We start from the raw sequence: 288,358 nt of genomic DNA on the forward strand, positions 1-288,358 counted from the left end.
CCATTGTGCCGACATATATCAGAGAGTAACGGTCGGCAAGTGGTTAAAGTAATTTAAAGGTTTGCTTTTTTTTTTTAAATAAGAAACATTTCATACTTACCTCCATTGTGCAGTTCGTTTTGCACAGAGTGGCCCTGAACCTGGTCTTCTGGGGTCCCCTGGTGGCTCTCGCAGCTTCTCCCTGCATTGTATAGCCCCTTAGGAGGAGGGCTCTCCCGGGGGGGGGTTACCTTGTGGGCGTGCTCCTGAGTCCAGCATTTGCATCCACAGACACGAATGCCGGACTAGGCCCCACTCCCGCATCATTGGATTTGATTGACAGCAGTGGGAGCCAATGGCTGCACTGCTATCAATCTATCCAATCAAGAGCCGGAACCCCGGGCAGAGGAAGAGCGCATCTCCACCGGGTAAAATTCCAGGGCTCAGGTAAGTAAAACCGGGGCGGGGGGGCAGTCACTGCCAGGTGTTTTCTCACCTTAACACATAGGATGCATTAAGGTGAAAAAAAAACACGAGGGTTTACAACCCCTTTAAACACCATGGAATACACAAGCAAGAAAGATATCATGTCTATAATCTCCCTGTAGAGCAAATTATCACATAAATCTGCAATCGGTACATGGCAACAAAGAATGTTTATTAGAAAATAAAAGCACATACAATTTTTGCAACAAAGTAACAGTATGACGACATACACATCAGCACACAAATAGCTTGTTTTTAAATTGTAAAACCAACTGTTTTCATTTCACTTTCATTCATTACATTTTCAGCCATTTTTATGGACCAATGCATTTTGCTAAAAAGGACATATTAATGAAACAAAAAGTAGTGTTACACCTTCAAAAGCATAACAGTATCTATAAAACACAAACAGTTTTAAATGAAATGCCAGTTTTACACAGTGCGGAGAACAATGATTAGTATTTGTATCCTAACAAATAGAAAATGTTCCTAAATACGTAAAAGGCCGGTCCACCTCGCAGTGTTATTTTAGTTACATGTTGAATATGGCAAAACCTATTTTGGTGTTCATTTTTACAAGAAGGTATTTCCCTTCACTTTAGAGAAATTGTCATACTTCATTTTACATCTCTAGGATAGAAAGTAAAAGGGACATTCCCCTCAGTGGGGACACAGACCGCAATAAAAATCCAACAGCCCTTCTCCACTCTATCCATCATTTAGGGGTATATTTATAAATACAAAGAAATAAAAGTAGCGAATAAAAAAAAAGTACAAAGCTATTAATCCTGTGAAACTGCATGTACAATTGTTCTGTGCGATTGGGATGGGGGCAAAATCGACTGTTATTAGGCTATTTTCTCTCTAGCTTAAATTATATTAATTCAAACAGACTAGGATCAATCAGAAAAATACCACATTGTTGCCACTAGAAAGTGATGATGATCATAGAAAATAAATCTTTATTTACTATGATCGTTGGCTCCATCTAATGGCCATAATAGAGTATTTTCCTAAACCATTTTTTTAATGAATGAATAAATTGACCTGGAAAGAAAATAACCTAAAAGCATTGCATGTAGTTTCAAAGGATGAATAGCTGTGTGACATTTTTACAAATTACAACCCTTAAAGTTTTGGGGGTTTTATTTAAGGGAGCAGGGTGACCACAGCAGTGAGGAATACTTATTTTAGTATTGGCCGACTTCAAGACCACCATTCAGCTAGCTTGACAAACGAAGTTAAAGCCTATTAAAAGGAGAGCTGTATATCAAACTGTATGTCTTAAATAGTTAAAGTGATTGTAAGGCTTCGTTTTTTTTTTTAAAATAACAAACATAGCATACTTACCTCCACCGTGCAGTTCGTTTTGCACAGAGTGGCCCTGATCTTTGACTTCTGGGGTCCCCCGGTGGCGCTGGCAGCTCCTCCTCACATCGTAACACCCCCCAAGAAAAGCGCTCTCCCGGGGGGCTCCCTTGCGGGCGTGCTCCCAAGTCCAGCTTTCGGCGTCCATAGACACCGGATGTAGGAACCGGCCCGCCCCCAGCGTTATTGTATTTGATTGACAGCATCGGGAGCCAATGACTGCGCTGCTATCAATCTATCCAATCAAGAGCCAAGACAATGGGCAGAGGGGAAGAGCGTGTCTCCGGTGGGGCAATACAGGACTCAGGCAAGTAAAACGGGGGAGGGGGGTGGGGGCTGGTCAGTGTCAGAAGTTTTTTCACCTTAATGCATAGGACCCCTTTAAAGTAGTTGTAAACCTCAGACATGAAAAATGAACAAAATACATTCTTCTATAGTCTGTACTAGCCTGGATCCAAAGCACTGAGTGTAGCACTTCTCTGCTTTCTCTCTGCCATCTGCATGAATCACTGAAAATACTTTAAAGTGGTATTAAAGCTTTTTTATTTTTTTTTTTTTATAACTAACATGTCATTCTTACCTAATCTGTGCAAAGGTTTTGCACCGAGTAGCTCCATTGGTGTTCCTAACTCCTCCCCCATGATCAGTGCCCCCAAAAGCAAGCCGCTTGCTATGGGGACACTGGTGTGCGCTTGCCCCTGAGGCCTGCTCTGTGCATCTATAAGACAGAGCCGTGGCTTAGCTCCTCCCCCGCTCTCTTCTCATTGGCTCCTGCTGCTGTCTCAGCCAATGAGAGGGAGTCCCGGAACAGCCAAGGCTCTTATACACTGGATCAAGAGGGGGCTCAGGTGAGTAGTGGAGGGCTGTGGGGGGAGAAGCACATACAAGGTTTTTTTACCTTTATGTTTAGAATGCAGTAGAATTTAGAATTTACAACCACTATTTTGACAAAACAGCTTTAGGGAATAGGCCCACCCCCTCCAGAATACAGCAGGCGATTCATAGCTTTAGGTCTGTATGTTTTTGTATGAACCTAAACACGGGGAGGGGTCCCTTCAATCCACTCAGCTGTCAGATATCAGGGAAACTCTGTGCTCTAGGTCTGTAGCGTGCGTGACATCAGATCTCCTCCCCTGCTTTGTGCTGCTGTAAAAAATCCTTTGATCTGTGTGTTTTAGAAGGCTCCACAATAGAAATGGCTTCAGATAAACAGGTACATCATATGTAGGAGGATTTGTTTCATCCCTGTACATTAACTGAGGCCAGGTCCCTTCACTGGGTAGATATAAGAGTTTACAACTACTTTAAAGTGGAACGAAAACTCCAAAATACTAATCTTCTTCAACAGTCCCATGCCCGCAAGGTCCCTTGCTGGCACCAGCATTTTTCCCCTGACTTTTTCTGGGTGCTGGTTTTTAGCCATCTTGATTGGCCATTATGGGAGGACGCCACTATTGTGTATGCACACACACACATACAAAGCTAATTGCAGTCTTCTACAGAAGACTGCAAGCTGGCAGGTAGGTTTGCTTGATTGCAAAAATAAATGTAATGTCACTTCTGTAGTAAACAGCTTTTTAGACACTAATTCCGCTTTAAAATGGTGCATTGAAATAAAGGGGGGAGATGGGATCAATCAACGTAATGAAAAATGGCCAACTCAGGATACAACACCTTCTACAGTTCCGGGTCAATGTCCAGCCGGCGGTGCTAAGCAGCATTTATAGAGAAAATAAAGGGAATGTCCATTTCTTTACTATTTCAATCCTATAGTTTGATTTAAAATACAGATTCTCTTTTATTCTGTTCAAAATGTAAATTTTTATTGTGCTCTGGCATTGCAATTACAAATTAAAAGAGCCCACAGACAAAATGTGGTCTAGCTTTCTATTCACATTTTGATAGAAGTTTTCAACATAAAAGACTCACTTTGTGCGCAATTTGCTGTACTGTGTTTAAATAAAAATGCTACAGAGAGCAATCGTGATGTGCAAAATAAGTCATAGCAACCATTTCAATTTCGACATAATTTAGCAAGATTAGTAAGGGCTCATACACATGGGTGTTCTGAAAAGCTACTCAAAACATAACATGTTAGCGATAACATTAATTATTTCAGCTATTTAGAAAGCTCTTCCAGTGCAAAGCTCTTCAGGTGCACACTGGACATTGGGGATATTATAGCATCCTCAAGGAATTGGAAGTATCAGAGTAACTGAATAAGCTCTTCTCAGATGCCTACTCAGCATTTGCTAATTGTTTATTCAGTGCTGTCACTGACTTGCATTACAGGCACTGATGAAGTTATGCTGGTGCTCTTGTAAGCCTTTCCATGTACACACTTAGACACTTAAATTTTAAATACTGATGTAAGTCATTGAGGATTGAGTAGGCTTTATGAAAACACAAACATTCTGAGAAAGGACACCTATGTGAATGAACCCAAAAAGTGTAATACAAATTCTAAATAGACACCTAAAGTGGTTCTATAGCCAAGATATTTTTTACCTTAATGCATTCCTTGCATTAAGTTAAAAAATGTCCTGCTAGTTGTATCAACGCCTAACCTCCTTATATATACTTACCTGAGCCTGATCCAGCACTGTGGCTGTCTGAAGTGGCATTGAGTGGTGTTCCTCTCCTTACAGGACACACAGGCAGAACTAAATCAAAGTTGTAGTATGAGTGATACAGCAAAACCTTAGTGAACTGAGATGGATGCCTATGGTTGGGCCATTCTTGATTAAACTGTGATATGTAGCTGGCAAAAAAAGGAATTTTATCTTATATGTCAAATAAAAAAGTAGCTTATCATATACACAGCATTAAAAAAATAATAATCATTTTGCAATAAAAATGTGAAACTCAAAATGTAAGCAGTTTTTGCATGGCATGTTTTTATGTAGTTGAAAATTTTTGGGAAAAAGATAAATGTAAATTATTAAAAGTGTTGTATTTTAGAAAATATACAGAAACAGCTAGTTAGCTTTATTCAGAAAAGTGTTTAAACTCAGTGCAAATGTTCCAGCTGGTACACTGGATAAGTAACACAACTGCATAGTAAAAGTAATGTGGAGCCCCACTCAAAATGTTTTAAAGATTTTTGGTGAAATGACGTAGGGTTCCCCCTATCAAGCCCTTATTATCAGCGGGTTCTTCTCCCCCTTATCTGGCCTTGCTGTGACTGCCAGAACTACGAGTTGAACCTTACACAGCTATTCCTTGAATGTCCATGTATTGTTTTGGAGAATACTCTAAGGACTGGAGATGCCAAAATTATTCTAGAAGGCAAGCATGAAGTTCAGCTGACAACTAAAACTTTGTAGCATGATCTTGCGGAGATTCTCTATGTATGGCCACGCTAGTCGTGCTGTGGCAAGTGTTCATGCAGGCTTCAGTTCAGCTTTTAAATTTTCTTCAAAAGGGCTGTTAAGCTAGCACTGGAGTGTGGTATGTGGTCTATGCACAAAAATCATAGCAACAGTACTCTAGCTGAAAGAAAGCCAGTTGATACAATCATGAATGCACTGAATGTTTCACAACACTGTCAATCAGACTCAGTACTGTGGAGAACATTTATTTGCATATAACATAGCTCTAGAGCAAAATACACTGGGAAGAACATGGAGTTCCAGTGCGTTGTAATCAGTGTATCATAGCCGAATAGGTCTTAGCCCTTGTACACACGGTCGGAGATTCCGACAACCAAATCCGTCGGAGTTATTCCGACGGATTAATTCCAGAAGAGGTCCGGAAGTGATGTTGCATACACACGGTCGGACCAAGTTGTCGGAAAATCCAATTGTACATAACGTGATGACGTTATTTCGTTACTACGGGACTACGTTCAGGCTAGTAGCCAATAGCTTTGGTCTAGGAATTTGATCTGAGCATGCGTGGCACTTTGTCCGTCAGAGTAGGCTACACATGATCGGAGTATGTCCGATCGGAGCATTTTGTCGGAAAATTTTACCGGCAAGTTGGAAAAGTTGGTCCGTCGGATATTCCGACGGAAACAGTCTGATGCAGACCACACACAGTCGGAATATCCGACAAAACGGTCCGATAGGAAAGATTCAGACGGAATCTCCGACTGTGTGTACAAGGGCTTAAGCAGGAAAAAATATCTCTGCCAGTTTCACACAATGGGTGCTTCACTCACTCTCACTTTATAAACTGTGGTATCAGTCAGCATGATGTGATGGAATGAGATGGCAACAAGCATGACCTTGATAAGGGGGGACTTGAGTACTGGAGTGCATCTTAGGTGATTTCACATTGCAAGGGAATTAGTAACTTTTCACAATTTCCTAAATTTTTAAACAATTTCTGACTCTTAGAACTATTATCTAACAAGTGTAGAACTCCGGATCTAATATTGTAGTTTTCAGATTCTGGAAATTGGATTGGATGTTTTGTGGAATATGATTTTTCATCATATGTGGTATGAACTAACCTCAATTAAAAAATTGGCCTGAATTCTTTCCTAAATGTACATAATATAACTGGATATAGTAAAACCTTGGATTGTGAGTACAATTCATTCCGGAAATATGCTTGTAATCCAAAGCACTTGTTTATTAAAGTAAATTTCCCCATAAGAAATAATGGAAACTCAGATGATTCATTCCACAACCATTTATTCATAGGTCATTCAGTTTATAGCTCATATAAAAAAGATTATAGCAATGTGATAGGCTGTGTAACCATAAAATGCCCATTGACAAACAGCAGCCTCCACAAGGGGAGTAGAAGCAAGATCCAGCAGGAGATACAGAGTATAAAAGAGAAGAGAGGTGCCTCTAAGTGTAGCAATATGGTTACATTTAATGAAGGTACAACATTTCTCAATTCACATGGTTGATGAAAACAGGCACATCCAAGTATACAGGAATCCGGGGTAAAGCTGTCCACATAGACCATCCTCCACACCGATGGCTCTCACCGATGTCAGTCTGCAATCATGACCGGGAAGACTACCCTGCGGTAGAGCTATCTGAAACCGAGGCTTGAAGTGGTAGTGTGGAAGGGATGAAGTCAGTAGTAGTGGTGCGGAGGATGGTCTATGTAGGCAGCTTTACCCGGATGCCTGCATACTTAGTGTCTGCTTTAATTATTGACCATATGAGTTGCTAAATGTTGTACCTTCATTAAATGTAACTATATTTCTACACTTAAAGGCACCTTTCTTCTCTTTTATACCCAGTTGTGACATGGCGCTACTTGTATATCAAGACGTCTTAAACCAATTAACTCTCAAACCAAGGTTTTACTGTACTAACATTTATAGGTAATGTTAATCCAGGGAATATCTGTCTCCCTCTCAGAGGATCAGGAAGGAATTTTTTAACCTGCTGTAGCAAATTGGATCATGCTTTGCTGGTGTTTTTTGCCTTCCTCCGGATCAACTGCGGGTACAGGATTGTGTATATGGGATTGTATGGTTGTTTTATTTCTTATTTATCAGTATTGGTTTAACTAGATGGACTTTTTAGATTATTATTTTTTGAACCTGACTATGCAACTATGATTTAGCAGAAAAGCGACGACCATCTAGAGATCTTTAATCTCTAAATAAATCCTACACAATCTTAACAGTTTGCAAGCTGGAGTTGGGCTTTAAAAGGGTTAAAATCACGTTCAGGAGACTCAGTAGTCAAATACTTACATTTAAAATTTTTATAATTGATTCAAAATGGTTCACAGTAAAAACACAGACATCTTACATACACACATTTCAGCAAGCTTTGTTGATACGGTAGAGTATTACATGTTACTTTAAATTACATTTTCCCACTAACCTAATTCTGGCTGTGGGCAAGAAAGATGATATCATCTTATGTTTTTGGCCCAGAATTACTTTAAGTATGAAAAAAAATAAAAAAAAGGAATATAACATCAAATAAAACACTGTGTTATGCAAACTTTTCTTTTTTTTTTCATTGAAAGCCACCCAAAATTGACAGTTCAGCAATGGATGGATATTGATGGTCTGAATCACTTACTTGCTTCTTAGGACTAAACTATATGCAATTTAAAAGTGGAAGTCAAGGCATCAAACATGTTCAGTAGAAAACCCTCTAGTATAATCATTAAAAACCTTAAATCTAATAAAAAAAATAAAAACTCTAAAATGAGGTCACTTGACCCTGCTGGTCTGCTTTCAATCTTAAAAGATGCGGCCTAGGGGGAGGGATTGCTGTAGAGGAACAAGTTATCATGTGAAGTAGTCAGCTTGAACTGGAAAAACATTTTCTTTGAAAAACATTCAATACATATGAGACAGGTAGGTACTAAGCTGTCAATCAATCTCTATGGGCAGAAGGTGTTGATGTCACTGAACAGTACCACCTCCAATTCACACTTGGACACCACAGTGGGGCCAGAAGTGACACAACTGCTGCCATTTTACTCTGGTGCCAGCCTTACAGCCCAAAAGAAGTGTAGCTCAGACCAGGGCTGGAATCTCGTGCCTAACAAACTAAGAATGCTGGCTTTGGAGCAATAGTGTAAAACATAAGGCACATTGATTAGGGATATGAATTGCCACAGATGAAAAAAATTGCCTTGACTTCACATGTTATTTTTTCTCATGCTACTAGTTATTTATTTATTTATATGGTTAACTTCTTTTGGCATTCATCACATTTGCAATGCACTATAATCAACATGCTATATAATGTGCACTGCCACTTCTATCAAGTGATTAAATTACCTCTACTTCTAAAAAAATCTTCCCTGCACATTTACATTAATTGCAAGGATTTACAAAAACTTCATCGCACAGTCCTACTTGCGGCTGTGTGCGCTAGAACCTATGCACAAAATCCTCTCACTATCTATTTCCTGTAGCCAATTATTTTTTTCCTGAGTGCTGAGTGGTATGGTCTTCATTCCATAGTCGCAAGGCCAGTCCCAGTATCCTAAGGCTGGGTTCACACTGCTGCGGGGGGAGAACCGGATGTGATTCGCACAGCAAATCACATCCGATCTCCGTAGCGCTGCGAGTTCAGCCATACAGATAGTATGGCTGAACTCGCAGCGGTCCCGCAGCAAACTCGCACGGGCCCCTTTTTTGGGTCCGCAACGGAATCGGATCGCATGGGGGTTCACACCATGCGATCCGATTCCTGTGCGAGTCGGCAGATCGCACTGCGATATGCCGACGGATCTGGGGGTGTCATTAACATATCATTGACACTCCCAGCCGTCCGCATAGGGCAGTGTGAACTGCCGGCGGGAGGTGTGCGATGCGGGAAAACGCCGCGGATTCGCGGCGTTCCCGCATCGCAGCAATGTGAACCTAGCCTAATAAGAGAACATCTGCTGGCAACAAGAGTGCACGGTCATATGATCAGTAATTATATTTCAGGGGGAGTCCTGTAGATTAACACTGTAACCTTTCATACAAGCAGCAATATTTTTTGCCAATCATAGAGAATCATGGTTTGGTAATTTTAATAATAAAATTACAAAAAAAGGCAAGCGCAGGAATATATATATATATATATATATATATATATATATATATATCGTTTTTATTTCATTTTTTTTTTAAACGGAATTGCCATTATCCCTTTATGAAAGTCTTATACTGGCCCACTTTAAATTTCTTAGTAGCATGACATTTAAGTAACTCATTTTGCTTAGTTCTTTTATCACTTATAGTGGTTTAAAAGTAAGCAGGTGCGGTGATTTAGTGAGAACCTTCCAATGGAGTTCCTGGCTTTTTTTACTCTACCACACCATGCAGATTTACTACTCCTATCTTGAGTCTTTACTGTCTCTTCAAAATATACAAAACATTAAAACACTTATTAAAAAGGAACCAGCTTCAAACATACAAAAAAAAACACCCAAAAAATAAAATGGTCACTCTTGCACATGTTTTTAGTGTAAAAAAAAAACAAAGGCTTATTTCACTTTTGTATTGGGGCTGAAGGTACAGAACGGCCCCACATACAGATAGGCAGTAAAAACTAAATCTAAAATATTAAAAGCAAGAACAATCAATAATTTAAAAAGAAAACAATGTAAAAATGATCAGTGAAAGAGAAGCAAAATGTAACTAAACTTCATAAACAAATTCTTGCGAATCACCCTGATAAAAAAATGATAACAAAACCACACTAACTTTCATATATAAAAAGCATTGAAACCATTGTTAGTAAATTATAACTAGTGCAACAAAATATATTAAATATATTAATTAAACTTATATCACATTATGTCAGTTACAATACAAAAAACAGCATTAAAATCCATGATTTGATTATATCACTCTGCAGCCTTTAAATGCCATAGTAGTCAATAAATGATAAACATTCCCCTATTTAATGTAAAACAGATACTAAAAGAATGAACAAAAGGGTGGGTCAGGCTAAAACAGTGTATGTCTATAAGTATTTCTAAAGAATAGGCAAACAGATTTTAATTGCAAATCAAAATGAGAAGGAATAAAGTAATTAAGAGAAGGTAACTGTAAGGCTGGCAAATTATAATGGTGTTTTTTTCAAAAGGTGTTAATGCCTGGCATGGGGTCAGGAGCTCTATATGGGTATAAATGATACTTAAAATAAAAATAAAACATGGGAAGGGGGTAGGTGGGTTGAGAAAGGGAAACAGGGCAAGGGTCATGTGCATTTCTATTTTTTTTTCCTTTTTTTATATATCTATATTAACAGAATAATCCTATAGCTCAAATAGGTAGAGAAGAGGTTTACACAAATATGTTTAGCAGCCATACTAAAACAACTCAATCCTTCAAACAGTATAAGCATAGAAAAAATTTAAAAAAGTAACTCAGACAGTGCTTGCACTAGTGTAAAGACTTGGTCATGATTTACATAAATCTATTAAGAAATCTTTCCCACATGAATTCATCCCTGCAGATAAGGATCACAAGTGCTGCTATTACAATAAAAATTAATTAAATCAAATCACACAGTTGCTAACAAACATCCATGGAGAAAACATCCAGTATAATTAAGCACTGTGCCAGTGATTGTATGAAAAATTCACTCACTGCTGGCAAAATGACAGATGTAAAAAATAAAGTAAGAATCACAGGTGTGATTGTAATTAATTATTACTCGGTTGTAATCTATAGGTTTATGTAAATGACGACCAAGTCTTTACACTGGTGTGAGTGCTATCTGAATTATTATTTTTTTAATGAACACTAGTGCCAAAATGTAATAATAAATAAAAAATATATACAAAATAGGAATCAAAAGCATAAAAATATATTAATGAGGTTTACAAAGAAAAAGAGGAGGGGGTGAATACAGCCTTCAGTAATTCCCCAGTGGGTTTTGGTAACACCACCAGGATTACATTTTTTATTATTTAGGTGATTTTTTATTTATTTTTGTTATTTTTAGATAATGCCCAATTAGCCATTGATACAGTATTTCATTATAAGAAGTTAGATTTATAAAAACTGAAGAAAAGGAAAAGGTGTCAATATTGTCCTTAGCAACCAATCAGATATCGGGGATTCTTTTCTAACTTGTACATACAAATAATGAATTGAACTTGATTCATTGGTACGGACAACACAGACACTTTTCTACAGATTTCCAGAAGTTAGCTCAGTTCTTCTTATAAAGATTAGTATCATTGTAGGCCAAATGTATTAAACTACTTTATTCAAATATAATGAAGTCACAGTCACAATTTACAAATGTCTATGTACAAAGAATACTTATATTATTTTTGTCACAACAAAATACTAGGGATTGGTTAAAATGTTGGATTCCCCAGGGATTAAAAAAATAAACTGCTGTAACTGAAGTCCAGGACCCATAGCATGTTGGTTGAAGAAAAAAAAGGCAATGAGATGATTTTAATACTGTTATGGTTTAAGAATGACTTCAGAATGACATATGCTCCAAACAAAGGAGTAATGTCGGTGCTCGAGTTGTGCCAAAACAGTGTTTTGCTAAATTCTGAAAACCTGGTCCTTAACAGTCTTAAAGTTGTTTCCTTCAAAGTCAATCATCTGTATTTTAGTTAGCCTAAAAATAAAATCTGGAATTTGTTCAAGGTCACAGTTGAATAAGTCTAAGTTAATGAGGTTTTTCATCATTTTTAGACTTAGTATCTGCAACCTATTTTTTTTTTTTCACTTTTAAAAAGGTAAACCACTCCAAAAAAGAAAATACATCAAAAATCACAGAAGGAATCCAAAAAACTACACTTCAAGTATGGTTTCTGAAGATCTTCCATATGTGCGAAGTTGTGTTTATCAACAGATCTTGTCAAATACAGTTATTTCATGTTCTTCAAACGGAAAATCCAAAATCCAAATTTCTGAAATGAAGTAATATTCAAATGTAAAGTTTTTATGGTTCTCAGCTGGAAGTTTTAGGGCTTGTAAATCCACAGTAAGAGTTGAGTTCAACATCTTGTAAATAGTTTTTTTCCTGATCTTTACAGTCTTTTAAGGAAGAATCGTTCCATCTGATTCGTATATACTGCCAAATGGTATACTTGTCTTCTAAGATTTAAGATAATAATGGGATTTAACAGAATTGTTTACATTGAGGAAGTCTTCAATTGTATAATACTGTAAGAATCTGAGTATTAGGTCTAACAATTTGATAGGATTTTTATTATATTTAGAATTAAACTGGAGGCCAAAAGGATTCTGATTGAGATGAATATGACAAGACCAAATATCTACAATAAAAAAAAAAAACAGGTTTTAAATAAAAATTGAAATTAGCCAATGGCTAACTGAGTGCAGCCCAGTTGGAGCATCACTGTCAATGCCTATAATTATAAATTAAATGCATATTCAAAGAAAACGTAATCTGTTAAAATTAAGTGAATGGCCTGCAGAAGACATTTGGTTAGCTTTCTTGTCAGTAAGGGTCCACGTTTAAAAAAACTATCCACCGCTACTGGAACATTCTATGTTAGAATAAGGCCGCGTACACACGCGGGGACTGTTCGCCCAACTTTGTCCGCTGAACAGTGTTTCGGCGGACAGTCCGCCCGTGTGTGGGCTTTCAGCGGACAGTTTCAGCGAACAGTCTGCTGAACAAAGTTTTTCGGAAATTCCGAAAAACTGTCCGCTGAAACTTGGTTTCAGCGAACAGTCCCCTCGTGTGTAGGCTTGTTCGTCAAACTAAGTTCCGCGCATGCTCAGAAAGGATTTACACGCCGAAAGTTGTAATGCAGTGTATAGGACGTCGTATTTTCCGTCCCGTCGTACGTGCCGTTCACGTCATCGCGCACGGTTTCAGCAAACTGTTCGTTCGTCGTGTGTGGGCAAGTCCGTCCATGCTAATTTTGAGCGGACTGTTCGCTGAAACTGTTTGACGGACAAAGTTGAGCGAACAGTCCCCGCGTGTGTACGCGGCCTAAGGGTCTGATACTTAGATAATAAGCCAGCTTTTTAAATTTATAAGTAGAGCTGATGATTGGATGCCATTATAAAAATGTAAATATATACACAAACAAGGTTATATGTTAGAGAATAAATATCAGATGTGATAGGTCTTCCAGGGAGCTACCAGAGTGGATTTTTGGGAGATAATAAAAACAGGCTTGGGCTAGGAATTGAATAAAGATCAATTATTTCATTTTACAGCTTTTTTTTTTTTCTTATCCAATTACTTTGTATTAAAAATGTTATTTAGATCTTTTTTGGACAATGGGATCTTCCAAAACAAAGATATATCATTTGGTGTCATAACAATTTAGAGGTCTTTGAACTTTTCTGGCCTTTATTGTGTTCATAAAAAAAAAAAAAACGCCTCTTCGATCTGCTAACTGCCACCTTGATTTTGGTCTTTTTTACGGTCATTATATACGGTAATTTTTTTGTGAGATCAGATCAAGTCCTTTTGGTGGGAAACTTTAAAACCTGAAAAATCTTAGATGTGTAATGAAGTGTAAATTGTATGTTACATCCCTTCCTTCATTTTATTTATTTATTTTTTTAAAGGAAAATTTTCAGTGATGATTCAACATTAAAAAATGTTTTTTTAATAACTGTTTTTAATTTAGGAAGAAGCAAAAACAAAACATTTTTGTTTTCTGTTAATTATTATTTTTTATGTTAGAATAGCAATAAACAAAAATACAATACCAATCCTTCATCTTCAAAATCCTTATCTATGAGAAGATTTGTAATTCTCCTTTGCATATAACGGGAGGGTATGCAAGACAATGGGTTCCACAATGATGAAGCCTGGTTTCAAAGACTGGCAGGACTCAAGTTCAGGAGGAAGAGTTTCAATTTGGTTTCCTATCAGCTCAATCTTAATAAGGTTTGTCAGGTCACCAACTTGTGGAGAAAGGCTGGTCAGGCTGTTTTGTCCCAGCAACAAATACTGAAGCTTGCTACATTTAAACAGCCCATCTGGCAATGTTTCAATCTATTAAAAAAAAGAAGAAGTAAAAATTAGCTAGGCCCAACACACAAACCATCATTTTATCATATTTTTCTTTTCAGGGCAAAATGTGGCCTTGTCACTTTACTGATGTCTCGTATGTAACTACAAGACAAAATAGCTACCGGAAGGAACCACAGTGTGGGACTGGGGAGGCATACACAGAATTATATCTACAGCAGCTGGAGTGCAGCAAAGAGTGTGTGTTTGAAGAGATGGGCTGTGGGAAAAGTATAGATGTTCTCATAAGTGATTACATCCTTGACCCATGCAGGGCTGTGTTTTGCCGGCACAGGGATGCACAGGTGTTCTGCACATCCCTGTGGTGGCAGTCCCATTCTTGTTCATTGGCATAGAGCAGCTGCACAGACACAGCAGCTTTGTCCCAGTATGACATCCATGTTGATATGGGTGTGAGTGTGTGGGTGCATGTCCCCAAACTCAGCCTGGGTGTGTCCGGGGCTATGCACCCACATGGATGTCATGCTGGGACACATTGGCTATGTTCGTGCAGCTGCTGTGTAACAATAGACATGGACAGGACTGCAAGCATAGGAATGCACGGAACACTTGTGCATCCCTGTGCTGCCAAAATATGGCCCTGAATGAGGCACAGATGTAATCACTCCGTGTGAATGAAGCCTTATATGCAGGGGTGGCCCTACCATGGGTCCCGGTGGATCCATGCGACCCAGGCAGCAGTTGAGAGGGATGGCAGAGGTGGCTCTCTATTGAGCACTGAAACACTGTTTGCAGCTTTGCCTTAGGGCCCCAAGATGGGAGGACAGCCTGCAGTCCGGTCTGACTCCCGCTCAGTCCAAGCAGCAGGGTGGGCAATCTGAATGTATAATCCATCCATCCTCTAGGGCGCCGGGCTCCCCGCTGTTCAAAGTAGAAGCACTCTGCTCCTATCTGGGACCAGCCTCCCCCCTACTCGCTGTGCCATTGGTCGGGTGTACAGGGGTAGGCCGGTCCCAGATAGGAGCGGAGCACTCCTAGTTTAAGCAGCATTAGAGGAACAAGCAGAAAGCTACGATGAGTCTGCAAGAGCCTGAGATTGCACCCATGATAAACTGATCATGGGTGCAATGCATTGCAGGCTCCTTAGAAAGAAATAATAAATGCACATTTTTTTAACTTGCAAAAAATGTGCATTCATTTTTTTCTTTTAAAAGGTGAATTTATCCTTTAAAGGCTCATATATTCACTCTTAATATTTTTTTATGCAAGTATTAAATATAGATATATTCCACACTTCATTCATCATAAATCATAACTGGCTGTATAAAAATGAAAACACTGGAAGTGTATGAATTGACAAATCAATACATTCTCACTTTTGTTCCACACGCCCTTAAGATCTTTCAAACATCTGTACTCCATTTAAATATGTTCAGATAAATCTATATGAAATTCCTATGTTTAAGATTACTGCAAATGGATGTGTGCAATTTGAACACCACTTAGTAGAACATGCTTTTTTTTTTCCCCCCATTTAAAAAAAACGAGACTTTAGTATCACTTTAATAATGTTTTTATGGATATGTACATACATTATTGTATGAATTTTAGTCATTTTGTAATAACATTTTATTTTATATACTTTTGTGTTCTCCTTGTCTGGACAGTATAGTCCAATTTTGTTTGTTTATTCTGTTCGTGTAAACTAACTGTACAGTAAACTACCAATGCAATTTACCTTGAAGACAACAGACACATTTTTCAGTTGATTTTTTTATAGCTTAACCGGGTTATTTTTTTTAAACATAAGCATATCTTTAGGCAAAATGTATGATGCAACTTTGCATTCAAAAAAGATTAGTAGTTTACTTATGATTTATAAATCCAAAGGAAGTATTAAACTTGATGGAGGAAAATACTTACGTTATTTTTTGTCACAGCAAAATGCTGGAGATTCTTTAAATGCTGGATTTCCTCAGGGATGAAACTTAAATTGTTGTAACTGAGGTCCAGAACTCGCAGCTTATTGCACAAAAAGAGTTGAAGCGGAACCATTTCAATATTGTTGTTGTTGAAGTACAGCTGCTCTAAGCTGGATAGTGCACCAATCTGAAGTGGAATGTAAGCAATGGAGTTGTGCCACAACTTTAGGCAAGTCAGTTTTTGCAGATGCTGAAAGCTAATAATTTCCTCAACGGTCTTAAAGTTATTTCCTTTAAAGTCAATTTCTCGCAGTTCAGTTAGACTAAAAATGGAATGTGGAATTCGTTCTAAGTCACAGTTAATTAGTTCTAAGCTGGTAAGGTTAACCATCTTTTTAAGACTTATTAATATCAACAACCTATTTCCTTCATTATTAATGGTAAGCTTTTCCAGAAATGGCAACATGTCAGTAACTACAAGAGGAATCCGTGGAATACTACTCCTCAAGGAAAGATTAGTCAGGTTCTTCAGGTCCTGAAGACCTTCAATCTGTGCAAAATTGTGATTATCGAGAGGTCCTGCAAAATAGAGTTCTTTCAGGTTTTTCAAATGAAAAATCCAAGATGGAGCCTTCTCAAAGGAAGTAAACTTCAGATGCAGGGACTCTAGGTTCTCTGCTAGAAAGCTCAGAGCTTGTAGATCCACAGTAAGAGTTGAGTGGTAAATATGAAGTTCCTTCAGGGCAACCAGCTGAGTGATCATTGGTGTAAGTTTGGCATCTGGTATGAGTTCTAACTTCAGAACTTCTATTTCATTGAGTTCAAAGATATTGTCTGGCAACCCACTCAGCATGAAAAGATGAAGTTCTAATTTGTCCTTTGAATTTCGGGTCAGCTTATTTCGCACCATTTCCACAGTCCATTCATTGTTCAGGTTAATTTGTTTCAGTTTGTTCTCACTAACCTCAGACAAAAATATTGAGAAACGCTTGGCGTACAGTGGATCATACTGGTCAGCTAAGTGGAGCATAAACGCAAAGTCATTTTGGACATCTGGGATATCACTGTAATTACTCTTTTCCCTGACAGCTTCAAACGAATATTGTTTCAATGAACTTCTAAGCATCCACCACAGACTATAAAAACAAGCAAACCCATACAAAAACACAAGAAGGACATAAAATGTTGCCAAAACCTTAAAAATTGCAGCAAGGGAATAAACGCATTGATATCTCTTGTACCCTGTGAAAGCTTGAATATCAACTACACAGTCAATTTCAAATGTTATATGCAGCAAAAAATATGAAACGTATGAAATAATCACAAGTAGTGCAACAACTTTAACAATAATCTGTTTCAGGTACAGCCTATAGATGATGTCTTTTTGCTCAACATGAAGGCGGAACCGGCGAACTTTTTCGAATAAAGCTTTGGCTTGTTCTCCATTTTTTTTGTCTAACACACCTGAAGCATTGTCTTCAACTGCAGTGGCTTCAACCCCTGCCTGTAGAGGCTGTTTCCCAGTGTCTGTATCTTCGACATTGGAAACTATGGAAGTCAAGTGGCGTGACCTTTTGCGTGTCTGATTAATCACAGTTTGTTCTGCAACAGTCTCTGATAAAGCTCGGGTTGTCCAGGGGGAATCAAAACATTTATAAAGAATGGAAACAAAGTGTTCTAGTCTGGAACTTGTGCTTGGGTAGTGAAGCCAGAAATTGCTGCAGATGGCAAATATAATAGTATGAAGAAACACCAGATAAGGGAAAAATTTGGTAAACCAGTGAAGCTGTTTCTCATAGCACACGGCATCAATATAGGAATATTGTTGGCGGTCCAAATCTGTCTGTATTCCTGTTGAGTTACTTAATTTTCCGTAGGAACCAGCTGGCAAATTAATTCTTGAGATTACTTGCTCTAGAGGATGTGTACACTGATTGTTCACTTCCGCTTTGCAGGGAAGACAAAGCATTCGGCTTTGCGTGAGCTGTAAAGCACCTGCTAGGACAGCAATCATCAACATGACCATAGTGATGTAATACCAAAACACGTCCCACCATGGTTTTAGAATGTGATAGGAAGTCTGGGCATCTGCCAAAAACCTCAGCTCTGTGACAGTTATCATGGCTCCGGGCTAAGGCAGCTGTAACAAGAAATTTACAAAAATTAAAACAAGCTGAATTTGACAGGACCATCATGATAGTGACATTGCACATGGCACATATAAAGTGAAAAAGTAGTCTTTAAATCTCAGCTAGGAAAATAACTAAATACACAGTCCTGCTAGACCATACATGACCTGACTTTTCTCTACTACTTTATTTTTTTGTTGTGATTGTTAAGAAGCAATCCCTTCTCAATTTTTTCATTTTATTACAGATTTTGTTTAATTGTCATTATTTTTTCTTAACTTTCTTTTGTACCTATGATATTAATAAATGTGGACATTTTATGGTGTGGGGAGTTCTTTTGGGTCTTATAAGGCAGTGGTCATCAACCCTGTCCTCAGGGCCCACTAACAGGCCAGGTTTTATGTACTACCTTGGGGAGATGCAGACTAGAATAGTGCAATCACTGAACAGCAAATGATATCACCTGTGATGTATTTTAGTTATCTTGCAAACCTGGCCTGTTAGTGGGCCCTGAGGACAGGGTTGATGACCACTGTTATAAGGGGATTAGATTTTTTGTTTATTTTTGCTATTTTTGTTCCCTTTTTGATGCTCCTTTAAATTTTGTATTTACCTTTATTCTTTGAATTGCTGTGACTGTTTTGTATTTTGTTTTTATAGGACGAGGAGTCTTTGTCGTGTGCCACATATGTGTTGATTTGAATGGTTACCTTGGACTTATTGACATCTAATGCATTATTGACATGAACTTTGCAAAGCATTGCACCTAGGACCAGTGGATTGAAGGTACGATGTCAGGCTCCTGCACAATTTTCTTACAGATTTGCTTGTATCTCTGTATGGGCTTTCTGTTTGAAAGCTGGAGGAAAAATGAATGGCCTACGTGCATGATGATTAGCAAGCTTTCGGTCCACTGAAACTACAAGTCCGTGTGCTGTGGTGGAAGACGGGACTTGTAGTTTATTTAGAGATCCCTGTGAATGAATGACGCAGCTGTGCTAGGGTAGCCCCGCACTATCACACCAACTTCAAATGTGACAGCGGGTGCAGAAGAGAAAAACCCCTGCATGCTATCACGGGGGTTCAGTGGAGCATGTTATACTCTAAATATGGGTATAGCATGTAACATGTTCCAAGGGTGAATTTTTTTTTCCAGTTTTGGACAGAGGCAGACAGTGAAGAGGGGTTAGAACACCTGTCAGGTTTCTATTGCATGTAATATGATCTGTTAATTGGGAAGAATCTGAAGGATGACAGGATACCCTCTCCCATTCACAGACTGTTACATTCAACAAATATAACAAATATACAACAAATATAAGGTATACATGGTGTAGGCTACGCCCCTACACATTATCATACAATGACCTCATCAGAGGACATCATTGATGTGTCAGTTTATGCACAAGTTGCACTTTATGTCTATCCGCTCCTTATATGAATCGTATATTGTATGTTATATTTGTTTTTTGCATTTTGTACATTGGAATATACAGTTTTGAATTCAGCGCTATCTTATATTTGTTGAATACATGAGAGGTCTTTTCTTTACCAGGACATTAGGTTAGGTTAGCTGGATCCTTTATTAAAATATTTTTTGCTGGTAGGACAGCCAATTCATTTCAATGGGCTACCTTACCAGCGAGAAACACAGGGAAAGAAGTCCCCAACTCTTTTTTTTTTCAAATCATACTGCATGCATACATGGCTGCATCATAGGTGCCAATGAGTGAGTGTCGGTTCACACTGAGGCAGCATGACTTGCAGCGCGACTGCCTCGGGCGACCTGAATACGACCGCTGCGGCGACTTGCAAAACAACTTCTCTATAGAAGACTTCTTCGCTAAGTCGCCTGACAAGTCGTCCCAGAATGAACCGACCCTGAGGGTGCCAAGAAGAATTAATGACATCTGCACACTTCTGATAAAGGACAGCGCATTTCTCTGTGGATCAGGGATGGGCGAGATTTCAATCTGCAGCGCTGTAATTTTCTGTAAAATGCAATATGGCTACCTGGAGGTGTTCTGTACACATTGTCTGCAATTTTTATTGTCACTGTGACGTTATGGCTGACACATAGGACAATTTTGACACATTTTTGGGACCAATACATTAATTGCCATTAATACAGCGATCAGTGCTATAAAAATGCATTGATTAATGTAAAAATGCCACTTGCAGTGAAGGGGCTAGCACTAGGGGACGATCAAGGGGTTAACTGTGTTCCCAACTGAAGGGGGGATGGGACTGTGTAGGGGAAGGGACAGATCGCTGTTCATACCCCGTATGAACAGACGATCTGTCACTTCTCCCCTCAGAGAACTGGAAACTGTGTGTTTACACACACAGATCCTGGTTCTCCGTGTCTCAGCAGCAATCGCGGGAGCCCGGCGGTGATCGTGAACGCCGGGCACTCACATTGGCTCGGGGGGTTGTGCAGCGGGCACCCCTATTGGCCACAGGGCGAAGCGACGTAACATAACATCACTTCGCCCAGCCGTGCCATTCTGCCTCAGTAAAACTGTGGCGGCTGGTTGGCAAGTGGTTAACCCTGCCTGTACAGTGTTGGCAGAACTCATTATCAGTTGTGAACAAGGTTTCTACAAAGAGTCCTAACAACGAGTTAAGGATCTCAAGGTTTGGATTTTGCATGGTATGCTAATAAGAGGAATTTGACTGTCCCTTCTTTGTCCCTCTGAAAATTTTGCACTTCTGAATTTAACGCTGCTCCAAACACTTTTTATTTATTTATTTATTTCAGGTATGTTGTGTAAATGGTAGCATACAACAAACATAGAGTGGAAAGTTTCTCAAGTTGACTGCAAAAGAAATATGCTTTAAAGTGTTACTAAACCCAGGACCCTGCATTCAGTATATTCGGTATCCCACAGTACACAGAACATGGAAATGCAAATATTTTAATAAATATAAACTGCTAAATATCTTTTCTCATCAGTAGATAAAGTCTTATGACTTCTATCAGTGTCTAGTTAAAGCTTATAGGAGGGGTTTCCATTCTCCCCTAATCGTCCTATGAGGTTGCAGGACCCCTGACCCTCTGGACAGTGCTGAATGGCCTTGTGCTGATCAAATGCATCCTCCCAAACAAAAAAAAAAAACTCTCTAGCAATACACACCAAACTGAGCATGTACAGCTTGCCCCTAAGGCTCTGTACTATCAGCAGATATATTGGGGACAGTAAAAGAAGGGGAGGATCAGACACGACAGGATCAAGCAGCCTTTTTACACAATGCAGAGGATTAACCCCTTAGGTTCTACAGTGAGTATAGCAAGCATGCTTTACTGCATATACAGACTGATTTTACTGGTGCGGGTTTAGTAACACTTTGAGGTACCCATAGATATAAGATTACAGTTGCCCAATTGGATTGGCTATCAATTTATAGGATTGTAGATTTGTGTGTATATTATGCCTTCTCCTGAAGCCCCCTGGGCAACTGATCTATGGGTAAGAATTCACTAGCCATGGTGAAGTTTTATTTTGACCAATAACTTTCTCTCCCTACCACCAAGGATAGGCAGATGCAGGTAAGTTACCCCTTCTAGCAGGCCATAAACATGCACACTGGGGTCATCTGAGCATGCACAAAACAATTATTTTTATATTATGAAGTCTGCCATTCTATGTTTGAATGTCCAGCAGTGCAGGTTTATAAATTTCTATTAAAATAAGCAAAAACGAGCATTGAATTTCCACCATTACTCATATGCCCTCACTATTTATGTTAGCATTACACTAACATTTACTGTCAGATAATAAATTGCATAAATCTGTGTTTGTGTATAATATGCTTTTGTAATCTTCCTATCAGACCCCCACAAAAATTTACATTGGAATAGGTTGTTTCATTAACAGTTACGGGACAAGCTTATTTCTTCATCACTGTTTGCTTAGAAAGGCAATGACAAATAAAGGAGCTGCCTGGAATAAGAGGAGAAAGGGCAAATAGAAAAAGTAATTTACAATAACATTCTGAATAATTAAATACATCTTAAATATACAAAATGAAATGCAGTGCTACCAACTCTTTCCCCCAAGAATAAATCAGCGTATGCAAAGCACTGCTTCCAATTTGCTGAATACTGCAGTTAATACCCAGTAAATCTATACCTATAATCTTACTAGGTTGCAAAAAGTAATTAATTACATTTACAGAAATATATGGAAATGTACTCATCCCTGTACATAATTGGAAATAACTGACAATGTGTTTGACTGATATGCTGAACTGATGATGATCGTAGGGTACCTAGAGATCACTAAAACCCCAACACTCTGAGCAACTTTCCCTCATTTCGAGGGACTGTCCCTGATTTGGAACAAAGTCGCTCTGTCCTTATTTGTCCCTCATTTTGTTCTGATTTATATAGTTGTATATAAAATGCACTTTTTATCTTTCAAAAAGTGTTTCCCAGTACTAAACCTTTCATCCAATATCTAAATTGCTGCATTTACTTTCACTTTTAATGATAATGGTAAACAGACAGCAATCAAAACCAAATACAGCAATACCTTGGATTGCGAGCATAATTCGTTCCGGAAACATGCTTGTATTTCAAAGCACTCTTATATCAAAGCGAATTTCCCCATAAGTCCTTCAGTTTATAGCCCATATAAAAAGATTATAGTAATGTGATAGGGTGTGTAACCATAAAATGTCCATCCATAAATGGCAGCCTCCACAAGGGGATAAGAAACAAAATCCAGCAGGAGCTACAGAGTATAATGCAGCGCACACACGACCGGACTTTCCGGCAGACTAGGTATCAGTCTGTCAGTCTGAATCAGTCTGTCGGACAATCTGATCGTGTGTGGGCTAATCCGATCGTTTTAATCTAAAAAAAAAAAAGAAATCAGACGAACCTAAAAATAGAACTTGTTTCAAATCTGTCCGACTGACTCAATTCCTATCGGGAAAACCATTCGTCTGTATGCTGATCAGACGGACCAAATACAACGCAAGGGAAGCTATTGGCTACTGGCTATTGAACTTCCTTTTTTAGTCCTGTCTTACACCATCACGTTCAAAACGGACTGACTTTTGAATGGACTTAGGCCGTTCCTGTGTGGCCAAGACCGTTCGTTCGGAAAGTCTGTCGCAACTCCGCCGAAAGTCCGTTGGACCTAGTCTGCCGGAAAGTCCGGCCGCGTGTACACGGCATAAGAGAGAAGAGAGGTGCCTCTAATGCCGCGTACACACGATCGAATTGTATGGCGTACTTAGTCCAACATACAATCCGGCGGATAATCCGGCGGACTTTCTGCCGAACGGACTTGGCCACACACGGACACACAGAAAGTCCGACGTTCGCTTGCGCGATGACGTACAGCACGTACGACAGGACTAGAAAAAGGAAGTTCAATAGCCAGTAGCCAATAGCTTCCTTTTTCGTACTTGCTTCGGAGCATGCGTCATTCTTAGTCGGCCGTACTAGCATACTGACGAACGTATTGTCCGCTGAAACCCAAGTCCGACGGGAAGATTGGAGTGCAAAAATACTTTCTTAGTCCGCCGGACTTCACGCTGGAAAAGTCAGCTGAAGCCCACACACGATCGAATTGTCCGCTGAAATGCGATTCGGCTGACTAAGTACGCCGCACAATCTGATCGTGTGTACGCGGCATAAGTGTAGCAATATGGTTACATTTAAAGAAGGTACAACATTTAGCAACTCACATGGTTGATGAAAACAGGCACATCTAAGTAAGCAGGCATCTAGGGTAAAGCTGTCCACATAGACCATCCTCCGCACCACTGGCTCTCACCGCTGTCAGTCTGCAATCATGAACGGGAAGACTGCCCTGCAGTAGAGCAATCTGAAAGCGAGGCTCAAAGTGCTGGTGGAGCGCAGTGTGGAAGGAATGACGTTCATGGTGGTGTGGAGGACGGTCTATGTGGACAGCTTTACCCCAGATGCCTCCATACTTGGATGTTGCTCTTTTAATTATCAACCATGTGAGTTGCTAAATGTTGTACCTACTTTAAATGTAACCATATCGCTACACTTAGAGGTGCCTCTCTTCTCTTTTATACTCAGTTGTGACATGACGCTACTCTTATAATCAAGACATCGCTTGTATATCAAGTCAAAGTTTATAAAAAAAAAAATTCTTGTCTTGCAAAACGTTCTCAAACCAAGTTACTCTCAATCAAAGGTTTTACTGTAGTTGTTCTAAGCCCTCTCCACTGTATCCAAAAGTGAAAAAATAAAAAAGTTTTGCCTTAGTTATACTTTAATCCATAAAGCCTTGTTCACACGGGCAATGTCACCGCCGTGCCACTCTACCTTGTCCAATCAGAGAATGCTTTACATGCATTCAGGAGATGCAACGCATTCTCTGAATGGCATCTCTCAATGGCTGTATGGTGTCTGTTTCAGTGATTTCCAGCTTCTAAGGGCATTGGCCAGGTATGGTATATACATAGTTACAGTGGTCCAAGCTGGACCAATGTAACTCTGTAAAAAAAACACATATACCTGTAATTCTTCTTTAAGATATGCTGCTACATATAATTTTTTCCAGGGAGGGTTTAAAGGCAGCACAGTGGCCTAATTGTTAGGACTTATGCCTTCCAGCACTGGGGTCCTTGGTTTGAATCAGAGTCAGGAAACTATCTGAATGAGATTTGTATTCCCTGTGCCTGTGTGGGTTTCCTCTCACTCTAAAGACATATAGCTAGAACAGCCTTTCTCAACCTTTTCAACACAGAGGAACCCTTGAAATAGTTCTCCGGTCTTGGGGGAACCCCTGCTAAAAATCAGAAATCTACAACTCATTATACATTAGTGTGATGGTCAGTGGGATGAATGGTCCTTACACTTGTGGTCATTGGGAAGAATTCCCCCCTTACAGGTAGCTAAAAAGATCAATGGTTTGAGTGGGAACTTATCTGAGAGGCAGAAATTACCCAATGCTGAAGGAACCCCTAGCGACCTCTGGAGGAACCCTATGGTTCCACAGAACCCTGGTTGAGAATCACTGAGCTAGGTTAATAGACTCCTGTCTAATTCAGCTTTAGTATGTGTAAACTGTATATGCATGCAAGTTTGGGACCTTAGATTGCAAGCTCCTTGACGGCAGGGACTGGATATGTAAAAGTCCTGCTTAAGCTGTCAGCACTATATACATACCTGTAATAAATAAATAATAATAACACTTGAACTTTGATTTCTTTAGTCCCATGAAGCATGTAAAGTGCCCAATGGTACAGAACTTACATTTACTCATGCCACAGTGCTTTGGTCACAGCTGTCCTCAGCATGCAGTTGTGTTCTTTCAGGAGGAAAGTCATTACATGACAATCCGGCAGACACGTCCTCTCTATGTAGGCTCAGCTGCGTCTTTTCCTTAGTCTTTATAATAACCTGATGAGAATACACCTACCTGAACGCTGCAGTCAGAAGCGGAATGAATAGTCTTCAGTCAGGGGGTCTGCATCGTTTAAACAGCCTCAGCCTCTTCATCTCTGCGTTCATTCTGGTGCCATCTTTATCCTCCTGAAGGGAAAAAAAAACGAAAACTGTTGTAACACGGAACAAAATGTGTAGTTTTTCAGACAAAAGGCAATTAGGAAATACAGAGAAGGGATTGGCGAGTGTTCCAGGTCTCTCCAGGCTCCTATAATTGTAGAGAAGTGCAATCACAAAATGTTTTCTGACGCACATAGTGCTGTACACAATCGTCTTAATGACCACATTTAGCAACTCTCATAGGAAACCTGTACTGAAATGACTATTCTTTCAGGAGCATTTAGATAACAGTGAAAAAGATGGCAGGCTTTTAGCAATGACGGTGAAAGCTGCCTTTTTTTTTTAGGGTGCTCATACCTTTAAAAGGGGTCAATCATTAACACTTGCGTTCCTGAAGATTTTAACTCCTTCATGACCAGACCATTTTTTGCACTGCCCTAATCTAACCGGTAATTGCGTAGTCATTCAAAGCTGTACCAAACAACATTTTTATCATTGTTTTCCCCCCACAAATAGAGCTTTCTTTTGGTGGTGTTTGATCATCACTGTTTTTTTTTTTATTATACAAACTAAAAAAGACCAAAGCATTTTTTTTAAAAACACTATATTTTTTTACTTTCTGTTATAAAACATATCCAATAATAATAATAATTAAAAAAAAAATAATCACATTTCTTCATAAATTTGGGCCAAAATGTATTTTGCTATATGTCTGTTGATTGGTTTGCGTAAAAGTTATAGTAAAGTCTACAGCATCTATGGTATATATACTGGAATTTTTATTTATTTGTTTTTTATACTACTAATGCCGGTGATCAGCAACTTATAATGGGACTGCGATATTGCGGCCGGCAATCTGACACTGCTGCTGGGGGGAACTGAATAATTGCCAATGACATCACCAGTGACATTAATACAATGATCAGTAATAGTAATAATAATAATAATAATAATAATATGCACTATCACTGTACAGGCCAGTGACCAGATCTGAACCTCGCAGCTGTCCCTCACCTTGGGTCTTTAGGCCCCATGTTGGCATGGTGTCCACTTTAGCATTTACAGTGTAGGACTGGCCAGAAGAGGGATTACTTTGATGCAGTTGGTCAGCTTAAACATGTATTGTAATATATGTGAACTAAATATCCCTGGTTTTCATTGCATAGTTTTCTTGGAAGGGTGTAGCAGTGTGCAGAGGGTCCATCCAGAATTTTGTAGTGTCACAGTACTGATAACACTGGCTGGGAAAGGTTTAAAATCTAGGGCGATCAAGGGGTTAGATATGTGCCTAACTATGTGTAAAGTGTGCTGCTTTTATTATGAGATCTCTCAGTCTCTCTTCCCTTTGCAGGGATGAGAAACTGACAGATCGCATAGCTCTGTATTGTTTACCAACACAGGGCTGTGATTGCACACAGTGGATCAGCATTTCCCAGCCATGAATCATTGGCCGGGACTTGCAGACAGCCTCCCGCTGTGTACAATCACACTGTGTGACTGGGGGGGCTAAACCTGGTAGTAAGTAGCGACATATGGGTTCATTGTTTTGCCTACTGCAGCCACTCGCCCACAGTACATTGTGGACGGTTGGTCACCAAGTGGTTAAAGCTGGACTGGGCATTAAAACATTAATTTAAATATATTCCTCAATAGCCACATCACAGCCATCAACTCTGTTTGCATCAAATGCGTTTGCAAACACAGATATTAGATTGTAAAAGTAGAAGTGAAAGCATCACAATGCTGTACATAGTCAGCAGGTCCACCCACTACAGGTTGCCTGCATAAAACTACAGGATGGAGTGGATACAAGACCAGTCACCCTGCACAAGGAGGTCAGACTTGCCATCTTCCAGCTCATACACATACATACATAATACACATTATAATAATTATAAACACAGAACTCCTTCAGACAATAGCAGACCTACTTACAATAAACACATTATGGCAGGGGGCCCCAGACAGGTGGCTTGCTGATGACATCAGCTAGGAGTCCTACACTGGCAGAGACCATTATGGCCTTTTTAATAATGTCCATTTGCATTACATAACAGAACATCTTCCTAAATGATTATAGCTCCCTCAAGTTCCAGGGCCCATAGTCAGAATGGGCAAGAGGGTAGCATTCAGTCCCCTCCAAAAGCCTTTGTCCCGGGTGAGTCTATCACAGTTACTATATACATTAACAATATTATAAAAATAAATACAAATTTTCATTAAAAAAAAAAAAAAAAAAAAGAAAAAAAAAAGATCACTTGCCATGTAACTTCACCTAGGACCAAGAGATGCAGTCTGAGAAAATGATGTAATCAGTCTGCTAGATAAAGGCAAGAGAAAAGTGTTTTCCCAGTTTCTGTTCCCCAGTCACTGAACAAACTGCATATTTTAACTAGCGTTACACCAATACCAGTAATGGTGCTGATACCAAGCATTTGTACCTGTACTTGTGCAAATGCTTCAAAACTAAAACCAATACCCAGCTCACATATATGGGAATTGGATGCATTTTAACCACTTTGCGCAAATCTCCATACCTGTATGTCGGTACTTTGACACTAAATACCGTGGTTATGGCAGCAACTGCCATACCCTTGGTATTTTTGGGAATGGCGTGCACTTCTCTGTAAGATAAAAGTGGTCTCCGTAGGGGATTCACTTTTATCGGCAGTGGGAGAGGTGCCCTCCCCCCTCCCGCTGCGCTCCGGTCGTCTCCGCCGCTTACCAGACCCGCTGATAGCGGTGGAGACAATCATGTCCTCTCCCGTAGATGCCTGGGTGCCGACTGAGGGGAAGATGGCTCCATGGCATGGGATGGCGGAGGCGACATCAAATGTCACGTTCAAACATATCTTCAAGAGGAGAATATGTTATATATTTTTTTTCAATTAATATTATTTTATTTATTTATTGCAATTTCGTGTAAATTTGAAATCTTTTTGACCCCAGATCTCATATTTAAGAAGTCCCGTCAGGCTTCTTTTCTATTACAAGGGATGTTTACATTCCTTGTAATAGGAATAAAAGTGACCCAAACATTTTTATAAAATAAATAAAAAATAGATATTTTTTTTAAAGCGCCCTGTCCCGACGAGCTTGCGTGCAGAAGTAAACGCACAAGTGAGTAGTGCCAACATATGAAAATGGTGTTCAACCCACACATGTATTGCCGTGATCGTTAGAGTGAGAGCAATAATTCTAGCCCTAGACCGTCTCTATAACTCAAAACTGGTAACCTGTAGAAATTTGTTAAACATCATCTATGGAAAATTTTAAGGGTAAAAGTTGGCCACCATTCCACGAGCAAGCTCAATTTTGAAGGGTGACATGTTGGGTATCAATTTACTCTTTACTGTTGTCTTATTTTTTTATTCAAAAAAGTGTATTTTTTACAAAACGTATCCCATGTGAGGCATTCGTTTCCTTGTTTTCTCTCAGCTTCACTGGAATTGGCTTCTGGTCTCCATTGGTGGCAGCCCTGACACACGGACCCACTACTCATCTATACCTGTTTGGACTATTATGGTTTATACATGGTTACTTCTGAGGTACTAGCACCTTTTACTTGTATATAACATATTCCAACATGACTGTACACCAGTGCACAAACAAGGTTCATAAAGACATGGATGGGTGCGTTTGGGGTGGAGGAACTTGACTGGCCTGCATAGAGTCCTGACCTCAAGCTGATAGAATACCTTTGGGATGAATTAGAGCGGAGACTGCAAGCCAGGCCTTCTTGTCCACATCAATGCCTAACCTCACACATGCACTTCTGGAAGAATGGTCAAACATTTCCATAGACACACTCCTAAACCTTGTGGACAGCCTTTCCAGAACAGTTGAAACTGTTATAGCTGCAAAGGGTGGGCCAACTCAATATTGAACCCTACAGACTTATGCGCTGTACACACGGTCAGACTTTCCGATGGAAAATGTGCGATCGGATTGTGTTGTCGGAAATAACGATTGTTTGTGGGCTCCATCTGACTTTTTACGTCGGCATTTCTGACATACAAAATTTGAGATCTGTCTGGATCTAAAATTTTCTGACAACAAAATCTGATAGTTTAAATTACAACGCACACGCATGCTCAGAATAAATTACAAGACGAAAGCTATTGGCTACTGGCCTCTTTATAGTCCCTTCGTATGTGGTTTCCATCACCTCGTTCTGAACGATCGGATTTTCTGACAACTTTGTGCGACCGTGTGTATGCAAGACAAGTTTGGACCAAAATCCGTCGGAAAAAAGCGTGTACAGGGCATAAGACTGGGATGCCATTAAAGTTCATGTGCGTGTAAAGGCAGGTGTGCCAATACTTTTGGTAATATAGTGTGAGCAGGTCCTCAGCAGTCCACAAAAAACCCAATCTGCTACAGATTTACATCTTTATCAGTCTAAAAAAAAAATGTCATCAGATTTATCAAAAAAAAAAAAAAAAAACGTTTGCCAGAACTTTTCTGGAAAACAGGTTCTGCAGTCCTCTGAGCCAGAAAGATACTGCTGCGTCCTTCTGGATAATATCACAGATACATTTCAGATTTGTGTGAGCCAAGATGCTCTGGGAAGAGATGAAACATGGAAACAATCGAAATGATCCCACGGGAAAGATGTCTCAGGGTTTTGTCTGTGGAAAACAAATGTTTATAGCAATCCTGCAGTAGCACGACAAGCTACTATATACAGGATCAGTGAATGCTACATACTGTATGATAGATTTATATATAGGCCACAAAGCCTGATCTCTTCATAGCTAACCCTTACCTTACAATAATATGTCAATGTTTCTCCATTTACTGGGTTTACTGAATGAAGAATTCATTGTGAATGGAGCTAACATTGACAGTAGATTGCAGAGGTCACATCAATTGTATCTAATTGGATTTGTATACTTTTTGTGGATACTAAATACTCAGGCTACTTTTCTTCCAAAAAAATAAAAATAAATCGTTTTACCTTTCACAGGGAAAGTAAATGAGGGGAAATTGCCCTGGTGATTACGACACCAACAGAAATAAAAAAAAAAAAAAAAACAATAAAGCTGAAATTCAATTTTAACCACAAGCCAATTCTGATACTTCTCTCATACATGTAAAAATCTTTTTTTTTTTTTTTTATTAGACACAGAAACATTAGATCTTTGTTGAAAGCAAAAGGCCTGGGCTTTTAATGAACACAAATACAATATAATACATAATTTTTTTATAAAATATAAAAGGTAATGTTATGCTGAGTAAATAGATACCTAACACGTCATGCTCTAAAATTGTGCACGCTCATGGAATGGGGACAAACTACGGCATTTAAAAATCTACATAGACCACACTTTAAAAGCCTTTACAGGTTACCAGTTTAGAGTTATGACCCACACACACGGTCGAACATTTCGACCACAAAATCCGTCAGATTTTTTCTGACGGATTTTGGCCGAAACTTGTCTTGCATATACACGGTCGCACAAAGTTGTAGGAAAATCTGATCGTTCGGAACGAGGTGACGTTCGTAACGTAGGACAGGACTACGTAGAGGCCAGTAGCCAATAGCTTTCGCCTCCAATTTGTTTCTGAGCATGCCTGCCACTTTGTGTGTCGGAATTCTCTACACACAATCGGAAAAAGTCAGATCGGATTTTGGTTTTGATTTTAGATCCAGCTCTCAAACTTTTTCCGTCGGATATTCCGACAGAAAAAGTCCGATAGAGCCCACACACGATCGGATTTTCTGACAACACAATCCTATCGGACCTTTTCGGTTGGAATTTCCGACCGTGTGTATGGGGCATTACACTGGAGGTCTGGTGTTAGAATAAATGCTCTCGCTATGACGTTACCTCACATGTGTGGTGCGATCATCGTTTACTGTGCATATGCATGTGGACCAACATAGGCGTTCACATTTGTGCATGAGCACAGGGAGACAGAGGCTGTGTTATTTTTTTTTTTTATATTACTTATTGAAAAAAAAATAAAAATTATGGTTTCTCTTTATTAACTTCATTGCTATCACAAAAGGATGAACAACATCCCCATGATAGAGAATCACCAGCTGAAAAAAAAAAAAAAGGGTAATGACTGCAGCTGGGGTCATGACCCCAGTATAACCACTAAAACCCAAAGAGGTATTGGGTACATCCTAGGGACGAGAAGTGGTTAAATGCATTATAAACCTATCTACCTGCACCTTATCTTCTTTACCTGTATTGACCATGTAGTCTCATGTAGTCTCATGGGGTCATTTGCTGCCCTGTATGCACAGCATACAGTAGAGTCAATTTTCACATTCCCTTGTCAGCATTTTCCATTTGCGTTCAAACATTAGGCATGCGGCATGGCACTGTATAGGTTAATGCATGACCTCTGTCTGTAGTCTAAGAACTGACACTTCCTGTGAAGAAATTACATATTCCACACTCCCTGGGTCTCTCGGTCTAGTGCTCTTCAAGTGAGAGCTATTAACAAAGCTTCCCATGTTGGATGAAATGTGTTTTATAAACATTAGCACCCACACATTTATGATGCAATACTGAGAAATGACTAAGCATGCACTGGATGCGATGTGACCCGGAACAAGAAGCCGATTGTCACTCTGGAGGAGAATTGGGACAAGTTAGGTGGATTAATACATGGACATAGAGGAATTAATCAGCCATGACACTACAAGTTGCAGCAACAACATGTAAGCCCATCATTACAAGGTAATGCAAACACAGGGAACAGAACTGCACTGTCCACATCCAATTCACATGACATGTGAAATGATTCTATTGTGCCTGTTCACTATGTCCAGTGCAGCCGGAGTGCGGATTCAGTGTGAATTCAAAAAGAGTCCTGTCCGTTTTCTGAGCAGCGCAGGCTGGTTCAGGTGCAAATTCAGGTCCATTGACTTATATGGGAACGCATCTGAATCGCACGTGCCATTTAGGCTGGGCTCACACATGTCCGGCTGCAGTTTGCAGTCCGGAGTCCAGTGCACTTCTGTTCACCGGTTCAGGTGCGATTCAGGAGCAAATCTTTTCCTGAATTCGCACCTAAACCTGACCCATAAACACACAGGACACTTTTTCAAACCACTCTGCAGCCGCCCAGGACGTGTGTGAAATAACTGAAAGCCGGTCACAGTCGCATGTTATGCAAATTGGATGCGATTAAAAACGCATCAAATTCGCATTTATATGCGAACCCAGCCTCAGTTGTGAACAGGATAAAATCCTGACCTGATACCGATATAAACCTGACCTGATACCGATATAAACCTGACCTAATACTGATCCAATCCTGACCTGACCAAAAACTGACCGCAAACCATACAACTTTGTCAATTAGTTGTGAAACCCGAGTTTCAATTTGCACCGCACGGTGAAACCAGCCTTATACCTAGTTAAAACAACAAAAAAAAATTTGAATGTGTAAAATGCCTTCAATGCCTAAGTTTAGCAAAAAATCAGATCAGCACAAGGAATGTTAATAACATTTATACTGAAGTCTGTGCTGGTTTGAAGGCAAAACAACCTTGCTTTAAAAAAAAAAAAAAGGAAGGTTCATGGAGTGCAGATGAAAAATGTATCAACTTAAAACTTGAATGTAGATGGAAAAAAAATCCATCTAAGGGGGTAAAACTATACATCTATTTGTGTATTTCATTTAGAATTGATCCACATGGACTTATGTAGCGGCAGCTATAGACTGCTTACAATGATCCAGATCTCAGAGGACACCACGTAGGCAGGTTGAAAAAAAAAAAAAAAAAAAAAAAAAAAAAAAAAAAAGGAGGGTGCAGCTCATTGCTTCCCACTTCAGTGATGAGTATCAGATATGAATTCTTCTGCGGGTGAATCTTGCAGTCGGTGAGTGCTTGCTTTTTCTTCTTATTAATTAAAACAAATGTGCATTGCTAGTTTAAAGTTAAAGATACTCAAAAATAAAGATTCCAAATATAGTGCCCCTGGCAAAGAAAACCAAAATAATACCCATCTCTACTGCTGCCTGTGCCAACAATGAAAAAAAAAAATCTCTAGATGAAAATCATATGGAATCTGACACACTTCTGGAAGTGGTGGAATGATGAGCTCCTGCTGTGGTCCCTCCAACCTTTCCCTCCTGCAGGGAGCCACTATATTTTGAATTTTTTTTGTAAAAACAGAGCCGCTTTAAAGCATTTGTTAACCCAAAAAATAAATAGATTCTGGTCCCTTAAACCAGATTACATAGCACAGTGCTTGTGCTATGTAATCTGCCCCCCTCCAAACTGTAAAAAAAAAAAAAAAAAAAAATCCTAAACCTATCACTTCCTGTATGCCCTCTCTATATAGGCCACTAGCATTGGCTCCGCCCCGATCACCGTGGTCAAAGTGCCTCCCTCTGTGATAGGCTGCCTGCTCTCTGCTCTCCTCCCTCTCCTTGTCAGCACCCTCTCTGGCATGGCCCCGCCCCCCCTCCTGCTATTATTTTAATATTAAAATATAAAATTTGTCACTACCAGCCTCTCTTCTATTGGCTGCCATAGCACACTATGTATGCTGTATTTAAAAATGAGCGCTGTAAATAATGAATATCAGCTGTCTTCAGGGCAGTCACGTGAATTGTGGCCGCTTTCCAGCTCCGATGGGTGGCTTCTGCGGAGGAGATGTGCGGCCACGATCACGGCTCCTCCCACAGAAGACATCTATCAGAGCTGAAAAGCGCCCGCGAGTGATGAGACCGGCCTGAAGACAGCTGATATTCAGTATTTACAGCGCTCGTTTTTAAATACAACATACACAATGTTCTATGTCAGCCTCTAATAGAGGGGCGGACACGACTTTTAATAATGCCTTAACATACACTTTAAGAGATCCATTTGTAAATGCAGAAAGTCATTTGTTGCCTCATAGGCAAGAGATGGATGGCTGGTTGTAGAAAACCTTAACGCCCCGAGAAATATTACCTTTTGTGAGCAGTCATTTCATCTGAAGCACACGATATTGTTGCCCACATAAGCCATTTATTTTCTTTGTAGCAAAGATTATGATCGACTGTGTGTTCTTATGTATGAAGTACTGCATGGCACATGGAATCTGATTTCTACCTGCCTTCTCCATGCTCCAGCATTTTCCCCAACTTCCTTCTTGGTCCAGTTTTGAAGGTCCTATTCAGGGCAGAACAACGTTTACAGAGAATGGTTCAACAAAAAAAAAGAAAATATCCAGCGAGTGGCAGCTTTGTGGACAAAAATGCCTTGTTGATTGATGTCAGAGGTCAGAGGAGAATGGGCAGACGGGTTTGAGATGATAGAATGGCAACAGTAACTCAAATAACAACTCATTACAACCAAGGTATGCAGAATACCATCTCTGAATGCACAACACGTCAAACCTTGAAGTAGATGGGCTACAGCAGTAGAAGACCACACTGGGTGCCACTCCTGTCAGATAAGAAAAGGAAACTGAGGCTACAATGTGCACAGGCTCACCAAAATTGGACTATAGAAGATTGGAAAAACGTTGTCTGGTTTGAAGAGTTTCAATTTCAGCTGCGACATTCAGATGGTAGGGTCGGAATTTGGTGTAAACATGAAAGCATGGATCCATCCTGCCTTGTATCAAAGGTTAAAGCTGGTGGTGGTGGTGTAATGGTGTGGGGGATATTTTCTTGGCACAATTTGGGCCCCTTAGTACCAAATTAGCTTCTTTAAATGCCACGGCCTACCTGAGTATTGTTGCTGACCATGTCCATTCCTTTATGACTACAGTGTACCCATCTTCTGATGGCTCCTTCCAGCAGGATAAAGCACCATGTCACAAAGCTCAAATTATCTCACCACTGGTTTCTTGAACAGGACAATGAGATCCCTGTACTCCAATGGCCTCCACAGTCACCAGATCTCCATCCAATAGAGCACCTTTGGGATTTGGTGGAATGGGAGATGTGTATCATGGATGTGACGCTGACAAATCTGCAGCAACTGCATGATGCTATCATGTCAATATGGAGCAAAATCGCTGAGGAATGTTTCCAACACCTTGTTGAATCTATGCCACAAAGAATTAAGGCATTCTGAAGGCAAAAGGGGTTCAACCCGGTATGAGCAAAGTGTACCTAATAAAATGGTTGGTGAGCGTATATGGTATTTACATAGCACCAACAATTTACACAACATTTTACATATATATTGTTGCTAGTGCCAGATTAGACAGTAGCCAGTTAAAACATGCATGTCTTTGGAGTGTGGGAGAAAACCAGAATACCCAAAGGAAACCCATGCAGGCACAGGGAGAACATGCAAACTCCAGGGAGGTAGTGCTGCAGATGGGATTCACCTGTGGACCCTAGTGCTGCGAAGCGGAAGTGCTAACCACTTAGCCATTGAGTATACTAAGTATATAGGGCTTGCCGCAGATGAACTCATATTTCTCATATAGCATGCAATACTTTGTCAGAGAGGTCTTCAACACTATGAGGTTGATTTACTAAAGACAAAAAGTCTGTGCACTCTGCAAATGCAGTTGCCCCAGAGCTTATTAAACAAGGTAAAGCTTCACTTTGCAAAGAATAGCCAATCATATGCAAGGAAAATTAAAAAAAAAAACATTTTTTGCTTGCGCGTGATTGGATGAGGGAAGTCAGCAGAGCTTTTACTCATTTACTAAGTTCTTCTCTTTAGGTGTGCAACTGTACTTTACTAAGTGCACAGGCTATTTGCCTTTAGTAAATTATTCTCAACATTACAGTCGATCCCCGTGAAGTCGTGGTTCAGTCGTTCGTGGATTTTTTTTCCCAGCCTAGCATTCCCACATCATAAGTGCCCATTCACACAGGGGTGACCTGTCAGGCGACTTGTCAGCCTGACAAGTCACGCTCCATGCAGTAAAAAGGAACCGTTCTTCGGATCGGCTTGCATTGACTTCTACACAGAAGTCATTTTGCAAGTCGCGCTGTATGGGGAGGCTTCAGAGTTGGATGAATTTGAAGCCACCCTAGTGTGATCCATTTGTAGGCATTTTTTTTTTTTAACCACATCCAAAATTTGCAGATTTTCCCAATTCGCGGGTGCTCACAGAATCTAACCCTTGAAAATTTCGGGGGTCGACTGCACTGCTATTAAAACAGTTCAAGTTCATTTCTAAGATAAATTTCCCTTTTTATTTGTGCACACAAAAAGTTCAGCGCTACTACCCATTTAATCTGCCTTTAACAGAGCTCACAAGTGCCTGATCCACAGTCGTCTATCTGAAATTAATGATCCATGAATACCTTTTTATTTGTACAGATTGTGTCAGCCATGAAAACGCCATACAACCATGTTATTTTCTACTATAGAACTTATTTGTTTTATTTTCATCATTGATGCTGTTTGTGGAGATCTAGGATTCAGGATTTCATCATGAAAACCCTATTCCAAAACCATGGACATTAAAGTGTACTGTATGTATATCCAAGCCTTTCCTTTTAGTTTTCGGTAAAGTAGGGAAGGGTTTAAACCCCAGATGGTTTATTTTCTGCTGTTCTGAGTACTGTTGGGGAAAGTTTTTACTTACTTCCTGTGACTGAGGTGCAATGGGAAGTTAGAGAAAATCTCTGAAATTTCATTTCCCTCTTAGTTGTCCCATTCAGTCTCCTCGTGCATCACTAATTTACTGACATATCTGTATAGATGTCGTAACTCTCTTTATAACTCATTTTTTTCAAACTGAGCTCATAATATTTCCTCCATCTCACAACCCATCCCCTCACTTTTCCATCAAGATCAATAGTGCAACTATCATTCCTTCCCCTAATGCTAGGATCCTAGGTGTAATACTGGACCCTGACCTCTGGCCCTACATCCAATTACTGTCCAAATCTTACAACCCTCTCCTCCGTAACATTTACAAAATTTGCCCCTTCTTAACCAATGACACCACCAAGATGCCTCCCTCCTCATTTGCCTACCTTTACACATACCCACAACCAGGGCTTTTTTTTTAGCAGGAACACGGGGGAACGTAGTTCAAGCACTGAATGTATGTACTGGCAAGGGGTGCTGGAAGGTTTATTGTTGCTGGTGAGGATCTGTGTTTGAGTGGTGGGTTTATTGTTGCTGGGTAAGTCTACTGTTTCTGGTGGGGGTGTCTTATCTTGCTCGGGGTCAATTGTTGCTGGGTGGGATCTATTGTTGGAGGGAGAGTTCTATTGTTGCTGGCTGCTGTAGGGTCTATTGTTGGGGTGGTATTTTGTTGTAGGGGGTCCATTGTTGCTGGGGTGGTACTATGTTGTAGGGGGTCCATTGTTGCTGGGGTGGTACTTTATTGTAGGGGGTCCATTGTTGCTGGGGGAAAGTTATTTATTGTGTGGGCAATCTGTTGTTTCTGAGGTGGAGTCTATTGTTTCTGGGGCAAAGTCTATTGTTGCTCATTGCAAGGTATCTGTTTTACTATCTTTCTTGTTTTCATTCACAAATTTCATAGAAATTACTGAGCAGCACAAAATACTTGGTTCTTTATTCTCTGAAAGGTGCTGTACTTGGGAGGTGGGTAGGTGGTGGAAACAAGGGATGGTGCTCAAAGGCGGGTAGGGGGCGGAGACAAAGGGTAACTCGGAAGGGTGGAGTTCCTGTACTTATTCCCCCGTGAAAAAAAGCCCTGCCCACAACAGTCTATCTTGACTGCTGCTACCAGGCTCATTCACCTTACCAACCACCCAGTGTCTGCCACCCCTCTAAGCCAAATCCTTCACTGCCTTCCACTTGACCAATGAATATAATTCAAAATAATATCATACAAAGTTATCCACAATTCTGCCCTGAGCTAAATCACCAACCTTGTCTCAAAATATCACTAACTATCCTCACTATCCTCTTTGTTTCTCCCAAGATCTGCTCTCTATCACTCTCATCACCTACCTCCAAGCACACCTCCAGGACTTCTCTATAGCCTTGCCCATCCTCTGGTACTTTCTACCCAATCCCTCTGGCACTTTCTACCCAAACTCCCTGGCTATCTCCTACTCTGCATGCCTTTAACCACTTGAGATCCGCGCTATAGCCAAATGACGGCTACAGCGTGGATCTCCTATGCCGGGACCACGTCTATTGACGTCGTCCCGTGCACGAGCGGCCTGCGCGCCCCCTGAGGGGCGCGCGCGGCGCGCTCTGTGATCGGCGAGTCCATGAGACTCGCCTGATCACCGATCCGTGCAAGGGGTCGATCCAGACCCCTTATCACGTGATCAGCTGTCAGCCAATGACAGCTGATCATGTGATATAACGGAGCCGGTAATCGGCTATTAGGAGAAAAAAAAAAGCCGATCACCGGCGGCCGTGATCGGGACATCAGTCCCGATCACGGCCAGCCCTGCTAGTGCCCACCTGCCCCCTGCCAGTGCCCACCTGCCCCCTGCAGTGCCAAATGTTTTAAAAGTGCCCCCCGTCAGTGCCACCCAGCAGTGCCCACAATCTGCCTCAAAGGTGCTGCACCCCAGTGCCACTTATCCGTGCCCATCAGTGTCATCTACCAGTGCCCAGCAGTGCCGCCCATCAGTGCCCAGCAGTGCCACCTATTAGAGCCACCTATCAGTGCCACCTATCAGTGCCCATCAGTCCCATCTATCAGTGGTACCTATCAGTGCCCATCCGTGCCACCCATCCGTGCCACCCATCCGTGCCACCCATCCGTGCCACCTTATCTGTGCCTATTAGTGCCGCCTTAACTATGCCTATCAGTGCCCACCAATGCAGCCTATCAGTGCCCACCAATGCAGCCCATCAGTGCCCACCAGTGCAGCCTATCAGTGCCGCCTAATCAGCGCACTTCAATGAAGGAGAAAAATGACCCGTTTGCAAAATTTTATAACAAACTATTAAACATGATTATTTTTTTTTTGCATCTTTTTTTGTTTGTTTAGCAAAAAATAAAACTCCGAGCTGTAACTAAATACCACCAAAAGAAAGCTCGATTTGTGGGAAAAAAATGATAAAAATTTCATTTGGGTACAGTGTTGTATGCCTGCGCAATTGTCATTCAAAGTGCATCAGAGCTGAAAGCTGAAAATTGGTCTGGGACTGAGGGGGGTTTAAGTGCCCAGTAAGCAAGTGGTTAAAGAGGAAGTAAACCCTGATGAGTTTACTTCCTCTTTCATTCCCTGCAAAGGCAAAGCATAATGGACTACTATGCATCGCATAGTAGTCCATTATGTGTCACTTACCTGACACAGGAGCCAGCGAAGTCGCCGCTGTCCCCTGTAGTCCGCCGCATCCATCTTCTTGGTGGGGTCTCGCAGCTCCGCCGCTGTCATCCGGCGAAGCTGCGATGACGTCACTCCCGCGCATGCGCACGGGAGCCGACATGCACGGCAGCTCCGTCGTTGAGAATGCCGCGCTCAGTGCGCCTGCGCGCCGCTGTCTACGGCGCATGCGCCGTAGACAGCGGTGCCTGTTTTCGTGCAAATATCTCCTAAACCATATAGGTTTAGGAGATATTTCTTGGACCTACAGGTAAGCCTTAGGCCTCATGCACACGGACGTTTTTACAGCCACTTTTTTGAGCTTTTTTTGCAGCTTAAAAACGGCTGTCCATGTTAGTCTATGGCTTCATGCCCACCTAGGCGTTTTTGAGTTGCAAATGGCATAGGCGTTTTTAAGCTGTAAAAAAAACCCAGGACCAGTGCGTTCCGTGGCGTGGAGCTAGAGCTGTAAAAACGCGAATCGCGGAAAAAAACGCGCATAAACGCGCATAAACGCGCAACATATTTTCTTTGTTTTCTGAGTGCTATAGCCAAGAGATGTGTTTCTTAAAAAACGCTACTTAACGCTAACGCTAAAAAACGCGCAAAAACGCCAATGCAAAACGCGGTAAAAATCATGTTTTTAACAACGATTTTTCCAGGCATCGGAGCTAGCTTTGCAGCCAGTTTTTTAAAACGTCCGTGTGCATGAGCACTAAATCTAGGCTTACCTGTAGGTAAAAGTGGTTTGTAAGGGTTTACAACCACTTTAAGTGATCCCTAAAAACTCATTGCCTGCCTAACAAATTACACTTTACTTTCTCCATTAGCTCATCCCCACAGAATTATTACCTTTTGACTTACTCCTCTCTTTTAGATTGAAAGCTCTTGCATTGTATGGTAACCATCTGGACTCTCATTATTTTGTAAAGTGTTGCTTAAACTGTTGGCGCTATATAGATCCTGTATATTGGTCTCAGCCATTGCCCCTTCTCACTTGCTGTGTCTGAGTCAATGAAGAGGAAGAGAGCTGGTAGAGCAGCTGCTCTTGCGCACATCACTGGATCGAGATGGGGCTTAGGTAAATATTGGGGGGGCTGGGGGGGCGAGGGATAGAATGCATGAAGGTAAAAACCTTCAGTATTTTCAACCACTTTAAATAGCCTCTGCATTTATAGATCTGCCAATATCAACTTTCCAAATATTACAAACAAATTCTGTTCACATGGACATAGCTTGATGTTTGACAAGTAGTATAAGTAGTATAAAATCTTGCTACATATATGAAGATGTCATATAACAAACCTACCTTTAAAACCACTTTAAAAATTCTTTAGACCTCAAAAAGTCTTACAATGATTTTTATTTTGAAGTTAATATGCATTAAAAGATCTATGGTCACAGCATACACTTTTTATATTTAACAATCCAATGCAAGTTTAGTTGAAAAATCAAATTTTCGGCTCCATGCATACTAGCTTTAAAAAAAAAAAAAAGGAAAAAAAAAGGCCACTGCTTCTGGCAGAAAAATGCTAATTTTGAGCATTTTTTGTTCTAGTGTTTACAGAAGTGTTTTTTTCTGCCTCTATACCCTGAGCTTAAATAACTTCTCTAGAAGGGGGGCATCTCCCCCTCCCGCCGACCATCCGGTGCTTCTCTGGGCTCTCCCGTGCCATCGGGAACCCGGAGAAAGAATCGGCCCCTGCCGGATGATGACCATAGAGATTTCAGTGATCTCTATGATAGTCAGAGGCCCGGGCGCGACGTTATGATGTCACGTCCGGGCCGTGGATATAAACAAAGCCACGATCACGGCTGGTAAGCATGAGATCGTGGATTTTTTTTCCCGATCTAATGCTTTCCAGCCTGGAGGAGAGATGTGGGGTCTTATTGACCTCACATATCTCCATTAGGAGGACCTGTCACAAACTATTCCTATTACATTCCCTGTAATAGGAATAAAAGTGATCAAAAAAAAGAAAAACATTTAAATAAAGTGTAAAAATAAAAAAAATAAAGTTAAATAAAAAAAAAGTTAAATAAAAAATGTATTTTTTTTTTAAATGCCCCTGTCCCCGGTAGCTCGCGCGCAGAAGCAAATGCACACGCAAGTCCCACCCACATATGTAAATCAAATCCACACAATTCTAGCACTAGACATCCTCTGTTACTCTAATGCTGTGTACACATGATCAGACATTCCGACAATAAAATACTGGGATTTTTTTTCCGACGGATGTTGGCTCAAGCTCGTCTTCTACATATTTTTGGTAAAAAAAAAATCACAATAAACATATATTGATTGGCTTGCGAAAAAGTTATAGCGTCTACAAAATGGGGGATAGATTTGTCATTTTTATTCTTTCTTTTTTTACTACTAATGGCGGTGATCTGCGATTTTTATCGTGACTGTGACATTGCAGCAGACAGATCGGACACTTTTGACACTATTTTGGGATCATTCACATTTATAAAGCGATCTGTGCTATAAAAAATCCACCGATTACTGTTTAAAAGTAACTGGCAGAGAAGAGGTTACCACTAGGGGGTACTGTAGGGGTTAAATGTGTGTCCTAGGGAGTGAATCTAACTGTGGGGGGAGGGGACTGATGAGGGGAGGAGACCGATCCTTGTAAAGAGGAACATCCGATCAGTTCTCCTCTCCCCTGACAGGATGTGGATCTGTGTGTTTACACACACAGATCCATGTCCCGACTCTGTTACCGGGCAATCGCGGGTACCCGGTGGACATCGCACCCGCCAGGCACGCTCGCCGGATCCCCAGCGATCGCGCATGTGCGCTCTCCACAATGCTGGGAAGCAGAGGACGTCATATGACACTCACCCGGAGGGAGGAACAGTTCCTGCTGCCGTCATTTTACAATACGGCGGTAGGGAACTGGTTAAAAAAATAAAAATAAAATAAAAGAACCCTTATGCCCCATACGCACAGTTTTTCTGCTGATTTTTTCGTTCAGATTTACCAAAACCATGTAGTGCAAAGGCCTGCCTGATTGCATACAAATTGAAACTCCTAAGGTTTGACCTCATATTATATGGTTTTGGTAAATCTGAAGGAAAAACTGATAGTGTGTATGGGGCTTTACAATCACTTTAAGTTTACTTGCTAGGATGCGGACCTGCACCTGTTCTGAAATCTACAGGGGGCTATATTAAAGCGGACCAACCTGCAGAGGTGTATATTCCTATTTTCACCATAGAAATGATTAAATGCAGTCATTTTCAGAGGAAGCCTCTGGCACATATCCAGATAGACAAGTCCCTGCTCTGTATCATACACATACCATGCAATATGTCCTTCCCACTATTTATATCCATCTTTAGGTAACATCAGCAATAAAATCACTTCTGATACCATTTTAAACAGCAAACCTGAAAGCAAAATTTTTTCCAAGCCTGAAGGATCTTCTGTTTTGTACTTTGCTTGAGAAGCTACACTGAGATGGTTTTTGGCACCGACCATTTCATATGTCAGCTATTTATTTAGCACAGCGTCTCCGGACTATTTAAGTGGAGTAAAACCATCAGACTCAACAGCGGTCCCTGCAAATGGTCCAAGAGAAATGATAAATCACGAACTAAATGCTGGATGAGTACCGATTATATAAATATAGTTATAATTAGCAAACTGAATTACTGAAACATATAGTCTGAAAGTGGAACTAAAATATTACTTTTAAAATAAATAGTATAAAACATTTGCAGAGATTAACCACAGACTAAACGTATCATCTCACAGCATAGCTACTTTCAAACTTCTCCAACCATAAAGTCCATCTGAATTCACATTGTTTGGACATGTAAGATGGTGGAAGGCTTTATATAAACGTTCTTTCCAAAACCGGCTTTAGAATGGCCGGAACACAACATAAAATGAGGATTTCATTGCAGAAATGGTATATGAATGTGCATCCAGTGCACTAGAGAGGAAGCGCACATGGGGTAAGGAATGAATGAAGGTAGTGAGATAACATCACTTAGGCTTCTTTCACACTGCGGAGGTGTGGGCATCGGCGGTAGCTTTACCGTTGTTTTTTAGCGGCGCTATTTGGTCGCTAGAGGGGCGGTTTTAAAAAGAGTTAAAACTGCCCGCAAAGCGCCACTGCAGCAGCACTTTGCCAGCAGTATAGCTGCGCTGCCCCACTGATTTCAATGGGTAGGAGCGGTTTAGGAGTGGTGAATACACCGCTCCTTCACTGCTCCAAAGATGCTGCTAGCAGGACTTTTTTTTACCATCCTGCCAGCGCACCACCGGAGGGCTTTCACACTGGAGTGAAAGGAGCCGTTTTTTTCAGGCGCTATTTTTAAAGCTGTAGCGCCTGAAAAAACGCCTCGTTGTGAAAGGGGCCTTAGACCCCTTTCACACTGAGGCGGTATTCAGGCGCTTTAGCCCTAGAAATAGCCTCTGCAAATCGCCTGAAAAACCGCCTCCCATTCACTGCAGTGTGACTTTTCACAATGGGGCAGTGCGCTTGGAGGCTGTTATGAAAAGTCCTGCAAGCAGCATCTTTTGGGTGGGTTGGGAGCACTGTATTTAGCGCTCCCAAAACACCCTGCCCATTGGAAATTAATGGGCAGTGCTTTTAAAGCTCCTTAAAAGCGCCGCAAAACTGGAGTTTTTAACCCTTTATATTGTGTTAAAAGCGCCCGCTAGCGCTCCAAAAGCTCCACTTAAACGGCGCTAAAACGAGCAGTGCTTTGGCAACAACAGCAGTCGCTTTCAGTGTGAAGCAGCCTTACGCAGCAATAACCATTGGTTATCAACTGCGGTAAAAAAAAAAGGCTGGAAATGCCTTCTGAACTCTGCATTACATACCTCTGACCCTGCACTCTGCGTTACTTAATCACTTGCTTACTAGGCAATTTTTCAGGTTTCAGCACTCTCACTCTTTAATTTACAATTGCGAGGTCATGCTACACTGTACCCATATGACATTTTTATAATTTTTTTTCACAAAATAGATCTTTCTTTTGGTGGTATTAAATCCTTTTAGATTGCAAGCTCTAATGAGCAGGGCCCCTCTGAGTCCTCTTGTACCAAATTATAATGTCATGTTGTAAAGTGCAGCGAAAACTGTTGGCGCAATATAAAACAATAATAATTTGCTACTGAGGTTTTTATTTTTTGCTAAACAAACAAAAAGAAACAAAAATAAAAAATAAAATAAAAAATTAAAAAACTGTTTTCATAATCTGTTATATTTTTTTTCCTTCATTGATGTGCACTGAAGAAGTTGCACTGATGGGCGCTGGTAGGCAGCACTGATGGGTGTATTGATAGGTGGCACTGTTGGGTATTGATGGGTGGCACTGGTGGGCACTGCTTAGCAGCAGTGGAGATTTCTCTCCACTTTCTGTTCCATAGCCAAAAAGGAAGTAAAAGGAAATCCATGAAAATTAAGATATAATCTTGGGGACCCTCAGGTCACCAGAAGTAGGTCCCCCAGATCCAGGACGGTGGGCACAAAGGGCGGATGCCCTGGGCGATACAATTTATTGGGGGTGGGGGGGGCACAGTGAAGTGTCCTTCTAAAACAGCCGTCACTAGTTTGCTGGGACCGCGGATTTTCCCAGCAACCGGTGACGCTGCGTGCGTGCGCCCGTCCCCTGCTCCTCACCGCAGGTATCGGAGTTGACAGAAGACCAGCTCGTACTCACGGGCTGCGACATCACATGCGCTCCCCGCACCTCGCCCTCCTGCTACTGCCAGTTCTCGGCTCTCCATATCTTGCAGCTTCCGCCCCTTTGGTATTTTAGTTGTGCCCTCCTGCATTCAAGGTATGGGGGCCACATGTTAACCAGTGATCACTAATGGGCATATTTTTATTGTGCACACTGCTGGGCATATTTTGTTAAAGGTCACCCTGATGGGCACCTTTTTTATGTTAAGGGGCACTCTGATGGACAAATTTTATTTTAAGGGGCACGCTGATGAATATATTTTTAATGTGCACACTGATGGGCATATTTTAATAAGCGGCACACTGATGGACACATTTTGGTGTGCCCATCAGAGTGCCCCTTAACATAAAATGTGCCCATCAGCGTGCACATTAATATACCCATCAGCGTGCCCCTTAAAATAAAATGTGCCCATCAGAGTACCCCTTAACATAAAAGGTGCCCATCGGCGTGACCCTTATTTTATGTTAAGGGTCATGCTGATGGGCACATTTTATGTTAAGGGTCACATTTTGTTGTGCCCATCAGAGTGCCCCTTAACTAGATGCTGACCGCCGGCTGTCAAATGACGGCCAGGCGGCGCACCTATTGTGGCGGGAGGCCGTCATATGACGGCCTCCCGTTTAAACAGGGAATGCGCGCGATCGTGCGCGCCCATCCCTGTTTCTTCGGTGGCGGCGTGTCACGGAGACACCGCTCGCCACCGAAGGGGGTGAACAGCCATTGGTTATGGCTGTTTACCACGTGATCGGCCGTGATGAAGTCATGGCCGATCACAGATGGTCACACCCCAGGTGACCAAGCAGGTTGAAAAGAAAATAACCTGTGTATTGCCAGCGCTACTCCTCACCCCTGCACTCTGCGTTACTTACCCCTGACACCTACACTTTGCATTACTTACTCCTGAACTCTGCATTACTTATCCATGATCCCTGCATCATGTACCCCTAACCCTGAACTCTATATTTCTTACCTCTGATCCCTGCGTTCTGCATCACTTACACTTGACCCCTGCACTCTGCATTACTTGCATTACCCTAAACCCTGCATTTGTACTACATAATCCTGACTCCTGCACTCTGCTCTACTTACTATCATATCTCCCAACCTTTTGAGATGGGAATGAGGGACACCCATTAGCAAAAGTATGTAGGCATAGGACAAACCCCCTGCCAAGCCTCCTTAAAGAAGAATTACACAAAAAATTCTTAGTTAAACCCATGAATGCTTTTTTTGTATCACTACTATTCCTTTATATTAGCTTTTGAAATTCATAAATGCAGCAATTTAGAATTTGGAAGAAAGTTTTAGCACTGGGAAATACTCTTTGAACAGTGGCGGCCCATCTATTGTGAGCCCCCCATCCATGCGTCCATGATCTACATACAGGGCGCCAGACTATGGATTCCAATGGAGGGTTTTTTTTTTTTTTTAAGCATGTGATTAGAGCCAGAGGCTCGAATAGGCTTCAAAGAGGGATGGGCTCAGGGGGGCAGAGCACTGTGCCCCAATCCCACCCAGTTTTGTGATGATAGCGAATTAATATTCACTATTTTCACACTAAATCTCCTCCCCGCCAATCAGGAAGTGGGTCGCGAGACCTGTTTCCCAATCGGCCAAAATGTCAGGTGATCCTATTGGACGCTTAGCGTCTAGGAGGAGGAGAGAGAAGACGCACGGCAGCTTGCATGGCGGAAGCTGAAAAGCTGTAGAAGACACCAGAGCAGCTGGCCGCAGCCCGCCACCTGCTTGAGGACACCGGAACCAGAGCCGCTACATGCAACTCGCCACCTAGATGGGGTCTACCGTGCTTGAGGACACCAGGGCCACTGCCCACAGCCCACCACCTAGATGGGGTAAGTGCTGGACCGACCGACCGACAGCAGGTAGGGGTGGGGGGGATTAGTGCTGCCGGCCGCCAGGGGGTGGGGTGGTTGTTTGCCGCCCCCCCAAAGAAAAAATAAATAAAATAAAAAAAACACCAGCCGCCACTGTTTTTGAAAGATAAAAAGTGCATTTTATACATAACTATATGCTTTGATCTCTTCCACATTGTTCAGGTAGGTCTCCATCTCTCCGGGGTAGCCTACCCCTGACTTAGAGCTTACAGAGGCTACAGCTGTCTTTTTTTCTCCCTTATAACAGTACTGTATCCAATCACCAAACAGCAGAGCTGTCACATGCTAGTAATGGGAGTGAGTCACATGGTAATTAATACCCAGAAGTACTTGCAAGGGCAAAGCACGGGTTTATTTAAACTGTGGAGCAACAATACAACTCAGGAATGATGGTAATAAAACTGCTATGTGTACTTACTCTTTGTGTTTAAAGGGTTGGATGATAACAGGATGATTGGTTAAGGCGGGAGTCCGCCGTTTTTTGTTTTTTTTTAAAAGTCAGCAGCTACAAATACTGCAGCTGCTGACTTTTAAAATAGTGACACTTAGCCACCCAGCGCGCCCGCGATGTCGGCACCCGAAGCCGATCTCTCGATCGTCTCTCGGGTGCTGCCGCTGCCATCTTGGGTATGGGAATCAGGAAGTGGAGCCTTTCAGCTTTATTTCCCGGTTCCCTACTGCGCATGCGCGAGTCGCGCTGTGCAATAAGGATGGTCCCTGCTGTCTCTGGGATCCGTGTGTTTCCCAGCAGGCAGCGGGGGACCTTCGGAAAGGGGCGTAGATTCTGCAGAAAGGGGCGTACCTTCTGCAGAATCTACGCCGGAAGTGGGTGCAGATACCTGTACTGTACAGGTACCTGCACCCCCCTCCCCCCTGAAAGGTGCCAATTGTGGTGCCAGGGGGGGGGGATTCCAATGAGCGGAAGGTCCACTTTAGGGTGGACCTCCGCTTTAACTATATAAAGAAATTACTGACAAACTTCTAGTGCAGTCATTTGCTGTCACTGCTTTATTGTTCCTGCCATAAACATTGTACTCTTTATGTTGTATTTTTACTTGTGTTTCATGTGTTCTGATCACATGCTCTGCAGAACGGCAAGAGCCAGTAGCAGAAAAGGGTTCTTTTATAAGATGGGTGGCACAGTGGTGTAGTGGTTAGCACTCTCGCCTAGCAGTAAATAGGGTCGCTGGTTCGTATCCCAACCATGACACTACTTGCATGGAGTTTGCATGTTCTCCCTGTGCCTGCGTGTGTTTCCTCCGGGTACTCCGGTTTCCTCCCACAATCCAAAGACATGCAGGTAGGTTAATTGGCTTCTGTCCGAAATTGGCCCTAGTATATGAATGGGGACCTTGGATCATGGGCTCCTTGAGGGTAGGGACTGATGTGAGTGTGCAATGTACAGGGATAGGGACAATTGTAGACACTCACTCAGGTTGGACTGGATGGACTGGTGTCTTTATTCAACCTTAGTAAATATGTAACTATGTAACTATAAAGCAAAACAAATTCCATTTATTACTGCTAGTAAATTGCTGACAATATAGAGGTGAACTCTTCAAGCATGTCAAAATTGAATATATCACTGATAACAGTTCTGCAATGAAAAGTGTCTGAAAGGTGAAGCTACACTATATTACCAAAAGTATTGTTACGCCTACCTTTACACACACATGAACTTTAATGGCATCCCAGTCTTAGTTGATAGGCTTCACTATAGAGTTGGCCCAGCCTTTCCAGCTATAACAGCATCAACTCTTCTGGGAAGGTTGTTCACAAGGTTTAGGAGTGTGTCTATGGGAATGTTTGATCATTCTTCCAAAAGCGCATTTGTGAGGTAAGACATTGGTGTTGGATGAGAAGGCCTGGCTCACAGTCTCTGTTCTAATTCATCCCAAAGGTGTTCTATCAGGATGAGGTCAGGACTCTGTGCAGGCCAGTCAAGTTCCTCCACCCCAAACTCGTTCCATGTCTTTATGGACCTTGCTTTGTGCACTTGTCCAAATCATTTGGTGGAGGGGGGATTATGGGTTGTTTTTCGGGGGGTTGGGCTTGGCCCCTTAGTTCCAGTGAAGGGAACGCTTAAGGCGTCTGCTTGGGGATGGCCACTTCCTCTTCCAACATGAGAGCACCAGTACACAACGCAAGGTCCATAAAGATATGGATTAGCGAGTTTGGGGTGGGGGGAACTTGACTGGCCTGCACAGAGTCCTGCAGGATTTTGTGTCTTCAATCTGTTTATTAGAGAGTACAAAATTTGTATGGTCATGGTGGACATTGGTGGCATAGTAAAACATATTGGATAGCGTTTTAACAGGCATTATGTAAGTGACCTAAATATAGGGAAGAGAAGAGTTTAATGTCAATTTGAAAAAATATGGAGGAAGGGGGAATTGAAGTAAGGTACTTGGAGCTGAAGAAGAAGGGATGGGATAAGCTTTTGGAAGTGGAGGGGGGAATAGTTGTAGAGGGCTCCTAGTAGCTGTACAGAATAACCAGCTTTAAATGAGTATACTAAAGAAAAGGTAGATGATAGAACTGTTTGGTGAAAAAAGTTCCCAGAACTGTAGTTTTGTCATCAATTTTTCAATAAATGAAAGTGGCGCTCCACCCAAAAGGGGAAGTTCCCCTTTAAGCACTCTTCCCCCTCTCCTATGCCACGTCTGGCATGTATTTTTTTGGCGGGGAGTGGGTACCTAGTTTTGACAGATACCCACTCTGCGAAGTTCTCTTCTGCCCCTCCCTCCCTGCAGTCTTCTGGGATATGTCACAGGTCCCAGAAGATTGCCCGACCATTCAAAGGGTGCAGCGCAACTCATGTATGAGCTGTCACGGGTGCCCACAGCTGTAATGACGGTGAAAGAAGAGGGAAAGAAGCGAGGGTTCGGGTGAGCACATCACTGGATCCTGGGACAGGAGAGTGTGCGTTTATTAAAAGTCAGCAGCTACACTTTTTGTAGTTTCTGACTTTTAATAAACACAAAAACAACTGGAGTTCCTCTTTAATGCCAGTTGTAACGTGGTTGTAAAGCAGAACTAAACCCTCCTATCCTTTACATTGAAGGAAGCTGCCATCTTTCTTTACCCTTTGTTAGATCTGCAGTTGCCATGGTGCTGCACATATGCTCAGTTATGACACCAGCCATTTGATGGCTCGACAGTTTGGTTGAGAGCACAAGTAACTGTAAGCCCTTGTACACGCGGTCGGAAAATTCCGACGGAAAATGTCCGATTGGACCATGTTGTCGGATAATCTGACCATGTGTGGGCTCCATCTGACTTTATCCGTTGGAATGTCCGACCAACAAAGTTTGAGAGCTGGATATAAAATTTTCCAACAACATGATCCGATTGGACTTTGTCCGATTGTTTGTAGAGAATTCCATTCGGACAGTGCCACACATGCTCAGATCAAATTACAAGACCAAAGCTATTGGCTACTAGCCTGAACATAGTCCTGTCGTGACGAACGAACGTCATCACGTGCCGAACGATCGGATTTTCCCACAACTTTGTCCGACCGTGTGTATGCAACACAAGTTTCGGACAAAATCCGACAGAAAAAATCTGACGGATTTTGTGGTCGGAATGTCCGACCGTGTGTACAAGGGCTAACAGTTCTCATTCACAACATGCCATGAATTTTTCTTTCTAGGTAAAAAGTTAAATCAATGGGTTTAGTTCCACTTTAATCTAAACCACATACAAGGCTCTAGAGAGCCACGCCTAAAGCCTTGTACACACGATCAGATTTTCAGACGACCGAATGTCCCTTTTTTGTTGCATGCTAGTCTCATGTCGAAAGTGAAGAGGTTACTCACCATAGGAGAATTCTCATATGACAGAATACAACTTCAGAAGTGTGTTGACTAGTTTTGTATGTATTCTTTCATTTCTGAGCATGCGTAGTCTTGAGCTTACATTTTTTTTCGTATGAAAACCATACTAATTAAAACAAAAAATCGGACGTTGTGTTCACGTGCGACAAAAATGCTATAGCCTGCACATCCAGCTTTTGTCTGATGAAAAAACGGAATTGGCTGTCGAAAGCACCATACCAACGATCTGAAAACGACAGATTGTTTGTCGGACGAAATTTGATTTCCGATTTTCGTATCATGTGTACGGGCTTTTGGTGTCTGTTTTTAGCTGTCAGAATGTGGATCATAGGTATGAACAGGTACCACGTACTTGGAAATACTGACAGGTTTTAGGCTTAGATGTGCTCCACTAAGCTTCATCAGAAGTGGCTGAGAGAAGATGTCAGTGGAAAAGCTACTTGGGGCAGTGCAGGCCTCACATCAATAAGGGAGGCATACTAGGGGATCAGCAGCAGGTTCAGTTCCACTTTAACCACTTAAGGGCCGGCTCCTGTAGAAATACATTGGCAGAATGGCACGGCTGGGCAAAGTGAATTTCCCACCTGCCGCGAGCTCCATGACCTGCAGACTCGATGTCCGCTGGGTGCCCGCAATCGTCTGACAGAGCTGAAGAACAGGGAGATGCCAATGTAAACACAGCATCTCCCCTTTCTGCCAAGTGACAGGACACTGATCGCCTGCTCCCTGCCATTGGGAGCAGCGATCAGTGTCGTGTCACTGGTAGCCCATCCCCCAGGCAGTTAGAATCACTCCCCAGGACACACTTAACCCCCCCTCCAGTGGTTAACCCCTTCACTGCCAGTGACATTTTGACAGTAATCAATGCAATTTTATAGCATTGATCACTGTATTAATGCCAATGGTCCCAAAAATGTGTCAAAATTGTCCGATGTGTCCGGCATAATGTCGCAGTCACGATAAAAATCCATTACTAATAAAAAAAATGAATTAATAAAAATGCCATAAAACTATCCCCTATTTTGTAGACGCAATAACTTTTGCGCAAACCAATGAATAAACGCTTGTATAAATTTGTAGACGAATACGTATCGGCCTAAACTGAGGCAAATAAAATAAAATAATTTTATATATTTTTTGGGGATATTATTATAGCAAAAAGTAAAAAATAATGCATTTTTTTCAAAATTGTTGCTCTATTTTTGTTTATAGCACAAAAAAATAGAAACTGCAGAGGTGATCAAATACCCCCAAAAGAAATCTCTATTTGTGGGGAAAAAAGGACGCCAATTTTGTTTGGGTGCAACGTGGCACAACCGCGCAATTGTCAGTTAAAACGACGCAGTGCCGAATCGCAAAAAGTCCTCTGGTCTTTGGCCAGCCAAATGGTCTGGGGCTTAAGTGGTTAAAATGACTACACTTGGAGTTCCATCCTTAATAAGATACTTACATAGAGGTACAAGCCTAAGGGCCTCTTTACATAGCTGAGATGCAATAAAGCAGAACTAAGCTCTAAGAAATATTTACCTCCACCTTTCAGAGATGGTGGAGGTAACATTCCTGACCGCTGTCATCTTTTCTTTTGGGTACCGGGTTTTCGCACCTCTTGATTGGTCGGTGGTGGAACGAGGTCATGTCCTCTTCTGCAATATAGAGCTGCCTGGTCACAGTTTTTTAAATACATCATCTAAGTTCAGTTCTACTTTAACACACAAACATTAAAGCGGGAGCTCCGCCGTTTTTTTTTTTGTTTTTTGTTTTTTATTAAAAGTCAGCAGCTACAAATACTGCAGCTGCTGACTTTTAAAATATGGACACTCACCTGTCCAGCGTGCCCGCGATGTCGACACCCGAAGCCAATCTGCCACTCAGCTCTCAGGTGCTGCCGCCACCATCTTCGTTATGGGAATCAGGAAGTGAAGCCTTGCGGCTTCACTTCTCGGTTCCCTACTGCGCATGCGCGAGTCTCACTGTGCAATACGGACGCTCCCTGCTGTCTCTGGGACCCGTGTGTTTCCCAGCAGACAGCGGGGAATGGACAGGAAGTGGCGTCAATACCCGCAGATTCTGCGGCTATCTATGCCCAGAAGTGGGTGCAAATACCTGTATTATACAGGTATCTGCAAACCCTTCCCCCTGAAAGTGCATCTATTTTTTCTTTTTTCTACTGTATTTGGTGTGTATCACACTTAGTAGCTGCTGCTATGTGTGTTTGTTTATTTTTCACTAGGTAGTTAGGAGCGCAGTATTTTTTTTTCTTTTTATTGTCTGTACTATTGATAAATTACTTACTGCTACTGTAGTTCATCTGCTAATATTTTTATTTTACGTTTCTGATTTTTCTATTTTGATATGGACATTTTTTTATACAGAGCCTCCCGGGTGGTTAACATTGATGGGGTCTTTGAGGTGTATAAGAATGAGGAAGGTGACCTTGGTGGGTTATTTACCCAGGTTAAAAAACATAACCATTTCCAAGACCCATACCCAATGGGACGTTGCTTATTTGGAGACCTATGTTAAACATAACATGGTCCCTTAGAAGCCTTAGATGGGAGGTCAGTCCCCAAAAGGGAGATATCCAGTTGGAAGACTGGTTCAAATATTTCAATGAGGCGGGGGTCAATTTTCTAAAATTCCTACTAGAGAGGAAAAATCTTAAGCTTTCTCATTTAGACAAAGAAATTAAGGCTATTAAGGAAAAATTTACCCCACACCAAGATACTGTGGAATATAAAGAAAATCACCGTCACTCCCAAAAGGGAGGGTTTGCGATGAGCGGAAGTTCCTCTTTAGGGTAGAGCTCCGCTTTAATGCGCTTTTTGTGTTTAACATATGCATTGCCTTAAAGAGGAAGTAAACTCTCCCACTCTGATGCTTCTTTTCATTTAGTCCATTATAATAAGTCATTATCAGACTATAGCCACTGTAATCCAGCCCAAATTGCATATTACTTACTGTTTAAAGAAACTTTATAAAAACTTGTTTCCAGGGGTTAGGCAGCACCATCTTAAGTATTGTTTTCTGAGTCCACAGTGGAGTGTATTTCCGCTCTTACATTAAGCACTTCCTGTACTGTTAACCAAGCCTCCTTCTCAATCCAAAGTTTCTATGGCAACCCTGCTTCCCTGTTCATAGCTTACTTGTGACGATTTCTGTTTCCCTTTGTCAGACTTATCAGCTTCAGCTGATAAGACTGTAGTAATGACCAAGTTTAGACTGTATGTGAGGTCACATGGTGTGTAGGAGGAAGCTTTGAGTGATAAGCAGAGTTCAGTGGTGTGCCGTAGGAAGTCCTGATAACAGATAGATAAGACATAGAGAATGTGCCTTAAATCATGGGAGATCTGGGCATGCTCAGTGACTTCATTTTAAAGAACAACAAGGATTACAACAATACTAAGCAAGTAAGGAGATATCTACAAGCAGTGTTCATTAGGGTTTTTTATGCTGATTTACATGGGACAAAGTTGTGGGGGAGGGTTTACAACCACTTTAAGTCTGTCCTTTCATTTTAAATGGGGTAACGCATAAAAAAAAAAGGGAGCTATCTGGGGTTCAATGTTTCCTATTACTCAGTATCAATATAGTAGGTAGAGCTGCACGATTAATTGTTAAGAATCGAGATCGCAATTTTTCCCCCCTTGCGATCTTAACAAAGCATTTTTCCAATTCTATGCAGAGAGTTCTCTGCTCAAGCCGACAGCTGCCAAAAAACCCCAAAAAACAGGCAGTCTGCCAAGCTTCACAACAATCCTCAGCCGTTAACGTTTTGTTCTTTAGATCAAAGGGATGAACTTCAGTCTGTAAATGAGGGAAGTTTAACCACTTAAAGACTAAACCTTTTTCCTGACACTTTTCAAGTTAAAATGATAATTTTAGAAAATTACTTAGAACCCCCAAAAATTATATTATATTATATATATATATATTTTTTTAGCAGAGACCCTAGAGAATAAAATGGTGGTTGTTGCAATATTTTATGTCACACTGTATTTGTGCAGTGATCTTTCAAATGCAATCTTTTTGTAAAAAAAAAGTACACTTTAATGTTTAATAACAACTTTTATTCTAAGCAAAAAAATTTGTCATTCTCATTTTGGCCAGAATCGTGGAGCTCTAATAGGCATACAAACTTAGCACTCATTTGAAGGGTCCATGCACACTGGGCTTAAAATAAAAAAAAGTTCTTTTGGTAGGAAACAATGCTTTTTTCAGAGCATTTTTGTACAGGCATAGGAGCATTTGGCGTTTTTTTTTTCTGCCAGAAAACTGCTCTCAAAAATGCAAACCAGAAGGGGTTTTTTTTTCGGTTTCTAAGCCCACGATTTCATTTCAGCTGTTAGTGTGAACCTGAGCTAAAGGTTGAACCCATAATATGTCTCTCTGTCGCAATGTGCATGGATACATAGGATAACATGGCAAAGGATCTACAGGAAAAACAAAACCCCTAAGGATGAACCTCAGTAAACCTTATATAATGGTCAGTTTCAGTGTCCATCTATAAGGCTGTGAAAAAGCTCAGTAGGCCCAAAGTTAATCATTTTATTCTACATCTTTAGGGCGCTGCTAAAAAATACTATTGGTTATCGCAGAAAATCATCTTGGTGGTGCCTGTTGGGAATCCTGTGTGTCCTTATTGCTTATTGTCAGGTGACCCAAAAAAGTTCCAGTTTTGGTGGCTGAAAAGTTTTCTTATTTTTACAAGGGTGAGAGTGATTTGGATGTAGCTTTAAAATGTTACTAAACCCAGGACCCTGCATTCGCTATATCTGGCCTCTAACAGTATAAAGAAAATGGAAATGCAATTATTTTAGTAAATATAAATTGCTAAATACCTTTTCTCATCAGCATTATATAGCAGTCATGTGACTTCTATCAGTGTCTAGCCGAGCTAGTTAAAGCTTGTAGGAGGTGCTTTTATTCTCCTCCGATTGTCCTATGAGGATGCAAGCAGGGCCCCTGATCCTATGTATGGACAGCTCTGATTGGCTTGTACTGATTACATGCACCCCTCCCAAGAAAAAAAAAAGAAAAAGCTATCTAGCAATACACACCAAACTGAGCATGTGCAGAGTGCCCCCAATGCTCTGTTCTATCAGGATATGTATCGAACAGTAAAAGAAGGGGAGGATCAGAGAAGACAATATCAAACAGCCTTTTTACACAATAAGGAGGATTAACTCCTTTGGTTGATATAACGAGCATGCTTTACTGTATATACAGACTGATTTTACTGTTGTGGGTTTAATAACACTTTAACTAAAGATTTTACTTCTGTCTGAATCTATTGTTCTAGCTGTCCAAATCTCTGAATATGTATGCAGCCTTACTAATGCTGCATCACATCTGGAGAGACTTGGGTTTACAATGTGCAATTCAGCAACTAAAACAGAGAAGTGGTTTAATCCATAACTCCATCTGGAGGAAATGTAAACTTTTTCTCATTTCTCCCCTGGCTGCACTATAGGTGTGTCGCTGGGTTCCTAAGGCTCGGTTCACAGAGGGGCGGCACGACTTGCAGTGCGACTCACAGACGCGACCTGCAAACGACTTCAGCAGCGACTTGCAAAACGACTTCTGTATAGAAGTCAATGCAAGTCGCCTGAAGTCGCCCCAAAAGTAGTACAGGAACCTTTTTTCTAAGTCGGAGCGACTTGAGTCGCTCCTATTAGAACGGTTCCATAGTACAGAACGGAGCGCGACTAAGTCGCCTGGACAAGTCGCCCCTGTGTGAACTGAGCCTAAGTGAACCTATGCTTTGATCATACATTAACCATAATGTGAATTTACTAACCTTCCACAAGCTTTTCTACCACTAGAGTTGAAATCCCTGTGTTATTCTACACAGGCCTTCGCATTCGCCTTCCTATGCCAGTAATTTGTGCATGGGCATAGTGACTGGCAGTTTAAACAGTAGAATTGCATATGGGGTGGCAAGGGGAGCATTAACGTGGTTGTATAGTCCTTTTTGGGACTTTTACCTACAGGAAAGCCTATAATAAGGCTTACCTGTAGGTAAAAAAATATCTCCTAAACCTGTACGGTTTAGGAGATATTCCCCTCGCAATGCGCTGCTGACAGCAGCGGCGCATACGCACAGGGGATTCTCGGCTGATAGCCCCGAAGCCGCGATACCCGGAAGAAACGCAGAGGGAACATGTCAGCTCCCTCGGCGTGGATCGGACCAGATATCAGGGCCTCGTTCAAAGGTAAGTATTTCATAATGAGCTAGTATGCGGTGCATACTAGCTCATTATGCCTTTTCCTTTGCAGGTAGGAAAAAAAACAAAAAAAAAAAAAAACACATCAGTGGGTTTACAACTGCTTTAAACGTTCCTTTTGGTTGTATGAATATTCCATTGTCATCTATTGTATTCTGACACCTGGCACCTGCAGCTCTCAGAATTACCAAACAGTGACTACAGCTCACTGGATGCAGTCGCCATTTGGCCGATTTTTTTCTACCCAGCTTGGCACTTGCCTGGTAGAGGCTGAGCTGATAAGATGGCTCTCCCTAACACCTCCTGTCCTCTCCCCTTCAGGTTGATGATATGGCATGATGTCGCGGAGTGGCAAGGACACCTGTAGCATGGCCTAGCCAGCAGAAGACCTGGATCATGCAATGAGTCGGAAGCTAAAGAGCAGGAATTTAATTCCGGATGTTGTCAAAGGACTTGCGAATGCAGAAGACAGAACCGTCACAAGAGCAGAGGTCCGCAACAGTCCGGCAGCAGAAATACAGATTCAGGAGACGAGAATAAACAGGAGTCACATGATATCAAATGATCAGCAGGATGCAGGGTCAGGTAACAAGTCAGAAGTTAGGTAACGGAGGATTGAAGATCAATAGATGTCAGAAGGCAAACTGGATAGAAGACAAAAGCAAGCAGGGTCTGGTCATGGGTCACAGGAGCTGACGACTACTCAGCAATAATCTTGAGCTTTGCAGTGCTGTACATAGGCCACCGGGCACCAAAAGTCAATTCCAACATGCATGCTAATGCGCATGTGCCTCAGTGCAGACATGCACACAGCTCTGATCTTGCGTACAGGTCTGCAGACCCTTCCATGCGCATATTTTAGGGCAGGAACGCATATCCAGTTTTACCGACATAGCTCCTTCAATTAATTAATCAAAGTTTGTGGAGCCTAGTGGCTCCAGCAGGGCCAACCACGATTTGTATTGTGTTCACAGGAATCATCCAAAATTTTAGCCATCATGTGTAGTCATATTAAGCATAAGCCTGGTACCAGGGCCACCATTGGGGGGTATAGCCCATATGCTTTAAGGGGCCCGAGTGTCCCAAAGGGCCCGGCCACCTGGCGGGGATGGGAGAAGGCAGGCGAGGGTGCAGAGTAGCTCTGTGAATGCTTCTGTATGAGTGTGAGTCGGCAGCTGCTCTGTGTCATTGAGCTCACTGAGCTCACATCAGACTCTTTGCTGCCACCTCTGGCAACTTCCTGCATGTGCACTCTTCATGTGTGCTGCCTGTACTGTATTCTGGACTGAAGCTCCTATGTGTCTCAGCCACATGTGGAAACAAGAGCTGGGGCTAGGAAGACCACCTTACATGTAAGAGCTGTTGTACAAGTGAAACAAGGGGGGGGGGGGGTTTAGGCTGTGTTAGAGAATCTTAGTGAACAAATAGGATCATGAAGGCCAAGGAACACACCAGACAGGTCAGGGATAAAGTTGTGGAGAAGTTTAAAGCAGGGTTAGGCTATGAGAAATTTATCCCAAGCTTTGAACTTCTCACGGAGCAATTTTCAATCCATCATCCCAAAATGTAAAGAGTATGGCACAACTGCAAACCTACCAAGACATGACCGTCCACCTAAACTGAGAGGCCGGGCAAGGAGAGCATTAATCAGAGAAGCAGCCAAGAGGTCCATGGTAACTCTGGAGGAGCTGCAGAGATTCACAGCTCAGGTGGGAGAATCTGTCCACGGGACAACTTTTATTCGTGCCCTCCACATTTATGGAAGAGTGGCAAGAAGAAAGCCATTGTTGGAAGAAAAAAACATAGTCCCATTTTCAGTTTGTGAGAAGCCATGTGGTAACACAGCAAACATGTGGAAGAAGGTGCTCTGGTCAGATGAGACCACAATTTAACTATTTGCAAAACGCTATATATGTGGCAGAAAACTTACACTGCACATCACCCTGAACACACCATCTCCACTGTGAAACATGGTGGTGGCAGCATCATGTTGTGGGAATGCTTTTCTTCAGCAGGGACAGGGAAGCTGGTCAGAGTCGATGGGAAGATGGATGGAGCCAAATACAGGGCAATATTAGAAGAAAACCTGTTAAGCCCCATACACACTATAAGATTTTCTGCTGATTTTTGTCTTCAGAGTTACCAAAACCATGCAGTGCAAGGACCTGCCTTATTGCATACACATTGAAACTCCTAAGGTTTGACTTCATATTATATGGTTTTGGTAAATCTGAAGGAAAAATCTGCAGAAAATCTGATAGTGTGTATGGGGCTTTAGGCTAGATTCAAACCTATGTATTTTTAGTGCATTTTCTAGATTTGCACTACAGCTCATTTAACATGGTTTCCTATGGAACACGTTCTGTAGTGCAAATATGCAAAATGCACTAAAAATGCATAGGTGTGAATCCAGCCTAAAGCCTCATACACACTATAAGACCGTGTGTACGCTCCATCGGACAAACTTTTTCGGTTTTCACCAGACTTTTGTTGGCTGTGCGAACGGACAAACTTTCCAGCAACAAAAGTCCGATCATGTGTACAAAAAACCATAGGACTTTTGTACAAAGTACAAACACGCATGCTCAGAACCAATGCAAAAGATCAGACAACAATACAGAAGTTGACCAAAGGTGGCAGTAAAGAGCTGAAAAACCATGTGATTTGGTAAAAGTTGGCTGAAAAAGTCCTTGTGTGTATGCAATACAAGTTCACGGCCGACACCCTTTGTACAAAAATCCACGGGAAAGTTTGTACAAAGTCCGATCGTTTGTATGAGGCTTTAGAATGACCCAATCAAAGTCCAGACCTAAATCCAATTGAGAATCTGTGACAAGACTTGAAAATTGCTGTTCACAGAAGCACTCCAACCAATCTGACTGAGCTTGAGCTATTTTGCAAAGAAGAAATGGTGCAAAACTGTCACTCTCTGGATGTGCAAAGCTGGAAGAGACATCCCCAAAAAGACTTGCAGCTGTAATTGCAGCAAAAGGAGGTTCTACAAAGTATTGACTCAGGGGGGCTGAATACAAATGCACGCCACAATTTTTTATGTATTTATTTGTAAAAGATTTGGAAAACCATTTATAATTTTCCTTCCACTTCACAATTATGTGCCACTTTGTGTCGGTCTATCAAATAAAATCCCAATAAAATACATTTACGTTTTTGGTTGTAACATGACAAAGGGGGTCATTTACTATAGCTCCAGGAAGTTGCAAATAATATTGCTCATTTTAGCCAATTCAAATTTCAATAGGGGAACGTGAGAATGAAAAAAGAGCGCTATTAGCGGCGAACAAACGTTAGTAAATTCGAAGTCAGCGCTAATTAGCTATTCTGCATATATGCAAATACCAATTTCTACCAAGTTATTCTATAGCACTGCACTGTAACCATGATCCATGTATGTGAAAGAAACATTTTTATGAGAGATGTGCTCTACCCCGTGCCCATCTATTGATGTATATTGCAATTAGTATTCCTAGTTTTTTTGGCTGTAACATGAGAAAATGTAGAAAAATTTCAAGGGGGTATGAATATTTTTCAAGGCACTGTACATAATAGCAAGGGGTGTGCTGGAGGGTCTATTGGTGCTGGCTACTGGGGGTTTCTATTGTCACTGGTGGGGATCTGTCTTATGTTGCTGGTAGGAATTGACCATTAAGGGAGAGGTTTATTGTTGTTGGGAGGTCTATTGATGCTGGCTGGTGGGAGATCTGTTGTTGCTGCTGGGGATCTAATGTTGCTAGAGGTGGTATTTTGTTGTGGGTGGTCCATTGTTACTGTGTGTGTGGTGGGGGGACTATTATTGTGTGGGGGAACTATTGTTGCTGGGGGAGTCTATTGTTATGTGAGAGATCTATTGCTGCTGGGGTGAGATCTATTGTTGCCCTATTGTTGCTGGGGTGGGGTTCGTTGTTGCTGGGGGAGTCTATTGTTCTGTGAGGGCTTTATTGTTGCTGAGGGGTATTATGTTGCTGGTAGGAATCGACTATTAAGGGAGAGGTCTATTGATGTTGGCTGCTGGGGCTCTAATGTTGCTGGGGTGGATCTTTTGTTACCGAGGGTGGTATTTTGCTGTGGGTGTTATGTGAGAGACCTATTGTTGCTAGGGTGAGGCCCACTGTGCTGAGGGAGTCTACTGTTGTGTGAAGGGTCTATTGTTGCTGGGGTGGGGTCTATTGTTACTGGTGGGGATCTATTGTTGCTGGGGGTGTCTATTGTTAATGGGGAGTCTATTGTTGTTGGGGTGGGGTCTATTGTTACTGGGGAGATCTATTGTTGCTGGGGTGGGGTCTATTGTTACTGGGGGTCTATTGTTACTGGGGGATCTATTGTAGCTAGGGTGGGGTCTATTGTTACTGGGGGATCTATTGTTGCTGGGGTGGGGTCTATTGTTACTGTGGGATCTATTTTATTGGCGTTATTATTATTAGTCAAAAACAAATTCCATACAAATTATTTAGCCCCACACAATAATACTTGGGGCAGTAGTGGGAGGTGGGTAGGGGGTGGAACCAAGGGGCGGGCTCGGAAGGGCGGAGTTCCTGCACCTATTCTATAAAGCCCTGCTATGGACACAACAGATTGGATTACCATAGACTGTAATGACACCCCCACAGAGAGCCCTTCATCACCATGCATCAGAGAGCCGTCACATGCCCATGGATGGACACATATAGAGAGAACAAAGGACAGGCAGTGTGCTGGGAGGACATGGCTACTCATGTACTATGTATGGACCCCCATCACTGTGTACTGATGGCAATCTCTGTATACATCCTGTGTACAAAGAACAGCAGATGTCACATGTCATCAGGTGACAGTTCAGTATTTCACATCCAGCTACTGCCACCATAACCCTATACAGTATACAGCTTCCATCAGAGGCATCTCACCCTGTGATGAGTGACAGCCCATTGACACCACTGTAATGTGATCTGCTGATCCCACCCCCCGCCTGCTCATCACCTATAGACAGACAGCCCAGGATATGCTGACAACCCCCGATCAGATGATCACTGACACACATACACAACATGGACACTTACATGACTCAGTCCCCATCTACCCCATCTGCCTCTTTTGTTGTCCTGTCAGCTGTTGCTTCCTACTGCCTTACAGAATACACTACATCCATACACTGGCCAATGGCAGCTCGCCCTGTGCAGAACACCTCGTATTATTGGTCCATGACTCTGTCAGTCTCCGATCATTCTCCAATGGAAGGAAGCGGCGATTAAGCTAAGGAGGATGGGTAGCTGGTCTTCTCCGAGTTGCTCCTTATTGGCTTATGGTCGCTTCATTCACCGCGCCCCCCAATCACGCGTTCTCTTTACTGTAGGAGGGCGGAGATGAGTGTTGGCATGAAGCCTCCTCTTCCTCCTCACATGCTGGTCACTGAAGTTTGCAGGGAGAAGAGGACGCGGTTTAGTCAGTGATATCAAACGTGAGCAGTAAGTAGCTCCATTGTATCAATACAGGACATCACAAGGTGCTGATTACGGACATAACTGTGACATGGAGTACAATGAGAGCTCTGTGATTGGAGGAGGTCAGGGCTCTCACTGAGGGGCAGCCTGTCCTATTTCATCATTCAGTAGATGGAGGAGTGTGGGATCTGTGTGCACAGGGGCCATACATGGTGCAATCACATTGTCTGCTCACTACACAGGAGCTCCGGGCTCCTTCAGAAAAAACATAAAAGTCAGCAGCTACAAATACTGTACTTTACAAGTACTAATGCTATACTGTACTAGTACCTCACTAGTACTGTACTAATGTGATACTGTACTAGTACTTTATAAATACTGTACTAATGCTATACTGTACTAGTACCTCACTAGTACTGTACTAATGTGATACTGTACTAGTACTTTATAAATACTGTACTAATGCTATACTGTACAAATACTGTACTAGTACCTTACAAATACTGTACTAGTACTGTAGTAATGCTATACTGTACTAGTACTTTATAAGTACTGTACTAATGCTATACTGTACTAGTACTTTACATATACTGTACTAGTACCTTACAAATACTCTACTAATGCTATACTGTACAAATACTGTACTAATACTGTACAAATACTGTACTTTACAAATACTTTACAAGTACTGTACTAATGCTATACTGTACAAATATTGTACTAGTACTGTACTTTACAAATATAGCACTGACCCCCGAAGGAGCTTCTGGTTTTATTTGGGCTTACCGTTACCTCACCTGCTTGTTTTTCCGTCACAGGGGTCCTGTTGGAAAGTAGCCCAAATAATGTTGGATCCGACACTTAGCCTTTTTTTAACATTTATTCAGGATAAGCACAAAGTCCTTCAATAGAGGGTCAAAGGGTTAAAGGGGAGTTCAGGCACCTGGTAATTGTGGGTTAGAGGTATTGTTCTGATCCAGAGGACAAACAGCTCCACAGATTGGATCCAGCAGTCACCGGATAGGCCTCTCTCACTTGACCTAGCAGCCGGTGAGATGCTCCACAACGTTTCTGCCACAGACTTGTCAATTAAACTAAAGCATTCTTGAGAGATCTTGAAAGATTTAAAGAACTGCCATACAGTACCAGTTTTCTTTCAGCCGACCCAGCGATACTTTACGTCCTCAGAGTTTCCAGGCTCCTCCAGAGACACCAGCCTTGCGCTCGGTCCTCTACAAGAAAAGTCCTCCCCTGGATCTTCCAGTTTCTTTGGCCTCTCCCCGCATGTGAGACAGCACAGGACCACCCCTGGATCAGTAGGCCCCTAGATTTTTTCTGGCCTACCCTCTAAGTTGCAGAGCCTCGGACCAGCCGGCCCCGAGGCGCAGATCCATGCGACACAGACCCCAGGCCAGGAGGGCCAGGAGGGCCATGAGGTCGGGATAGCGGACCCCGGAAAAGAACCACCAAAAAATGGCGTCGGTACCTTAAATACCCTCTGCCAGAATGCACAACAGGGAAACCACTCCCACTGAACTACTTCTGAGCAAGAGGTGGCATTCTATACCTCCAGCCTGCGGCATTTCCACACTTACCGGCGGTGACAGCGACACCTACGGTCAAGTGGGAACCAGTGCAACCCAGCTAGACTGGCACAGAAACCAGAACTTTTTAGAATAATTAGCCTGAGCCAAACTGCAGCTTCAGACAACTAAATTCGAAAAATAGCGTCTGCTCATTAGGAGCAGGGTGCTACACAAATACTGTACTGTACAAATACTGTACTAGTACTGTACAAATACTGTACTAGTACTGTTCAAATACTGTACAAATACTGTACAATATTGTAGCTGCTGACTTAAAGTGATTGTAAGGTTTTTTTTTTTTTTTTTAATAACATAGCATACTTACCTCCACTGTGCAGCTCATTTTGTACAGCGTGGCCCCGATCCTCGCGGCTCCTCCTCACATCACATCACCCCCTAGGAGAAGCGCTCTCCCAAGTGGGTTACCTTGCGGATGTGTTCCCTAGTCCAGCATTTAGTATCCATAGCCGCAGAATGTAGGACTCAGGGGGGGCCCGGCACCCGCGTCATTGGATTTGATTGACAGCAGCGGGAGCCAATGGCTGCGATGCTATCAATCTATCCATTCAAGAGCAGAGAGACATCGCGTCCCCTCCGGATCAAATTCCAGGGCTCAGGTAAATAAGGCTGGGGGGGCGGCAGGTGTTTTTTTTTAACCTTAATGCATAGGATGCATTAAGGTGAAAAACAAAGGTTTACAACCCCTTTAATATTAAGATACTTACCTGTTAGAGCTGCACGATTCTGGCCAAAATGAGAATCACAATTTTTTTGCTTAGAATAAAAAGATCCCGATTCTCTCACAATTCTCACAATGTAAAATCTTTCACATTATACACAAAAAATTGGGCTAACTTTACTGGTTATTTATTTTACATTTTTTTATTAAAGTAATAAAAAAAAATTGCATTTGAAAGACCGCTGCGCAAATACAGTGTGACATAAAATATTGCAACAACCACCATTTTATTCTCTAGGCTCTCTATTAAAAAATATATATATAATGTTTGGGGGTTCTAAATAATTTTCTAGCAAAATAAAATTATTTTAACTTGAAACCAACAAATATCAGAAAAAGGTTTAGTGTTTAACCACTTGCCGACCGCCGCACGACGATATACGTCGGCAGAATGGCACGGGCAGGCATATGGGCGTATATATAAGTCCCTGCCTGCCCGCGGGTGGGGGGCCCGATCGGGCCCCCCCCCGGTGCCTGCGGCGGTCGGCATTTCTTCGAGAGCGATCCGGGATGAGGGGGCGGCCATTCATTCATGGCCACCCCCTCGCGATCGCTCTCGACGAATGGAAATCCCCGGTGACATCACTTCCTCTCCTGTAATGTAAACACAGGAGAGGAAGTGATGTATTCTCTCCTCCGTGTCGGTATTTTCCGTTCCGACACGGAGGAGAGCGGATCGGTGAGTTGCACCAACACTCTACACACACAGTAGAACATGCCAGGCACACTCACACCCCCCCTTTACCCCCCGATCACCCCCCCAATTACCCCTGCCCCCCAGTCACAGTGACACCAATGTCATTTTTTTTTTTTTTTTTTTTTTTTTTGCATTGGTGTCATTTGTGACTGTAATAACTGTTAGGGCAGTTAGAGTTAGCCCCCTTTAGTTCTAATGTACCCCCCTAACCCCCCCAATAAAGGTTTAACCCCGTGATCACCCCCCGTCGCCAGTGTCACTAAGGCTGGGTTCACATTGCAGCGGTTTATGAGAACGAATGTGATTCGCACCGCACTGCAGTGCAAATCACATCCGATCTCTGTGCGATTCGAGTTCAGCCATTCGCCGCACCCGCCGCACCCGCCACACCCGCCGCACCCGCCGCAAATTCGCACGGGACCCTTTTTTTGGCCCGCAGCAGAATCGGATCGCATGGGTGTTCACACCATGCGATCCGAGTTTGCAGATCGCACTGCGATATGCGAACTGATCTGGGGGTGTCAGTAACATTTCACTGACACTCCCAGCAGTTCGCATAGGGCAGTGTGAACTGCCGCCGGGAGGCATGCGATGCGGGAACCCGCCGCGGATTCGCGGCGTTTCCGCATCGCTCCAGTGTGAACCCAGCCTAATAAGCGATCATTTTTCTGATCGCCGTATTAGTGTCACAGGTGACGCTAGTTAGGCAGGTAGGTATTTAGGTTCGCCGCAGCTTTTTATAGCGCCAGGGACCCCCATATACTACCGCATAAAGCCCCCTGATTGCCCCCTAGTTAACCCTTTCACCAGTGATCACCATATAACTGTTACAGGTGACGCTGGTTGGTTAGTTATTTTTTTATAGTTTCAGGGCACCCGCCATTTATTACCTAGTCTCACTAGTGTACCCCTAAATTTAGGGGTGTCTACTTTCCAAAATGGGGTCATTTGGGGGGGGTTTGTGCCATCTTGGCATTTTATGGCCTTCAAAACTGTAACGCCCTTAGAAAGCCTGAAGGCGGTGCTTGGTTTTCGGGGCCCCGTACGCGGCTAGGCTCCCAAAAAGTCCCACATATGTGGTATCCCCGTACTCAGGAGAAGCAGCAGAATTTATTTTGGGGTGTCATTTCACATATGCCCATGGCATGCGTGAGCAATATATCATTTAGTGACAACTTTGTGAAAAAAAAAAAAAAAGTTTGTAATTTTCCCGCAACTTGTGGCAAAATATAAAATATTCCATGGACTCAACATGCCTCTCAGCAAATAGCTTGGGGTGTCTACTTTCTAAAATGGGGTCATTTGTGGGGGTTTTGTGCCATCTTGGCATTTTATGGCCTTCAAAACTGTAATAGGTAGTGAGGAGTGAAGTCAAATATTTACGCCCTTAGAAAGCCTGAAGGCGGTGCTTGGTTTTCGGGGCCCCGTACGCGGCTAGGCTCCCAAAAAGTCCCACATATGTGGTATCCCCGTACTCAGGAGAAGCAGCAGAATTTATTTTGGGGTGTCATTTCACATATGCCCATGGCATGTGTGAGCAATATATCATTTAGTGACAACTTTGTGAAAAAAAAAAAAAAAAAAAAAAAGTTTGTAATTTTCCCGCAACTTGTGGCAAAATATAAAATATTCCATTAACTCAACATGCCTCTCAGCAAATAGCTTGGGGTGTCTACTTTCTAAAATGGGGTCATTTGTGGGGGTTTTGTGCCATCTTGGCATTTTATGGCCTTCAAAACTGTAATAGGTAGTGAGAAGTGAACTCAAAAATTTACGCCCTTAGAAAGCCTGAAGGCGGTGCTTGGTTTTCGGGGCCCCGTACGCGGCTAGGCTCCCAAAAAGTCCCACATATGTGGTATCCCCGTACTCAGGAGAAGCAGCAGAATTTATTTTGGGGTGTCATTTCACATACGCCCATAGCATGTGTGAGCAATATATCATTTAGTGACAACTTTGTGTAAAAAAAAAAAAAAAAAATTTTTTTTGTCATTATTCAATCGCTTGAGGCAAAAAAATAAAATATTCAATGGGCTCAACATGCCTCTTATCAATTTCCTTAGGGGGTCTACTTTCCAAAATGGGGTCATTTGGGGGGGTTTTGTACTGCCCTGCCATTTTAGCACCTCAAGAAATGAGATAGGCAGTCGTAAACTAAAAGCTGCGTAAATTCCAGAAAACGTACCTTAGTTTGTAGATGTGACAACTTTTGCGCAAACCAATAAATATACAATTATTGACTTTTTTTTTACCAAAGACATGTGGCTGAATACATTTTGGCCTAAATGTATGACTAAAATTGAGTTTATTGGATTTTTCTAATAACAAAAAGTAGAAAATATCATTTTTTTTCAAAATTTGCGGTCTTTTTACGTTTATATCGCAAAAAATAAAAATCGCAGAGGCAATCAAATACCATCAAAAGAAAGCTCTATTTGTGGGAAGAAAAGGACGCAAATTTTGTTTGGGTACAACATTGCATGACCGCGCAATTACCAGTTAAAGCAGCGCAGTGCCAAAGTGTAAAAAGACCTCTGGTCATTTACCAGCAAAATGGTCCGGTCTGAAAGTGGTTAAGTGGTTAAACTTTCTTATTTACACACAAAGTCTATTCCATTGACAAATTGTTACTATCTTTAGACTAAAGGCCCATACACACGATCAGACTTTTTGACAACAAACATGCAAATTGGCTGTTTTGGAGCAACATCTGACCATGTGTACGTTCCATCGGACAAACTTTTTCGGTTTTCATCAGACTTTTGTTGGCTGTGCGAACGGACAAACTTTCTGGCAACAAAAGTCAGATGGAGCAAAGTCTGATCGTGTGCACAGAAAACCATAGGACTTTTGTACAAAGTACAAACAGGCATGCTCAGAACCAATGCAAATGATCAGACGACAATACAGAAGTTGACCAAAGGTGGCGGTAAAGAGCAGAAAAACCACAGGATTTGGTGAAAGTTGGCTGAAAAAGTCCTGCTGTGTGTATGCAATACAAGTTAACGGCCGACGCCCTTTGTACAAAAATCCACAGGAAAGTTTGTACAAAGTCCGATAGTGTGTATGAGGCTTTAGGCTGGCCATACACCATACAATTGTTTTATTCAATTTCCTTTAGATTTACCTTCAACTGTGTAGTATGAGGGCCTGCCTGATTGCACACAAATTGAAAGTGTTTAGGTTTGACCTCATATTATATGGTTTTGGTAAATCTATAGAAGAAAATTGTATAATTTATGGCCAGCCTTAGTTCGACTGAATATTGTGATTCTTGGCACACTGCCCAGATTTTTTCTCCCTTTCTTTTGAAGGCTGTGGTGGCTTCAGAAGAGCAGAGAGAATTCTTTGCATAGCAAGAATCATGAAACATTTTTATCAAGATCGCAATGGGGAAAGGATCGTAATAACGATTCTTGACGATTAATCGTGCAGCTCTATTGCCTTTCCATGAATCCAACGGTGTTGGTACACTGGAGTCGAGCCGTCAGACAGTTCCAAATTGGTGCTCGTTCTATCAGACAAGTTTTTATGGTTGGCTATTCAACACAGAAAAACTAGATCTCAGATAATGCAATATATAAAATGATTACACAGAGCCGTCACACATACATCACCCTCTAACATTTACAATACTGTGGAAATATAAAGATACAGAGCCCCAAATATGAACACATTGGTTACAAACTGACGTTATACTTCAAAATGGGTCATAAATAAAATTTCCCATTGGACCAATACGTTTACAATGCAGATGTGTCATACACACCCCCCTCTATAATATCTTACAGCACGGTGTGATTTTACTGTGGAAATTTTGAAGATACAGAGCCCCAAATATCGACCCATTGGCTACAAACGAACTTCTAAATGGGTTAAAAAAATCTCCCATTGGACCAATACATTTACAATGCGGATATGTCATACCCCCCTCTATAATATCTTACATTAAAGCGGACCTCCACCATCAAGTGGAAGTTCTTCTCATCGGAACCCCCCCCCCCCCCCCCAGTGCCACGATTGGTGTCATCCAGGTATCTGCACCCATTCCCAGGAATAGCTAGCCGCAGATGGGTGCCACGCCCCCCGTTGTTTTCTGGGAAATACATGGGGACCAGTGAAGACGCACAGTGCGACTCGCGCATGTGCAGTAGGAAACCGGGCAGTGCAGCCGCAACGCTTCACTTCCTGATTCCCTGACAGAGGATGGCGGCGGGGCAGCTGAGAGATGAGCGAGTGTCCATTTATTAAAAGTCAGCAGCTGCAGTACTTGTAGCTGCTGACTTTTAATATTTTTTTTTCAGGTGGCACTCCTCTTTAACCACTTCCCGACCTGCGCACGACGATGTACGTCGACAGAATGGCACGGGCAGGCATATTGGCGTACAGGTACGTCCAATGTTCAATGTTCAATGCTGCCATGCGCTGGTAGGGACCCCCGTGAGTCCGGTCGCGGGACCCGCGGACTAGATCGCCGCGGGCATCCCCGCGATCATCTCACGGAGCGGCCGAATGGAGGAAATGCCGTGTAAACAGCATTTCTCCATTCTGCCTAGCAACTAGTGACGCTGATCTCTGCTCCATGTAATTGGAGCAGAGATCAGTGTTCACTAAATGAAAGCCCAACCCCCCCACAGTTAGTAACACACCCCTAGGAACACTTAACCCCTACACTGCCACCCACTGGTTAACCCCTTCACTGCCAGTGTCATTTACACGGGAATCACTGCATTTACAGTGGTGTGAAAAAGTGTTTGCCCTCTTCCTCATTTCCTGTTCCTTTGCATGTTTGTCACACTTAAGTGTTTCGGAACATCAAACCAATTTAAACAATAGTCAAGGACAACACAAGTAAACACAAAATGCAATTTTGTAAATGAAGGTGTTTATTATTAAAGGTGAAAAAAAATCCAAACCATCATGGCCCTGTGTGAAAAAGTGATTGCCCCCTAAACCTAATAACTGGTTGGGCCACCCTTAGCAGCAACAACTGCAACCAAGCGTTTGCGATAACGTGCAATGAGGCTTTTACAGCGTCCTGGAGGAATTTTGGCCCACTCATCTTTGCAGAATTGTCCTAATTCAGTTACATTAGAGGGTTTTCGAGCATGAACGGCCTTTTTAAGGTCATACCACAACATCTCAATAGGATTCAGGTCAGGACTTTGGCTAGGCCACTCCAAAGTCTTCATTTTGTTTTTCTTCAGCCATTCGGTGGTGGACTTGCTGGTGTGTTTAGGATCATTGTCCTGCTGCAGAACCCAAGATCGTTTCAGCTTGAGTACACGAACAGATGGTCGGACATTCTCCTTCAGGATCTCTTGGTAGACAGCAGAATTCATAGTTCCTTTTATCACGGCAAGTCTTCCAGGTCCTGAAGCAGCAAAACAGCCCCAGACCATCACACTACCACCACCATATTTTACTGTTGGTATAATGTTCTTTTTATGAAATGCAGTGTTCCTTCTACGCCAGATATACTTGGACACACACCTTCCAAAGAGTTCCACTTTTGTCTCATCGGTCCACAGAATGTTGTCCCAAAAGTCTTGGGGATCATCAAGATGTGTTGTGGAGAAATTGAGACGAGCTTTGATGTTCTTTTTGCTCAGCAGTGGTTTTCTCCTTGGAACTCTGCCATGCAGGCCATTTTTGCCCAGTCTTTTCCTGATGGTGGAGGCATGAACGCTGACCTTAACTGAGGCAAATGAGGCCTGCAGTTCCTTGGACGTTGTTGTGGGGTCTTTTGTGACCTCTTGGATGAGTCGTCGCTGCGCTCTTGGGGTAATTTTGGGCGGCCGGCCACTCCTGGGAAGGTTCACCACTGTTCCATGTCTTCGCCATTTGTGGATAATGGCTCTCACTGTGGTTCGCTGGATTCCCAAAGCTTAGGAAATGGCTTTATAACCCTTTCCAGACTGATAGATCTCAATTACTTTCTTTCTCAATTGTTCCTGAATTTCTTTGGGTCTCGGCATGATGTGTAGCTTTTAAGGATCTTCTGGTGGACCTTACTGTGTCAAGCAGCTCCTATTTAAGTGATGCCTTGATTGTGAACAGGTGTGGCAATAATCAGGCCTGGGTGTGGCTATAGAAATTTAACTCAGGTGTGGACAACCACAGTTATAGTATGTTTTAACAGGGGGGGCAATCACTTTTTCACACAGGGCCATGATGGTTTGGATTTTTTTTCACCTTTAATAATAAACACCTTCATTTACAAATTGCATTTTGTGTTTACTTGTGTTGTCCTTGACTATTGTTTAAATTGGTTTGATGTTCCGAAACACTTAAGTGTGACAAACATGCAAAGGAACAGGAAATGAGGAAGGGGGCAAACACTTTTTCACACCACTGTATATAGCAGTGATTACTGTATAAATGACAATGGTCCCAAAAATGTGTCAAAAATGTCCGATGGGTTCCCCACAATGTCGCAGTCACAATAAAAATCGCTGATTGCCGCCATTACTAGTAAAAAAAAAGAAATAATAAAAAATTATTAATAAAAATGCTATAAAACTATCCCTATTTTGTAAACGCTATAACTTTTGCACAAACCAATCAATAATCGCTTATTGCGATTTTTTTTTTTTTTTTTTTTTTTTTACCAAAAATATGTAGAAGAATACGTATCGGCCTAATCTGAGGGAAAAAAATGTTTTTTTATATATTTTTGGGGGATATTTATTATAACAAAAAGTAAAAAATAATGCGTTTTTTTCAAAATTGTCGCTCTATTTTTGTTTATAGCGCAAAAAATAAAAACCGCAGGGGTGATCAAATACCACCAAAAGAAAGCTCTATTTGTGGGAAAAAAAGGACGTCAATTTTGTTTGGGAGCCACGTCGCACGACCGCGCAATTGTCAGTTAAAGCGACGCAGTGCCGAATCGCAAAAAGTGGTCTGGTCTTTGACCAGCAAAATGGTCCGGTCTGCAAGTGGTTAAGGTGTGATTTTACTGTGGAAATGTAAAGATCCATAGCCCCAAATATTAACCCATTAACTGTGTAACCGATTTCTGTAGAACTCATTGATTAAGGCTGCTTTCACACTGGGGACATCGGTGGTAAAGCGCTGCTATTTTTAACGGCACTTTACCGTCATTTTAGTGGCGCTATTCGGCCACTAGCGGTGCGCATTTAACCCTCCGCTAGTGGCTGAAAATGGGTTAAAACCACCCGCAAAGGGCAGGTTCGGCTGCGCTGCCCATTGATTCCAATAGGGAGGGGCGGTTTAGGAGTCCAAAACTGGACTGTCTGGGTAAAACCCAGATCGGTGGCAACCCTGCAGGTATGTAATCTTGGTCATTACATTTTTAGTTGATTAAATCTACTATAGATTTAGTCGACTAAAATCTTATGTTCTTTAATCTACTAAAACAGTTCCGATGACCTAAAACGAAATGGCATTTTAGTGAAAACTAAAACTAGATCAAAATTTGCAGTCAAAATTAACACTGGTATTGAAAAATGTAAATAAAAAAAAGAGGCAAGAAAAACGCAGGGTGCTGAAAAATTTCCGTAGCAGTAAATCAGCCAGTTCTACAGAAATTCAACAGGTAGAATAAGTCCAGCCACGTTATCCCTGAACAATCCACTCCCTGTTTAGGGATGCCATAAAACCATTAGACTTCTGCATGAAGGGGTGTAAATGTAAATAGGTTGCTCCAGTGGGAAATTTTATTTTTTAAGTACTTATAACTTTGAAAAGTGTTGATTTTATAAACGGTGGGTTGTATTTGGGGCTCTGTATCTTTACATTTTCACAGTAAAATCACACTATATTGTAAGATATTTTATAGAGGGGTGTATGTGTGACAACTCTCTGTAATCATTATTGTACATATTACTTTACCTTTGCTTGCCTATATCCGGCCCTTGAGGCATAACCCCTGCCGCTGACGACTCTCAAGAGTGGGGCATAAGCCCTGCCGCTGAGGACACCAATGGGGCACTATTCCTTCTAGTGACACCAACTATTTCTCCCTCTATTACCAAAAATCGGGCATTGTTTACTCCCACTGGGCACAGTCCCCCCTAAAGTCTGAAGGACAGTAAACTGACCCTTTCTTTAGAAAGTTCGGAGACCCCTAATCTGGATAGAAAACATAGAATGTCTTATGCAATTTATTTTTTAACTTGTATTTTAATTAAAGTCGATCTCTATTCACAAAAAAATAATTCGTCCATGTCGCCATGATATACTTTGCAGAGAAATTCTTGTGAAAAACATCCCCAAGCGTTTCTAGCTGCAACCATCTTGAGTAAGGGCAGATGATTCATGTAGCATTTACTTCCTGGAACCCATCTGCCTTTAGCTCAGGCATGCAGACAGGAGGGTGTGCTTAGCCAAGAAACCCCCTCCTAGATAAAAATGAAATGTCATTGAAGACTGCCGGAATGTATGACATCATTTTGGCCTAGGTCAGAAACCAGGAAATAGCTGAAGAAATGTAAAAGAAAAAAGTTAAAATCAAATATACAGTAAAACCTTGGATTGCACGCATAATCTATACTGAATAAATATCTATTTACTGTAAGGATTGAGAATACCTTATGTTGATTGAAAGAGTTCAGTTACACTTTAACCCCTTCTCGTCTGACGGCTACAGCACAGGCTTGCTTTGCCAAGGGGGCATCTTTGAACGTCCTCCTGTGATCCTGCTGATCGCGTGCCCTGCTCTGATCGCTGAGTCCTTCAGACTCAGCTGATCACAGATCGGGGTAAAGGGAAGCCGATTATTGGCTTTCCTTTCCTCATACTTGCAGCGTGAGGAGGGCAGAAGAGCCTGTACCTCGCTTGTGTTAAAGGGACATCTACACTGATCAGGGCAATCCCAACAGTGCCCACCATTGCTGCCTATTATTGGCATTCAGTAGTGCACATCAGTGAAGGAGAAAAATTGCCTTTTATTTAAAACAAACTATAAAAAAAAAATTTTTGTTTTTTTTTCAACATTTTCGGTCTTTTCGGTTTTTTCGGTTTTTGTTTAGCAAAAAATAAAAAAAATAATGTAGTGATTAAATACCACCATAAGACAGCTCTATCTGTGTGAGAAAAAAAAATGCTACATTTAATTTGGTTACTGTGTAGCATAACCGTGCAATTGTCATTCAAAGTGCTACAGTGCTGGATATTGGCCTGGGTGGGATGGGGGTAAAAGGTATTGCACATACAATGCGTCATCCGGATGGTGGCTTTCTGTTCCTAGTACTTGCAGCGAGCCCCCCAATGGCATGCCACATACCCATCAGGAGATCGAATGCCATCACAGAAGAAGTTGGCGGCGTGGGACCTGGTGAGCAGCAGTGGCATGGCTAAGCCTTCAGAACACCACTGGGTGAGTGGGTATGGTGTTTTTCTTTTTTTTCCCTTTTTTTTTTGCACATTTCTCAGGAAAAAAAGGTATGAGATGCGGTAATGAATTTCACTACCGGGCACACAGGCTGGGACACTGGCTGCACTACTGGGGGCACTGGCTGCACTACTGGGGACACTGGCTGGCTTTTTCTGACGGGCACTGGTGAGACTGCATTGATCTCCTGTACCATGTCCGCAGTCTCTGACCATCTCCTGTACCATGTCCTCAGTCTCTGACCATCTCCTGTACCATGTCCTCAGTCTCTGACCATCTCCTGTACCATGTCCTCAGTCTCTGACCATCTCCTGTACCATGTCTCCAGTCGCTGACCATCTCCTGTACCATGACTCCAGTCGCTGACCATCTCCTGTACCATGTCCCCAGTCGCTGACCATCTCCTGCACCATGTCCCCAGTCGCTGACCATCTCCTGCACCATGTCCTCAGTCTCTGACCATCTCCTGCACCATGTCCTCAGTCTCTGACCATCTCCTGCACCATGTCCCCAGTCGCTGACCATCTCCTGCACCATGTCCCCAGTCGCTGACCATCTCCTGCACCATGTCCCCAGTCGCTGACCATCTCCTGCATAAAAATATTTTTAAAAACAGTCACTTTCGGTATCAGTGTTGTTTCGGCTTTCGGGATCAAGGAAGATTTATTTTCGGTATTGGTTTCGGCACCCAAAAACCCATTTGGCGCATGCCTAAAATATATAATAATATATATCTCGCACACAGTATCTCACAAAAGTAAGTACAGTTCTCTCAATAAGCTGTAGCTCCCCAGTGCCGGCAGCACTCATGCAGCCCCAGACCATGATACTCCCACTACCATGCTTGTCTTTGTACTCCTCCCCTGGTTGCCGCCACACACACTTGACACCATTGAACCAAATACGTTTATCTTGGTCTCATCAGACTACAGGACATGGTTCCAGTAATTCATGCTCTTAGTCTGCTTGTCTTTTGTTTGTGGACTTTCTTGTGCATCATCTTTAGAAGAGGCTTCCTTCTGGGACGACAGCTGTATGCACACCAATTTGATGCAGTGTGTGGCGTATGGTCTGAGCACTGACAGGCTGACCCCCCACCCCCTCAACGCTGGCAGCAATCATACTTCTATTTCCCAAAGACAACCTCTGTATATGATGCTGAGCATGTGCACTCAACTTCTTTGGTCGACAATGGCGAGGTCTGTTCTGAGTGGAACCTGTCCTGTTAAACCGCTGTATGGTCTTGGCCACTGTGCTGCAGCTTAGTTTCAGGGTCTTGGCAATCTTCTCATAGCCTATGCCATTTTTATGTAGAGCAACAATTCATTTTTATTTTTTTAAGAACCTCATAGAGTTCTTTACCATGTTGGACTTCCAGTGACCAGTATGAGAGAGTGATAGCGATAACACACCTGAGACCTTGTAACACGAATGAGTCACATGATACCGGGGAGGGAAAATTACCAATTGGGCCCAATTTTGACATTTTCACTTAGGGATGTACTCACTTTTGTTGCCAGCGGTTTAGACATTAATGGCTGTGTGTTGAGTTATTTTGAGGGGACAGCAAATTTACACTGTTATCCCCTTCGTGCCGAGTGTACGCATATATGCGGCCTCGGCTATTGGGGGTTATACTGGGATGATGCCCGCAGCTGCAGGCATCATCCTGGTACCATTTTTTTTTAGAGCGGGCGATCAGCTTTCCAGGGATAACAACCGATGCAGCTAAAAGCCGATCGATTGCTATCCCGGAGGAGCGGGAGGGGACAAAAAATTTAAAGCGTTGAATATGGAGATTTTTAGGTACCGTAGTCTGCCCTTCCAAGAGTGCTTGCTATTATAAAGCATGACATGCTTGGTATCTATACCCGGGTAACCTCATCTTTTACATTATACAAAAAAAAAAATGGGCTAACTTTACTGTTTTTCATTTTTATTTATTTTTTTAATTCATGAAAGTGTCCCTTTTCCCAAGAAGTTGCGTTTAAAACACTGCTGCATAAATACCGTGTGACATAAAATATTGCAACAATCGCCATTTTATTCTCTAGATTCTCTGCTAAAAAAGAAGTGCGTGCGTGTGTGTGTGTTAGGGGGTTTTAAGTAATTTTCGAGCAAAAAAATACAGATTTTAACTTGTAAACACCAAATGCGAGAAATAGGCTTAGGCATGAAAGGGTTAAACAAGATAGAGATATAGATAGATATATATAATATACACTGTATTATATAATTATTTTTTTTTTTATATTATAAAAATTGCATTTCTTTTTAAATTGAACTTGTGCTTTAAGTTTGGTCCTCCAACAGTCCCACTTTCTCATGTGGCCCTCTTGGGAAAAGTAATTGCCCACCTCGGCACTAGTAGAATTTCAGTTAACATTTCACGTTGTTTCTAACCATTTATGTCTTGTATTTAGCCCAATGGCTCGCTAAGTATGCACATAAAGGCAGCATTAGCTATAATAGTTCCTTGCTGGGTTTCGTAACACTGATTGTCATCCTTCACTTCTATGTAGATAGTTGTAGCGGGAGGACGGCCAGGTTCCATGTGGTTTGACTATGACATAATATAGAGTTTAGTGGTCCCAGCCCCTAGGACTATAGGTGCACATTCAGTTGTGGAGCCTAGCTTTAAATTCCATGACACAGCTTTTCTTACTAATGTGAGAAATGTTTTCTAACACTCCCAAATAGCCTTGTAGAGAGTTACAAGTTAGAGGGTGAGATTTTCTCCTTATGTTTTTGTAGGATTAATCAGAGGCTTCATTTCTATTTGCTGTCCTGGATTTTAAACATTACGGCTATGTGATTGGTTACTGTGGACACCACCTCCTATCTAATTTTGTCTTCACTTTTTTTCACCTTCGCATAAAAGGGCTTTGAGAGGTTAGTACATGGTTTCATAATTAATACATAATCCTGCTCAAGTAACTGCAGTTGTGTAACCACTTCTGCATGTGACAGAAGAATCTTGGTATGGGCAGTTTATAAATCAACAACGTAAGTCTTTGCTCATATTACCCGGAACAAACAATTACTCTTCACCGTCTAATGTCACCTTGACGGGGAATACATTCTATAACTATTCTCTCAGAAATTCCACCGCATCGAGCTTGACCTCTATAGGAAATTTAGACGTTGTTGATGCTTGAAGACCGAAGGTCTGTACACACTTATGCACATTTTTCCTTTTTGTGTGCTCGTTGTGCATCCATGGGCCAAAAACACACCTGCTTTATTTTTGTACAGTGTGTGTGTATATAAATGTATTATTATTATTTATTCAGCATACCACAAGGCATAGTATGTGCGTACGTCCTGGTGCAGGTACGTTGAAGCGGCGCACAAAATAAATTTATATTGCTTCATGTCGGGTTACCATGCATTGTAACACAAGTTAGTGGAATGTATAGGTGTCACAAGGCTTTTAAATAAAAAAAACACTCCAGTGTATTCTAGGTATATACTGAATTTAGCAAAACTTATTGCAGATCCTTAGCTGTTTCTGTTTTAGAGATGGTAAATGTGCCTTGTCAGAACTTTCTGGAATTGATTGATTACTTTAAAGAAGGATTTGACTTGACCATAACCACTACCTCAGGTCTGTAATAAGAAAACATGCTGATTGCAGATTGCCATGAATAGTGGAATATGTAATTCATTGCATTTATTATACTTGCGGGGTGACCTGGTTATTTTATGACTGGGCTTCTTTACTGGACACTTACCTTATATGGCTGATTGATGTACAATCCTTTTATATCTAATCTCTTTATTAGTATCTTTAAATCCTTAGATCTTTCATTTCCTGTGGGCTCAATAATTGCCTAATTTTCCCAAATCTGATTGACCACGTATACTGTAACTTCACTTTCCAGCCTCTGCATTGATCACCTGGTTTACTGTGTTCTTCAGGATGCTTTATTGTGACTTCTCCCAATTGGTCTGGACATTGGATTTCCTTGTCTTGCTTCTCCCTGCGAAAGACTAGCCTTGTTTTTAGTGTTTCTTTTGCATGCTTTTCCATCTGTTCCAATCTGCTTTTAGTAGTATGTTGACGCTATCTGTAGAAATCAGCAATTTTAATTGTCACCCAATTATCTGCCTTAATTAAAAAATTTAACTTTTTTTGCAGTACTTAACATGTGTTTGCATATTATTTTATTGCAGATGGGCTACAGGGGGAACTAAAACCTTTAGCAGTAGTATTGCTTCCACTACTGGGTGACAGTTCAGTTCAGAGCTGTTGGTTGTGAGGAAGCCAGCACCCGCCGGCATCCTAACGACCATGACTCATCCCCGCCGTTATCAGAATGTAACCAAAAGAGCCGACGGTAGAAAATGTAAAAAGTGTGCGCCGCATGCCGTGTGTTGTTTTTTTGTTATATTTTTGGCTCTTTTGTTTACATTCTGCTATCAGTGGGGAATTCCACAGATGTCACTGGTTAAGGACCCAAAGGGTGTCAGCTCCTTAACAACCAATTCACTTGTTATTAAGGATGCCAGCAGATGGTGGCTCTTTAACAACCAACTACATCCGGGTTGTTAAGGATACCGGCAGATACTGGCTATTCCTTAAAGGTGTTGTGAACTTTATATTTTTTATTTTTTTAAATAACAAATATGTTATACTTACCTCCACTGTGCAGCTCATTTTGCACAGAGTGGCCCCGAACCTGCTCTTCTGGGATCTCGGCGGCTGTCTCTGCTTCCTCCTGCAAGTACTTCTCACCTTCATTCGAGCTCCCTCACATGGTGAGAAGCACCTGCGGGTGCGCTCCCATGATACAGCCGGTGGCTACAGACGCTCGCTGTATCACACGGCCTCACCCCCTGTCATTGGATGTGATTGACAGCAGCACGAGCCATTGGCTGCGCTGCTTTCAACCCATCCACTCCAGCCAATCAGCGGCCAGGCTGAGCGGCAAAGAAGACGTTGGGGGCGAGCGTGGGACTTTCGAGGGGTCAGGTAAGTAAAACAGGGGGACTGGGGGCGCGGCACTGTCAGATGTTTTTTCACCTTAATGCATTAAGGTGAAAAAATATTTACATTTACAACCCCTTTAATTAGCGCGTGGCTGGACCACGACTTATTTAGCGAATGGTTTTTGTTTACTGTATATACTCTTTACACTTTTACACTTTTTTTTAAGGTTAATCGATTAATCGAAACAATAATCGGCCAACTAATCGATTATGAAAATAATCGTTAGTTGCAGCCCTAATTTCCTCCAATAATTCTTCCAGCACTTAATCATCTAGTCACTGTTAATATGAAATCCGCTTTCTTGCGCCATTTTTCTAATTCTGTGCCTCTTTTATTGACCCGTTCTGTAGGCATGCTGATTGCTTGTCGTGCTGTCTGCTGCTTTGGGAATGGCGCTCAGTTGCTGAAGACAGTTCATTCCTCTCACTTCCTCAGGTTTTCCACTGCAGGAGTACGTATTGTCTCGTACATTCCGATAGAACGAATGTTTAATTGATTCTGGCATTGCCGGTGTTGATGGAATATAATGCAAGGTTATTTTTGGAAGTACAATTGCATTCTGAATGAGCACTCGAACATTTCACATTGTTTATGGTTGCTTGCAGATATTTTTTTTATTGTTTTGTTGAATTCTTTATGCCTTATTTTAACCTAAAAAAACCAAGGAGCCTCTTCCAAACATTGGCAGTAAAGCTTTGGGGAAATAACTTATTTTACTATTTTGTTGATTTTTGATTAATACTTGCTGTTTATTTTAATCTAAATCTACACAAATATGTGCTCATTTTAGCCAAAAATGCACCAGAGATTTAACAAATACAAGCTTGGATTCATGTGGGTTTCAAATCATTACAAATGCTATTCGGTTGTTGTCTTATCAAAATGTAGGATGACACGTGGCTAATAAGGTCCATGGCTTTTACAGCCTAAACAAATAAGCAAATTAGCACAAAAAAAAAAAAAAGTACGGTTTGTGAACAAATAAAATATATCACATTTCCAAGAATCAGAATGTGTATCGTTTTTTGGCAGGGATTGTTTGGGACCTATTTGAAAAAAAACATTATGACATGGATTGGAATAGTGATAAGCAAGCTGAATCTTGAGTAAGGGCAGATGATTCATGTAGCTTTTACTTCCTGGAATCTATCTGTCATTAGCTCAGACATGCAGGTGTTCTGACAAAATGTCGAATTTGACGGAATATCAAGCCATGTACCTTTCTGTGATGTAGAATCAGCTGTTGCAGAAAATCACACATACTGTGCATGAGCACCGCATCATCTGCGCAGTGCGTCATCGCAGACGTCAGGACACTGCATGTCAAATTAATTCTATTGACCAACGGCCATCTTGCTACACTCTGCACTCAGTCGTACTGAGCCTGCAGTCAGAAGGCGGCAGCGGACATCTTTTTATGCCCTCCCAAGTCTTGCATCCCACTCTTATTTTTAACAGTAAACTTGGTTTAAATAGTGCAAAACAGTATTTGGAAATCCGTGACACAGTTTTGATTTTTGCAACAGCTGATTCCACAGGAAGTGACGTGGTTGGATATACTGCCGGGTTTGACATTTTGTCAGAACAAGCAGATGGGCTTGCTTAGTTGAGAAAGCCCAGATGAAAGAAAAAGAAAAAGCCCACAATGACTTCTGGGGAGTATGACATCATTTTGGCCTAGATTGAATACAAGACAGAAGAGTGTATATACATAAAACCTGTTGCCCTTCCCTTTTTAAATATATATGAACCAACAGAAGTGCAAAAAAACAGCCAAAATTTACCATAACTCAATATATGTCTTAATAATCTATATTGGTAAACAAATTGGTGAAAACAACTATTCACAAAATAATGTGTCGCAAACGAATATACTAATATAAGTAAAAAACCTCCACATTAGAGTCCATCTACAGGTGAAGAAATGCTGATTGCAAATCATATGTGACCACTCCTGCGCTTCAACACCAAACGCATCCTCTAACCAAAGATGTAAGACCTCATAAAGGTCGAAAATGCATGAGGACTGTCCAGGGTAACTGTCAGATGAACCTTCTCAGGAAGGCATCACAGCTCATGGGGAAAAATACAAAGGCTACAACTCAAGGTTTTATGGACCCGGATTTACTGCTATGCTGTGAGTAGCCTAGATAGGATCAGAATGATTTAAAGGGGCACATTTCCCCCCTTTGCACTAGCCTATACAGGAACAGCTTGATTTTCACCCAACAATGCATAGCCAGTGCTGTACTTATTAAAACAGTATTCTTTGCAAACTGAACATCATAGAAATACTGACACTGTTTATTAAGTGTATACAAATTACAAAAATCATACATCAACTTTTAAATGTGTAGGCAGGAAAAGGGCTAAAATTCACAGTATATTGTTACATTGTCTTCTTATTTTGGTGAGTGAACTGTAGCTGTCAGAAACATAAATGTCTTTGAAAGAAGCATGGCTAGAAGATAGAGAGCCTTTTAGATGTATGATGGTTTTGTTAATGGCCTGCAGCTGGCTGGGGTGGTAATAAGCAACTTCAACTCTGCTGGAAAGAAATATAATTGTTCAACGTTTATAAAACTCAGAACAATGTTTAGTGTTTTTGTTTTTGCACAAAGTTTTTTTTTTTTTTTCCCCCAATCTCTTCTCATAATCTTTTTTTTTTTTTTGGTCCTCTTCATGTCATATAAAGGTGCTTGTAGACACTAGAGCAAGGTTGTATGTATAGTATATGTAATATCGGCCCAATCTCAGGCTCCTTATGCCGTGTACACACAGCCAGACTTTTCGACAGCAAAGAATCCGTCGGACAATTCGATCGTGTGTGGGTTTCATCGGACCTTTTGCTGTCGAAAAAATCAGACGCACTTTAGTTTTAGAACATGTTTCAAATCTTTCCGACGGACTCGAGTCCGGTCAAAATCCATTAGTCTGTATGCTAGTCCAACGGACTTAAACCGGTACTAGGGCAGCTATTGGCTACTGGCTATGAACGTCCTTGTTCTAGTCCAGTTGTACATCATCACGGTCAAATCCATCGGACTTTGGTGTGATTGTGTGTATCCAAGTCCGTTTGTTCGGAAAGTCCATCTGAAGTCTGCCGAAAGTCAGTCGGGAAGACCGTTGGACCTAGTCTGCCGGAAAGTCTGGTCGTTGTGTCCACAGCATAAGTCTACTAGCAGCGTTCTACTCCATGTTTTAGGTTTATTTGTTTACTTATTTATTACAGGTATTTATATTGTGCCATCAATTTACACAGTGCTTCAAGTATATATTGCACATTAACATCAGTCTCTGCCCTCAAGAAGCTAACAATCTAAGGTTAAGCCTATGAAGTAGGATGGAATGCCGGAGATCTCTTGTGGGAGGGTGGTGGGTGTTGCATTACTTTTCTAACGTGTATATTATTTTCTCTATTTTAATCTGATGTGCCTGTTGGCACCTCATTGACATGTCATCACATGTCTTTGAGTAACTAAAGGCAAAACTTTTTTTTTTTTTTGGATAGAATGGAGAGGGATTAGAACACTTGTCAGGATTGTATTGCTGACTGTGCCCCCCCGTTGGGGAGATTCACTATATGTCATGTTTACTATTATCATTGAACGTGAACCTAAAAGAAAATCTCAAATTTTGGGTTTGCCCCCAGAACAGTAATAGAGGGGAAATCTTCCAATGGGGACACTAGTTCTGGTGACCTGGGCAGCTCCAGTAAATTCCCTTTAATTTGCAGCGATTTCCTGTTTTGACTATGGGACAGGAAGTAAAGGAAGGAAATCTCCATAAATGGAACACCGATGGCAAAAAAAACTTGACAGGGGTTATACCCCTCCATTACGCTATCCAAAATGGGGAAAATAATTTTTATACTTTTGGTTTTACTTTAAACTTTTCACTAGGGGTGCAACAGATCAAAAAACTCACAGATCGGAATGTTCCTCGGACCAGATTCATGGATCGGATCATTTTTTGGATCAGCAAATAATAATTGAATTTTCAAAAACCTGTGAAAATGCCACCACCATATAGTCCCCACTGTAATATCCACAATCTCCCCATTGTAATGGACATCTCCTCCCACTGTAATATTGGCTGGGTATGGCCGAGCATGGCTGGATATCGCTCGCCGAGTATGGCTGATTATCGCAGAGTATGGCTGGGTATAATGGGTATCGCAGAGTATGGCTGGGTATAATGGGTATCGCAGAGTATGGCTGGGTATAATGGGTATCGCAGAGTATGGCTGGGTATAATGGGTATCGCAGAGTATGGCTGGGTATAATGGGTATCGCAGAGTATGGCTGGGTATAATGGGTATCGCAGAGTATGGCTGGGTATAATGGGTATCGCAGAGTATGGCTGGGTATAATGGGTATCGCAGAGTATGGCTGGGTATAACGGGTATCGCAGAGTATGGCTGGGTATAACGGGTATCGCAGAGTATGGCTGGGTATAACGGGTATCGCAGAGTATGGCTGGGTATAACGAGTATTGCAGAGTATGGCTGGGTATCGCAGATTATGGCTGAGTATTGGCAGGGTATAGCAAGGTATTGGCAGAGTCATGACATGACGACGGTTTGTTTACAAGTGATCGCTCCATCATTTGACGGAGCGATCACATTGTAAACGGCCTGGGTGTCGAAAGATGGTCGCCGATTCGGAGCTAGGCCGAAGCCTTGGCCTTTCCTAAGGCCGAGACCGCGGATTGCGACGTGTGCCGATCCGAGCGGGGTGACCCGTTCGGATCACGGATCGTGACGATCCGTTGCACCCCTATTTTTCACTGATTTAGTAAAGTGGAGGCATAGTTTAGTGCAGTGTTCTCCCAACTGTGGCCCTTTACTTGCTTTTATTTGGCCCTTGGGGCACTATCCTCCATGCCAATAACAGTGGAGCATAGCCAACACCAACAATGAGGCACTATTCTTCCCACTGACACCAATGATGGGTGAAGTAACTGATCAATACAACCTATTATTATTATCAGTTATGTATTACTTTGTCTAGTCCCTATAGTTTAGTTAGTCTATCTATACTCTGAGCACATGCTATCGTTAATATCACAATACTATAACAATTAGCTATGAAACCAAATACATGGTCTAGGATCAATCAAATCTCCTTTATTTCCCAAGGAAATAAGAAAGCTTGCATAAGGTATCAATAGAAGTTACAAGAATACATAGCATACAATCAGAATACAATACAAGCAATACTTATCAGATCTTCGCGGCTGAGCCTCCTGATGGAATGAGAGAGCTCTCTTTTATGAAAAACCCTTTTTAATAAACACACCTCAGCCACACCACGTTCCATTACCCACCCCCCTTTGCCTGTGGACCAATCGGCGTCTCTGGGGCGTCTCCTCTCTCAGGCTAAATATCTCTGACAGTCCTGCCATAATTGGCCTCTGGGGGGCAGTGTTTGGCCATGAATTGCAATTGCTCCGACTGGGTTCACATCTTGTGATTTGATCTCGGACACCCTTCCCGCTCATTAGCTCCCTATCTGTCCTTACAGACAGACCGGAGCCCTCATTGTCCGAAATCTCTTTGAAGCTTCGTGCACACCAGGTGGGCTGAATAGAACTCATTCTGCTATGCAGATTGTGTTTGGTGACTTGGTTGTACCAACAGATATGTAGAAACTTTAGATGTATCATGTTCGATTCCAACATATCCCGCTTTGCGCCTAAAAGGTGCATACCACCCTTCTTCAAACACGGCTCCTATTGAACAGACCATAACCGTCTTAACGCGTGTCGCTCCCCAACCTGTGTCCGAACCAGTACCTGTGGCACAGTCCTTAGCTTGTGTAACGTGTGGTTGTTTTCAACTAGCGCTCGAGATATCTCCCATGGAACAGTACACAATTGTCTTACCGCGCTATGCTTTCAACATGTGCAGAAACAGGTCCTATGGAGCAGTCCATTGTTTTACCATGTGATGCTTCCCAACACGTGCCGCTTTGTTACCGAGTGACACCTCACCACCATTCTTCAGCGACAGCTTCCATGTCACCATTCTGTAACTTCAGGACGGCAGTACAGGCAAGGGGTGACCATTCATTCACCAGCATACGTTCAGAGCAATATTTCATCCAGCTCTCAACTACCGAGTTCCGATGAGGGCCTTTCTTGCCCATATTACTACCCTACATTACGCATAGGTCACACTCTACCACAGAAATAAGTCAGCGTATTACCATAATATATACATACATATGTGTACCCTCCAATTATGCACCCTGCTCCCAACCTCCTATAATCTCTTACTGTGAATATGGGTCAGGATTCGGCAAACTTGCAGCGGTGTTGCAGGGCTCTGACTTGGCAGCAAAGTCTCTAACTTGTACACAGAGAGCTTACCGTCAAATCGTCCCTCAACTTGCATAGACAAATGGGAGACCCTTCTAGATAAATATCGCTTAACTACCCATATACATTTACAACAATGACCAAACCCACACAATTCCACACCTGTGCCTGGATTTCAGAGACCATGCTCATGGTATACCATGCACCTCTACCTATGGTCAGGTTCAAGGAACCCTCTAGTTCCATGACTAACACTACACCGGTATTCTTTAGGACAAGGAAACAAACTCGCCTATGTCCTAAATAATACCCGGGTGCCTCCTTCCCAGCAATGATCTCTCCATCCAGAACACAGAGAGAAATAACTTTCCAACATTGTTCGTTCATCCCCATGTATTGACCTGGCATACAAAAGACATCATGGTCATGCTTCCGACAAAGGGAAATATCAACCTGCCTCCAGCTTTCATCTTCTCTGATCACGTATGTGATATAGCCTCAAATGCAACAAGGTAGAATCCCCAGTCAGTAAGCCCATTGATGCCACCAAATATACAGACCAAGTCTGCACTTCTGTATATGGGAACATACAGCATAACACCTTTCACAATCCAACTTAGTACAGCCCATACAGGCATTCGACCACTACTTTGGATTAGTGTAAGCAACGTGTTTTGGCAAAATCTTACTGAGCGGTGATGCTAACTCATCAGGCCACTACCCCTCATACAGAGACGGTACAATCAGCTTGATGTTGGCTGATATTTCCACCTGCCACCGAGGGCGAGCCAGAGCCAATGACAGGTTTCTGTCCTCTCTACCAACCTCTCAACATGGTTGACAAAATCCGGAGCCACTCTAACCAGAGTGTTTCTGTGACTCCGTCGAATGTTATCAAGGATGCCACCAATCTCCCGGGGTAACAAAGTCACGCTCCTTGTATGAAGCTATGGCTGTGAGTTTGTTCCTCAGGAGGCTGATGTCCACTCCATTACCAACACACATCCCAGCCATTGTTCCCCCCCCAATATAGTGCTGAATACATCTCTCCTCTTTCGGGTTACTTCTCAGAAATAAGCATCCTGCATGGACTTCATCGCATCTCTGGGAGTAAGTCACTGGTACAATGACCGCACTTGATTCAGTGTATACTCAGCACATATAGGGTGATAGGTTTTTGTCAACCACAGTGAGATGTTGCAGCGCCATGTGGTGAAGTCATACGGTACCCTGGTAGCCAGCGTTTGTTCCCTTTATTTTAAAGGAGCATGCTCCTGTGTGTATTCACTGGCATTATCTGTGCAGGGTTTCAACCTCTCAGGTGAGACATCAACCAGGCGTATCTTCCCCATGTCTAGTTCTGGTGTCCCGCATGTCCAGTAACCGAAAGCTTCTGTCTAGGACCGCTGTGATTGAGACACAACCCCTACGAGGAAGTTTTCACCCCATTGATGTGTCACCTGGCACCCTTTAGTCTGGCCAACAGCTACCTTATTATGCATAAGTGCCAGCCTGCCTCCTGGGTACCTGCACCATGTTTACTTATAGTTCCCTCCTTGGAACCCAGGACCTTAGTATTCCTGGCTTCTGCAACTTTGACCAAACTATCCCAACAACCATGACCTCTTTAGGCTGAACCCACTGTAAAATGGATCCCCATGGTATGATTAAAAATGTTTACAACTGAACATCAGTGTTGCTTCTCAAAAACTTCAAATTTTACAAGCTACAAAGATAATGCATCTATCTGTATCTTTATGATGTATGCACTACCCCCTTTCAGGTGACTGGTTATAACTGAGGGCATTGTCAATTACCCCCCTTTAAGGTGGATTAAACCTACTACTTTTTCCACCTGAACAAAAATAAAAATAAAAAAGTCGACTAAACCAATATCAAACAAAAAAATTTGAGAAAAAATAATAAAAAATAATAAAAAAAAGTGTAAAAAAAAAATTTAAAATCTGGCCATGATCACACAAACAACATGACAAGACAACCACCATAAAACAATGACAAACACTCAACTTTTAGTTGACAACATCCATGGACTTTTCTCCTGAGAAGAGTGCTCATTCCAATCTGAAATACAATTAGTTACTGGGGAAAATGAAAAACAAAACAAAGCATATGTATCTCATCACAACATTGTAGCTTCATTTATATCTTTTTAGTACTATTTATTTTTCATTGTTTGCAAACAATTACTAACTAATGAGCTCATGGTACCATGTGATAATCGATTATGCCTTTACAATAACCTAACCCCTGTTCTGCTATATTTTTCCCACTGTTCTCACTTTGACAGACCTGCAAACAAATGCAAATGTCAGTATCCAAACCAGTTTAACTTCTTTCCTGGTCTCTGGAAAAGGAACGCACAGACAGTGATTACACACAATTCTTATGTTAAGCAGCAGTATTGGATATTACTCAGGAAAAGTTTACAAAGACTGAAAATAAGAGGAGTAAAGAAACACAAAAAAACAATACTCATAACAGAAACATCTTTATATTCTCAACCTGAAACTTTTTTCATAGCAGGGAAACATTGACCAGAATATTCTTACCATGCCTGCAGCTCACTAAGCTCTGCTAACATTGTTTCCCCCAGTGCTATATTTGAATAACCATGCGTCTACCTCCATTTTGACTTTACACAACTGTCCTACATATTGCTTTTCAGTTTGTAGACCCCGCATTTTGGGTCTTACACAGGAAATGGGTTTGATTACTATGGGTTCCATGCTTTGGATGGCTACCCCACCTGGCTGAATAACACACATGATGCCTTGGGGTCGTTTTCAGGTATGATCTCCTTTTGATATCATTATTCGCCACGCGACAATATTTTGAAATGTGACCCCCCCCTTTTGCACAGAAAACATTTTAGCTCTGGTTTCCCTGCATAGGCCCTTCTTTGAGCATATGGCATTGGAAACCCACATTGCTGGATAATATTACTGCGATTGGAATGAACAGACTTTACACTTTCATTGTCTGAGGAGTCATCAGAAGTTTCAACTCCTGAATCAATTTCAAGTGCACTTATCCCACCTTTATTTGCCTTTTCCACATTGATTCCCATCCCAGTAAAATCATTTGCAGTGATAATACCATACGGGTTTTCTTCATGTTTCACTTCTAGCTTTTCTGTACACTGAGCATGTGCGGAGGGTACCTCCACCATTGCACATTTGGAGGATAACTCCATTATGGCTGCTTGTGCCATAAGCATTGTGATAACCTGCAAATTATCAGCCTCCCTTTGATTCAAAGAGGCATTGCAACTTTCTCTTAATTTGCTCCTTTGTTCTAATTCATCTAATCTCTGTTGCAATACACATTTCTCAGTCACTAATTGTTCAATCCGACTACGAACATCTGCATCAGCCTTTTCAATCCCCATTAATATATCTCTTACCTGTTCCATCACTTTTTCTCTTTCAGCAAACCATTCTAATTCTTTTTGTTCCGCAATTTCTTTCATTCTCATTAACATGCATAAGGCATTGGCCATTCTCTGTTTCCTGCCTTTTTTTGACTTATTACTTATGAGATTGTTATGTGTATTACATTGTCTCAAAAGTTCCCCAAATTGGTGTGTTAAATGACTCTCTTGTGTAAGTTGAAATCTAATACCACCATGCTTGCTAATGAAACCTTCAATGGCTTCCATTGACATGCTAATTAGCCTACCCACACTAAAGTTGCTCAACCAGTCGCTTAGACAATAGACGCAGACGAACAAATAGACAACCCCCACAAAGACACCGATACAGCTGTTTAAAAGCTAGCTTTCACCTATAGTCCAAAACAAAAAAAAAACGGATACGAACCATTTAAATCTACAGTGACTTGTGGTTCTACAGCATACAAGACACAAGGCACACTCTTAATCAATGCCTTGGTCTTCTATTGGACCAGAGCTATTTCACTCTCACATGGGTAGAAATAAAAACGTATATTTCCCCCACTTTTTTTTTTTCCTCAAAGATGTATGGTCATTCCTGTCAATCTCTAACCAACACTTTGCATTAGCAATACACTAAACAAACAGATACCAAGAACACACAAAGACAAAGATAAAACCAAACACAAAAAAAAAAAACGCAAAAGGAAAAAACAAAAAAAAACAAATACAAATCCGTTTAACCACAAATTTCTTCAGGAGAACACACTCTTAATCAATGCTCTCCTCTCCAATTGCGGGCCATAGGGAATACCTATTGGGACAGAACGCTTTTTCACATTCACGTGGGGATTTCCACTTTTCCCTCAAAATTGTATGGTTCTCCTGTCAATCTGCGGTTATATCACCTAACCAGGGATGATCAGTCCCTATCTCGCCAGTGCGCCAATTTGCCCTCTGGTTACAGGTCTGCAGCAAATACAACAATAACATATATATATATATATATATATATATATATATATATATATATCAGTCACAGTTCTCACCAGGTTCTACGCGTCCGTGTCTACCGGTGAAATATCTCAAATATTCCTGCTCATCCAAGCGTGGTTTCAGAATTCGCGAGCCAGCGCCAATCTTGTTCACACTAGAGATGACTTTCAGTTCTGGGTGTCTTTGAGGATCTGTGCTTACAGGGACTCAGAAACAAAAATACATTAGATTTTTGTGGATTCTGTGTAAAAATACCTTTTACACACCTTTCTGGGGTGCCAAATGAAGTAACTGATCAATGCATCCTATTATTATTATCAGTTATGTATTACTTTGTCTAGTCCTTATAGTTTAGTTAGTCTATCTATACTCTGAGCACATGCTATCGTTAATATCACAATACTATAACAATTAGCTATGAAACCAAATACACGGTCTAGGATCAATCAAATCTCCTTTATTTCCTAAGGAAATAAGAAAGCTTGCATAAGGTATCAATAGAAGTTAAAAGAATACATAGCATACAATCAGAATACAATACAAGCAATACTTATCAGATCTTCGCGGCTGAGCCTCCAGATGGAATGAGAGAGCTCTCTTTTATGAAAAACCCTTTTTGATAAACACACCTCAGCCACACCACGTTCCATTGCCCACCCCCCTTTGCCTGTGGACTAATCGGCGTCTCTGGGGCGTCTCCTCCCTCAGGCTAAATATCTCTGACAGTCCTGCCATAATTGGCCTCTGGGGGGCAGTGTTTGCCCATGAATTGCAATTGCTCCGACTGGGTTCACATCTTGGGATTCGATCTCGGACACCCTTCCCGCTCATTAGCTCCCTATCTGTCCTTACAGACAGACCGGAGCCCTCATTGTCCGAAATCTCTTTGAAGCTTCGTGCACACCAGGTGGGCTGAATAGAACTCATTCTGCTATGCAGATTGTGTTTGGTGACTTGGTTGTACCAACAGATATGTAGAAACTTTAGATGTATCATGTTCGATTCCAACAATGGGGCACTATTCCTTCCACTGACAGCAATAATGGGGCTCTATTTCTCCCATTGATACCAACGATGGGGCACTATTCCTCCCACTGATATGAATGATGTGGTACTATTCCTCCCACTGACACCAATGGTAAGGCACTATTCCTTCCATGGACACCAATAATGGAACACAATTCCTTCCATGGACACCAATAATGGAACACTATTCCTCCCAATGACACCAATGATGAAGCACTATTCCTTCCACTAATACCAAGGATGGGGCACTATTTACTCTCACGGATGCCTGGACATTTTTTTTTCTCCCACTGGCCACAGTCTGGCCCTCTAAAGTTTAAAAAAAAAAACAGTAAGCTCGCCCTTTGTCTATTAAGTTTGGAGACCCCGGCCTGGAGAAATTACTTTATATAGCTTTTAGCTTTCTAACCTGCTTTCTAGAAATGCTTGCTGGAATCCTGTGTTTTTTTTTTTTTTTTTTTTTTTTTTTATTTCAGAGGAAATGTAACACACTGACTTTTCTAAAATGGGATGGCAGCATCCTCCTTGCTTTTATGTATGTGTATACTTCTGTTTTAAACAAAAAACGGAAACTTGAATACAGTGAAAAGTGGCCTTGATAACACAATCAACGACGGTGAGAAGCTGCACCACACATACAGTAGTATACAAAGGTCTTAAATATTAAACATTCTTAATGAAATTGATAGTTGCACAAGTGTAAATGGCTCTTGTATGATCATTTCTATTATCCCGAGCTTGGTATGAATTTTCATTTCCTCCTATGTCAGATTTGGCCATCATGATGCTTCATTGTTCAGATTCTGTATTTCTATTAATAGTTGCTTAGTCTGTCAGGTTCTGATTGTCTGAAGTTCTTTTCAAAGTTGCAGGAATAATATTTCAAGCATTTCCATGAATTTTGAAGTGCAGGAACATCCAATAATGTATTTTAATCTTACTTTTCACTTTCAGATTATGTCTTCAAGACACACAAATGCTAAACGGATTCAGGGAATTGACAGCAATGTATGGTAAGTGGTCACTTTGAAGCATGAATTCTCCTAAATGTTAACCTATTGATGAATTGAAACTGCTCATTATTATGCCCTTTGAGCAGATCTTTCAGAAGTTGGAATAAATCTTCTTCATACCAGACTGCCTCCTGAGATCTGTGGGAAGCTTTAGCATGATTGTGGAAAAATACAATTAAGCATCACCTTACAACAATAATAAATTGTAGGAGGAATTCGCTTTGATAAGTGACATGGATATCTTAGCTGAAAAGCCTAGCAGGAGCTGTCACAGCTTGGGTGGCAGTAGGTGGTGACCAACCTATGAACTTGTGAAGGTCCCAACAAGACTTCTGCCTGCCTTGCTTTACCCATAGCTGGGAAAAAACAGTTTTGGACGAGTCTGACTTTCTGCTAGTAAAGTATTTTATGCTAATCTACTGTTTTGCTTTTATTTCTGACTCTCCTGAGGCACTGTTGACAAAGCCTCCTTCTAGGAAGGTGACATCACCAGTGTGTTCCACTGGTATCTTTTAGTTCATCCGCAAGATAGTACAAGAAAGGGGGGGAAAAAAAAAAAGACAACATCTTGTGGAAATAATATAAAAAAACATGTATATATTCTGCATAGATTACATGGACATCATTTAGTAGTCATATTCAGTTAGACCTTTTTCTGTAATGCTGAAGAGATTTTGGCATGTCCAAGCTGCTTCTTCAGATCTAATGAATGCCGGGAAAATACCCCAGCATTTTATATATACACAGGTAGCTTCAACACCTTGATTGTAAAGTCTAAGGCACCCTTTTTCGCTCTCTGGTGAAATGCCTAAAAATTGCCCCAAAATTGTATACAAGCCGACGTGTGGATGAAGCCTGCCTTTTAGTTACACAAAGCCACAGGTTTACATTGTACACCATTACAACCTTCTAGCTGCTGGTGTCCTAACGACCAATGGTGACATCAGTTCATATGGAGGATGCCAGTCGCCTGTACAGTACCTAGAAATAAAGAGTTACTGTCTACTGACTACCAACAATGCAGAACTGGTCACGGATGTGGAAATACGGGGCAATTATGAAAAAGCGATCACAGGTCAATTGGCTTCAGTATAAATCACGCTAAGGGGAATACAAAGACACTGAATTTCAAAAAAGCCAACTTCCCTAAACTATGAACCTTGCTAGAAGGCATGAATTGGGATAAAATCTTAGGAACAAAGAACATGGAGGAGAGATGAGTTTGCTTTAAGAGCATATTAAATAAGAGCATTAGCCAGCGCATCCCATTGGGTAATACCTTTTAATAGAGCTAAGAAAAGTCCTGGATGGCTTAACTCCAATGTAAAAATGAATATAAAAGCAAAGAAGGCCTTCAAAAAATATGAGGTTGAGGGATAATCATCAGCATTCAGGCTTTATAAAGAATGCAACAAGAAATGTAAGGGTGCAATAAAGATGGCTAAGATAGAACACTAAAGACACATAGCTGAGGAGAGCAAAAAAAAATATCCCAAGAAATTCTTTAAGTATGTAAACAGTAAAAAAGGGACCATATTGGTCCCATAAAGAATGAGGAAGGACATCTGGGTACAAAGGATTGGGAGATGGCAAAGGTATTGAATTTATTCTTCTCAGTGTTCACAAGGGAATCGGGGGGGGACCGGGACTAGATGGCTTGCATCCGAGGGTACTTGGGAAACTCAGTCAAGTAATTGCTAGACCAATGTTCCTAATTTTTACTGACCGTCTGGTACCAGCTGATTGGAGAAAAGCCAGTGTTGCGCCAATATTTAAAAAGTGCCCAAAATACATCCCGGGGAATTAGACCAGTTGAGCTAACATCAATAGTATGCAAGCTCTTGGAGGGAATGATAAGGGACTATATACAAGATTTTAGTAATGAAAACTATCATTAGCAGTAATCGGCATGGATTCATGAAGAATCGTTCTTGCTAAACCAATCTATTAACCTCCTATGAGGAGGTGAGTTGCCATCTAGATAAAGGAAGGCCCGTAGACGCGGCGTATCTGTATTTTGCAAAATCATTTGACACAGTTCCCCCGTAAACGTTTACTGTACAAAATAAGGTCCGTTGGCATGGACAATTGGGTAATTACATGAATGGAAAACTGGCTACAAGGGCAAGTTCAGAGGGTGGTGATAATTGGGGAGTACTCAGAATGGTCAAGGGTAGGTAGTGGGGTCCCCCAGGGTTCTGTGCTGGGACCAATTCTATTTGTTTTGTTCATAAACGACATGGAGGATGGAGTAGACAGTCCAGTCTCTGTATTTGCGGGCGATACTAAGCTAAGCAGGGCAATAACCTCTCCGCAGGATGTGGAAACCTTGCAGAAACATCTGAACAAATGAATGGGGTGGGCAACTACTATGATTTCAATTTACTAATACCATCATACTGGCGACCCCACAATAGGGATAAAACTTTTACGCGAAAGGGAGTTTAATATGACACGTGGCCACTTATTAAAATTAGAAGAAAAGCATTTTAACCATAAACTACGTAGAAGGTTCTTTACTGTAAGAGCGGCAAGGATGTGGAATTCCTTGGTCATCCGGTTACATCAGTGGGTGGCCCCGCTCTTACCTAATATAAGAGCTGTCAAAGCAAAAAAAAAGCAGTTTCCAGGAGGCCTCCCATCAAGGCGGAGCTTTTTCAGATTTTTTTTTTTCTACTTTTCGGGTCCGTCAGGTGGCGTGATTGAAGATGGATGGAAATCGCGGGACACTTTTTTTTATTTTATTTTTTTTGTGACTGGGTAGGAATACAATGTTCCCGATACCCATTCACATGGGGGGGGGATCTGAGGGTCACCTTGTGAAAGGGGGCTTCCAGTTTCCGATAAGTCCCTTCACCCGCAGACCCCGACAACCAATGGCCAGGGTTATCAGGAGGAGGCTCTTGTCCCTATCAACATAGGGACAAGGTGCATTGGGGGGCCCCAAAGGGCATGTGGCCTGGAGCGGTTCGGGGGGGGGGGGGCGCTCGCTTGTCATTTTCGGGGGTAGGGCAATTTTTTTAAAAAAAATTGGCTTTGTTCTCCCCTTAACCACTTCGCGCCCACGCTATAGCCAAAAGACGGCTACAGGGCGGACGCTAACTGCCGGGAGGGCGTCTCTGGACGTCCTCCTGTTTACTTCCCATCTGCACGCCGCCACACGTCCGTGACGTGGCAAGTGACGTGGCAAGTGAAAATCAGTGACGTGGCAAGTGACAATCCGTAATGTGTGGCAAGTGACGTGGCAAGGGACAACCTGGGACATGGCAAGTGACAATCCGTAATGTGTGGCAGGTGATGTGGTAAGTGACAACCTGGATGTGGCAAGTGACAATCCGTAATATGTGGCAGGTGATGTGGCAAGTGAAAATCCATGACATGGCAAGTGACAATCCGTAATGTGTGGCAGGTGACGTGGCAAGTGACAATCCATAATGTGTGGCAGGTGACGTGGCAAGTGACAACCTGGGACATGGCAAGTGACAATCCGTAATGTGTGGCAGGTGATGTGGTAAGTGACAACCTGGATGTGGCAAGTGACAATCCGTAATATGCGTCAGGGGACGTGGCAAGTGAAAATCCGTGACATGGCAAGTAACAATCCGTAATGTGTGGCAGGTGACGTGGCAAGTGACAATCCGTAATGTGTGGCAGGTGACGTGGCAAGTGACAACCCGGGATGTGGCAAGTGACAATCCATAATGTGTGGCAAGTGACAATCTAGGACGTGGCAAGTGACAATCCATAATGTGTGGCAGGTGACAATCTAGGACGTGCCAAGTTACAATCCATAATGTGTGGCAAGTGACAATCCATAATGTGTGGCGAGTGTCAATCTAGGACGTGGCAAGTGACAATCTGTAATGTGTGGCAAGTGGCAATCTAGGACGTGGCAAGGGACAATCTGGGACGTGGAAAGTGTATAACCCGCAACATGTGGCAGGTGACATTCTGCAACGTGTGACAATCTGCACCTGGTGGCAGGCGACGTGGCAAGTGGACAATCCGCAACGTGTGGCAGGTGATGTGACAAGTGACAATCCATAATGCGTGGCAAGTGACGTGGCATGTGACAATCTGGGATGTGGCAAGAGGACAATCCGCAACATGTGGCAGGTGATATTCTGCAACGTGTGACAAGTTAAAATCTGCATCTGGTGGCAGGCGATGATGGCAAGTGACACGCTCAGGGATCCCACTGATTTTGCATTATGGTGAGTTGAACTATTTTGTTTTATATAACAGAACAGAAATTGGTTAGAAGGCATGGAGGTCAGCAATGTGTTCCCTTCAGGGGCTGCATACAGTATACTGCATACTTTGTTGTTCAAAATTAATATAAGCCGTTGCCTGGGTACAGTGCCACATGGATGTGGTAGTCTGTTGTTCAATGGCATTAGTTAATTATTTTTTTGTGGGGGGGGGGGGGGCCCATACAACATTTTGCTATGGGGCCCTGTGATTTCTAGTTACGCCCCTGGCTGTAAGGAGGCTAGAACTTCTGAGGGGATATGAAGAGTCAAAGCTTCTATCTTAGAAATGAAAAACCAAATTGGCAGTATGGGACTTTGTGGGTGCTTAATATAATAGAATTAATATGTAGCAACAAAGTATGAAAAAATTCATTTTATTACAACATAAAAAAGGACAGACAATAGTCACATAGAAAGGAACAGACGTCACTTATTCTATGTAGTGTATCCACATGTCTGTTCAGTTTTCCCACACATGAGTTCAACGTGTTTTGCCATGCGGCTTCCTCAGGAACATGCATGGACATTTTTTCTCTAAGTAGATATAAAAGTATATATTTATACAAATCTCAAAATAAAAAGAAAATACAAAAAACTAGTTTGAATAAATACATATATACATAGGTGCATCCAAGGAGTGTAACAGAAAATTCTCAACCGGTGGGCTCTGGCTCCAAAGCTTAGGAGACTCATAAACCAAGCTATGCTGAATGATATCAGAGCAAATAATTGGGCACCAGGGCCCTAACTGGAAGAAACGCCAACTTTTAATGCCTGATCACCCACTGAAAGGAGTACCGTTGGTAGACTATAAACTCTATTGTTATCTATAAGTGATAAAAACATAATGGTAATATATATAGTGTGTCAATGACAGTACATGTCATTGAATAGACTTAATAACTGAGTCAAAGTGTATAGACATTTTATAAATAGATATATTATATTATTATTATTTTTATTTTTTTTAAATGTCCCGCTATGTACATCCATCATCGATCACGCCACCCGACGTACCCGAAAAATAGAAAAAAAAGAACTCCGCCTCCATGGGAGTGCTCCCGCTGACTGCTGTCTTTTCCCTTTGACAGCTCTTATATAGGCAAGGGTGGGGCCACCCGCTGACTTAACCGGATAACCCTGTCTGGCATCAAATGACATCAGAAGTGGCAGGGTCACTCTGTTGCATCACCGGGTGGCCCCACCCTTGCCTAAAGAACAGCTGTCACAGCTCAAGAGACCACAGTCGCTGAGAGGCCTCCCATCGAGGCAGAGCTTTTTCATTTTTGTTTCTATTCTTCGGGTCCATCTGGCGGTGTCATTTTAGATGGATGCACATCGCGGGACACTTTTTTTTTTCTTCTTCTTCTTTAATAAAGGAATTGTCAAACTCTTTTTTTTTTTTTTTTTTGGGTGAATGGCGGGGGGGGGGGGGGGGGGGGTCAGGATCTCCGATCCGATAAGCTCCCCCGCCCGCAGACCCTGACAACCAATGGCCAGCTTTGTCGGGAAGAGGCTTGTGCCCCCAAAGCACCTTGTCTCCATGTTGAGGGCAAGCGGCCTGGTATAGTTCAGGGGGTGGGGGCGCTCACTCCATCCTCCCAACCCCCGCACTTGTTGCTCGGTGGCCATGGCGCACGTGCATTTGCAGAAGCGCCTCTGGTCTTAGCAGCTTGGCAGCCATGGCGCATGCACAGTGGCCTTTATCTGGGCGCATGAAGATTTGCGTCGTACCTGAATACAGCCATGCCTGTTCGCCAGCACCACGCATGTACATGCGAACGCATGCACAGAACGTTCTGGCGCACAGCCAGCTTATTTAAGCTGTATATGCCAAGCATGCCGGCTTCCAGAAGGTAGCTGTGGGATACAGAGACTCTGAACAGGCACTTTCAGTGGTTCATTTCTCCTTACCCGCGTCACGTGAGTCACCAAGTGTTGCTTAGCAGGATTGTTGCATAGGGTCTTGGTGAGCCCTATTAAAGGGTGTCCCTTCTGAGGTGTTTTAATACTACATCCAAGTACTCCTTTTTTTTTTTTTCTTTTTTTTTTGTGGCTAGTAAGTGTCTTCAAAAAAGAGGAGTGGGACTAACACTACAGGGAAGGGCGTACTTATGTCGCCAGTAGTTCCTAATGAACCTAGTCGTATCCCTAGTGTTGTATCCCCTGAAAGACCTGAGGCTTCCGGCAATCTGAGCAACTGCGCCTATCTGATTTTGTGCCTACAGTCAACGCTTCTGCTTCACCCTTTATCACAAGGATGAACTGTCCTTGGCTCTAGCCGGATTAAAGCGCAGGATTGCCTCCATCCCGCAGGGTGGCAAAAAGCGTGACAGATCCCCCTCCCTGGAGTCTCCTAGTTTTGGAGCAGGAATGGGCTGAGGATGGGGAAGAGCTAAAAGCTCAGGATTCTGGACAAGAAGATATCCAGTTGCTGTCTGCCTCTCAGTCGCAGAGGCTTTTCATCCTGACTCTGGCCAAAATGCTTTGTGCTGCTTTTAAGTTGCCTCTTGCAGAGGTGAATGAGCCCCCCTGGTGACTGAGTCTCTTCCTTAAACAATAACTTAACTTATCTGGTAGACAAACCCTGTTTACAAGAAATTGTAGCTGTTTGCAGCAATTGTTATCTGCCACTCTGTAAATTATCAGGTCAAACAGCCTGATAGGCCTAACCAGGAGGATGATCTTGCTGAAAATAAGACAGATATTCCTTGAGTACTGTGTTTTGCTGTTGATGCCTTTTAAAGGATTCGATACAGCAGGTTTCTCGTTTGGCTGTTGTCTGTACATATGCAGAGACTTTTGTGGCTTAAGAACTGGTCAGTTGAGCTTCATGTGAAAAGTTATTGTCAGGTCTCCCTTTTCATGGGGAATGTTTTTATTTTGTGATCATTTGGACAAATATATCCAAAAGATTTCTGGAGGGAAGAGTTCTCTACTTCCTGTGAAGAAAAGCACTAGGCGTCCCTCGTTTAAAACTTCAGGGACTGCTTCCTTAAATGTCTCAGCGCCAAGGCAATTCCGCCGCCAACAGGGCACTAGGGCCAGGGGCAAGCCACAAGACCAGCGCAAGAAAATGCTTTTGATGGGACACCCCCACTCTATCGGGTGGGAGGGAAGGCTGCTGTTCTTTGCGGACATTTGGAGAATGATAATTCAGGACATGTGGGTCACCTCCAATCATTATATCCTGTGGTTACAAGCTGGAGTTGCGGGGGTTCCCTTGCAGAAGTTTTTATAAGATCCAGCATTCCCTCGGATCCTCTATAAAAGACGTATTGCTTCAGGCACTACATAATTTAGTGCATCAAGGAGTGCTTGTACAGGTTCCTCTATACCCAAAAGAGCGAACCTGTTATACAGTTTAAAAACCAAACTGGGTCACAAGGCCCATTTTTGGACCTAAGATCCCTGAACCAGTATCTACTAATCCAATCCTTTTGGATGGAATCTGTCTGCTCAGTTGTAGCCTCGCTCCAGATGGAAGACTTTTTATCCTCCATCAATATAAAAGACACGTATTTTACACATACCTATCTTTCAGCCTCATCAGAGGTTCCTGCGATTTGCAGTAGAAGAACGTCATTTTCTGTTTGTGGCTCCACCCTTTGGGCTTGCTACAGCTCCCCGGGTGTTCACAAAGGTCCTAGCACCAATACTGGGTCTTTTAAGGACCAATGGGATCCTGGTGCTTGGGTATCTGGATGACCTCCTGCTCAGAGATCACTCCTTATGTCCCGTACACATGAGCGGAATTTCTAATCGGAACTTTTTCCGACCGAAAAAAATGACAATCAATCTTTGGCTGGAATTCAGCCAGCAAATGTCCAATGGAGCATACACGTGGTTGCATTTTCTGACCAAAAACTCTCATCGGTCTTTTGCTGGCCAAATTTCTGATTGTGTGTACGTGGCACTACAGACTCTAGAACAGAGCATAACACAGAGCACAGTGCGGTATTTGAAAAGCTTAGACTGGATCAGAAATATTTGGGTCTGATCCTAGATACGGTCCAAGAAAGAGTATTCTTGCCACCCGCAAGGATCTGTGCCCTGAAGAATCAGGTGCGTAAGGTAAGGGGCACCAGACTACTCTCCAGGCTGTATGAGTCTTCTGTTTTCCTCCTTCGAGGCGGTGCCCTATGCCCAATTCCATTCCAGGCCTCTACAACAAGACATCTTATTGGCTTGGAACAGAGAGGACAAGCCATGGATTTTCTTATCTCCTCGGGCATGCTTAAGCCTAAACTGGTGGTTCCAGGATCAGAACCTGCGAAAGGGAAGATCCTTCCTCCTGGTAACTTGGAGAGTGCTGACCTACAGATGCCAGTCTCTCTCAGGCTGGGGAGCGACCCTAGAGGGGCTCACGGCTCAAGGAAAATGGTCAAGGACAGAACAGATCCTGCCCATCAACATCCTGGTATTAGGGGCAGTACGACTGTCCCTACGGTCATGGATGGTGGAGCTTCAGGACTAGCCAATTAGGATTCAGTCTGACAATGCCACTGCAGTGGCCTATATAAACCACCAAGGCGGTACCAGGAGTCATTCAGCTCTGAAGGAGGTGAACCACATACTAGCCTGGGCAGAGGGACATGTGCTAATTCTATCGGTAGTTCATATCCCGGGAGTAGAGAACTGGAAGGCAGATTATCTCAGCAGCAGATCTGCCCAGGGAAATGGTCCCTAAATCCAGCTGTGTTCCATGAAATTTGCCAACATTGGGGATGGCCAGAAGTCGACCTACTGGCATCCAGGTTCAACAAGCTACAGCAGTTTGTGTCCCGAGCAAGAGATCCTCTCACAATTGGAGCAGATGTTCTGGTAGTTCCATGGAGCCAGTACTCCCTGGTTTGTGCTTTTCCTCTGATCCCTCTCCTTCCACATTTGTTGTGCAGGATTCGGAGAGAGAGGGGGTTCCAGTTATTCTGGTGGCACCAGCCTGGCCCAGAAGGCCTTGGTTCCTGGAGATTGTGAGACTGACAAAAGACGGCCATGGACGCTTCCACATCGCCCCCGATCTACTGTCTGCAGGTCCTATATTTTACCCCAATTTACAGTCTAAATTTGATGGCATGGCTATTGAAGCCAGGGTGTTAAAGGACTGTGGCATCTCGGGACCAGTGGTGTCTACTCCACCACAGGCCTTTTAGCCTCCCATTCACTGGTCTGAACCTTTTATGCAGGGGGCAACTCGCTTGCTTCACCCCATTAGGTCACCTATGTGTCCTTGGGACTTGAACTTGGTGGTGTCTATGTTACAGAAACAACCATTTGAACTTCTCAGGGAAATTCCACTAGACTTGCTATCATGCAAGCTAGCCTTCCAGATGGCTATCACTTCAGCTAGAAGGGTGTCGAATTTGGGGGCCCTTTGCAAGGAACCGTACTTGAGCCTTTACCACGGGTTGTGTTACAACCTGTTCCATCCTTTTTTGCCAAAAGTGGTGTCGGCCTTTAATTTTAATCGGGACATTATTTTGCCTTTTTCCCTCTCAGCCTTGTTTGGTGGAAGAGGCGACTGCACTGCTTGGACGTTGTCACGGCAGTCAAGGTTTATTTGTCTAGATCTGCGGAGATTTGAGGATCAGACTTTTTTTTTTTTTTTTTTTTACCAAAAGGACTTAAGAAGGGGCAGGCAGCTTCCAAGACTTCCATTGCCAATTGGGTCTGTCAATTGATCATTCAGGCCTACGGTCTGAAACCTAAAGCTCCTCCCTTTAGGGTGAGAGCTCATTCTACCAGGGATGTAGGAGCCTCCTGGGCTCTTCGCCATCAGTTATCCGTGGCTCAGATTTGTAAGGCCTGGTCTTCAGTGCATATATTCACAAAATTTTATCAAGTGGATGTAAGAGCAGCTGAGGATTTGGCTTTTGGCCGCAGTCTACTGAGGGCTGCTGTATAAGGTCAGATGGCTATTGCTTGGCAGGGTGTCTCCCTCCCCTCAAGGCTTGCTCTGGGATGTCCCAGCAGGTAATGAATATTAGCCCGACTCTGTGTCCCATGATGTACTCAAAGAAAAGTATTTTACAGGTAAGTATGACAAAAAAATCCTATTATTTCCGTTTGCCACATTAGACTCCTATTAGTTGATTGCTTAATATATACTGAATTTTATATTAGAGTATGTATGTTGATGATCACACTAGACTGTGATTGAGTTCAAACTCAATACTACCATCTGCTGGTAAAAAAAAACCCCACAAAGGCAGTTAATCTAATCAAACCATTTATAGATGTTCCCACTATTATTCTTGAAAGCTGTTATCCTGTTAAATTATACAGTATTATTAAATGTCTTAGTATGTAATTTCCACCTACTCCACATTTAATTTGGCTTTTTAAACAGGTGTGTGTTGAAAGCAAAATGTAAAGTGCAGTAATCTATTATTAACTAAGTGATCTGACTTTAGCAACATACATTTGGATGCTGTGTGTAACTGTGAACAGGCATCATTGCTCTATCACTGTATTAGCATGGAGATAGTCAAAATTAAGCCTTCTTTTACCCATCCTTAAATGACCCATTAAAGGCATTAAGTGATGGCCAAGGGGCAGGATACAATATGTGTGCATGCAGAGACACTGATCCTGCATCCTATCGGATCTGGTCCAATGATCACCGTCATGGCGAATCCCCACATTTGCAATTCTCTTCCTGATTTCCTGAGAGTTTGGATGGGAGGGGTATGATTTTATATATATACAGCATTCCAGCCACTAGCGATGATTACATGTAAAATCCAGAAGGCTAGTTGTACCCAAGTTGATCGATCAACTTGGTATATTCAGCCCACCCATACAGGGTTCGAATCTCGACCAGTTTCTGCTGAAGTAGCCAAGATTTTAAGCGTCTATGGCTTACCTTAGGAACATCCTGAAAACCAAACGCTAGACATTTTAACTCTCAGGTGCTAATTCTATTATAGCTTTGAATTGTATGACCAAACTCTAGAGTCTTTCTTGTGATCTTTGAGAAAGAATAACCTTATGTTAAAAGCAGCTTGTGGGGTCAGGGGTGGCTTGTTTTATAGCTGTTTTACCACTTGTTAGGAATAGTTTTAATGTCCAAAGTCTCGGCACAGGTTCACTTTAACATTCCCCTAGCTGAACACTTAACAAATCTTTTAACATTTAACCACCCTCAACTTTAAACTTTAACATTTGACCTAACCCCTGAAGTGGCTTCAGAAAACTTGGCTGCCGTTGACATCAGAGATATTTGTACAAATCATTAGTAAGACGTCATCTGGAATATGCAGTTCAGTTTCGGGCACCTGTTCTCAAAAAGGATATTGGGAAACTGTAGAAAGTGTGGAGAAGGGCAACCAAACTGATAAGAGCCATGGAGGAGGTCCGCTGTGAGGAAAGAGTAGAGGAACTGAATTTATTCTTTCTTGAGAAGAGGAGATTAAGGGGGGGGGGGGGGTATGGTCAACATGTATAAACCCATAAGGGGTCCATATTGTGAACTTTATTGTTGAGTTATTCAGTTTAAGGTCATCACAAATGACATGGGGACACTCTTTACGTCCTAGAGGAAAAGAGATTTAATCTCCAAATATGGAAAGGTTTCTTCACAGTAAGAGCTGTGAAAATGTGGAATAGACTCCCTCCAGAGGTGGTTCTGGCCAGCTCAGTAGATTGCTTTAAAAAAAAAGCCTGGATTTTTTCCTAGGTGTACATAATATAACTGGCTACTGACATGTATTTATAGGTAAAGTTGATCCAGGGAATATCCGATTGCCTCTTGGGGGATCAGGAAGGAATTTTTCCCCTATTGTAGAAAATTGGATCATGCTTTGCTGGGGTTTTTTGCCTTCCTCTGCATCTACTGTGGGTTTAAGATTGTGTATATGGGATTGTATGATTTTTTTTTTTTTTGGGTTGAACTAGATAGTCCATATCTTACTTCCTTTTTTTTTACACCTCTCACATTTTTGTAAATTTATTTTATTATCTTTTCATGTGACAACACTGAAGAAATCCGACACTTTGCTACAATGTAAAGCAGTGAGTGTAAAGCTTGTATAACAGTGTAAATTTGCTGTCCCTTCAAAATAACTCAACACACAGTTATTAATGTCTAAACTTCTGGCAACAAAAGTGAGTACACCCCTAAGTGAAAATGTCCAAATTGGGCCCAAATTGTCAATATTTTGTTTGGCCACCATCATTTCCCAGCACTGTCCCAACCCTCTTGTGCATGGAGTTCACCAGAGCTTCACAGGCTGACACTAGAGTCCACTTCCACTCCTCCATGACGACATCACAGAGCTGGTGGATGTTAGAGACCTTGCGCTCCTCCCGATTCCATTTGAGGATGCCCCACAGATGCTCATTTAGGTTTAGGCCTGGAGACATGCTTGGCCAGTCCATCACCTTCACTCTCAGAATTTTTAGCAAAGCAGTGACCATCTTGGATGTGTGTTTGTGGTTGTTATGTTGGAATACTGCCCTATGGCCCAGTCCCCGAAGGGATGGGATCATGCTCTGCTTCAGTATGTCACAGTACATGTTGGCATTCATGGTTCCCTCAATGAATTGTAGCTCCTCTATGCCGGCAGCACTCGTGCAGCCCCATACGATGACACCCCCACCACTATGCTTGACACACTTGTCTTTGTACTCCTCACCTGGTTGCCGCCACACACACTTGACACCGTCTGAACCAAATACGTTTATCTTGGTTTGCAGGCTTTCATGTGCATCATCTTTAGAAGAGGCTTCCTTTTGGATGCAGACCAATTTGATGCATTGTGTGGCGTATTGTCTGAGCACTGACAGGCTGACCCCACCCCTTCAACCTCTGCAGCAATGCTGGCACAGCACTCATACGTCTATTTCCCAAAGACAACCTCTGGATATAACGCTGAGCACGTGCACTCAACTTCTTTGGTCGATCATGCGGAGCCTGTTCTGAGTGGAACCTGTCCTGTTAAACCTCTGTATGGCCACCGTGCTGCAGCTCAGTTTCAGGGTCTTGGCAATCTTCTTATAGCCTATGCCATCTTTATGTAGAGCAACAATTATTTTTTCAGATGCTCAGAGTTCTTTGCCATGAGTTGCAATTCTGAGTGACCAGTATTATAGCGTGAGAGCGATACCACAAAATTTAACACATCTATTCCCCATTCACACCTGAGACCTTGTAACACTAATGAGTCTCATGACATCGGGGGAAGGGAAAATGGCTAATTAGGACCCAATTTGCACATTTTCACTTAGGGGGTGTACTCACTTTTGTTGCTAGTGGTTTAGAAATTAATGGCTGTGTGTTGCCTTATTTTGAGGGGACAGGAAATTGACACTGTTATACAAGCTGTACACTCACTACTTTACATTTTAGCAAAGTGTAATTTCTTCAGTGTTGTCACAAGAAAAGATATAATAAAATATTTATAAAAATGTGAGGGGTGTACTCATTTTTGTGAGATACTGAATGTAACAATATGTAAGTACATAAATCAGTAAAGCTTGCATGATGGCATAGGTCTTTCCTCTTCTTGTTGCTGTCAGCCTAGGCCAGCTTGATGGCACTCTAATTACATTTAGTGTGTACATGACTCAGAAGTAGTTTGGGTGATACCAGGCATCTGATACACAAAGAATTTGAGTCAATGGGGGACAACGCTGGACAGAAGGAGATGAGGTGGTTTTATGTGTTAATATTTTTTCTACAAAGCCTGTCAGGGAGGCAATTTTTTAAATATAGGTGAATTCATCCCTGAGACTTGTATAGTTTATAAATAAAAACGTGTGTCTCCTTGCTTTTATCAGGGTAACGCTTGTTTTGTATCTTTACAGGGTTGAGTTTACAGCCCTTAGTGCAGATCCCTCTGTAGTCAATCTTGGTCAGGGGTTTCCAGATCTACCTCCTCCATCTTATGTCAAAGAAGGTCTCGCTCAAGTGTCAGCTGTGGACAGACTGAATCAGTACACACGTGGCTTTGTAAGTATGGTTTTTTTTCCTAACAATACCCAGTAGTTAGACTGTTGCTCAGTGTAGAACAGCCTTTCTCAACCTTTTCAACACAGAGGAACCTTTGAAATAGTTCTCTGGTCTCGGGGAACCCCTGCTAAAAATTTGAAATCTACAACTCATGATACATTAGTGTGATGGTCAGTGGGAAGAATGGTCCTTACACTTGTGGTCATTGGGAAGAATTACCTCGTTACAGGTAGCTAAAAAGATCAATGGTGTCAGTGGGAACTTATCTGAGAGGCAGAAATTGCCCAATGCTGAAGGAACCCCTAGCAACCTCTGGAGGAACCCTAGGGTTCCACTGAACCCTGGTTGAGAATCACTGGTGTAGAAGGAAAAGGGGATCATTAACAGTAGAGTTTTTATATATTAGCCAAAAGCACAAAAGCTTATGTTTATGATTGATTGATTTGTTCCCTTTGCCCACAATCAATGTATTACTGTTTAAGTTCAGTTTTATCATCTTCATCTTAGAATTGTGATACCATAAAAGAAACGCTTGGGTGCCAGTTTGAGAAAGAAGCACTATGCTAGGCACCATTTCAATGAATGTTGATAGATAAACCCAAATATAGATTCAGAGCAATTGGAACCATTCTAGACTAGAGACCATTTTGCTTCTTGCAGTCATACCTATGTTAAAGCATACAATGTCATATCAGTATATCACAATACTTAGTGGGGGTGAGCTCATTATAGTTTCCATTTACTTCTAATGGCCTGTCACTATAACCAGGTGATGTGTAAAACTGTTCAGTTTCAAAGCTTGTTCTGGAGTTTCACGGGACCCCTAAATCCTCTTTTGAAACATGAAATCACAGCTTTTCTATATAATATAGATAAATGCAGACAATTTGTGTCTGCTATTCGTGCCATAGCCTTCTTATTTTACCCTTTATTATGTTATGTTGCATATAAAGATGCTGTTTGAAATGTAACCTGTCATTCTGGTTGAAGAAAAAATACTAGGTTATGTATGACGATCTATAGAGAAGAGTTAAAGTGGTTGTAAAGTTAAAATAAATATATACAGTGCCTTGGAAAAGTATTCATACCCCTTGAAAATTTACACATTTTGTCATGTTACAACCAAAAACATAAATGTACTTTATTGGGATTTTGTGATGGACCAACACAAAGTGGCACATACTTGTGAAGTGGAAGGAAAATGATAAAGAGTTTTCAACATTTTTTACAAATAAATATGTGAAAGTGTGGTGTGCATTTGTATTCAACCCCCCTAATCAAAACTTTGTAGAACTAACTTTTGCTGCAATTACAGCTGCAAGTCTTTTGGGGCTGCCTCTACCAACTTTGCTAGAGAACGACATTTTTGCCCATTCTGCTTTGCAAATTAGCCCGAGCTCTGTCAGATTGGATGGAGAGCGTCTGTGAACAACAATTTTCAAGTCTTGCCACAGGTTCTCAATTGTATTTTGGCTTTTCATCTAAACCATTCTATTGTAGCTCTGGCTGTACGTTTAGGGTCATTGTCCTGCTGGAAGGTGAGCCCCAGTTTTAAGTCTTTTGCCAAATCTAAGAGGTTTTCTTCTAAGATTGCCCTGTTTTTGGCTCCGTCCATCTTTCCATCAACTCTGACCAGCTTCCCTGTCCTTGCTGAAGAAAAGCATCCCCAGAACATGATGCTGCCACTACCATGTTTCATGGTGGGGATGGTGTATTCAGGGTGATGTGAAGTGTTGGTTTTCCGCCACACATGGCGTTTTGTTTTTAGGCCTAAAAATTAAATTTTGGTCTCATCTGGCCAGAGCACCTTCTTAGCCCTTGTACACACGGTCGGACATTCCGACAACAAAGTCCGTCGGATTTTGTCCGAAACTGGTGTTGCATACACACAGTCGGACAAAGTTGTCGGAAAATCCGATCGTTCGAAACGTGATGACGTTATTTTGTTACGATGGGACTACGTTCAGGCTAGTAGCCAATAGCTTTGGTCTAGGAATTTGATCTGAGCATGCGTGGCACTTTGTCCGATCGTAATTCTCTACAAACGATCAGACAAAGTCCGATCGGACCATGTTGTCGGGAAATTTTATAGCCCAGCTCTAAAACTTTGTCGGTCGGATATTCCGACGAAAACAGTCCGATGGAGCCCACACATGGTCGGATTATCCGACAACATAGTCCGATTGGACATTTTCCATCGGAATGTCTGTCTGTGTGTACAAGGGCTTACACATGTTTGCTGTGTCCCCCACATGGCTTCTCTGCAAATGGGAGCTCTTATGGCTTTCTTCTTGCCACCCTTCCATAAGGGATAGATTTGTGGAGTGCACGACTAATAGTTGTCCTGTGGACAGATTCTCCCACCTGAGCTGTGGATCTCTGCAGCTCCTCCAGAGTTACCATGGACCGCTTCGCTGACTAATGCTCTCCTCGCCCGGCCTGCCGGTTTTTAGGTGGATGGCTATGTCTTGGTAGATTTGCAGTTGTGCCATAATCTTTTTACATTTTAGAATGATGGATTGAACAGTGCTCTATGAGATATTCGAAGCTTGGGATTTTTTTTATAACCTAACCATGCTTTAAACTTTTCCAAAATTATCCCTGACCTGTCTGGTGTGTTCTTTGGCCTTCATGATGCTGTTTGTTCACTAAGATTCTCTAACATACCTCTGAGGCCGGGTTCACACTGGTACAGCATGACAGTCGTACCACTTTGGATCTGACTTTGATCCACGACTTTACCAGGCACTGTGCCTGGTATGTGAAAAGTAAAGTGTATCTCGAGCCAAAAAATTAAAGTTAAAAATGTATTTAATATAAAAATAAAAGTGTAGTAATTAATGAGCTGCTGTCCCCAAACTAGATGATTTATATCATTAGTTTTGTTTTACATATCTTGTTTCACTGTGTCTGATATGAATCTTTAAAGGGAACTCCACGCCATATTAAAAAAAAAAAAATGCATGGGTTCCCTCTCTAAAAGCATACCAGACTCTTTGGTCTGGTATGGATTTAAAGGGGAACCCCGTGCTGAAAAAACAATGTTGGGGCCCCCCCCAGAATCCATACCAGAAACGTATCCGAGCACACAGCCCGGTAGGTCAGGAAAGGGGGTGAGAACGAGAGAGTGCCCCCTCCTGAACCGTACAGGCCTCAACATGCAGCCTATGGCTTCACAGCCGGGCTCCCACTGTGCATGCACAAGCCGTACGCTGTGACAGGCACCAAATGTGACATGTCAGGGAGTCACCTCCCTTAAAGAGGACGTTCCATTTTTGGGTGGAACTCTGCTTTAAGGCATTTCCGGCATCTCTTCCTACTTCTCCCCTTTCTGACTCTTCTGCCTCCTGCTGATGTTTTCTAGCCTTCTCCGGTTCTTCTCCCTCTGTCCCCTCTCTGGATCTTCTCCGCTATCCTTTCGCTCTTTTGCTGGGTCTTCTCCCTCTGTTCTTCTTCTGATGTTGACCCGACTCTGGAGGTCCCACCCTTTATAACGTCACTGCCTGGGGCAGGATGGGCAGTGACGTAATAAGGGGCGGACCTCTGGTGACCTTGCTCTATGCCTATATAAGTAGTGGCACACCGCGCATCCGGCATTAGAGTGGGAGAGAGCGCTGAGTCCACATCGGAAGAACAGAGGGAGAAGACAGCGGAGAAAAACCTATAAGCACACTGCCTTGTTAGCTGCTACTCACAATATTCTCTCACAGAATGGCTGAAATAGTTAAATACTTTGTTTTTAGTGCTTTCTAATCATTTGGGAGGGTTATCGTTAGTAAACGATCCTGAACGCACTGAACGCAAACATAGCTAAATGTGGCTTGTAAACGCTACTTTTTTTTAAACATGGATTACTAGCTGTGATGTTCCAGTGTTCAGGAGAGGTTGAGAAACGTCCCGTGTACATGAAGCTTTAGGTGACTTCTGAAGGCAGTTGGTTCCACTAGATTTTAGTTAGGGATATCAGAGTAAGGCCTCATGTACACTGCTGCTGGTAAACGGACATTTAGGAGTGGGGGTTTTTTTTCAGCTGCTCCTGAACTCTCCTCTGTTATCTTATCAATACACAGGGTCGTTTATAGTAGTTTCTAGGCAGTTGGGTTTAGAAGCATTTTTTAGAACGCAAAAAAATGCATTCAGGACGGAAGTGGTAACTTGCATTTAGCTGTGTTTCGTTTACAGGCATTTTTGGCTATTTGAGGGAAAAAATATTAAAAGAAAAAAAAAATTTGCCAAACACAAAACGCTGCTAAACTCTGCATGTAAATGCGGCAAAACTGCTGTTTTTAATGCCGGTTACTATCTGTCAAGTTAAATCATTCAGGAAAGTGGTAGAAACATCCCGTGTACATGAAGCCTTAAGGCGCCTGAAAACCAATGCATGCCATGGTTTTCACATATTTTGAAAACCATTTATGATTTTCCTCCACTTCACAATTATGTGCAACTTTGTGTTGGTCTATCACAAAAAAAAAACACCAATAAAATACATTTACATTTTTGGTTGCAACATGACAAAATGTGGAAAATTTTAAGGGATATGTATACTTAGTCATAATTGCCTGTTCTGTGCGATGGTCTTGCCCAGATCGACTCGATCCTCCTCTTCTAGGGTCCCCTGCCGGTGCTTTTGGCTCCTTCTCACCTTGGTGTGCTACCATAAGAAGCTGCTTCCTATGGTGCCACACCTGTGGGCTCGATCCGGAGCCATGCTTTATACTACTATTGATACGGACACAGTGCGGCTTGGCTTTAGCTATCATGGACAATTCCTTTAAAATTGATGATTCTTTTCTGGCCACTTGAGCAATTTACTTAATGGTCAGCATCTTTTTTGAGCTTGTGTTTATATAGATATGGAAATATATAGTTACTCAACTGAGATCTAATGCATTCAGTGTTTGCATTAAGAGTAACATTTAGTTGAATATCTTTGTAAAATGAGTTTTTCCTTTCTATGTGATATTTCAATAAAAACGAAATTTGAAAGACCAAAGTACAATTTTCCATCATACAAGCATAAGATAGTCAAAAATAATACATTAGTTTGGTAGAATTATGTAGAGAATCACAAAGAACCATCTAACCACAAATATTTTAAATGCAAAGAATTTTGTATTTTAAATGCAAAGAATCTTGTACTAAAAGAAAAGTTGTCCCTGAGGGAAACATCTCAAACATAAACAAAAGGGGTGGAGAAAAGTTCAACAAAAGAAAATAAAAGAAAACAATTGAAAAAGGAAAATAGTGAGAAAGGAACACACATTAGAGAATCCGTATAAAGCAAATTAGTAATATTTTAAACAATCTAATAAATGGTCAATTCAGGATTTCCATAATTTGTCAAAATAAAATTGTCTAGTATTATTGCTGAAAGACATTTATTAATCATTTATATATGACAATTTATTTTTAACCAATTCAATGGGAACAGTAGGAGATTTCCAGGATCTGGCTATTGCAATTCTAGCAATTTCAAACAACTTACAGTGCATCTGTAATACCTTTTTTTATTTTAATTTTTATTTTATTTTTTTTATAGGGTCACCCACCACTGGTAGATGCTCTCTCTCAGGTTTATGGTAAAGTGACTGGAAGGAAGATCAATCCAAACAAAGACATCCTTGTGACAGTGGGAGCTTATGGATCCCTTTTCAGTGCAATCATGGGGCTTACAGAAGAAGGTGATGAAGTGAGTTTCATTTTGGTTTTATGCCCCATGCACACGGTCGGACATTCCGACGACAAAATCCATTGCATTTTTTCCGACCGATTTTGGCCCAAACTTGTCTTGCATACACACGGTCACACAAAGTTGTCGGAAAATCTAGTCGTTCAGAACGCGGTGACGTACAACACGTATGATGGGACTATAAACGGCCCATTAGCCAATAGCTTTTGTCTCGTAATTTATTCTGAGCATGTATGGCACTTTGTCCGTCGGAATTGTCTACACACGATTGGAATTTAATGTGGTTGTAAACCCTTACAACTAACTTTGACCTACAGGTAAGCCTAGATTAAGGCTTACCTGTAGGTCCAAGAAATATCTCCTAAACCTACACGGTTTAGGAGATATTTGCCGAAAGACAGGCACCGCTGTCTACGGCGCAGGCGCACTGAGTGCGCCACGGTCAACGGCGATATACCGCGAGTGGTAACTCACATGCACGGGAGTGACGTCATCGCGGCTTCGCCGAATGACAGCGGCAGAGCAGCGAGACCCACTGAGAAGATGGATGCGCAGGACTACAGGGGACATCGGTGACTTCGCTGGCTCCTGTGTTAGGTAAGTGACACATAATGGACTACTATGCGATGCATAGTAGTCCATTATGCTTTACCTTTGCAGGGAATGAATAAAAGAGGAAGTAAACCCATCAGGGTTTACTTCCTCTTTAAAGGATCAGATTTTGTTGTCGGAAAATTTTAGATCCTGCTCTCAAACTTTGTGTGTTGGAAATTCCGACTGAAAAAGTCAGATGGAGCCCACACAAGATTGTATTTTCCGACAACAAGATCCGATCGCACATTTTCCGTCGGAAAGTCCGACTGGGTGTACAGGGCATTAGAGATCCTAAGTCCTTTTTATTTATGTATGGAAATGTGATCATCTTAATGTTACTTTGTGTCCTTATGTGTAAACTATTGTGTTTTAAAAGAGAGCTATAGCGGTTTAGTCTTGGTTTTACAGATAAAAATTGAATGCATGACAAAGGATTAAGGCCCCTTTCACACTAACGTCCCGTTCAGGCCCGCCTGTCAGTTTTTCAGGCGGACCTGAACGGGTGCTCCATAGAGCTCTATGGAGCGTCGGATGTCAGCGGTGACATGTCCGCTGACATCCGACCCGCTCCGATCCGAAAAAGTGTGACGGAGGAAAAAGCTATTTTTCCATCCGTCTGCGGATCGGATCGGATGACGACGGGCACTGCGGTCCGTCGTCATCCGATCTCCCATAGGGGAGAGCGGCGCTGTGACAGGTCCGTCCCTGCACAGTGTGCGGAGACAGACCTGTCATCTTCCTGCTCAGCGGAGATCGGCGGAGTGATCCCCGCTGAGCAAACGGACATCCACGGGGCGGATCAGAACTGATCCGCCCCGTGTGAAAGGACCCTTATAGGGACACCATGAAAATATTAAAGCTGTACCAACTGACGACATAACTGATGTTATTGTTGTTTTTTGTTGGTTTTGTTTTTAGAACATAATAGCTCAAACTGTATGTAATGCTTTCCCTGCAAAGATTTTGTTAGTATGTTAATGAGGCAGTGTTCAATATTCTCCTTTTTCCATGGTGTTTTTCAAGTTGGTATGATGGAATGATAAAGGTTCTTATAGACTTTTTTTATTTTTATTTTTTTTTGGTCCAGGTCAGGTCCGACAGTCTTCCTGATGGACTTTCGACAGAGTTACAACGGACTTCCGAACGAACGGACTTGCCCACACTCGAACGGACTTTAGTCCGTTCGTTTTGAATGTGATGACGTACGACAGGACTAGAAAAGGAAGTTCAATAGCCAGTAGCCAATAGTTGCCCTTGCGTCATATTTGGTCTGTCGGACCAGCATACAGGCGAACGGTTTTCCCGATAGGAATTTAGTCCGTCGAACAGACTTGAAACATGTTCTATTTCTAGGTCCTTCGGAATTTTTTAAAGACAAACGATTGGATTATCCCACACAAAATCGGACTATCTGATGGAATGATTTAGTCGGACCTATTCTGCCGGAAAGTCCAATCGTGTGTACGCAGCATTACTGTTTATCCTATAATAATTTGGCATTGGAAATGTCTGCAGGTCACCTCTCCTGCCAGTTTACATCTGACCGTCTTCATGGCCCAAAACTAGTACTAATTCACTATAGGTAGCAGTAAAATATAACAGCACTATAAAGTTTGATCATGCGCATGGATGGGATGGTTAGCCATAGCTGCTGATTATCTTTAGTGCACACCAGCTCTTGATGATGGTTTTTTATTTATTTCCAATTTAAGAACGGTACAATATCAACAAATAGCCACAACTTATATTTCTATTACTCTTGCATTAAGATACTTGATGATTTTAAAGCTCAATTCCTTTTGGGCTCTTTCCCTCACTAATTTGAGGCTGCTGGATGTGCGGCAGCAATGTATTCTGTCAAGTCAGAGAGGTGGGCTGATGCCCACCTCAACCTCTGACTCATGCAATTCAAGGAAGATTTGTATTCATTGATCGGAATACATTGCTTTCTCTGAGTGCCACTGTGATAGATCCTATTGTGTTCCAGATATGAGACAGGAAGGCTCGGCCCAAACCAGGAACACAGTGCAGTATTCTGTATATAGTCGCAGTTACATGCAGTTTATACCGCACATCCAGTGGTCTCACATGTTAGTGAGGGACAGAGTTTGTTTGGGCCAAGCTGGCCCAAACGAACTATGTAAAGTAGATCAAAAGATGAAGTTCAGATTTAAGTTCCTCCATAAATAGGTGACTACTAAAGAAGGTATTATTTTTTATAAAGGGGTAGTTTTCTTTTGTATACATCCGTAACCATGATTTAAGCATTGATAAGTAAAATTACTCTATTATTTAATACCATTCTCTGCTTTTTTTTTTTATGATACAGGTTATTATTATTGAGCCATTTTATGACTGTTATGAGCCTATGATAAAGATGGCTGGGGCCACACCTGTCTGCATTCCACTGAGATATGTAAGTATTAAATTAACCGTTTTTTGGCTCCATGCACACTGGGATTAAAAAAAAAAAAGAGGCAATGTCATAATGTGCTAGCACATTATGTGAGACTTGCCTTAGAACAGGACCAGGGGCGGACTGACCATTGGGCCACTCGGGCACTGCCTGAGGGCTCCTTGCCTTTAGGGGGCCCCGTCAGGGTTGCCAGCCTCAGTAAAACCAGGGACAGTATGTAAAAATTTGTGTTTTTTTTTTTTTTTTTTTACATCTGTCTCTGAAATGTCCCTTACCGACATCCTTTTGGTCTAAAAATCCAGAGATTATAGCTGCCCCACCTCTCCGGTACCTTCTCAGCCAATAGAAACATGTCTGTGTATACTGTGTGATTGTATACTGTGTGTGTGTTTGTTTATACTGTGTGGCCCCATAATCTGATTGCCTGGGGGCCCCATAATCTCCTATTGCCGGAGGCCCCATGAGTATGTTGTTTCTTCGTAGAGTATGCCTCAGTGACATCACTGGCTGCATGTACAGTAAATATCTCCTAAACGGTACATGTTTAGGAGATATTTACAGTACCTATATGTAAGCCTTAATATAGGCTTACCTATAGGTAAAAAATCATGCATGGGAGTTTCCGCCCACTTTTAAGATGTTTCTACAGGCAAATTCAAAACTCCCGTCGAAGCAGTATTTTTTAAGCCAGTGTAAATAAGTCTGTTTTTGAAGTTTGTGAATTAGATTGTCTGTAATTCAACATTGCTGTTACTTTTTTGCCTACAATTTATGAAAGATTCAGTCGCTCTGAAAGGGACAATAGCCGTTAAGGTTAATTTTTCATCGTGTCCCCACATTTACTGGCTTAGTGGCTGTTTGTAGGTAAAAATGGGTGGTTCAAAAATTGGGCAGGTATCTCTGGGTCTGTGTGAATTAGGCAAAGCAGATGTTTCAAAGCAATGATATGGCTGACAAAATGAGCAGTGGCTCAGTATCTGCATGACAAAGGCAAAGTACTTCTAACTGTTTAACTGCTTCAATACAAGGCACCTTTACCCCATTCCTGCCCAGGTCAGCTTTCAGCGCTGTCACACTTTGAATGACAAATGCGTGGTCATTCAACTCTGTACCCAAATTAAATTTATTGTTTTCTTCCCACAAATTGAGCTTTCTTTTGGTGGTATTTAATCACCAATGGGTCTTTTATTTTTTGCTAAACAAAAATAAAAAAGACAGAAAATTTTGAAAAAAAAAAAGTTTTTCTTAGTTTCTGTCAGTAAATTTTGTCAATAAGTAATTTTTCTCCTTCACTGATGTATGCTGATGAGGCAGCACTTACGGGCACTGATGAGGCGACACCAAAGGCCACCAATAAGGTGGCACTAATATGCAGCACTGCTGGGCAGCACTGATGGGTACTGAAAGGCGGCACTGACTGGCGTCACTGATTAGCACTGACTGGCGTCACTGATTAGCACTGACTGGCGTCACTGATTAGCAATGACTGGCGTCACTGATTAGCACTGACTGGCGTCACTGATTAGCACTGCTGGGCCTGCACTGATAATCAGGGCACTGATTACCTGTACAGTCTCCCCTGCGAGGAGATGCCGCTGTTCGGCTCTCCTCGCCCCACACTCTGTCGGTGATTACATGCGATCATCTGTGATTGGACACAGCCGATCACATGGGTAAAGAGCTGCATCATTGACTCGTTACCAAAATCGGGGTCACGCCGTGTCTGGGGGCGGAAGGTAGTTAATATCTCAGCTTCTGTGTGGTCAGGGTGAAATAACCACTTCTTAAAGCTTTTTGTATAGTAGACATATGGGACTGTAGGTCAGGCTTTGTTTGACCTAGATGAGGTAGGAATTTCAGGCACCTTAAATGGCTGACATGATTATGAGAGTCTTAAGCTGGCCATAGATGGATAGAATTTAGAATAAAAATTCCAAAGACTTAGGACATTTTTTACGCACATTCTTAGAACATTTGAAAGTAATTTGCAAGATTTAGTTTTACTTTTAACCATTTCATTTTGGAATGAATGGACTTTACCAAATGAAAACGACATGCACTGTTAGAAATTCATTTGTTTGAGAAAAATTTTCCATCCCGCTCCCTCAGATTTTCTTCTCTCTGCAGTCAAAAATGAACGTTGATTGACTCGCTAATGATTAGAAAAAGGAATACATTTTCTTTGAACAATCTTTTCCTAAGAACTTTCATTTGCAATTCTACCCGTCTACAGCCAGCTTTACCTTTTATCTGTTCAGGGCAAGAGAAGTGCTACAAGCCTTGTGTAGGCATGACATATTGACTGACCAGGGGAAATTAGACTCTCAAGCATTTTGCATAACATTGCCATGTTGCCCATCTAAACTAAGGTGAATTTGGATGCTTTTGGCCTTTGACATGGAATGAAATGATATACAGTAGCTTCACGTATGACCTGGCCATAGCTGATATAATGTACTCAACTACTGGTTCAATAGCTATGTTGCCTGATAGAAGCAGGCACATTTTCATCTTTAGAATGGTTCATATGCTGAGCTTCATGGCTGTTTAGCCCAGACAGAGTAGGTGTACCTGTAGTCTCCAAGGAATAAACAAACAGCAACAACCTGTAGTTAATCCTGCTTCACAATATAATATTTTATAAAATGAAAATATCTCAGGTTCTTTTGAAATAGAATTTCACAATAACATTAAAGCTGATATCCGTGCTATAGTGATGTTTAAATAGTTAATTTGGACCAAGCGCTGTGTTTTGACAGCGATACAGGAACTTCTCAGCAGAAATACAGCAGCACATATATGTGGCCCCACAGGAGACCCACTTCCGTGAGGCTGCATATATGTGTACACTCATTAGGAAAGTCTAATTTCAGGCATTAAAAAAAAAAAAAAAAAAATTACACCCTACCTGCAGACTAGATTAAGGCTCTAGTGATTTTGATCTTTTAAGGAAAATGGGATAACACACAGTAATATTTACCTTAATCCGCATTCCCATCACAGCCAACGGTCAGGTCCACTCCTTCCCAATGCTGGAATGTGGACTGACACTCTTATTAGCTTTCACTTCCTATTCTGCTGATCCTACACTGTATGTGGTGATGCTGGCAAGACAGGCGGTGACAAGATTGGTTGCAGACTGCCAAGAAAAGTTACTTTGAGACATCAGCGGTCAGACTGGAACCAGCTGGGAGGAAGATCACTGGTAAGCATTACTATGTGTTATCCTATCACTTTAAAAAACAAGCTCTGGCTCCATTGTGTACTGTCGGGAGAGTGGAAGACCATGTTAAAGTGGTTGTAAAGGCTGAATCTTCTTTACCTTTATGCTTTCTATGCAAGAAGGTAAAAAACCTTCAGTGTACAGCTTTCCCCTTGGAGGCCCCCCCTTCCATGTACAGATTTCTCCTTGGGAGCCCCCCCCCCCCCCCAATACTTGCCTAAACCTGATCTGGATCCAGCAATGTGCACAAGAGCTGAGCCATTGACTCCTGCTGTCAATCGCAGCCAGTGAGGAGGGACTAGGGGGACGGGACTGTGCCACGATCTCTGTGTCTTAAGGATGCAGAGAGTCGGGTCGGGAGCAAGCGCACACGAGTACCCCCACAGCAAGCAGCTTTCTATGGGGACACTCGGCAAGGGTGGACGGGTCCAGATTGCCGGGAGGGGACCCGAGAAAAGAAGGATTGGGGCTGCTCTGTGCAAAACTGCTGCACAGAGCAGGTAAGTATGACGTGTTTTTTTTTTTTTTTTTACATAAAACTTTTTTTCCTTTTACAATCACTAATGCTTTAAATGCCTTAAATTATGGGACAGTTGTGGCTTTAAAATATGATCATCACATAAAAAATTTAATTCTTATTTTTCTGTTCATATGGTGTATTATGTACAGTATTTAGCTTATACTTATTTGGTATAGTATATATATTTATGCTTTTCATATACAGAAGGATAGTGGAAAAGGAACAGTATCAAGTGCTGACTGGGTTTTAAACCCTGAAGAACTAGCCAGCAAATTCAGTTCCAGGACAAAGGCCATTATACTGAACACTCCAAACAATCCTATGGGCAAGGTAGGTACTGTATTTTAGTAGTAAGATTCTATAGCAATGCATAAACACCAGGAATGCACTGAAAGAGACAGTTATTTCTTTTTTGCGCAGGCTATCCATTGGTAGACATTTTCTGCGTAGTATCCTAAGGATGTGAGATCCATCCATTGTAATTCCAATAGTCACTGTTTCTGCTACAAATTCTAAACCCTACCCCAAAGCACCAGGTGCAGATAGGAAAAGTGTTGGTTATGGCATGTATCCCACATTCATGCAGGCCACACACTTTTCAGACCATTTCAACCAGCTTTTGATTGCCACCCACAAACTGCAGGTGATGTAGTTGTGTTGGTGTAAGGTCTGTTTGAATTTGGTTGTTTTTGCGTTTGTAAACTGGTTGAACGTGCTTAAAATTGCATATGTGGCCATCAATACAAAAACGCTGACTTAAAGAGGAAGTAAACCCTCTTAAAAAAAAAAAAAGAGAAAAAAAAAACCTTGCAAGAAAAAGGCATAATGAGCTAGTATGCATAGCATACTAGTTCATTATGTATTACTTACCTCAGATCGAAGCCCCCGCATCGGTCCTCGTCTCCTCCTCCGGCTGTCGTCCCGGAGTTACTTCAGGGTATCGCGGCTCCGGCTAATCACAGCACCGGAGCCGCGATACCCTGAAGTAACTCCGGGACGACAGCCGGAGGAGGAGACGAAGACACTCCCTCGTATGCGCATGGGAGCCTCCAGTAATGGCCACAGGGACTGCTGTAACGGAACATAGGTGCCATTGCTTCAGTTTTCCCCAGTGCGCATGTGCCCATGACATCGACACATGCATGGGACAGTGGATATCTCCTAAACCGTGCAGGTTTAGGAGATATCCTGGGTAGCTACAGGTAAGCCTTAAAGGGATTGTAAAGTGAATTTTTTTTTTTTTTTTTTTTAAATAACAAACATGTTATACTTACCTCCACTGTGCAGCTCGTTTTGCACAGAGTGGCCCCGAACCTGCTCTTCTGGGGTCCCTCGGCGGCTGTCTCGGCTTGCTCCCGCAGGTGCTTCTCACGTTCATGCGAGCTCCCATAGAATGCATTAAGGTGAAAAAACATTTACCTTTACAACCCCTTCAATATATATTACGATCGTGTATGGGCTTCAGCGGACTCACCCCCCCCCCCCCCCAAAAGTCAGACGACCTAGAAATAAAACATGTTTCAAATCTTTCCGACGGACTCGAGTCAGGTATAAAAATCCGTTCATCTGTATGTTATTCCGACGGGCGAAAACCGACGCTAGGGCAGCTATTGGCTACTGGCTATGAACTTCCTTATTCTAGTCCGGTCGTACATCATCACGTTCGAATCCATCGGACTTTGGTGTGCTTGTGTGTGGCCAAGTCCGTTTGTTCGGAAAGTCCGTCGGAACTCCGCTGAAAGTCCATCAGGAAGACTGTCAGACCAAGTGCGTCAAAGTCCTGTCGTGTGTACGCAGCATTAGAAACGTCTGCAAGCCAGCAGGCAGGAAAGGATCTTTAGTACATCCAGTGGTCAGAATGCCCTATAGAAGGAAGCAATTGTGACTTTTTGCCAGGTTTAGAATGTCATAACTGGCCGTAGAATGGACTATCAAAGGTCATTTTAGTATCTCTCCTACTCTTTTTTTTTTAGTGTAGGTTTTTACTTTCATTTGAACATTTTTATTTTTTATTTTCTCCTGTTCTCCACTTTCAGGTGTATACATTAGAAGAACTACAGGTCATTGCAGACTTGTGTATAAAACACGACACACTCTGTATTAGTGATGAAGTTTATGAGTGGCTGGTGTTCTCTGGAAGCCGACATGTAAAAATAGGTACTGTGAAACTAATGCAGTAAATTTGTCTGTTTGTAATATTACATTGGAACAAAATAAACTTTATTGCCCATGGGGAATATGGGGAACAAAAATCATCCTCAGACTGCTTTGGAGTAAAACCCTGGGATACATATGGCATTGTTTGGGGAAGCAAGTGTAATCTGCAAACTATTAAAGTTGTTCTAAATGCAGAAGTTTTTTTTTAATCTTCATGCATATTCTATACATTAACATAAAAAGCCTTCTGTGTGCAGCAGCCCCCTTAATAGTTATATGAGCCCCATCCAGACCCAGCAATATTGCACGAGAGCCTCGACTGTCCGAGATTCTCCCTCATTATTGGCTAAGACCGCAGCGGGCACCAGTGGTTCCCTTTTGCTGTCAATCAAAGTCAGTGAGCCAATAAAGAGAGCAAGGGGGTGTGGCCGAGCCGCACCTCCATGTCTGCATAGACACACACAGCAGCGGCTGGGTTCAGGTACCCCCTAGCAAGCTGCTTGTTCTGGGGGCCCTCGGCAGGAGAGAGGGGCCAGCACTGCCGGTGAGGGACCCAGGAAGAGGAGGATCTGGGCTTCTCTGTGCAAAACTACTGAAAAGAGCAGGCAAGTATGACATGTCTCTTATAGTTTTTTTTTTTTTTTAAATAACACTTTAATATCACTTTAACCTCTGGTATACTTCACTGGGACCACTGTTGCAAATCAGTTCTGTCTCTTCTATCTGACTGTTGAGGTAATTATCCCTATAGAAGTCTTGTGACCTGACAGTAGCGGCATTCCCAGTTATGGATTCCACAAAAAGTAATAGTATTTACACATCATTTCCCTCAGTTTGTGCTTCCTGATGTTCACCTTTAATAAGGTAATTACAAGCTAAGGGATGAAGTGCAATTTGCAGCACTAAAGTACTATTAAACCCTCAATGTGTGTGTTGGTGTTATGTTTTTTTTTTTTTATTGAATTTTCACATGCCTTAAAGAAGCTTTAATTTCAACTTTGACAAATGTGAAAATGTCAGTTAGTCCAATTCTGTAGGTAATGAAAAAACATTTGTCTTTAAAAAGGAAGTTCAGGATTTAAAAACATTTATACTCATCAAGGTGCATTCAGCATCACTCCGATGCTGTATCTTTCCCCCATCGGCTCTGTAGTAAGAACCAAGTAATCAAACACTGCTGATTGCTCAGTTCTCCCCCTCCACTCTGAATAGAGAGCTGTGACTCTCAGTCAATGGCTTTCTGCTCTCCCCTTCAGCGCTCACTGGAGAGCTGGGCTGTGGAGGGGGCGGGAGGGGATAGCTCAGGCTCTCTGTGGGTCACTGAGAGGCTGAGGCAGGTGGCGGCATACCCACCATATGATCACAATCTTTTTAGAGCCTGGACCAGCTCTGTCACATCAGCCAAAAGCAGGCTTCAGCTCTAAGTCTGCTGAAAACGGATCATAGGAGTGCAAAAAGGAACTTTGACCATACTGCTTTAAGTAGTGCTAATGCTGAAATTCTTATCTATATCTCTATGTTCATCCCACAAGCAGGGGGGTATGCATTGTGAACCAGTTAGGCTTTGTAGCATTGTTCAGCACCATCAATCTAATAACTATTCAGACCCTGGGAGCTGAAGGGGGAAGCATTAAAGCCACTTACCAGAGGTGAACACTACAGGAATGCTATATGATATTACAAACATTTGGCAGGTTTAAGGTTCAATATGCATTTTTGTTCAGTATTTTTATTTGTAAAACGTTATTTGAATTGCAGAAAAGTTGTTAATCTATTAACCGCTTGCCGACCGGCTCACGCCGATATATGTTGGCAGAGGGGCACGTACAGGCATAGTAACGTACCTGTATGTTGCCCTTTAAGAAGAGGTTTGTGGGCGCGCCCGGCGCAAGCTCTGTGAGTGTGATTGCGGGTTCCGCAAACATCGAGTCTGATGTAAACAAGCATGTCCCCATTCTGCCTAGTGACACTGATCACCGCTCCCTGTAATTGGGAGCGGTGATCAGTGTCATGTCACACATAGCCCCTCCCCCCACAGTTAGAATCACTCCCTAGGATACACTTAGCCCCTACAGCGCCCCCTAGTGGGTAACCCCTTCACTGCCAGTCACGTCTACCCAGTAATTAATGCATTTTTAATCAGACTGATCGCTGTATAAATGTGAATGGTCCCAAAATAGCACCAAAAGTGTACGATCTGTCCTCCATAATGTCGCAGTCACGATAAAAATCGCTGATCGCCACCATTACTAGTAAAAAAAAATAATAATAAAAATGCCATAAAACTACCCCCTATTTTGTAGAAGCTATAACTTTTGCGTAAACCTATAAAATCAATAAACGCTTTTTTTTTACCAAAAATATGTAGAAAGAATACATATTGGCCTAAACTGAGGGGAAAAAAAAGATTTTTTATATTTTTTGGGGGGGATATTTATTGTAGCAAAAAGTAAAAAAGAATGCGTTTTTGTTTGTAGCACAAAAAAATAAAAACCGCAGAGGTGATCAAATACCACCAAAAGAAAGCTCTATTTGTGGGGAAAAAAGGACGTAAATTTTGTTTGGGAGCCACGTCACAAGACCGCGTGATTGGGAGTTAAAGCGACGCAGTGCCAAATCGCAAAAAGTGCTCTGGTCTTTTGCCAGCCAATTGGTCCGGGGCTTAAGTGGTTAATCCGATTTGTTATTTTGAATTTGACTGTCATTGGCTGGTGTAAAATTCTGAGTATTTGTAGCCAATATTTTTATTCAGATTCAGAATGCAGTTCATAAGATAATGAGGATTTGGCATGAAGGCTGCTTTCAAAGTTGGCATAAGTAATTTGTATTAGGCCAGGGACACGCACTATAACTATATGTGTGTGATAGAGATAGATATATAATATATATCTATCTATCTAGATATTATATATAATGTACAAGGATCAGTTTGGGTACGTTGACATTTGCCTTAACAGGCTGCCCTAACAAAGCACACATTTATGCGTGACCTAATTCGCATTAATTCACCGCAAACGTTTTACTCCTGACTAATGCTGCTGTTATTCTGAAACAGTTAATGTAGTGTCCTGTATTTCTTATTCCAGCAACTTTACCAGGAATGTGGGAAAGGACTATAACAATAGGAAGTGCAGGAAAAGCATACAGTGTTACAGGATGGAAGGTAAGACTTGTGCCACACGGTAAAGGTGATTTTTTTTTTTTTTTTTTTTTTTTATTGCTTCTGAATTATTGTCACTCTGTAAGTGTTCCACAGTTTTTTTTTTTTTTTTTTCGTGGGAGCACTGATTTCCAGATCTTACAGTTCAATAATACAGCCGGCCCTCACTGTGTTGGGGCCCAGAACTGACGTATGCTAGTAAAACTATAGGTGAATGCAACTAAGTGCAGCAAAATAGGCCATCGAGTAAATAAGATGCACAACATAGATAAGCTCACCTTGCTGCATGGATACATTACAAATGTTTGCAATCTGTGTGTGCTTGAATAAATGTCACTCCTGGCGGCCATAGAAGATGATCTCTAAGGTTTGTAGGTAGTGACTCTACTTGGTAGTGGTGGTGAAGTGTAGGGAAAATGGTGAACTGTCAGCACAGACCTGCTGAGCAAATGCTGTACTGGGCCGGCATAGGTCATCGTAATAAAAAGAGCATTCTGGGCCCAGATACAGTAAAAATTTCAAATATTTGTTACTACACTATATGGATAACTGAGTTTGGGCTTTTTGGCATATCTCCATAATACCCTAGCCATTTAGACCACACAATTTGAAGCCTGGACCAAATTAAGCAGAGTGAGTACACTTCAGTTAACTTGATTATAATGCCGTTACATTGTTGAATTCAGAGCAAGATCTGAGAGCTAGGAACATTCACAGGTACACATTTCTCTTTTGCCACATTATTTGATGTTTGGATCAATTCACGAAAGGATTCTGCATGTGATATGAAGGTCACGTGACTCATTTTTCAAAGTAAAGCATGAGATAATAAAACAGTCAATTTGTCAAAGTAAAATATCAGATGTGAGCTAAATACAGCAAAAAATAAAGTTAATTCATTAAAGTGATATTTAGACCCCTTTCACACTGTCACCCATAACGTTGGCGGTAAAACGCTGCTATTTTTAGCGGCGTTTTACCGTCGGACTTGTGGCGCATTTCGGCCACTAGCGGGGCGCTTTTAAGGGTTAAAACCGCCCGCAATGCGCCGCAATAGCAGCGTTTTGCAGGCGGTATAGCCGCGCTGCCCCATTGATTTAAATGGGGAGCAGCGGTGGAGGAGCAGTAAATAACACCGCTCCTTCACTGCTCCAAAGAAACTGCTGGCAGGACTTTTCCTGACATCCTGCCAGCGCACCACTCTGGTGTGAAACCCCTTGGGCTTGCACACTGGAAACAATGGTGCAGCTATTTTTAACGCTATAGCGCCTGCAAAATGCCCTTGTGTGAAAGGGGTCTAAAGGATATGTCATACTTGCCTGCTCTGTGCAACGGTTTTGCACAGAGCAGCCTGATCCTTCTCTTCTTGGGTTCCCTGCCTTTCGGTCCAGGCTCCCCCCCTTGACCAGTGTTCCCAATGGCCAGCCGTTTGCTATAGGGGCACTGGTTGGTGCTCGCTCCCAAGACCTGCTCTTATGCGTCCATAAGAAACATAGAGCTGCAGCTCGGCCTTACTTACCTCTCTGTTTTTATTGGCTCCCTGGTTTTGATAGACAACCGTGGGAGCAAATGGCTCCCGCTGCTGTTCCAGCCAATGAGGAGAGAGAGACCCAGGACAGTCGAGACACCCGTGTATATCACTAGATCGAGAGGGGGCTCAGGTGAGTATTAGGGGGGCTGTGGGGGGAGCAGCACATGCAAGGTTTTTTACCTTCATGCAAAGAATGCATGTAGGTAAAAAAACAGGCTTTACAACCACTTTAAAATAAATTCACTGAAGAACACACTTTTTTTTTTTTTATCACATGGTAGTAGGCAGTCAATATTTTAGCAATGTACAAAGTAACAATGAAGGGAACTCTGCACTGGCCAGTGCATTAAAGTGGTTGTAACCCTAAAAAAAATCCTGTCCCTTTAAGGCATGAGATATAGTACAGTGCTTTTGTTATGTCAATTGTCCCTTTCTATGTTATACATAACCTGGTTGATCCTGCCTTTTCCGTGGTTCCCCTGTGTGTAATGACCACCCTTATCATTGCTGCTGATCCCTAATAGCATGGTCAGATGATGTACCTCCGTCATTCTGCTGTGTATTCAGCGGCTCTGCATCTCCCCCTCTCCCCCTGTCCTTTCCGCACAAGTATGAATGGAACCTAAAGCTTGTCAGATTTGTGTTGGGTCTTTTTGTTTGTTGGGAAGATTTCACCTTACCACTTGTACCTGTGCCAACGGTCACTGGGACAGGAAGTGTGGGGTAATATCCCTAACAGAGACACAGATAGGAATGAAACCCTGATAGAGGTTCAAACTCTTCCCTATTCTATGAAAGGATTGGCAGGAGATTTAAGGGGCAGGGTGTCTATGTATCGTGATCTAATCAGAGTTCTAAACATTTATCAGATTGCCAAACTAGCTGTGCTGCTTTTTTTTCCTCTTTCATAGCTTGGTTGGTCCATTGGTCCTGAGCATCTCATTAGACACTTACAAACCGTCCATCAGAATGTCTTGTACACCTGTGCTACTCCTTTACAGGTAAGTATAAGGCATGAATCCTGAGTCAAGACCTGAATTTTAATTGCCAGAATATCTTGTTCTGATGTTTGCTGCCTAATTTCATGAAAGTGTTGTTTGCTTTTTAAGTGAGTACACAGTTTTCATTATTATTTATTTAAATGTTTATGTCAAAGCAAATCTTTTAAAATGTATCTAAAGCAAAATTTCTTTATCTTAATCATGCTGTACAGGATAAAAAGGATTCATAGACCCTGGGTTATAGGCTCGAATGTTCAGGTGAATAGGTATCTCTTGGTATCTCTACTATAACCCTACCCCACTCCCTGAGTCCTCAGTTTTGTGCTAGTGTCCCAAGTTAATGGACCTCTTCAGCCTCATGGAGAAATCTCTCCCTTTATTTTCAATTTTCTCATTCAACTCTTCACTGGCTTCTAATGTCACAAATAGAACCGTGCATCTAGATCAGCGCAATCTTGGCAAATCTTGGGAGCCATACCCTGGACCACATGATGGGGGGATGACCTGTGATGTTGCTTCGAGCACTGGATTGTGCATGGGCACACACCTTGGCACTTGGTGCAACGCCTGCAGGCAGCAGCATGGTGTTGTGTCTAGGGCAGTGATCCACCCCTATGGAACCCAGTCCCTGAAGACCACTTCTGGGGTATGCCAACTGTGATGGGTTAAGCCTGGCCTTTTATATACAGTCCCTTATTGTAGACAGAGTCACACTGTTTGTTTGCTTCTGATGTTTACTGTTAAATTATAGGGCGATTATTGAATTGTATTCACTATGGTGTTAAGTTCTCAAATTTGGCATTCAAAAACTCACCCACTCAGAGCTTTGTCTCAGGTTAATGACCAGGTGTATATCATATCACAGGTCGCATATTTTCCCGTCGCTTCTGCCTAGAACCTTTATAGAGAAAAAAAAAAACGGGAAGAGCCCAAAAGATATTGTTCAGAAAGGATATATCGGATGAAACAAGATTTTATTTATAAATATCCACATCACAAAATGAATTTATTTAGAAAAATGCATATAAATATAAAGCACCACCTCCAACCCAGATAATTTTAAAATTAAGACAAGGTCTTAATGAGACACCGGTGTCTACCATAAACACTCATCCGCACCTTTTATTCATCCCATACCAATCAATCTACTAGGAATCGGTTGTAAAAATGAAACCATAATCAAAAAAATATACTGATTCAAAAGTAGAGAATCAATACAAAGAATGAAAAGTCATATTAAGAGAGTATAGCATTTGTATAAGTGTAAGTGCCAGTGCTCACATCACACAGAACATATTGATGTCTTGCTTTGCTTACATGTTTTGCTTGTAACCAAGCTTCCTCAGAGCATGCGCAGTCAAGATCTCCTATGTCCTTAAGTATTTGCACTGTTAATTGAATAATTTGCAATCACAGACATCACTGACATCCTGACCTCACTGCACCCAATTAGACCTTCATTCTTACAATATACAGACCCAACATTAATATTAGATGATCCTTCATTGCCACATAAACACCACAGAATAACATATTCTATAAATAGAATCCAGAGTGTATCCTAAATAGAGCACAATTATAAGTAACCACATCTTCCCATAGTCATCCTCCCACCGATATACATCCATACATTTGGCACAAAATATACATCAAGGGAGGTACAGACTACATGCCTAGATAAATCACAGGTCCAAAAATTTGGCATTGAAGACCAATAATAAAAGGAAGGAAAAGAAATAGTAATAATAGTAAAACAGGAAAAGAGAGAAGGCAAAGTAAGAGGAGGGAAAGGAAAGAAAGAAAAGAAAGGAAAGAGAGGCAGGAACCACAGGGCATATGAAACACCAAACGACCTCCATTATGATGTATCAAAAATGTATACAGACAGTGTCTACCTATCTTTCCTTATTGGATAGTACACTTAATAAAAAGTAGAGGCGTTGACCATATTCATCAAGTGTTCCATGAGGTCCCTTATTACTGTTCCAAAAATACCAACAGATTACACTCGTTGTTCAACCCCAGAGGGCTGCATACAACTTGAATTGAAGATTTTTTAGCTTTTCTAATAGAGGCATGGGAATAGCCTCTGTCACGAAATCTCCCATAGAGTTCATCTGCTTCATTTTTAGAATCGTTCAGGTCTGAGCAGTTCCTCCTGGTGTGGAGGAACTGCCCAACCGGAATTCCCTGTATTTGGATGGTGACTCAAAGCCAACATTAAAGTATTTGCAGCCGTTTCCTTTCTAAATGTTTTAGTTTGTAGCTCATCTTTCTCAACATTATTAGTAAGGTCCAAAAAAGGAAGTCTTTCCGAGTCAAATGAATATGTCAACTTGATGTTTTTATTATTGCTATTCAGTTCCTCAATGAACAAAGCCAATTCTTGGGGCGTCGTCTTCCCCCCGACCATGAACAGGTCATCGATGTACTTCAGCCACAGGTGACAGTGGCCGAGGTACATCAACACGAGGGGTACACCAGGTCCTTTTCCTATAGCCCCAAATGCAGACATGCATATGATGGGGCCCAAGGCGCCCCCATCTATGTGCCCCTGATTTGCTGATAATTGACACCGAGAAACAAAGCAATTGTGTTCAAGCATGAATTTCAAAATAGCCACAATAAATTCGTTCTGCGCAGCGAGACATGGAAATTTATTTTCAAGAAAATGCTGGACCGCTTTTAAGCCCCACTCGTGTGGGATCGAAGTATATAATGACTCTACATCGATCCTCACGAGTAGGACTCTTGATGACACAATGACAGTCTCACGTTTATGCAACACATCCTGTGCATCCTGAACAAAGGATGGAAGTTCACACACAAGTTCTTTGATCAGTGTATCTGCGTATTTGCCCACCCTTTCTAGTGGGCCTTTTATAGCCGATACAATTGGTCTTCCTGGTGGTCTGGTGATAGACTTATGAAGTTTGGGAATCATATAAAAAGTAGAGGTATTAAACTCATGTACACACAGAAAGTCAAATTCCTTTCGTGTGATGAGATGTTCCTCTAAAGGCAAACTTAATTTAAAGTTTAGATTAGCTACAATTCCCAAAAAGGGGCTAGAAGAGAGTCTCAAATTAAGCTGCATATTGAGTCTGGGAGGAGACGTAAGCTTGTCAACTCCTTCTATTCAAGTCTATGGTAATGTATAAAAACAAAGTCATTTACCTGACAGATGAATCTGCCCACAAGGAACTCTCAATGGTGCTGAAACATTGCAGTTTTAGCATCAAGAGTCATATTTTTTATTTATTTTTTTAAACAATTTTATATTTAACGTTGACAACTTGTACTTTTTGATTTTCCCTTAATTTAAAGTGCTTGTAAAGGCTCAAGGTTTTTTTTTTTTTTTTTTTTTTTACCTTCGTGCATTTTGTGCATGAAGGTAAAAACCCTTCCGTGTGCAGCAGCCCCCCTAATGCAGCCCCATCTCGATCCATCGATGTGCACAAGAGCCTTGGCTCTCTGGGGACTCTCCCTCTTCATTGGTTGAGAGCAATGGGAGCCTAGCTTTCCCTGTTTTCCATTCTTTCCAAGTCTCCCTGTTGGCACTGGCTGTGTGTTATACAGTGGCACAGACTTCTAGCAGACGATCAGTGGCCTCTTCCCAACAGGTCAGATCTGCTGTGTCCAGGCCCTCTATTCCATCCGGCTTCACAGTCTCTGGCTCTATCTGCATAGCTTTTGAAGTCTAGGTCATGAAAGATAGAGGAAAAGAGTCTGGCCCTACTTTGCTAAAAGCTGAAAAGGCCACTTCCAGGAAGGTCTACCATCATACTTGGAAATTCATCTTTGCCTGGTTGAACACAGGCACGTTAATTCCAGAGATTACTTTGTGTCTTGCATTCTGGTCTTCCAACAGTCAGGTCTTGACCAGAACTTGGTCTTAAAGTGATTGTAAAGTCAGAAGATAATACTTACCCGAGCCCCATCTCTGTCCAGCGATGTCCACAACTGTCTTAGCCGTTCGAGACTCTCCCTGCTTATTGGCTGAGACACAGCAGCAACGCCTTTGACTCCTCCGGCTGTCAATTAACGTCAGTCAGGCAATCAGGAGAGGGAGGGGGCGGGCCAGGCTGCAGCTCCATATCTGAATGGACACAGGGAGCTGTGACTTGGCTCAAGTGCCCCATAGCAAGCTGCTTGCTGTGGGGGCACTCAACAGGAGGGAGGGGCAAGGAGCACAGAAGAGGGGGATCTGGTCTGCCCCTTGCAAAACCACTGCTCAGAGCAGGTAAGTATAACATCAGATAGCAAGAAATCATGCTGCAAGTTTGAACATGACTTGCTAAGCTATTGCTAGACTTGCCAGGCTTCACAAGTTTGTTGCACAGTTGCAGCAAGTCCACATTGCATGATTCCATATCAACTTTCTTTACAAACAGTCTGCTGCAAGTTCTGGTTCAGTTATGTTGTGCAGTAGTCATCCCACCACTGGGGTCACTGTGGTTGAATTTCCATGCAGCAGACTAGCAGAGCTTTTGCTGTAGACTTACTACTGCAACTTTGCTCTTGTTAGAGATTTGCCATGCACATTTGATACAAATTGTAAAAGTGTCAACTAGAACTTGTACATCAAGTGCTCTGCAAGTGTATAACTTGCCAGTGAAAATATGCAGCAAGATAACAGATTTACAATTCAACACCACCATGCATTTGTGGTAGGTCATCCTTGCTATCTGGGACATGTTTGTTGCTTTTAGTAAAAAAAAAAAAAAAAAACTAGACTTTACAATCACTTTAAAGTGTTACTGAAGATCTTTTTTTGGTTTTGCACAGAGCAGCCCCAATTCTCTTCTTTTGGGGTCCCCTCCGGTGATCTTGGCAACTCCTCGGAGGATATCAGCAGTGACCATAGAAAAAAAAAAAAAAACAACTGGCAGGCTGGTTGTAATAAATCAACAATACAACCAGCTTTCCCTTTGATGGGTCAAAAAGTCGGCTGCTTGAGCAGGATCCATCTGTGGCTGGCTTTACCGCTTTACCCCAAGTTCTCTATAGTGTAACTTATGGGTCTTCAAACTAGGGCCCTCCAGTTGTTCAGGAACTACAATTCCCATCATGCCTAGTCATGTCTGTGAATTCAGAGTTTTACAATGCCTCATGGGATATGTCCTTTTGCAACAGCTGGAGGGCTGTAGTTTGAGGATCCCTGGAACTGCTTGGACCACTATACTGTAGATGTTTCAATGTGACAATATTTTTTTTTAATCTCCTTTACACTTACTAAACTGATGAAACTTGTATCCAATCAGGCAAGCCCTTGCACTATATTGTTCGGGAATCAGAGACCAGGTGACTGGTAGATTGTGGTCTGGGCTTGCTGACCTGCCATCACAGAGTATCAGAGTGCAATGCACAGGGACTACTTGTAAAGTTGGAGCTGTAGTAGAAAGCAAAAGTTGAATAAGCCGATGCCAGCTCTGTAGTGCTGGCTCCTGGCCCATGCGGAGTGATACCAACTGCATTCCATCTTTTATCCTGTCTCCAGAGTGGTGCCAGCAGCAGGAGAGAAGAGATCTTCAGGTCAGTGTGAAGCAACATACTGGGCAGAATAGTACATGGCTGCTTTCACACTGATGTGCTGTGGTTTACCCACACCACGGGTGCAGTGGAGTGTACCTGCAGCTTTCCTGTGGGTTTTTTGCACTTAGCCGTAGACCTCAATTATATCCTGCGAGTATGGTGCACTTTCTGAATGCAGGAGTCTTGGCGCGTTTTTTGAAAGTGCACCACATCTGCAGGATATAATAGAAGTCTATAGTAAAACCCCATATTTAAGACATGTTTTTACCACCCCTGCCCCAACTACACCCCCTTTAGCTACAGTGCCCAGGGGTATACTAATGTCCCAGCCGCAGCAAGGGTTATATACGCCCTGCCATGGTCGGTGGTTGTAGCAGCTGCCAAGCATGACTCATTCAAGTGAATGAGGCTGCTCTGCAAATGCCCTGCAACATTGTGCAGTACAGCAAACAAGAGGTTAAAGCAGGCAGCAATGTGTTGCTTTCTCACCACCTGCTTTAACCCCTTGGACCCAGAGGAAGCATTAAATGCGGAGCGCTTCCAAAGTTGCCCCATTTACTTGAATGGGTCACATTTGTTACGGTAGCAGCCACCTAAAGCAACGGGGGGTTTAATTCTTGCTGTAACATGTAGAAACATAGAAAAGTGATGGCAGAAAGACTGAGTAGTCCATCGAGTCTACCCATTTTTTTATTATTATTATATTTTTTAAAGAGTTTTTTTTTTTTTTTTTTTTTTTTTTTTTGGGGGGGTGTTGGTTGTTTTTATTTCTTCATTAACCTTGTTGTCTGACGATATGATCTATGCTTATCCCAAGCATGTTTGATGGTAATCTCACTACCTCTGGTAGTTTTACATATAGGTTAAATAGAACAGGACCCAGTACAGAGCCTTGTGGTACCCCACTAGTGCCTGGTCTCTGTTCTGTGTAAACCCAATTTACCACCACACTCTGGTGTCTATCCTTTAGCCAACTGCATATCTACTGAACCACCCAAGGGTTAAGTCCTAGCTTGTACAACTTTCTTATTGGATCATTATGTGGAACTGTATCAAATGCCTTGCTGAAATCCAGATATGCTATGTCTACAGCACCACCCTGGTCCAAAACATTAATAATAATAATAATAATATAGTCAAAAAATGTAATCGGATTAGTCTGACATGATCTGTCTTCAGTAAAGCCATGCTGCTTTGGGTTCAGCAAGCTGTGTATTTTTAGGTGGTCAATGATCCTTTTCAGAAGTGATTCAATTAACTTGACTACAATTGATGTTAAACTCACTGGCCTGTAATTGCCACCTTCTACCTTGCTGCCCTTCTTGTGGATAGGTACAATATTAGCTGTCTGCCAGTCATGGGGAACCACTCCTGTTAGAAGTGATTGATTAAAAACAGCTGTTTCTTGTTATGGGGGAAATAAAACAGCCGTTAATGGTCCAACAACTTCTCTTAGAACTCTGGAATGAATACCATCAGGACCCATTACTTTATTAAGATTTAACTGAGCCAGTTCCTCTGCTACCTCATTCTCTAGAAATCATAGAAATGAACTGTCATTACTAGAACCAATATGATTCCCCAACTTGTTATCCTTAGTCCAATTTATTTCTGAGAAGACTGAACAGAAGTAATTGTTTAAATGATTTGCTACATCCTGATCCAGTTTTAATTTGAGTGATCCCATTGTATTTTTTTCTTCTATCGCTAATATACCTAAAAAAGGTTTTATCTCCTTTCTTAATAGACTTAGCAATTTCCTCCTCCTTCCTGTGCTTTGGCAGCACTGATAATGTGTTTGGCCTCCTTTTTTGCCTATTTTTATACTACTCTCTGTCAGCTACAACTCCTGTTTCATTGAATCTTTTATATGCTTTTTTTTTTCCTTTACTATCCTACTTACCCTTTTTAGGGAACCATATTGTTTTTTTCTTCCATTTTATTCTTACTAACTCGCCTGACATATAATCTGGTTGCCTCCAGGATAGTAGACTTTAATAGTGCCCACTGATTACTTACTCCTCTCCTTTTACTCCAACCTTTCAGTTCATTTTTTAAAAACATTTTTTAGAAACATCGCCTGGGGAGGAGCCTGCCACCGGATTTTCACCATCGGTTTTAAACCTATGATTGCCATGCAATGCACGTGATTGTGACGCAGTAGTACAGCCATTAGAGGTTTAAATCAGGTGTGAGGAGGCGACTCTGTGCCCGGTGATCTTCAACTTCTCCCATGTTGTTTAGGTAGATCTCCAGCTCTTTAAAGTTGTCTACCCCTGATGTAGTTGAAGGATCTTAAAGACATTATACAGTAAGATTGTAGTGAGCTTTACATTGGACTGACTCAAAGTACTTTTACTTGTGTTCGTTAAAAGCCTCTTGGGATATGTTTGTGTATTTATTACTGGAATGTATTAAAAAAAAAACAAAATTGCTACAGGTATACATGCAGCACACAGCAACTGTTGGATTGGGTCCCATATGACAGAGTTCTATTTACTGTGTTGTGCAGGAGGCCCTGGCCCATGCTCTCTTCAAGGACTTAAAAAGACTGGATGAACCAGAATGCTATTTCAACTCACTACCTCGGGAACTAGAAGCCAAGCGTGACCGAATGGCTTGCTTGCTTCAGGAAGCTGGACTAAAGCCAGTCATTCCAGAAGGAGGATATTTCATGATTGCAGATGTTTCTGCACTCGGTAACAAAATTAGCTTTCTCTGACTTTGTTGCATATTAACTATTTACTGCTCCAGAGTACAAATGTGTGAAATACTTGACTAACATACATATTTGCCAGCACACCACGGATTGGGAGTTTTCGCCCAAAAGGTTTTAATGGAAAAGATCACATCACAAAGGAAGGTGCAATGTTTCGGAGCCAGGCAGGACCCCTTCGTCAGGCATGTGATGTCAGGAACGTGTGCGATAGGAATATTGATCAGACTAAAATACTTGACTTTCGCCAAAGATAGACCTATCTTTGGTTGAGCTTTACTGCACATAACCTGCAGTTAATAAAAGTGTCTGTGCAGTAGTCTTAATGACTAGACAAGGGCAGATTAACAAGTACGGACTTCTGTCTGTCATAAAATATGAAATCTTGATGATTTGCCTTTAAGATCACATACAGTGGGGACGGAAAGTATTCAGACCCCCTTAAATTTTTCACTCTTTGTTATATTGCAGCCATTTGCTAAAATCAATTTAATGTCATTTTATTTTCTCATTAATGTACACACAGCACCCCATATTGACAGAAAAACAAAGAATTGTTGACATTTTTTCAGATTTATTAAAAAAGTAAAACTGAAATATCACATGGTCCTGAGTATTAAGACCCTTTGCTCAGTATTTAGTAGAAGCACCCTTTTGATATAATACAGCCATGAGTCTTTTTAGGAAAGATGCAGCAAGTTTTTCACACCTTGATTTGGGGATCCTCTGCCATTCCTCCTTGCAGATCCTCTCCAGTTCTGTAGTTCTGTCAGGTTGGATGGTAAACGTTGGTGGACAGCCAATTTTAGGTCTATCCAGAGATGCTCAATTGGGTTTAAGTCAGGGCTCTGGCTGGGCCACTCAAGAACAGTCACGGAGTTGTTGTGAAGCTACTCCTTCATTATTTTAGCTGTGTGCTTAGGGTCATTGTCTTGTTGGAAGGTAAACCTTTGCCCCAGTCTGAGGTCCTGAGCACTCTGGAGAAGGTTTTTGTCCAGGATATTCCTGTACTTGGCTGCATTCATCTTTCCCTCGATTGCAACCAGTCGTCCTGCTCCTGCAGCTGAAAAACACCCCCACAGCATAATGCTGCCACCACCATGCTTCACTGCTGGGACTGTATTGGACAGGTGATGAGCAGTGCCTGGTTTTCTCCACACATACCGCTTAGAATTAAGGCCAAAAAGTTCTATCTTGGTCTCATCAGACCAAAAAATCTTATTTCTCACCATCTTGGAGTCTTTCAGGTATTTTTTAGCAAGCTCCACGCGGACTTTCATGTGTCTTGCACTGAGGAGAGGCTTCCGTTGGGCCACTGCCATAAAGCCCTGACTGGTGGAGGGCTGCATCGATGGTTGACTTTCTACAACTTTCTCCCATCTCCCAACTGCATCTCTAGAGCTCAGCCACAGTGATTTTTGGGTTCTTCTTTACCTCTCTCACCAAGGCTCTTCTCCCCCTATAGCTCAGTTTGGCCAGATAACTAAGCTCTAGGAAGGGTTCTGGTCTTCCCAAACGTCTTCCATTTAAGGATTATTTAAGTATTGTAACCTTGGCCACATTTGTGCCTTGCCACAATTCTGTCTCTGAGCTCTTCAGGCAGTTCCTTTGACCTCATGATTCTCATTTGCTCTGACATGCACTGTGAGCTGTATGGTCTTATATAGACAGGTGTTTGGCTTTCCTAATCAAGTCCAATCAGTATAATCAAACACAGCTGGACTCAAATGAAGGTGTAGAACCATCTCATGGATGATCAGAAGAAATGGACAGCACCAGAGTTAAATATGAGTGTCAGAGCAAAAGGTCTGAAAGCTTTTCTTTTTTAATAAATCTGCAAAAATGTCAACAATTCTGTGTTTTTCTGTCAATATGGGGTGCTGTGTGTACATTAATGAGGGAAAAAATGAACTTTAAATGATTTTAGCAACATAACAAAGAGTGAAAAATTTAAGGGGGTCTGAATACTTTCTGTCCCCACTGTACCTATCTAAAGGACAGCTGTTCCTGTTTCGCAGCTTAAGAACACACTCATTTGCTCTTGTAATGTTGTGTTAAAGATCCAAATGCTTTGTGGGGTTATAACAATTTGCTGTATGTTTTCTTTATTGGGCACATTTATAACAAAGAGCAGATATCACGTTGGTCTCGGTTATACTCTACTAGGTTTCATCATGCTGCAACCTGCATTTTACATTCATGAAATAAAATGCAGAACATGGAGTAAAGCCTTCAGTGTCCTACAAAGTCCTGCCTAATGAAGCAGGAAGAACTCTGTGATTGGAGTAGAGCCAGTCACATACATTTGACAGGTCAAGTTACTGGGTTCTCTCGTCTCAGATTTGTAAACCCCATCCCTGTGCTTTATAAATCTACCATACTGCTTATGGCCACAGAGGAGTGGTGACAGAACAACGGACAACATGACATGCCTGCTTTTAAAATGAATCTGTGCTTGACCCATGCAGGGCAGTTATTTGGGTTGGGGGTGTTGCAATAAAAACAGGGTTCAACCATAAATTTTTACCATCCTCCAACTGCAAGTGTAAACTAGGCCTAAAGGAAAGCCCTGTGTATTCTACAAGTCACTGAAGTTGTAGCTTACATAGGGCTATGATGTGTTACTCCATGCCTGAGTTTTTCTTCAGCTCCCCTTGTTGAACACAATGGGAGAGTGGATAAAAGGGTAAGTATATACACAATGTAATTCGCTCTTTAGTGAGAAATGCAGGTGTAAACGATGCATTAAAGCTTGAATGGGCAAAATAGAGGCTTGCTTTAAGAGTAGCTAACTTGTGCAGTAATACTTAATAATTACCGTATTTATCGACGTATAACATGCACCCCAAGTTTTTAGGAGGGAATTTTAAGGAAAAAAACTTTTAGTTGGGAAGTTTAAGGAAAAAAAAATACATTTAAATGCCCATCAATGCAGCCTTATCAGTGTCCACCTGCAGCCTTGTCCATCATTGCACCCTTGTCAGTGTCATTTGCAGCCTTGTCATGCAGCCTTGTCAGTGTCATATGCAGCTTTGTCATGCAGCCTTGTCCATCGTTGCACCCTTGTTGGTGTCATATGCAGCTTTGTCATGTAGCCTTGTCCATCGTTGTACCCTTGTCAGTGTCAATTGCAGCCTTGTCCATCATTTGCAGCCTTGTCAGTTGTTTTCTTTTGTTTTGTTTTTTTCAAATGGCGCCACCGAGATACAGAGCCGGATGTCCTGTGTATCTCGGTGACGCTCGATAGTTATCGACCGTTCTCGGCAGCTTTCGGCTGCCGAGAACAGCCAAAAGCCGCTGAGAACGGCTGAGAGCGAGCGAAAGCTGTGGAGAAGGGCTAAAGGCAGCAGAAAGCCACCAGGAAGGGCCGAAGGCAGCAGAAACCCACCCAGAGGCTCAGAACGGCGGAGGATCGGCGTATAACACGCACCCACGATTTTAAGGGAAAAAAGTGCGCGTTATACGCCGATAAATACGGTTTAATCCTAACATCACGCTGACAGGGTTGCGTACTCCAGTAGTGATAAAATCCATACTTTCAGAGCAGGCTAAACAAAGCATGTTGTATACCTTAAATGGTATGAACTATATAAGGCGCTGTAGGGAGTAATTAATAGCTAAACAAGAGACAAATTTGTGAAATGAGACCCTGGGAATCGGTCAGTGATTGTCTAATATTAAGTTCTTCTGTGCTACAGTGACACCTAGTGCTCATTTAGTAGGCTTCACAAGGCACTAAATACAGCAATATTGATGGTTCAAGTAAAACAAAATAAGATCCACTTTGAAATTTACATATTTTCTGCTAAAAGGTGATGCAAGCAAAACATGATTCCAAATTACATGTTAAAGTAATTAGTGTGTTTTTGATTCTGAGGATTCACAGCCACACTAGAATACAGAAGAAGATATAGGAATGCAGAACAAATATATTATGTAATGGATCAGCGCTCAACCAGACTGCTGTTAAATATTTATGGCTTTATTTTTGTGTTGAAGGTGTGGATCTTTCTGAAGTAAAGGATGATGAACCTTATGATTACAAATTTATAAAGTGGATGATTAAAACTAAGGTGGGTAATGCAGTGTTTATAAAATTGTTCAAATGCTAATTGCAGTATACTTGTGTCAAAGCAAAGCTTTCTTTTTTTTTAGCTTCCTGCTCTGTTTTTATAGTGTAAAGCATGCAACACACTGGGGGTTATTTACATGGTGCAAAATCTGTTGCAGCTCTGCATAGAAACACATCAGCTTCCAGGTTTTATTGCCATAGCTTAATTGAACAATCTGAAGTTAGAAGCTGATTACTACTAGCTGCAACCGATTCTGAGTGTTCCCCCCACATTTGAATGTTTTCAAACCGTTATTAGCAAATAACAAATTTTAACAATTTATATATTTGAAATATATTTTAGAAATTGGCTGCTATTCCAGTAACGGCATTTTGTGGAGCTGAATCCAAGAAACGGCTTGAAAAGTATATCAGATTCTGTTTTATTAAGGTAGGTCTATATGGTATATTAAAATTGTCAGATGATATAACACTACCTGCTATTAAATGTAATCCACAAGATTACTTTTCTCTAAATGAAGTGAATATGATTTCAAGCTAAATACCATTCTGATGGTGGCTGCTATTTTGCCTGATCATACATTTTTTTTTATCAATACTTTAGTTAGTAAATGTATTCTCTATTGCGCTACACTACATTACTGTTGCCCATTTATTTTGAATGGACCACAACCTAAATCGCCCCTGCTTTATTATTTTTCATTACAGCACACCACGATATACATTATGCATAGCAGTGTGCCATAGCACAAGTGTGTTCTGAATGTGTGCTAGGGTGTCATTCAAAAAAATATGTGGTAAAGTATTACTGGACTCATAAAATTCCTGATGGTGCACCCCATTCAAACATTACTGTTGTTTTTAACTCAAAGTGTAAGTAAACCCTTTTCTGACACTTGTACCTACAGGTAAGCCTATATTAAGGGTTACCTGTAGGTACAGTGAATATCTCCTAAACTTGCACGGTCACGCATGTGCTCTAAAGGGACGGCATACCCGTGCCATCCCTTCAGAGCTCCGTGCCGCAGTCTGTGACGTCATTGGGGCGTGGCCAATCAGAGTACACAAACCTGGAAGGAAGACTGAGTAAAGATGAAAGCACTTGTTAGCAGTGCTAACATCTAAGGTTAGCAGGGCTTCCTTCTAAGGGAAGTATATTTCTTAGTGTGCTAGTATGCGGTGCATACTAGCACATTATGCCTTTACCTTGCAGGCTTTAAAAAGAAAAAAAAACTGGTGTGGTTTACTGCCGCTGTAAAGTGGAACTATAGGCAAAACTTTTTTTCTCTAGTCATCTTCCAGGACGGCATACCTGAGAGATGACTGGTCCACCTAACAGGAAACGCAATCAACACATGAGGTTAAAAGGCCCCTCCCTTCCCCCTGCACCTCAGTTCTTGATTGTGTTTCCCGGAAGTGAAATGTTTGTTATTTTTGTGTCAGACCTGAAGTCGGTAGTGGACGCCCCCCCTTGGGAGCAGGATGCCAAAGCTTCTGGGCGGCTTCACTTCCGTTTCCGGTCTATGCCAAAATGGCAAATCCAGAGACACTAGAGGCCAAATTGATCCTTCCAGCAACAGGACTCCAGCAAAATGGCACCAGTCGGCAGCGTCCTGGCCATAAAAGTCCGGTGGAGACAGGCGGAGGCCCCACAGGCCCCTCTCACCTTCTGGATCCTCACAGCAGTGCTCCTTGGAAGACGGAACCAGCTGGGACCAGGAATATAAAGAGAGGAGGACACAGCGGTGGCTGCAACCCATGAGGAGACCACGGGTGACGAGTCTTCCTCTGTTTGGCAAGCAGTGGCTTAAGAGGGGTCTTGGGGGGGTTAGGAGAAAAAGTACCGCCTGGAAATATGGGTGCTGTCTTGTGTTTTGTCTCCTTAGAACCCAGTGGATCTGTTCAAGGGGCCCACAAGGCCAAAGGCAAAAATCCCCCTCCCTCTAGAACAAAAAGGTGTGGGTATTACAATGAAAAGCTTCCACAAGATCATGTGAAACCTTTTTTGTTAGATGCATACATAAGTTGTCAGAAAAGGAAACCTCACAGGTTAGGAGGGACTTCCTTATAGTGCAGTCAGAGATGCTTTCTACGCTCCAATCTCTGAAAACGGTTATAGCAGCTAGAGAAGGGCGTAGCACTAGTGGACGAGAGACTCTGTCTTCTAGAGAAGGTATACATCCTCTCCAAGGGGGTACATCCGACAGAAATCCGAGAATCCCACAGAGGCTTCCCTTCTTTCTCACTTCGGGAGTAGATGAGTTTGAGGATCCAGAGGAGTAGGATGAAAGCTCATTAGAGGAGGGGGAAAACTCAGACTCTGAGAGCCAGGATAATGATAGTCTTAGCCCCTGTACACATGGTCGGACATTCCGACCGAAAATGTCCGATCGCACCGTGTCGTCGGATAATCCGACCGTGTGTGGGCTCCATCGGACTTTTTCCGCCAGAATGTCCGACCAACAAAGTTTGAGAGCTGGATATAAAATTTTCTGATAACATGATCCGATCGGACTTTGTCCGATCATTTGTAGAAAATTCCGATCGGACAAAGTGCCACGCATGCTTAGATCAAATTACGAGACCAAAGCTATTGGCTACTAGCCACAACGTAGTCCTGTCGCAACGACCGAACGCCATGATGTTCTGAACGATTGGATTTTCCGACAACTTTGTCTGACCGTGTGGATGCAACATCAGTTTCGGACAAAATCCGTCTGAAAAAATCGGATGGATTTTGTTGTCGGAATATCCGACCGCATTTACAAGGGCCTAGACTTAATAGACACCTCTTTCCTGTGGAGGACATGAGGCAGTTTCTCAGGGCAATCTATGCCTCTGAGCACATCCCAGAGCCTCCAGTTCAGGCGACAGACCGGGATAAGATGTACAGGGAATTGGGGAAACCTCAGTCCAAGGTATTCCCAGTTCATCAAACTCTCAAAGAGGTCATTTTGAGAGAAAACTTGGAAGACGAGGTTTCCCTTTGGGGAGGAAGAAGAGAAGTTCTTCAAGACCCCCAAATTAGATGCAGCCCTTTCACAGGTCTCTTAAAAATCAGATTTGTCTTTTGAGGACTCGGTTAACATTAAAGACCAAATGAACAGAAGGGCTGAAACGCTACTGCGAAGAGCGTGGGATGCCAATATGGAAGACATGGCTCCTCCTTTGGCATCAGCCTGCGTAGCAAGGAATGTGGCTGCTTGGCTAGGCAGGCTCTCCGGCCATGTTACTAGAGGGAATAATTCCAAAGAAGTCAGACTCTAGATATAATAAGCAAGGCTGTGGCATACTTGGCAGATGCGGCAGTGGAAACTGTCATGACCACAGCCAAGTCAATGGCCCTTCTTAACTCCACAAGAAGGGCAGTATGGGTTAAGTCATGGGAAGGGAACCATATGTCCAGGTCACAGCTCTGTGGGTTGCTCTTTGAGGGTTTCCAGCTTTTTGGGCCTGGCCTGGCCTGGATCAGGTCCTATCATGAGAAGAAAGGAAGGCAAAATGTTTTTTTTGTGCACCCCATAACCCGGCCCAATTTAAGGCCAAGAAGGACGCGAGCAGAAGGTGGGGGAAGGGATAGAGCAAACAGAAGGGTGACCTGCTCTTTTATGGACCTAAAGACACCAGCAAGCGGTCAAAGTGATGCCAGCATCAGGGTAAGGGGGAAACTTTCTCACTTTGCCCCTCAGTGGAGGAAGATCTCCGAAAGAACCTATATCTTACAGATTCTGATAGAGGGATATCAGCTGGAACTTCTCTCCCCCCCTCAACTTTTTCCTGATCCATCACCCCAAGGATCCTTTGAGGGCAGCAGAGTTGATGGATAACTTACAGGAATTGGCGGACCAGGAGGTGATCGTCCCCGTTCCATCGGAAGATCTCTACCAGGGATTTTACTCCCATGTTTTTGTAGTCCAAAAACCATCATGGAAATTTCGCCTGATATTAAACCTCAGAAAGCTGAACAGGTTTTTGCGACAAAAGAGCTTCCAGATGGAGAGCATATACACTGTGCGCAAGCATCTATTGAAGGATGCCTTTATGGCCACAATAGATCTGAGGGGTGCATATCTCCATGTCTCGATTGGGAACACCAATCCCTGTTGAGGTTTGCAGTCTTTTACGAGCAAAGGGATACAACACTGGCAATTCCGAGCTCTTCCCTTTGGGTTAACTGCAAGCCTAAGAGTTCTCACAAAGGTCCTGGCAGAGGCTGTAGCTTACCTGCATCTACAGGGGGGTATCCCTTTTATACCCTAGCTAGATGACCTCCTGATCTATGGGCAGTCTCTAGAACAAGTGAGAGCAGACTTAGACAGAGTGATCCTCACTTTGGAGACCTTGGGCTGGATAGTGAATCGGGAGAAATCATCTCTCGTACCATCTCACATAAAAAATCTTCCTAGGATTTTTGGTGGGCGCAGGGGCTAGAAAATTTTTCTCAATGGAGGAAAAAAGGTAAGTGGTAACAGCAGTTTTCCCTCTAATGGAACCCAGGGACTGCGCTATCGCAGACAGGTTATGAGGGTCCTAGGCCTAATGACCTCCTGTATTCCAGCAGTTCCCTGGGCTCAGCTCCATTCCAGTGAGTTGATGTTTTTCCTTCTATCCTCCTAGGAAAAAGAGGGTGTCACTGGACGGAAAGGTGTCCATTCCAGCAAGGGTAAGGGCCTCCCTAAATTGGTGACTGGGTCCTGACGGGCTCACGCTGGGTTTTCCCTGGGCCCAGTGGAACCCTATAAAGATTACCACTGATGCAAGTGCTTGGGGTTAGGGAACTCACTTGGGGGGACCTCCAAACACAGGGATCCTGGACCCCGAAATTCTTGATACTTAAGTTAGCCTTTTTACTGGCCATCACTACAGCCAGAAGGGTGAGCGACCTACAGGCCTTGTCGATTAAAGAGTCTTTTCTGTTCGTACTGGAGGATAGAGTGGTGCTGAGGCAAGACCCACTATTTATTCGAAAGGTTGCATCCCAGTTTCATAGATCTCAAGAGATCACTCTGCCCTCCTTTTGTGAGAACCTAAAAAACGAGGGAGAGGAAAAATGTAAGTTATTAGATGTCAGGAGTTGTTTGCTGACATACTTGGAGTAAAAGACTTCAGGAAGTCGAGCCGCCTTTTGCTTCTATTTAGCAGCCCTAGAAAGGTAGGGCAGGCATCTAGATCTACAGTGGCTAGGTGGATCAGACAGACCATAGGAATGGCTTATGAGCAGAGAGGTTCCCCAGTACCTGTTAACCTTTAAAGCCCATTCAACGAGATCTTTGGCGGCCTCTTGGGCAGAAAGAGCGGGGGCTTCAATAGAAGAGATCTGTTAAACAGCCACATGGTTGAAGCAGGACACCACCTCAAAGCACTATAGAGTGGAACTGTTATGGCCTCGGGATCTGATGTTTAGAGGGAAGGGTCTTGCAAGTGGTGGTCCCACCCTAAGGTAGGCCTTGAACTTCTTGTCCATCCTCTCAGGTGTGCTGTCCTGAAAGATGACTAGAGAAAATTGACAGTTACTTACCGGTAACTGCTTTTCTAAGATACCTTCCAGGATGGCAGGCCTACTTCCCACCCCTGGTTTGATGCTTAGGGAAGAGTTTCTCTCTGGCACCCGGATAACCTATTGCTTTGGTAGAACTGAGGTGCATGGGGAAGGGAAGGGGCCTTTTAACCTCATGTGTTGATTGTGTTACCTGTCAGGTGGACTAGTCATCTCTCAGGTGTGTCTTCCTGGAAGATATCAGTAAGAGATAGAGATGGAGAACAGGCACAGACAGTTATTTGATAATTCCAACACCCTCCTATTACTTTTCAGGGGACAACCCAAAATTTGGCATTGTCTTTTGCTTTCACTTTTAATGATCATGGTAAACAGGACAACTAAAGAGGGTGACTCTTCCTAAGGGAGGCACAGACTGCAATAAAGGCCTAATTGGGGTTCTAAACCCTCTTCACATTATCCAATACAAAATTAAGTTTTGCCTTAATACTTTAAGCACAGAGGATACAACTCAGCTATACAGATGTCTACAATGCCAGCTATATCTCCAAAGTTGATAGAAAACTTGTAGTATTTTCTGAATGGCTCTTTATATTAGACTTGAAGGCCATGGTGTTCATGGGTTTGTGTTTAGAGCTCTGCATTTTTCAAGACCATTGTAGTTTCTTTATCCAGACTGGAAACTTGGAAAGTGAGATTGAGGTTGCAAACACAAGACAGTGGGGTTGATTTTACTAAAACTGGAGAGTGCAAAATCTAGTACAGCTGTGCATGGTAGCCAATCAGCTTCTAACTTCAGCTTGTTCAATTAAGTTTTGACAAAATAACTGGAAACAAATTGGTTTCTGTGCACAGCTGCACCAGGTTTTGCACTTCATGTTTTAGTAAATCAAACCACCAGTGACCAGAAACTGCAGTTTCATCTAGATGGTTCATTGGTTCTCAATGCTGGGAGCCCGATGGTAGCAGATTTGGTAGAGGGCTGTTGGGGAAAAAAAAATCCTACATTTCACTTTCTAATTAGCCTAAATACACTGTTCAAAAAAATTAAAGGAACACTTTGAAAACACATCAGATCTCAATGGGAAAAAATATCATGCTAGATATTAATACTGATATGGACTGGGTAATGTGTTAGGAATGAAAGGATGCCACATCGTTTGATGGAAATTAAAATTATCAACCTAGGGCTGAATTCAGAGACACCCTGAAAGTCAAAGTGAAAAAATGATGCAGCAGGCTAGTCCATATTGCTGAAATTTCATTGCAGCAACTCAAAATGGTACTCGGTAGTTTGTAGCCCCCACGTGCTTGTATGCATGCTTGACCACATCGGGGCATGCTGCTAATGAGACGACAGATGGTGTCCTAGGATATTTGCTCCCAGATCTGGACCAGGGCATCACTTGAGCTCTTGAGTAGACAGAGGTGCAACCTGTCCGCATCAGATAGTCCGAAACACAATGTCCCAGAAGTGTTCTATTGGATTTAGGTCAGGTGAGAATCCAGGCCATTTAATGGCATCAATGCCTTCATCCCCCCAGGAACTGGCTACATAATACTCTTGCCACATGAGGCTGTGCATTATTCTGCATCAGCATAGGGTATGACAGTGGGTTCAAGGAATTCAGCCCTCTGTAGGTTGATCATTTTTATTTCCATCAAACGAAGAGGCATCCTTCAGTTTCTAACACATTACCCGGTCTGTTTATTTTGAGGTTTGCCCTCCTGTGTTATCACCCTGTCACATGCCTTCCCAGGGGAAGACTATAAGCAGCTGCGTCAATGCTTATTGTGTCAGCATACTCTGCCACGGTCACCTTCTAAAATTTTAACCTAAGAAATTACATGCAGCTGCCATTGAAGTGAGTACATATGTTCAGGAAGTGACTGCAAAGAAGCTTTAGGAAGTCAGCAGTACTAGGATGCAAAAAATAATGAAAAGTGGCCATAGTATTTTTCTAACCTCTTGCTGCCTGTCTGGCATCTCTTTAAACAGTTCTGAACACTCGGGGGTTAGGAAGTATTGGTGATCATGTGACCACTTTCACTATGACGAGAGGATTGGAAGCTGGTCTTCAATCCAGACCGGGAACTGAGTCTTTTGGTCTTTGCTGGATCGCTCAATAGCACGATCTCAAAACATAAACTTCGGGTGCCCCACTACACTTATGTGCTGCATGTGGGCATTAAAGCCCACCCTCTTGCTGCCACACATATGTGTCACAAAGGGATTAAGAGGAAAAAAAGCACCATGCTAATTTTTTATGATGCATAGAATTTGTAGCAAAATAAATGTCACCCGTTGGGGTCAACATCTACTTTTAACTGACTCCCAAACCAAGCAATAATCCTATACTGATCTTTGCAGCAGAAGGCTACTGAAGAATGGGCTCCACTACATTTTCCTAAAACTCAGATTATATTAAACTGAGTGCCTATAGCACCAGTCCCTTTCTTGCCTGGATTGCAATGGTATATATTGCAGTGTAATGGTGTTACCTCCTTGGTGTACTTTATAACTTTTCTGATATGTTACTTTATCGAAAGGATTATAGAATGAGGGTAAATCCAAATATTTCTTTATTACAGCGAGATGAGACATTGGATGCCGGTGAGAAGATCTTGAAGAACTGGAATAAATTAAATTGACAGACTTGATTAGACCAATTTACAAGCAATGACTATCCTAAAACTGTATTCACTGTTCTGGTGCTGGGATCTGACAAACATCGGACAAATGTAATTGGTACTGCTGTTTTATTTAGATTGTTCTTTTCATGGAAAGGGAGCTGTAAATAAAATCATTATCTAATTTTTATACTGCTTATGAAGTGATTCTTCCAGGTATCTAGATCTTGATTTTTTTAATACCCTCCTTCTTAAGTTGGCCATACAAGCAGTCTGATTGTACATTCGAATTTAGATTAACCAAACATTATGAAGTGTTATGGCTGCATATCTGAATGTAAATTAAAGGGATTTTTTTTTTAAGCAAATAAAAAATTGTTGGTAAATCTAAACAAGATTCAAAAGATTGTTCAGTAAGATGTGTGGCCAGCTCTATAATGCTCAATAATGTTCAGTATTTTCAGTCATTTGTTAAATATATGAGTAAAAGAGAATGCCTTACAAGTCATTGAATCTGCTGACTTGTTGAAAATAATTGCACTGCTTGTACATTTGTTAAACTGAGGTACTGAATGATTCAAACGGGGATCTCCCTTTAGTGGTTACTCTACAAATCTCTAAATGTAAAATGCACCTTTGGTGCTGTCAAATCAATGTTCTACTTACCTTTCCAGAATCTGGCAAAATATTGCTGATGTGGCAGTACACTGGCTTGTCATAATCTCCCTGGCTGGGTCTGTACATAAGCGGTGTGCTGTCCAGTCATTTGTATGGAGCGCTCTAGAGTAGGGGTCCCCAACCCCTAAGGAGTGTGACAGAGGGGTGGGCAGCATCAGAGCGAACCACCACAACCTGCACTGCCACCCTCCCACCACCGTAGGGCGACCGCTCTCCTTCCAGCACCACTACTCCCTTCTCTTTCTGTGGTCACATTAGGCAATGAGCTATGGAGAGGAGGGGGGGAAAGGGGAGGGGAGAAGAGCCGAGGTCAAAAAGTATTGGGGGGAGCCCTATGCACCACTACTGCACACTCCCTTCCCCTGGTGACAGGCTCCACAAACCCAACCCCCCCCCAGGCTGCCTGCTCCATTCTGGCTTTGGGGGCCAGTATCTGCAAAATGGGGAGAGGAGCGCCAAAGATCCCAATAATATAGTGTAGTATGCTGATTTATTAGTTGGAAAAAGTCGACTACACAGTGGACTCAGCAGCTGCGGCTGTGGATTTAGCCACCACAGCTCCACTCTTGGTATTGCTGCCTGCACTCACACAGGAGCTCAGGGTTCGCTCCTCCAGCTGCTTGTCATCGCTATCCACTTTTTGTCTAGCTTTTAAAGCAAAATGTAATGTGTGATGGGTTATTTTCCCTCCTCCTGTTTTGAATTTGCCAGACACCTAGCCCTTAGTACATGGCAGGTATTGGTTTGGTTTGGCATTTATATGTGCTCTTCCTAACACCTTGGATCTCCTGTGCTCATTGGAGAGCCTTCTTCAAAGGCTCTTGTCCACAAGGAAACCTCAACTTGAAGGTTAGTCCATTAAAAGGTCCCTATTAAGAATCCATTGCTTCTGGCAGCTATAGTTCTCGCGTGGCTCCCCTATTTTGTTCTCCGTTGCCCCCTTTTTCCACTGCTTCATGGGGACAAAGTACATCACAAACAAAAGATTTTCCAGCACACTTCCCAGCCAGCCTGCAAAACAACCAAATTCACCCCAACAGTTTATGTTAAAAACAGAAGGTTATGTTTGCACACATTTGCAAATATATGCGTAAGCTGCAGTGCTTACGCCAAGGGACCTCTATATATTGCGGTCCCAATTCTAAATTTCCAGAGTCTCCATAGTAGGAGCACATATAGTATAAAGATGAATTGATTAAGGGCCGGTATGCCTGGAGGGAGCCCATCCCTTCTTAAAGGCACAGGGATGCATGTGTTGCCCAGCAAGAGCACAATGGCAATAAAGGCATTTAGTGCGTATCTACACCCAATTCGTCCAACTGTACAGAAAAAGAGGCAACCACCCCAACCTATAACTGGCCTTTTATAGGTTGAAGTGGTTGCCACTTTTTTGTACAGATGAGGACAATGTATCCTGGAAGCTGGTTCTTCTTTCTTCTTCTCCTTTTTCTTCTTTCTTCTCCTCTTTCTTCTTTCTTCTTCTCCTCTCTCTTCTCCTCTCTCTTCTCCTCTTTCTTCTCCTCTTTCTTCTTTCTTTCTTTCTTCTCTTTTTGGAAAGGACACCATCCATTGTCCTTCCCATGTCCTACCGTGTCACACAATTTTTGCTTCACCTTTTATGTGGCTGGGTGGTTATTTTGCCCTCTTTCTTGGGCTTCTGCCCTCAAGGAATGAGTTCCTCCTTCCCTATCTGAGCGAATTCTCACAGAAGTGTTGGGATTTTTGGGCTTTTTCGGTGTCGGGCATCTGTTTTTATGCACATGTTGTGGAGCCACCACCTGATCCTCTCTCCAGTTTCAAAGCCCCGGTGCCTATCTGCTGATACGTGTTTGAGCCGCAAGGTGCTTCTGCTGTCACCTGCTTGTTCAGGTTTGTTGACCCTGCTTTTTTTTTTTGCTGTAGGAGGCCCCTTGTTCCTTTTTTGTTGCCCACTCCTGGACTCATTGCATGGGGATGTCCAGAGGCGGACTGACAAATCATGGGGCCCCCGGGCAATAGGAGATTATGGGGCCCCCAGGCAATCAGACATTATGGGGCCACACAGTATACACAAACACACACACGCACACAGTATACAATCACACAGTATACACAGACCTGTTTCTATTGGCTGAGAAGGTACTGGAGAGGTGGGGCAGCTATAATCTCTGGATTTTTAGTCCAAAAGTATGTCGGTAAGGGACATTTCAGAGACAGATGTAAAAAAACACAGATTTTTACATACTTTCCCTGGTTTTACTGAGGCTGGCAACCCTGGTGGGGCTCCCTAGTGGCACGGGGCCCTCTGGTAGTGCCTGAGTGGCCCAATGGTCAGTCCGCCCCTGGGGATGTCCCACAGTCTAAGAATCAATTCTTGTGTCCTGTATGTTTACTATAGTAGAAATTTTATGTACCTTTTTAAATATCTTGGAATACATTACAGAACACATTCCTTCCCTCTTTCCTCTGTGATCTTCTTACTGCTTGCTAACAAACTGGAACCTCAATGAGTGGATGAAGTTATATGGATACACTGGGGGTGGACCTAGCAAAGCTATTGCCAAAAAAAAAATTACTTAACGGTGGCAGCATATACCCCATAGTCTAAAGGTGGCAATAGATGGAACAAAATTTGACTGGTTCAGCAGGGACTGATTGAATTTAGATGTGTGTCAAATTCTGTTTAACAGCCCTGTTAGATAAGTCGATTTGATCGGTGGCTGCAGTGCTGATCTGTGTAATCTGACAGTGGGGAGTCTCTGTGCTGTTAGAATACAATAGTGCAGCAGGGAGGATTCCCCCATCCACCTTAAATGTAGTGGGTGAATGCGGAATGAAAAACCTGAACCTTATATGACCAGCTTAAAAATCAATTCCTATGTCCTCTATTGTACTTCAAGTTATGAAATTTACAGGTACATTGAAATTCCTAATTCAAATACTGTACATTTTGTTAATTTTTGCAACAAGCCTTTAATAGAAGCTTTATATGAGAAACCTAATCCTGGCATCAGTCTGTGAGAATGTAAGCGAGAAATTGGATAGTGGAAATCCTGTGGACATAGCTTATCAAGGTTTTGCTGAAGCATTGATACTGTACCTCCTCGATGTTTGATCTAAAAAACAAGGTCTGTTGGAGCTGATGCAATTGTATGTACGGATAAGAAACCTGTACATCAGTTGGTCCTGAGAGAGAGATAATTGACTCCTTCTCTAAAGCCAGCCATACATGAATTGAAATTCGATCGGTTCAGCAGGGACCAATTAACTTCTGTACAACCACCCTGTTGAATGTTTGCTGCTCGATCAGTGCTGCACTATAGCTGGCAGTGCTGATCAGTGTATTCCAATGACAGGGACCCACCATCCGAATACAAAGGCACAGCGGGTTGGAGGGGGAAAAAATCATCTATGGGCTGCTTAAACGGTCTAGAATTGTGAGGGGTGTGCCCCGGGGTTCTGTTCAATTTATTTATGACACAGAGGCTGGAATTTTAAGCTCAATTTCTGTGTTTGTCGATTATACAGGGAAATACATTTTTTTTTTTAACCAAGCCAAAGTTTATTGAGCATTCAAAAAAAAAAGAGTAGACATAATAATATACAGTCGAGAACTGGTGCAACAGGCACCAAATATCAGGAAGGAGAGAATAGTCTATGTCTGACATAGTAAGAGAAAAGACACAGTGTACACGGTACAATATCCATAAGCAGTATACAGGTGAACACCACAAGGCCCCCAGAAGGACACCCCAAGAGGTGACAGCCCACCCCCTCCTCACACACCCGGCACCTCATCACACACAGCTGAGGGAACTCTCTAGCCACCTATCCCAAATTTTGTGAAATTTCTGCGGGCATCCTCGGTTAGAGTAAATTATTTTTTGTATGGTACAGTTTGGTTGATGGCTCTCTTTCACTGCTGGATCGTTGGGGATTGGGGTTGAAGCCATAGTTGAGCTATTTGCATCCTAGCAGCAAAGAGAGCCTCTTGAAGGAAGATCCTAAGATACTTGCTCTCCTCCCGGATGGGGAGAAGGCCAAGAATGCACTGCCGTGGGCATAGAGTGAGGGGGGAGCCCATGTGGTCATGCAGAAATTGAATTATCTGTGCCCAATACCGTTGTATGGGGGGACAGGTCCATATAAGATGGTAAAAAGTGCTGGCCGCGTCTCCACATCTGGGACATACAGGGTCAAAATCGGGTTTATATTTTGATAGCCGGGTGGGGGTGACATAGGAGCGATGGAGTATATAGAGGTGAGTGAGTCTGTCCGACAACTTGGGAGATACCTCGGCGGACACCGCCAGGATCAGGGAAATACATTTTGCACTGTATGTAACATTATTACAAGAGGGTTGAGCCTCTACATGGCAGATGAGGTTCAATATTGAGAAAGGTAAAGTTGTGCCAAAATATGCATTAGGAGGGGCTACCCTGTGAGAATTAATGATGAAAAAGGATCTGGGGGTGCTTGAGGAGCCCTGACTTAGCAATAAGTTGCAATGCCAAGCTGCAGCTAGCAAAATACACTCATGCATTATAAGGCTTCTTTTAGACTGCAGCTTGGAAAAGCTCAGGACAGAGCTAAAATACAGCCAATAATTGTAATGTGCCTATACACACCGGCTCATAAACAAGAGCCGTGCATTCTTTAGTAAAAAAAAAAGAAGAAAAATCTGCAGTTTTGGTCAGTAATAAATGTGCGCAAATGTTCATTTACATATTGTGCAGAACAAAAACGTGAGAATACGTTTTTCGTGCGCGAAAATTGCTCGACGGAAAAATGCGTGCAAACCATACAAAAAAAATGTCTGAAAAAGTAGATGCTCAAACAGGAGTATCGTAAGCAAGAGACCTAAAGGGCATACATTAAAACGATAAATGAATAATTGTACCCGATTACAAAAAACTGGTTTGCCTTATTTTGAATATGCAGTTCAGTTTTGGTTATCAAGGGAGATTGAGGACCTCCGCTATGAGGATCGATTACAAGAGTAGTCATTCAAATTGGAAGAACAGGCACTTAAAAGTAGATATGATTACAAATGTACACATATATAAGATGACTTCAGTAATTGCAATAAATGGTTTACTCTAGGGTCCCTGAAAGAGACATGTGGTCACGATTCGAGGTTAGAAGGTTTAACTTTTTTTTTTTTAATTGGAAACAAAAACTTTATTGAGTTTTGTACAGAGATGCACAAGAATAATGTAAATAATATCATATACATAAATATACAACCCAGTAAAGAGAACAAAAAAACAACCCTGGTGAGTCATTTCCTTATAGAACAGCAGCGATATGTTGCCTACAAAAGCAAAAGAAAAAATGAAACAAAAAATGGGGGTGAAGAATTCCTGTGATCAGAGTAAAACTTAGATTTTTTAATATATATATAGTACATTTATCTGGAGACCCAGGTCCCAAATAATTTAGACATGCTAAAGAGTAGACCTCCTTATAGCCTTTGGCAGAGGCCCTAGAGTAAGTACTTAATGTCAACAGTAGGGGGTACACACTGCAGACTTATGATGTCGATGATGACTGTAACCACCTATCCCATATTTCGTTGTACTTGTCTGGATATCCCCTATTAACATAAATAACTCTTTTGTATGGTAGGGTGCGAAAGTAGAAGTAGCTGCTTGAATCCAAACGCGGGCTATGATCTTTCAAGCTCCAAAGTTTCATGAAGAAATTTAAGCATGTGCTTATTCGTGCCGGTGTCAGGAAATAGGCCCAAGAGACATTACCTGGGGTCCACTGCCATCGATGGGCCCATCTGGTTGTGAGGGAACTGTACTATTTGTGCCCAGAACCCACTGATGCAAAGGCAGTGCCAAAGGAGGTGTCCAAAGGTACCAGTGGAGCCCAAGCACCTAGAGCATAGGGAACTGAGAGAAGGACAAAACCTGGCCAGCCGTTCTGGAGTGTTTGTTAACTCTACATATTACTCACTGCCAGTACCTCTATTAGAGGCTAGCATACCACACTATCCAAGTCCTTTGTAAAAACAAGCACTCTAAATACCCCTTTATACCTGTCTTCAGGCCGGTCACGTGACTCGTGGCCGCTTTGCAGCTCCAAGACATTGCTTCTGTGGGAGGGGCCGTGATTTCCCTCTGATGTCAGTCTGGGAGATCCCGCAGAAACAATGCCTATAATAGAGGGGCTGGCAGTGGTAATTTTAGTGGTTTTATTTGTAATAGTAGCGTGGGGTGGGGGGGGGGGGGGTGGAGACAGAGACGCAGAAGACGCTGACATGGAGGAAGAGAAAAGAGCAGAGGGGACAGCTACGTTTGACGGAGGGACGCACTTTGACCATGGATCAGGGCGGAGCTGCCCTGGTTATCATGGTCTGTTTAGAGAGGGGATACAGGAAGTGCCAGGTTTAGTGTTTTTTTGTGTTAACAAACACTTTAAATATGCTCTATGTGTGATATATACATGCGTACGTCTATCCGACATGTTGAGAGACACTGGTTTACAGGTTTCCAGCACTTCACTTCATTCCTCATCCTCATTCCTCATCATCCTGCTCTCCAACCTCATCTACCCATCTAGTCTTTATAGAGAAAGCAGCTGGGGTGATAATCATGTCACAAAAAATGGACATAAGTTGACGTAGTTCATCTTTTTTTATTACATCCAAACCATACAGAGAGAGCAAAACCGGTTACGTACCTGAAAATTGTGTATGTAGTGCATGCCTCACTTGGAATAAGCAAAATAGCATATGGTTTGGGAGAGCGAACTCTACTTGCAATAGGGCAAATGTTTGGAATAGGAGGAGGGGGCCCAGATCGTGGTTCCTACTTAGTAGAAGCATGGGATCTGTCTCTCCTCCCATGGATTTGTATGTTTACACACACACAAATCCTCATTCTGGCTCTTGTGCCCGCTGGTCACGTGCAGTGGGCACACAAGCCTGCTACGGCTCTTAAAGGAGCTGTCGTGGGGGTACGGTGATTTGTGCAGAAGTGTCACTTTGCCGACATATATCGGCATGAGCTGGTCGGCAAGTGGATCACCTTAGTTTTGTGGAAAGGGTTCTTCACTGTTAAGCTGGCCATACATTTACATATAATTTTCTTGTTCGATTTCTTTTAAATTTACCTTCACCTATATAGGCCTATATGGCCTGCCTGATTGCATAGAAAATCTAAAGTATTCAGATGTGACCTCATATTATATGGTTTTGGTAAATCTAAAGGAAAGTTGTAGAACAAAAATTGTATAATTTATGGCAAGCCTTAGAGCAGTAAAAATGTGGAGCAACTTTCTCCAGAAATTGATACTAGCTGTGAGTGTCAATAGCTTGTAAAAAAAAAAACTGAAAATAAAGCGTGTAAAAATTACACACATAGGTTGAACTGGATGGACTTGTCTTTTTTTTTTTTCAACCATATATAGTACCATGTTGCCCGGGTCTTATATTCATTTTGGCAACAAAAGACACAGTAAGGATTATTTTCGGGTTAAGTCCATGTAATGTGCTGTCTTCTCTCCCCCTTTCTCTCCCTGCCTGACAGGAATGCTTAGTGTGAGTTAAAATGCTTGTAAAATCCTATAATCCACTCTATTACAGTAGTATATAATGTACAATGTGTGTGTTTCTGTAATATAATTGTGCCAAATACCTTCGTTTATAACCATGTTCTGCGCTCCTGTGACCCACCAGAGCTCTCTTCCCCACATTTATATTACAGAAACACACACATTGTACATTATATACTACTGTAATAGAGTGGATTATAGGATTTTACAAGCATTCTAAAATGGGGCTTATTTTCAGGGTAGGGCTTATATTGCAGCCCTTCTGGAAAATAACGCTAGGTCTTATTTTCGGGAAAACACTGTATGTAACAAAAAGATTTATATAAAAGGTATAAAATGTTTGCCTGTTTGGATACAAATTGATTGGAATTATTTAGACGGGTCCTCATATTGCAAAATTCTGGTAAATGTAAAGGAGATTGTACAGTCAGAATGTGAAGTGTATAGTGAGCTTTAGACTACCCTTGACCCCGCCGCTGCTTTAGACACCTCTGCTATATATTATTTGGAGTCCTGCAATGACACCTCCAGCATCCCACCCGCCACAGACCTCTTCTGAGGACATCAATGACCTGGACCTGCCTAAGCATCAAATGCAACCAAACAGCAATTACAATGGTCTGCGTAAAGAAAGAAATACTTTTGCTCCAAGAATATCCACTAAATCGCTTAATCCATCATCCAGGTTTTCATTGTTATCTTACCTGGTGAAGCCAATAACCTCACCTAAGTCCCTCCATCCAGGTACCCTGCTGATGCTGTATCTGTCTGCTGGGACTGCTAGTCCAGTGTGACAGATGCAACCAAAAACACTGGTTCCTAATTACTCCCCGCGGTCCATTATCAGTCCACTTATAGATCTTGAGAGGACCTCCTCAGCTGGACAGCCAAAGGGAAATATCCAGGCACTGACATAGACCCAGACGAAGGATCTCAGCAGGAAATATACAAAGAGGAGAAAGTCTCAGCACTGGAGGATCATGTAACCACGACTTTTGGTAAGTAAACAGAGCAAATATTTTTATTTATTTATTTTTAATGCCATCTATTAGCGATGTTATCCCAGAGTTGTACTTGCCAAAGCTGATTTTGTGGTTGGTTTGTTTTTTGTACACAGGTTTAAAAAAATCTGTTTTGCCATGAAGAGCACTTAAAATCCCCAGAAACATAATTTTTTTTAAAATTGGGGACCCTAGAAAATAAAATAGCGGTAGTTCCAATTTGTAATATCACACTAGCGCAACCATTTATTAAGCACAAAATTTCAGTAAAAAATACATGAACTTTAGTTTTAGGGTACATAAAGGCACTATATTACCCAGTTTTGGTAAAATATAAAAGGCTGGGTTGATGGATACTGAAAATGTCAAGCCTTAAAATCACATTCTCCCGTATAATGCTTTGTTACCCTAAATCTTCCATAGGTAATGCTTAAAAGGCCTTTTAGGTCATCAGTTTAGATGTAATCATACATAATGGGCATAGAATTATTGCACTCACTCCAGTGCGTGGAGTGATATGTAACATGCAGTGCAATCTTTTAGATCCCTGATGTCTCACCTTCCTTCCATTGAAGATAACGGAATGCAGATCTCACTCCACTATCTTCTTCCCTGGCTGCTGTGGCAGCCTAACCCCGTAATGACGTAATGCATGTTGCTTCTGCGTTTGTACTAGGTGGGGGGGAGATCAATGAACAGATGTTTGCTGACAGCACCTGCCATGCCGGTCCCAGGCCTGCCTTGGGAAATATGGCATGTGATAGGGATTGGGTGGCTGTACACCCCTGGCCACTGCCTCTGCAGCTAAAAGGTGTAGCTGTTTACTTTAGCACTCCTCATGAAAATGTGCATACAACTGCGGAAAGAGCTAAGCAAGGTCACTAAGCAACTTTTTCTCTCCTCCCAAAAACTTTTCTATGAGTACGACAACAATAACTGGAAATTTCTAGCAAAGCCAATCCAAGCTAAACGATGCATGCCCTTTGGGACGACTCAGGTAAGACCCATGTCTAACCCATGATATCGCTACACCATTCTAATCTTATTGCACCTGATTATACAAGGAATCCACACATTCCCCTCCATCTGAGGAACATATTGCTCAGCTCAGAGCTTATTTTACTACCAACAGCCCTCTGGCTATCCCTTGAGGGCGGCACACACGGGCCGAATATTGGACAGCATTGGCCAGTTCAATATAAACTGGCTGACATTCGGCCTATGTGTACAGCGGCCAGTCCGACAGAACCTGGTCGTTCAGCTGGCTTCGAAGGGGCATGACTGAAAAAAGTCCCCTGATCAGCGCTCTTAGCCAATGGCTGAGAGTGTTGACTGTGTGTTCTAGCGGGGGGGGGTCGTCCCCCTGTCAGAACACAGTAGCTCAGCGGGGGAGATCGCTGTACTGACATTGGACTCCATGTTTTCTCTCAGCATTCAACTCATTGGTGTCACCCTCTCCCACTCCAGCTTCTGAAAGCAGACATCACAGTGATACCCAAGGAGGGCAAGGATTCTTTGTGTGGCTAACATACAGTATGTCTGACCATTGACAGCCCTAATTCTGGTATCAAGCTGTGACCTCTAGGCATGTACTGGGTTAGTGTTGACCTTGCGCACAGCGATAGGGAGAGCTCATCAGTGGATGGGTGGTTTGGTGTGTTTTTTTTTTTCCTCTTCCTTTACCTTCCTCATAACAGCCCCTTGATAATGGTGTGTTTCCCTCCCAGTAGTGCCCCTGATAATGGCGAGTTTCCATTTAATCATTAAAACCTCACTTTTTTTCTTTTTTTAGGACATTATAATAGAGTTGGTCGATGTACAAGATTGTTTTCAGCATTGCTATACATATTGTATATTTGACCTTCTGGCGTGTATTGTACTTCCTTTTGCAAATACTTAATAAAATGAATATGTTAAAAAAAAAAAAAGAAGCCATACCAGTTCCGGACAATAAAAGTGCTGTGGGATTTTACTGCCCCACAACTGCTAGTGTTAACGAGCCCTTAGGTCTGGTTCACGCCTATGCATTTTGTTGTTTTCAGTTTTGCAGAAACACACCACAGTCCATTTAACATGGTTTCCTATGGATGTAGTTCACATCTGTGCATTTTATGGAAAGGACCATGTTTTTTTTTTTCTGGTTTTTAGACCCATAGACTTCAATGGTTTAAAGTGGTTGTTTACCCTAATTTTTCATTTTTACCTTAACGGTTTAGGAGATATTCCCTTTGCATGCAGCTGCTGATGTCAGCGGAGCATGCACTCTGAATGCCTGGCTGAAGGTCCGCTGCTGGACCTTGCCGGGAAGAAGACTCCCATGTGCATGCGCGGCTCTGGCCACTCACAGCACCAGAGCCGCGAAGCCAGAAGAAACGCAGAGGGCAAGATGTCAGCTCCCTCAGCGTGGACCGGGCTGCAATACAGGGGCTTTGATCTAAGGTAAGTATTTCATAATGAGCTAGTATGCTGTGCAAAAAAGCTCATTATGCTTTTGCCTTGCAGGGATTTTTTTTTTTTTGATGTGCAGACATACAACGACTTTAAAGAGGTGTATTTAAAAACACAAAATGCACCTGCAATATGCAAACTGCAACCTGCACAAGTGTGAATCAGGCAGGCTGGATTCACACCTATGCAGTTTTTAGAGCATTTTGCAGATTTGCACTACAGTCCATATAACATGGTTTCCCATGGAACACGTTCTGTAGTGCAAATCTGAAAAATGCAAAAATCACTAAAAGTGCATAGGTGTGAAACCAGCCGAAGGGCTCTTTCCCACAGGATGGATCCGTGATGATCCGCCCCGTGGACATCTGCTTGCACAGCGGGGATCGCTCCGCCGATCCCCGCTGAGCAGGAAGATGACAGATCTGTCTCTGCACACTACACAGGGATGGACCCGTCAGAGCGCCGCTCTCCCCTATGGGAGATCGGATAACGACGGACTGCAGAGTCCGTCGTCACCCACTTCAATCCATAGATGGATGGAAAAGTAGGTTTTTCCTCCGTCACACTTTTTCAGATCAGAGTGGGTCGGATGTCAACGGGCATGTCACCGCTGACATCCGACGCTCCATAGAGGTCTATGGAGCATCTATTCAGGTCGGCCTAAAAAACGTACAGGCGGACCTGAACGGATAGGTCATGTGAAAGAGGCCTTAGAGACCACTTATGTTCTCCCTAGCTCACTGAGCCAGCAATGTGTTGCTCATTAGCTGCTGCCTAGCCAGTGAAGGAGGTTCTATAAAGTTTCAGCCAGCCTGGGAGCAATAGCCATTAGTGGCGTAGCGCTGGCCCTGACCTCCAAAGGCCTAATAGTGACCTCCAGAATTAGGGAGAGCTGACATCCTTCCTTGTAGAGTGCAGTGAGTTACTAGGCATGGATGTAGTAATGCAAGATGGAATAATTGGGTGCCAGTCACTTTTAGATGCGAACAGATTTGTTGTCTCTTAGCAAGAACTGGGGGAGAAGGGATTAGGACCAGGACACACTAAGGCCGCGTACACACGCGCGGACTGTTGGCCCAACTTTGTCCGTCCAACAGTTTGAGCGAACAGTCCGCTCAAACTTAGCATGGACGGACATGGCCACACACGGCGGACGAACAGTTTGCTGAAACCGTGCGCGATGACGTGAACGGCACGTACGACGGGACGAAAAATACGACGTCCTATACACTGCAATGCAACCTTCCGACGTGGAAATCCTTTCTGAGCGTGCGCGAGACTTAGTTGGCCGAACAAGCCTACACACGAGCGAACAGTCCGCTGAAACCTTGTTTCAGCGGACAGTTTTTCGGAATTTCCGTAAGACCTTGTTCGGCCAACTGTCCGCTGAAACTGTCCGCTGAAGCCCCACACACGAGCAGACTGTCCGCCCAAACACTGTTCAGCGGACAAGGTTGGGCGAACAGTCCGCGCGTGTGTACGCGGCCTTAGGCAGATGCAATGGTATTTGGCAGACTCAAAGACAAATTAATAGGCAGACAGCTATACAGGTTGAGGGCCTTCCAGCCGGATATGACCACTGTATTTGTAGAACTGCTGTCTCCTATTACAACAATCAATAGAGATTGTTACACGTAACTCACAGTAACTTGGTATAAATCTTCTCTTACATCTCAGTGTCCCAATGTAGATATTCACTTACTGAGCTCCCAGTCTCCTACTAAACTTCAAGATCCCAGTTGTCACTGGATCCTCTAAGCTCTTCCACATCTAACCTGCTGCATACTCCTCAAGCGTCACCCCCCGCTAACCTGCTGGGCCCTTGGTTTGGCACTTTCTGAAGCTTTCCCACTTCTTCACCGCCCCCACCCCCGCTAGTGAAAAAGGCTGCTCTGGTACTTCTTTCAGGCTTCCATAAACTGGCCTCTGATAACAGGAGGGATGGTCTCTATCTTAGTGGTGACTGCTTCCCTCTTTTCTTCTAGCCTTGATTTCCACTTGCAAACAGAATGATTGTTCCCGATAGCAACAACTTGGTTTCCCCATCCGGCTGAAACCCTGCTGCTTCTCCTACTCTTGGATAGGCCTCAGGCAGCCTAACAGCCAGGTACTCCTGAAGTAGGCTTCTAGCCTAGCAACCCAGAGCATTTTAACACACGTCCACCCAGACAGCTGTCCAGGTGGCACAGAAAAGCGATCACCTGACTCCTCCCAAATCAATAGGCTCTCCCAGCAGGCCAAGGACAGAGAAAACTGGCTGTGACAACCAATCCACTCCTAGTCTTGATTTACTCTGCCCTTGTCCATCTAATGTCACTGGCAACAGTGCCACCCAGTGACAAAAGAGAGAGGTGCAGCAAACCCAGATTTAGGCAAAGGTTAGTGGATCTTCTAACAATTAGCCAGGACACTTACCACCTGGCAGACTAAATTTGTAATGCTGGCCATACACAGTTAGAATATCGTTCGGAAAAACGTCCGCTGCGCTTGATCGTTCGCCGTTCGAAATGTTAGTGGTTAAATTTCGATTCTCGAAATGCAAATTTTGTGCCGAAAAAAAACCCCCAACGTTTTTTTTTTTTTTTTTTCGCAAAAACGATTGATTTTCAAACGATAAGTAGTGTAATCGAACAAAAATAGTTTGATAAATCGACAGTGCATGCGCATGTTAAAATCCAACCCCGGAAGTAATTTAGCCTCCTTATCCAATGCCATTATTACCAGCATAGCAATTGCTAGCTTTCTCTTCCTCTGAGCATCCATAGCTGGACCACAATCCACGACTATTGCAACACCTCCAATGACAGATGTATCGTGCACAGCAAAAATATCTGACGGGTTTCCGCTGGAGGATTCTCAAAGGTCGAGTCCTTGTTACATCATTTCCGCTGCTTATATAATCGATCAAGGACAATTGTACAATTTATGTTGTTAACGATCGCTAATATGTCGAATATTGGGCGACATCTATTGATACAATGTTGGCGTTCTCGCATGCACGTTCGACAAATTTTACAATTGGCGAACGTTTTTTCCGAACGATATTCTAACCGTGTGCATTAGAAACCCTGCCTAAACACCAGTGTGCTACAGTGGCTTTAGATCTTGTGACTAATGTGACATGTCCCATCCTTTCCATCCGGTCTCCATTGGCTTTCGTTGATGACATCAGATGGATTTGTTTCTGAGATCATGCAGAATGCATGATCAAAACACTAACAATAACAAGCCATGTACAACTCTAAATCAACAATTGTATCTCCAAATATCACCCAAACTGTCTCTGCTCCTCCCAAGACCTCCTGCTCTCTAGCTCCTTTGTCACCAGGACTTCTCCGGAGCCTCTCCCATCCTCTGGAACTCACTACCCCAATCTGTCCACTTATCTCCTACTCTGCCCACTTTTAGGCGATGCCTAAAAACTCATCTCTTCCAGGAGGTCTATCTTGCCTTTAGCTAATAGCCAAATCTTCTACTTCTCCCATGAATTATTTCCCCACAGTTACTACCTTTTGTTTCGCCAGCCCTTCCCTATTAGAGTGTAAGCTCAGAGGAGCAGGGCTCTCCTAACCCTCTTGTATTGTCTCCCTTTATATTATAAAGCACTGCACAAACTGTCATCACTCTATAAATTCTGTATTATAATAATAATAATAATAATAATAATAGACTGACAGATGCACTTGGCTTTCACTGGTCCTCCTCCTGGCTTGTATCCCACCTGCCAGTATTGCATTCCTCTAGACTTGAAAGCACAACACCTGTGTACACAATCCTGCTGACACCAGCCATTACTCTGTATTGTGTCTATTTTCACTGCCCTATAATTCTCTAATTATAACTTTCAATCTCTGAGCTTTTTAAAGAATTTCAACTTGCCCAAAAGCTTTTATATAACCTGCTGTGTTTACAAAACCATAAAACAGTATTATATGTCGCTCTCCCATAGACACAAGCACCCCCTGAGATTCAACAGCCCCGCCCCCCTAAAGCCCAGACACCACCTCCTCTTTTCCCTGTAAACTACACTGTAACTACAATAGCTGTGCACTGTACGCGCATGCGTAGCTCATCTAGGTTACAGTGACTCGACACGCATTCCACAGCAAGCAAACCTGAGTACGCATGCGTAGTACGACGGGCTATTTTCTTGTGCGCCTGCGCCGTAGCGAACAATGAATCGTTCTGTGCTCACGGCTTCCCCTTAGAGCCACGTGACCGTGTTCTATAAAAACAGAAGCGTGGTGCCTGCCGGATTACTGTACGGGGAACAGCGGACGCCGTAACAATGGCGTCGACGAGTCGGTGAGTGGCTCGGCTCTTGTGTGTGTTGCCGAGCTCTGCTGTGTCCGTGTGAATGTCAGCGGGCGGCAGACGGTGACTAGGCTTGCCTGAAGGCAGGTTGGTGGTGCTACGCAGTAGGGAGCAGCGGCAGTCCGGGGACGGGTGTGTGAGACACGGCTTTGTCCTGAGCTGGAGTTTCCTGCTCTCTACACACACTCACTGCTGTGGCGTGACAGGAGGGAGGGAGTCTTTACAGCCGGAGTAGTACTGCAGGCTGTGGCTCCTGGGACTTGTAGTACTTTAGTTGCTGTACTGTGCCCAGGGCGAAGGTCTGGGTGGTGAGAAGATAAACCAATCCTAAAATTAGTTTTCTTGCACCCCGGGCTGCGGCTGTCACGTACAGTCCGCTATACAAGAGAGAGGCTGAACTCAAAAACCGCTTAATGACCTCTGTGCATCTCTGCGTATGTGACTGCGACATTTCCTCAGCGCAGACCTTTTAGCTTTTTTGGGAAATGTGGCATTTACAGGACTGTGTCCACCTACAGCCATCCACTTGTATGGCACCAGCCGCTCCCCGGGTGCAGGAAAACCCCCGAAATCTTTACTTTCAGTCTCTCACCTTCTATGTGCCAATTCAAGAGTGGATCTAAGCTTAAAGCGATTGTAAGGGTTCGCTATTTATTTTTTTTATTACAAACCTATACCTTGACTGTGCAGCTCGTTTTGCATAGTGTGGCCCCAAACCTGCTCTTCTGGGGTCCCCCGGTGGCTTTCGCGGCTCCTCCCCACATCAGATAACCCCCTTGGAGAAGCACTCTCCCGAGGGGGTTACCTTGCAGGCACGCTCCTGAGTCCAGCATTTGTGTCCATAGACGGGAATGCCAGACTGTACCCCAACGTCATTGGATTTGATTGAAAGCAGCAGGCGCCAATGGCTGTGCTACTATCAATCTAGCCAATCAGGACACGACACCGGCTAGAGCTGGCGTGCTCTTCCCCAGTGCGAGAAAGAGGGTTCAGATGAGTAAAAAGGGGGCACTGGGGGGGCTGCTGCTGCTCTAGAATGCATTGAGGTGATAAACCACAAAGTTTTACAACCCCTTTTAAAGCTGCTCCCACCACCCTTCTAATTACCCCGTAGATGCCTATACTTGCCTATTCTCAGAGCTGTACAATCCTGTGATCTTCAGAGGAGAGAGTCAAAACGATGGATGGGTGATTGCGGCGATGCCACCCATAGGCTTAATATGGGGCATCCATGGTCAGCTGTCGCTCTCCCCTGAAGGCAGCCGCTGGGGGCCGTCCCCAGGTGACCAGACTGGAGCGCCCTGAGAATAGTTAAGTATAAGCACCTTATTTCTACAGGGTAGTTAGTATAGATGATGGGGGGGAGGTGGAGCACTTTGGAACCCTAAAAAAAGAGATCCTGTTCCCTTTTATAGCAGGTTAAACAACACAGTGCTGTCCAACCTACCCCTATCTAAATTGTAAAAAAAAAACCTGGCTGATCCTGCCAGTTCCTGTGTCCCCCTCTGTGTACTGACCATGCTAATCAGGCTCTTGAGCCCTGATTACCACAGTCAGTTTGTGCCCCTCTCTCATCCGCAGCTTTCCTCTGTCCCGCCTCATCACACTCTGTCGGCTCTGTGTTTTTTTTTTTTTTTTTTTACACACAGCATCTAAATGCACTTTTTTTTTTTTTTTCAGCTATATTCAGGCGGGTCACGTGACTCCCGGCCACTCTGTTACTCCTGATCCATGACTACAGCAGGAGGGGCCGAGCAGCCACGTGATCCTCCTTGGCTGACGTCAGAAGGAGATGTCTGCCCCTCCTGCTGTAGCCCTGGATCAGAGTAGCAGAGCGGCTGGGAGTCATGTGACTGGTCTGAATATAGCTGAAAAAAAAGCTATTTAGATGCTTCGTTAAAAAAAGTGCACTATGCCTAGATAAGAGGTTGGCAATGACTTTTTCTGAAAGGTAACAACCACTTTAAGCTTGTATCTAGCCTGGACTTCCACTTCAAGTGGGATATATGCTATTAGGATTTCAAACGAGAACTCCTACTAATATTCTGAGCATTCAAATGTTCAAAAGTAGTTTAAGATTTAATTTGCTTTTAACATTACATTTTGGAATGAATTAACTTTATTAACCACCTCACGCCTGCCGGCCGTCAAAAGGCGAAGCGGCTCTCGTTCTGGGAGGCCATCATGATGTCCACCCAGAACGACCGCTCTCGCGTGCCGATCGGTGGGGCTTTGTGTCAGTCAGACACACCGCTACACTGATCTCGGTAAAGAGCCTCTCACGGAGGCTCTTTACCATGTGGCCAGCCGTGTCCAATCATGGCTGATCACAATGTAATCGGGAAGAGCCATTGATCGGCTTTTCCTCACTCGCGTCTAACAGACGCGAGTAGAGGAGAGCCGATCAGCTGCTCTCATGACAGGGGGTCTGTGCTGATTGTTTATCAGCACAGCCCCCTTGGATGCCCACCCAGGACCACCAGGGATTGGCACAACCCTGGACCACCAGGCAGCTGCCAATCAGTGCCATCAGTGATGTCTAGCAGTGTGGCATGTCAGTGCCACCCATCAGTGCAGTTTCAGTGCCCACCAGTGTCGCCCATGAGCGCATATCAGTGCCACCTTGTCAGTGCCCATCAGTGAAGGAGAAAACTTGCTTCTTTACAAAATTTTATAACGGAAACAAATGGAAAAACTTTTTTTATTTAGCAAAAAAAAAAAAAAAATGCAGAGGTGATCAAATACCACCAAAAGAAAGCTCTATTTGTGGGAACAAAATGATAACAATTCTGTTTGGGTACAGTGTAGCATGACCGCGCAATTGTCATTTAAACAGCGAAAATTGGGCAGGCAGGGGACGTGAGTGCCTGGTATTGAGGTGTTTAAAGGCAAACTAACATACACTGTTTCAAATCCACGTGTTGCGCTGTCAAAATTTATTACATAAAGTGCATTTAAGACCATCTATTATATGAAATGAAAAAGATGAGAATGGAAAATAATCCAAATATCCCAACTAAACATCCATAATGTGAACTTGAAAGTGTGTTGATCCAATATTCAGTCGGTGAAGACACCCAGCGCTTTCCACAGGATAGGGTACATATATCTGCTTACCAGATATTTAAGACCTCCCAAGGTCTATGTGTGCATCAGTGAGTATTCACCCCTCACTATAGGTATAACTGCATCAGCTGTTCAGCCTACTTGGTTAGGTTCCACAGGTGTATCCCTCACAGCCATCGCCAATCAAGGGAACTCCAGAGTGCGGAGAAGAGGAAGATAAACTCATTGCGCAACATTCTTTAAAAGCACACAGGAATTTTATTAAAAGCTGTGCTTACAGCAAAAACAATAAAATAGGCTCAAATGGAAACATTCATTTGTCCAGCACCCTCCATGGGTGCTCGGACTTCACCGCTGCCCCATGCCTAGCCTGACGTATGTTTCGTCTAATGGGACTTCTTCTGTGAGGCAGTAAGAATACTGTAATGCCCTGTACAAAATGTGAAAATGTGCGATCGGATCTTGTCGGAAAATCCGATCTTGTGTGGGCTCCATCAGGCTTTTTCCGTCTGAATTTCCGACACACAGTTTGAGAGCAGATCTAAAATTTTCCAACAACAAAATCCAATCGTTTATATTCTGATCGCGTGTAGACAGTTCCGACGGACAAAGTGCCACGCATGCTCAGAATAAATTACGAGATGAAAGCTATTGGGTACTGCCCTCTTTATAGTCCCGTCGTACGTGTTCTATGTCACCGTGTTCTGAACGATCAGATTTTCCAACAACTTCGTGCGACTGTGTGTATGCAAGACAAGTTTGGGCCAAAATCCGATGGATTTTGTAGTCGGAATGTTCGACTGTGTGTATGGGGCATTAGAAGTTGATACATTCAATAGATTTCTATCCTTAATTAAATTTTCTTGTCCCTATGGTCAAAAAACAAACTTCAATTTGACCCCATTAATGATTATACAACCAAAAAAATGTTTTTACTATGAAAAACAATGAAAGGGGTGGAAAGCTATGAGAATTCCACCGTCCCATTTAAAGCATAAAAAATACCCTCCAATGGGACAGGGACTATTGTAGGCATATCAGGCAAAGAAAACCCCAAAAGATGTAAATATAAAAAATACAAATTTTATTACATATAAGGTTAAAGAATATATTGAAAATATGAAAAATGTTTAATGGTGTACCAAATGGAAAACTCTGGTGCCTAAACCGAAAATACAGGATTTAAGTGGCCAAAACCGAAATTTATGATTTTAAAAAGTTTGTAATTTTATATATGTATTGTATTTGTTTTTTTTGTTTTTTTTTTATTATAACAATTTTAAATGAATATTAATTTGTCGGCGACTTTTGAAGTGGTGTTAAAAATCCTGCTTGCTGCATTTTTGGTGCATATTTGGTCAGTTAAAGTGGAGTTCCACCCGCTTTTGCAGTTTATTAAAAGTCGGCAGCTACAAAAAGCATAGCTGCTGACTTTTAATAAACCAACACATGTCTGCACCACGGTCCAGCGATATGGCTGCCCGGAGACTAGCTCCTCTACTCAGCGCCATCATGGTGACAGCCTATTGGCCAGCCGATCTTCTGGGACCTGAGTTTTGTCCCAGAAGATTGTTGCCAGGGAGGGGCCACCTAGGCAGCCAAAGATGGGAAGTAAGACAGGAAGTCCCACGAAAAAAGGGTACATCCCCCCCCCCCCCCCCCCCCCCAAAATGACATGCCAAATGTCAGGGGGGCCAGGAGTGCTTAAAGCGGGAGTTCCACTTTTGGGTGTAACTCTGCTTTAAAAAACACCAACACAAAATGCACCTCCCAATTGAAATGCATTGATAATGCAGCAAGGGTGCATCAAAAATGTACGTCTTGTGTTTTTGATGCATTTTGAGTTACATGACCTATAGCAAACATGCCAGTCATGTGCGTTTTTGGCGGCCATTATCAGTACTTTTTTCAATTTTTTCTTCTTTTTTTTTTTTTTCCTACTGAAAACCTCTTTTGTTCATTGACAGACACAGCTCCTTTAACCATTTGAGACCCGCGCTATAGCCGAATGACGGCTACAGCGCGGACCTCCTTTGCCGGGGCAACGTCTATTGATGTCGTCCCGTGCACGAGCGGCCTGCGCGCCCCCTGAGGGGAGCGCGCTCTGTGATCGGCGAGTCTGAGACTCGCCTGATCACTGATCTGAGCAAGGGGTCGTTCCCGACCCCTTATCACGTGATCAGCTGTCAGCCAATGACAGCTGATCATGTGATACAACGGAGCCGGTAATCGGCTATTATTCCTCCTCGCGCTGATAGCGCGAGGAGAAAAAAAAAGCCGATCACCGGCCGTGATCGGGACTGATGTCAGCCCTGCCAGTGCCCACTTGCCCCTTGGTTATAACCCCTCACTCTGCTTCTGGAGCTCAGTTTTTTTTTTTTTTTTTTTCCTGCCTAGTGTACAAAGACATGGGTCCCTTAGGGGACCATTGGTCTTGGGAATTTTTTCATTTTTTTTTTTTTCTACAATTTTGATCCTGTGATCTACAATCAACAGCCGGGCTGGGTGACAGGCTGGATAATATAGATCCTTGTCTCCCCAGCCTGGCCATCAAGCGTGAGCAGACCCTAGCTATGTGCTGGGTTGGCCACAACATGCCCCTTCTGGTCCAGGGGCGGCCGGTGAGCTATATGCTTCGGGGCACACATATGATCGGGCTACTGCTGTCCGTGTCAGTTTTCTGTGGCTGACAGCCACCCCCTACTGTTCGGGTGATATGTCTGTGGTGGAATGCGTCCAGCAGTCCCAACAGGAGGGGTGAGTATGGCTCCACTTGCCACGGCAGGATGGAGCAGCTGGGCATTCCCTGGGAGGTTGACTAGTGGGTCTCGCTCTCCCTTTCTTCTTTCCCTGTCCCTCTTCCCTCCTCCCCATGTTGGGCCCGCTGTGTGACTGGGCATGAGGTATGGTGTGTATGTACCTGGCTGGGGGGGCTCCGGGCCTTGATGGGGGGGGTGCTGTTCTGGCTGTCGGGGTCCGCTCCTTCTTTCCCTGTTTTTATCTGGCCACAGTGGAATGTTCATGCTGTTTGCCATGAGGGGAGGCCGCCTTAGTTTGTGTATTACTGCCAGCCATTTCCTAGAAGGTTCGGTGGCCATTTTCTCTGAGGTTTTTTTGCTAGAATGGCCGGCGGTCTTTTTCTTGTAGCCTCAGCCCAGTTTACCTCTAGCACTGGTGACTGTATGCGTCTAGAACGGCATGGTTTTCACTCGGAACAGCTCGTAACTGACACAGGGCAGAGCGGACGGCGGCAGCACAGCGCAGTATCGGTCAGGGTGGTGAGTCCTGCGGGGGGGCCCGTCAGTCTGCGAGCAGCTAGGAGGGTGGGATTTTGTGTACCTTGCCTTAAGTACCTGAGTAGGGACAGGTGAGTGAGGGTCAGCATGGCGTCAGATGCTGGCGATTCTTCACCAGACATCCCTGCTATTGCAACCGGCTCGCCTGCACAAAATGCGTTGCCTATGGATGCTTTGTTGGCGGTCCTTTATTCCTGGGGTCCTTTATTCCTGGGGTGGAGGTGGCGTGCGGGCGCAAGGGGGATAATAAATGCCCCCTAACACCCCCCCAGTCTTCTGGGGAAAGCCGATTCAGACTCGGACCCTGCTGTGACAGGTGGCCCCTGTTCTGACGTGTCAGAATGTGGACAGTGAGGATGACTGTGTCCAGGTTAGCGCAGGAAAACGCGCTAGTAGGAGCACTTATCACAGCGGTGCGGCATACCCTGAAGATACAGCAGGGGCATCTGCAGAGATGGCGGCCCCTTTTGGGTCCTGCAAGCCTAAGGTGTTAACGTATTTTCCCAAGAAGAATGGCGGTGTTACCCTTTTGAGGCGAGCCTCCTGAAAAAAATGGGCATCTCTTCCGGTCGTTGACCCCCCCCCCCCTCCCCCCCGGTATCCAGGTTGAATAAAGTAACCATGATTGAAGTGACTCCTGCCTTCAAGGGCCCTGCCCACAGGTGGGCCGAGGCAGTGGCCCGCTTGTTTATGGTGGTGGGGTCCGCGTTACGACCTGTGTTGGCCACAGCCTTGGTGTTGCAGATGCTTACTGAATGGGCAAAGTTGCTGCACCGTGAATTGGAGAAGCAACAGACTTCCCCCGGTCTGCGTAGAACTGGCAGATCAGTTGGTGCATGGCCTTAAAGAGGAAGTAAACCCCTTCAAACCACTTTGACCTACAGGTAAGCCTAGATTAAGGCTTACCTGTAGGTCCAAGCAATATCTCCTAAACCTATATGGTTTAGGAGATATTTGCCCGAAAATGGGCACCGCTGTCTACGGCGCATGCGCCGCAGACAGCGGCGCGCAGGCGCACTAAATGCGGCAAGTCCAAGAATGGATTTGCCTAATTTGTCGACTCCCGTGCGCATGCGCGGGAGTGACGTCATCGCGGCTTCGCCGCTGTCATTGGTCGGAGCTGCGAGACGCCACCAGCAAGATGGATGCGGCGGACTACAGGGATCAGCGGCGACTTCGCTGGCTCCTGTGTCAGGTAAGTGACACATAATGAGCTACTATGCGATGCATAGTAGTCCATTATGCTTTACCTTTGCAGGGAAAAAAAGAGGAAGTAAACCCATTAGGGTTTACTTCCTCTTTAAGTATGTCTGATGCGGCTCTAGAGCATCAGTATCAGCAGTGGTGCTACGGCGCCTGATTTGGCTGAAATGCTGGTCTGTGGACCAGGCATCTAAAAAAGCATTGGCGGATTTGCCCTTCCACGGTGAGAGGCTATTTGGAGCTTCGCTGGATGACATTAAAAATGTTGATGGGAAGAGCACGTTGCTCCCGCAGTCCAGAAAGGGTAAGGAGCCACGCCGTAGGCAAGGGCCCTCTTTTCCACTCAAACGGCTTTTTTACCCGCCCTTGTCGACTCCAGTCCGACAAGGCACCTGCTGAAGGACAAAGGCACCCCTGGTTTCGCAAGCCAAACAAGTCTGCGAGGAATAATGTTACCGCATGAATGTGTGCTCCTGCCCGAGGTTGGGTGGTCACCTTCGGGAGTTTGCAGCTCGGTGGACCTACCTACTGTCAGACCAATGGGTCTGCAACCTGGTTTAATTGGGATGCAAGATAGTTTTCTTTATTGTCCACCAAACAGATTTTTTCCCTCCAACCTTCATCTGCTTCTGGCTCGTCAGGAGACCTTGTTTGGGGCAGTACAGGACCTGCTACCTGTGCCGACGCTGGAAAGGATTCAGGGATTGTACTCCAATCTTTAGTTCCAAAGAAGGAAGGGGTCCACCCAATCCTGGAACTCAAGGCCCCTAACAGCTTTGTGAAAGTGCAAAGGTTCGGGATGGAATCAGCTCTGTGGTCACACTCCAGGGGGACTTCCTTGGACATCAAGGATGCATACTTGCATGTACTTGTGTGCCTCCAGGCATCAGAGGTTTATGCAGTTTGCAGTCGGAAGAGCACTAACAATATTGTGGCTCTCCCTTTTTGGGCTGGCGTCAGTACCCTGTGTCTTCACCAAGGTGTTGGCACCAATTCTGCCGTTGTTAAGGCAATGTGAGATCGCAATCGTGGGTTACATGGAGGACTTCCTAGTGAGAGCAGCTTCATCCTCAGAATTAAGTGAGGATGTGGTGATCACCATGCAAACTCTGGGAGTTTGGTTGGGTACTGAACCTCAATGCTTGGAGTACCTGGGTTTACTGCTGGACTCCTCAGAAGCGAGGGTCTTTCTCCAGTCAGACAAGCTGCAGACTCTTCAAGCTGCGGTGAGGTTCTTGGTGAACCGCAGGTGGTCATCGCTGCATTTCTGCATGCGAGTCCTGGGTCTCATGGTAGCCACTTTCGAGACGGTACCGTACGCTCAATTTCACACTCGTGTCTTGCAGAAAGATTTTGTCAAAATGGGACAAATCTGTTATCCCTGGATTGTCAAATTCGGGTGAGCCGGTTAGTCAGGGATTCCCTGCTCTGGTGGCTGAGGTCTCCGGCCCTTAGGTCCGGGAAATCGTTCCTTCCTCTCCATTGGACGGTGATCAGAACGGATGCCAGCCTGACCGGTTGGGGGGAGTTGTGAGCGCACAGTCGGCTCAGGGCCGTTGGATGTGGCCGGAATCCCACTTACCGATCAATTTGCTCGAGCTTCGGGCGATCAGGCGTTGCCTCTCCACATGGTCAAAGAGGCTGCAGGGGTGTCCGGTCAGGATTCAGTCAGACAATGCCACAGCGGTGGCATATGTCAACCATCAAGGAGGAACATGGGGCTCGGCTGCAGCACGGGAGGTCGCTCGCATCCTACAGTGGGCAGAGCGACAAGTGCTGACCCTGACGGCCATATAGATTCCGGGCGTAGAAAACTGGCAGGCGGACTACCTAAGTGTTCAGATGCTGGACCAAGGGGGATGGTCGTTGCATCCGAATGTATTCCGGCTCATAAGGTGGGGCGTACCAGATGTGGATCTCTTGGTGGCCCCTCGGCTCAATCAGAAGGTGCAGAGGTTTGTGTCCAGGATAAGAGACCCCTGGGTGGATGTGTCTGACGCGTTGGTGGCTCCATGGGGGCATTGTCGGCTGATTTAAGCCTCCCCCCACCCACCCTCTAAAGCTCCTGCTACACAGATTCTGATTGGCCTTGGCGTCCTTGGTACACCCGCCTAGTACGACTGGTGGCGTATGTTCCTTGGCAGCTGCCGATGCGAGAGGACCTTCTTTCGCAAGGTCCGATACTTCATCCTGCTTTACCGTCGCTGGTTTTAACGGCATGGCTGTTGAAAGCCAGGTGCTAAGGGACAGATGTCTGTCAGACTTGGTTATTTTCACTATACTGAGGGCACAGAAGTAATCTTCGCTGAAGATTTATCATACGTGGAAGGCCTACATCTCCATGTGTGAAGCGACATCCACACAGTCTCCAGGATCCTGCTGTTTTTGCAGCGTGGAGTGGATCAGAAACTTGCTTTTAAGCACCATGAATGGGCAGATATCAGCCTTGGCTATTTTCTTTCAACGTCCCTTGGCGACTCACTCATTGGTGAGTACATTTGTGCAAGGGGTTCGAGTTCGACCACTGCTGTCTCTGTGGGATCTGAATCTGGTGCTATCGGTTCTTCAGAAACCACCGTTTGAAAATATTTGGGAGATTCCCTTGTTGACTCTTTCTCAGAAAGTAGTCTTTCCAGTGGCAATTTCATCTGCCAGCAGAGTTTCTGAATTGGCAGCGTTGACGTGAAAGTCTCCCTACCTGGTTCTTCACAAGGATAAGGTGGTGCTACGTCCGCAGCCCTTTCTTTTACATTTCTTAAAAAAATAAATGTAAAATAAATAAATCTGTAAATCTAATGCAATATACTTTACTATCCATTTATTAATGCTAGCCAGATAAAGATTAAAAAGTTAGGCCTCCTTCACATGGGGTGGATTCCGCCAGCTCAGGAGAATATCCACTGATCCCTGCTTAGCAGGTGGATGGGGTGTCCGCTCCGCTTATGCAGGGGGAGGGTGTTATTGGTTGAGACCTCTCCTCGTGAAGACTCCTGGGCTGTATGATGAAGAATTTTGAGAAAAGACATTTTAAAACAAGTAAATTGTATACTTTCATATCTACTAAATCCAGCAGCATTCTCTTTACAAATAGTCACTGTTGATAGAGTGTGAAGTTCAGCGTTAAAGTGATTGTAAACAATATAAAAAAAAAAAGTCATACTTACTCGGTGCGGTGGTTTTGTACAGAGCCACTCTGATCCTCTTCTCAGGTCCTTTGGCGCTCCTAACTCCTCCAGTGTGCAAGTTGCTTCCTATTGTACACCTTCGAGCCATACTGTCTGCATCTATTGACAGTGTGGCTTAGCCACACCCCCTCACTTCCTTTTCACAGAATTTGATTGGCAGCAGGAGCCAATGGCTCCAGCCACTATCGGTCCACCCTGTAAGGCGGGGTAGGCAACCTTGTCACTCCATCTGTGGTGAAATGACAAATCCCATCATGCCTTTGTCTCTAGGAGTTATGCCTGTGATTGTCAGGGTCTTACAATGTCTCGTGGGATTGTAGTTTCAAAACAGCTGGAGGGCCGAGGTTGCCTACCCCTTCTGTAAGCGATAGTGCCGCTGCTTTCAAGTACAGTGCTGGATTGAGATCAAACTCGGGTAGGTATAAGGGGAAAAGGGTGGGATGTTGTTGTGTTTTTTATTTATTTATTTATTTATTTTTTTAAAGTTAAAAATATCTTGCCTTTATAGACACAGAAAAGCTAATCTTAGAGAAGCATAGACTGTTACAGCATATACCTTCTGTATATGGGAGTTTCCTGGCAGTCTCAGATTTCAGTATATAGATGCAATGAGCTGGCACAAGAATGCAGGTCAGGAAATAAAGGTGTAAAGTCAGAAGTCCATATTTGCATACTTATTCCTCATCAGTGACTTAGTGCTGATGCCATAAGCTGGTTACAAGCTACTGCATGCAGGAAAATGTTACCTAATGGTACCGTAATGCTAACACTCTGTTCTAACTTACAATAACACCACAGTGTAGGTGATGACAGACTTGGCGCAAGCATGGGCATTTTTATTTTTGACACAAATTGTCCTTTTCCAGGCCTGTGACCTGCCAGCAACTAAGGCTCGGTTCACACAGGGGGCGACACGACTTGCCTTTCCCGCGACCTGACAAGTCGCCCCCGTTCTGTACTACGGAACCGTTCTAAGAGGAGCGACTCGAGTCGCTCCGACTTAGAAAAAAGGTTCCTGTACTACTTTTGGGCGACCTCGGGCGACTTGCATTGACTTCTATACAGAAGTCATTTGCAAGTCGCCGCTGAGGTCGCGGCAGGTCGCGGCAAGTCGTGTCGCCTCGTGTCTCCCCCTGTGTGAACCGAGCCTAAGGCTCATTTAAATGTCCAATGTCGCAAATCTGCTATGGCCATCTATTTGGTGCAAAAACCTCAAAGTAAACAGAAACTTAATTTACCTTCCCAAACAGCCAAATCCTTAAAGTGGTTGTAAACCCTTACAAACAACTTTGACCTACAGGTAAGCCTAGATTAAGGCTTACCTGTAGGTCCAAGCAATATCTCCTAAACCTATATGGTTTAGGAGATATTTGCCCGTAAAAGGGCACCGCTGTCTACGACACATGCGCCGTAGACAGCGGCGCACTGAGCGCTGCATTTTCAAGAATGGAGCTGCCGCGCGTGTCGACTCCCGTGCGCATGCGTGGGAGTGACGCCATCGCGGCTTCGCCGAATGACAGCGGCGGAGCTGCGAGACGCCACCAGCAAGATGGATGTGGCAGACTACAGGGGACAGCGGCGACTTCGCTGGCTCCTGTGTCAGGTAAGTGACACATAATGGGCTACTATGCGATGCATAGTAGTCCATTATGCTTTGCCTTTGCAGGGAATGAAAGAGGAAGTAAACCCATCAGGGTTTACTTCCTCTTTAACCAGGCACTGATAGAAGTCACAAGACTCTGCTGAGAAAAGATATGTAGCAGTTTATATTTACTAAAATAATTGCGTTACCATGTTCGTTGTGCTGTAATGGACCAGATATAGTAAATACAGTGACCTGGGTTTGGTAAACAATCTAGAACAATACTCAGTAGATGCTGAGTTTTAGGTTGACCTTTTATGTAATGTTATTTATTCCTGTTGTAGCTGTGCATGTATCCTTAATGAGCATTTTCAGGCAGGATAGTGTCACTGTCAAAATATGACCTCAAAGGTTTTATAGCTGATGACTTCATAATATTGTAATGCCATTCTCCTTATGGTTTCAAAGTATGTCTCATACTCCTCTTTGAAGGGAGTAGCCTGAATTTGTACAATAGTAGGGCGTGTTTTTTTAATTTTTTTGTTTTGCAAATAAGTCGGTGCTTAGGCTTTATTCACACCTAGGCAATTTGAATCGCGAGTGGAATCGCTGTGATTTTCCTCAGAATTCCATAGTCGTGGCATACCGCAGGGCGCATTTGCAATGCTATTGGTTAAAGAGGAAGTAAACACTGGTGGGTTTTATTTCCTCTTTATTTCCGTGAAAAGGTAAAGCATCATGTGTCACTTGCCTGACACAGAAGCCCATGCTGTTGCCATTATCCCCACGAGCAGGGAGCTTACATCTTTGCCCCTCTTCCTTCCAGGGCCGCAATCTCCAACTCTGTAACTGACCGGAGTCGCATGACATCACTCCTGCACATGGGCACGGGAGCTGCCAGCCATTGCATGACCTCTAATGGAAATGCACGATGTGCCCTTTCTAAAGGGCGAATGTGCCATAGTCATCGGCGGTTGTCTTTTTAGTAAATATCTCCTAAACCACGGAGGTTTAAGAGATATTTCAAGCACTTACAGGTAAGCCTTAAAATAGGCTTATCTGTAGGTAAAAGTGGTTGTACAGGGTGTACAACCACTTTAATGGCACTCCAATCAGTGTGATCATGCTGCAGTTGTCGTGAATGGAGCCTTTTGGCTCTGTGGATTTTTATCTGTTCTGAAGACTGTAGCATTAAATTTAGGTATTTATGGTTGTATAGGGTTTTGTGGTGTGCAGATTAAACTAACCTGAATAGTAAAATGGAGAGTGAGCAACATGCACCATTTGTAGTTAAACGGCCACTACAAAAAAAAAATGCAACCTGGTAACTCGGTATTTGCGTTCCTTTTTCCCTCTATTTCACATGATATTATAGGTGTCTCATTTATATGCAGACTGATCTGTTTTGCAAAAGTAGCAGTTAGAGGTTTAGACAAACCATAGAGCACGGGATCAGTGGGGGCCTTGTATTTGTTGGTGATTGTAAACCTAATTTGTACTTGGTTTAAAAAAAAAAAAAAAAACTGCTAGTTTTTTTACGGAACAGCCTCCCTCTCCGTATCAAGTTCCTCACTGGCACTCCTGGCACCTCGGTGTGCTTCCTATGGTGGTATACCTGCAGCCTGTCTGCGTTAATTGATGCAGACAGTGCGGCACAGCCTGTAAGATTTACCAGACCTTTAAACTGATTTGTAAAGTCTCAAGAAAATAAAAAAAATAAACTAAAAGTAAATAAACATGTTATACTTGTGATGCTGTTTGTGTCTCGGCCAATCGGGAGGGAGATTCCTGAACAAACTAGGGACTTGTGGACATCACTGGATACAGTTGTGGCTCAGGTAACTATTTGGGAGGGCTGCTGCACACAGAATGCATTAAGATGAGAAAAAACACCAGCCTTTGCAACCCCTTTAAGTATGAATGCGGCCTTAAAGCATAGGTCTGCCCACACCTGCAAAAATTAAAAGCCAGCAGCTACGCATACTGCTGCTGCTGACTTTAATAGGACATTTACCCGTCCTGGAGACAAGCGATGTCGGCACTGCAGCTGTTTCCATAAGCTGTCAGGTGCTGCTATTGCCGGTAAGGGAACCTGGTAGTGAAGCATTATGGCTTGACGCTGGATCCCTACTGCTCATGCAAGAGGCACCACTGCACTCTCCTACTGGTGTGGGGGGGAAGAGGGAGCCGAGCTGCTGATGTAATTTGCCGTGGCCTTATCTCCCTGAAGTGAGCACAGCATACCCTAGTATCTGAAAAGAGAGAAATGAGAGGAAGTTCCATTTTTGGGTGGATCTCCGCTTTAATGCGTCTGACTACAACAATGTTGGTTGTTTTTGCTTTTCTCCTTTGGTTCACATTTAGTACTTTGTTTCTCACCAAAAAAATTATAATTTGTATGTGATAATTTTCTGAAAGAAGTGCTTATTCTTTCCCTTATTTCCTACTCTGTCAGATATTATTTGGTCACCCTGAGAACATGTTCATATCAGACTTGCATTGATATTTCAGTGAAAGCAGTAATATGAGCAGAAGTAAGAACCATGAAGTAATGTGAATCTGTCTTGAACCTAGTATACTTTTATATCAGTCCTTGTGTATGCTTTTGAGGAGTATTTGTCTTTTTACAGTTGCAAAAAAATGGCTTACTTTGTTAGCCATTTGGGCTCATTTACACCTACGTTGCCCTCTGAAAAGTGATCCATGATGGACCAATTTTCACATGGTGATTGACAGGCAGCTACCTGGGAGGTGAAATTTCTCCTCATTGCCCGTTTCAACACTTTTTAAAGCTGCTCAACTGTTTTTTTCTTTAACGCCTACCAGACGTAAGTGTAAAGGCCTTAATGGCATGTGTTTTTTTTATTTTTATTTTTTATTTTTATTTTTTTACCCTATTTAGTGTGGATCCAAGGGTCACATGTCCAAACCACCCTGATGCTTTGCTTGTGGAAGATTATAGAGCCGGGGACATGATCTGCTCTGAGTGTGGATTAGTTGTAGGTAAGTTATTCTGACCGTGTTATAAAGTAAATCAATATCCGAATATAGGCTTAAAACCATGACTAGGAAATGCATTTAATGCGACCAGTTTATTAAGGAGGAACTGCAGTCTGCTCACATAATTTGTAATAAAAGCTTCTGTGCCATTCTGAAGCTTCCCTCCAACCACTTTGCATAATATTATATATATATATATATATATATATATATAATTATACTGTGATTTATGTACTTGCCAAATATACTGCAGAAATCGCCCTCCACTAAGTCTAGCTGCATCCATTTTAACTGTGGGCAGCTGACGCTGCTGTCCACTTCCTGGATTTACACACAGAGGCACACCTGCAGCACTGCCAGCTTTTATTGGCCCTCTTATGATTCATCCCCCCCCCCCCCCCCCCCCTTCCTGTCAAACTCTCAGGCGAGTCAGAGCTGTGCATGGTGTCATAAGCCTAGGCTTTTTACCAGACAAGAAGGAATTGAAGTGTATAAGGTATTTACTGGCATAAAAAAAAAGTTTTCCTATCCAAAGTTAAAATGAAAGCAGAATATTTGATAGATGGAAAGTTGAAAAAATACTTAAGTTCCACTGTATCTATATCGGCATTTATTTATAGAGCCATCTAGTTACGCAACTCTTTACATATACAGTATATTGTACATTCACATCAGTCCTTGCTCTCCGCGAGCTTGTAAGAACATTTTGAACATACAGGCAGTCCCAGGGTTACAAACAAGATGGGGGTCTGTAGTTTTCTTCTTAAGTTGAATCTGTTTGTAAGTCAGAAACACTTAATTTTTTTTTTTAATTTTAAGTGTAGCTTCAACCAAAACAATTAAGTTTTTTGGATAACATAGGGAAGGGTTAACACCCCTGTAACATTTGTTTTGCTGTCTGTGCCCCTGTTCAGAAGATTTCACCTCTGTCCCAATGACAGTTGGATTTTGGGTTGTTTTGGAAACAAGCCTTGGTGATAAAGCATCAGAGGAGACACTTTTTTTTTTTCCTATATTAAAGCGGTAGTAAACCCGCTATTTTTTTTTTTAACACCTGCAAAGCAAAAGGCATAATGAGCTAGTATGCACCGCATACTAGCTCATTATGAAATGCTTACCTTAGAACGAGGCCCCGACATCTGGCACGATCCACGCCGAGGGAGCTGACATGCTCCCTCGGCGTTTCTTCCGGGTATCGCGGCTCCGGCGCTGTGAGTGGCCGGAGCCGCGATATCGTCACTCCCGCGCATGCGCGTGGGAGATTTCATTCCGGCCGGCCGGACACTGCCGGATTTTCAGGCCGAGAATCCCCTCGTGCGCATGCGCCGCTGCAGTCAGCGGCGCATACCGAGGGGAATATCTCCTAAACCGTAAAGGTTTAGGAGATAATTTTTTTTTTACCTACAGGTAAGCCTTATTATAGGCTTTCCTGTAGGTAAAAGTAAAAAAAAAGAGTATACAACCACTTTAACTCTAACAGGAGTGAATTTCCCTTCCTAGGGGTAGATTTCCTCTCACTTCCTGTTTTCTCCCTCCGTTTGTAACTAGGGGACCTCCTGTATCAGTTGCTAGATTAGTTCTGTAATACGGAAGGATGTTAACATAATTTCGAGGCAGAACTAAGATCTAAATTCAAAAGTTGAACTGTCCACCAGAGCAGTCAATTAAGCACCCCCTTTCAGTCGGGAGGACTGGAAGTTTCCATTTTTAGTTAAAACACAATAGCCTCCACTGGGGAAGTACTGCTGTCCCCAGGACCATGGTGATTGTCAGCCCCATATGCACAGGTTGCAATGGTGGCGTGCCCCCCCCCCCCCCCGTAGGGTAAAGAGGGGGCGGAGCTGCTGTGCTCCAAGCTGGCCCACAGTTAGCATCCAGCAGGGTCACTTCTGGGGCTTTTGACTTCATAAGCAGGCACCGAAGACTCTGGTTACAGTCTCTAAATGGTGCAAATGGTAACTCAGAGGCTAAGGGCTCTGGTTGCAGGGGACCGGAGTTCAAATCCCAGTGAGGGAAAGCTGTGTGTGTCCTAGGTACTGAACAGCACTTGTACCTTCTGCTGGTGGAACAGGGCAGTGGGAAATGTTTCAAGGATGCTGGTATTCAAAAAGGGAAGAGCCAGCAGAGGGGTGGGATGGACTCCTTTGCGACACCTGCACAGGCAGCGGAAGCGGGCACCAGCACCTCACAGGTAAGCCTAAAGTGTTTGTACTTCCATGCACATTCTTTGAGTGATTTCTCTCTCTCCCCCCCTTGTAACCAATAGGTACTGGGTGACTGGGAAACATTTTTCTCTCTCTCAGCATGAGGAGTATGGCTGAAATGACAGTGGTAAAGCATGAGGCTGGCCGCCAAAAGGCAACAATGGTGAGGCAGTCATAGCTCACAACCAGTGCAGCCATGGGAGTCTTCCTGGAGACATAGGATCTTGTCCTCATCTCGGCTCCTTCTGGCCTTTTGACAAGTCACTTTATGCAGTGGCTCAGTGGTTAACGCTTCAGGTCTGGGGTCACTGATTCAATGGGGCTGAGAGTCCGTTTCCTGAGTGGTCTTCTGGTGACTCGGGTGAGGCTATCCAGGGCAGAAGGCCTGGGTGGAATTCTGCCTGGCAACACTGGTGCTTAGTTCAGATCCCCAGCATTCCAGTACTTGCATCAAGTTGTAAGTTCTACCTGTGTATCTTGCAAGCCCCAAACATGCTGACATTTGATAAACCTGGCATATTGGCTGGGTGGCAGGCTTTCATGAACCAGAAGGGTTAGCTCACAGTCTGCACTATAGGCACTGCAGTGAAACTTTGCCTGTGTAGGACCAGTAAACCAGCTCGCCTAAAATCTTCAGGTTCTCCTAGTCGACTCAACTGAACAGCTCACATTGAAGGTGTTGCACTTAAACTGCCTTAAACACTGAGGTCATGAGTTCAAATGCCAACCACGCTAGCACCCTGCATGTTTCACTAGTGCTTTGAAGTTACAGGGTTGCTGGATGGTGCCTGATGGCCACATCATCTGTATGCACCTGATGTAGGAAACTAAATGGGACCTCTGGTGACCAGGGCTCGATTATCAGGGGGTAGCCCCCCTAGATGGCATCAGTGTTAAAGGCCACTGGGTGACCAGTCCCTCGTAAGATGCACAGGTTTCTCGCACACTTGTTTAGAAGTGGGAGAAGACATGGATGGTGAATCCAGTAGGCCTCATTACAAAATTTCTCTGGAGGAGGTGGTTGCAGGAGGACCGTCTATAGGGCAGTTAACCCTGGGATCTCAAGTTTCCTCTGAGAACTCTGGCTTCCGCCCAAAAACATCCTCTTTGGGCCTGAACCAAAATGGGGTTTGCACGCTTTTCTCCACTTACCTGAGATTTGGAGACCTTGTGGCAACTGGACCAATTTTAGGTCGGCAGTCTCCCAAGTGGGACTTTCCTTTGAACTTTGGTTCATGTGTCAATGAGTTTTCTTGGAAATGGGTTTCCTTCCTTGTTTTGCAGGGACTAAGGGAAGGGTTAAAATCTCTAGCAGGACCTGGGCAAGATGGCATAAACTAACAGTCGAACAAGCCTATATGTAGGGATATCTCGGAGAAGCTGATGCTACTCCATGCCAGATCTGTGCAGTGGCAATGTGATTCGGCTCTACCACCTTTTACCGGACACTAGAGTCTGATCTTGTTGTCAGCAAAGGGATCAAGCTCTTTGGACACAGTCCTGTAAGCCGCAGTCCCACCCTAAGGGTAAGTGCTTGCTTATCCTCATAGGTGGCTGTCCTGAAAGACGCTATGGGAAAATTAGTTACCGTTTAATGTGTTTTCCAGGAGTCTTTAAGGACAGCACCGTGTTCCCACCCTGGTTGGTTTACCTTTTGGGTTCCTGACTCGGGAACAATCAAAAAGTAATTTTATTTATGGTATATGATTTTGTTTTTGTCTGGCCGGAGATGCTCTTAAAGAACTGAGGAGCTGGCGGGGAAGCATGCCTTTTTAAATCTAGGCTGAGCGGTGTTTTCTCAGATGGCTGTCCTGGAAAAGATGTTACTACTGGTAAGTAACTAATTTTTCCGAGATGGAAAGTGATGGGAGATGCAACAGTTTAGCGTTTTCACCAGAGCAAAGGTGAAAACTGTTCAGCAATAATTGTTTACTCTTTTTCTAGAGATTTACTTATGTGCCCTTGACTTGAAGCAGGCTAAATGCTCTTAGGAGCGTCTCCAACTGATGTAATGCTCAAAGCCTGTTGACACAGGCCCTAAAACAAAACATTTTTGGCCTTTTTTTCCCTCAGCATTTTCTTTATGCTAGAAGTAAAATTTGACTGTGTATTCTATATAAAGCAGTGACATATTCACTGTAAGGAAGGGATTATCACTCTAAAACGGCATCCACTTACATAAAGTGAATTTTTTTTTTTGTACAATAACCAATACATGGGGTTGATCTCGTATGCCATTTAAAAGGGTTCAAAATAATTAGAATAGCTGTACACCGCTGTCTAATAGTACAAACTTAATGAATGAAATAAAATGAAAATGGCTGCTGCTGTTGCTATGTGTTCCCACAGATAATCAGAATCGGATAAATGAACGTAACCGCGCTGCTAATAAATTAATAAGTGACGAATATAACAATAATATTTAAACAGTGCATACAATTGCATAAAAGTCCAAAGGTGATATAAAGTAATAAATCTTCTTATCAAAGTGAAAAAATTGTGGGTAGATTTGCGATTGTGCTTCACTGTGACTTCACACCACTTAAGGTGCTCCCACCACCGAGTGCAATGCACGCTCACCTCCTTGTAAGACCCTGCCAGGGGGTCATGCACCTTGCACACAGTGCAATTCTCTAAGGATAGCTCCCCACTGGTACTCGCTAGTTCCTGGTAAGCCTTGTAAAGGTATAGCTCACTCTGCACCAAATGCAGTATCTTTCCAATGTGACTGCTTCAGAGTTGGCTCCACTTTAGAATGACATGGAAAAGAGAAAATGCCTCCAATGGTGCATTATTCTCAATATTAAATGACAGAACCTCACCACCCTAACTAATACTGAACTCGCATTTATTTAAAAGGTAAAATCATTGATGCAAAAATGCAAACAGGTTTCACTTTTGTATCAATGCTTTTACTAGCTCTGCTGATTTTCCGCTGCCTCCCCCTCCCCCCGCCACCACTGCCACATTTGGCACTTTTGGGGGGGAGCAGGTACCTGGTTTTGACAGGTACCCACTCTCACTTTCGTGTAAGATCAACAATCTACAACATTTCTGGCCCCCTCCTTCTCCCTCTCTGCCTTCTGGGACACACAGGTTCCAGAAGACAGCGGGACCATTCAGAAAGCGAAGCACAGCTTGCGCATGCTTCACTTCTTGTTTCCCTTCCTACAAATGCCGGTGCCTGCACCCAAAGCCGATTGAAAAATCGCCTTGAGGTGCTGACATCTCAGGATCCCTGGACAATTAAGTGTCAAAGCTACAGTATTTCTAGCTGCTGACTTTTAACTTTTTCTGAAGGAGCCTGGGTCTCATCTTTAAAGTGGAAGTAAAGCCGAACTACATTTTGTTTACTAAAAATAGTCCCTCCACCCTAAGTGGTTTAGAGAGAGAGAGAGAGAGAGAGAGTGTGTGTGTGTGTGTGTATATGTGTATATATGTGTGTGTATATATATATATATATATATATACACATATACACACACACACACACACACACACACACTCTCTCTCTCTCTCTCTCTCTCTCTCTCTCTCTCTCTCTCTCTCTCTCTCTCTCTCTCTCTCTCTCTCTCTCTCTCTCTCTCTCTCTCTCTCTCTCTCTCTCTCTCTCTCTCTCTCTCTCTCTCTAAACCACTTAGGGTGGAGGGACTATTTTTAGTAAACAAAATGTAGTTCGGCTTTACTTCCACTTTAAAGATGAGACCCAGGCTCATATATATATATATATATATATATATAGCGCCAACAGTTTGCGCAGCGCTTTACAATATGAGGGCAGACAGTACACTTACAATACAGGAGGTTAGAGCTTACAATCTTGGATCTATATTTATATCTTGCATATCTTTAGTCCATTCACATGATCCTCCAGCTACCAGCCGTTGTCAGACAGCTGGGCTGTGGGAGTCTATGGGTTGCTCATAGTATACAGAGCTGTTGTAGCTTGCTTCCCTAGTCGCAGGATCATGTGACCGGAGTCAATTAAAACATTGACAACAGCGCTATATACTATGAGCTACCCATAGAGTCCCACTCACTTCGGGGGGGTAAGCACTTATGCCATGTACACACGATCGTAATTCCGGCCAGAAAAAGACAGATGAGAGCTTTTCATTGGAAAATGCGACCGTGTATGCTCCATCTGAATTTTAGCTGTCCGAATTTCCGCCAGCCAAAAATTGATAGCATGTTCTCAATTTTCCCGACGGAAAACTTTCTATAAATTTTTGGCTAGCGGAAATCGCATACACACGATGGGAATTTCCGATAGAAAGTTTTCCGTCGGGAAAATTGAGAACATGATATCGGAAATTCCCATCGTGTGTATGCAATTCCGACATGCCAAAAATCATGCATGCTCAGATTCAACTGCGAGACAGAAGCAACTGGCTATTGAACTTTCTTTTTTCTAGTCCCGTTTGTACGTTACAAAGGTTATAAAATATCGGAATTTGGTGTGACCGTGTGTAGGCAAGACAGCTTGAGCCGAATTCCGTGAAAACCATAAGCTTTTTCCGATGAGAATTCCGATCATGTGTATGTGGTATTAATCTATATATTTAGGCTTTTCTTCCATTTTTGACTTTTATCAGTAAGGTATAGCAAGTGTAATTTCTGTTCATCTAACTTAAAATCTCTACTTGCCTGTGTATTAATAGAGGAAGGAAAACACCAGACTTTACACAATGGTGCTTTACTTGGTAAACACTTCCTGAAACATACTGTAGCATTCCTTCCTGTAACAGTCAAATCTATACTATCGTCTGTGAACTATGACATGATTGAATATGTCAGTAATTAGACAAATTTCTCAGTGTATTTATACCAACTAAGGCCCCTTTCACACTTGTGTGACTTGTCCTGTGACTTGGGACTGCAAAGTCACATGACCAGTCATACCCCATGATTGCCAATAAATACTGATCATGTCTGCAACTTCAAGTTGCAGCAACTTCAAAGTAGTCTCTGCGCTACTTTGGTCTGACTTTGATGCCACTTTAGGGCCATAGACCTCAAGATGACAAAGGCATTGCTTAAAGTCACGTCAGTCACACTACTTTCAGGGTTGTAGAAGTGTAAAAGGCACCTTTTTATTCTCCCCTGATTTCTGAACTCTGGCTCTGGTAGAAAACTGGTTAAAGCATTATTTAAAAAAATGACCTGAATAAATCCCTTGAAAGAAGAACTTGATGTAATGTAAGTTAATATGCACACTGAAGACTGTCTCGGAACTGACACTGTGTTGGAACCCCGCTCCCCCTCATCAGTAGTGCCTTCCTCTGGCGCCTAGTTACTGCAGTACATTGCATGGACAAGAGAAACGACATGTTTCTCATGTTTATGAAGAAGTTGTAACGAATATTGGTTTCTGATTCACAAAGCTGATGGGAACTTCAGATCACAAAAATTTAGGTGGCAGCTTAAATGCAGATTAAGCACTCTGGACTGTTCCAGAATGAGTTTAATTGAACTGAAGCTTTTCCCAAATCCCTTCAGCTCCTTGTAGCTCCTTCACAATTTCCAGGAAACACTGCTATATCATTCTTTTTATAAGGAGGCTCCTTCCCACAGACCCTCAGTATTGAGGTTTCCTCTGGCATTGCAGGAGCACTGCAGGAAATGTGTGGGAGAGCTATGCTTTTAGGTACTGACCCTGGAAGTGTGGTTCCCCTTACCTTTTATGGTTATTTGAGCACCTTCCTGGCCCCCGCTGCTGCTAGCTTGTGCACAGTGATGCCTGATTTTGGATCCTCCTCCCCTCTTATGTGCTTGAGGTGAGTCAGTACTGCCTGTCTGCTCCTGTTCCCTTTACAGCATGTGCAGGGCAGCTTCCTCTGCAAAATTTCTGCATCCTGAAAGACTTAAGTCCCGTAAAAGGAGATTCCCCCTTGATGATCCAGCTTCATTATGGAGGAAGATGTCTGAATTAAAAGCGACTTTCCCCAATTGTCTGAGCTGACCTAGCCTTCGGAGATGTAGGCATGCTGAAAAATGCTGTGGATAAAAGTATGGATTCCCTGCTGGCAAGGTCCTAGGAATCAATCTTGCCTAATTGAGTGTTGTTTAGGACACTTAAAAACTCATGTTGAGGCAAGATTTCCTAAATAAACTTTGGATTAATTTTCTACTTTTGAGGACTGACTATATTGCTGATGCTTCTGCAGAGTTCATTTGTCTGCTTTGCTTAGACCAATTCTGCTTGCTGAAAACTTTACCAGGCTACTTGGCTTGTAAGGTCAAATAGTGTGGCATCCTGTTTGTAAGGGATCGCCTCCTATGGGCAAGAGCTGGAAGCAATCCTAGACCACACGTCCGATTAAAAAGGCAATGAAAACCAAGCGCTCCTCAGGGTAGGGTTTTTTTATTGTTTGTTTTTGTCTTTGTGCTTTGTATCTTTCGGGTAAAACATTTAGGGAATTATTGTGTGATCCTTGATCTAAAACCACAGAACAAATCTATGCTGTACGGGAAGCTCTGCATGGACTTTATTTTCTCAGTCATGCATATCCTTTTACCAAATTGTTTCATGGCATCCATAGACTTAAAGGATTCATACCTGCATATTCCCATACTTTAGGAATCTGAAGCAATTACATCCAGCTGTGAGAATAGAGGGACAGGCATCTCGTCTACAGTGCAGAGCCCTAACTATTGGCATAGCCTTTTTTTTCACAGCCCCTTTATGGTCACAGGGTGTGTCTGTTTCCTTATCTGAACACCATTCTATTTTATGCTACTTCAAAAGAGCAGAGGCGTTTGAAAAATCTAGGCAGTTTTTTCCAGAAATCAAACCTTTCACCTTTCCAGAATGTGTGCTTTTTATGAGTTAATCCAATTCTGTCCACAAAGATTTTTCTTCACAAAAGTTACAAAGCTATATTCAATTATGTTGACGTTGCAAACTAATTGTATATTATCTAGGAGGGCAATGTCATCGCTGGGTCTGCTGTCCGCAACACCAACAGTTCATTCTGCATATATGGGATCAACAGCTTGAGTGCTTGGATTTCAAAGTAAAGATTCCCAGTCAGGTGAAAAGATCTCTGCTGGTGACTTTAGAACAAACTTTCGGGGGGCTGTTGTGAGACTTTTTCAGTAGACAAGATTGACCATGGATGCTGGTGCCTAGGGCTCTGCAGAAGCCGGTGCAAGGCACCTGGTGCATCAAAATGCTCCAATTGGTGAGCATTAATGGCCATTGCTCTGGTTCTAACTTTGTTAGGATCTTCTAGGTCAGCATGTGCGTGTTTTCTTTAACATTGCCACGGCTGTTGCCTATGTCAAGCCCTGGGGGACACCAGGAGCAAAATGCTGCAGCTTCTAGCAAGTGTTTCAAGCATGGAATGGCCCAGACCTGAATCTGAAAATCTGTGGGGTGATCTGAAGAGGGCTGTGCACAGGAGATGGCCTTACAATCCTGACCGATTTGGAATTTTTGGAAAAAGTGGGCCAATATTGCCGAATCATGATGTTCCATACTCTTACCAAATGTATGTTCTGAATGAGTGCTGTAATAAAATCAAAACGTGTTTCAACAAAAGTATTAGTCTAAAGGGTGTGTGTGCACAATATATATATATATATATATATATATATATATATATTTTTTTTTTTTTTTTTTTTTTTTTTTTTACTTCCCTCCACCTAATAGATTTCATTATGTTGTTCAACCGAGTTGTACAGTTTAGGCTGGGTTCACACTGAGGCAGCACTGATAGGCTGAGCTTGTGGACATTGATGAGGTGGCACTGAGGCTGCACTAATTAGGTGGCACTGATAGACGGCAATGGTGGGCACTGGTGACACTGGCGCTATATTGTAATCGGGGCACTGATGATCAGTGCCCTGATTACATGTGTAGATGTTCCCCCTACGTGGAGATGCTGATCGGCTCTCCTCGCGCCACACTGTGTGAGGCGAGGAGCGCCATTTACTAGCATCTCCATGTTTACATGTTATCGGCTGTGATTGGACGCAGCCGATCACATGATTAAAGAGCCGCTGACATGGCTCTCTACAGAGATTGGGGTCGCGCCGTGTCCTAGCAACATAGCATGGCCGTTCTGGAACACTGTAATATGACGTCCCAGAATAAGAGCCGCACCGCCCCTCGATCCACAACAGCAGTGTTCCCTGAACGATGGGCTAGATGTAAAATCTTCTTTCAGTACTAGCAGATATAGGTATATCCCTATGAATCTGGAATCCCCATTGATTGGGGGGGGGGGGGGGGGGGTCATGCATCTTCTGATAGAGCTGTATGACTGCCTTCTGCTGTCCTGAAATCTACTTGGGAAAATTTCAAGTAATTGATTCCTGGAGTCTTGAGTCTTAAAAGGCAGCAGCTACTACTTGCCTTATTCATTTGTAGTGCCTTGTTCTCGGTTTTAAGCTTAACCAGAGGTACTCTAATGTAGCCTGAGGGTCTGTGGGTAGAAACTTCTTTCTTTCTTTTTTTTTTTTTTTTTTTTTTTTTATAGAATAATGCAGCAGTGTTTTCTGGGATACTGTATTGGTTGCTGTACTAATAGACTCCAGGAAACCGTTCAATATGTCAAACTTAAAATGTTTAAGTGCGTTTCTTCCAACCTACATTCCACGTTCCCCCACATGCCCAAAATGCTTTGCCATCTACTTCTTAGTTGTGTAAAGACGTTCAGAATTCTGCACATGAAACCTACCACATCAACTGTTGTCTAGGGCAGCTTGATTGGCCAGTGTATAGGCAGCTTAAAGTGGACCTTAACTGTGTCAGAGGGCCACAAACCAAAATTGTTTAACTTTATTTTTATATGCAAAGCAAACTCCCCCATACATCCAGGTCTCCATGCTTTTATTTTGTTGAGAAATCACTTTAAATAACATTTCTAGCTGTTTCCATCTTGAGTAAGGGCAGATGATTTATGAAGCATTTACTTCTGGAATCCATCTGCCCTTAGTTTAGATAGGCAGGAGGGCATGCTAAGCTGAGGGAACCCCCTCTTGCCCGTGAAAACTCTGTTATGTATGACACACAATTTTTTTTTGTTCTGAAATCGGTTAAAAAAAAAAAGTAAATTTACCCTACTATCTCTTTACTAAAGCTAGCAGCATGAGGATTAAAAATGGTTAATGTTGACTGAGGGTAAAATTCCACTTAACATTCTCTTCTGAGCTCTCCACTGTGGAATAAAAGCTACAGAAAAAGGCGCTAGATAAGTACTGATCATTCCTGCCATTGTGAAATGTAATTCTTGCAGTTTTTGCCTGTTTTATCTTTTAACCTGTCCTTCTCTCAGGTGATCGAGTGATTGATGTAGGGTCTGAATGGCGAACTTTCAGTAATGACAAGGCTACTAAAGATCCATCTCGAGTTGGAGACACTCAGAATCCACTGCTAAGTGGGGGTGACTTGACTACAATGATTGGCAAGGTAATGACTTTTATGAACCCAAGATTACCATAGGTGTTCATTTCATCTTCCAAGATGATCACAAAGGCATTGACAGGAATGTCATTGTATTTGTGAGGAACAATTCAGTCTCACTACTTAGTGGAGCATAATCTCAATCCAGGGATATGCAAGAGAGCAGTAGCTCTCTGCTTTCTTCCTCCTCCATAGTCTTGGACAACATGGGGAGCCATTGTCTTCAATTGCTTTCAATCATGCAAACGAAAGGGGTATTAAATCACTAGAATGCAGGCATGTACTGGCCATCGGGACTACCGGGAGTTTCCCGGTGGGCCGATGGCTCAGTGGGCCGGTTTCAGTGACAGCCTGCCAAATTAATGGCTGCGCTACTCGCGCGGCCATTAATTTGAGCACCGCTGTACTTCCGAGCGCAGAGCGGCGCACTTCGGCTCTTTCCGCCCCCACTCGGTGCTTGCAGAACACTGCACAGATCTTCGGCCACCTCCGGCCCACATTCGTCCTTTTTCGTCACCGCTCGGCTTCCCCCGCCCCCTCCTCTCCGACAGCTCTTCAGCTATGAAAACTCGGCTATCTCCGGCGGCCCCCGTGGTAACGGACGCTGTGAATTTAAATGAGCCGGGGCCGCCGTGTGATGTCATGAGAGCAGCCGACACCGACAGGCAGAGAAGTCCCTGGCAGATGAGGGAGGCCGGAGGATGGTGGTGCTGCTGGAACCCGCCCAGGTAACCGGCCGGCCCAGCACAGCCATTGCATATGGCTGTATATATATATATATATATATATATATATATATATATATATATATATATATATATATATATATATATATATATATATATACTGTATATAGAATATGGCTGTATATATATATATATATATATATATATATATATATATATATATATATATATATATATATATATAGAGCAAAGGATGTGACGCTAAATAAAATAACATGTATATATTGTATATAGCATATGGCTGTATATATATATTGTATATAGCTATATCTATCTATCTACACACTGCATATCTATCTACACACTGCATATAGCTATATATATATATATATATATATATATATATATATATATATATATATATATATATATATATATATAGAGCAAAGGATGTGGCGCTAAATAAAATAACATAGAAAATCAATTTGGTGAAAATAATGATTAAAATAATATGCAAAATCCAACATACGGTAGCTAAAAGTTCGCCAAAACTGTCAATTAATATAAAAATGTGCATAAAAATATTGAAAAAATAAAAAAAAATTCATATATAAAACCATGCTTATAATTAAAACCCCCCTTTTTTTTTTTGCATTCTTTTTGCGCTTTAATACCAAGGACATAGTTTGGATATAATGGTTGCAATTATGAAACCATTATATCCAATGGTTATAATGGTTTTATAATGAATGGTTTATATATGAATTTTTTGCTGAAATTTTTTTTATGCACATTTCAATATTAATTGACACTTTTGATGTACTTTTAGCTATGTTGGATTTTGTATATTATTTGAATCATTATTTGCACCAAATGGATTTTTTATGTTATTCTGGTTAGCGTCACATCCTTTTCTATAAATGCAATTTATCTGTGGATTTGTGTTAACCTGTTTGATGTTGGCAGCTACTCACTACTGCGGTTGATCAAAAATAAGTGTGTGCATTAGTTGTTTATTTTAAAATATATAATGCAGAGCCAGACTTTGGGCAGGTGACAGGGGGACACCAGGGGGTAGAGAGGGACTGGAAAATAAAAGATCACCAGGGGACCCATGGAATGAAGAGGCTTTTGTGGGAAGAAGGGGTCCTAAGGCATAAAGATTTGAGATGTAGAGGCCCTATCAGAAGGACCCTATGGAATGAAGGGGGCCCCCAATGGGAAGAAGGACCCTATGGGATGTAGGGGTTGTATGGTATGTAGGGGGCCTAGAAGAAGGACCCTATGGAATGAAGGGGGCCCAATGGGAAAAATGGTGTTATGGTTTCTGCATCAGTCTTGATGACATCAGAAGACATTGGAGCATGGGGGGAGAAGACTCTGAGCACCAGTCTAACAGGATGGAGGATCAAGTAAGCAAATCTTCCTGTTTCATGCTGCCTGGACCTAAACAAGCCCTTACAGTGTGGGGACGATTTTATTGTCAGATGACAAACTGACCTTTGAAGCAAAGCCCTCCAGTAGTGCGCTGTCACTGCTGCCGGGGGCTTCCCCCTTCACCTGGTCTTCCTTCTGAGTTTGCATACTCCTGCTATGTGGCTAGCCGGGCCGTGATGACGTCACTCTCATGCAAGTGCGCAGCATACTGTTTTTGTGCGTGTTTTCAAAATTGGAGTGGGCCGGTCTTGATGAAGTCCAGGGCCAAATTTTTGTCCCAGTCCAGCCCTGCTAGAATGTATTTTAGAAGTAAATGCATGATTAGGGAAAATTGGTGAAAACTTTCTGAAGATGCTTGATGTGACCCACACAAAGGGATTTTTGACAAATCTTTGCTTTTCTTATGGTACCATTTCTAATGCTTTGTGATGTTTTATCAAAGGTTGTGCATCTCTCAAGTTAATTGATTGTCAGTTTTGTTTGCAACATGTTTCTCGTGTATTACTAATTTATCATCCATCTCAGTTAATTTCAACTAAAGTAGGGGACTTTTTTTTATTTTATTTTTTTTTGAAAACCACCAATTTTGTATAGGGTGGGCAATTTTTTATTTATTTATTTTTTAACTTGAAATTGTTGTTTAACTTGAAATAGATTGAAACCTAATCTCTATTTCTGTGGTTTATTTTATTGACTTGTGACTTGCACCCGATGATGGGGAAACCTGAACAGAGCATCAAACTAATGCAGCGTGCTTGTAGTCTCCGGCTGATGTACAGAGATCACTATAGAGAGATATGGGAACATTTACACTGTCCACTCTTTGAAATGTGTATTAACCTGAATTAACCCTTTTGATGGCTGTCCAGGCAGAGCAGGGATATTTGGAACAAGCATTCTTATTAGTTAAATTTTTTCTTTGTATTTGTTTTAATCCTGATACACAGGGAACAGGAGCAGCTAGTTTTGATGAATTTGGGAACTCCAAATATCAGAATCGCAGAACAATGAGCAGTTCAGACAGAGCCATGATGAACGCATTTAAGGAAATCACAACAATGGCTGACAGAATAAACCTCCCACGTAATATAATTGTAAGTACAAGTCTGGTAAAGTTGTTATGCAAATGAAAGATGCTGAAAATCTCCTAATTCTTTTTATTTATTTTTTTGATTTTTTTTAATAGGATCGGACTAATAACTTGTTTAAACAAGTATATGAGCAGAAAAGCCTCAAAGGGAGAGCCAATGATGCAATTGCCTCTGCTTGTCTGTATATAGCATGTAGACAAGAAGGTGTACCTAGAACATTTAAAGGTATTTATTTTTATTTTTTTATATATAATTGGTTTTAACAGTCCCTGTGGCTTAGTGGCTAGCCCTTCTGCCTTGTAGAACTAGGGTCCTTTATTTATATCCTGACCAGGATACCAACTGAATAGCGTTTGCACAATCCCTCTTTGCTTTTTTGAATTTTTCCTCTGGGTATCACGGTTTCCTTTAAAACTCCAAATACATTCTGGTAGGTTAAAGTGTTTAACCCTCACCTTGTAAAACAACCCTTTTTTCATTTAAAACGGAAATAAAAGCCAAAACGTGTGTGTGTGTGTGTGTGTGTGTGTGTGTGTGTGTGTGTGTGTGTGTGTGTATATTTATTATTATTTTCCCCCTCTGTTCTTGGCTGCCAAAGAGTTGGGGAGGAGAAACAGCAGCACGCTGATCTTCCCAGTGAAGGTGGGTGTGCCAGGGCAAGTCTGCTCATTGAAGGAGAGCAGGCAGAGTTCTCAGCATAGCTAGAGAAGTGACCACGGTGTTCTCTTGATGTGGTCAGTTTCTTTACTGGGAAAGCAGAGGGACTAACCGGAATGCCAGGGATTTCACACAGGAATCCACACAAGTACATGATGCAGCAGACAGTTATCAGGAATATAAAATGTTGGGGTAACAAACACGTTAATTGGGTCAGTTGAATGTGCCCACAATGGCTTGCTCACCTGCTTTTAGTCCCCAGTGAGAGCTATAGAAATACATTTTAAATAGTACTGGTAATTGATTATTGCTCAGTAGCTGTATAAGATGCATGGCATAAAGCTGAGCTCTAATTGTATAAAAAAGGCACAGATTAATGTAGCTCTTTAATCAATACATTATTCAATCTATTTTTTAAAAACAAGCTGCATAAGTTCCTAAACTTAACTTTTTTTTATCAGCTGCTTACAGTCCCTGTACAACAATGCAGACTGGAGAAAGGAAAAGCAGCGCAAGGAGCCAATTAGGTTTGCTGTTGTGAAAGAAAACCTGATTGGAGAGTGGCAGAGAGGAGGTCTTGTGCTGCTTCTTTTAATGGTCTAGTTGCTGGGGCAGAATGATCAGGTCCCCCTCCCCTGTAGGACTGTACTGTGCGAGAGTGGTTCAACTCCTAGCACTGAATATCTCTTCAGCGATTTGGTTTCCATTTGTTATAAATATTTGGTCATGTTGTGGTGCGAAGTCTGAAGTCTTGTGCCCTTGTATCAGAACTTTGAAAAACTCTTTAAGTGGCACTTTTACTTCCAAAGCTAACCTAATATCCTCATTAATATAGTAAACTTTCAGCTGTAGGTACCAAAACAGACACAATTTGTGGCATGTAATGTGAATATTTAACAGATGGCAGAATAGTGTAAACTCCTCAGGTGTAATGTCTTAGTATAGGGACATTTATCCAAACCAGATGAAAATAAAGGCTGATGTGTGTAATATACTTTTACACAGTATCAGGTGGTGCTACATTGCTTGAACAATAAAGCCGAATTGTAGCTAAAATAACTGTCATGTATAGGGATTGCCATTGGCCCTTTTTGAAAATGCTAGTTGATTGGCTGTCTGGCCTCAATACTTTTGCATCAGACCTGAACGAAGAATTTCTTATGTCTGTACTTATTGTGGTTTACAGACTTGTAAGGTAGTGCAACCAAAGAATCAGCAGGGAACTCTTTTTCATAGGCGAAGATGGAGGCCGACGAAGGGTCTGGCATTGATAGACTGGATGGTTTAGACTGAGTTCTGGGGCTGCACTAAGCAGCACAGTTTCCATCCTTCCAAGCCTCCACTTGTTCCGGGTCCCGCATGGTGGGCGACGTACCCTGACGGATGGGGTGGGACTTCCGGTGGTGCGCGGCAGCATCCTGTTCCGGCTGCTGGAACGCAGGAGGAGGTGACCATGGTAGGTGCATTTCCAGTCCTTGCAGCGAAAGGACTGGGAAAATGTAAAAATCTACCAAATGTCTGAAGCCTTCTGCAACATGGAGCCAGTGGAACTGCTGACGGGAGGCACAAGCACCAGCCAGGCCCAAGTAGGAGAGACAGTAGTGGCCTCTGTCATTTCTTTGCACCCGGGCTATGTTTGTTTCCCTTACTGCCTCCCATAATAGGGGGGAGGAGGGGAGCCTGCATCACGCTCCTGAGGTGATTGCACTTGGGAGCGTTATAAGGACAGTGATGCTGTGGGGTGTTTTGTCACTGCTTATTGGTGTTGGGTCTGCTGGGGAGGGGACCTGAACATAGCGTTTTATTTGTGTGCTTGCTGTCTCTCAGGAAAAAGCCAAAGACCAAGCACATTTTCCCCCTCCTCCCCAAAAAGATGTCCCTCATGTAAAGCCTCCCTTAGGGACTATTGGACCAAGCCATGATACAGGTCCTGCAAAACAGATCTAGTCAAGGAGGGAACTTCCTCTGCCCAACCTAGTGAGATGCTCGCTTCTTTCCAGAAAGAGTTGGCAGACACATTTCAGTCCTTATATTCTTATCTGGATAAACGTCCGGTGGCAAAGTCTAGGGGTAGCTCTTCATCCAGCCCTCACGTGTTCACTTCAACCCTTACGGTGGTCAGTGAGTCGGAAGAGGAGGAGGGAAGTGTTTCTCTCGGGTCAGATGAAGGAGAAGGCTAAAGAAGGCATCTTCCTCCCTCTACAGGCTATCCCTGGAAGAGGTGAACGACCTATTGAAGACTATACATGCCACCTTGAACATCAAGGACGATGAGGCCCAATTATCCCTGCATGACAAAATGTATCGGTATGAACGAGGTCAAGCATCCTGTGTTAACGGTGCACAAATCTTTGTCAGAGGCTATAAAGGCGGAAAGGAAAGACCTGGAAAGGGTTTCCCTTTTTTTCCAGGTCACTTGAAAGCAGATTCCCTTTCGATGAGCATAGTGCGTAGGTTTGGGGAAAAAAGACCTAAACTTGACGCAGCCTTCTCATGGGTATTGCAAAATACCGACTTGGCGTTTAGAGGACATGGGTGTCTTGAAAGACACTATGGATAAGAGCTAATTCCCTGTTGAAAAAGGCCTGGGATTCTATGCTAGCCAATCTCAAACCTGTGATGGCGTCAACTGTAGTAGCCAGAAATTTGGAGCACTGGTTAAAAGACCATATTGAAGCGGAGACCTCTCGCAAAGATTTGCTGGATACTTTGCCAGCCTTGCAAAAGGCAGTATGTTACATGGCAGATGCCTCAGCAGAATCCATGAGGATGTCTGCAAGATCTTCAGCATTAGTTAACCCACAATACTCTGTGCTGAATTAAGACGTGGTCAGGCGATTCAGCCTCTAAGGCAAAGCTGTGTGAACTTCACTTTGAGGGGGATCTGGTGTTTGCCCTGATCTTGACGCTGTATTAGACAGAAGGGCAGATAAAAAGGCCTTTCCAGCCAAGAAGAAAGTTACCCCGCAGGCTAAGAAAAATTTGCGTCCTTTTCACTAGACCCGAGGGTTCAAAGAAAACTGGACAGAACAGACTCTGGTGGTCCCAAAGGGGTCATGGAAAAACTGGGGTGTTCTGTTCCCCCATCCAAGCCGCAAAGAACCATTGACTGACTGTTTTCTGATTGTGGAAGGAAGGCTACAGTCATCCCCTCCCCACTGTGGGAAGGACATCCAGTGCGTTTTTGTCCTCGAGGTTCTTCGAAACACTGCCATCTTGGTTTTACGTAACACGGGTTCCCAGGGATCTAGAAAAATCTCTAGCAATGACGTCCCTTTTGCAAGAACATCTGCAACAGAAGTTAATCATTCCAGTTCCCCGGGAAGAAGGTCTAGGGTTTTATTCACACATGTAGCTAGTCAAAAAGCCATCAGGGAAGTTCTGGTTAATACTGAATATAAAAATTTTGAACTGGTCTATTCGGTCCAATAAATTTGAATGGACACCATTTATTCAGTGAGGAAACTTCTTCCCAGCATCCATAGATCTCATGGACGTATACTTACTTTTGTGATGCTGGTGCTACGGTAACATGTATCTACGTTTGGCAATCAGGACAGGGGGTAGTATTGCATCTTCAGGGCCCTCCCGTTCGGTCTCTCCTCTTCCTCAAGCATCTTCGCAAAGATTATGGTGGAAGTGTTGGCACCAATTTAATGTGTTTGTGGTGTGTTTTGTTTTTGTTTATAATGGACCACAGCAGCTAGTACAAAGAGTGATCAAACTCCCCACAGTGACAAATACCAATGATGTGCAGCGCTCTATACTAATATCATACAGTACAAAAAATGAACGCTTAAAAGTCCAAAATATGATAATGTCCCAAAATATTAGTGCAAACAGTCGTGTTTCAAAGATCATCCAGTGGTTCAATGTAGTACATCTTTTTCATACATCTTGGGACACAGGCTTGTATAAATTACCTGCTTGGTTATAATTCATTAGGTGAATGGACACTGGTAGACCAACGGTCTTCAGACAGGAAGTGATCCCCTATATAACCCCTCCCATACAGGAAGCACTTCAGTTTTTTACCAGTGTCTGCAAGGTGGATGGCACAGTTTGTTTGAGCTCTCTGAGCTCCATGTTTTAGCCCTACAAACTGTTCCAAAAATGAATCAAGGGATTGATCAATCAGATGATCCATTTGTCTTTTATGCTTAGATAAATAGTACTCAAGCCTCGCAAAGACTCACGATTCGGCAAGGTTTTGCCTGTAACGTCTCTGGGTGCTGAACCCTGCGGAGTAGAAATCCTGGACACTACAGTGCTAAGGCATTTCCTGCAGGGTGCTGCACAGGTCCAAGGGAGTGGACCATAAACATGAGAGGGTACCCAGTCCTTCAAGGTCCAAGTGACAGGAACCCGCCGTGAAGGGTGAAGATTGAGCCCTTCGTTTCTAAGTTGGCTGGTGCCTGGACAGGTAAGTGAAACCTCTTTCATTATTGTGGGGTGTCCCAGTGATTGTAACAATCAGTGATGCCAGCTAAGGGCTGGACACCTGTGTGCGATGACCATACAGGGGAGTTCTGGGCTAGCTGTGGGTGTTTGCAAAGTGTACCCCCCCCCCCTTTTTTTTTTTTTTCCCCAGCAATTGCTATTTGCCAGTCCATAATGGATGAGGTCAAATGGCCTGATAGGCCTAACCAGGAGGATGATCTGCCTGAAAGTAAGACAGCTATTCCTTGAGTGCTGTTTTGCTGTTGATGCTTTAAAAGATTCAATACAGCAGGTTTTTCGCCTGGCTCTCTTGTCTGTACATATGCACAGACTTTTATGGCTTAAAAACTGGTCAGCTGAGCTTCCTGCTAAAGTTATTGGCTGGTTTCCCATTTTCAGGGGAACGTTTATTCGGTGATCATTTGGACAAATCCAAAAGATTTCCAGAGGGAAGAGTTCTCTACTTCCTGTGAATAAAAAGACCAAACGTCCCTCGTTTAAAAGAGCAGGCACTGCTTCCTCAAATGTCTCAATGTCAGGGCTGTTCCACTACCAACAGGGCGCTAGGACCAAGGGCAAGCCATAAGGCCAGGACCAGAAAAGGCTCTGGGTCTAAAATTCCTCTAAAACCAGCATCATGCCCTCCTTTTTAAGGGGACGCCCCCACTCCATAGGGTGGGGTTTGGCTGCTGCACTTTGCGGACATTTGGAAAACAATTCAGGACAGGTCACCCCAATTATATCTCATGGTAACAAGCTGGAGTTATGAGGGTTGCCACCCTCAGGTTTCTAAGATCTAGCTTTCCCTCAGATCCTCCAAAAAGAAACATAAGCTTCAGGCAATACATCTAGTGCATCAAGGAGTGATTTGTAGAGGTTCCGGTATCCGAAAGGGGCACAGGATTTTACTGAAACCTATTTATGGTTCACAAACTAAACTGGGACACAAGGCCCATTTTGGACCCAAGATCCCTGAACAAGTATCTTTCTTGATACAGTCCTTTTGGATGGAGTCTGTCAGCTCAGTAGTAACCTCACTCCAGAGGGGAGACTTTTTAGCCTCCATCGATATAAAGGCTGCATACCCATCTTTCAGCCTCATCAGAGGTTCCTACGTTTTGCAGTAGAAGAATGTAATTTTCAGTTTGTGGGTCCACCCGTCGGACTTACTACAGCTCCCACGGGTCTTCACAAAGGTCTTGGCGCTAGTACTTGGTCGCTTAAGGGCCCAAGGGATCCTGGTGCTCGGGTATCTGGATGATCTCCTGCTCAAAGATCACTCAGTACAAGCTCTAGAACAGAGCATAATATACACAGTGAGGTATTTGAACTGCTTAGGCTGGATCATAAATACCGAAAAGTCAGCCTTTAGACCAGCTCAAAATCTAAGATATGTAGGTCTGATTCTAAACATGGTCCAAGCAAGAGTATTCTTTCCACCCGTAAGGATCTGTGCCCTGAAGGATCAGGTGCGTCAGATAAGGGGCACCAGACAACCCTCCATTTGGCTCTCTGAGTCTTCTAGGGAGGATGGTATCCTCTGAGGCGGTGCCCTATGCCCAGTTTTATTCCAGGCCTTTACAACAAGACATCTTGTTGGCTTGGAATAGAGCAAGAAAAGCCCTGGATTATCCAATGTGCTTCTCACTTTAGGCATGCTTAAGCCTAAACTGGTGGTTGCAGGATCAGAACCTGTGAAAGGGACAATCCTTTCTCCACGTAATTTGTCGAGTACTAACTACAGATGCCAGTCTCTCTCAGGCTGGGGAGCGACTGTAGACCGGCTCAGGGGAAATGGTCAGGGACAGAGCAGACTCTGCCATCAACATCCTAGAATTACAGGCAGTACGTCTGGCCCTACGGTCCTGGACGGTGGAGCTTCAGAACTACCCCATCCGTTCAATCCGACAATGCAGTGGCCTATATAAACCACCAAGGCGGTACCAGGAGTCGTTCAGCTCTGCAGGAGGTAAACTACATACTAGCATGGGAAGAACAACGTGCCAATAATATTGGCAGTCCATATCCTGGGTGTAGAGAACTGGAAGGCAGATTACCTCAGCCACCAGCAGATCTGCCCAGGGGAATGTTCCCTACACCCAAAGGTGTTCCAGGAAATTTTCCAACGTTGGATGGCCAGAGGTCGACCTACTGGCATCCAGGTTCAATAACAAGCTACAGCAGTTTGTCTCGAAAAAGAGATCTGGCAAATGCTCTGATGGTTCCATGGATCCACTACTCCCTGGTTTGCTTTTCCTCTGATCCCTCTCCTTCCACATTTGTTGTGCAGAATTCAGAGAGGGGCTTCAGTCATTCTTGTGGCACCAGCCTGGCCCAGAAGGCCCTGGTTCCTGGAGATTGCGAGACTTACAATAGAAGGGCCATGGATGCTTTTATGTCGCCCACCGATCTACTGTCTCCAAGGTCTTATATTCCACCCAAATTTACAATCTCTAAATTTGAAGGCATGGCTATTGAGAGCCAGGGTGGTAAAGGACCGTGGCATCTTGGGACCGGTGGTGTCTACTCTAGTGAATGCTAGAAAAGCTGTCACTACGAAGATTTATCATAAGGTCTGCAAGACTTAAATTGCTTGGTGTGAAGCCAGAAAATGGCATCCTCGGAAATGTGTGATTGGGAGAATTCTCTTTTTTTCTACAGTCAGCTTTGGAAATCAAATTTGGCTTTGAGTACAATCAGAGGTCAGGTTTCAACCCTATTAGTATTTTTCCAAAAGCCTTTAGCCTCCCATTCACTGATCCGAACCTTTTATGCAGAGGGCAACTCGCTTGCTTCCCCCCCCCCCACTAGGTCACCTATGTGTCCTTGGGACCTGAACTTGATGCTGTCTGTGTTACAGAAACAACCATTTGAACCTATTAGGAAATTTCATTAGACTTGCTGTCACACAAGCTGGCCTTCCTGAAGGCTATCACCTCGGATAGAAGGGTGTCTGAGTTGGCAGCCCTTTCATGCACGGAATTGTACTTGAGCCTTCACCACGACAGTCGTATTACAACCGGTTCCATCCCTTTTGCCAAAAGTGGTGTCGGCCTTTCATTTAAATCGGGTTATTTTGCCTTTTTTGTCTTGGCCTCGTTCGGCGGAAGAGAGACGACTGAATTATTTGGACGGGGGAAATCGCCCAACCTCCCCCCGCTGGAGCAAATTGGATCATGCTATAGGGAATTTGTTGCCTTCCGCTGAATCAGGTGTGTGTGTTTTTGTGTGTGTGTTTTTGTGTGTGTGTTTGTTTTTTTTTTTTTTTTTTTTTTGTTTTTTTTAAATAAAAATAAGGCACTAGGATACAGCTTTTTATGTGACGGAGGGCATGGTATAATCAGTTGGTTAAACACTTTAAATGTCAACAGTACGACAAAAAAAACCTAATGCTAATTTTACTTGCCTGAATCCCCACAGTCACATGGCAGTGCCAGCCCAATCCTTCTTTCCTCTATTTTCTTCCTGTGGGTCCTTATGGCTGTCAATGTCATCCCTGCCTGCGTAACATGGATACTTCCTATTGGTTGTTCGGTAGAGGGCATCCCCTTTATTCATCTCACGGACCTAGAATAAGGATGTCCTGTCAATAGCACGGGGGGGGGGGGGGGGCCTCTGGCAGTGATGAGGGACTTGGATGAGTTTATCATGCTTCACCAGGTAAGCACAGTAAAGTCTGTTAGGACTGGTTAGGTGCTGGTGGGATGAAGAGAAAGGAGGGGATGTCATTCACTTCTACATGTCTCCACATCCTCTCTAGATTGGTGCAGATAGTGACTAATTGTAAGCACAACATTCTGTAACATCACCTGTGACTACTTTTGACAGTATCTCATAACACTTTTCTTCCTTGTTTTAATTTGCCCCACCTGAAAAATGATTTTTTTTTTTTTATTGAAAGGTTGTCATTATGAAGGGACTACAGTGGTGTAATTACTCTGTTTACTTTGTAGAAATCTGCGCTGTCTCAAGAATCTCCAAGAAAGAAATTGGCAGATGCTTCAAGTTGATCTTGAAAGCTTTGGAAACAAATGTGGATTTAATTACAACTGGAGATTTTATGTCCAGGTTCTGTTCAAACCTGGGCCTGACCAAACAAGTACAGATGGCTGCGACTTACATTGCACGCAAGGCTGTGGAGCTGGACTTAGTTCCCGGACGCAGTCCCATATCGGTGGCAGCTGCTGCCATTTACATGGCTTCACAAGCATCTGCTGAAAAGAAAACGCAGAAAGGTTAGTAGAGCACTTATGGAATGGTCAGTCGACTGTACAAATACTTTTCCTGAGGTTTGACAAATTGCTTGCAAGATAGCTTAACCACTTTAAGACCGGGCCTCCTTCCCCTTTTTTTTTTTTTTTTGATGTGTTTACAAGTTAAAAACTTTTTTCTTTTTGCTAGTCCATTACTTATAACCCCCAAACATTATAATTTTTTTTTTAAATGGCAGTCATTGCTATACTTTGTCGCACTGTATTTGCGCAGCGGTCTTACAAGTGCATTTAAAAAAATAAAACAGTAAAGTTAGCGCAATTTTTTTTTTTTTATATTGTGAAATTTTGCACAGAGTAAATTGATACCCAACATTTCACGCTTCAAAATTGCACCCGCTCGTGGAATGGCGACAAACTTTTACCCTTAATCTCCATAGGCGACATTTTAAAAATTCTCCAGGTTGCATCTTTTGCGTTTACAGAGGAGGTCTAGGGCTAGAATTATTGCTCTCGCTCTACCGATCGTGGCGATACCTCACGTGTGGTTTGAACAGTTTTTATATGCGGTTGCTACTCACGTATGTGTTCACTTCTGCACGTGAGCTCGGCGGGATGGGGCACCTTTAAAAACATTATTTCTTATTTTTACTGTGTGTGTGTGTGTGTATGTGTGTGTGTGTGTGTGTATATGTGTATGTGTATATATATATATATATATATATATATATATATATATATATATATATATATAATATATTTTTAACTCAAAATTGTCACTTTTATTCCTATTACAAGGAATGTAAACATCCCCTGTAATAGAAAAAAGGCATGACAGGACCTCTTAAATATGAGATCTGGGCTCAAAAAGGCCCCATATTTACACTAAAATGCAATAAAAAAAAAGGCCCTTTTTAAGAGCTATGGGTGGAAGTGACGTTATTTCGCTTCCGCCCTGCAGTATCATGGAGACGCTGGGGGCCATCTTCCCCTCACTCGTCTCCATGCACAGCACTGAAAAGGATCCGTTTGACTTTGCCGACGGCTCCGGTAAGCGGCGGGGGACCTCTTCCGCCGGCAAGTGATTTTGCAGCGTTCGGCGGTTCACAAGTGGTTTGAGTTTAGCATTCCTGTATGCCATTTAGTGTACTTTGTGTGCTTCTGTGTTCATTCTTTAATATAAATATTTTCCCTGGAATTCATAAAAATTGGCACAGACAAATTTTGAGAAGGAGTTTTGCATGCATTATTTTAAGTGGCACAGTAGCGCCAAGTTCTTGTACCTATCTTGAACTTGTACTTGGGCTCATTCTGTACCACTTTTAGAACAAAATCTGTTGCTGTGCACCAAAAAAACAAGTGTTTTGTTTTTTAATTGGCTTCACTTTTGTACTGTGCAAATGGTCAGTGTTTTTATTTTGAATTTGAGTCAAAATGTAGTAGTAGTGGAGTAAATGAAAATTACTTGAAGTTGGCACATTAGCCACTGTCAGAACCAAAACTGCCAGGTGTGTTTTTTTTAATTGGGTCGTGACACGTTAAGAACAAGTAACACCTGAAAAGTGGCTGATCAGCTTTATTAAATTTCCCAAATTGACTTGTTGACATCCCCTTTTGTCCTACTGCTGGTTTTGCAACCATTGAATAGGGCCACTGTCTGATTGTGGAATCCTTATTCTGGTGACACCTCTAAAATTGTGGATTTCCCTCACTTTCTGGCTCAGTGAGCATGGTCACCCGGGCTAATGTTTCTTCTCACTAAATGTGGGGAGGTTCACATTTAACCAGGGAGGGGTTGAATCCACACTATCCACACTATCCACAAAAGTCATATGTTCGGGCTGTCGTTGCAGGCTTCATTTGACTATTGGTGCAGTTATTGTCTTCACTCCAGCAATGCAACATCCTTAATGTCAGGCTTCTTCTATGTCTGCACATAATCAGTCATCTTGATTAGCCAGTCTGAAATGTTCCAATTCCTCCACATATCAGTGTACATTCTATAGAAAATTTCAAGTAGGAAGATGAATGCAGCTGACTATGGTATGCATCTTCTGCAATAAGGCCTTTGTTAGGATATTTTCTTTTAGAGGTTAAAGTTCCTCATCACTCTACTTGTTCCATAACGGATAGTTTGACAGCATTTGAAGCCAAAGCAACTTCTTTACAGCCAGGGAAATGGAATTATCAGATTGAGAGTTCAGCAGTGGGAGCATCCATTCTCTCATGGCCATTTCTTCAAGGATCATAGGCTTTGGATGGCAGTTGTGAAACCCTTTTGTCTAGTTTTTTTCTCAGCCATTACATTATATGTTGAATGCAGTTGAAGAGAAGAGCTGGCATCACTGGATATTTCATCTGCAATCTTTAATGTATTATACCAAGTATAAAAAGACACTGGTTTCAGCGACAAGCCTTGTTCACCGAAAACACGTTTGGTATGATACATTAAATATTACAGATGAAATATCCAGTGATGTAGTCTCTTCTCTTCAATTTTATCCAGTTCTTACCATTTTGGATATAAGGAGGACATCCTGAGCTCTAGAGCACCTGGACTTGCTTTTGTCAGTTTTACCTATCAATCCGGACATCATTGTTCAGAGCGGTGTTTATCCTGAATTGCTATATTACATTATGCAATACAAACATGCAATATGGCAAGCTATAGATACTTTTAAGCTGTGCTTTATTCACAAGCCAGGAAAGCTGAATTTCATCCAAACAGATGCGCAGAAAGTTGGAATGCATAGGTATTAATGGTCTTGGCTGGAGTAGTCACAAATCTACTGGCAGATTTATTTATTTATTTATTTATTTATTTATTTTTTCCATGACCTAACTTTTACAATTAAATACAGTTGTGACTTATTTACCCCAGCTTGCTGAATGGACAGTGAAGAAATGGAAGAGCAGAAATGAGGTCCTTTAATAACTTTGAGGTCTTATTGTAAGTAGCTTTTGTGCAGTGGGGCAGAACTCTAGGAGTACAAATACTGTATGGATGGTACTGTATATATGTCTACATTTAAGGGGAGGGAGGTGAAGGATCTACTGCTAGTTTTTATTTATTTTTTAGCATTTTTCAGGTGCTTTAGTGCCTGAAAACCACCTCCCATTCCACTCAAGTATGAAAGCCGAGTGTTTTCACACTGGGGTGGTGCGCTTGCAGAACGTTACAAAAATCCTGCAAGCGGCATTTTTGAGGTGGCGTGGTAGAGCTGTATACAGTGCTCCTAAACTGCCCTTGCCCATTGGAATGCGTGGGCAGTGCTTCCGAAGCACCAAAACGTGTGGTTTTTAACGGTTTTTTTCGGCCTCTAGCGGGGCACTTTTTTAACTGCTAAAACAAGCGGGGTGGCCCCAGTGTTGCAGCATTGGCGCTTGGGTGTTAATTTCACCGGCCAGAATAATATATTCTGGCCACTAAAATTAATGCACTACCAAGCACTTGATGCACCTAAATGCGTCTTTACAAGTGTGTGTGTGTGTGTGTGTGTGTGTGTGTGTGTTTTTTTTTTTTTTTTTTTTTTCTGCCAGGAGGAAAGGCGTCTAGGAGAATTAACAAAATGTCCAGTGTCTAAGGCCTAATAATCTCACCTTTTCCATTGAATTACTGGCCTTTAAGTAATCTAATGTGTTGCTTTTAGTTTGTCATGTGTAAAATATAACGCAAACATTTATTCCCGTTCAAATAGAAATTGGTGACATCGCAGGAGTGGCAGATGTGACTATCCGTCAGTCTTACAGACTCATTTATCCCCGGGCTCCAGACCTGTTCCCTGCAGACTTCAAGTTTGACACTCCAGTTGACAAGTTGCCACAGTTATAAAGTGACTTTTTATGGTTTTTGAATAGTTTGTCTTTCTTGTTTCCAGTTATAAGTCTTGATACTGAGCCTTCAGATTTACAATTGGAAAAATCTGCTGCAGGTTTGTGATAACATTCCAAGACTAGTTTTGTATGTGTATATATCCTTGCAGGTTAAATATTTAAGATCTCAACAATGGTGTTCTTCATTTGTTACTGTATATTGGCAAATATTTAACAGTTAATAAATCCTTTTCAGAAAGCCTTACTTGTTGTCTTTGAGGAACCAGACATTTTCATTGCAAAGAAAGCATGTGCCATATGGGGTCTTTAGTAAAACTGATTTTCATGTTAAGATACTGCTCATTTTTACATTGTAAAGTTTACAGTAACCCTATTGTTTTTATGAATTACGTTTTTTTCATATTTAATATATGCTTTTTTTTGTAATCCAATTGCCTACTGTGGTTTTGTCTGTCAATTTGCTGGATTTAAATGTTCAAGACACAGGGAATAGGTGACCATAATGACTTGTCTCTTGTCACCGCAGTCTCGATCTTAAAATATTGTGCTAAGTTTACATGGATAGCGTTTCATAAGAAATTGTAACTGTCCTTACAAAAAAGATCCATTGGCCACATGTCTGCAGACTATAAATTACAAGGATATCTTTTTGCTTTTCATATTTGGATTGTCCGGTGCCATAAAGATGTATAGCTTTGTATGCTTTGCTGTAATCAAATGGCATACTGTGTAAATACATGAAGGTACTGGAGAACAGATCCAAACTGCTAACAAAGTAAATTCTGCATGAATTTTGCCTAAACTGGGCCCTTTCCATTGTTCTATGTGATCCCTGGTTGTCTGCCTTGTTTTCAGTCCTGGACCTGTTGGTCTCTACACACTCTGTTTGCATTCATGCATGCAATATACCAGGTTTTACACAAACGAGCGCCTCTGCTGAGACTACTAAAGCACAGGGAAGTAAGGAGATGTGATTACAATTTTTTTGTGATCTCTGCACATATTAACCCTTTCATGACTAAGCCTATTTTTGGAATTTGGTGTTTACAAGTTAAAATCCATATTTTTTGCTAGAAAATTACTTGGAACCCCCAAACATTATATATATTTTTTTAGCAGAGGCTCTAGAGAATAAAACGGCGATTGTTGCAATATTTTATGTCACACGGTATTTGCGCAGTGGTGTTTTAAACGCAACTTTTTGGGAAAAGGGACACTTTCATGAATAAAAAAAAAACGAAACAGTAAAATTAGCCCAATTTTTTTGCGAAATGTGAAAGATAATGTTACGCCGAGTAAATAGATACCAAACATGTCACACTTTATAATTGCGCGCACTTGTAGATTGACGACAAAGTACGGTACCTAAAAATCTCAATAGGCGACGCTTTAAACATTTTTTACGGTTACCAGGTTAGCGTTACAGAGGAGGTCTACTGCTAGAATTATTGCTCTCGCTCTGACGATCGCGGCGATACCTCACATGTGTGACTTGAACACCGTTTACGTACGCGGGCGCGACTTCCGCATGCGTTTTCTTTGCTTCGCGAGCTCGCGGGGACGGCGGGCGCTTTGAAAAAAATTTTTTTATTTTTTTATTTATTTTATTTATTTTTAAATGACTAAATTGTTTAAAAAAAAAAAAAAAAAATGTGATCACTTTTATTGCTGTCACAAGGAATGTAAACATCCCTTGTGACAGTAATAGGCGGTGACAGGTACTCTTTATGGAGGGATCGGGGGTCTAAAAGACCCCCCACCCCTCCTTTACACTTCAGTGTATTCAGATCGCCGAAAACGGCGATTCTGAATACCGGATATTTTTTTAAAACCGGCGCCATTGGCAGCCGAGTAAACGGGAAGTGACGTCATGACGTCGCTTCCGTGTTTACGATGAGGAGACTGGAACGAAGCCGATTACGGCTTCGTTCCAGTTCCTCCCCAGCAGCCAGAGCCGACGGATCTTTAATCGGTGCTCCCGATCGAGCGGGAGCACCGGTAACAGCGGCGAGAGGGGGGGGGGCGTCCCCTCCCGCTCCTCCGGCATAACAGCCGAGCGGCTTTTAGCCTCATCGGTTGTTATGCCTGGATAGCCAATCGCCTGCTGTAAAAATCGGTACCGGGATGATGCCTGCAGGTGCGGGCATCATCCCGGTATAACCCCCGAAAGCCGAGTACGCAGATGTGCGTACGCTCGGCGGGAAAGGGTTAAGCAGTGCTTGAGATAAAAATGCATAGCGTTTCAAAAGGTAAAGCCAGTTATCTTATATAGTACAGGACACAGGCAGAATATTCATACATCATGGGTTATGTTCAATTTATGTAACTTCAGGTGATTGGACATTGGCAAAGCTTTAGAGGACATGATCACTGGATGCCTCTCCTATAACCCTACCCCACTCCATGAGTGCTCCGTTTTTGTGCTAGTGTCTGAAAGTGATGGATCTTTTTTCATGGAGAAACGCTCCCTTAGCTTAACTAGTTTTAGTTTCCAGTTCACCAATCAGACATGCACTGTTTTCTAGAAGTAGTGTGTATCCAGATCAATCGACCTTGGGAGCCATACTCAGACATACTGTGTGATGGCCTGTACTGTTGCTTGGGGCAATGGATCCTGCCTAGATGCGAACCTTGGCATAATGCGTTAAATTAGACACTGGGTGCTATACAGGACTGTGCTCCATCACTTTGGAACCCAGTAAGTAGCTGAAGACTCCTTCAGAGGTATGCTCACTGGCAGGTGAAGCCTCAACTTTATACAGTCCAGGGTTGAGGACAGGGTCACCTTGTATTTTGTTACTGTGTAAAGGGGCTATGTTTTGAATGTATTGACTTCAGTGTAACGTTTTCTAACTTTGTGCTAAAATTCAGCTGCTCAGAGCTTTGTCTCTGGTGGCTGACCAGGTTTTATATCCTACCACAGGTTGAATGCTTTACAGCGACTTCTGTCTAGGTCCCTTTATAAAAGTACTCAGATACTCCCTTTTGCCATGATTTGTTGCAAGATGGTCTTCACCTGGGTTATTGCATACTCCTTACGGACACGCTTATCCTATACTCTGCACCCTGTTCCATGAATACCTTAGAGTGATACCCTCACTTGTATCTGTGGTGGGGACCAGGCAAAAGGAGTTTAATGCAGGCAAACATGTACTCTGCAAAAAGCCCATACAACACTGCACTTCAGAGTTGTGATGTGTTTCTTGTATCAAAACAAGGACTAGTTACAACTAGAATCGAATGCCAAGCCTGGTGTTCTATTTCAGACACACAAGCAGCCTATTTAACAAAGGCCCCATGGAGTCATTGTGCCAATATCTACACAAGATGGGTTCAAAGCATTCTACTTAAAACTGTTAATTGTACCAAAGCCCAACAGATGTATTCATCTCATTTTGAAGTTTTAAATTCCCTCAACAAATTTTGACTTTGCAGATTCCAAGCAAGTTATTGGAATTTGAACAGTTGCTGCCATATGACCAGGGCAATATATATGATGTGTGGAAATCCAAGATGCATGTTTCCATTTCGCCAGGTCATTAGCGCTTTTGATGCTTCACATTGGCAGAGAAACACTTCCAGTTTGTTGCATGACCTTTCAGCCTGTCCACTGCACCCAGCGTGTTCACAAAGGTCTTGGTGCACTTGTCAGAACTCGGGGCATCAAAGTCTCAGGCTATTTAGCAAACCTTCGTGTGAAGGAGTCATCTACCTTAAAGCTCTTGGAAAATGTCCAAGACAATTCAGCTGCTTCAGGCCTTGGGGTCTGATCCTAGACACACTGCCGAAGTCTTTCTTCCATGTCAGGCTAGGAAACCAAATTCTCTATCAACATCCTGGAGCTTAGAGCAGTTGCGTTATCCCTGCAGCATGGGATCTCATTTTTAAAGGGGTGCCCAATCAAACAAGGCCACCACAGCGGCGTATATCAACCATCAAAGCAAGGGAACCTGACTGCCTCGGATGAGGGAAACCAGAGTCTCTTGTGGACAGAATATAACCATCCAGTGCTTTCTGTAGACTACATCCCAGGATTGGACTGCTGTTGGGCAGATTATCTCAACCGCCACCACTTGGGACCAAAAAGGAATGGTATCATTATCCAGATGTGTTCAATCTGATAGGCCAAAGTGGTTTCAACAAGCTACCTCCTGTTAGAACCAGGGATTTCTCCACCCTGGCCTTGTATGCTCGGAGAATCCCCTGTTACCAGTTCAGGCTATCCTAGTTCTAATTGGTTTAAAAGAAGCTGTTTTTTTTTTTTATCATACTTGCTGTAAAATCTTTTCTTCAAGTACATCATAAGACACAAGCTAATATTCATTACCTACTGGGACATCCCAGAATAATGGCTATTGTTGGGCAGGGTGTCTCCCTCCCCTCAAGGCTATCGGACCTTATACAACAACCCACAGTCCACTGCGGCCAAAAAACGAATCTTTGGCTGCTCGAACATCTACTTGATAAGATTATGTGAACATATGCACTGAAGACCAGGTAGCAGCCTTACAAATTTGAGCCACAGATACCATGATGGTGAAGGGCCCAGGAGGTTCCTACACCCCTGGTAGAATGAGCTCTCACCCTAAAGGGAGGAGCTTTACGTTTCAGACCATAGGCCTGAATGACCAACTGACAGACCCAATTGGCAATGGAAGCTGCCTGCCTCTTCTTGGGTCCTTTTGGTAAAATAGTCTGATTCTTGGATCTCCGCACAGCTAGACAAATGAACCTTGACTGCTCGGACAACGTCCAAGTAATGCAGTCATTTATTTTCCGCTGAATGAGGCTGAGCGAAAAAAAAGGCTAAATGTCCTGATTTAAATGAAAGGCTGACACCACTTTTAGCAAACAGGATGGAACGGGTCGTAGTGAAGGTTCAAGTATGGTTCCCTGCACAAAAGGGCCGCAAACTCCTGACACCCTTCTAGCCGAGGTGATGGCCATCTGGAAGGCTAGCTTGCGTGACAGCAAGTCTAATGGAATTTCCTTGTTAGGCTCAAATGGTTGCTTCTGTAACACAGCCAGCGCCAAGTTCAAATCCCAAGGACACATGGGTGACCTAATAAGGGAAAGCAAACAAGTTGCCCCCTGCATAAAGGTTCGGACCAGCGAATGGGGGGGGGGGCGGCCTAAAGGCCTTTGGAAGAATACGAACAGGGCCGAAATCTATCATCTGATTTCCACAGCTGACTGTAGAAAAGAGAATTCTCCCAAATCGTGTATTTCCAAGGATGCCATTTTTTGGCTTCACACTAAGTAATGTCTTCCAGACCTTATGATAGATCTTCCTAGTGTCAGCTTTTCTAGCATTCACTAGGGTAGACTCCACTGGTCCTGAGATGCTACAGTCCTGCAATAGCCATGCTGTCAAATTTAGAGACTGAGGGTGGAATATAAGACGTTGAGACAGTGGATCGGGTGATGTGGAAGCTTCCATGGCCCGTCTAGGTCTCACAATCTATGGGAATCGGGGCCTTCTGGGCTAAGCTGGTGCCGCCAGAATTACTGGCACCCTCTCTCCAAATCCTGCACAACAAATGTGGAAGGAGAAGGATCGGCGGGCAAAAGCATAAATCGGGGCGTGTACTGGCTCCATAGAATTAACATCTGCTCCGATTGCCAGAGGATCCCTTGTTTGGGGACACAAACTGCTGTAGCTTGTTGTTGAACTTGGATGCCAAAAGGTTGACCTATGGATATCCCCTAACGCTGGCAAATTTCCTGGAACACCCCTGGGTGCAGGGACATACCCCCAAGCAGATCTGCTGGTGCCTGAGATAATCTGCCTTCCAGTTCTCAGGAGGGATAGCAGCAATGCCTGCCACTGACTCGTGTGGACTGTGGGGGAGCCTGTGTGAGGCGGGGAGCGGTGCACTCCACAAAACTGTCCATCCGACCCTCCAGATCTCAGAAATATCAACTGCCTGTAGGAGCCAGTGCTGTGATGTGCAATATGGATGCTGATGAGCTGAAGGGAGCCGTGACAGAGCATTCCATCCTCACATGGCTCTGGAAATCTTTTGGATATATTTGTCCAAATCCTCATCAAACATTCCCCATGAAAGGAGAAACCTGACTTCTTACACGGCAGCTCAGCTGACCAGTTCTTAAGCCACAAAAGTCTGCGTATATATGTACAGACAAGCGAGCCAAATGAGAAACCTGCTGTATTGAATCCTTTAAGGCATCAACAGCAAAACGGCGCTCGCAGAATATCTGTCTTATTTTCAGCAAGATCATCCTCCCAGTTAGGCCTGTCATGCCACCTGACCTGATTCTTTACAGACTGGCAGATGGCAATTGCTGCAACAGCTGGCTAAATAGCTGAACTGGCCAAAGAAAAGGAAGCCTTTAATAACTCCAGTTTCTTGTCAACAGGGTTTTTCGAGCCCTGTGCATTAACTTAAGTTTTTTTTTGTTTAAGTAAGAGACTGCTCCAGCTATGGCTGGCATGCTCCACTTCTTAATGACCTTTTCATCCATGGGATATAAAAGGGAAAACCTCTTAGGAGGAACAAAAACCCTGTCAGGATGTTCCCAATCACCCTACCCTGCCTGTTCTAACAGTGGGTGTATGGGGAAAGCCTGTGCGGCCTGAAGAGGCCTCAGGGACCCCAAAGAGGACCCAGGGGGCTCAGTAACCTCTGCAAGAGGCAACTTAAATGCAGAATGAAACCATCTCAGTAAGAGTCTGGATCAAGAGCCTCTGCAAATGAGAGGCAAACACCAACTGGATATCTTCTTGTCCAGATTGCTCAGAAGCAGACTCATCCACCAGGCCCTCCACAGAATCCCTAGCTTTCAGGTCTTCCCCATCCTCAACCCATTCCTCCTACAAACTAGGTGGCACAGGGGAGGTGGATCTGTCACGCTTCTTGCCACCCTGGATGGAGGAAATCATTCCAGCGATCCTGTACTCTAACCCGGCTAGGGCCGAGGACAGTTCAGCCTTGGTGATAAAGGGTGAAGCAGCAGGGTTGACTATAAGCACCATACCAGATAGGCGCAGCGGCTCAGATTGCCTGGAAGCCTCTGGTCTTTTAGGGGATACAACACTAGGGATAGGACTAGATTCATCAGGAGCTACCAAGGACATAGGTGTGCCCTTTCCTGTAGAGTTAGCCCTGCTCCCCCTTTTTTTATTTTTTATTTTTTTGAAGAAATTACAAGCCATAACAAGGGAGTTGCTGGGTGTAGTATCAACACACCTCAGAAGGGAGACCCTTTTAATAGGGCTCACCAAGCCCCTATGCCCCCTATGCAAAAATTCTGCTAAGCACCTTAGCCACACCTGGTGACCCAGGTAAGGAGAAATGAACTGCTGAAAATGCCTGGTTCAGAGCCTGCTCTGTGTCCCACAGCTGCCTGCTGGAAGCACCACATGGTTGGCATACACAGCTTAAATAAGCTGGCTGTGCGCCGGACATTCTGTGTGCGAACAGGCGTGGCTATATTGGCATATGACACAAATCTCCGTGCGCCCAGATTAGGCTATGGCACACGTGTGGCTCTGAGCGAAGCCGTGTGCACCATGGCTGCCAAACTGCTGAGCATTTTGTCGAAGGGACGTGCGCCCGAACGAAGCGGCGCAATGGCTCCACCTCGTGCACGACCATCCATCTAAGGTCAAAAATAGCCAGACACAAGCAGAAAAAGGTAAACTTTACAAACCCCCCACAGCTAGCCCAAAACAGTAGTAAATAAGGGGGTTTCACTTACCAGTGAAGGCGCACGGCAGCTTAAAAACTAAGAGCCCAATATTCACCCATCACTGTGGTTTCCTGTCACTTGAGGACCTTCAAGGACTACGGGGTACCCTTTTCATGTTTAGGGTCCACTCCCCTTGGACCTATACAGCATCCTGCAGGAATGCCTTAGTGCTGTGGTGTCCGGGATTCCACTTTGCAGGGTCCAGCGCCCAGAGATCACCTTGCAGGGTCTTGTGTATTTTTTGCATGGCTCGGGTACTATTTATCTAAGCATATAGAGCCTGTGTCAAATGGATCCGATCGGTCAATCCCTTGATTCATTTAAGAACAGTTTGTGGGACTAGAGACCTTGGCGCTCAGTGAGCTCAAACAAATGTGCCCATCCACCTTGCAGACACTGGTAAAAAAAACTGATGTATTTCCTGTATGGGCGGGGTTATATAGGGGATCATTTCCTGTGTAAGATTTTGTCTACCAGTGTCCATTCACCTAATGGCGTATAACCCAGTAGGTAATGAATATAAGCCTAACTCTGTGTCCCATGATGTATGAAAAAGAAACATTCAGACAGCCCTTATCCTCTATTCCATCCTGCTTCTTAGCCCTTGTACACACAGTCGTGGATTCTGACAACCAAATCCGTCGGATTTTGTCCGAAACTGTTGCATACACATGGCCGGATAAAGTTGTCGGAAAATCCAACGTGATTACGCTATTTTGTTACGAAGGGACTACGTTCACGCTAGTAGCCAATAGCTTTGGTGTAGGAATTTGATCTCAGCATGCGTGCCACTTTGTTCGATCGGAATTCTCTACACATGATTGGAGTATGTCCGATCAGAGCATTTTGTCGGAAAATTTTACCGGCAAGTTGGTCCGTTGGATACTCAGATGGAAACAGTCCGATGCAGACCACACACAGTCGGAATATCCGACAAAACGGTCCGATCGGACACATTCCGTTGGACTCTCCGACCGTGTGTACAAGGACTTCGGCTTTAACAGCATGGTTTTTGAAACCCAGGTCTTAAGGGATAGCGGGATTTCAGAGTTTGATTCTTACCTTGCTCAAAGAGAAACAAGCCAATTACAGCAAGGTTTTGTGTAAAACGCAGCCAATTTAGTATTGGAGATTGCTTTTGCCATGCATGGTGGCCTTCCTCCAAATCTGTTTTCACCAGAACTTTTTGCTCCAAGTACCCTTAATGGACAGGTGTTGGGTCCATCTTTTTTCTCTGGCCCGTGACTTCACACTACCTTTAAAAACTTTTCCTTCTGTAAGGTTTTTCTCGTATTAGGCACCCTGCAGTATCTCCCAAATGTGAGTACACCCCTCACATTTTTGTAAATATTTTATTATCTTGTGACAACACTGAAGTGATGACACTTTGGTACAATGTAAGTATAAATTTGCTGTCCCCTCAAGATAACTCAACACACAACCACTAATTTGTAAACTGCTGGCAACAAAAGTGAGTACGCCCCTAAGTGAAAATGTCCAAATTGGGCCTAAAGTGTCAATATTTTGTATGGCCACTCTTATTTTCCAGCACTGCCACTGGAGTCCTCTTCCACTCCATGACGACATCACGGTTCTGGTGGATATTGTAGACCTTGGAGATTTCTTTCCCTACACAGTCCCCTCCCCCCTTCAGTCAGAACAATAGGGAACACATTAACCCCTTCACTGCCAGTGACATTTTACAGTACTCTGCATAACTTGCATATCGCCGCCATTACCAATTAAAAAAAAAAAAAAATGAATAATAAATTGCATAAAACTATGCTCTATTTTTTTAGACGCTGTAACTTTTGCACAAACCAATCAATATACGCTTATTGCGTGTTTTTTTTTTTTTTTTACCAAAAATATGTAGAAGAATGCAAATCGGTCTAAACTGTGGAAATTTTTTTATTTTTTTTTTATATTTTTGGGGGATATTTATTATAGCAAAAAGTAAAAAATAATGCGTTTTTTTTTTTTTTTTTTTTCTTTCAAAATTGTCGCTCTTTTTTTTTGTTTATAGCGCAAAAAATAAAAACTGCGGAGGTGCTCAAATACCACCATACCATACAGTATCCTTTAAATGGGAGCTGCACTGGCTGACATTTATCATTTCTGGTGCACATCAAAAGCAGTGAGACAGATTTATTACAAAGTTACAGCCTGCATTATAAATTATTGCTTTAGCTGGTGTTGCGCAGCACCAGACTGAAACCTAATCCCTTAATTATGCACCTGTTTGGAGAAAACCGATGTCATCTTCAGTAAGAACCTGTCATAAATGGCTGCCCAGGATTACAGATGCATAGGTCTGTAAACCTATGATAGTCTTGGTAGAGATAACATGACTTGCATCCAATTGCTTGATATGTGTGTATAGATACAGCACTTACACGTGTAAATCCTTTGGCAAGCAAAACTGTGTTTAATTTTGGCATGCTAGTCAGGGATGACCACTCTGGTTTACTGCTTTCTAGGTCACCTCACTGTATAGAGGTGGATATTAAGCTTTCAGTATTCAGGATGGAAGCTACAATTGTGAACCAGAAATGTTACCAGACTAGCAGAGCAATGTGCAACAGGTGCATAATTTTAAAGATTGGCTTTAACCACCTGACATCCACGCTATAACCGAATGACTTCCAGAGCGTAGATGTGAATTCCCGGGAGGTTGTCATATGACGGCCTCCCCTGTGCACGCAACGCACGCTGTGATCACCGAGTCACTGAGACTCGGGTGATCACCGATCTGAGTAAGGGGGTGGTCCCGGCCCCTTACCATGTGATCAGCTGTCAACCAATGACAGCTGATCACATGATCAAAACAAAAGCTCAGTGATCGCTTTTTTTCTCTCCTCATGCTGACAGGGGAGGAGAAAAAAAAAAGCCGATCACCGGCTCACCTTAAAGGGACATCTGTCCCATAATGCAAGAGGCAATTATGCCTCATAATTGCAACCTGGAAGTGCCCACAAGTGCCACCTATCAATGCCCACCAGTGTAACCAATCAGTGCCCATCACTGCCGCCTCATGAGCGTATATCAATGAACAACAAAAAATTTCTGACAAAATTAAAAAAAATTTTTTTTTGAAAATCGGTCTTTTTACATATTATTTTTTTTTAATTTTTTTAACAAAAAATAAAAATCACACAGGTGATCAAATACCACCAAAAGAAAGCTCTATTGGGGGGGGGGGGGGGGATTATAAAAATGTCATTTGGGTAGTGTATAACCGTGCAAATGCCATTCAAAGTGCATCAGCGCTGAAAGCTGAAAATTGGTCTGGATAGGAGGGGGGTTTAAGTGCCCAGTAAGCAAGTGGTTAAAGGTTCTAGAATCCTTTGGTAGGTACAACAGTCAGTTTTATATTAAGCAAGTTTCACTTTCGGATAGAAGGCAGAAAAGGAAGCAACAGTTGAGAAAGAAATGTAATACCATTAACAACTATATATAAACTATTAGAGACCACACCCTGTTACAAGCTGATATTAGAATATCCTTTAGGCATACCAATAAACTATGCAAGGGGAGGACCTACATGTCCTATGCAGTGTGGTGCACTGTTTGGCAATAGCAGTTAAAGCAGACCTCCACCCAAAAAAAGGAAGCTCTGCTTGTTTACTACCCCTCCGCTGCCACGTTCTGTTTTTTGACAGGTACCCGTCCCCCATATCTGGGTAATCTTGCCGCAGGGAGGTCCCCTCAAAGTTCAGTCACAAGGCGCATGGTGCAGTAGGGAACCGGCTTCACTGCCAATTTCCCTTACAAGGAATGATGGTGGCAGCACCCGAGAGTCGATTGAAAAATCGTCTGGGGTGCCAACCTTATGGGATCCCTGGACAGGTAAATGTCCTAATATCAAAATTCAGCAGCTACACTATTTGCAGCTGCTGACTTTTAATTTTTTGGTTGGGGGGTCGGGGGCTCCACTTTAAGATGCTCTAAGACTTGTTAAAGGACAAGTGTATTCATTTTATAAAAGCCCCGTTAACCAGCCTAATACCACCACAGAAAAATGCATCTGACTGTCCAAATCTTAAACAGCTTCCCAGCAAGGAATGTAGAATGTACTGACTGTGTTCTCAAACCAAGTGGTAGGAGTACTACACTAGCACTTCGCTTCAAAGGGTATGGCTGCTGCCTCTAGTAAATTCATAGGGGGAAATGCATGAATTTTGGCACATGGCAAAATAATGCTAAACAGGAGCAAGTAGTGAGACTCATCTCAAGACACATTTATTTCACGCTTGCAGCCTGGAGTCATAAATTCCTCTTTTGGCTGAGACTGAATGAAGCTGACCATTTAACCACTTCAGCCCCGGAAAGATTTACCCCCTTCCTGACCAGAGCACTTTTTGCGATTCAGCACTGCGTTGCTTCAAATAAAAATTGTGCGGTCGTGCCACGTTGCACCCAAACAAAATTGACATCCTACAATCCCACAAATATAGCTTTCTTTTGGTGGCATTTGATCACCTCTGCAGTATTTATTTTTTGCTCTATAAATAAAAAACCAGCATCAATTTTGAAAAAAAGCAATATTTTTTACTTTTTGCTTTAATATCCCCAAAATATATATATATAAAAAACTAATTTCTTTCTCAGTTTAGGCCAATATGTATTCTTCTACACATTTTTTGTTTAAAAAAAAAAAAATCGCAATGCACGTATATTGATTGGTTTGCGCAAAAGTTATAGCTTCTACAAAGTAGAGGATAGATTTATGGCATTTTTATAAAAAATTTTTTATTAGTAATGGCAGCGATTTGCGATTTTTATCGTGACTGCGACATTATGGCAGACACATGAGAAACTTTTGACACTATTTTGGGACTATTGTCATTTATACAGCGATCACTTTTTACTGTGTAAATGGCACTGGCAGGGAAGGGGTTAAACACTAGGGGGCGATCAAGGGATTAAGTGTGGCCTAGGGAGGGATTTTAACTGTGGGGGGGATTGTTTCGCTAGAACATGTGTAAACAATTAGCGTAGTGCTAAAAAGTGAAGTACCTCTGTAGATAAACAGTGATAGACAATAATCTGCAAGTTATAATCAAACACCCACTGTAGATACAATTGCAAACAGGGCCAACAGTGCCATTGTGCTAGAAAATGAGTGCACTAAAATACATAAACAAAAAAGAGAAAAATTCACAGTAGAACAGCAAAATAGCACGTAATGTGCATATCTAAAACATAAACACCAAAGTCCAAAGAAAAGTGCCAATAGTGAAAAGTCCACTTTTGAAGGTGATGCAGAACTTAAATTTCAAATGGTATGACCCGGATGAATCTGGAAACTTCAAGAGCAGTAGTCAAATGGAAAAGATTAAATAGTCTTACCAGATATGTTGGACACACCTACCATACGGCAGTGAGTCTAATGGGCTAAGTGCTGAACTCCTAGCGCTCTAGAAGGAGAGGCCAGACAGGATCAAACGATGGATCTTTGCAATCCAAACCATGCAACTGAGTAGCATCAATGAGTCAAGGGTAGGTCACTCCAGACGGTAACCATTGGGATAAAAGTTCTCAACAGGAGCCCAATATGTAGAAAAAATAAATAAAAAAAAAAGGGGGAAGATCCCAGTGGGGCAGGTCAATCGATAGGATTTATTAAGATCATACATCAAATAACAGATGCAGAGCAATAAAAATTGTGATCACAAAAATAGATATAAAAGCAATGCGGAAGGCATAAGATAAGCAGGAATAACGCGTTTTGACACCATAGGTCATCAACTGGGGCATATCTCCTGCCTCCCCACATTGCCGAGATATTTATAGACTAGTGTTTAATATTGGAAAATACCGGCAACCACTCCTGCAGAGCGCGGCCAGAAGTAAGACTCATGGCTTGCCCCCCCCCAAGCCTCCATATCAATCAGAATGGCTGGAGGGGGCAAAATACAAACTAGAGGTCTCAGAACAATATGAATTAATGCTAAAATACATACAGGATAAAATACAAGAAACAGCTACAGATACATTATATATCTGCTCGAGTGCAAGTATCCCTGCACACCAAGCCTCGTTCTGATTCTGTAATGGAGAGCTGTAGCCAGTAAGGATGCACCACACATAAAGACAAAGTCATGTAACACTAGCCAATCACCACTCCGAAAGAATAGGCATCCCATAGACGCGTCACGCGCATGCTGCCCGAAACTAGAGCGAGGCTGCCCCACAACGGAACCAGCGACACAGGTATCACGTGGAGGCGTCACATGTGCACACGCTCCCGCCAGCGGGAGTGTGACAACATCACTACGTCATTCCGGCAGCGGTGCATCAATGGCCCCGCCTACCAAACATGAATCTGCGTCAGATACTTGGGAGCCAACGCCAAGATGAATAGGCATATATACCTTCATCAGCCTCAGCTGACAGAGACTGTCAGCAATGAGGGCTCAGCTTATCCAATGGTTGGTCACGAAAATCACCAATCACACAAGCCAAAGGTGGTGTCTCCCAAGTGAACAAAAGAGAGCATATCCGGACCGGGGACAAATAAGCCAGGGCCAGATAGTGGCAAAAACAATGAATGGTTAAAAACATGCAAATAATAACTCATGAGACGTGTATAGGCACAAAAGATGCATGAACAGGACACAAATGTTTAGATGTCACAAAGTGTCCTATTAATAAAAAACAAAAATAATAGTAATAATAAAACACAGAAACTAATAACGAAAAGCCAAGTGTAATGTATCCTAGACCACCAAAGGATAAGTACCACTCACGCCTGGTTGATGAAACTGTTCATATCCCAATCAACGTTCATACCATGGGGTGAGTAGCACTTCAGCTCATAAATCCAGTAGGTCTCAAGTCATGAGATCCCCCGCAAACCATAATCGCCCCTCCAGTGGGATACAAATTTCTCTATGACCTGGAACTGTGTACCTGTCGGACCTTTGTTGTGGTGAGCCAGGTAATGTCATGATGCGCTGTGTTTGATACAACCCTTTTTGATTTTTGCTAGATGTTCATTAACCCTTATTGAAAAAGTCCTAATCGTACGGCCCACGTACTGTTTCTTACACGGACACGTGATCAGGTACACTATGAACCTAGTGGCGCAAGTTGAAAAGTGCTTCATTTTGTGACTAAACATGGTGACCGTGGAAGTAAAGGCATCAGTCATATGTCTGCCACTGATATTATGTAGGCAGACGTTGCATCTTTTTTCTGCGTTTTAGCCCTTACATTGTTGAAAGAAAGACACGGTTTTTGGGGGATCGATGGTATTGGGAGCAATCTCGCCCTGAACAGAACGAGCAACTCGAAAAATGATGCCAGCCCACTCAGGGAGAGACGGTCCCAAGACCCGAGCTCCGAGTAGCACCTTCCGATGTCTGGTCAAAATCATTTTGATCTCTTTGTGTTAGGTTGAAAAGGAGGTAAAAAAGACCACTTAAATGTATTCTCCCTGATGGGTTTTGGATGGTCCACCAATAGAGAATTTCAATCCAACCTAGAAACAGCTTCAATATCAGCATCCAGTGCTATGGGTCGATAACCCTTTTCAAGGAATCTCCACTTAAGTATCTGAGACTGATGATGGAAAACAGTATCGCTGGTACAGTTTCTTCTGAGGCGTAGAAACTGTCCACGGGGGACTGAATTCAACCACTGATTGTGATGGCAACTGTTCACAGAAATGTAGCCATTCTGGTCAGTGGGCTTGAAGTAGGTCTTAAATTCCAGGCCTTGATGGGTAGCCATGATTTCCAAATCTAAAAAATGGGTAGTCATGGAACTGGCCTCATAATTCAGGACAATATCATGATTGTTGTCATTTGGGGTGGCCATAAAACTGTCCAAAGACATTCTTTCTCCATTCCAGAGGAGGAGGATGTCATCTATATACTTGGCCCAAAAGCCCAATTCAGGTCTCCTAAGGGCATAGACGACATCCTCCTCCCACTGGGCCATAATAAGATTGGCCAAACTGGGGGCATATTTGGCCCCCATGGCCATGCTTTTGATTTGGGAATAGAACACACCCAGGAGCCAGAAATAGTTATGTTCTGTAGTGAACCTCAATAACTCCATGATGAAGTTCCTCTGTATCAAGGGGAGAGCTGAATTCTGGGACAAAAACAGTTCAACCGCAGTGAGGCCCAAATCATAAGGGATGCACGTATACAAGCAGAGACATCCGTGGTAACCAATATTATACCGTCTTGATACTCAACTGATTCCAACAACTTAATGGCATCGTGGGTGTCCTTCAGGTAAGATGGAATAAGTTTGACTAGCGGTTGGAGATAAAAATCAATGTACCATCCAATCCTCGAAGTCACTGAATCTATGCCACTGACAATGGGTTGGCCAGGAGGATTGGCTTGATTTTTGTGAACCTTGGGGAGGTAGTAGACAATAGGGATTTGTGGTTCATAACACAACTATCCCCCCCTTATCGGCGGGGCGGATAATGATATTTTTTTCTCTCGTAGAGGTACTTGAGTCCCGATGAGATCGCCGGATCTTGATGCACCCTTTTGGTAGGTAGTGCGTCAAGATCTTTAAGCACTAGGTTTCAAAAAACATTAATAGAATGTGATGTATTGCTAGGTGGGAGGGATTGGAGAGGCCTGAATGTGTATTAGTACCCTTTCCTTAACCACTTCAGCTCCGGACCAATAAACACCTTAAGGACCAGAGGTCTTTTTGCAATTTCGCACTGCGCTGCTTTAACTGGTAATTGCACGGTCATGCAATATTGCACCCAAACGAAATTTGCGTCCTTTTCTTCCCACAAATAGAGCTTTCTTTTGATGGTATTTGATTGCCTCTGCGATTTTTTTTTTTTGCGATATAAATGGAAAAAGAGCGAAAATTTTGAAAAAAAAAGATATTTTCTTCTTTTTGTTATAAGAAAAATCGAATAAACTAAATTTTAGTCTTACATTGAGGGCAAAATTTATTCAGCCACATGTCTTTAGTAAAATGTCAATAAGCGTATATTTTTTGGTTTGCGCAAAAGTTATAGCGTCTACAAACTAGAGTACATTTTCTGGAATTTACACAGCTTTTAATTTATGACTGCCGATCTCATTTCTTGAGGTGCTAAAATGGCAGGGCAGTACAAATCCCCCCCAAATGACCCCATTTTGGAAAGTAGACACCCCAAGGAAATTGCTGATGGGTATGTTGAGCCCATTGAATATTTATTTTTTTTGTCCTAAGGGATTGAATAATGACAAAAAAAAAAATAATTTTTGTCACTAAATGATATATTGCTCACACATGCCATGGTTATATGTGGAATTGCACTCCAAAATATATTCCGCTACTTCTCCCGAGTATGGGGATACCACATGTGTGGGACTTTTTGGGAGTCTAGTCGCGCACGGCACCCCGAAAACCAATCACCACCTTCAGGATTTCTAAGGGTGCAAATTTTTGATTTAACTCCTCACTACCTATCACAGTTTCGAAGGCCATAAAATGCCAAAATAGCACAAAACCCCCCAAAATGACCCCATTTTGGAAAGTAGACACCCCAAGCTATTTACTGAGAGGCATGTTGAGTCCATGGAATATTTTATATTTTGCCACAAGTTGCGGGAATATTACAAACTTTTTTTTTTTTGCACCAAGTTGTCACTAAATGATATATTGCTCACACATGCTATGGACATATGTGAAATGACACCCCAAAATACATTCTGCTGCTTCTCCTGAGTACGGGGATACCACATGTGTGGGACTTTTTGGGAGTCTAGTCGCGCACGGCACCCCGAAAACCAATCACCACCTTCAGGATTTCTAAGGGTGCAAATTTTTGATTTAACTCCTCACTACCTATCACAGTTTCGAAGGCCATAAAATGCCAAAATAGCACAAAACCCCCCCAAATGACCCCATTTTGGAAAGTAGACACCCCAAGCTATTTACTGAGAGGCATGTTGAGTCCATGGAATATTTTATATTTTGCCAAAAGTTGCGGGAATATTACAAACTTTTTTTTTTTTTTGCACAAAGTTGTCACTAAATGATATATTGCTCACACATGCTATGGGCAAATTACACCCCAAAATAAATTCTGCTGCTTCTCCCGAGTACGGGGATACCACATGTGGGGGACTTTTTGGGAGCCTAGCCACGTACGGGACCCCAAAAACCAAGCACTGCCTTCCGGATTTAAATATAAAATGCTACCAAAAAACCTGTTAGCGATGGCAGGGATCAGGCCTGACTCTGCGATCGCTGCAGTTATGTGTTTAGTGTTTTGTAAGTGACAGTGATCGATCGATACTGCACTTGGGTGGGCTGGGCAGAGGGGCAAAACGCAGGTGCTAGCAGGTATCTGGGCTGATCCCGCTAACAATACGTTTTTTTGGAACCCTAAACTGCTGGGGACGCTAGTATAGATCTGATCAGATCAGATATTGATCTGTTCAGATTCTATACCACTACGGGAGGTTTATGCTTTGCGTGTGGGTGTTAGCGGTACTGGCACTAACCTAGCGCTGCCTGGGGCGACGCAGACCCTGACCCTAAAACCTAATTGATATCACCCGCCGGGTGATCAGGGGGTTAAACCTTTATTGGGTAATAAATGGTGGGTGCCCTGATGCTATAAAAAACAAACTAACCAGAGTCACCCGTAACACTTATACGGTGATCAGTGGTGAAAGGGTTAACTAGGGGCAATCAGGGGGTTCAAATTTTTATTAGGTAGTATATGGGGGTCCCTGGCGCTATATAAAAACCTGACGGGGAACCTAAATAACTAACTGGCTAACCAGCGTCACCAGTGACACTTATACTGTGATCGCTGGTGAAAGGGGGTGAAAGGGTTAACTAGCAGCAATCAGGGGGTTAAAACCATTATTGGGTAGTATATCGGGGTACCTAGCGCTTTAAAAACCTGGCGGTGAACCTAAAAAAATAACTAGCTACCTAGCGACACTGATGCAGCGATCAGAAAAATTATCGCTTAGTGACACTGGCAAAAGGGGGTGAAAGGGTTAACTAGCAGAAATCAGGGGGTTAAAACCATTATTGGGTAGTATATCGGGGTACCTAGCGCTATAAAAACCTGGCGGTGAACCTAAAAAAATAACTAGCTACCTAGCGACTGTAGCGACACTAATGCAGCGATCAGAAAAACGATCGCTTAGTGACACTGGCAAAAGGGGTGAAAGGGTTAACTAGCGGAAATCAGGGGGTTAAAACCATTATTGGGTAGTATATCGGGGTACCTAGCGATATAAAAACCTGGCGGTGAACCTAAAAAAATAACTAGCTACCTAGCGACACTAGCGACACTGATGCAGCGATCAGAAAAATGATCGCTTAGTGACACTGGCAAAAGGGGGTGAAAGGGTTAACTAGCGGCAATCAGGGGGTTAAAACCATTATTGGGTAGTATATCGGGGTACCTAGCGCTATAAAAACCTGGCGGTGAACCTAAAAAAATAACTAGCTACCTAGCGACTGTAGCGACACTAATGCAGCGATCAGAAAAACGATCGCTTAGTGACACTGGCAAAAGGGGGTGGAAGGGTTAACTAGCGGCAATCAGGGGGTTAAAACCATTATTGGGTAGTATATCGGGGTACCTAGCGATATAAAAACCTGGCGGTGAACCTAAAAAAATAACTAGCTACCTAGCGACACATGCAGCGATCAGAAAAATGATCGCTTAGTGACACTGGCAAAAGGGGGTGAAAGGGTTAACTCTAGGGGCAATCAGGGGGTTAATTCTTTATTGGGGGGTGATAGGGGGCTACCCTGGACCTAACACTAACTGTCCTGACAGTTTTTACTGTCACAACTGACACTGAATGCATTGATCAGTAAAGAAATGATCAATGCAGTCAGTGACACTGTGACTGGGGGGGGGGGCGATCGGGGGGGGGGTTTGTGTGCCTGTGTGTACCTACATGTCAGTGTAGTGTTGGTACACACTTACTATTAGTCTTCTCCTCGTAGTCCAGTCAGAAAGACCGCCCCAAGGAGAATGACATCACTTCCTCCTTCCTGTGTAAACAATACACAGTGGGAGGAAGCTTCTCATTGGCCAGGAGCGATCCAGAGGGGGTGGCCGAAAACCAACGGCCATCCCCTCATCACGGAGCGCTCCTGGAGCAAACCGGACCGTCGTATCCAACGGGAGGGGGTCCGATCGGACCCCCCACCCGCTGGAAGGCAGGCACGTACATCTACGTGATTGTGCCTGCCTGTGCCATTGTGTTGACGTACATTGGCAATACGGCGGTCCTGAAGTGGTTAAACCTCCTGGAGGTAAGAATAGAAAACGTTGCTGTATATTAAGCTTTCGGATGTACTTCTGAACATCAATAAAAGTGGTAAATTTGTTTAGTTTCCTTGGGGGAACAAATTTTAGACCTTTATCCAATACACGTGTCTACATCTGTAAGTACTATTTTAATACGATTAAAAATACCTACACCTAGTGCATTCTTTTCCTTTTGCCTTTGGAGGCGCCACCCCCCTCTGGAGCCTCGTTTCAATTTGGGCTTTTGGAGTGGTTGGGGATGGGCTTGTGAAAACACAAAGGTTGAGATGGGCCCTGGTGATTGGAATTGTAATTATAAGGAGTTCACATATAGTCCTCTTCATCCCAATTCATTTATGAATAATAATCAGAATAGGTTTCATATGGACCCTCATCACGAAGAGGGGCATATCGATTCTGGGTACGTACAGGCCTACTTTGAGAATAATTTTCTCTACCGTAACCAAATCGATCATTGTGCCAAGCTCTGGAAGGCGCACTATTGTTCTCAACATGATGCAAGTCCCTAGTGTCCCCATGCTGGTTGCCTCTGCCCCTAGTGGGATAGCCTTTACCCCTATGGTTAGGAGTATGTCTACCCCCATTAGGATCACCCGGATAGTGTACATTCTGGGTTATGTTCCTAGGGGTATAATTGTTATCCCTGATGTCTCTGGGGTAGAGCAGGGGAGGTGGCTCATAGGTTAACCTCCTATCTGGATTCTGTACGGCAGGTTCTGAAACCTCCATGGGCAAAGCATTGATAGCAGAGTCCATACCAGAGGTAATCTTTTTCTGCCAATTGAATACCATATTATTCTTATAATTGTTAATGTCACAATTGTATTGTTTCTGTTTCTTACTCCTCTGGTCCTTTTCAAGGTGATTTTTCAAGTTAGTAGAGAGAGGAAAAATACTCCAGTGTCCCACTAGATGTTGTCAGTTTGTCCTTAAGATCTCTGATCTCTTTGTCCATAACAGTCTAGCTTGTTTTCTCTCCACTACAAAGCCAATAAGTTTGGTACCTGCCTCTTTGAAGTACCGTATATACTCGAGTATAAGCCGAGATTTTCAGCCTCTTTTTTGAGGCTGAAAGTGCCCCCTCGGCTTATACTCGAGTCACCGCTGTCTGACTGCTCGATCACCGTATCGAGCAGACAGACGGCGGACATTAAAATTCAAAAGCCGCGCCTCCTTCTCCGCCTCCGCCTGTGATAGGCGGAACACTGAATTTCCCAGCAGTCAGTGTTCCGCCTATCACGGACATCCGCTCATTCTCATACTACGGACGAGGATGAGAGGATGTCCGTGATAGGCGGAACACAGGCTGCTGGGAAATTGAGTGTTCCGCCTATCACAGGCGGAGGCGGAGGCGCGGCTTTTGAATTGTAGAATGGGCGCCGAGAAGAGCGGCGATCCTGGAGCGGCGATCCATCGGCACGACACGGGACGGAGGAGGCACGGGACGGAGGAGGCACGGGACGGAGGAGGCACGGGACGGAGGAGGCACGGGACGGAGGAGGCACGGGACGACGGCGGCTCGGGACGGAGGCTCGGGACACAGGTAGGCTGGACACACACACAAGGCTGCACGGACACACACACAGGGATGGATGGATGGACGGACACACACACACACACACACACACACACACACACACACACACACACACACACACACACAGGGATGGATGGATGGATACACACACACACACACACACACAGGGATGGATGGATGGATGGATGGATACACGCACACACACACACACACACACACACACACACACACAGGGATGGATGGATGGATGGATACACACACAGGGATGGATGGACGGACACACACACAGGGATGGATGGATGGATGGACACACACACAGGGATGGATGGACGGACACACACACAGGGATGGACGGACACACAGGGATGGACAGCCATGTCTCACCCTCGGCTTATACACGAGTCAATAAGTTTTCCAGTTTTTTGGGGGTAAATTGGGGGCCTCGGCTTATATTCGGGTCGGCCTATACTCGAGTATATACGGTATCTAAACTATGGCTCTAGGTCAGTATCTCCCTGCTGTGGATAGACATGCCAAAGTAAGCCTCTTGGGACCATATGCTCTTTAATGTACTGCTCAAAAAATGCAATGTCCCATTGTAGGTGTAACTCTGTCACCGTAACATTTTTGAGCCTGAGAAAGAGTCCACTTAATTCAGTGTCAGTACTATTGGTGACAAAGACCCCATTCGTTTTAAAAGACCTGGTGGTCCTATAGTCGAAGACATCCATTCGAACGAGTGAATGTGTGGTAGCTGCAGTAAATGAGGGGTCTGAATCTAAATGTGTAAAAATTGGGGAAAATACTGCGCTAAACCAAAAAAAAAAAAAAAAAAAAATGAACAAAAGCTGCTAACACTCAATGACAGGGAGCAGTAGATCTCTGTCATGTTGCTAGGCAGAACAGGGAAATTCCTTGTTTACATAGGCAACTCCCCATTCTGCCGCTCCGTGACACACTCGGGGACATCAAGTCTGCGGGTATGGAGTACGCGACAGGCCCACGGGCACCCACAATGCCACGACTTAAAGGGGTACATCCATTTGCCCAGCCTTGCCATTGTGCCGACATACATAGTCGTGCGCTGGTCGGCAAGGCGTTATGTGTCTATTTAGATTGCAAATCTGCCTCATCTTCTGCAATAAATCTTAGAACTTTGCAAACGGTTACACTTGGCTGCCCAGGAATACAAACACACAGGCATATAAATCTGTTGCAGAGTAATGCTAAAGGAAACACAGCCGGACTTGTAACGAATTGTGTTTCTAACTTGCTTGATAAATGTCCCCTTACACTATTGATGTATTTATGCACAATTGGTACATGTCGTTGACAAGGGTTGCTTTAAACTGTACGATTTTCAGGGAGATAAACAAGCAAACTTCTTGCAAAGTGCAGCTGTGTGTTTAAACCCACTAAACCTGTGTGCCTACATTGTAGCATGCGGTACTTGAACACAGAGCACAAAAGGTGTGGACTTTTCCAGTGAAAACAATCATAGATACTTTACCTGCCTCGAGAAAAATACAGTTGTGTGCTCGTAAGTTTACACACCCTGACAGAATTTATGATTTTTTGGCCATTTTTCAGAGAATATTACCGATAACACAAAAACTTTTCTTGTTTTCATTGTTGGTGTTTGGCTGAAGCGATTCATTATCAATCAACTGTTTTTCTCTTTACAGAAACGACCCAAATGACCCTGAGCAAAAGTACACATACCCCAGTTCTTAATACAGTGTATTGCCCCCTTTAACATTAATGACAGCTTGAAGTCTTTTGTGGTATTTGTGGATGAGGCTCTTTATCTTCTCAGATGGTAAAGCCTCCAGTTCCTGTAAATTCTTGGGCTGTCTTGCATGAACTGCACGTTTGAGAGCTCCCCAGAGTGTGGCTCAATGATATTGAGGTCAGGAGACTGAGATGGCCACTCCAGAACCTTCACTTTATTCTGTTGTAGCCAATGACAGGTCGACTTGGCCTTGTGTTTTGGATCATTGTCATGTTGGAATGTCCAAGTATATGCTATTGCGCAGCTTCCAGGCTGATGAATGCAAATGTTCCTGCAGTATTTTTTGATAACATACTGCCATCTTGCCATCAATTTTGACCAAATTTCCTGTGCCGTTGTAGCTCACACATCCCAAAAACATTAGCAATCCACCTCCATGTTTCACAATCGGAATGGTGGTATACCTTTCATCACAGGCCTTGTTGACTCCTCAAATGTAGCATTTATGTTTGTGGCAAAAAAGCAAAATTTTGGCCTTATCACTCCAAATGACTTTGTGCCAGAAGGTTTGAGGATTGTCTCTGTGCTGTTTGGTGTATTGTAAGCGGGATACTTTATGGCGTTTGCATAGTAATGGCTTTCTTCTGGTGACTCGACCATGCAGCCCATCTTTCTTCAAGTGCCTCCTTATTGTTTTAGTTGGTCTACCTGAACGTGGTTTGGTTTCCACAGAACCCCTCATTTTCCACATCTTGATTAGAGTTTGAACACTGTTGATTGGTATTCTCAATTCCTTGGATATCTTTGTATATCCCTTTCCTGTTTTATACAGTTCAACTACCTTTTCCAAAAGATCCTTTGACAATTCTTTTGCTTTCCCCATGACTCAGAATCCAGAAACGTCAATGCAGCACTGGAAGAAAGATGCAAGTCCAGAAACGTATTGACCTTTTATACACACTCACTAATTTCAAGTAAACAGATCACAGATGAGGATGGTTACTTTTAAAAGCCATTCAAACCCCTTTGTGTCAACTTGTGTGCATGTTACCAGGCCAAAATCACCAGGATATGTAAACTTTTTATCGGGGTCATTTGGGTATTTTCTGTTCTCATTATGATTTAAAAAGAGTAAACACGAGGGAGCGTGGCCGAGCGGAGAACCGAGTGGACGTGCCTGGGGTGAGCTCCGCTACTAGAGCGCACACCCAGAGCCTTCCCGTCCACCGGAGCGGAACGGACCCCACCGGAGGCCCTACCAGGAGGAGCTGGACATGCCTCTAGCGCGGGTGCGCTGTTCGCGGAGCTCCGGCCGCCCGGCAGGACAGTCCGAGGCTTCGGCCTACGGCGGCCATCTTGCTCCACCCAGAGGCCGAGCTCCGGCGCACTACAAAGCCCAGCGGCTGTTTCTACAACCTGCAGGTTGCCGGGGACACCCAGCCTGCCATCTAGAGCCCGAAGTCCTCCCTGAGTGGCCCTGGGATCATCCGAAACGGTCCTGGTAAGTGACGGCGGCCATCTTGGTACACCCGGAGGCCTCTCTGTTCTCTCTGGGCTCAATCCGTCCCCATCCACCCTCAGGAACACTCTAGCCGGACCACCAGAGACCCCTGAAGGGGTTGTTAAGGGGGCATGTACTTTTCTCTGGCTGCATTTGCTGACAAGGCTCTGGCTTCAGAGAATTAGAGGGGCGGCCATCTTGCTACACCTCCGTGTCTTCTAGGCCCCTTTCTAAACTCGCTGACCCCCTGGAAATCCTGGCTGGGCACCTTCAGAATTAGACGGGGCTATCCTTGAGGACCAACCCCCCCTTATTACATGGGCTGCTGATACAGATCCAGAGACCCAGAGGGGTGGCCTTCTTGGTTCACCCAGGCTGCTGTATGCACCCACACTCCTGAGCTCCCGCATTCTTACAAACCTGGATCTCTACATACACGGCCGCCAAAGCAGCCCAACCAGATAGTGCCCACCTGGGGTCTCCGTCCGTTCAACTCCGCAGAGACACGGAACGACCATGTCTAGCTAAGGAAATGTCCGGCTGAGTCCCGTGATCGCCCGTAGCGGACAGGCTATACCTCAGACATTGCACATACCTAAACAGCATGTCCACACACAGCTCTCGATCTACTGAGTCTGTGGATCTCCAACAGGGTACAATCCAGCGATACCTGCTCCGTACGTCTCAGTCTGATCCCCGCACTCCCAGAGACAAGATGGCACCAGCGCGTAATCCAGGAAAGAGCAAACCTCCTCCTCCTACTCAGCCGACAACGGACAGCGGCGAGGAATCAGATGACCCCCCGACCCAGCACTCAGTCCTTTCAAGTGTAGCGTCCAGATCCGGCACCACTGTTGTCCCTCTTCCAGGTGCAGTTCCTGGAGCCGTGGCCCCTCCAAACTCAGGAGAATTACCTAGGTCTGAAGCCTCGACTCTTCTAGCGGCCTTCCGAGCGGAGTTTGAATCCTGGGCAGTCAAAATGGAGTCCTCACTCCACAAGGATCTTCAGGCCATCCAACAGCAGGTCTCTACCAATCAGACCGCAATCTCTACCCTGACTGATACTCAATCTGACCATGCTGCCCGCATTATGTCTCTTGAGCGGGCCTCCAAAGAACACTTGCACCGTATTCGTCAACATCAACTGCGCATAGAAGACGGGGAGAATAGGAGCCGCAGGAATAATATACGACTACAAGGCATACCGGAAGCCACGGCGGGTACAGACTTGAAACCATCTGTCACTGCCATCCTCAACCTAGTCCTGGGAAGAGAGACTATGTCCCCTATTGAGATAGACCGGGTGCACAGAGTGGGGGGGCCCAGGAGGGAACATAGTGACCGCCCACGTGACATCCTATACAGGGTTCACTATTTCACCCTTAAAGAGGAAATTATGCGCAAAGCGTGGCGTTTGGGCCCTGTGGACTTTGACGGTTCAACTATCCACCTATACCCAGACCTTTCTCGCAACACTCTCCACATGCGCCGAATGGTCCGCCCACTGCTAGACCTGATACGCCAAGCCGGAGCAACCTACACTTGGGGGCACCCTTTCAGCATCAAGGTGACCAGGGCCGAGCATAAATTTGTACTCTCTGATCCAGATCAACTTCCAGCCTTTTTCCGCTTTTTGGAGCAAGATCCAACTGATGTACCTAACTGGCTGGACCCCCCAGACGACGGCACTAGGGTACAAATACGTGATCCCCTCCCGCAACGCCACAGACATCCGAGGTATGCATCGTACTCTGTTGATCCTGGACCACGTCACCCTACCTCTCTGGAAGATTAAAGTAACTTCAGGAAACCTTTTGGACTTATTTCGATGCACATTGTAGGACTAGCGCCATCTCAGTATTATACCTATCCCTTGTCTCCTGGATGGGCAGCATTTTTCTTTTTTGGGGATGTTATTCCTTTTTTTTTTGTGGTTTCTGCCATCCTTTCATCTCACTTGTTTCTCCATATACTCTGTTGGTTATGCCATGATGGGGGATGGGGTGGTAGACCGCATACTAAATACTTCAGTACAGCTGGTGCACTTAATTCACGGACCTTCTCCCTGCCCTTTGCTAGTGTATTGTGACTGGCTGGGGTTCGGGAGAGGCAATGGAACAGCGGGTTGCTCATGCTTGATCTAGTTATGTAAATGTTGAGTTCCTAATCTGCTTTAATATACAGGTCTACTCTCTACATGTTTAGCGGTAATGGCCCACCTGGATGTGGGTGGAGGGGCGACTGATGGACCGGTTGGGTCCACGGTCCCTTGCTGCTATCCACGTGGGCTTCCTTAGTTATATACTCACAGTTTCTTAAGCACCAGGTAGTTTCACCCTAATGCGCTCTCTGTCATTATACACGGATGGATCTCTGGCCCCCCGTTGGGGTATGTGGAAACATATGTTGACAATGTTTGCTCCCTTCCTGTGAGGTGTCTCACGGACTGTTGTCTCCTCTGCGGAGGGGGGAGATGGGACTGGTGTGGAGCTATTTGCCCATGCGGACCGTCTCCCCCTCCGTGGAGGATCTGCTGTGTGTTCTGTATTAATATCTTGTTATACTAATGTGCCTCAGTGAAGTTTTACATGCCTGTCATGCTACTGGGCTCATGGCTCAGGTTCTCCGCTTCGACCCTTCACCCTCAATAGGCCGGGCACGAATAGTGCTCGTATACGTGAACTTTCACGTGGTGTCCCGTTCTCGTGGACCCCCTTAGATTTACCTGGCTCCTTACCTGGGAGCCCTCTTTCCCCCTTTTTTTCCCTTTTCTTTTCCCTTTTTAGTTTTTTACTGGTACACTTTCTGCTACCTTATAAGTTCCCCCTTTCCTTCTCCTACCCCCCCCCCCCCCCCCCCCCCACTGTCTATAACCTGATTTTCTTATCCGCATTCCACTATGGCTCACACAGTACTATCTCGTCCTCGTTTGACGTGTTGCTCGTACAATGTAAATGGCCTCAATATCGCATCCAAGAGAGGACAAATTCTTTACCACATGCATAAACAGCAGGTCAACGTATTACTGTTACAGGAAACACATTTCCACACAAACTCCACCCCTTCCTGCTCCAACAGGTACTTTAACAGATGGTTCCACAGTACAAACCCCTCTCAGAAAACTAAAGGCGTTTCTATTGCCTTCCACAAAACGCTCCCGATTGATCTGATAGACCAGCTGTCGGATCCTCAGGGAAGGTATGTGTTCGTAAAGTTCTCCCTATGGGGCACCAAATTTACTATAGCCAACCTCTACCTACCAAACACTAACCAAATCTTGACTGCTCTGCGATACATGAAGCTCTTGTCAGAATTTGCGGAAGGTAAACTAATTATAGGCGGGGATTTTAATGCCCCCCTAGACCCGCTTTTAGACTCGTCCACCTCTTGCTCATCCATCTCCTTTACTAAGTTGAGGGCTTTTAAACGGGCTATATACGACCTCCGTCTAATCGACATCTGGCGGGTTCTGTTTCCAACAAATCGGAATTATACCCATTTCTCACAGGTCCATCACTCCTATAGTCGTATCGACTACTTCCTTCTTGACCATAGCTGCTTGGATTGGTCACCTGAATGTGACATAGACTCAATGGTCTGGTCTGACCACTCACCTATATATCTGACATTATCTATCCCTTCCACACCTGTGAGGGAATGGACATGGAGGCTGAATGATTCCCTCCTCACGAACCTTGAGTGTTCCCACAAGGTCTCGGAAACGATTTCTAGTTTCTTGCTAGATCATGCCACAGACACCACCTCGCTACCCTTCCAATGGGAGGCGCTTAAAGCTGTTCTACGAGGCCTCTTTATTCAGGTGGGAACCCGCTTGAAAAAGACTCGTTCAGCTGCAATAACCTCAGCAACACAAAAGCTTCGGGACCTTGAGACCCAGCATAAACGAGCCCCTATGCTTGTGACTTTGACAGAGGTTTCACTGGCCCGATCCCAACTCAGGGACCTATACGAGGCCTCAGCTCGTACTTATGCGGACAGACTTGCTTTACATCAGCACCGATTTCGAGATAAATGTGGTAGGCCGTTGGCCCGCACCCTCCATCCAAGCACGCCTTCCACATTTATACCTCATATTCGGGCCCCTTCTGGAGAAATGCTTAATGAGCCCTCCAAGATATCACAAACATTCAGAGATTTCTATCAGACACTGTACAACCTACCGACCGGTATCCCGTCTAGCCCATCCCACACTCCTGCGCCCGATGGCCAGTCCTATATCGAGGAAACTGAGCTCCCTATATTAGATGGCGATACTGCAGAAGAGCTAGAGAGAGTAATCACAGCAGACGAGGTAGTGAGAGCAATAGCGGCCACTCCTTCAGGTAAAAGCCCAGGACCCGACGGTTTTACCCCTAAATTCTACAAAACATTTGCTCCTCTACTGACCCCCTTTATGGCTAAGGTGTTTAACTCTCTATCAGAAGGCTCAGCGTTTCCTCCACAAACGCTTGAAGCCCACATCGCCATTATCCCCAAACCAGACAAAGACCCTACCTTGTGTGCAAATTATAGGCCCATATCATTAATTGGAGTGGATCTGAAAATATATGCCAAAATAATAGCTACTAGAATGCAACCGCTACTCCACCGCCTTATACATCTGGACCAGGTGAGTTTTGTAAGTGGCCACGAGGCAAGGGATAACATCCTGAAAACCCTGCTTCTTACCGACTATGCCCGCACCCACGAAATCCCTCTATGCCTTTTGACGGTCGATGCAGAAAAGGCATTCGACCGGGTTGACTGGCAATTCCTTCGGTTGTCTCTGCAACAGATAGGCCTGGGTCCCAAAATGTTATCCCGAATTATGGCCCTTTACTCCTCCCCTTCCGCTAGAATTCGGGTAAATGGCTCACTGTCGCCTACATTTGCCATTAAAAATGGGACACGACAGGGCTGTCCTTTATCTCCCCTTCTATATGTCCTTGTCATGGAACACCTAGCAATAGCCTTACGCAATAACCCCAACGTCTCAGGTGTATCAATAGGCCCCATTCATTCTAAGCTGGCGCTCTTCGCGGATGACTTGCTATTGTTTGTAACCCAACCCCACCTATCCTTACCACATATAATGCAGGAATTCACGAGGTTTGGCATGCTGAGCAATTTCAAAGTAAACCATACTAAATCAGAAATCCTGAACATCTCACTGTCCCAAGAGGTCCTCCGCCAGATATCCGCTAGGTACCCATTTAAAACAGGCTCTACCTCCATCCGCTACCTAGGAATTCAAATACCCACGGAAAGGTCCCATCTATTCTCTTTGAATTATGCACCCCTGCTGCTTAGAACCAAGACGGATCTCTCAAACTATGCAAAGAAATGCCTATCGTGGCTAGGCAGAGTAAATGCCCTAAAAATGGACGTAATCCCTCGGTTTCTCTATTTGTTCCAAACAATTCCCATTTCCATACCCTCCTGGTTTTTCAGGAAGCTCCGCCAACTATTCTCCTCCTTTATTTGGGGAGGGGCTCGTCCCCGGATACGCTACGAGACCTTATCACTCCCCAAGATTCGTGGTGGAGCAGGAGCCCCAGATGCCTCCTTATATTATAGAGCAGCTGTGCTCACGCGTATACTTAACTGGTTCCATCATTCCTCCTCCAAATTATGGGTACAGATAGAGAGCCATATTAACCCAATAGATCTCTGTGCATTGCCGTGGATACCTACTGAATTCCTGAAAGGAGAGGTACAACTGAGCGACCTCACCCGACAAACCATACAAATCTGGACCCGAATGAATTCCTCCAAAACCCTATCTCCCATGCAGGGACCCATGGCTCCACTGTTTGAAACTCCGGCTTTCCCACTGGCCCTACAGGGAGCGAGTTTTGGACCTTGGTGTAAGGAGGACCACAGGCGACTTGCCCAAGTCCTACGTTCGGACCCCTCTCTGACTCATGACATTCCCTCTGACCCATCTTCTCATGCCTCTACGCACTGGCTGCAGAGACAACAGGTGATTTCCTTCATTCGCACTTTCCCTTCGTTACCTAATGTACTCGCTGACTTAACAGACTTGGAAGGCATGCTGCTCCAGGCCACCCCTCCTACACATGTAGTCTCTCAATTATATTCCCTCTTACATGGGGCTTACAATCCTGACCTTCCCCCATACACACAGGCATGGGAGGAAGACCTGGGCCACTCCATCTCGCCTGTAGACTGGCAAAAGTGCTTTATACTGACCCACAAAATGTCCATAGCCTCCAATTCTCAAGAAAAGGGGTTCAAGCTGTTGACCCGCTGGTACAGATGCCCTTCGACTTTGCACCGAATCAACTCAACACTTCCGGATACTTGCTGGCGTTGCTTGTCATCTAAAGGAACCTTACTTCACATTTGGTGGGCATGCCCCCCTGCGAGGAAGTTCTGGCAAAAGATCCTTGATTTGTACTGCAAACTTATGGCGACCTCCATCGCACCCTCTCCTGAGATGGCTCTGCTATCTCTGCTCCCGGGACCGCTTAAGTCAGTCAAGAAAGACGTTCTGCGTCACTTTTTGGCGGCTGCTAGAACGGTGTTGCCCAGACATTGGAAGTCAACGAGCATGCCTTCCCTGGGGGATTGGGCAATTGAAGTGGACCGAATTAAAACTTTGGAAAGAATGTTGTCGCAGGAAACGGGTAGGGAGGAACAATTCTCTAAGACCTGGACCTCATGGTCGATGTTTCGATATTCCTCAGAGTTTATCTCATGGGCCACAGAGGACTCTACCAATACACCTGTGTGATCAGGGTGGAATGTATATCTTTTGATCCCTACGCTCTTTACTGTCCTGACCCCTCTTTCCTCACTCTCTTCCCTCTTTCTTCCCTCCCCTATACAAGTTGCAGTAATACCCGATTACTTAAGTTATGACCTCTAGTCTCATTAGACCAGCATGGTGGCACATACAGAGCTTCCTCCCCAGAGTGAATGTTGTCAGAATGAACACAATAGCCCTAGTCTACCTGTAATGAGTGGGCAACACCCGCTGAGAGGATAGTGGTGCACACACACCCACTTTAACTTAGACTAATCATGGTAGGACTACAGGCTCTCTTACCATACTACCTAAACCGAAGCTCAAAACAAACACTTTAACCTCGTGACAGTTCGACACCACTGTAGTACAGTGGATTTCTCTGTGGTTTCTTTTTTATGTTTATGTAACAATGTAAAACGAATATGTTGGAATTTTCTGTATTTTTTTTTTCTCCCCCTCCTATCTTGCTTCTATATCTCAATAAAAATAAGATTGAATTAAAAAGAGTAAACACAGTTGATTGATAATAAATGCCTTCAGCCAAACACCAACCATGAGTGAAAGAAAAGTTTTTGTTATTCATATTCTCTGAAAAATGGCCAAGAAATCATAAATTCTGCCAGGGTATGGAAACTTATGAGCACAATTGTATGTAGCTGTCACTACCGACAACAATTTAAATGTACTGGCTACCTGGAACTTTTCTCTGCAAGAATTGTCCAGTCACTGTTCAGTAAGCACAATCTACTTCTTTGTGCTAGGTCAATGTTCTAGAGCAGTGGTCATCAACCCTGTCCTCAGAGCCTACTAACAGGCCAGGTTTGCAAGATAACTGAAATACATCACAGGTGATATATGCTGCTCAGTGATTGCAGTATTCTAGTCTGCATCTCCTTAAGATAATACATAGAACCTGGCCTGTTAGTGGGCCCTGAGAACAGGGTTGATGACCAGACCACTGTTATAGAGAGCACTGTAGCCAAAGAACTTCTGACCACCAGGTAACTAGCATTATCAGGAGATCAGTAATAGCATTTAACAAATATCACTATTCGGATTTTTGTACTCACTGTAAAATCCTTTACTTGGCATCCATTGAGGGATGCAGGAAGTTATTAAAACAATAATTTGTTTTTAAAATTCAAAGCAATCTCCTCCATCCATCATCTCCATGCTAATTTTGAGAAATTAGTTTGAAAACCACCCTGCTATCATTTTTGGCTAAGGCCATTTTGAGTAAGGGCGGATGATTCATGTAGCATCATTTACTTTCTGGAATCCATCAGACCTAAGCTCAGGCATGAGGGAATGTTTATATAAGACTCCTGTGATGTATGACATAATTTGCCTAGGCAAGAAACCAGGAAGTAACAGTAGAAATATATATTTTTTTTTTTAAAAGTTCAAAACAAGTAAATATGATATACTTTCCTATCTATTTACTAATGGTAGTAGCACAGACAATCAAAGTAATGTCGATCAAGAGAGTGAAGTTCCGCTTTAACCTTTGGGTTATATTGCCACAAAAAAAAAAAACTGTAGGTAGGCCCACGATAACCACTTCTACTATTTACAATGTCTTAGTCTATAGCAGAGTAGTACTGAGAGCATGATCATAAAACATAGAGGGATGGGGCCCATGTGCCTCAATGGACTTCAAGAAAAATATTTTACAGTAAGTACAAAAATGCAATTTTCTCTCATTCATTGAGATGTAGAGGAAGTCATGTACCTTTGGGACAACCAGAAGTTGTCCAACTGAGATGGCAACATAACAAAATGATCGCTAACAGGCCCAAAATAAATAAATAAATGGAGACCGTTTGTTGCTCACATAGCCACCTGAAGCTGTATCAGCTGAGGCTGCAACTTCATCTGGTAAAACATCTTAACAATTAATAAATAAATTTGCACAAGCGCAGCTGTGCCAAAACCTTGACCGATAAAGTATGACGTTTTTAAAATATTAGAAGCTCTTCTAACTCCCAAACTGTGACATCTAGGCACATGGTCATAATACATGCTTTAAAAAAAAAAAAAAGTACCTCAATCGACAATAGATATTAGCTATCATAATGTATTATCGTCACTCACACTTTAGTGAAATATAACTTCAAACTACAGTTTAGTAACTGTGCACCAATTAGCCACAGCTTAATGTAGAGGTCAGAAGACAGGTTGAACTGAGGAGTGAGTAGTACTGGCCTTGATCTCCTATAAAACGGACTGTGCAGTCTGAGGAAGAGTTCTCAAACTGAGGCTTAGAAGGCAGAAGCACTGAGGGAACGCTGAAGCAGTGGAGTGAGAGAGTCCTGGACACTCAGATAGTGTGCTGTGCTTTACCCACGTACTCCACTTATTACATAAGCAGGCTTGTACAGAGTTTTTTTGGTCAGTGGAGATATACAGCCCCCTCCCCTCTTGTAGACTGGAAGATTTGATGGGTAGAGTAGTTCACCCACTTTGGATAATACTTTTAGTCACATAGTGACAATTCGAACTTCCACCCTCTTTAATGGTGGTTGTGTGAGTTTGTGCTTAAAGCGAGACAGGGAGCGTGGTATTTTGCCTGCTAAACGTAGGGACCAGAGAGCATATTTGAATAGCTGGGAATAGATATATTTTACTGATGTTTGAGTGGCTAATACATCATTGAATGATAGGACCCCCTGAGCCACCTGGAGGTGGTGGAACAAGAAACTGGTGCACTGTTATGGTTTCGATCTGGGACTACAAAAAAAGAATCTGTCTTCCAGATAGAAGCTGTGGCTGAGACACCCTCATGGCCTAAATAACATTCAGACAATTTAGTGAAATTTCATTTTCGTGAACTAGAGTCAGAGGGACAGAAGAACAAAATGTCCTAATTGATGTGAAATACAGAAACTACCTTAGACAAGAAGAAAGCCTTGGGCCTTAATTCCACCTTGTCCCTGTGCAGAGCCATAAAATGGATAGGGTCACCAGTTAAGACACTCTCCTCACAGAGGTGATGGCTACATGAAAACCATCTTGTGAGTCAGGGTAGGTGGAGGAATGTTTTAATAGATTTAACCCTCAGTTTCTGAAGTGTAGAGACAACCAGTACTCAGATTTCACAAGATAACAGAGGTATGGCACTACATGGAAGTCCCCCTGTACAAAAGTCACCTGCCGCTTTCACACAGCTGTTTTCTAGAGATCCACTTGTCAGTTTTTCAGGCATTTCAGAACAGATACCAAATATATCAGACTATTGTTTAGGTGGATGTAATCGGATGTCCACAAACCAAAAAAATAAAACAGAAAGGCCTTTATATCTGCCTGCCCATTAACCTGACATGCGTCTCAGGCTAAGTTCACATATGAACATGCAGCGGCTCACAGCAGGAGTCCGGTGCGTGCTCGTTCACCATTTCAGGTCAGATTTCAGCCTGAATTTTTGGCTGAATTCAGACCTGAAATGGACCAAAACACGCACAGGGTTTCTGTGCAAATCGCACCAGAGATATGTGAACTGGCTCCATAGAGAGCCGGTCACAATCTCCTGCTGTGCAAATTGGATCCCGCATCCAATTCACACTAGTGTGAACCCAGCCTTAAGCTCTGGTTTCAGGCTGAAGAAAACATTTAAATGAACATGGATGGCACAAGTGAAATGCTCCAGTTCAGCAGGGGATCTCTTCATGTATCCCCTACTGAACAGAATGGACACCACCCGATGAAAGGGCCCTTAATCAGAGAGGCCAACTGTCTTCACAACAGGTGTCTCAAACTGGCAGCCTTCCAGCTGTTGCGAAACTACAAGTCCCATCATGCCTCTGTGTGTGGGAGTCATGCTTGTAACTGTCAACCTTGCAATGCCTCATGGGACTTGTAGTTTTACAACAGCTGGAGGGTCACCAGTTTGAGACCCCTGCTCTTAACCACTTAAGGACCCCCGCATGCCATTGTACGTCATTACAATGGCATGTACAGGCACAAGCACGTACATGTACGTGCTTGCCTTCCAGCGGGTGGGGGGTCCGATCGGCCCCCTCCCGCTGGATGCGGCGGTCCGGTTCGCTTCAGGAGCGATCCGGGATGAGGGGATGGCCGTTGGTTTCTGGCCATCCCCCCTCGATCGCTCCTGGCGAATGAGAAGCTTCCTCCCACTGTGTATTGTATACACAGGCAGGGAGGAAGTGATGTCATTCTCCTCGGGGCGGTCTTATTGACCGGACTACGAGGAGAGGACATAGTAAGTCTGCACCAAACACTACACTGACACTAAATAACACATAGGCACACAAACCCCCCCAATCGCCCCCCGATGTCCCCCCCCCCAGTCACAGTGTCACTGATTGCAGTGATCATTTATTTACTGATCACTGCATTCAGTGTCAGTTGTAAAAGTAAAAACTGTCAGGGCAGTTAGTGTTAGGTCCAGGGTAGCCCCCTACCACCCCCAATAAAGATTTAACCCCCTGATTGCCCTTAGAGTTAACCCTTTCACCCCCTTTTGCCAGTGTCACTAAGCGATCATTTTTCTGATCGCTGCATTAGTGTCGCTAGGTAGCTAGTTATTTTTTTAGGTTCACCGCCAGGTTTTTATAGCGCTAGGTACCCCGATATACTACCCAATAATGGTTTTAACCCCCTGATTGCCCCTAGTTAACCCTTTCACCCCCTTTTGCCAGTGTCACTAAGCGATCATTTTTCTGATCGCTGCATTAGTGTCGCTAGTGTCGCTAGGTAGCTAGTTATTTTTTTAGGTTCACCGCCAGGTTTTTATAGCGCTAGGTACCCCAATATACTACCCAATAATGGTTTTAACCCCCTGATTGCCCCTAGTTAACCCTTTCACCAGCGATCACAATATAAGTGTCACTGGTGACGCTGGTTAGCCAGTTAGTTATTTAGTTATTTAGGTTCCCAGTCAGGTTTTTATATAGCGCCAGGGACCCCCATATACTACCTAATAAAAATTTGAACCCCCTGATTGCCCCTAGTTAACCCTTTCACCAGTGATCACCGTATAAGTGTTACGGGTGACTCTGGTTAGTTAGTTTGCTTTTTATAGCATCAGGGCACCCACCATTTATTACCCAATAAAGGTTTAACCCCCTGATCACCCGGCGGGTGATATCAATTAGGTTTTAGCGTCAGGGTCTGCGTCGCCCCAGGCAGCGCTAGGTTAGTGCCACGTGCAAAGCATAAACCTCCCGTAGTGGTATAGAATCTGAACAGATCAATATCTGATCTGATCAGATCTATACTAGCGTCCCCAGCAGTTTAGGGTTCCAAAAAAACGCATTGTTAGCGGGATCAGCCCAGATACCTGCTAGCACCTGCGTTTTGCCCCTCCGCCCAGCCCACCCAAGTGCAGTATCGATCGATCACTGTCACTTACAAAACACTAAACACATAACTGCAGCGATCGCAGAGTCAGGCCTGATCCCTGCGACCGCTAACAGTTTTTTTTGGTAGCGTTTTATATTTAAATCCGGAAGGCAGTGCTTGGTTTTCAGGGTCCAGTACGTGGCTAGGCTCCCAAAAAGTCCCCCACATGTGGTATCCCCGTACTCGGGAGAAGCAGCAGAATTTATTTTGGGGTGTAATTTGACTTATGCCCATAGCATGTGTGAGCAATATATCATTTAGTGACAACTTTGTGCAAAAAACAAAACCAAAATTGTAATATTCCTGCAACTTGTGGCAAAATTTAAAATATTTCATGGCCTCTCAGTAAATAGCTTGGGGTGTCTACTTTCCAAAATGGGGTCATTTGGGGGGGGGGGGGGGTTTGTGTTATTTTGGCATTTTATGGCCTTCGAAACCGTGATAGGTAGTGAGGAGTGAAATCAAAAATTTGCACCCTTAGAAACCCTGAAGGCAGTGATTGGTTTTCGGGGTGCCGTACGCGGCTAGACTCCCAAAAAGTCCCACATATGTGGTATCCCCGTACTCAGGAGAAGCAGCAGAATATATTTTGGGGTACAATTCCACATATAACTATGGCATGTGTGAGCAATATATCATTTAGTGACAACTTTTTGTAAACTTTTTTTTTTTGTGTCATTATTCAATCACTTGGGACAAAAAAAAAATATTCAATGGGCTCAACATGCCTCTCAGAAATTTCCTTGGGGTGTATACTTTCCAAAATGGGGTCATTTGGGGGGGTTTGTACTGCCCTGCCATTTTAGCACCTCAAGAAATGAGATAGGCAGTCATAAATTAATGTGTAAATTCCAGAAAATGTACTCTAGTTTGTAGACGCTATAACTTTTGCGCAAACCAAAAAATATACGCTTATTGACATTTTTTTTACTAAAGACATGTGGCTGAATACATTTTGCCCTAAATGTATGACTAAAATTTAGTTTATTCGATTTTTCTTATAACAAAAAGTAGAAAATATATTTTTTCCTCAAAATATTCGGTCTTTTTCAATTTATATCGCAAAAAATAAAAATCGTAGAGGCAATCAAATACCACCAAAAGAAAGCTCTATTTGTGGGAAGAAAAGGACGCAAATTTCGTTTGGGTACAACATTGCATGACCGCGTAATTACCAGTTAAAGCAGTGCAGTGCGAAATTGTAAAAATACCTCTGGTCCTTAGGCTGTTAATTGGTCCGGGACTGAAGTGGTTAAACAAAAGTAAATGAAGAAACCTGACTCTTAATAGTATGTTGAGATCTGGTCTAGAGTCCGCTATAGAAAGTAGAGAATGAATCCCATGTCCAATGACAGACCTAGTGTGAACTAAATTTCCTAGCTTTAAATATTGTAGGAATAGCAGATGCCACTGTCCCTTTAGAACCTGGGATTCATCAGCCATGTGGTTAAAGCCAGCGCCTGTGAAGCAGGATGGCAAAATCAGTCCTTGGGATAGAAGATCCTGATGATCCGGTAGAACCTAAGGAACATCCATTAGGAGTCTTACAGGTAATCATACCCATATTAACCTAGGCAAGCGAGAATTAGAATTGTGATGGACCCTGGTACTCACGAGGAGTATGTCCATTGCATAAGCTTCTCTTGCCCGGTGCCAGCATGATCCAAGGTCCCTTAGCCCATCCAGTCACTAGCTGTAAGTGTAGGGTGGTATTGAAACATGGATACAAGAATATCTTGGGACGATCCCCCCCTTCTTTGAATAATGAGACAGGGTGGGATAAACTACATTCAGTAACATGAGACACAAGTACAACTTTTCAGCGAATAATTCAATCAGTAACTGGGCATGTAGACAGCCTTATCAACAGAACTAAAACCAACAACCAACATACTATAAACATTCCACAATGGTTCAATAACCAGGTACAGCGGTCACAATATTAATCACCTGTTCAAGAGATGAGCAGACTGACAGAAACAATAGGTAATTTAATTAACATAATTAACAATGGGACTGCACCATAAGAGGCATACATTGGGAGGTACACAATTGTGTATTCTGTCCACTAGACAAGTCATTAGAAGACAAACCATATCTCAGCAGTCTGAAGTAGTCATTGCTGTTTTGAGACCCCAGTTCCCTGAGTCTGTGTTTTGGGGATACATGAACTTGAATCCAAAGCAAACCCACTCCAAGGGTCCCCCAGGCACACACCTTCCAAAGAGTATTGTTCCCTTTAAAGCAAGGGCCCATAGTCAGTACGCAAGAGGTCACCCTTCAGTCACCTCCAAAAGCCTCTGTCCTGGGTGAGTCTGTCCAACTTTCAACACAAATCACACATATAAGACCCAGGATAATAGGGGTAAAACAAAATGCTGAGTCCGGTGTGGTTGTACTTCGAGTCTGGTTAGGGTCTGGTTAGGGCAGACCAGACTGGGCTTCTCGATCACCCTGTGCCCCTAATAGACACAGGGTAATTGGCACATAAGAGGGGCCTGGGGAACTGAACAAGGAGTTTCCTGACCTCTCTAAGGTAGGCTGGGTTCTGTGAGCCCCCCGCCCAAAGTGCCTCTAATCACTAGAATTGCCCTCCAGCTTAGGATCCCTGTGTATGGAGGAAAAATCTGTCCCGTTCGCTGAGTCCAAAAAATCCACATGTGACATCACCCACCTGCAACACCTATGGGTGTAGGGACCACTCTCCTGGGTCTTGACGCTTCCAGCTTAGGAAGTATGCCTACCACTTTCTACACCTAAAATGTACAAGCCTGGAACATTAGGATCCTGTCCTGGGCAGAACTCATCTACATCTCTTTGCAAAAACTTTTTACTCCCTGTAGATTGATGTATGCCACCATGTGGTACTGGCTTCCAGTAGGATGGTCCAACTCTGTAAAGAAAGTCTACTTAGTAAAGAGGGGATCACAGATTCAGTAAATTTGATGCAGAATTTTTGATATATGAAGATATTAAGCGTTTTAAAATTCAGAATGGGCAAACGCTCCCATTGGCCTTGGAAAACATTGAACAGGTTGGAGTAAAACCTCCAGACCTAATCTGCAACAAGAACTTGGGCAATGATACATTGATCCAGGTGACCTTGGAGGATTTGATGGGGTATCTGCTAATCTGCAGTGACATAGGAATGTTTTAGATGTAAACCCAAGAAGAGGGCAGGGAACAAAACTCAGCTTGTAGCCATAGGAAACAAGCTCCCACACCCAAACATCTGAGAAGCAAGCTAGCCAAGTTTATGAAAAGGTTAACAAACCTTGCTGGTGTTCAGGGAGCCAAGCTTGTAAGGTTTTGACCTAAGGGGGACAAGGAAGCTTTTTTTATTAACAGATGAGGGAGAAGATCTTTGCAGTCTTTTCATCGGGGGTTCTTTCACTCTTGGCACCAGTAGCATTCTCATTGATGTTGTCAAGAGCTGGTCCAAGAAAATTCTGTCCCACAAAAACCATGTGGAAGAAGCACGTTTTACAGAAAGGTTCCACAGTCCAGGACTTTAGACTTAAGCCCCATACACACTATTAGATTTTCTGCTGATTTTTGTCTTCAGATTTACCAAAACCATATAATATGAGGCCAAACCTTAGGAGTTTAAATTTGTATGCAATCAGGCAAGCCCTTGCACTACATGGTTTGGTAGACCTGAAGGCAAAATCAACAGAATTTTTGATAGTGTATATGGGGCTTAAGGGCCCTGCACATATGAACTGAGACAAGTGCAAAATATTACACTAGAGACTTCTAGCAAACTGCCAGAGCTGTAATTTGACATTACAGCCATCTACTCCACATGTTCTGAAAGCAAGGGCTCAACCTCAGCAACAGGTAGATCTTTTAGAGGATTTTTACTAGTCAGCCATGGTTTTGACAAAGTAATGTCACAACTAGGATCTGAATGGCAGGACCTCAGAGCAAGAACAAAGCCCTAAAAAGGGGCTTCTAAACTCTTATTAGTTGAAACCTTAAAGACAGGGGTATTTTGTAGTGCAGTGGTCTCCAAACTGCGGCCCAGGGGCCAGACATGGCCCATTGCTTGCCTTTATCCAGCCCTTGGGGCAGTACTCCTCCAACTGACAGTAATGATTGGACACCATTCCTCTCACTGACAACATCAATGAGGCACTACTCCTCTCACTGATACCAACAAAGGGCACTATCTCTCCCATTAAAAACAATCATGGGGCATTGCTTGCTCCCACTGACCAAAGTCCAGCCTGCCCAAAGCCTGAAGGACAGTAAACTGGTCCTTTGCTTAGAAAGTTTGGAAACCCCTGCTCTAGTAGAAATGGTAGGGAATGTGTTAAGGTGGGATACTGCCGAATTCACCATGGGAATAGACCGCTTCTGCACAAAATTGTTACTAAACAGCTACAAGGCTAATCAAATTTTGCGGAAGAAAAAGGCTTATTAGTAGGTTTCCAATATCGATAGAGAAATAGTTGAAAAGGCAAAAGGGCAATATTTTTTAGACCAAAAGGTGGACGTGGGACATGACTCCAAGGGCGCCTAAAATATAATTCCCCCTCCAATCCCAGACCACGCCAAAATTACTTCAGCTGTGTCTGGGAGGGGGCCGGAAAAACCCGGAGTGTGCCTGTGCTGGCTTCCTGAACTGCGCGCCCACGTCCTCATCCTGGCCGCACATGTGCAACGTCAGCGCGACAAAATGACGCAATGCACAAGTGGCCCACCGACACAGAGAGCCACTCCAGCAGACTGCGCATGTCTGCTGGAGTGGTAAAATGGAGGCCAGACAAGATGGCAATACGTCTATGGTTCCCATGGGAAGCCGCCACGGTACAATCCGGGCGTTTTTTGTGCCGGGCATCCTAACGTCAATCCCCAAAGGGGAAAGCTGGCATAGATTAAAAACTGCGGAAAATAATTAATTTAATCAACATTGATTCCATATTACATAGTGGTTAAAATAATCTAAGAGAGGCCTGAAGCCCTTGAATGCTAAATAGCAGAGCTACACATGGGGTAATTTAAAAAAGGCTAGGGAGACACAGGAATACATTGATCACAATGAACAACAGGCAGTGGGACAAATATGATTTAACAAACAAAATATATGTAAAAAAGTTTTTTAGGGTACAGAATCAGCGTTAAATACATGCAGACCATTTCAAAATAATATTGATATACAAGATCTTAGTTATTCATATATATATTAACCCAGATTAATTTGATTAGATGAAACTAATACAGCAGACTCAAGGATCCAGATAGACATACTATAGTCTATTTCTCCCGAAAGGGTTTGAATCAAATAGCCTAGTTGAGGTCTGGCAGGGATGTGGCTTTGAGATTGTGTATCCAGTACAGCTCCATTTGGAGGAGACGCTTGTTCCAATCTCCTCCCCTGGAGATGGGGTGAATGTGATCTAGTATTAAAAACTTAATTTTAGGAAAATCGCCTCCATGTACAGTTCTAGTGTGTCTACCCAGAGGTAAATCAAGATTATTGATTTGCATGCTTCTTATGTGAAGAAAAAAGAGTGGGTTGCACTAAAAATTAAGTAAATATTGAATCTGTAAGAATAAATGAATAAGTATTACCACCAATCCTATACAGAAATACGTGCATAAAAAAACAGCAACAATACATGTGCATACAAATAATTTCTTCTGTATGATAGAAGACATAAAAAGATGAGGATTGGACATCTAGTAGTTATCAAATCCAATAATAAACGTGATGAAGTCAAATAACAGTGAAAAACAGCACAGCTAGTAAACAATGCATAATAAGAAACGATCACTTAAATTATCAAAATAATCCATAAACATATTAAGAAGTCCATACAGAGAGTTCCAAATTATGGAATAGTAATAGCAACTCCCACGGTGAAGAAACAGTGAAAAAAAGTCCAAATTAGTGTAGACTGTGAACACCTCCACCACGGTTAACACTGCCGCTTACCAGAAACACATGGTTCTTTATTATAGAGAACCACAGAGTGCAGATGGCTAATTCTTCCAAGCCAGGGATACTTGGACACATAGGGTGGTGAAGATACCTCTTGCAACTCAGATCAGCAGTAATCCCTCCCATCAGCGACCATAAAAAAATATAAGGCTCGCAATAGTGTAAAACCAAACACTTTAATGAAATAAATAAAAACAAAATGCGCACTTACATAGCACCAATAGATAAATGGCATGTAATACTCGAGCCGGTCGGTCTCGAAAAAATGCCTGATACTTCCGTGACAAGCACGTGTAGCGGTGATGTCAGTGCGTCGCTCCTCCCTACGCGTTTCGTCACTAACAGGACGTCGTCACGGGGTACGGGCGGCATCCTGACGCACCACTTAAATAGTAAACAGCAACCAAGCCTCTGTCTGACCTCCGGAAATGAAACGGAAAACGCCATCTTGGTTAAGGGAAATGCACTACCAAATATTGTAGTAAAGCAAATCACAAGAACTCGCAATGGGATAAAAACATATCACAAATTATTAAACCATCAAACACCCGCTCCGCGCACATTAAATGCTGATGGTAAGACAAATCGAGTAAATGATGAAAGAAACTATTATGAAAGAACAGTTGAAAAAAGAGATCTATTAAGACGATCGAATAATAAAAAATAAAATGAAAATGGGGATTAGAGAAAAACTATTTCCTTCGTAAAGAAGAAATCAAATCTCCTTAATTAATTATGGTGGGATCCATAGATAATCGGCAATACCCAGTCCACACATAACCACTAGCATCAATTCACATAAGAACATATGAAAACTGATGAAAAAATAAAAAAATAAAAATTAAAAATGTAAATAAAAATAAAAATAGAAGTGAAACTATTTGTATAATGGAATTAAGAATAAGAATGGAAGAAAAAAGTGTAGAAATTCCCAAAAGAAATTTCTAAAAACGAATGACTGAAAAGAATAAATATAAACCGCATGGGTGGTCCGTAACGCACCAGAGATCAGACCATTAGGCAAAAATATACAAAAAGTAAATTTTATATACTTAAACAAATAAGGTGAAACATAAAACAAATATAAAGAGATTTCTTATATAGAAAAGAAAATTTAAAATTAGAAATTACAAAAATAAATCATAAATCACTAGGAATTTTCTATAAAACAATTGACATCCACATCAATATTCAAACCGAAGGGGGTATAACTCTTTAATTTGTACACCCAGGCCATCGCTAGTCTGGAAATGCTACGAACCAAACAGCTACCTCTCCAGTTTGGCCTAAATTTATCAATTCCTAGGAAGATCGTGTTTGAGGGATCTCTATTGTGAACAGTTAAGTAGTGTTTAGAAACAGAATGTTTAGTGAACCCTTTTCTGATGTTGTTTATATGTTCATTGAGACAGACCTGTAGGGGTCTCTTGGTCCGGCCCACATACTGAAGGCCACATGGGCACTGGAGCATATAGACAATGCCAGTAGTGGAGCAAGTAATAAAGGGTTCAATAGGGAAAGTTTTCGAAGTACAAGAAGAGGAGAAACTAGTAGTCCTTCTTGTGGTGCATCGATTTAGCTGACACACCTGACACCTCCTACACTGGTAATAACCTGTAAGTTCAGAGAATAGGTTAGATCTTTCCCTAGGAGGGTTCAGAACGTTGGGAGCCAACTTATCCTTAAGAGTGGGCACCCCCCTGAAAACCACCTGTGGTCTATCAGGCAAGATAGCGTTCAGAACCCTATAATTTTTCAAAATATGCCAATATTTGTTCACAATATGCTTCATGCTGAAATGTTGGCATGAAAAACTAGTGACAAAAGGACACCGATAGGGGCCCTCAGCACCGTTATTGACTGTTCTGTCCCTCAATAGGTCATCAGGATCTGTATTGATAACTTGGCCTAATGTCTTGCTAAGGGATTCAGAGCTATAACCCTTAGCCCTAAAATGTTTAGTAAGAACTTCAGCTTGAGCTAAAAAAGTGTCATTGTCTGAACAGTTACGCTTGATCCTGAGAAACTGGCTCTTTGGTACCGATTTAAGCCACGAACTATGATGGCAACTGTCAAGAGGTATATAAGCATTTCTGTCGGTAGGTTTAAAATAGGTAGAAGTAATAAACCTATCCTCACCGACAGAGATAGTAAGGTCCAAAAAATAGATCTGCTCTAAACTGGCTTCATAATTAAAATGTATACCTCTATTGTTAGTATTCAAAAAATCCATGTATTCTGACAGAGCAGACTGGCTACCATCCCAAAGGAGGAGGACATCGTCTATGTACCGGACCCAGAGGATGACCTCTGACCTTGGTTCCGCATAGATGACGTCCTCCCATTTAGCCATAAAAAGGTTCGCCAGGCTGGGGGCATATTTAGCCCCCATGGCAACTCCTCTATATTGGCGGTAGTAGTGCCCGTTAAAGCAAAAAAAGTTGTGGGTAGCTGCATACTCAAGCAAGACCATAATAAAGTCAATCTGTTCTTGTGGTAAATTTGACCCCCCTATCAAGATAGAAACGGACAGCTTCTAAGCCTAAACGGTGAGGGATCACAGTGTAGAGTGAGGTAACATCAGCCGTTACAAGCCACATCCCCGCCTTGGGTTTGTAATTAGACAAAAGATTGATGATGTCACCAGTATCTTTCATATAAGAGGGCATTATGCGAACTAAGGGTTGTAAAAAGAAATCAATGTATTTGCCCACCCGGGACGTGACAGAATCAATTCCACTGACAATAGGACGACCCGGGGGGCAAGTAAGACTCTTATGTATTTTTGGCAAGTAGTAAATTACCGGAATCCTCGGTGCCCTAGGCACTAAGAATGCTCTCTCTTTTTTATTCAGAATAGATCTATTAAAACCCCTAGTGATAATAAGTTCTAATTCTTTCTTATATTTTTCATTGGGATTGTATAATAAAGGAGTATAAGTACTAGTATCTCCCAAGATGCGATACATCTCATTCATATAGTCGTCCTTATTAAGGACAACTATTCCCCTACCCTTATCAGCTGGACGAATTACTAAATGATGATTCGTACAAAGAGATTCAATACCTAAATCAATCACCTCTTTGTTTTTCACATGTCTTACCCGCATGGCTTTGAGGTCTTTAAGAGCCAAATCCCTAAAGACCTTTAATGAAGGAGCCAACTGTCCATGCGGGTTAAATAAGGATGCATTAGCCAAACCGGAATGTGAAAAAGTAGATGTCAGGGCCCTAGGTGGATTATATGAATTAGAAGCCATATAGCGTTGGCCATTAAGTTTACACACATACTTGTGTATGTCCATATATGTCTGGAATTTATTAATGTTACGAGATGGGGCAAACTTTAAGCCCCTATCCAAAACGTCTAATTCAGAGTCCGTTAAAACATGAGAACTTAGATTGAAAATCCCTGTCCCGGCTAGGTCCTTGCTCTTTTTGGGCTTAGTACGCCTCCCCCCTCTAGTTCCTCTCGGAGCTCGACTACTCTTTTTATTCCTTGGCCGGTTTTGGGAAAACCCCAATTCTGTTGTGCATACGTATTGGCATTCAATGCATCGTGGTGTTCCACATGGTTGAAGCCATAATGGCCAGCACCTGTTCTAGCATTGGTTTGCGGTATCAAAGAAGGTTTGCAAAAACCATCATTGGGGTCCACAATGTCTCTCAGGGGGAGATAACTATTATGAGTTTGAACATTATACACTGGTTGTACATCACCATCATAATGTACTACCTGTTGGTCACCATAAGCATTGGACGGGCCATAACCGTGGTCAAAAGACTGTGGTGGGCCATAGCCCTGATAAAATGAGTACATAGGCGCAGGGATACGATTATCAGTATACCTAGGTTTAAGATTTGAACCGCGTCCCCTAGGGGGTCCTTGGCTCCACCCCCGACCGCGATTATGCATGGGACCTTGAAAGTTATGATCAGGTTGTCCCTGTCCATAAGGTCTCCCAGTGGGAGGTCCATTGTAAGGACCACCTCCCCTATTGTGGTTGGAAAAGGGGGGGCATGTTCCTCTCCCCGCCTGATTTTGTGATCGTGTAACTCCAATTGGAGACCGATCCCGTCCAGTTCCCGGGAACTGTTGGATAACGAGGGGGACCAGCAGGGTTATTAACACCAGGGTTAAAACCCTGTGGTGTCGTATCCATGGCTGGATTATTATCATTCCCTTTCTCAGCATACATTTTCTTCTGCCATTCGAAAACCAGCTGAGACTCATAATCCGCCAGGTCCCTATTATATTTCTTTTTCTTTTTAGTTTTTTGTTCTCTCTTCTCTTTTTTTAGGAGTTTGAGCAAAAAATACTTGCCAAAAATACATAAGAGTCTTACTTATGTTATAGGACGGGTCGTCCTATTGTCAGTGGAATTGATTCTGTCACGTCCCGGGTGGGCAAGTACATTGATTTATTTTTACAACCCTTAGTTCGCATAATGCCCTCTTATGTGAAAGATACTCATGACATCATCAATCTTTTGCCTAATTACAAACCCAAGGCAGGGATGTGGCTTGTAACGGCTGACGTTACCTCACTCTAAACTGTGATCCCTCACCGTGAAGGCTTAGAAGCTGTCCGTTTCTATCTTGATAAGGGGTCAAATTTACCACAAGAACAGATTGACTTTATTATGGTCTTGCTTGAGTATGCAGCTACCCACAACTTTTTTTGCTTTAACGGGCACTACTACCGCCAAGATAGAGGAGTTGCCATGGGGGCTAAATATGCCCCCAGCCTGGCGAACCTTTTTATGGCTAAATGGGAGGAGGATGTCATTTATGCAAAACCAAGGTCAGAGGTCATCCTCTGGGTCTGGTACATAGACGATGTCCTCCTCCTTTGGGATGGTAGCCAGTCTGCTCTGTCAGAATACATGGATTTTTTTGAATACTAACAATAGAGGTATACATTTTAATTATGAAGCCAGTTTAGAGCAGATCCATTTTTTGGACCTTACTATCTCTGTCGGTGAGGATGGGTTTATTACTTCGACCTATTTTAAACCTACCGACAGAAATGTTTATATACCTCTTGACAGTTGCCATCATAGATCGTGGCTTAAATCGGTACCAAAGAGCCAGTTTCTCAGGATCAAGCGTAACTGTTCAGACAATGACACTTTTTTTTAGCTCAAGCTGAAGTTCTTACTAAACGTTTTAGGGCTAAGGGTTATAGCTCTGAATCCCTTAGCAATACATTAGGCCAGGTTATCAATACAGATCGTGATGACCTATTGAGGGACAGAACAGTCAATAACGGTGCTGAGGGCCCCTATCGGTGTCCTTTTGTCACTAGTTTTTCATGTCAACATTTCAGCGTAAAGCATATTGTGAACAAATATTGGCATATTTTCAAAAATGATAGGGTTATAAACGCTATCTTGCCTGATAGACCACAGGTGGTTTTCAGGGGGGTGCGCACTCTTAAGGATAAGTTGGCTCCCAACGTTCTGAACCCTCCTAGGGAAAGATCTAACCTATTCTCTAATCGATGCACCACAAGAAGGACTACTAGTTTCTCCTCTTCTTGTACTTCGAAAAGTTTCCCTATTGAACCCTTTATTACTTGTTCCACTACTGGCATTGTCTATATGCTCCAGTGCCCATGTGGCCTTCAGTATGTGGGTCAGACCAAGAGACCCCTACAGGTCCGTCTCAATGAACATATACCGTATATACTCGAGTATAAGCCGAGATTTTCAGCCTCTTTTTTGAGGCTGAAAGTGCCCCCCTCGGCTTATACTCAAGTCACCGCCGTCTGTCTACCCGATCAGCGTGTCGAGCAGACAGACGGCGGCCATTCAACTATTCAAAAGCCGCGCCTCCCTGTCTGTGATAGGCGGAACACTCAATTTCCCAGCAGTCAGTGGTCCGCCTATCACGGACATCCGCTCATCCTCATACTACGGACGAGGATGCTGGGAAATTGAGTGTTCCGCCTATCACAGACGGAGGCGCGGCTTTTGAACAGTGGAATGGCCGCCGTCTGTCAGACGAGAAGAGGTGCGGCGATCCTGGCATGGCCGCCGTATGTGCAGAAGCACACAGGCTCGGGACGCAGGCTCGGGACGCAGACTCAGGACGCAGGCTCGGGACGCAGGTAGGCTGGACACACAAGGCTGCACACACAGGGCTGGACACACAGGGATGGACGGACACACAGGGATGGACAGGCATGTCTCACCCTCGGCTTATACACGAGTCAATACGTTTTCCCATTTTTTTTGTGGTAAATTAGGGGCCTCGGCTTATATTCGGATCGACCTATACTCGAGTATATACGGTAAACAACATCAGAAAAGGGTTCACTAAACATTCTGTTTCTAAACACTACTTAACTGTTCACAATAGAGATCCCTCAAACACGATCTTCCTAGGAATTGATAAATTTAGGCCAAACTGGAGAGGTAGCTGTTTGGTTCATAGCATTTCCAGACTAGAGATGGCCTGGGTGTACAAATTAAAGAGTTATACCCCCTTCGGTTTGAATATTGATGTGGATGTCAATTGTTTTATAGAAAATTCCTAGTGATTTATGATTTATTTTTGTAATTTCCAATTTCTCATTTTAAATTTTTTATATAATTTCTTTTCTATATAAGAAATCTCTTTATATTTGTTTTATGTTTCACTTTATTTGTTTAAGTATATAAAATTTACTTTTTGTATATTTTTGCCTAATGGTCTGATCTCTGGTGCGTTACGGACCACCCATGCGGTTTATATTTATTCTTTTCAGTCATTCGTTTTTAGAAATTTCTTTTGGGAATTTCTACACTTTTTTCTTCCATTCTTATTTTTAATTCCATTATACAAATAGTTTCACTTCTATTTTTATTTTAATTTTTAATTTTTATTTTTTTATCAGTTTTCATATGTTCTTATGTGAATTGATGCTAGTGGTTATGTGTGGACTGGGTAGTGCCGACTATCTATGGGTCCCACCATAATTAATTAAGGAGATTTGATTTCTTCTTTACGAAGGAAATAGTTTTTCTCTAATCCCCATTTTCATTTTATTTTTTATTATTCGATCGTCTTAATAGATCTCTTTTTTCAACTGTTCTTTCATAATAGTTTCTTTCATCATTTACTCGATTTGTCTTACCATCAGCATTTAATGTGCGTGGATCGGGTGTTTGATGGTTTAATAATTTGTGATATGTTTTTATCCCATTGCGAGTTCTTGTGATTTGCTTTACTACAATATTTGGTAGTGCATTTTCCTTAACCAAGATGGCGTTTTCCGTTTCATTTCTGGAGGTCAGACAGAGGCTTGGTTGCTGTTTACTATTTAAGCGGTGCGTCAGGACGCCGCCCGTACCCCGCGACAACGTCCTGTTAGTGAAGAAATGCGTAGGGAGGAGCGACGCACTGACGTCACCGCTACACGTGCTTGTCCCGGAAGTGTCGGGCATTTTTTCGAGACCGGCCGGCTCGAGTATTACATGCCATTTATCTATTGGTGCTATGTAAGTGCAAATTTTGTTTTTATTTATTTCATTAAAGTGTTTGGTTTTACACTATTGCGAGCCTTATATTTTTTTATGGTCGCTGATGGGAGGTATTACTGCTGATCTGAGTTGCGAGAGGTATCTTCACTACCCTATGTGTCCAAGTATCCCTGGCTGGGAAGAATTAGCCATCTGCACTCTGTGGTTCTCTATAATAAAGAACCATGTGTTTCTGGTAAGCGGCAGTGTTAACCGTGGTGGAGGTGTTCACAGTCTACACTAATTTGGACTATTTTTCACTGTTTCTTCACCGTGGGAGTTGCTATTACTATTCCATAATTTGGAACTCTCTGTATGGACTTCTTAATATGTTTATGGATTATTTTGATCATTTAAGTGATCGTTTCTTATTATGCATTGTTTACTAGCTGTGCTGTTTTCCACTGTTATTTGACTTCATCACGTTTATTATTGGATTGGATAACTACTAGATGTCCAAGCCTTTTTATGTCTTCTATCATACAGAAGAAATTATTTGTATGCACATGTATTGTTGCTGTTTTTATGCACGTATTTCTGTATAGGATTGGTGATAATACTTATTCATTTATTCTTACAGATTCAATTTTTACTTAATTTTTAGCGCAACCCACTCTTTTTTCTTCTTTTTTGTTTAATGTAGTATAACATTTGGGTTTTGCAGCTCGCCTCTGTGTCAGGCAAGCACATTTTTTTTTTTCCTTTTACATATGCTTCTTATGTGTCTGTATGCTTGTCTCCAGAATTCAAGCTTTGTCTTGCCAATGTAGATCGCAATCGCAGCAGAACATGAAAACCACTCCAATAGTTCTACAATTGGCAAAATGCCTAGGATGGAATATTTGGCCATTAGGGAGGGTAGGATTCCTTTGAGTCAGTATGTATGTGCCTTTATATTTACATGGGTCTTTTCTGGCTTCCCCCTTGTATTCACTGGTAATAAGTTTGTTCCTGATTGACGGCGCCCTCTTAAATGTAAAGAGGGGATGATCAAGGACAAACTGTCCCAGTATGGAATCAAAGGACAACAAATGCCAATGTTGACAATGTTGTTGACTTTGGCTTGTTGGTTTGTATATTTCGTGATGATGCGTAGAGGATCAAGTATGTATGCCCGGTGATATGCTCTCTTTTGGGAGGCATGCGAGTAGCCTCTTAATAAGAGCCGGTCATGGAGTTTTTGAGCTTCAGTTTTGAAACATGCATCATCAGAGCAATTCCGCCTAGTCCACAGGTACTGGCTGTAAGGTATAGAATTGACCAGTGTTTGGGGGTGAAAGCTGGATGCACATAGGATGTTAGACAGGAACTGAAGGCAATTGCAGTAGAGGTCTGACAGAGCATCACCAAGGATGAAACCCAGCGTCTGCCGATGTCTATGCGTTGCAGACTTCAGGCTGTAATTGACTGCAAAGGATTTGCAATCAAGTATTAAAGCGGTAGTAAACCCGCACATTTTTTTTATTTATTTTTGCATATGTGCCCCAAGACCTGGATTCGTCCATTTATTATGCTTCTACACCCCATTTTTTTTCTTTTCTCCTCTCTCTCAGTTGCCTCTTATTTTGAGAACATTGTACATTCTATCTTTTGGTTAATGTTCAATTAACTCAAGGCCCGTACACATCATCAGAATATTTTACTGAAAATCCCGCTTTCTAAGCAATCTTACGACAAGCTGATAGTATACAGCTTTCCAGGGCTGATCACACAAGCTAGCTGCCATAACCCTGGTATCCTCTTCTTCAGTGAGCGGTCTGGTTTCAGACAAAAGTGGTCTCTGTGGGGTATTTGACTCAAAATCACTGTCATCGGCGGCGGGAGAGGCCCTTCCTCCGCCGCCGCCGAAGGGGATCGGATATTCACTTTGCTGGGCATGGAGATGCCCATAGCTCTTAAAGGGCCATTTTAAAAGAAAAATGTATTTTAACCACTTGCTGACCGCGCCATAGCCGAAAGACGGCTACAGCGCGGTCATGTTTTTCTGGGTGGGCGTCCATGGGCGTCCTCCCAGAATGTTGCTCTCACGCGCCCCCTGGTGCACGATCCCGCAAACATCCATGACCGGCAGGTCCAGAAGATCCGTTTACCATGTGATTGCTCCATCAAATGACGGAGCAATCACTTGTAAACAAACCGGCTTTAAGTCATGACGCTGGTTCCTCCCTCCCCTTTCTGTACCGATCGGTACAGTGTGAGGGGAGAGGCAGCTCAGTGCCAATACTCTCCCCTTACTGTGCAATACTCTGCAATAAATTTTAACAGAAACAAATAATATTTTTTTTTTACCGAATTTTCTGTCTTTCTTGATTTATAGCGCAAAAAATAAAAAAAGCAGTGATTATATACCACCAAAAGAAAGCTCTATTTGTGTGAAAAAAAAAAAAAGGACAAAAATTATAGGTACAGTGTTGCATGACTAAGTAATTGTCATTCAAAGTGTGAGAGCACGAAATATGAAAATTGGTCTGGTTAGGAAGGGGGTTTAAGTGCCCAGTTGTCAAGTGGTTAAATGACAAATTTATTTAATAATTTTTTTCATTTTAGTGTAAATATGAGATCTGGAGTCTTTGACTCCAGATCTCATATTTAAGAGGTCCTGTCAAGCTTTTTTTCTGTTACAAGGGATGTGTACATTCCTTGTAATAGAAATAAAAGTGAAACAGAAATAAAAGTGAAGCAGAGCGCATACATGAGTAGAGCCCGCATATGAAAACTGTGTTCAAACCACACGAGAGGTATCGCTGCGATCGGTAGAGCAAGAGGAATAATTATAGCTCTAGGCCTCCTCTGTATCTCAAAACATGCCACCTGTAGAATTTTTAAAATGTCGCCTATGAAGACTTTTAAGGGTAAAAGTTTGTCGCCATTCCACGAGCGGGCGAAATTTTGAAATGTGACATGTTTGGTATCAATTTATTTGGCGTAACATTATCTTTCACAATGTAAAATAAAATTGGGCTTACTTTACTGTTGTCTTATTTTTTAATTCAAAAAAGTTTATTTTTTTTCAAAAAAGTGTGCTTGTAAGACCGCTGCGCAAATACAGTGCGACAGAAAGTATTGCAATGACTGGCATTTTATTCTCTAGGGTGTTAGAAAAGAAAAATGTATAACGTTTGGGGGTTCTCAGTAATTTTCTAACAAAAAAGTTTTTTTTTTAACTTGTAAACAACAAATCCCAGAAAGAAGCACAGTCCTTAAGTGGTTAAGGTCATATAGTCAGTCTCCAGACCTTAATCATATAGAAGATTTATGGAGGGGGCTAAAACTGCCAAGCAGCAGCCAAGGAACCTTAAGGATTTGGAGATCTGTAAAGAAGAGTGGACCAAAATCCCTCCTAAATGGGTGTACAAACCTGATAACCCACTACAAGAAATGTCTTACTTCTGTGCTTGCCAACAAGGGTTTCTCCATCAAGTACCAGGTCATGTTTTGCTTGGGGATCAAAAACGTATTTTACGCACTTAACTGCAATTTTATAACATTTGTATTACAGTATCTCACAAAAGTGAGCACACTCCTCACGTTTTTGTAAATATTTTTAAGGTCTCTAACATCCACTAGCTCTGCGATGTCATCATGGAGGAGTGGAAAAGGTTTCCAGTGGCAACCTGTGAAGCTCTGGTGAACTTAATGCCCAGGAGAGTTAAAGCAGTGCTGGAAAAAAATGGTGGCCACACAAAATATTGACACATTTTTCCCAATTTGGACATTTTCACTTAGGGGTGTACTCACTTTTGTTCCCATCGTTTTAGACATTAATAGCAGTGTGTTCAGTTATTTTGAGGGGACAGCAAATTTAAACTGTTATACAAGCTGTACACGCACTATTTTACATTGTAGCAAAATGTAATTTCTTCATTGTCACATGAAAAAATATAATAAAATATTTACAGAAATGTGAGGGGATTACTCACTTTTGTAAGATACTGTAGGTGTTTCTTTTTGGATTTTTGATTGATATTCTGTCTCTATCATTTAAAATACACGAGAAAAAATTGACCCTCAATTTCTTTGTAAGTAAACAAACTTACAAAATCAGCAGGCGATCAAATAATTATTTCCCCACTGTATGTATATGGACTTTTTTTTTTTTTTCACTTTTTTTGGATCATTCCATTATTCATTCTTTTGTGAGAATTGTTTCCACTTGCTACATGCTTAAAGATTTTTTCTGAATTTTCACTGAATAAGTTGATATATAGTATGAGTTATATTTATTAATATGAAATAACACAGAATTCTTTCCCATGTTTGGGAGTTCTGCTGCGAACCGAACAGAGGGGGTGTTTGGCCCATCTCTATTGTTGAGTAAAGCACTTTTGCAGAGCATACACTTTTTCATGATGTTGCCAATCGCCATACAGTAGGTCTTCCACAGGGACATGTACAAGAAATGTCTTAAATATATTGAGTGATTATCCTTGCCCTGGTATAGAACCCGTTAGAGCTGTGTCAGAGCCTGGTGGAGAGAGAGAGCGGCAGGGGTAATTTAAGACATTTACGACCCACAGCCAGAATAACTTCCTTAATCTGACCAATACAGGCATACATGGTTGGAAAACCTCCATACTCTCACAGTAGGAGTTTGAAACACCCAAAGAGGCAATAGAAAAATCTGAAGAGGAGAGGAAGCCCAAGGCAGGACTGTTAGGAATGCTAAGAAATTCCGGATAATGCATAAGTGATAAGTTAGTATGCGTTACAGGCACTAACAGCCAAATTTGAAAGGAAATTCCAACGCCTACAATTTAATAGTTTATAACCATTATTATAGTAATTATTATTTAAAAAAAAAAAAACTATAATAATGGTTAATAAACATAGTATTTTAAGAATAGATATTATCCAAATTTTTTTGTTCTTTCAAATTTTCTTTGTTATTTTTGGATTTTCTGGTCTGAATTTCGTCTTTTAGAAAAAAAATGTATTAAATATTTTTTCGTTAATTCGGATTTTTCCAAATGAATATGCTGAATTTTGACAAAAAAATTATTTGAAATAAAAAGAATTGCACATGTCTAGCAGAGAGTGGTTGTAAATGGGATTCAGTCACTAGAGGTGTACCACAAGGCTCTGTACTAGGTCCTGTTCTATATAATCTATATATAAGTGATATAACTAAAGTTTTGCTGGGCATTTTTGCTGATGATGCAAAGGTGTGCAATAATCCCTGGAGGTGTCCAATATGGAAAATGATTTGGCATTACTGGAGGATTGGTCAGAGCAGTGGAAACTGCAGTTCAACATTTCTAAATGTAAAATCATGCATCTAGGGTAAATTGAGAGAGTAAAACTTTGGGGGTACCGTGTTGGTCAGCACTACAGTGAACAAAAAATTGGGTGTACTTATTTCAGATGATTGGAAAATGAGCAAACGGTGTGACCAGGCAGTGGGAAAAGCAAATAGAATTCTAGGATGCATCACTAGAGGGATCACCAACAGGAGGAAGGAGGTCCCGATTCCCCTTTATGAATCTTTAATGAGACCTCATTTAGAATAGCTGGATACAGTGAGTTTAAATTATTTCTATTTTCCTTAAAGTATTTCTAATTGCTTTTCTTAAATTGTTTACTTTGTGAACCTTGGGATTTTGGCTGTATTGAGATTGGCGATGGTTTGCTAAGTACTGGAGTAACTGTTGTTGTGCCGCTGAGGTGTTGAGTACAGGGTGTTGTCAATTAGCATATGTACGAGAGGTAGGCTATTGTCCAAATTGGTGCCTAATTAGCATTGTATTTAAGAAGGGTAGCAACTCTGTAGACTTTGCTCTTTCCAATTGCAGCAGGACAAAAGTGCATAGTTTTGAACCGCAGTAGTTTCAAAACAGCAGGAGTTTGGAGACAGACAATTATATTTGATTAGTACCTGTGCTTGAATTTAAGTAAATTTTTAATTTTTTTTAAAAGAAGTCTGGTTTAGTTCAGTGCAATACTTGTTTAGCATTTGTTTTTCATGGTACTTTTTGGAAGCTGGGATGCTATCCCATTTGTATGCAGATTTCTAGTTACGTGCTGACATTGGGGTTAAATTGCTAAAGGCAAGTCCAATTTGCACTACAAGCGCTCTTGGAAGTGCAGTCACTGTAGATCTGAGAGGAAGCTCTGAAATGAGAAGAAGCGCTGCTGATTTCTATCATCCAATCATGTGCCAGCAAAAATGCATTTTTTTTTTTTATATTTCTTGCATGTCTCACACCACCCCCCCACCCCACCAAAGATCTACAGCAACTGCACTTTACACTTCCAAGGCTACTTTCACACTTGGACATTGCGGGCGCTTTACCATCGTTTTAGCAGCGCTGTGCAGCCACTAGCGGCCGAAAAAGGGTTAAAACCGTCCACAAAGCGTCGCTACGGCAGGCGGATTTGCAGTGCTGCTCCATTGTTTTCTATGTGAAGGGGCGCCTTAGGAGAGGTAAATAGACTGCTCCTACAGCACTCCAAAGATGCAGGCTTGCAGGTCTTTTTGACCATCCTGCTTCAGTGTGAAAGCCCTCGGCCTTTCACACTGGAGAGACAGCAGCGGCTGTTTCAGGGCACTTTGCAGGCGCTCTTTTTAGCGCCCCAGTGTGAAAGGGGCCTAAGTGCACATGTAGTGCAAAGTGTATTTGCCTTTAGTATGTAATCCTCATCTTCTGCCTAAATTCCTTGCTTTGTGCCCTGCAGGCTTAGATCAGGAGGATGTCGAAGCCATTTTGTTCTGTTGAGCTGCCCTGCAAGAAGCCACCTCTTCCTCAAAGACTGTGCAGGAGAAAGGCAGTGTGGACAACTGTTAGGTCTACAAGAGTAAGGCCTGTGGACCATAAACATGCAGCTTTTGGTCTGACACTGCATAACCCCTATAGTGTTCTTTCTGAGCTAAAAGCAAATACAATGGCTGCAAATATAGCTGCTTGTGAGACTGGCAACCATTCTCTACAGAGAAAGGAGGAGTTTGAAAAAAAAAATTACAATTCCAAAAGTAACTTATCAGAGGTTGCAAAGCAGGTGCATGTTGGGAATAGGGCTGCTAAAAGGAGATGTCGTCTGCTTGTTGATGATTCAGTTGTAAGAGGCGTTACTTTAGGAAATCATGTGGAAAGGTCAAAGGAAGTTAGGCGTTTGCCTGGTGCGACTATTAGGAGAGATAAAAGGCGAATTTTAAAAATGGTCAAAAAAGCTAGCGGAGGGTGCAATGTTGATGAGGTTGTGCACCTTCGCACAAATGATTTGTCCCAAAATGATGTGTGCTGTACAGAAGGATTTTCAGAATTTGGGCCAGAATCTTCAACAGTTAAGGTGTACAGTTACATTTTCAGAGGTCTTACCTGTGCATAATGGACAACACAAGAAAGTACTTTGTATGGCAGAGTTCAATGTTTTGTTAAAGGATTGGTGCAAAGCTGAACGTTTTGGTTATATTAGCATCATGACTATCGTGTGGTCTGACATTGAGTTTACAAAGAGATGGCTAGCATACCTCACACAAGGGCACTGAGCATCTTGGTATGGAATTTAGGATTTCTTTTTTTTGGACATGCATTTAAACTGAGAAATGGGGGCAGAGATGCAATTGTTGAAGAGCATTTCTGTCCCCAGCAGGTTAAAACAAATGTGAGGGGTTGTGTTGCTAATGGCTGGTCTGATAGGGAGGTCACTTCAGTAGTGTTTGTCATATCATGTGCACCAATGCTCGTAGTTTAGGAAACAAGCTTTGTGAGCGGACAACTTATTTCTAGAGACAACTTGGACCTTGTTGCAAGTAGAGATGTGGTTGAAGGATTCAAATAACTGGGAAATAACTATACCAGGATATACACTATACAGAAATGACATTAGGGAAGAGGGGAGGTGGAGTTGCCATACATGTCAAAAAATAGCATAATGCTAACATTATGTCAAAACAAATGAAATACTCAAAACCCCCTGGATCTGCCTTCCAACATGAGAGGGATCTTCCCTTAGAAGTGACGTAGTATACAGAGCGAATATTATGATAACTTGTTGATTGACAACATAACTCAAAGGGCAATGAAGGGAGAGGATTTGATTATGGAGCACTTCAACATGCCTGACATGAACTGGAATTCTCAAACTGATATTTGCAAGCAGGAGCAGGGATGTAATGGAAGCACTGAATGGTGTTTCTCGAAGGCTGCTTACCCAGTGAGGTTCCTTACATGCACTATAGCGCTAAAAATAGCACCTGCAAAGAGCCTCTCCTTTCAGAGGAGCTTGAGGGGCTTTCATTCTGGATTGGTGCGCTGGCAGGACGCCAAAAAAAAGTCCTGCAAGCCCCATCTTTGCAGCACTGTAGGAGCAGTGTATACACCGCTCCTGACCATTGAAATCAATAGGCAGCGGCATAGCGGCGCTTTGTAGACGATCTTAACCCTTTTTCAGCCACTAGCAGGAGGTATAAAAAGCACCCCGCTAGCAGCCGAAAACCTCTGCAAAAATTTTGCTGAAATGGGGAAATTTCTTAAAAAATAAAATAAAAAATTAACTGAAAGGTTGGAGTAAAGTGACAGGAATAAGTCAGTGGGCACTATTAAAGTCCACCATCCTGGAGGCAAGTAGATTATTCTCATTAATTGCCTGACATATATGGAAGAAAAAAAAACCCAATATGGTTCACTAATGAGGCAAGTAGGATAGTAAAGGGAAAAAAACAAACATATAAAAGATTTAAGGAAACAGGAGGTGTAGCCGACAGAGGAGTATAAAAATTGACAAAAGGATGCCAGCAGAGGGGAGAAAATTGCAAAGTCTATTAAGAAAGGAGATGAAACTTTTTTTTTTAAGGTACATTAGTGGTAGAAGGGAAAAATACAAACAGGATCACTAAAATGAAAACTGGGCACATCAGATATGTTGATGGACCAGGATGTAGCAAACTATTAAAAAAATAAAAATAACATTGTACCAACAATAACATGTTGGAGAATCATATTGGTTCTAGTAATGATGGTTTGTTTCTAGGATTTAGAGGTAGCAGAGAAACTGGCTCGGTTAAAGCTAAATAAAGCAATGGGCCCTGATGGTATTCATCCCAGAGTTCTAAAAGAACTTTGCGATATAGTTGTTGGACCATCAATCTCTTAACAGGAAAAGTTCCCCATGACTGGCAGACAGCTATCCTCAAGAAGGGCAGCAAGGTAGAAGCTGGTAATTATAGGCCAGTGAGTTTTACATCAATTGTAGTCAAGTTAATGGAATTACTCCTGAAAAGAAGGATCCCTGATCACCTAAAAATACACAGCTTACTGGACCCAAAGCAGCATGGCTTAACTGAGGGCAGATCATGTCAGACTGATCTGATTGATTTTTTTTATTTTTTTTTACTACATTACCAATGCTGTGGATATAGCATATCTTGATTTCTGCAAGGCATTTGATACAGCTCCACATAATGATCCAATACAAAAGTTGTACAGCCTAGGACTTAACCCTTTGGTGGTTCAGTGGATATGCAGTTGGCTAAAGAAAAGATACCAGAGAGTAGTTGTAAATGGGGTTCACTCAGAACAGAGACCAGAGACCAGGCACTAGTGGTGTACCACAAGGCTCCGTGCTGCGTCCTGTTCTATTTAACCTATATGTAAGGCTGCTTTCACACTGAAGCACTTTACAGGCGCTAGAGTGCTAAAAATAGCACCTGCAAAGCGCTTCTCTTGTAACTCCAGTGTGAAAGCCTGAGGGTTTTCACACTGGAGCAGTGCGCTGGCAGGATGTTACAAAAAAAGTCCTGCAAGCAGCATCTTTGAGCTATACACCACTTCTAAAGCGCACCTGCCCATTGAAATCAAATGAAAGCGCCGATTTGAACCCTAGCACTTTACTGTTGACACACCACGCCCCACTGTGAGAGTGCCCTAAGTGATAAAACTAAAGGTTTGTTGGGAAAGGTATGTCTTTTTGCTGATGACACAAAGATGTGTAAATAGGTTTGATAGCCCTAGAGGTTTGTCAAAGTAGTGGAGACTGCAGTTTCATATTATTAAATGAAAAAAAAAAAAAAAAATGCACCTAATCCTCAGAGAGTACAACATTGGGAAAAAGATTTGGTGGTGCTCATTTCAGATGATTACAAAATGAGTGGTTTGACCAAGCTGGAAAAACAAATGGAATACTAGGATGCATCAAGTAGAGAAAGGTCCCGATTCCCCTATATAGATCTTTAGAGAGACTTCATTTAGAATACTGGGGGTTATTTACAAAAGCTGGGGAGTGCAAAATCTGGTGCAGCTCTGCATAGAAACCAATCAGCTTCAGGTTTATTGTCAAAGCTTAACTGAACAAGCTGAAGTTAGAAGCAGATTGGTTACTATGCACAGCTGCACCATAGTGCACCAGTTTTAGTACATCTCCCCCACTGTCCAGTTCTGAAGCCTACTTACAGAAAGATATTGATAAGATAGAATGAGTCCAGAGACCGATAAGAAAAATGGTGAAAGATGGGAATAAAACAGAGAGCGACTTCAGGAACCTAATATGTACAGACTGGAGGGAAAAAAGGGATAGGGGGAGACCTGATTGAAACCTTTAAATACATTTAGGGGGTGAAAAAGGTTCTGGAAGACAGTCTTAAATATGAAACCAAAATCAAGAACACTGGGACATGACCTCAAACTAAATGAAAGAAAGTTCAAAACAAATCTTAGAAAGTAGTATTTTACTGAAAAGTTAGTTGATGATTGGAATAAACTACCAACAGAGGTAGTGCGACAGTCAACAGTAAGTGGCTTCAAACATGCTTGGGATAAACATAGATCCATAGTCTGACAAGTATAATGAAAAAATAAAAACTGAAATGGGCAGACTCGATTGACTACTCAGTATTTTTCTGCCATCACTTTACTCTTTCTTTCTTTTCTCCCCTTTTTCCTCCCCTTTTTTTGGAGTAAATGGCCAGCCGGCCTTCATTTATTAACAAAATATATACTTTAATAAAAATACCATAAATAACTTTCAATTGTAAACATTCCCAGCCTTTAAACGGGTCATGGGTACTAGCATAACAACACACTGGTCACTGCGAATGACTTCCCACTTTTTGACCTCTTGACCTCCAGACAGAATCCCCTGTCTCGGAGGCTATACCCAAAGCATCGCAGTGACCTACCCCTTTTTAACCCTTCCACCCCTCGTAACCTGAAAGTACATTAACCACCCCCATCCCATGGATGGGTACAACAGTCTTTTCTACCTGTAACCTCCCCTTTCCTACTCAAAATCCCCAAGCACCGTCTGCAGACCACCCCTATAACCCCAACCTGACATACCCAATATAACCAGGGAGGGTGGGTGGGAATCGCTTCCTCCTCCGCTCTCCGAGTGAAAGCATGGTACGCCGCTATCGCGTACCATGCCATAGCTCCGCCCCCTCAGCTCCGCCTGGCCCCTGCTCTTAAAGCGGCCCAAGGCTGCTTACTTAAAACGGCGACAGGGCTGTCCCTGCACCTGTCATGCCGTCCCTGCGCTGACCCCCCCCCCCCTTTAGGGGTGTATGGCTGCTGGACTCTCTGGAGGTCTACAGGAGTCAGCTAGAGCATGCTTGTCTGCAAGAGACAGTAAATGGCCTGAGGACTGAGGCTTGAGTGAAGCTGTGTGCATTAGAGTGAAGGTGTCGGCTTTGAAGAACCTATGGTCTGGGTGACCAGTAGAAAGGGCAGAGGTACTGCTAAAGAGAGAAGCCAGATGGGTTAGCGTTTTTCAGTTGTGAATATTGCTGGAGAAGAACCTCTATGTGGGAAACTTTATGTTATGGACTTTCCATGTGCCCTTTTGATTAAAAATGGGCTGCCATGCCCTATAACTTTTTTTTTATTTTTTTTTTTATTTAATTACTCTTTATTGAATTTTTTTTTTTTCCTTGATATAACAGACATAGTTACAAAAAATTGACATATAAAACCACAAAAAATACAAATTCTACCATCATAAAATTTACCAAAATACGCAGGTGTAACCATGTAATAACATACTAATTATCCCTACCCCGCATGCTAAGCCACCCCCCCCCCCCCCCCAATACCCTATTCTAAGAACACATGTTGCTGACGCCGGCCTGACCACTTCAGGCCGACTGGCGGGCGAATGGCAGATCACTTCGGGAGCAGCAATAGAGAGCGCCAAAGAGTCCTCAACCTACGCCAAGCCCAAACCAAGTAAGTACTCACTAAGTCTTGTCATCCTCTGTCTCATCCAGGGGGTAACCAATATCCCTCAACCATGGGTTCCAAAGCGCCCTAAATTTTTTTATATTATTTTGTCTAACAAACATTGTTCGTTCACACCAAATTGTGGAGTTTATGGCGTTTACCCATGCTTGTAATACTGGGGGGCTTTTTGCCTGCCAGTTCAACGCAATTAGTCGCCTGGCTTGGTATAAGCACCTCAGTATAGATATCTTTGTTACCGCAGATACTCTACCCCCTTCCATAATCCCTAGTAGACAAGTCTTAGCTTCTGGTTTTAGGGCGGCGTTAAAAATCCTATTAATTCTATGTACAATTTCTATCCAGTACTGATATAATTTGGGGCATTTCCATACTATATGGAGAAGGTCCCCTAATGCCCCACATCTGGGGCAGTTGCCATTAGGTTTTCTATTTATTTTCCACATTTTTTTAGGGGTGTAGTATGCCCTATATATAAAGAGCTTATGGGACATACGCTGTGATGGAGAAATAGATACCAGGGTTCCCCTGTGCTAAGGTCTCGTCCCATTGCTCTTGCTTAAGTGGTCCCAGATCTACCGCCCATGCCGTTCTACTCTTATCGGGTCCCTCTCCTTTCAACACTTTATCCTTGAGTTTTATATATAGCCTAGAGATCTGGCCCTTTGTTTGCCTTCGTTCAAGGAGTTCCTGAAGTAGGGGGGACTTTGTCCTCTCAATAGTAAGTGTGCTATACTGTGCTTGTATCCCATGCCTCACTTGCAGGTATGTGTAGAACGTTTTATTCGAAATGCCAAATTCCTACCGAAGGGCCTCAAAAGATTTCATAGAATTCCCTTGGTAGAGATGGACTAACCTACTAATCCCTCTTCTCTCCCACTCCAGTGATTTACCTATACTGTTTAATTCAGCTAGGTCTCCGTTGTTCCATAGGGGCGTATACTCAGTTACTCCCTCAAAGTCTAAAAGTTGCTTGACTGTCTGCCATACCTTCCTCGCCAGTACGTTGGTAGGACATTTGCATGCAAATGAGTTGGCCTCCAAAACTTCAGCTAATGTTTTATGATGTGCTTTGTCGATCATCAATTTATGGTTTGGGCTACCACCTCCTTCAAGCCCAGCCCCAGTAAAATGCTGGAGCTGGGCTGACAGGAAGTATGTTCTTGGATGTGGTATCGCTACTCCTCCTTTTCCTGCAGACAACTGCAGTGTCTGCAAGCGAATACGAGGCTGTCTCTTCCCCCATATTAATTCACAAGTCAGTACCTCCAATCTGGTAAACCACTTCTGGTTGATCCAGATTGGGGAATTATGAAGGATATATAAAATCTGTGGCTGCCAAATCATTTTAACTAAGTTACAGCGGCCTGCCACAGACAGAGGGAGGCGACACCAGCTGTTGACCTTTTGTTCCAGCTTCGCCAGTAATGGTACCAAGTTCTCCACAATATACTGGTTTATATCTCTAGGAATCCAAATACCCAGATATTTTAGCTTAGGCACCACTTCTAGTCCCAAAACTGACGATGACATTAAATCTCCCGACCCCGACAGTGGCATAAGGGCTGATTTGCTCCAGTTGATGACCAGGCCTGATTGTTGCCCAAATTCCTCCATCAGCTGCACTACGTTAGTCAAAGTAGAGCCCGTGTCACCAATAAAAAACAAAACGTCATCTGCAAATAAGGCCACTTTCTCCTCCTCCGGTCCACGCCGGAACCCCTGGATGTCCGGGCGCGATCTCGCCAGCACTGCCAGGGGCTCCATAGCCAGCACGAACAGGAGGGGAGAAAGCGGACACCCCTGTCTCGTACCCCTTTATAAATAAAATGTATCGGAAAATCTAGTCCCCATTTTATTCTTTGCCCTGGGTCCCCCATAGAGTAACTTTACCCATTGGATAAATAACGGGCCAAAGCCGAAACGCTCCAATACACCCCAGAGGTAACCCCACTCCAGACTGTCAAAGGCTTTAGTAGCATCCAGGGCCAATATGGCACCTGGGCTTTCATTATCTCTGGGTATTTGTAAATTTAAGAAGACCCTCCTAATGTTAGTGCTAGTTGTTCTGCCCGGGATAAACCCGGACTGATCTGGATGTATTAACTTATGAATATAGTTATTTAAGCGAGTTGCTAGGGCCTTGGCTAAAATTTTTACGTCTGAACATAGCAGGGATATCGGCCGGTATGACGAGACCTCTTGTTGATCCTTCCCCTCCTTTAAGATTAATGTAATATTGGCCTCTAGCATTGAGGCAGGAAGCTTTCCCGCTTCTAGTGCGTGATTTAGTGTCTCCAGCAATGCCGGCATCAGCTGTTCGCTATAGCGTTTATAAACTTCTACTGGGAGCCCATCAGGGCCAGGTGATTTATAGTTAGGCATACTAGTCATTGCACTTTTTAATTCTTCCAACGTAAGTGGGAGATCCAGATTCAGTTTATCCTGATCTGAAAGCATGGGGATCGCTGCTTGATGTAAAAAATTAATGGCCAGATGTCTGTGTTCCGGTGTAGTTGATTTATATAGATTTCTGTAATAATTGCTAAGTACCTTCATAATCTCAGGGGGTCTGGAGACAAGGTCTCCATTCTGTGTTTTAATTGCTTGTATTACTGTGGAGGGACCATTAGATTGTACTAATAAGGAAAGAACTCGGCCCACCCTTTCTCCTTCACCAAAATAACGTTGACGTTGGAAGATGCGCTGGTTTTCTGCCTTCTTTAAGAGGGCCATTCTATATATCTGCTGGCAGTCCACCCAGGCCTGTTGCTTCCCCGGCGTTGGGTCCTCCACAAACACTCTCTCAGCCTGAATAACATCATTTCCAATTCCTTCCTCTTGCTCTCGGGCTTCCTTTTTAGATATTGCAATTTTTTGTATAAATATTCCTCTGAGAAAGGCTTTTAGGGAGTCCCAAACAAATCCGGGCGCCGCTGTCCCTCTATTGCTTTGGAGAAATTCCCCTGTGTCCCTAAGAGGTTGGAACTATCAATTAGCTCCAGCCAAGCAGGGTTTATTTTCCACTCTCTCTGTGGGGCACTCTCTCCCGAACTCAAGGTTATAACTAAGGGAGAATGATCTGAAATCCCGCGTGCCCCATATTCTATATCTACCACCAACCCTGATGCCTATTTCCCAAACCCATATCTATTCTCGATAACGTCTGGTGGGTATCTGAGAAGCAAGAGTACTGCCTGTCCTCGGGGTGTCGTGTTTGCCAAATATCACTTAATCCAGCTAGTAGGAATTCGTATAGCCGGCCCGTTCTGTTTCCCCCTGGGCAAGGAAATCTGTCCAGGCTCTTATCTATGGTTTCATTAAAATCGCCGGCTATAATCCATGGGGCACCATAACTTCTAGCTTAAAGGGGGGAGGTATATAAATATTGGCCAAGACATATTCTTGCCCATCAATCAGACAGTGCAGAAAAACAAATCTCCCCTCCCCATCGATCTGGGACTCTTTACATAAAAAATCTATACCCTTCCAGACTAGCACACTCACGCCACGAGAGTATGATGAATAAAAAGAGTGATAGTGTGCTTGAAGATTCCGGTTGTGTAAATGGGGGGCCGTAGTTGGAGTTAGGTGGGTTTCCTGTAGGAAAACCAAACCAGGTCCCTTCCTCTCCATCTCCAACATCACGGAACCCCTCTTCTTAGGATCTCCCAGGCCCCTCACATTCCATGAGATTATATTCCACCTACCCATTGATTCCAGTAGTTACTATATCCATGTAATGGGGGGTGGGGGGGGGGGAGGGAGCCGCTTCCTCCCCCCAACGCCACCCCCCATCTCAACCTGCTCCCCGTCACCACCCTAATGTCAACAGCATGTGTTCGAAAACTCACCCCCCTCCCTCCCAACCCTGCCCATCAGAGCAACCCCTAGGGGTCTCAACTGTAGCCGGTATGATCTTACCCCATTCAAAAATACCCATGCTCCCCACCCCCCCAGACAATCCTACCATACCCATTTAACATAGATTCAAAGTGGGATTATAATCCCTCCATGACACCAGTTATGTCCCGAAGGAGAGAAATAAAAAATAAATAAATAAATAAAAAGGGAAAGGGGGGGGGAGATGCCAATAAGGCTTCAAGAGCTCAATGGGCATAATAATATATACCCCCCAAAATATAACCCTATCCTCACTGCTCCCACCCCCCCCTCGAGTCTCACCCTCCCAGCTCCACTATAGAACCTCATTTGCCACATCCAGTGAAAAATGATATAATATTTAATTTATCCTAATAGTGTCATAATGCTCCATAACCCATAGTGCTTACCCTACGCCATTTATTATATCGTTATCCCTCTTCTCTCGAATAGCAGACAGTGACATTATACCTTCCCCTCTTATTCGTTAATATACATTCATAAACAAAATATTACTAATAATATTTATACTCAATTTTTGTATACATTCCCTCACACCCACCCCCCCGCCCTCGCACCCCAGCTGTGGCTACACCTTACATATACTTATACACAGTGTAATTCGCATATAATACACAATAACCCGTGATGCATTGATCCCCATTCCTGTTGATACATTATAACCCCCTGCTCATCCCCCTCCCATTCCCCAACTCTTCGACCATTAATAACATGTGGCAAAAACAGTACAGAGCAGAGCAACCAAAACCCCAGGCGAAAAAAAAGGGGGGGGGGACCCACCCCTACCCCCCCTACCCCCCTCCTACCCCCCTCCAGGAGCTGATACAAAAGATACACAGTGACTCTAAATGCCACTAAAGAGACCCTTTATGTTCCTCCAGCCAGTTCATAGCCTCCATTGGAGAGCTAAAAAATAGTGTTGAGGCCAAGGCGGACACCCGGAGTCGGGCTGGATACAGTAAGGCGTAGGTTATCTTGTACTTTTGCAAGGTACGCTTAACAGGTACAAACTCCGCTCTCGGTTTCTGCAAGTCCGATGAAAAATCTGGGTAAAATGACACTAGTCCCTCTATAGAAGATGTCTCCCAATCCCCTAACTCTCTGCATCAAAATCATTCGCTCGTTATAATTAATAAATTTCAGTATCATTGGCCTGCAGCGTCCCTCTGCCAGATACGATCTAGCAGGGACTCTGTAGGCCTTTTCAATGCAAGAGAGCGAAGAGAAGGAGACACCTCCCAGTAATTCCTTAAACCAGTTCTCCAAGAAGATTATAGGGTTAGAGCCCTCGCTTCCCTCTGGAAGGCCAATTAGTCGCACGTTATTCCTGCGACTTTTGTTGTCCATGTCGTCAATTTTAGATGCTTGTGCGACAATTTGTTTCCGGAGCGCAACAATTTTTTCCTGCAGGGGGGGTAGTTAGTCTTCCACCATACTTAGTCTTCCCTCTAGGGCATTTGTTCCATCAATGGTATTACTTAATAGTTGGCCCATAGAGTGCAGTTCATTTTGAATATTTTTTAATTGGCTATCAAGGCCCGAGATAGAAGTTTTACACTCGTTAACCGCCGACAGAATCTCTCGTATGGTAGGCTCACCACCCCCTGCAGGTTTTTGGGATTTATTATTCTCCCCTTGAGGTGGCTCGCTGCCCCCCCCTCCAGGAGGTATAGATAAAGTGCCAGGGTCTATTGCCACGTGACCCGCACTTCTCCTATCCCCCAGTGTCCCCTGGGTTTTAGGCTGGCCTGCTGATGGGTAAAGTTGTGTTTTCCTGCCTGGTGAAGTCGCATGTGCAAAACGTTCAAGTTTTGAGGCCGCAGAGGCTTGGTGTAGTTTTTCCTTAGCAGCACGTGTCTTTTGGTTCCCCTCCCCTTGTGACATGTCCTCCACAGCTCTTTTACTGAGCATAGCAGTACTTCCAAAAAAAAAAAAAGGGGGAAAAGACCTTGAGCCAATGGGAAGTAACGTGTCTCCCCAAAACTTTCCAGCAGAGGAGATACCCTTGTTACACTTGTTGCTAATGGCACAACTAGCAATACATCCCAAAGCAGTAGGGGGGGGGGGGGGGATTCAGTCAGGACAAAGAGCGCCAATATGCTGCCAAATGCAAATTTTTACAAGCTTACAGTCACCATCCTCAGGGCTCTTAAACATACAGATTTTGTCCGAGTTTTTCCTGCTCTCTCTTTTTCCCTTGCTTTTCTCTCTCTTCCCCCTTTTTTCCCCTTTAATAACTTCCAGAAAGCCCTGCTGGGCTTTACAGCATACCCAGCATACACAGCATACCTCAAGGTGCCTCAAGGCTCTAGGGACTCTAGGGAAAGCAGTTCCGTTTATCAAAAACCCGGTGATATACTCTACCGGGTTCCAACGATAGTGGCGTCCCGGTCCGAATCGATCGCGGGACCTCCTTGCTGTATCCTCGTGCGGCGTCGGATGAAAGCGTTCGGACCTCCTTGCTGTATCCTCATACGGCGTCGGATGAAAGCGTTCGGACCTCCTTACTGTATCCTCTTGCAGCGTCGGATGAAAGCATTCGAATCTCCTCTCCAAGATCTCGCAATAACCCGAGCCTGCCACGAGACAGCTATTCGGGTAGTCTCGGCGGCTCTCGGCACTTTCCCGGCTTTTCCGACGGTCTCAGCAGGCAGGGAGGGAGGAGGTGGCATACGATCTCCGAAGCCAGCCGCTCAAAGCGAAGCCTCATCGGAGGAAGATAGCTCGGATACCTCGGATCTCATGGTGGAGGCAGGGAGCTCGGGCATTGCTCACACTCTCACTCACTCACTCCCACCTCCATCCGGCCACACCCCCAATGATTGCCATGCCCTATAACTGAAGTGCTGACTGACTTGAAAATGCATCTACCACTAGAACTAATGATCCCCCATGTTACAGGCCACTTTACTTGATTTTTAATACTGTGTCCAAATCTGGAGACCTCACTTACACAAAAATATAAGATAGAACGAGTCCAGAGACAGGTAACAAAATGGTGAAAGGTCTGGGGGATAAAATCTATCGAGAGCGACTTCAGGTACTTCATATGTAGTCTGGAGGAAAGAAGGGAAAAGGGAGACGATTGAAACCTTTAAATACATCAAGGTGGTGAATAATGTTCAGCAAGGCAGTCTTTACCATATGAAACCAAAGTCAAGAACACGGGGACATGACCTCAAACTGGAGGAAAGTTCAAAACTAATTTCAGAAAGTATTGTTGATGCTTGGAATAAACTTCTAGTAGAGATAGTGAGTCAACAGTAAATGGCCTCAAACATGCTTGAGACAAACATAGATCTATACTAGACATAAAAAGTTAACAAAAAAAAAATGGGTTGTCTCGGACTACTGTTTTTTTTCTGCTGTCACTTTTCTAGGTTTCTAAGAACCTGGTGGCCAAAAGCAGCATCCACAGAAGATTTGACATCCACCTTTGAAAATGTATGAACAGAGGACCAGGTGGTAGAATTAAAAAGCTGAGGCCTGGTTCTGAAATGCACAGAAAACACTCACCGATCTTGTGAAACAGGCATGTAAAACTGCAGGAGATTTGTCCTTACATAGATATATAGTTGGCGAGGTTGAATAACAGTCACAAGTCCATATACTTCAGTGTGCGTGTGTGGGCCTGGGGCGTTTATGTCAATAACAAAATTTCCATATCAATATTAAGATGCCCATCTAAGAGTTTTGTTTAAACTATGAACGCCTCCTGTTGACACCACCGATTGTGGAATGACATTCCACATACTGCTCTGAGTGAGAGGTTTAAAAAAAAAAAAAAAAAAAAAAAAAAAAAACACACCCCTACGCAGCTTATGGTCAAAACTTCTCCAATTCGATTTTTAAGCCCCTTGAAGTTGCTAGAGTCACCATTGAGGCATTTGTATATCACCATCATATCTTCTCTCAGGCGTCTCCTCCAGGGAGAATAAGTTTAATGCCTGTTCATCGTAACGGAGGTCCCGCAGTACCCCAATAATCGCTTTGTTGGCCTTCTCTGGGCTCTCTTCAGTACTAGCACATCCTTCCTGAGGACTGGTGACCAGAACTTGAGAAGCTCAAGAGCAGAGATCTGCAATTAGCGGCCCTCCAGCTGTTGCAGAACTACAAGTCCCATGAGGCATAGCAAGACTGACAGCCACAAGCATGACACCCAGAGGCAGAAGCATGATGGGACTTGTAGTTTTGCAAAAGCTGGAGGTCCGCTAATTGCAGATTCCTGCCCTAGAGTGTAAGCTCTAGTGAGCAGATTTCTTATCCATCGAATTATAGTAGACATGAAAGCAGGGTGTCCCTTTTGCAAGGTCCTAAGGACAGAACGAATAGGGAATCTATCTTTGAGGTAGACTAGTGGCTATATCCAGGCAATAAAGAAATATTTCCTGGCTGCTTCAAAGCAGGGCATAAGGATGGTAGGACTATTTCTTTAGTGAAGTGCAAGACAATCTTTTGTGAGGAAGAGAGCAACTCCGCATAAGAGTGCTGCCTTTTTTTGTTAAGCAGATAGCAAAGCCAGAAGTGTTTGAAAGGACAGGTTTCAGCCTTGTCCATTCTTTCAGAGCACTTAAAGCGGAGGTCCACCCTAAAGTGGACCTTCCGCTCATCGGAACCCTCCCCCACTCCGGCGCCACAATTGGCACCTTTCAGGGGGGAGGGGGGTGCAGATACCTGTAGTAGTAGATTACGCCCCTTTCCGCAAGTGCCCGCCCCTTTCCACAAGTGCCCCGCTGCCTGCTGGGAAACACACAGATCCCAGAGGCAGCGGGGACCGTCCTTATTGCGCAGCGCGACTCTCGCATGCGCAGTAGGGAACCGGGAAATGAAGCCGAAAGGCTCCATTTCCTGATTCCCATACCCAAGATGGCGGCGGCAGGACCCGAGAGACGATCTAGAGAACGGCTTCGGGTGCCGACATTGCGGGCGCGCTGGACAGGTAAGTGTCACTATTTTAAAAGTCAGCAGCTGCAGTATTTGTAGCTGCTGGCTTTAAAAAAAAAAAAAAAAAAACGCGGCGGACTCCCGCTTTAAGGACAAGTTCTGGTCAAGATTGGATTGTAAGAAGGCCAGAATGTGAAGCAAGAGTATTATATGGGATTACAGTGCCTTGTTAACACAAGGGGAAAAAAAAAAAAAAAAAGATTTCCAGGTACGATAGTAGATCTTTATGGAAGTGGCTTTTCTTGCTTCTAGTGGGATAACAGACTCAGACTCCTATCTTTAACAGCATGGCTGTTAAAGGTCAGGTCTTAAAATCAGACTGAGAAGTGAGATGGAATAGAGTTCCCTTAAACAGCAGATGTGGCCTGTTGGGAAGAGACCAGAGGTTGTCTGTTAGAAGTCTAAGTGTGTGTGTACCAGGTTCTTCTGGGCCAGTATGATGCAATAGGATTCACAGTTTTGCTCTATCTTTTTTAGCAGATGAGGCATAATTCACTCTAGCGGGAGTTAACCAACCACCAAGACCAGGGAATGATCAAGGTAGTCTACATAAGGAGGCTTCCATTTCAGATTGAAGATATCTGGGTGAAATGCTCATTGCCCTTTATCCAGGGGGTAGCAGCTAGGGTAGTCTGCTTTCCAGTTGTCCACTCCTTTAATGTGGAAAGCAGAGATCACCGTCTCCATTCATGAGATTACCTGGTTTGCCTTCTTCAAAACTGCAAGACTCCCTGTGAACCCTTGGTGGCGGATTTAAGCCACAGCCATGGCATTGTGACTGCACCCTGACTGGGTGTCCTTGAGGGAGGATCCAGTGTTGCAGAACCAAACTGCTCCATGTGCCAGGATGTTGGAGAGCTTGGCTTCCACAAGGTTACAATGTTCATGGACCATGACGGGCTGGAACAATCTTCTGCCTGAAAGGCTGGCATTGGTCATCACTTTCCAGTGATAAGGAAAGACTTTCCTATTGATAAAGCTGGACTTGAGAGCCATCATGTTTGGCAATTCCTTGCTTGGCTAGACAATAACATGGGTAAATAGAGAGGAGGAGCACGCTTGTTCCAGCTTCACAAGATGTGTCAATAGGTTTTGGATGAAATTTGGCAAATGGTACAGCCTCAAAAGCTACCATGAGGCCTCAAACTCCCAAGACGAATTTCACTGTGGGATATCTTTGACCTCAATTCTCACGCATGGGCTCCAAGAGGAAAAATACTTAATTTTGCTTTTGGCAAACTGTAACAGACATCACCACTATCTTATGCATAAGGGTACCCCTTCATTGGGAAGAGAGCTTTTGGGACCACATTTTGCACTATGTTTAGGAGGTAGAGGCTCCTGAAGAGAGGGGTTTTGGGATCTTTCGCTATGGCGGTAAAACATTACCTCCTATGACATTTATGAATTGGTCAAGTGCCTCCCCATACAGAAAAGGTGTACAATGTGAGGCATCTTTTACAGACAGGCATCCAGGCTTTTAGCCACAAGATTCTGCCCATGTGAATGGAGATTAGGGCCATTCTGGAAATGTCTCATGACATGTTCTAGCGCATCCACACAAAAAAACCCCAGAACATTAGAAAACTGCTGTAATTGTGGTGTTAAAGCATAATCCTGAAAAATTTGGGTCCGGTTAGCAGCAGTTTTACATACTGAAACTGCATAGAGAGCCAGTTGCAGGGCTGGGCCTGCAAGAGTATAGAGAGCCTTTGGCCCCTTTCATGCTGACGGATCGATTGACTTTGCCATGCTGACCATCCATTGCTTTCTACTGAGTGGCAGATGTCAAAATGGACATCTGATCTTGTCCACTAAAGGCAGACGAATGGGGACCCGTTTCCCATCTGTCTGGCGGATCAGATGACAGTCAGATGGACAGACGACCATTTCAATCTGACAGCCCATACAGAACAGCGGGCTGTCCCCATGTCAACTCTATCAGCCGAGCGGAGACAGACCTGTCATCTGCCTGCTCAGCGGGGGATCAGTGGAGATAGGAGGTGTTTAAGACTGAAATGGCAGGATCAAGTACATTAATAAACCACTGTCTAGTAACACTGGGCAGAATTCAAAGATTTTGGGAGGAGTGAAAATTCTTTCTGGAGTGATCCAATCATAGATTGCACATTCTATCTGTTAATGAAAGAAAAGGTCTTCAAAGATTTAGCAAGTTACTTGGTACCAAAAAAAGGAACGGTGAGATGGAGAAGAATCAAGCTGCACAATGCGAAGGCTTTTGTGGATGGCAGCAGAAAGCGTGTTGCATAAAGCTACCTCTTCAATAAGGCAATGTGGGAGAAGAAAAAAAACAAATGCAGTTTCTTCCAATACTGCCTAGTTGTCCTCTCATTCATTTGGTGTCTGTCTCGTCTAGCGCAGGCAAATTGGGATCTGACTAAGAAAATGGGAGTTGGAGAAGAGGCATGGAGTTTTTGAGCTCTGAGCAAAGATGGCTGCATTAAAGAAATTTAACCAAGAAATTGTGACCTAGATGCAGAAAAATCTGTCTGCGTCAGGTGGGCAGCTTGTTGTGCACTTGAAATAGAGCAACAATAGGACACAGAGACCGGTATTAACCTCCCTGGTGGTAAACCTGAGTGTGGATCGGGGTTAATTTTCCTTATAATTAGTGGTAATCCCGGTAATTTACCTTGTCCCCAGGATCCTGCGATGTCCCCTGCTGTGTCCTACACCAGATGATGTGTTATGGGCTCCAGTTCCTGTGAGCGTCGCATGGGGGCAGAGCCCTTAGGAAAATTCAAAAAGTACAAAAAACAGAACACATACCGTTATGTGAATAAAGGTATGCGTGTGGGAGTTCTACATCAACCACCCCAAACCTGACAATGAGAGCAGTTCGTAAAGAAGAATAAATTAAGAAAAAAAAGGTATTTGAACCGCGCGCTCAAGAAAAAACTATTAAAATGCAAATGCTAAAAGTGCATCAATGTTAGCAAACACAATCATATGCATCTGTGTAAATGATATGTATAAAGTCCAAAAAATACATAACATCTATTCAGTGTCCAATATATGTGAGTAATCAATAAATTGCATGTGAATCTTCCTGTTCTTGATGAACAATAAAGAGTGACTGTAGATCTTCCACCACCATCACCTGCCACACATCCTACGACACCCATTAGAGGTAATCAAACACCTGTGAATAATACCAGTGGCAAACTCACAGGCACAGCACCAGTCCGAATATCCAGTCAGAATTCCATGAAACCCATTACAGGTAAACGCTTGTAGGAAATGCCAGTGAGGAAATTCTCAACCACAGCACCGATCCAAACAGATGTCCAATGATTAGTGGAAAACGGCAAAGAAAAGAAGGGCTTCCATGGTGAAGTATATCGTGATTTATTTGAAAAATGAATTAAAAACAAATCTCCAATTGCAGCGTAAACATCCATGTGCTGGAAATGGCTTTAGTGCTCCAGCTGCGTTGCAAATGGTGAAAGTGACGTATCATGCTCAAGCCACGCGTTTCGCCAGCACGCTCTGACATTAGGGCTCATGTGATCGGATAAGTCGCTTCTATATTTATACAAATTTACACCTTTTACAGTCAAAAACGTACCAATTTTCTTTGGAGGGTTTAATAGATTTGGGGCTAGTCTGTTCCTTAAAATTGGGTGCATGTCGATCGATAAACCTGGGGCGGTTAGGCAACAATTTTGATGTCAGATTACTGTTGAGATATAAAGATAACTGTATCAAATAATTTCACCTCCTTTTTGTCCCTAGTGCTTTGTCCAGTGCCCTGCCTGCACTTTTATATTATATATACTGTTTTTTCTGCCTGGACACTTGACAATATCCATGGCATCCAAAAAGCGCCCCTTTATGGCAAAAGCGGCTTTAGACCAGCTAGAAAACTGCAATAGTAAATTAGAATACTTGCAGAATTGAGAGATAGTGATTCGTGGAGAAATTCATTTTATTATATTCTTTTTTAATTACCGTATATACTCGAGTATAGGCCGACCCGAATATAAGCCGAGGCCCCCAATTTACCCCCAAAAAAACTGGCAAACTTATTGACTCGTGTATAAGCCGAGGGTAAGACATGCCTGTCCATCCCTGTGTGTGTGTCCGTCCATCCCTGTGTGTCCGTCCATCCCTGTGTGTCCGTCCATCCCTGTGTGTCCGTCCATCCCTGTGTGTGTGTGTCTCCATCCATCCATCCATCCCTGTGTGTGTGTGTGTGTGTGTGTGTGTGTGTGTGTGTGTGTGTGTGTGTGTGTCCAGCCTACCTGTGTCCTGAGCCTTTGTCCCGAGCCTCCGTCCCGTGCCGAGCCTCCTTGCCTCCGTGCCTCGCCGCCGTGCCTCGCCGCCGTGCCTCGCCGCCGTGCCTTGCCTCCGGTCCCGTCCCGTCCCGTCCCGTGCCGTGCCGTCCTGTGCCTTGCCTCCGTCCCGTGCCCTCTTCGTTCGTCGGCGGCCATTGTAAAATTCAAAAGCTGCGCCGCCGCCTTCGCCTGTGATAGGCGGAACACTGAATTTCCCAGCAGCCTGTGTTCCGCCTATCACAGACGTCGTATCATCCTCGTCCGTAGTACGAGGATGATACGAAGTCCGTGATAGGCGGAACACAGGCTGCTGGGAAATTCAGTGTTCCGCCTATCACAGGCGAAGGGGGAGCCGGAGGCGCGGCTTTTGAATCAGAATGGCCGCTGTCTGTCTGCTCGACACGCTGATCGAGCGGGCAGACAGCGATGACTCGAGTATAAGCCGAGGGGGGCACTTTCAGCCTCAAAAAAGAGGCTGAAAATCTCGGCTTATACTCGAGTATATACGGTATAGTTTTTTTTATTATAATTTATGATTTCGTGTTTCAAACTTTATCATAACCGGGATGTCTACTAGACTCTTGTTTGGACAGATTTAAGTGAGTTCCTAAGAATTACAGGCCTACAATCTTCTCTTGTTCTGGTGCAATTGGTGCATTGTCCCTATGAGATTGAGTGTTGTGTGGGTCTTCAACAGAGCGAACATTTGCTTATGGTTTTGCAATTGCTCGCTTGATCACTGCTATAGCGTAGGGTATTCTTCTGCTGTGTGGGGTACTCACAGAGCATGCCCAGAAACATGAAGCAAAAAATAAAGCAAGCCAGGTGTTTACCATTCTGTAGTGAATCCGAGTAATGAAAGAGCGGGAAAAAGTGCTTTAGTATCATAGGAGCTTTAGACGCCAATAGCAGTAAAATGTGCAAGCTGGTCATCCACTTGAGACTAAGCTCTGAGTGGTTGTGTTTTAGTGCCAAATTTCAAAAGTTTACACTGTAATAAATACAAAGCAAATATAGTCCAAGCTTTTATAGCAAGTCAGATATAGGGTGACCCAGTCTTACCTGCCCACAATGCTGGATGGTATATAAAGTCCAAACTTCGCATGTCATGGTGGATATACCCCTAAGAGGTCTTCGGGGACTGGGTTCCATAGATATTGACCATGACCCTGGACTTAGATGGACCCTGCGGCTGAGTACACGTTTCACCAGTGCCTATGCAGGATTCAGTTTCCAGAGCAACATTACAGGCCATCCTCACAGCCTGGGATCTAGCTTTCAAGGTTTACAGAGGTTGTGCCAATCCACATACACAATTTTTATTTGTGGATTCAGAAGGCAGGAATCTATTGAATAATCTTAAGATAAAAAAGAAATACAAAAAATACCTAAATTAAGCCAAGTTATTCCTCTGAAGGAGGAAAGGTCCATCACCATAGTACACTAGCACAAAACTGAAGTTTCATGGAGTAGGGTAGGGAGATTTACCCAGGGTCTATAAATACTTGCATTTAAAATAAATCTGTATCTTACAGCACACAGGAAAAGTTCTAATGTTTAATGCGTGCCCTTAAATAAACAAAGCCAAGACTTGCAATCTATTTGAAACGTTTTAATTTGTGCATTCATATAACTTGATGACTGCAAAAACACTCTGTTGTAGAATGACATTTCTTAAAGGCACATTTAATATCAATGCATAGTGTACCAGCCTAAAAATACTCTAATTTTCTTACAAAGTGCTTTAGCAGCCACTTACAGCTATAGCAAAATATATTTACAATCTAGGGTTTAAAATCATAAATTGCCTAAAAATATTTGATATTTGTAAAAAAAAAAAAAAAAAAAAACCCTTCTAAAATTAGTGCTTCTTGAGCTTACGTTTGTGACATACCCTGGCTTATAATGTCTAGTGATTCCATTAAACTACAAGTTCTGTACATTATGTGGTTTACATTGATAATCTGTCAGTTAAAATACTAAAAAGCTTTGTTTGCACACTTTCTTACTACATAAAACAATCAAATAGAAAAAAAAAATGCACCTCAAAAGCACAGCATCTAAAAACAAACAGTACAAGACTCGACTCATATTTCCTTTGTCCATACAATACTCTTCACATGACTACATACATAGCACTGGGGCAGTTCATGCATTAGGCGCGTTCACATAATGCAATTCACTGGTTAGACCAGCTTAATGATAAATACCTATAAAACTATGTGCGATTTAGTGTGATATACTGCATTCATATTGAGAGGTTTATTAGTTGATGATTAGTTGTGAGTCATACCTCATGAAAAGGTATATTGATGAGCTGATTAACCCATCAACTTTTTTGACCAAGTGTGATAAGATCTCCCTGATAGGGTCCACAAGTGAGAAACCCCTTTGCTATCTAAGGCAAGGAAGGGAGGGCGCTACAGCAGGATCCCCATAGAGTACTAAACAGTACAAGCTTATGTGTGATCTATACCACCATCGGCCAAAAAGTGAAACAGAAGGTACAGATGGAGTAATTAAGAATAAAAGCCAAAATTTTATTTAGTGTTTAGGATTTTTAGGGGCCACAGTGAATGTGCCCCACTGTGTCAGTGTAAGGCCTCTTTCACACGGCCGATACGTTCAGGTCCGCCTGTCAGTTTTTCAGGCGCACCTGAACGGATGCTCCAAAGAGGTCTATGGAGCGTCGGATGCCAGCGGTGATGTCCGCTGACATCCGACCCGCTCCGAAAAAGCCTAATTTTACATCCTTCCGCGGATCGGAGAGCGGCGCTGTGACAGATCCGTCCCTGCGCAGTGTGCAGGGGCAGACCTGTCATCTTTCTGCTCAGCAGAGATCGCTCCGGCGATCCCCGCTGAGTAAGTGGATATCCACGGGGTGGATCAGCACTGATCCGCCCCGTGTGAAAGAGGCCTAAAAGATTCCCTAATGACTGAGAGCCAAGGAACCACTCGCCATGTAAGAAATTGAGCGATACAGCCAATGAGCTGCTGTCTTTAGCAGTCCATACATGAGAACACATTAATTCAATACAATAATTCTGATAAAAACATAGGTTTCAAAAATGAATTGGCCGTGATAGAAAATCCTGTCAAATTCAGTCTAAACAATCTTTTCTTGTAGTGAAAATTATGACCAAATCTAGAATTCATATCTACATGCATGGCCTGCAAGTCACAAATGTGCTGCCCCAATGTGTAGTAATGATACATTTCAATAGAACTGAAATAGTTGTGTAGATATGAGTAATAAGCTTGAGGTACTTTGGGTGCTCCATCTTTTCTATGAACAGCCCAGACGGACCAAGGAAATATAAGACAAGACCCTAGACATACACATTTACTAGCTTCTGGCCTCTAGTAAACAAAACAAAAAAAAAAAATACAAAAACTTCATCTCTTTACTTTAAAGAGGGCCCAAGAATCTGCTGAACTCCCAGCCAGTAAAAAGGCAGAACAACAAACGTTGAGGTACATCTACAATTAGTGTTCCGATTATAAAATATACAATTTTATCAAAAATATTTTTTACATTCTGTTACATTATATTGCGTTCACCCTCAGAAGCTATAAGTTCCGAAATCCAGTGGGTCGCAACAATTAGTGTATTTTAAGTCATACGGATATTGATATTGTCTTATTCTGCATTTGTGGCCACGATCATGATGCCCGCTTCATTTCCATAAATACGTGCTGCCTCTCAATATAAAAAAAAAAAAAAAAAAAAACCCATCTCATTCAGCATTACTGGGAAAACACTTCATAAATTGAAACAGAAATAAAACCTTGGAAATGCAGCAGCTTATGGAAAAAAAAATAAATACAGTCTGGAAAAAAAAAACACATGAGAAAACATTTCGGCTATGACATTTGAGCATGTTGCGTTACTGATCAGTCTGCCCTTGGCATTCAAATTATGGTGGGACACTAATAAGAAAGACCCACTATTACAGCAGCCTCCAGTTCCACTGGCTACAATGACAACCGAGTACCATTACTGTAAGGATTAGTCTTTCTGTACACCAGCCTTGAGGTTTCTTCAGGGGTGCCTTGGCAAAATACCTAAAAATGTATTTAAAAAAAATAAAATAAAAAAGGTATACAAGCCAGCAGGTGGATCAAGCCTGCCTTTTAACTAGACAAAGCCTTTCTAGACACGGGCGTCTTAACCAATGACATCAGTTAATAAGCAAGATGTCCGTTGCCTCCACAGCATCCTTGTTTAACCATCCTGTGCCCCCTCCCTTAGGCACTGGGGTTACATAAGCTGACTGATGGAGAGAAATTAAGGGAGAAGAGAAACATCAGAATACTAGTCAGTACCAGTGTGCAAAAGTACATTTGCTTTGGAAGAATAAATCACCTCTACCATTGGGTGTCCTGCATGTGAATGCTGTATTATATGAAAGCTATTAGAATATTGTTTACATTTTAGAATGGGGTGCCTCAAGTCTGTCCATAATTTTAAAGGGTGCCTTGATTGAAAAAAAGGTTCAAACACACTGCTGTACAACATTTTCATTGCCATTTGAGTTCCATTCACCACATGCAGGATAGAATGGTTTTCATTTCTATAATGAAAGAACAGATTGATTTCACACGTAAGCTGCCATACAATTCACTGCAACCCAATTACGTCTCTCACATCTTTGAAACTCTGTTCATACATATGTTTACCAGATTAGACTGGAGTAGGCAGTATTTGTCGTAGCTATATGTTGGCTCTTTAAGACGCTATGGCAGGCGCACACAGCGTGTCCCCGGAGGCGACACTCCTGCCCAGGTGGCACGATGTCCACCGGTGATTGCTCGTTAATGACCGAGAACGGGATGTGTGTGTGTAAACACAAATTCTGGTTCTCTTAGGGGAGAGGAGACCGATTGTGTGTTCATACTATGTATGAACACCGATCGGTCTTCTCCCCTAGTCAGTCCCATCCCCCTACAGATAGAACACACATAGGAAACAGTTAACCCCTTTATCACACCCTAGTGTTAACCCCATTCCCTGACAGTGACATTTATCTGTAGATGCTATAACTTTTGCACAAATCAATATGCTTATTGCATTTTTTTTTACCAAAAATATGTAGAAAAATACATATCGGCCTAAACTGAAGAAATTAGTTTATTTCAATTTTTTGGGGGGGATATTTATTATAGCAAAAAGTACAAAATAGTGTTTTTTTTTCGTCACTTTGTTCATAGTTTAAAAAATAAAAACCACAGAGGTTATAAAATACCACCAAAAGAAAGCTCTGTTTGTGGGGGGAAAAAAAAAGGACATATTTTGTTT

The 288,358-nt window shown here is 43.0% G+C and overlaps 4 protein-coding genes across 10 annotated transcripts in view; 2 read left to right on the plus strand and 2 right to left on the minus strand.

Moving 5' to 3' along the window:
- Window positions 1-616: 616 nt before the first annotated feature.
- Window positions 617-62,795, minus strand: LRRC8B (leucine rich repeat containing 8 VRAC subunit B). The gene is made up of 6 exons (XM_077452949.1): window positions 62,641-62,795; window positions 25,659-25,771; window positions 16,122-18,260; window positions 13,934-14,222; window positions 9,142-12,334; window positions 617-8,756 (listed from the first exon to the last, which is right to left on the minus strand). The coding sequence occupies exons 3-4, from the start codon at window positions 18,240-18,242 to the stop codon at window positions 13,956-13,958; spliced, it is 2,388 nt and encodes a 795-aa protein (XP_077309075.1). The 5' UTR covers window positions 18,243-18,260; window positions 25,659-25,771; window positions 62,641-62,795; the 3' UTR covers window positions 617-8,756; window positions 9,142-12,334; window positions 13,934-13,955.
- A 139-nt stretch (window positions 62,796-62,934) lies between these two features.
- On the plus strand, window positions 62,935-148,297 carry KYAT3 (kynurenine aminotransferase 3). 6 transcript variants are annotated; one of them, XM_077452951.1, is made up of 14 exons: window positions 62,944-63,045; window positions 80,742-80,842; window positions 93,101-93,159; window positions 107,220-107,364; window positions 112,907-113,056; window positions 115,980-116,066; window positions 120,014-120,139; window positions 121,846-121,966; window positions 125,053-125,129; window positions 127,569-127,658; window positions 135,706-135,892; window positions 139,909-139,982; window positions 140,325-140,411; window positions 148,071-148,297. In XM_077452951.1, exons 2-14 carry the CDS (start codon window positions 80,744-80,746, stop codon window positions 148,128-148,130), a joined length of 1,362 nt encoding a protein of 453 aa, XP_077309077.1. In that variant the 5' UTR covers window positions 62,944-63,045; window positions 80,742-80,743; the 3' UTR covers window positions 148,131-148,297. The 6 variants fall into 6 exon arrangements, with proteins under 6 accessions (XP_077309081.1, XP_077309077.1, XP_077309079.1 ...); XM_077452953.1 differs by lacking the exon at window positions 62,944-63,045 and adding an exon at window positions 78,161-78,290; XM_077452954.1 differs by lacking the exon at window positions 62,944-63,045 and adding an exon at window positions 78,386-78,404.
- Window positions 148,298-163,927: 15,630 nt separating this feature from the next.
- Window positions 163,928-207,631, plus strand: GTF2B (general transcription factor IIB). The gene is made up of 7 exons (XM_077452957.1): window positions 163,928-164,083; window positions 179,327-179,427; window positions 190,910-191,043; window positions 194,108-194,254; window positions 194,347-194,476; window positions 203,302-203,583; window positions 207,258-207,631. Exons 1-7 carry the CDS (start codon window positions 164,067-164,069, stop codon window positions 207,389-207,391), a joined length of 945 nt encoding a protein of 314 aa, XP_077309083.1. The 5' UTR covers window positions 163,928-164,066; the 3' UTR covers window positions 207,392-207,631.
- A 77,025-nt stretch (window positions 207,632-284,656) lies between these two features.
- PKN2 (protein kinase N2) overlaps window positions 284,657-288,358 on the minus strand; it is a 192,394-nt gene continuing 188,692 nt past the window's right edge. For both annotated transcript variants that reach the window (XM_077452959.1, XM_077452958.1), the window contains exon 22: window positions 284,657-288,358. This exon is cut by the window's right edge and continues 4,588 nt beyond it. The gene's annotated coding sequence lies outside the window, so the exon portion shown is untranslated.

Source organism: Lithobates pipiens, unplaced genomic scaffold (genome assembly GCF_037356315.1).
Source record: "Lithobates pipiens isolate NorthernLeopardFrog02 unplaced genomic scaffold, aLitPip1_a1.2 Scaffold_23, whole genome shotgun sequence".
NCBI lineage: Eukaryota > Metazoa > Chordata > Amphibia > Anura > Ranidae > Lithobates > Lithobates pipiens.

Excerpts from the sequence above, each read along its gene's own strand:
- KYAT3 (XM_077452951.1), top strand. The coding sequence starts at position 80,744 with ATGCTGATTGCTTGTCGTGCTGTCTGCTGCTTTGGGAATGGCGCTCAG. Across the intron at positions 116,067-120,013 it reads TCTGCATTCCACTGAGATAT|AAGGATAGTGGAAAAGGAAC; the intron begins GTAAGTATTAAA and ends TTTCATATACAG. Across the intron at positions 140,412-148,070 it reads TCAGATTCTGTTTTATTAAG|CGAGATGAGACATTGGATGC; the intron begins GTAGGTCTATAT and ends TCTTTATTACAG.
- LRRC8B (XM_077452949.1), bottom strand. The coding sequence starts at position 18,242 with ATGATAACTGTCACAGAGCTGAGGTTTTTGGCAGATGCCCAGACTTCC. Across the intron at positions 14,223-16,121 it reads TTGCTGTGACAAAAAATAAC|ATTGAAACATTGCCAGATGG; the intron begins GTAAGTATTTTC and ends TTTTTTTAATAG.
- GTF2B (XM_077452957.1), top strand. Across the intron at positions 179,428-190,909 it reads TGAGTGTGGATTAGTTGTAG|GTGATCGAGTGATTGATGTA; the intron begins GTAAGTTATTCT and ends TCCTTCTCTCAG. Across the intron at positions 191,044-194,107 it reads TGACTACAATGATTGGCAAG|GGAACAGGAGCAGCTAGTTT; the intron begins GTAATGACTTTT and ends CCTGATACACAG.